The following is a 288,358-nucleotide window of genomic DNA, read 5'->3' as shown; positions in this document are numbered from 1 at the left end:
GATCACAAAATTTGATATTGATCTTGTTTGATATGCCTCGGGCTCTGCCGCTAAAAACTATCTTGACATAATGATGCAATCAGTTGTACTTTGCATACACAATCTACCAGAACATAGTAAACACAATATCAACACCAATATCAATGCCAATATCAACAACAACATGTGGAGGCCATAGCATGTAACTCTTCGCGAGGGGGGACAAATAGATTTTCTTTCAAGCTCCCCCTAAGCCAAAGCTACCAGATCAATTTTGGGGGGATGAAGCATTTGTACCGAACTAAGGTACAACAAACACATTCTCTTCCTTCTTTCTCCATGCCATAACATGTTTCTTCTTAGATTCATTTAATTTTTTTAGAACAATCACATTCCTGCATCTATTAGCAAAATGTCCAAACTTGTTGCAATTGTAACATATGATATTGATTTTTCCTGAATTCATTAAAGTTGTTCTAGATCTGCATTGATTAGCTTTATGACCAAAACCATAGCATATATGATAATAACCATGAAAAGTATTATTCATCATGTTCATAAGAGATCCATTCACAAACGGTCTATAGCTTCTATATGTACCTTGATTACTGCAGTTATTAGCCTTGTGTCCAAAACTCTTACAATTGAAGCATTGAGTATTCTAATTTATTTTGCACCTGCATTCTATAGCCTTATGTCCAAAACTTTTTCAATGAAAACAATAACCATTGAATGATGGGTACCTTTGAGTATTTGGTTGACCGACGGTTTACTTGCCAGTAGGTTCTTGATTTTAGACCTTGTTTGTATCTTCAAGTTTCTTTTCAGCTTCCACCTTCTCTTCTTTGCCTTTGGCTTTGTCAATCTAATTTGAGCATTTTCCGAATTGAAAACGTAATCCTACTTTGTCTTCATGAGATTCCTACATGGTCAATAATTATCTAATAATGCATTGTTTTCAATTACTTTTGCCTCTAATTTTAGCTTCATACTTTCTTGTTCCAACTTCCCATATTCTTTTGTCTTTTGATTGATTGTATCCTTTAAACTTTTTTTTGCTTTATTGGTCTCTTCAATTTGTAGCTTTATACTCACAACAATTTCATTTGCTTGTTTCAACTCTTTGTTAGTTTCTCGATGCCTTACTTTGAACTTCTAGATCTATTCTCTCACTTTCCTGACACATTCATTTGCTTCCTTGATAGTTTCTTTCAATTCTTCATTCTCAAATTCCATACTATCCAGATCTTCAAGGGTTGTCTTCAAGTCTTCATCCAAATAGTATTCTCCTTCCATATCCAAAGGTTTCATTTGTTCAAACAACCAAGATTTCCCTCAAGCGGTTAAGCTAGCAACAAGGGACCAAGCTCTGATACCAATTATTGAATAGTCTGAAATACTGAGAGGGGGGGTAAATCGATATTCCCTTATATAGTTAAAAATTGAACTTCTAAGATTTAGCTTATTATCAATTAACCTTAGCTTAAAAGAAAAGAATGCAACATAATTAAAATGCAAGAGATACACAACCACAAGAGAGACACCAAATTTTTATTCCTGGAAAACCCAAATGGAAAAAACCACGGAGAGGGTTGACTCTCAAGATAATATAACTAGTTATATGAGATTACAAGGCTCACTGCCTGGATTACAGCGACTTACAACCAAAAGGCTCACTACCAAGAGATAGAGATAAAAATGAACTAATAAAATTGCATCTACATATGCATAGGTTTAGTTCTTGATAAGCTCAGATATATAAACAACTTCTTTCAACAGATACAGTCAAGAATCTTTGCAACTCTATTACAATCTACTTGCTCCAATCCACTATCACACCAATTTTGTCTTTCTTCTTCAATACATGAACACCCTCAACAACCACAATACACGAACACTCTCATATACAATTGCACACTTATGTCATGTACCTAAAAATGCAAAGGAATGTGGAGCATTGGAAACACTATACCATATAAAATGTCCATGGTAAATTGGGTTTCACCCAAGGTATAGAGATTTCACCCAAGTTGCCAAAAGATCATCATCAGAAACAAATATGTAGAGGAATGTAGAGAATTGTCAAACATCATCAATGTTAAATACACTTCCGAAGGACAACTTCCAATTGCCACAACCAAATCCAAAACTTGGTCAATCATGAAAACATATCTACATGCTAGCAACATACAAATCTGGAGCAACATTCTTCTGGAAAACACATCTACAACAATTGTAACTATAACACTAGCTTCCTGACATATCAACAAGTTCTTCATCTTCATACATACATACCTATCATCCATTGTTATGCAATACCTTCATACCACTGCTCTGTAACACCTTTATACATACACTGACTTACTATATCCGAACCAATCCAAATCACCAAGTTTGACATCATTGACAACCAAACATATATTTATAATATTTTCTAACCACACTCTAACCTCTAAAATGTGAACTCTATAGCCAATATCTAGGATGTGATTCTTCTTTATCTCTCTTGGGCTATCTATAGTGGAAAAAAGTAACTTTTTAGGAAGAATCATGGAATGGGTATGATCTTGTGAATAGGAACATAAAGTTTTTAATTGATTAAATTCCCCTCTTAAAATTATTTTGGGGATCAAAAGTCAAAGACTATGTAGAAAATTATTTCTTTGGAGATTCATGGGATATTTATTGTGTAACTCTCTAAGAAGACACAAAATCTAAGCTAGAAAATATACTAAAATAGATGATTTTTTTCTATCCTCAAGAAGATGATGAGTTAATCTACCTATATTCTGTTGCAAATATGATTTTGTGTTGTCATTATTGTCAACCTTGTTATCATTGATGTCAACCAAGGTCCGAAAGTATGTGACCAGTGGTGTTATGTCAGATTTTTTCTCTTGTGTTTGTATTGATGTATGGTGGTTGATGGTGGTGATAGTAGATGATATATTTGGTTGTCTCATGACTATTTTGGAGCATTGAAGATGTATTCAAAATGTCTACAATTTTTTTTGGCTAGTGTGATTGTTCTAATGAACAGTTTATCAAACAGGGTTTTGTATTACGATTTGTATTGTGTCACATTGATTCATCCTTGATTGTATTTGTAGTATGATATTGTTGGATGAAAAATAATATTGTATGTAAGGTTTCATGTTCTCATTTGATCCGTAGCTGATTCTATTTGCAAGAATGCCTTGCATTCATCCACTCTTTGATGTTTTTTCATATTATGTTAATATCATATAGTATTGATGGTGTTAGGTGATGCTATTTTGTGCATCCACAAATGATGTGGAAGTTTTCACCATATTTTGAGTATGTTTGACTTGGTTTCACTATCGATTCTATCCTCTAGAGCCAACTTGAGTGTTTTTAGTTTGTGTAGCTATGTCTGGAGTTAAAGGCAGTGATTTGGGATTAATAAGAAGGTGTGTCGACATGGTGTGATGCTTCATGCTATTGAACACATCATAGGAATTGTATGGGGGTGAATCAACCCAAACCTCAAAAGTACATAATTTTTTATCTTCAAACTTTAACCACATGCATATAATCACAACAAAAATAAATCATGAAAGCATAAAGCACAACAAACATATGAACACCAGATTTACATGGAAAATGAGGTAGGGAAAAACCACGATGAGAATTGGACTCAAAATATAAATATAATCTATTACAATGTTACCTCCAGAACCTACTAATCTTGAGAGGACTTCCAAAGCTAAGGCGCACAACCTTAGTGCAAGATAAAATTGACTTGCAAAGCTTAAACACAATATTTCAAGGAAAGATACGAAAAGCTACTGAGAGACTCATTGTCTTCTAGTAGAGAAAGGAATAGCTAAATTGAAATGAACAAGATCTCCTAATCATGAAATTATCCTTGAACCATTGAGTCAAGCGACCAATATCTTGGTGAACACATCTAACATCAAACACTATTTCTAAACATTTTCACACTGAAGATATCATTATCAAAGCTCTTTACAATAGTATTTTGCATCTCCCCATTGCTTGCAAATAATTCACACCCATTTTACATCAATTCACACTCATTCCACACATTCACTCATACATCCACACTCCTTTATATACAAGATGAACATAAAAACCCTTAACTAGGTCATCCATAGATAGAATAAATAATATACATAAATTTGGCCACCTGAACCAATAGTCATTGTAGTCCACTCCATGAGATAAAGAGGGCCCAAAAATATCATAACACATCTCTTTCAAATGATTCCAATCAATCACACATGCCAATACACCTTCCAAGGTCTACATCAAATGAAACATGTAGATAAGCATTAAAGCATGTTAGCTTGTTGGCCAAAAAATAAATCTCCAATGTAAATTTCACAATGTAGATCTACACACGCCATGGTGAGACCCAAAACGTTAACCATACTCAACCTCCAAAGAAGAATTATACCAAAATAATATGATTCAAGTAGGATACAATATCACAATCAATCAAAAACTAGAGTAACTAACAACACAAACTCAAAACATCATAAAGCCACTTGCTAATAACATTATCACCTTAAAATTGAACTATCACACTACACAGACCACGTGAAAAATCATCCAAACTAAAAAACATGAATCCACATATCTAGAAGCCATCAAGAATCTGATGAATAATGATGAACAAAAGATACCCCAACTGGTACTAAGAGGGGGGTGAATCAGTATAGGCAAAAACTTTCTCAACAATTTATCAGGTTAAAGCAATACCAACTGGTTGTCACCATTACTGAACTTAACCACAACAATATCGGTTAAACATAGTAAGACATCAAACACCATAAACTGATAAGTCTGAACACTTCAAATACGATCGATACTTGATATCAGCTTCACCCATAAACATATGCATGTGGTATACTAGAAATACCATAGCCTATTAACTCTGCATGTATAATATTTCAACCAAATAATTCATAAACATCACATGAAAAATGCATAACACATAACACACAGATTTTTCACGTGGAAACCCAAATAGGAAAAACCACGATGGGGATGAATACCCACAAGCTTGTTTTTGAACTCTTTTGAAGCTTGCCCTGTTAGGAGCCTAGTCCGGTTAAAGACTTTACAATAAGGTTCTGCTAGGAACCGATCCTGTTAGAGATCACCCGATTAAGGGATGGCTATATACCCTGTTAAAGGTTGAAACCCTGTTAGAGGTTATCTTGCTAGAGGATTTGAAGAACTCAATGATCTTGAGTCACCTGGTTACAGGTTTTACAATAAGCCTGTTAAAGCTACCCGATAAAGGGATTTTCCAACTATTGAAATGATTAGAAGATAACAGGTAAAACTTATGATCTGATAACAACACTACATGCCAAGGCAAATCCTTTTCATTTCCTCTACTCTATAATCATACTATGTAGTTTTCCTCTTACTGGTCTGGCAAGTATCTCATCACTCAGATACACACAACATTTGCCAACAACTTTACAATAACAAACATCATTGACCTTATAGACAACAGTCAGGTCGGTAGCATAAACCCTAAACCCTAAGCATCTTAGGTTTACAACACAGGCGATCCAATCCTGACCGTCCAAACACATTGCATAGAGTATTACAATTTCAAACAGATCACAAGACAATCTGCATCGTTCATTCATCACTGCACATGGGAATTAGTAACCCATCATGCTTTCTTCTCATACCACTAAGAAGAATGATCATTCCCGAGGTAGACTCCAAACACAGTCAATCTTTTCATGCAAGATCCTCAAGGAAATCCTTCACACGCAAAAGGCTGACTTAGCTAACTCATCATAGATCAAAGTATCATCGGTTGCATTTCACAAGAAAGATTGCCAAACTAATAACCCTAGAGCTGAGACTACCAATTGGTAGTCATACTTAGCGAAACCTTGACACCGGTTCATTGCATCTCTTCATACCTCTTCATGTTGGTTCATTAACTTCTTTCAATCTGCATACTAGTTCACTTACACTTATTGACATCAATGAAAACATACATTATCATCATATCAACATGCCAATTCATCATATGCTAACAATATCCAACAACATCCTCTAGACCTAGTTTAACAAACAACCTTACTGTTAAAAACAACACCAACCAATTATCCCAACTAACTAGTAAGGGACTTGTAAATATGATAGTGAAATATATACAAAATATAGACATCATATTCAAGACCATGGCACATAATCTTCATATACCATAGGAATGAAAGTCGTTCTTCCACTAGGACACTAAATATTTTTTTCTACATATTGAAACTTCTTCTATACTATACCAACCTTCTGAAAATACTTCAACATTAACAACAGCATAAGCATCAATACCAAAACACATAAATACTCTATCTTGCATATTGAAACTTCCACTACACCATCCTTACTTCAAAATCAACAACATAGGATAGGTTGACATCAATGACAACAAAGCACAACAACTCAAGTTTCCAACAATCTTCCCCTTTGTGATTAATTGTAACAACAACAATAGCAAAGAGCACATGCAACTGATATCTCTCCTAATTTGTATCTCTTCCCCTTTAATATAAAAAAGACAATGGGCATTCTACTACACTCTATTTTTCCTTTACTGATAAGCTCTAATGACTACAATACTCATTGCTCCTCCTAAGGGTAGTCACAACATCACCCTAGAAAGACACATCACCTGAAAGCATCTAGTTTAAAGAAGAAGAGTAAATGACCCCCAACTTTTATTAGAGATACTTGAAGGTATTGTTGTGTTGCAAAATTGCAGCCTTATGCAAATTCATTCTTATGTAGGCCTCATTTAAGTATTCCTAGACATCAGTGCCTAGTATGCTTGACCCAACTCAATTCAGTATATTTATTCAGCTTCCTTGCCCCACTTAGGACCTCAAGTCCCAACTTGGGCCCTCTTTAGAGGGAGAATGGCACCTGATATCGGGGAGCATGGAACCTACTCATGTGAGCATAGCGCCTAGAATGCTCCACTCCCCTTATTTTGGCCCCAAATTGAAATCTCATAATGGTCAGCTTGATTTAGTGGTAAATATTTTCCTGTGTCAACTTGCTTCGTGTTTTGCACCCCAAAATGCTTGGGAGACATATATAAGCTAGGTATCCTCCGTCATTATGGTAATCTATCATCTATCACCTACAAGGATGATGAATCTATGCGTTTGTGATGGACTCCATGATATTCTCTTTCTAATTCAATTACAAGCCAACATCAAGCATCCTCATGAGCATTCTGACACAAAGAAGGCCTATGAAGGTATAAAAATTTAAATTTCAATTCTAGCCTCTACTACCTAATAGCACACTTTCAATTTCAAGGTTAATTCCTAAACTAAGGTTTGAATTAAGCAAACCCCTATCTCCCAAAAAAATTCCTCTCTTTTTTATGTGCACGAATAGGTGACAAAGCTACTAAAAGAGGCGTGGAATCATTAGACATAGATCCACGGTCTGTGATTCGTGAGAGCTAAAACTAACTAGAACGGGCCAAGTTGAGCAACTGAGTGCTGGGAGCAGGCCAAGTTATGAAATTGAGTCCTTGTACTTTTGCCTTAGATTGAGGTTGCAGGTTAGTTACAGTATGTACTTCCGCATACTTTTTCGGAATTGGTTTTTGAGACTGTTGTCTTCCTATACATGCAAAAACTATCATTTTACCTTACTTGTTCCTAATTCGTTCATTCTTCCTTACAATTACATTTCACATTTCAACTCAACAGTGAAGGACCACTACATCCTCTTTGTGCTTGAGCCATCTTGAGCCTAGTGGATCATTCTCCTTCTGAATGTAATCAAAGCGGAAATAGGCCCAGTTTCCTAGTTAGCATGCATTAAGCTAGTGAACCCTATTTCCCCCACATTACATTTTGGTCAGCCCGACGTATCTTATGCCAACTTCTAATTTGTATTTTCAGATTTGATTTGTATGCATTGCATTGATATAATGGATAGTTATTCACCAAAATTACATTTTGGTGAACCTAACTTCTTTCATGCTTACTTATCATTTGGATGTCTAGATATAATTTATTTTACATTTTATGCATTTAGAGATTCAAGTTTTCTTCATTCTATGCAATGTTTAAATGGACAATTTTATAAAAATTTATATTATTTAGATATTTCCTTGATGTATGAGATTTGTGACCTTAAGTCCTAGATCTAATATCCCTGTGAGAAGAAGTTTTAGACTTATGGCTTCCCTAAAAGGTATAGATCCCAAGTCAATTAACATTTTCCATGGTAACTTGGGTGAAACCTCTATACCTTCACACAAAATGGCTAACATTGTTAATAATCATTCTTTCCATATTTCTCATGATGAGGATGATGCCCCACCATGACTGTCTCCTACCCAAGTAGTAAAGCTTGTTCATGGTTTGGAAAAGCTTGAACATTGGTGGGGTCAAGATAGTGAGGCCATTTGCTAGATTGAAGGGTTGAGGATGATGGTTCAAAATTATGAACATGGTGTGAATTTGTTGTGTGGTATATATCACATTGTGAATAATAATCTTATATCCATGAAAAATTATGTTGAGGTTCTTCACTTTTATACTCCTACTAATAATGTTGAAATTCTTATTTATATTCTAACATCATTGACTAATGTGTCTATTTATACTCCACCTATCATGGCTACATCTACACAAAATTTCAATCCTACACATGTTAGTCTTGGAAGAATCCCTATCATACCACCTTTCGTGAGTGTTCCATGTCCTTCACAAACACCTCCTATACCTACTTATCACCATGTCCCATTTTCAATTTCAATGCTCCATCCATTTCCCATACCATTCCACATCCTTTATTAACACGTCCAATACCAACCTATCCAATGAAGTAACCATTAATAGTCTTTCCCAAACTATGTCCTTGCAACAACAAATTTCTTCCATAACCCAATCCAAGTTCAGTGTTCCTACATATGATGTTGCAAGCCCACTTTCATTTGAGTTGGTTTTTATTGTCCCCCCTAAGGATATTTAAATTCCCCAATTAGAGGTGTACAATGGCAAAGGTGATCCATTCACTCACGTGAAAACATTTTTCACCTTGTGTAATGACTTCTTAAATGATCATAGATTTGTGGCTAAATTATTTGCTAGGACATTTCAAGATAAGGCCTTAAAATGGTTTTTTTATTTTCCTCCTCATTCTATTGATTCTTTTCAAAAATTGACTAATGATTTCATTCGATGATTTCAAAATAACATTGGTCCTCAAATTTTGTGTCCTGATTTGATTCATTGTAAACAAGGTGTTAAGAAAAAAGTGATTCCTTTTATTGGTAGATTTAAACATTTGCATGCTCAAATATCTTATCTTGTGCTTGATATGGATGCTCAAAGAGTTTTAATTTGTAATTTGTAAAAATACATTAGAGATAAGTTATTATTTTTTGACTTTACCTCTTTCACCCAATGTGTGCAATGCTTCATAATTATCAACTTCAAGTGAGCCAATTTGAGGAATCCACTCCAATGGTTCTAGATTATAAGAATGATGTCATTCAATGAGCTTTCTCAAAGTTTCAAAAACCAAAAAATAGATTCATTAAGAACAATAATTCCTCAAACACAAAATTTTCAAAAACCAAAAACCAAAAATGGATTCATTAATATCAATAATTCCTGAAGTTGTCATCCATTATTAAATCAGCACATAATTTTACACCTCTTTCCAAATATTTTCATAATATTATGTTGAAATTGATTAATGATAATGTTTTAAAACATCCTCCCATTAAGCCACATGACCCTTCCAAACCATTTCTAGCTTCCCATGATCCCAAAACCTTTTGCCAATATCACCATCAACCTGTCCATTATACTGAGAAGTGTTATATGTTTAAACATCTTGTCCAAGATCTCATTGATTCCAATACCATAATTGTTGAAGGTGTTAATGACAAAGGAAACAAATTAGTTGCACCCCCTAACCAAAACATTCAAATCTATACCAATCATTTTCCTTGGCATTGCACCAACAACATAGAACCTTCCAGCTTATTCCCTTCCTCTTCCACCAATGTTCTTGTGCCTAGAAACCCTACCACCATGAATCTTGAAAATAGTTGTGTTGAGGCCAACAATGTTGTTAATTTTATTGAACAACCCAAACATAAGCCTAAAACTTACATTAACTTCGATCCTAAGGAGACTATTAAGGCACATGATGAACACCTTTACATTGCAACAAAGATTAATAGAAAATTTTCTCAAGATGTCTTGTTTATCCTATGTTTATAGTAAATGTTATAACTTAAGAACATCTCTTTACAAGATAATTTAATTGAGACTCTTATGAAAAATCTAATGTGATTATTAAGACATAATGGTTTAAGTTGATCTACCCATGGTTCCATCACCCTTCATGTTGAAGTTGGTAAAAAGTGCTTAGATGTTACCTTTGTCATTATCACAACCTCTGACCAATTCCAAGTAAGTCTATGACTTCCTTGGCTTACCTCCATAAAATCTATTGCTTCTCCTACCCATAAGTGTTTGAATTTCCCTCATAATGGATAAATTATCACGATCAATCATAGAATTTATAAGCATATAATGAGTCATAGAAATTTTGCCTTCATTCCTTTTGGCCTCAAACACCTAAACCATTACAACCTTGTCAATAAATGTTCTTCTTATCTTACCAAAAATACAAACATTAAATGATCTCCAAATTGAGCAACTTTAAGAATGTCCCACCTCCTCATCTTGGACTCAAACTCCTTCCTAAACCTTCCCTTCCTTCTATTTATGCTTCAACTCTACCTCCTATTTCATGCAAATGTCCAACATCCTTTATTTCTCCACCTAGTGAGGTTCTTTTTGTTCCTCCGACAAAGTAATAAAATGAGTCAATATTGGTTGATCCCAAACCTTCTCAAATTTAAAACCAAACAAAAAAAAACCGTAGTGCTCATGATCAATGCCAAAGATGTCATGCTAAGGCTTTTGAGATTGCTTCCCAAACCATTTCCTCCCCTTAGACACCTACCAATGCTTTGATCCCATTTGACCAAACCATAACTAGAACAATGGAAGAACAAAACCTTAACAAGATTAAATTTTCTAATTATGATAATTATTCTTCTCGCATTAAAGATCATATTGTGATTAATCTAGATGATGATATGGATGATAATGTTTCTGATACTAACAATGTTAATCTGAATAATACAAATAATTCTAATGATTTTGATAATATGTAAGAGGTTATTGAAAACAATCATGAGTTATCTTCAATATTTTGCAAAGAATTAACCCTAGATCCTAGTGATAAATAAAGTGACACATCATTAGAGCATAGTTATTGTTCAGAACTCAGTAGCTCCATCTACTATGCTCAATATCACTCCTCTTGCATATTTTCCACCTTCCCTAAATTATGTTAAGCAAGATTGGGTGGGGGGTGATTTTCTTGACTAGCTTCATTTGTGTCATGGATCCTCTTCTTGTGTGTTTTCTTGTTTGTAATGTGCTTCCCTAAAATAATGTGATGCTTGATATGTCTTTGTGTTATGTTAGGTCCTCTTTGAATGACCCTTGTTACTTTGTTGGTGCAAGGTAATAAAGAGACCAAATCCATTGTGACATTCCTCTATTTGTATGTCAATTATTATATTTGTTGTGTATTTACTCTTTGTCCCTTGTGTTGTCTACTTGGGGATGATGCAAGGCATTGAGATATCTTTTGGTCTCTTCCATGTTGTCCCAAAGAGACATTTATTGTCATCCTATGTGATCTTCTTCCATTGTGCTTGTACTTCTACTACCTTTGGGGGATGAGGTCAATTAAATGCAAATTTATACTTGATATACATGAATTATCACATGCACATACTGACCCTTGAGTTAGTAGATCCCTTATGTGCTCTTTTTTGTCATGTTCTTTACGTCCCTTTATTTGTTCCTTATCTAGGGGCATACCATAGTGGAAACATTCTTGTATTTTGGATGCATGTATGATACCTTAAATTAGTTGATCCCAATAAGGCATATGCAGTTGCATTAACATGAGGGTATACACACTACTCTTTCTTACATTTTATGCACACGCCACTGATCAATATATTTTTGTATTCATTTTTTTTTAGGTTACTTAGCAAACTGTGCCTTTTTCTTTGTACTCTTTTCTCTTGGCAGATTTCCTCAAATACAATGCTTTCCTTGGTTATCCTTAAGGTGAATTGACTAGCATATCACAACTTGCTAGACTATTTTAGTTCTCCTTTGCACCATTTTGTTTACATGGCCAATAGTAAGTTTTAACCTTACAAGGCTAGTATGGTCATACTCTCTCTCTCTCTCTCTCTCTCTCTCTCTCTCTCTCTCTCTCTCTCTCTCTCTCTCTCTCTCTCTCTCTCTCTCTCTCTCTCTCTCTCTCTCTCTCTCTCTCTCTCTCTCTCTCTCTCTCTCTCTCTCTCTCTCTCTTTTCATGTGTTGCTCCTTTTATTTTGGTTTTAAATTGATAAGGTCCTAAGTCACTTGGGGTCTTGGTGATCCTTGTCTCTTTGACCTTGATGAAAGTTTATTATGCTTCAATCTCCTTTACCATGAGTATTAGTGTAGATTCGTACTCCTGCTAAAGTGGGAGCTAAATGTAATGTTGCAAAATTGTACCCTTCTCCAAATTCATGCTTATCTAGGCCCCATTTTAGTGTTCTTGGACATCAGTGCCTAGTATGCTTGATCCAACACAATCCAATATATGTTTATGGCTTAGTTACCCCATTTAGGACCTCAAGTCCCAATTTGGGCATGCTTTGGAGGGAGCATGGAACCTAGGGTGCCCCGCTCCCCTTAGTTTGGCCCCAAATTGAAATCTCACAACAATTGGCTTGATTTAGTGGGAAATTTGTTCTCATGTTAGCCTACTCCATATTTTGCATGCCAAAATTCTTGGGAGAGGTATATAAGGTATCCTCCCTCATTTTGTCAATATATCATCTATCAACTACAAAGACAATGATATTTGTAAGGAAGTTAAGTAGCGGAAACAACTTCCTACACTAACCTTGAGAGGAGGGTAATGCAAAACTTTTTCAGATCGTTACAACAGTTACAGAAAAATAGAAATAGATATAATAGCATTCATACCACAACACAGTGATTTACGTGGGGAAAACCCTTTCGGGAGAAAAACCCCACACTCCAAAAGCAGCTCAATATTTTATTCAGCAATCAAAAACAAATTACAACATACTTGCAGAGCAAGCTCTTCGCAGGAGTACCACTAATCAGAGATTCAGAGGCAACTCAATAGCCATAAGACTCTCTTACACACAACCTCTATCTCACACACCTCATAAATAGGAGATACAATACAGGAAACTGTCAAACGGTATTACAAAACCATGGGCTAAAACCACCCAATAAGGTGTAGCCGACCTTATCTCCCTTCTAGATGCCCTATGACATGTTAAAGCACATATCAACACGTGTCGCTCCCTTTTACAGCTCATTTATGTATCCGATACAAATTATTTTTTCCTATTTCAGGAGTACAAACTTCCGGAGGCCATAACTTGAGAACCGGGTGTCCGATTGATGAACCGTTTGAAGCGCCGGAAAGCTCGCGAAGTCCTCTATCACCTTGTAACCGCTGCCCCGGTTACGGCCACTTTTCAGGGCGTTTCGGAGCCTCTAAAGCCCCCAAAATTAAGTTTAAACATTTTATCGCACCCCTCCAAGACGAAAACTTTAATATCTTCAAAACTAGTTGTGACCTTGCGACGCAACTTTACCGGAATGCTTATCTAGCCAACCAGAAGCTTCAGGGAGAGTTTCACACCATTTCGTGCTCAAATGAAAACTTACTATAAATAGTAACCTCGCATAAATGCAAGGTTGAGACACCATTTTTCCCAACAATATTATACCAAATTATCAAGAGCAAGTGATCAAGCATCAATGAATTCAAGAATAGGAGTTTGTGGCAGGTCTATGCATTTGTGATGACCTCCTTGATCTTATATTTCTAAGTTAATTACAAGTCAACGTCAAACATCTTCATGAGAATTTTTTACACAAAGAATCCCTATGAAAGTATAAACATTTCATTTTCAATTCTATCATTTGCTACCTAATAGAATGCTTTCAATTTCAATTTCAATGTTAATTCCTAAATCAGAGTTTGATCTAGGCAAACCCCTATCTCCCCAACAATTTCATCTCTTTTCTATGTGTAAGAACAAGAGATAAAGCTACAAAAAGAGGTGTAGGATCATTAAAAAAATATCTATAGTCTAGAATTCATCTAAGCTAAAATTGATGGGAGCAGGCTGAGCTAAGTGACTGAGTCTTGAGAGCAAGTCAAGTTGGGCGACTGAGTCCTTGCAATTTTGCCTCAAAATGGGACTGCAAGTTAGTTATATTCTATACTTTCACATAATTTTATGTAATTGGGTTTGAGTCTCCTAATTTTTTTATTCTTCCTTACAATTAATTTCACATTTCAACTCAACAACAAAGGACCATTGCATTCACTTTGTTCTTAAGTCATCTTGAGCCTAGTGGATCATTCTCCTTCTGAATGTTATTAAAGTAAAAATAGGCCTAGTTTTCTAATTTGCATGAATTAAGCTACTGAACCCTATTTCCCCCACATTACAAGTATCTTTTTCCAATGCTTTAGCAAAGATATCTACAATATATTCCTTAGATCCCTTTTATCCTATTGGGTTATTTAATTATCTATTTATCCTTCCTACCCTATTTTGCTATTGGCTAGATATTTTGGGGTAAGTTGATTAAATATTATTTTGTTAATATTTGTCTTGATGTTTGGAGAGGGTTGGTATGAAATATTATATTTTCTAATTATTTCCCTTTGCCGACATATTCTATAGTTTTGGATATGATTCTCTATTTATTTTTTTCCACTTTGTCGGGGATTGGCCTTCATGGGAAGTTTTTTGCGAATTGAGGATTTTGGATTTGTTGGAGCTTGGCTTGGCTGAGGATTGCTCTTCATCATGTTTCTTAAACCTTCTCTTCATTTTCTAGGTTGGAGGCTCTCCTCTTTTCATTTGATTTTTGAAAGATTGTATGCGCAGTACCTATTTAAAGATTGTTTGTGGGGCTGGGATATTGAATTTGTAGTAAGATTAATAAGATATTTCATGAGGGGAACTATAGTATTCTTGTGATTAATCCCTACTAGTTGTTTCTGTGGCTATGTCTATGAATGTCGTCACTCAAATTTTTGAGAATGAGTTAAGTTATATCTACCTTGATTATGTTTATTTCCGTTACCTTGTAATTTGTTTAGTTGAAATGGTGACTCCAGCTTGATGATCGTATTTATAATTTTATACCTTAGTCATAGCTCGATCTTCTGTTTTCCAATTTTTTGACCTGAATATGCTAGAACTCTGTTCAAATGATTTATTTCACCATATGCAATATTGTTTCATTTGTAAGCGTTATTATTTAGGGTATATGCGATAAATCCCTAGGTGTATGCATTGTTGGGAATGGTGAATGTGCTACACTGCGCCATGAAAGCGTTGTAGTGACTAGTAAATGCACTATAATATGTGGTGTAAGCGCTACAAAATGTGCCATATGTGCTAAAACATTTCATGAATGCGTCGCTCTGTCTTTCATGTTTTGATTATTTCGAGCATTCTGAGTTGATTTTCCAATTTTGTGCTTTTCCAGAGGCTGTTGTTTGTTGCTTTCAAAGTTACTGAGTTGTCCCAAGACCGTTTTATTGATAGAATTGGATTACTTGTGATTATGTGCCCAGGCTCATATTGTTTATAATCTTAAATGGTGGACCTGATTGCAAACTATTTATGAGGCTATGCTTGCATTTGATGTTATTTACGTAATTGAGAACCTTGGATAACCAGAGAATGTGTTGTAGAGAGACCTTGGTCATGTTATGTTATGTTTTTATGTGTTGTCTCCCTAAGATCTAGGTGCATGCTAGGGGGAGTGGGCTTCCAAGTGAGTGACTGGGGTTGCGAGGAGTAGACAACTAGGTTACCCGGGGTCTAGATCGCCAAAATATCTTATTGGGAGTTTACCTTGTAATCAAGTGATAATTTAATTAATTAATTCTATGAGGGTTGGGTAGTAATAATTCATCTTAATAAGATAAGGAATGGACATGGTGACCCCACTTCCTTTCCCAAGGGTGGTAATCCGGGATAGGATTGGGAAGGCCTTGGTGACCCAAGTAAGCTAATCTCCCTCACTCCTTCAAAGGTTGAGATGGCTCCGCATGAGCATCATAGATGCCGAGACAGGTGCCCAAGTTCTCATTATGATTGCATGTGATGACACTCTTTCCATACATGTAGCTCCTAACACCTTGAATCTTGTTTTGATGTGTTGCCTCTGGATATTTTATGTTGTGTCTTGCGCTTGAGATAGCCTTGTGTTGTGGTTATGTGGTTTTGGTTGTATCCTTTGTTTGTTAGGTGTCAGCCTAGATCTAGAGTGTGAGTGGAATCTTGTGTCATCTCCTAACACAGGGGGTGGTTCCTTATGGTTCCACATGGTCGAGTGGTTTGATGCTTTTTTCCATTGGGATGTTCTTTGTTGGATTCTCTTGTGTGTGGATGTGGATTCTTATCTCTTCAGCTATGGATGGACATTGGTAGCAGATGGGTGTATATGATTCATATAGCATATGTATTTGTGGAGTTCATGTGATCTTGTATTTATAAATTGAGAGATATGCTCCTTGATGTATAATGGATCTGATGTATTCTTATGTAATGGTAGAAGATGTATTAGGCCATGACCATAATACTTGTGAGAGAACATAATGTTGTATCTTGTTGTATATTGGAAATTATTCGATAATGGAAATAATAGAATTAGGATCTATGGATGTACATTTATGGTTATAGGAAAGTTTATTGTATTAAAGGAAATGAATTAGACATGTAATAGATAATATTGTAAATATAATGATGATGTTAGACATTGCATAAGTGATTGGGATTAGGAATATTTGGATTGATGCTCTGTAAATAAATCCTAGAGGTCAATGAGATTTGCATTAAAAGATAATGATAGTTGAGTTAGAATGCATTGGATTATGAAAGTAATTATGATATTATATTTATGATGAAATGTTCTTGATGAGATTATGTTTTATGAGTAGGTTAGGTAATGGTGTTGAGATACTCTATGGAAGTTAATTGTCATGTTGTATTTATTCATCTTGCATATAGTGCTTTTAAGTTTATGATCATGATGGATATGTGTATATTTTGCATATGGATGTTAAATTTGAATGAGTAATTATTTATGTGTAGTATTAGATGATGTTTTTTAAAAAAAATTATCTCTATTTGCATGTTAGATGGTTAGTTTCTCTATGGTATTTTAGCGGGCATTACAAAGGGATACCTTAGAGAATATTTCAAGGAGTTCTTCATAGCTTGTCAAGAGGTCTCTTACAATGACATCTATTTAAGGAGGATTTTCTCTAAGAGCCTCGGATGCCTCAACCTTGCATGGCTCTCCAATTTTCCACATGGGTTAGGCACTTCATTCCCCAATTTGGCTGAAAATTTTATGACTCACTATAGGTATAACATTGAAAGTGATGCATCTATGATGGACCTATGCAATACCAAATAAAGGAATGGGGAAACATTTACCAACTTCTTGCAAAGATGGTGTCACCTTGTTAAGAGATGTCCCTGCAATATCCACGAAGCACATGAAGTCGAATTGTTTATTCACAACCTTGTGCTTGAAATGTCCTTCCACTTACATGTGAAATGCCTTGAATATTATGAAGAAGTTACCAAGAAAGGCTTAGCCTTAGAGTGAGAATTGATTGAGAAAGGTGTCATTAAAGACTATCAAAAATAATCTCAAGGGTCCTCCTCCAATGAGAAGCCTAAGTTTTGGGCTAAAAAAAAAGTGGTGAATGATGGTGTAATAGATGCAAAACATGTTCAAACAATTCATGAGCCTTATAATCCACCTTCAAAATCTAACCCACCTTGCAATCTTCCATCCCACCAAATTCAAACCAAACCCAACACCACCATTTTTGTCAATCGTAAACCACCCCAATCAAACAACCAAACAAAGCATGAGTACACCCTTCTCGCTCAGCCCATCGATGTTATTTTTCAACAACTCTCTAAGGCTAATATGGTGCAGTATCCTATCACTCGTCCTTATGATGAGATCAACCTAAAGCCATATGGTATAGCAACAATGAATATTGTGAATACCATCACATAAAAGGTCATCATACTAAGAGGTGCATGATATTGAAAAAATATATGCAAGACCTTATTGATAGAGGTCAGGTTGAAGTAGAAGGGGCTAAGCCAAACACGTCCAATGAAAATCTGAAAAGCTATCAAGATCCCTTTCTAAAATATGATAAGGGGAAAGATTACACAAACATCATATCATTGTTTGACTCCCTTGTTGGCCATATAGAAGTCGTCAACAATTATGTTAATACTATCACCATTAAGTGAGCCGATAATCCTACCACACCCCAAAGGGGGGGAGTTGTTCTTCAAGAAGCATACAATATTCCTATTGATTTCAATATCACCACTTTCCATGGAAGATTCACTATCCATACTCCATCTATGTCTTACTATAATATCCTTGACCACATTCGCAAAAATCCTACACAAATCTCCATCCTTGAGCTCTTTAAGTCATCACCCATCCATAAATAAATCTTTGAAAAAGCTTCGCTTGAGTCACATGTTCTCAATAACATCAATGCCTCCCAATTCCAAGCTTTGGTAGGAAATCTCACTACTCAACATCACCTTATCTTAACTTCCAAAGATGTCCCATCCATCAATCCATCCTACAATAAACCCCTCCATATTGAAGCCATTGTACATAAGCACAGAATCAAAAGGGTCCTTATAGATGGTGGATCTAGTCTAAATCTATGCACATATAAATTAATCAAATAATGGGGATACCCTGAGGATATTATTGATTCAAAGGAAAAAATTACAATCAAAGTATATGATGATGCAAAGTGAGTCTCTAAAGGCACAATTACATTGACCCTCCAAGTGGCCCCAACATTGGTAGAAACATGTCAAGTTTTGGACCTTGATCTCCCATATAATATCCTCCTTGGCAAACCATGGATTCATTCCATTCAATTCATTCCCTCCATTGACCATGGATTTATTTCATTCAATCCATTCCCTCCATGGACCATGGATTCATTCCATTCAATTCATTCCCTCCACCAACCATCAATGCTTAAAATTCCCATATAATGGTAGGTAAATCACGATTCATGTTGATCCAAAACCTATTCAATATTACAAACTCCTTGAAGGGAAACATCCCTATCATTTCCCTCTTAATACTGTAGCTTTTGTAACACCCGCTAATGTCTTTGATATTGCCTCCACTTCCAATTCCACTCAACCCAAGATCAAGGCTAAAACCATTGACAATGGATGTGGGGAATATATCCTTCAAAGTGTGTTTTATGTGGGACATCTCCCTACTTCCCCTAAATCTTATGGGAGACCTAAAGATATTGAAATTCAAAAGAAGTCAACCATTCAATTTAAGAAGAGTACCTTTCAGCAATCGGGACCGCTCGATGAAGAAGGTATTGAAACAGATGTCACTTCATAGCTCTATAGTGAATAAGACAATGAACCTATCAATATCCTAAAAGATAAGTATCCAAAGGCATCATCCATTGTGGAAAAGATGGGATATCGAGGACATGGGCTTGTACCTAAAGAGAAAGGAAGGAAAGAGCCCATCACACCAATCTCCTACAAGCACAATCAAGGATTGGGTTACATCCTAGAACCTAAGTTAACTCTATTAGATGTTCCAACAACACCTCTTTCCAATACCAACAAATCCGATGAGGAGGAATTCTATGAAGTTCCTTTTGAATATCTTGATGATTATTTCAATGAATCCCTTGTATACACCATCACTCCCTCAACATTACTTGATCTTTTGCTCATGTAACTTGAACTTATTGATTGGGACCAACAAGGACCACCTGTCCTTGACATATGTGTTGATGATAATTCTCTCTTAGCACTTTTAAATATGCACAGTTGAAGCTAATGATACAATTCATGGCATCCAACTCAATGGGAAGGCATACTTTGGCAGTCAAGTCAACTCCCTTAGCTACAAAAGTGAAAATCAAAATCAAAAGTCCCCTAGTGAAAACCTCCATGAGGTGCTATCAAACATAAAAAGTAAAAACAAATGACATATCCACTAGAGAAAACCTAGATTAGGTGCTAGAGGATGAGGGAATTGGCTTGCCTACCATAGTTCCCCCACTATGAGAGAAATCAACAATTTTGATTGAATAAACTAAGACAATTACCCTAGGGACAAAAGAAAATCCAAAGAATACATTTATTGCTAAAAGTCTCACTGACCAAGAAAAGAGAAATGTAATAACTTTTCTCAAAGACATACAAGTCAACTTCACCTGGTCACATGCTAACATGCTAGGCTTGGATCCTGACCTAGTAGTCCACCATCTTGTGATACATCCTAATGTGAAGCTTGTCAAGTAGAAATTGATAAAAATGCATCCACAAATTGCTCTTTTGGTCAAGGTAGAGTTACAAAAAATGTTAGATGTGGGATTTATCCAACTTATTGATTATCTAGAGTGGGTCTTAAATGTAGTAGCAATTTATAAACTCATTGGGGGCATCTGTATTTATGTATACTTTAGAGATCTCAACAAAGCATGCCCTAAGGATGATTCCCCCCTACCTAAAATTGACATCATAGTGATCCAATGGCGAGACACAAGTTGTTTTCCTTAAATCAATGATTTTTTAGGATACAACCAAATCAAGATTGTCATAGAAGACCAACATAAGAAAACTTTCACTACTCCATGGGGAACGTTTTGCTATCAAGTAATGCTCTTTGGATTAAAGAATGTGGGTGAATGGACTATTACCACTATTTTTTATGACCTCATTCATGATATCATGGAAGATTATTTGGATGACCTCTTGGGTAAATCAAAGACTAGAGAAGGGCACAAACCTGTCTTGACCAAAATCTTTGAGAGACTTAAAAAGTATAAATTGCATCTTAATCCTAAGAAATGTGTCTTTGGAGTTACATCTAGCAAACTCCTGGGCTTTATTGTATCAAGATGTGGTATTTAAGTTGATCCATCTAAGGTGAAGGCTATCATGGATATGCCACCTTTCAAGGAATCTCAAATAGCTTTGTAGTCTCCAAGGTAAGCTCCAGTCTAATCAAAGATTCATTGCTTAGATTTTTGATAAGTGTCAACCCTTCGCTCATCTACTTCACAAGGGCACTAACTTTCAATGGGATAGTCTATGTCAGAAGGCATTCGATAAGTTAAAGGAATACATAGCCTCCCCACCTATTTTGATGTCTCCCATTCCAGGCCAACCACTACTCTTATCTATATTAGCTACAGTTGTGGCACTGGGGGCACTACTTGCATAGGTAAATAAAAAAGGCAAAGAGTGTGCAATATACTACATCAGTTGTACTCTTGTTGGTTATGAGATTAATTATACACCAATTGAATGAGCATGTCTTGCAATGATCTTTAGTACTCGGAAACTCCACCATTACATGCTCAATCATAAGGCTAAGCTCATTGCAAAAAAATATCCCCTAAAGAACCTTCTTTGTAAGGTTGCTCTTACATGAAGAACTGCTAAATGGGTCATGAACTTGAGTGATTTTGACATTGAGTATGTGGATTGTAAAGCTATCAAAGGACAAGTTATTGCAAATCAATTGGTTGATGCACCTCTACAAGAAGACCATCCTTTGATACAGAGTTCCTAAATGATGCCATCATGACTATCACATATTCTACCAATTGGTAGTTACACTTCAATGGTTCTTACATGCAACATGGGTCTGGAGCAAGAATTCTATAGGTTACCCCTAAAGATGACTATATTTTCAAGTCATACAAGATAGCTTTTTTGTGTACAAATAACATTGTTGAATACGAAGTCCTCATCACAAGAATCTACTTTGTCATCGAATGGAAAATTACTATTTTGCATGTGTATGGTGATTCACAGTTGATCATAAAACAAGTCAATGGTGAGTGTCATAACAATGATGATAAGTTGCTTCCCTATCACCATATAGTGGAATATTTCAAGCAATACTTCACTTCTATTTAGTTTGAGCAGATTGCCCAACGAAACAACAAGGTTGTTGATGCTATGGCTACTATTGGTTCTCTCTTGCAGATGCCCGAAAATAGTCATAAGTGTGAATTCTTGGTTGAGCATCTTCTTATCCTAGCATATGATGTTCCTAAATCTAAAATGGTATGTGCAATTTTTTGGTCTCGATTCCCCATGGTATCACAATATTTACACATGCCTTCATGATAACATCGTACTACCTAATATCACTAAAATACAACAACAAAACTTTTTTCATCACTCTACCCATTATACCATCCTTGTAAATACCCCATACCAAAGGTACTTTTATGGAACCCTCCTGCGGTGTTTAGACAAGGAAGAGGTTGAGTGAGCACTTTCTGTAATATACGAGGGTATTTGTGGAGCACACTCATGTCGTCTAACTTTGGCTAAGAAACTCTGAAATGCAGGGTATTGTTGGCCTACCATCGAACAAGAGGCCTATCACTTTGTGAAGAAATGATTGCTTTGTCAACAACATGGAGATTTAATTCATGTTCCTTCACAAGAATAGCAACCCATTATTACTCCTCGACCCTTCTCACACTAGGGGCTTGATCTCATTGGCAAAATCCATCCCACCTCTTTCAATGAAAATAAATTCATTATTATTGCTATTGAATATTTCAAGAAATGGGTTGAAGCCATTCTACTCATCTACACTACTGGTAAGTAGATAGAAAAATTTGTCCCGAATTACCTCATATGTTGTTATGGTATCCTGAGGGCTATTATTATAGATAACAACTGACCTTTCAAAAATCAAGATGTAAAAGAACTTTGCTAGAAATTTGACATCCAACATCGCTTCTCCACCCCTTATTAATCCCAAGGTAATGGTCAAGATGAGGCTTCTAATAAAACCTACATTAAAATTCTTAAGAAGACAGTCAATGAAGTTGGTCGTGATTGGCACCTTGAAATAAATCTCACCCTATGGGCTTATCATACTAGTATTCGCGCACCTACTAGCATCACTCCATAGTCCCTTGTCTTTGGTTTCAGAGCAGTCCTGTTAATTGAGATCGATCTTCCCTCCTTGAGGGTGTGATTGTAACATATTCTCCCTGATGAAGGATATAGGGTTGCCCAACTCTAAGAGCTTCATTCATTGGATGAGAGGCATCTTAATGCTTTGAACCATATTCATGCATATTAGAATCACCTGCATCTTCAGTACAACAAGAAGGTTATAAATCATAAATTTGAGGTTGGTGAACTAGTGCTCAAAGAAAATCAGAAGAATCTTCAGGACCATGAAAATAAAGGAAAGTTTGAGCCTAATTGGTTAGGGCCCTGCATCATCACTACCAAGTATGGGTTTGGAGCCTATCAACTAGCCACATCTAAAAGAGAACCCTTGGATGAATCCTTAAACATCATCCATCTCAAGCGGTTGTATGCTTAACCCTTGGGGTATCCTAGCTTTGCAAAAATTTAAAAAAAAAACTCAAAAAAACTAAAATATATAAAAAATAAAGAAATGCCAAAAAAAAAAATGGTAAAGAAAAATAAGTTCATCCATTAGTGAAAACCAATTTGTGGTGCTATGGGCAAGTACCATGATGAAAAACTATTTGTAGGCACCACATGTAGTTTGTTGGATCCACCATCTATTATGAATTTGTTTCTTCCCCCCATCACCCATCTGCCATCCCATCTTTTGCACAATAGTCATTTATTTTTGCTCCACCATTAGAGTAAAAAATATTTATTCACTTAATAACATTCATTTCACAAAGAACTTCTCATTTGTGTAGGAGTTCCTTCTTTCCCTCACACAGCTACTTCACTACAACCTTTCCGCTCCACCTCCATCTTTAACTTCATACCTAAGATGATGAGATAATCCAAATCATGAATTGAGATCTACCCAGTGCACTAACCTTGGGGTCTAGTAGATCAGACTGCAAGAAACCAACCAAAAATTAAGAAACTTTAAGTCTTAAATGCAATACGGTGAGATATTCTATTCTCCCTTACTCAACTAGCGAACAATGCACTATAATATGGCAGCAAGTTTGAATCAAGAAAATGTCTACATACCCCACTTAATTCCATCACACTAAGCTTCCCACTAAACTAAGCTTATCAGACTTGCGCACATCCCAAACACTTGTCAACAATGTGGCTCTCAAAATTATACTTGTGATCTCTCTGCTCGCGTCCCTCAAACCAACATGATAATTCTTCGACATCAATCACATATGACCATTGATCCCATGACACCAGAGTCATCTCTAGGAAGCTGGACCTAGCCCACATGATGTCAATCCCCTATCCCCACACACCTATCTTGTCAGTCACCCAAAAATGTGTTAGCTCCTCCCCCACCTCATCCTGATGGATCCCAATTTGCCTGAGTACTCTATGAGGGCAGCACTAGTCAATCACATGTATAGTATGCTTGATCAACCAACATCACTTTTGGACATACAATAGGTAGTAGCCATTTGACTCTCATGTCTTACAGGTCCTGTATGGCCTCTGCATATCATCGATGCATCACCTCTAGTAGCCAAGAGCTCCCATCTACACATAATGTAAAAAGCCTTTTTAGTGGTGCACATATGCTATATGCTCAAATGCCCATATGTGTAAGAGCATCACACTTGTCCCCAAAATTTTGTACCCATTATACACACATATGTATATCATATCACAACTATCCTAACATGACATATCCCCAATGGTATGTGATGTTTTCCTCCAACATCATGTACAAACATTTGGCCCATCCAATAGAGAAGTTGTGACTAGTGATATGAGGCATCAAACACCTGTTGATTATCCCTGCTAAATATAGAGATAGTCTCGATATCTATAAAAAAGGCACCATAGCTCACTCTAGTCTCATCCTAATCTAGTCCATCGGAAGATCTGGCATCCCTAGCACCCATCTTGTATACTCCTCTCTATGGTATGAGATGTACCCTAGAATCACTCGTCAATGTGCAGGATCCTCCATGCGTCCTCCAAGGTAATAGTGGCCTCCCCTGTCGACAGATGGAAGGTACAGGTCTCATTGTGCTATCGCTTCAACAATGCGGTGATCATCGCCTTGTGTTCTTACACACGTGACCATCTCCCAACCTGATCCATGCTAATGAAATATAACACCACGTGATTATTCCAACCTAGCTAATCCCAGACTCACATTGTCAATAGCCAATACTCTCATAGATTCACCAATCCCAGATCTACCTGCATCCATACCCACATTAAGTTATCATTTTCTTATAAACCTTAGCCTATTTTCCTTCTATATAGAGACTCCATTTCCTAGGCACTTGCATCAGACAATGCAAATGTTGAAACTGAGGGGGAGACGCCAAAGTTTAGGCACTTGTGCCAAATGATGCAAAATCTATTCCTCAGTCCTATCCTTTTTGCCCTTCTACCCTTAAGCACATATGTCGATCCACAGGTCAGTGCATGCGCATGCAGTTTCCCACATGCACATGCATCAGGTCATTTGTGTAGACGCCAATAGTGTAGACGGTGACCTTAGGGCGGAGATTCCTAAACAATGATCGACGTCTCTGTCCCAATTTGTTTTACTCCTCCTAACTCACATTAAATACCTAGCCACTCAAAATCACAAGTGGTTTAGGGTACCTATTGGATCCTCATACTCAGGTGGCCACTAATATCTCCGAACCTGCTCACCCCAATGCTCGTGCTATGGAATATTCGCCATCTTTACTTGCTTGGTTTCTCTAGATTCTTTATGTGTGTGATAACTAAGAGTGCACAAATGACATCCCATAGGCCCCCCATAGCCTATATTTATCCCTTCTCTCTGTATTTTGGCCTTCCTCATTTGCCCTCCTTTTCTCCTTTTTCATCCATTCCTTTGCCAAACTTTTTCTTCTATCCCTACCTATCACCTTTACCCTTCCTTTTGAGAATCTACCTCAAAAATTTAAATTTTCTGGTCCAAATTCTCGAGGGGGCATTATCCTCCCATCTTTTTTCATCTTTCCTCGTCGAGGCATCCTTTTTCTTTGACACAATGTTGTTTCACAACACCGTGTCAAAGAGGGGAAAAATGTAGACACCTAAAAATTAATTAAATTTATTTTAATTAATTGTCCCTATAACATAATTAATTTTATTAATTGTGTTAGCCCCTTTAACCTTTCGAAATAATTAATTAAATTTTATTTAATTAATTATACCCTCGTCTAATATAATTAATTTATTACGTATATCCCTCTTTCTCCTAAAGGTTCGATATATTTCAATAAATTGAACTCCACCTTAGCCCACTGGCTAAATAATCCTGTAAACTAAACTAATTAATTAGTTTCCAATTAATTAACTAACATCCTATTTTCCTACAAATCTTCCCACTAAACCCACAAATTAAAGCTAGTTAATCAAAGTCTAATCTTCATTATCATCTTCCCTGATTTTAAATTCATCCCACCTACCTAAGTCCACATGTGACACCTCTATTAAATGACTTGCACGCACATATCACTTTCAAGCCTCCACCTCACTCTTTGACCAGGGGTTCTCACACGTGTGTGAGGACACTCTTCTCCATAGAGTCACCCTACACTTTCCCTTTCCATCCATTTGTCACTTCCTTCTCCCTGCTCCTCTTCCACTTTGTCACTTTTGCCTCCACTTGTCACTCTCTTGTTCTTCCCAAAATATGCTCACACATGTGTGAGCACACCTTGCTCTCTTCCCCATGACAAGTTTTCTTCTCCAAATATTCCTCCTTGTCACAAGGCTATGAACCCAAGCCACCTCATCTCCTCACACTCAATCCTATCCCTCCATCAACTCCCAATCCCAACCGTCCATTTCAAATCCAAAAATTTATAAATTGGAGCCTTCTCCCTCACATCCATAAGATAATTTTATGCTAACCTTATGCTATCAAATTAACTAATTGTTTTACAAGAAAGGAGATCAATCCACATCCCTAAGCATTAAAAATAAAATCAAGTGGAGAAGGGTGCCTCCATTTCTAGCTCTATCTATGGAGTAATGAAGGTATAAGTCTAGTTTTTCATTTAATTTGAATGTTTAACTATTGCTTAGACTTAACTTTTATTTAATTTTGATTAGATCATTGGAGACAAGAGAAGGGGTGTTTAGACAAGAAGAAGAGTTGCAAAACTCAATAAACATGAAAATTAGTGTTTCCTATCCCAAGTTGAGCCAAGGACGTCTATGGAAGTCAGTAAAGATGAAATTTGGATAAAGGCAATGGAAAAAGAGATGAACAGGATATAAAAGAATCAAGCATGGGAACTAGTACCTAGACCAGTGGACAAAAATATGATAGAAACCAAGTGAGTGTTCCAAAATAAGTTGAATGAAGAGGGAAAAGTCACTCAAAACAAGGCAAGATTATTTTGCAAAGGTTACTTTCAAGTTGAAGGCATATATTGTGAGGAGACATTTGCTCTAGTAGCAAGGATGAAAACTATAATAATATTTCTTTCATTTGCAACATACAAAAACTTCAAGGTATATTAGATGGACTTCAAGTCGACATTCTTGAATTCAGAGCTTGAGGAATAAGTATATATTAAACAACCAAATGGGTTCATGTTGACATAATAACCAGGTTTGGTTTGTAGGTTGGATAAGGCACTATATGGAGTCAAGCAAGCTCCTAGAGCTTGGGATGCAAGGTTGGATAGATATATGTTACAATAGAACTTCAGAAAGTGTACTATAGACAAGAATATTCATTTCAAGATTGAAGGTAACAAATTATTGATTGATGTTGTGTATGTTTATGGCATCATATTCGGAGGAAGATGATATGGTTTGTAGCAAGTTTATAGAGGAAATGCAAAAGGAATTTGAGATGTCTATGATAGGTGACCTATAATTTTACCTTGGTCTACAAGTCACTCAGTCAGAAAAATGTATCTTTATTTCTCAAACCAAGTATATTAAAGAGTTGTTAAATAAATTTGAGATTGAGAATTCTAAACTGGTTGCAACTCCCTTGGCTACTGGGTGTAAGATAAGCAAGGATGGTGAATCTCTAGATATTGATTATAAAAGGTACAAATTCATGATAGGAGGATTATTGTATCTTCCTCTAGACCAAATATTATGTAGGTTATTTGTTTGATGGCAAGATATCAAGTGAGTCCTAAGCAATTGCATGAACAAGCAACAAAAAAGATATAAATGTTGATTGGGCTGGATGTGCAGATGATAAAAGGTACAAGTTGTGGTTCATTTTTCATAGATGATAGATTAATCTCTTGGTTAAATAAGAAACAAGATTTAGTATCATTATCTACTATAGAGGAAAAATACATTGTAGCAGCATCTTGTTGCACTTAGGTAATATGGATGAAAAAAATTCTAAAAGATATCAAGGTAGTGTATGATGAAGCAGTTCCTATTTTGTGTGATAATACAAGTGTTATTAATATTTCAAAGAATCTGATAATGCATTCAAGGAATAAACATATTGCAATCGTGTATCATTTCTTAAGAGAGAAGGTTGTAGAGAAGGAAGTCATATTGGAATATATACTTACTACTTTACAATAACATATACAATAATATATATCATCAAATAGGAAGACAAGTGAAGGGGAATTGCAACGTCATATCATGCTCATAAATGAGTGGTATGACATCGTCCCTATCACAAACGCGGTAGAAGATAGTCACAACAACCAAGCATTATCATAGTCATCATATCAATTGCAGCCATGAAGTGAGGTTAGCACATAAAAAGATATCATCAAAACACCATAAGAAAATATAAACCATACATATGAAATGAGTGCATATAGATCATCAAATAAGAGTCCATCATCATAGTAATCTAGAAGAGTCATCATCCACATGAAACCATAATGTCAAGTGCAATATGATATGCCTATCATCACTCATGAAGAATCCAAATCATAAGTAAATTTGTAAACATCTAATAAAAATCATCACAAAGTAGTCTAAACTATATCAATATAGTTTATCAATCCACAAAAAGGAAAGACAAATTAGGGAGGGGCACTACATCCTCCCCCTTGTTACAGGATTACTCCTGGAAGCCTAAAAAACAAGTAGGGAAATAACTCTCTCATCCGCGCTGCATCCTCCCAAGTCTCTAATGAATCATCACTCGGGTCCCATTGGACCCTTACTTGCTCCATGTCACAACCCTTGAGGATCAACCCTCAATACTGTAGAATGTGCATGGGCTCCCAAGAAGGTTTCTCATCCTTGACCTGAAGTCTCTACGGTCGTACCCTGATGCTCATCCTAACACTTATCTACCATTGCAAATATGTGATGAGATCTCTCAGCATCACCAACCATAGGTTCTGAGGCTACTGGCCTCTAAACCAAAATTTGTCTATATCATTGAGGATAATTCATTGCAAAATGTCCCTGTTGGGCACAAGTGAAAAAACTTCCTCTGCTAAAACCATGTCTAACTAGGGGTGTATTAGGCTGCTAAAAACTACCTCCACTAGAGTTATGTTGAGAACCTTGTACTGTCTGGGAAGCTTGAAATCAAATAGCACATTGCCTGCTATGCTCTCTATCACCCTGTGATCTATGCCTACAAGAAAAATTATGATTCTGAGAGCTCTCATTCTACTAGAAACGTTCACCCTTGGATGATGGAGGGTGACTCCTAGAAAATCCTTATGCTTGTAACTGTGCATGTCTCACAACTAATCCCGAAAGTGGAGCACTAACTGTTTGTACACCAGGCATGCCTCCCAAGGCCAAATTTAGGTTATCCTCAACCAAGTGCCCCTTCTCCATAGCTACCTCCACGGTCTTGGGCTTAAGAGGTCGAACACCACCACTGATACTGTTGTTAAGCCCTCTAACAAAATGCTACACCAACATAGCCTCATTATCCATAATCCCAACGTACTATTTAAGCTCAAAGAAATTATGCTTGTACTTATCAACTATCATATCTTGTTGCCTCAAATCATGAAACTCATCTTCCTTCCTCTACCTCCAAAGATCTAACAAGAAACGAGCACAAAAGTGCTCAAGGAAAAACTCTCACAAAACTGTCGCAATATCCAAATGCAAATTTTGCTCCTCCATCCACCACCAACTAGACACAAAATCATGAAGATGCATGATCACACAACAATCCTTGGTGTTAATCCTATACAGATGCATAGCAAAACACCTAACCAAGTCCACAAGCAACATCTCAGCCACCAAACCACTGCTAGAACCATCAAAAGTGGGAGGGCAAGACCAAAGAAGATCCCTCATGTGACCTACTTCAATTGCATCCTGATTTGGAGTTGTATCAACTCTCCTCTGAGGTGAACGTGAATGCTCCCTCACTTGCTCCTAATACTCCTCTCTATCTTGATGACTAGAATGATGAGATTCCTCTTGCTGATTCTCCTCTTGTCTCTGCCCCAAACGATCAAGAAGCTCTTAAAGTACATTAACCAATTGTGAAACTGTATCACCACCCTATTGATATTGTTGTTGTTTCTCATGATGTGAATCTTTAGAAACCTCAGGTGGAGGATTTTGTTGAGTGCCCACATGACCACCACGTCTATGACCTCTACCTATAGCAAGCATCTTGTCTAACCAAGACACAAAGGAACTATGAGATAAAATCTAGGGCAACTAATGCAAGAAAACAACTAGCAGGGATAACCACATGGCTAACCCACTCTATGGTGCTACTACGCAAAATGGCCTCATATGAAACCAGAGTACCCAGTGTATGAACATGTGCTCTGATACTAGATGTAATTCCCGCCAAAATACCCTAGAGAAACTAACCATCTAACATGCAAATAGAGACTTTTTTTTTAAACATCATCTAATACTACACATATAAATAAATACTCACGTGCATTTAACATCCATATGCAAGATATACACATATCCATCATGATCATAATCTTAAAAGCACTATATGCAAGCAGAATAGATACATGACAATTAACTTCCCTAGAGTATCTCAACACGTTTACCTAATCTATCTATAAAATATATTCTCATCAAGAGAATTTCATCATAAGCATAATATCATAATTAATTTCATGATCCAATGCATTCCAACTCAAATATCATTATCTTTTAATGCAAACCCCATTAACCTCTAGGATTTATTTACAAAGCATCAATCCAAATATTCCTAATCCCAATCACTTATGCAATGTCTAACATCATTATTCCATTTATAATATTATCTATTACATGTCTAATTCATTTTCTTTAACACAATAAACTTTCATAACCATAAATGTACATCCATAGATCCTAATTCCATTGTTTCCATAAATTAACAATCTTCAATATACAACAAGATACAACATTACATTCTCTCACAAGTATTATGGTCATGGCCTAATACATTTTCTACCATTACATAAGAATACATTATCCATTATACATCAAGGAGCATAGCTCTCAATCTATAAATACAAGATCTCATGAACTCCACAAATACACATGCTTCCATCTTCTACCAATGTCCATCCATAGCTAAAGAGATAAGAATCCACATCCTTGCACAAGAGCATCCAATGAAGAACATCCCAATGGAAGAAGGCACCAAACCACCTGACCATGTGGAACCATAAGGAACCACCCCCCGTGCTAAAAGATGACACAAGATTCCACTCACTCTAGATCTAGGCTGACACCTAACAACCAAAGGATACAACCAAAACCACATAACCACAACACAAGGATAGTTCAAGCATAAGACACAAAATGATCTCTAGAGGCAACGCATCAAAATAAGATTCATGGTGCTAGTGGTGCAGGAGCACCTAGAGCAGTCATGCCTCCAAGAGGCCATTTTGCCACAATGTTTTTGTCATTTCAGTTTAATCAATCTAAGTTGCAGAAGTCTTAAATTGTGGTGCTTGAACCAATGACCTTTCCATCAAGGTCTTCAATTCCTCTTGTCATCATTCTATACTATCCCACTCTTCATATCTTGTAGAAAAGTCCTCAAATCCTTTACAAACTATTATTTTAGGCTCCCCTTAGGCATATGACAACAAGTTAGGTTCATGTATTCACTGACTCAAACCCCTATTGTGGATTCAACACTGCCTTGCCTACAATTAGGCCTAATTCCTTGTAGCCCTCTCAGAGAGGTCTTTTTGACATAACTTACCTATATGGTCAACTTCAGATAGAAATGAAAACCTTTTTGAGTACCCATTTGGCCATTTTCTAACATATTCAATTTTTGGCTAGGGTTTCTTTGGAACACAAAGCTCAATAATTGACTAGTAATTATGTCCTAAGGTCTAATTAGGTTACTGTAACAAAGCAAGTGTGTGATATTACTATTCCAACCTTATAACCTTCACTCCAGGGTTACACACATGTCATGTGGGGTCCCCTTATGCAGTTTTCATCACCAATTTGCATTTCTAACTCACCCAATCACCAAACCCTACTCTTACCTATCACTTCTAGCCTAATACATTGAGATATTAGGCCTAGACTTGCACAAATCAGGCCTTAACTCAAACCCATCCAACTACTAACATCCCTAGAACAATTAACACCATATCTACTTCCAGTTACTAATTTTCAAGGTTTGATATCAGTGGAATGGCCTTATTTGCATGATTGTTTACAAAGCCCTTAACCTAGGGTTTATGAACCTGGTCTTAGTAAATTTTCTATCAAATGCTACAAAATTGATGGAATCAAATCAAAACAATGTGAAAATACTTCTAGTTCATGCCTCTATTGAATAAAATTCAAGTTATGCCAATTAGTTGCCTATACAGAACCGTACAACTTTTGTACCAGCAAAATAATGAGAAAAATGCAAAAAAATGGAGTCTTCTTTATTGCTTGTGCATCAAAATATTCACAACAACCTTGCCTCGACCAAAGCAAGTGATATTTATATTATTTCAAACAAGGTTCAAAGGTTCATAACCACCATTTGAATAGATGATCGTTGAACTTCCCAAAAGCCATAAAACACACCCATGCCAACCTATACAAAACATTGATATAACTATATGTATCACATTACATCTGACCCCACAATGACAAAAACAATTCCAAAATGGTCCAAAAGACCTTATTACAAGATTAAAATAAAATGACAAAAACATTGTGCCAAAATGGCATCTTGGAGGTATGACTTCTCTAGGTGCTCCTACACCATACACCCAGGGTGAAGATGAATTTCAAGTCCATTTTGAGATCAGGTCTTGGAATGTGGTCCCATACTTTAGTATGTACTTCTTGGTCATCCATGTGGCATCCTTTTTAGGAAGGACTTGTCACTTCACTAGGTATTCATGATAGACAGTATACCTTGTTCTCTTGGCTTCCTTGGTATTTAAAATGCATACAAGCTTCATTGGTGCATTAGGAGGTAGATCCTTGACCCAATCCTCATTTGAATCTTCTGCTAGACCTACATCTCTACTTGCATTCATATAACTTTTAAAATGAAAGAGATCAACAACATTAAAAATTGGTGGGATAGCCACTCCAGGAGGGAGTTCTATCTCATAAGCATTTGGTCCAAACTCGTGGACCACCCTACATCGCCCAATCTTCTTCATTTGTAGATTAGTGTACTTACCCTTTGATAGCCTCTCCTTCTTCAAATGTTCCAACACTAGATCTCTTACCTTGAATTGAACATCCATTCTCTTCAAATTTGCATATTATTTATACTTTTCACTGCTTTTCTTGAGATTCTCCCTAACCTACTCATGTATGTCTCTCATAGATACTACAAAATCTTCTCCCTCAGCACTCCTTTTCTCTATACCATTCAAATCTCTAAGCTCAAATACCCCTCTAGGTCTCATGCCATAAACTACTTCAAATGGACTTTTTCCAATAATTCTATTGAAAGAATCATGGTAAGTATACTTAGCCCATGGGAGAACCAAATCCAATTGATATCCATATTCTTTTGTGAGACACCAGAAGCTAATTTCCAAGGGACCTATTGACTAATTCAATTTGCCATCCATTTGTGGATTATAGGCAGAACTAAAGGTCAAATTGGTGCCTAACTTCTTCCAAAGAGTCCACCAAAAGTGACCTATGAACTTTGCATCCCTGTCTGAAACTATTGTTAATGGAAGGCCATGAATTCTCACTATTTCTTTGAAGAAAAACCTTGCAATATGGGAAGCATCATTGGTGCATTTACAAGGGATAAAGTGAGCCAGTTTACTAAATCTTTCCACTACCATAAAGACATTGTCATAACCTCTTTGAGTTCTTGGCAGTCGTAATACAAAATCCATGCTTAAACTCTACCATGGTCTATTGGGAATAGGTAAGGGCAGGCAGAGTCTTCCATTAGAGGTAGAACCCTTGGCCCTTTGACAGATTGCACAACTTTCCACAAATTTTCTAACATCTAACTACATTTTTGGCCAAAATTAGAATCTCCTTACCCGATCCAAGGTCTTGTCAACCCCAAAATATCCTCCAAGGCTCCCACAATGCTTCTCCCTTGTCAAATTTGTCCTCATGGAGCACTTAGGTATGCACAACTGAGCACCTTTAAATAGTAATCCATATTGAAACCAAAAATTATAAAATTTATCATGGAAAACACCTTAAAACTAATTTCAAACATAGTTAACCTCCTTGAAGTCTTCATCATCAGCATACATGTCTTTCAATGCTTCTATCCCCAACCTTTGGAGTTGTATCTCATGCACCAACATTGACCTCCTACTTAGGGTGTCTGCTACTTTGTTGGCTTAACCCTTTTTGTGTTTAATGGTGAATGTATAACTTTGTTAGTATTCAACCCACTTTACATGCCTATGGTTCAACTTTTCTTGACTATTCAAAAAACTCAGAGCATGGTTAGCTATGAAGACAATAAATTCCTTGGGCAAGAGATAATGTCTCCACTTCCTTAGGGACTGCACTAGTGCATAGAGTTCCAAGTTATATAAGTAATACCTTCTTTTGGCCTCATTGAGATTTTCACTGAAGAAGGCCACTGGTCTGCCCTCTTGGCTCAAGACTTCTCCAACTGCAAATCCACTAGAATCACACTCCACTGTGAAGACCTTGTTGAAGTCAAGTAAAGCAAGAATAGGTTGTTGTGCCACTCTATTTTTGAGGTATTCTAAACTTATTTCTACCTCCTTAGTCCATTGTAATCTCTTCCTTTTGTCACCCTTGATGGTATCAATCATAAGTGAGTAGATATGACTAAATTTCTTTATGAATTTCCTACAGAAACTAGCAAGACCATGGAAGCTTTTTACCTCTCCCAATGACTTTAGAGTTGGCCAATTAAGAATGGCTTCAACCTTGGAAGTATCCTTCTTCAATAAGCCCTTGGAAATCACAAAGCCAAGGTATACTAATTCCTCCTTCATGAACTCACACTTCTTGAGGTTTATCATCAACTCCTCCTCATTCATATTATTAAAGACCATAACCAAGTGTTGTCAGTGCTCTTCTTTAGTCCTACTAAAAACAAGTATATTATCTAAGTAAACAACCACAAACTTACCTATGAAGGGCTTCAACACTTCATTCACGAGCCTCATAAATGTACTTGGGACATTAGAGAGCCCAAAAGGCATAACCATCCACTCATAGAGACCCTCATTAGTTTTAAATGTAGTCTTCCACTCATCTCCATCTTGTAAGGAACTTAAGTAGCAGAACAATTTCCTACACTAATCTTGAGAGGAGGGTAATGCACAAACTTTTACAAATCATCACAATAGTTATAGGAAACATAAATAGATATAATAACATTCAAATCATAACACAGTGATTTACGTGGGGAAAACCCTTTCGTGAGAAAACCCCCACACTCCAAAATTCGCCCAATATATTATTCAACAATAAAAAATAGATTATAATATACTTGCAAATCAAACTCTTCGCAAGAGTACCACTAATCAGAGATTCAAAGGTAACTTAATAGCCATGAGACTCTTACACACAACCTCTATCTCACACACCCCATATATAGGAGATACAATACAAGAAACCGTCAAACAGTATTACAAAACATGGGCTAAAACCACCCACTAAGGTGTAGCTGACCTTATCTCCCTTCTAGATGCCCTATGATGTGTTAAAACACACATCAACATGTGTCCCTCCCTTTTATAGCTCATTTATGTGTTCGCTATATTTTATATTTCCTATTTCAGAAGTACAAACTTCTGGAGGCCATAACTTGTGAACTGTGTGCCCGATTGATGAACCATTTGAAGCGCCGGAAAGCTCACAAAGTGCTCTATTGCCTCGTAAACTACTATGTAATTTATGCCCACATTTTAGGGTTTTTAGGGGACTCTAAAGTCCTCAAAATAAAATTTAAACCTTTCATTAGACCCCTCCAAAATAGAAAATTTAATATATTCAAAACTAGTTGTGATCTTGTGACATAACTTTATCAAAAAGCTTATCTAGCCAACCAGAAGCTTTAGGGAGAATTTCATGCCCAAATTAAAACTTACTATAAATAGTAATGTTATGTAAGTACAAGGTTGAGAGACCATTTTCCCAACAAATCTCCCACTTGTCGAACACCTTGCAAGAGCAAAGGGAGTATCAACACAAAAAATCAATTGCTAGGGGCCATGAGGCCCATAGACTCTGAACACCATATGAACTTCTTTATGCTCACAACCTTAGTCAAAGCATATGCAATATTCATCAAAGTTTCTACCTCAACCAATTTCACCTTGCCATCTTTGACCATATCTCTAACAAAATGATAGTGAACATCAATGTACTTGGTCCAGGCATGAAATGTCAGGTTCTTAGGTAGGCAGGTCGCACTCTGACTATCACAATAAACTATCACAGATCCTTGTTTTATTCCAGTGTTTGAACATAGTATCTTAAGCCAAATGGCTTCTTTACAAACATGAGTAGCTTCCATATACTCTACTTTAGTAGTGGACAAAGCAACCACAACCTATCGCTTACTCATCCAGCTAATTGCACCACCAAATAAAGTAAACACATAAGCACTCATGGATCTTCTACTATCAATATCACCTACCCAGTCTGAATCCACATAACCATGAATATCAAGGGAAATAGCGTCTCCAATTGAATTACCATGATAACACAAAGAATACTCTGAGGTAGCCTTCAAGTATTTGAAAACTCTTTTGATTGCATCCCAATGAACTCTACCAAGATTAGACATATATTTGGACAAAACTCCCACTGCTTGGGCAATGTCTGGTCTAGTACAGACCATAGCATACATAAAAATTCCAAGTGCACTTTGGTAAGGCACTGTGCTCATTTCTTCCATCTCTGATGGGGATGTAGGACAATTTGAACCAGATAATTTCGTTCCAACTATAAAAGGAACGCACATGGTCTACAATCCTGCATGTTGAACCTCTGTAACACTGAATTCACATACTTACTCTGGCCTAGTCATAGATTTATGTTCACTCTATCTCTTCTAATTTCCATCTCAAGAATGTGTTTTGTTGCACCAAGATCTTTCATTTCAAATTTAGCAGCGAGCTAAGACTTTAGTTCTAAAATAATACCTTTCCCTTTACCAATGAATAACATATCATCAACATACAATGCAATGTATAGGAAATGATCACCATCAGATTTATAATAAACATAGTGATCTGATTTAGAATGCTCAAATCCCAAACTCAACACATATGTATTAAATTTATGGTACCACATCCTAGGACTCTGTTTGAGGCCATACAAGGATTTCTTTAATTTACAGACCAAATTACTTTTACCTTTCACCACATAGTGCTCTGGTTGTGTCATATAAATATCCTCCTCCAAATCACCATGAATTAAAGCAGTTTTCACATCCATTTGCTCAACCTCTAAATCATAAGCAACAGCAATAGAGAGAAAAAATCTAAGGAATGTCATTTTTGCAATAGGCAAAAATATCTCACCATAATCAACACCCTCAACCTGAGAGTAGCCTTTTGCAACCAACCTCGCTTTATAATTCTCAATGCTTCCATCTGAACCAATATTTTTATTGAACGCCCATTTACAACCAATAGGTTTCTATCCTTGAGGCAACGGTACAAGATCCCATGTGTCATTCTTTTTCAAAGTTGTCATTTCTTCTTCCATATTGATCTTCCAGGATTCTGCATCATTCATATCTAATGCCTCTTCTACAGATTTCAGTTCATCCACATTAGTATTCGAAGAAAAAATACATCTTCAATCATCAGGTGAATACCTTTCAGGTGGTTGTCTATGTCTTGTAGACCTTCGAACAAGCTGAGTTTGAGGTTCTTCCTCCTATTCTGAAGATTCAAAGCTAGACGAGCTCTCCTCAACTTCTTGCCTATTCAGGGGTCTCGATTCAACTCTTTCAGGTGTAGAAGGGGATTGAATCACATCTTCCTTTTTAGTCTGTTCTGGCTACAATGTAACAGAAGGAAACTTAATTTCTCTAAAAATAACACTTCTACTATGAATTACCTTTTGTGCAACAAGGTCCCAAAGCTTGTATCCTTTCACACCATAACTATACCCGATGAAGATACATTTCACACCCTTGTTCTCCAACTTTGTCCACTTCTCCTTTGGCACATGTGCATATGCCTCACAACCAAAAACTCTAAGATGTCTTAATGAAGGCTTGTGACTTGACCTTTCTTCCATAGGCGTTTTATCAACAAGGGCTGATGTAGGAGACCTATTAATCAGGTAGCAAGCAGTGGCAACAACTTCATCCCAAAACATTTTTTCTAGACCAGCACCACTTAGCATACTCCCAGTCTTCTCCATCGGTGTCCTATTCATTCTTTATGCAACTCCATTCTTCTATGGAGAATACAGAGTTTTCTTCTCTCTTTTAATGCCAAAGTTTTTACAGAATCTATCAAAATCATTAGAGCAAAATTCAGCCCCATTATCAGTCCTCAAACATTTAATTTTCTTTCCAATCTACAAATCAACCATTGCTTCAAATTCTTTAAATTGACTGAAAACTTCATATTTACTCTTTATAAATATACCCATGTCCTTATACTAATATCATCAATAAATGAACTATAATATGTAGATTTTCCAATTGAAGGAAAATCTACAAAACCAAACACATCAGAATGAATAAGATCCAAATCACCGTAAGTTTTATAAGAACTTGAGTAAGAATGAACGCGGTTTTGTTTTCCATAAATGCAATACTCACGAAAATCAAAGTCAAGATTACAATCATTCAAACCTTTAACAAGGTTTTTTATTTTTCAAGGTCCTTAGACCCTTTTCTCCAATGTGGCCAAGCCTCTAATGCCATAACATAGTCTTCTATGCATGTAACTTTGCTTCAGAAGAAAGAGCACCCTTAGGTACCCAAAAGCCATTTCCATCTGTTGAAGGTAAAACCCTCAAATCTTCCACAAATTTACTTTTTATAGAAGTCTTATTACACTCAACAGTGTATGTGTCTAGCTTATAAAAAGTGTCAAACTTGACACCTCTAGCAATTATCATAGAACCCTTAATCATCTTACATCTCGCTTTAGAAAAGACTACCTGCACACCCACATCTATCAATTTGCTCATAGATGACAGATTTCATTTTAATCTAGGGATATGCAGCACACCATTAATCCTTTTTATTCTACCATCAGAAAACCTAATTCTAACTTTACCTGGACCAACAATGTCTAAATGTGAATCATCACCCAAGTATACCTTACCTCCATTAAATTCTTCATATTTAGAAATCCAATCTCTATTGGCAATCATATGAAAATATGCACCTGAGTCAATTAACCAGGCATCATTACCTACATGAGTCGCCAAAGGTGCAATAAATGCATCACCATCTTCCTTCTCAGACTCAGAATCAGAATCAATCTTCTTCTTTTTCTTCTTCTTTTCTTCTTTGTGATCCTTATGGATGTGACCTGGTTTACCACAATTCCAACAAATGACTTTGGACTTTCCAGGAAATTTTGATCTCCCTCTCAATTTGGACTTATCGCGCTTCTCATTATTCTTGCCTTTCTCCTTAAGTCTTCCATGAACAGTTAGGGCTTCCTTTGAACTGAGCAATACCTTCCTCCCCATCTCTTCACCAAGTAGGGCACTGACCACATCTTTAGACTCCAAAACAACAAAAGTATTACCGATAGCCATAACAAGAGAATCCCACGAAACAGGCAAAGAACAAAGCAAGATCTGGCATTTCTCCTCTTCATTCATCTTAACACCGACATATACCAATTGAGCCACCAACATATTGAATGCTTCCAGGTGGTCTGCAATTCATCCACCCTCTTCCATATTCAAGGAATACAATTGCTTCCTCAATAAAATATGATTTAATAAAGATTTTTCTCGATACATTTCACCAAGCTTAGTCCATAGCTTCTTTGTAGTGTTTTCTTCGTGGACATTGATCAAAACAGTCTACCAGGCATAGTCTGATTAGACCCTTGGATCTTTAGCCCATAACATCATACTAAGCCGCCATAGTAGAATCTAAGGGCCTTTCGACATTCGCATTAAAAACATCCCATAGATCTTTATCTATTAGTAGGTCTTCCATCTTCAGCTACCACATCTCAAAATTCATTTTATTAAATTTCTCCACCTCTATTTTCCTTGACAAACTTGCCATTTGAAAATTCTTGCAAGAAGATCAAAAAGTGTCTTCTACACAAGCTCCCACTCAAATCTAGATTAGTTCAAAAAACCCAACAACCCACAACTAAAACCAAAGGTGATCAAGCTCTAATACCACTTGTAAGGAAGTTAAGTAGTGGAACAACATCCTACACTAATCTTGAGAGGAGGGTAATGCACAAACTTTTATGGAACCTCACAACAGTTACAGAAAACAAAAATAGATATAATAGCATTCAAATCATAACACAGTGATTTATGTGGGGAAAACCCTTTTGAGAGAAAAAAACCCACACTCCAAAAGCCGCTCAATATATTATTAAGCAATCAAAAATAGATTACAATATACTTGCAAAGAAGCTCTTCGCAGGAGTACCACTAATTAGAGATTCATAGGTAACTTAATAGCCATAAGACTCTTACACACAACCTCTATCTCACACACCTCATATATAGGAGATGCAATACAAGAAACCGCCAAACGATATTACAAAACCATGGGTTAAAACCACCCAATAAGGTGTAGCCGACCATATCTCCCTTCTAGATGCCCTATGATGTGTTAAAACACACATCAACATTTGTCCCTCCCTTTTATAGCTCATTTATGTGTTTGATGTATTTTATATTCCCTATTTCAGGAGTAAAAATTTCCAGAGGCCATAACTTGTGAACCGTGTGTCCGATTGACGAATTATTTGAAGCGTCGGAAAGCTCATGAAGTGCTCTATTGCCTCATAAATTGCTACACCATTTATGCCCACTTTTTAGGGAATTTTTGTCCCTCTAAATTCCTCAAAATCAAATTTAAACTTTTCATTGGACCCCTCCAAAACGAAAAAATTTAATATCTTCAAAACTAGCTGTGATCTTGTGATGTAACTTTACCAAAATGCTTATCTAGCTAGCTAGAAGTTTCAGGGAGAATTTTGCACCATTTCATGCCCAAATGAAAACTTACTATAAATAGTAACCTTATATAAATGCAAGCTTGAGACACAATTTTTCCAACACATCTCTAATCATAATCTAATGGTAGCTACTTTTCAAATCATTTTTTGAAAAATAGCATGCACCACCCAAGCAATCCATCAAGTTCTCCATTCTAGGGATTGGAAACCTATATCTAATGGTTATTTATTATTTCCCTTGAATCAATACACATCCTCCAAGCTCCATCTTTTTTGGGTGCTAGGATAGTTGTGACAGCACATAGACTCAAGCTTTCCCTTATCAAGCCTTTATCGAGCAATTCTTGGACCTGTTTTCTTATCTCTTCATTCTATTTGGGAGTCACCTCATAGGAAGCCTCACTGGGCAAGGTACACCTAATATAAGGTCTATGTGGTGGCTCACATCTCTCATAGGTGGTAGAGCATTAAGAATCTCATCTACTACTATGTCTTGATATTTATTCAACAAGACCTGAACCTCCTTAGGCACATCATCAACACATGATGTTGTCAAAGTTGTCTTTGGTCTAATTATGACAGCATATCTGTGTCCCCCTTCTCCCTTCAATGTTATCAAGAACTCTTTCTCCCCAAATACTATAACACTAGACCCAATTTGCTTTTCTGAACCTTCATCTTGAAGGGTGTAAATGTGAAGGAAATTCCATCCTTCTCGATCACATAGATATTCTTGTGCCCATCATGCTTAGCCTTCCTGTCATACTGCCATAGTCTACCAAGGAGCAAATGAAAAACATCCATAGGGATGATGTCACACAAAATCTTGTCTTTGTAGCCTCCAATGTTAAATTCTACCCAGTAACCAAGACTTGTTGACCCTTATTTAGCCATGATATTTTGTAGGGGTTGGAATGAGGGATTATCTTCATGTTCAACTTCTCTACCATTTCAAAATACACCAAGTTATTAGTAGAACTTGAATCTACAACAACTCTACATACCTTTCCATGTCACTTGCAAGTGGTTCTAAACAATTGCTTTCTTTGAGGAGGTTCCTTTATTGTTGGCACTTTAATGAGTGTTCTTCTCATCATTAGGGACTCACCTATCTCCAGATCAGCATGTTGGGAAGGAGAATTGACACTTTCGTTGTCTTTTTCATGCACTAACTTAGTTCTCTTTTCACCATCATGAGAAGTGGATGATTGTGTCTTTGGGCACTTCCATGCTTGATGACCAAATTGGTTACATTTGTAGAACCTACCTGAAAAGGTGTTTGAGCCTCTTCCTTGTCCACCAAACCTGCCCCTACCATTTGGTCTCCTTCCTCTAAAGTTTCCCTTTTGGCTTATATTTTGTTCTTGATTGTTGCTCGACTCTTCTCGTGACTTGGAGGAATGTCCTCTTCCCCCAAAGGAGCCTCTACCTCTGAAACTCTTGTCTCTACCTTTGTTTTGTTTGTCTTGCTTCCTCTTCAACTTGTCCTCAACTTTCATTGCTAACTTGTAGCACTCCTCTACCGTCCTTGGTGTAGTGAGACTCAACTCAGCTTGGATATTATATCTCAGACCATTGAGATACCTTGCCACCATATCTTCTTCATCCTATTAATTCCCTATCCTTATACCTAATTTGTAGATTTCCTCCATGTAGGCCTGCACGTCTAACTCTTTTTGCTTGAGGTCTTGTAGTCTCTTGAACAATTGAATGTTATAATCACTTGGTAGGAACTTCCCTTTTAGTTTTTCCACCATACTATCTCATGAGGTTATCTTAGACTTCCTTTTCTTTCTTCTTTTAGTCTGCACAAAGTTCCACCACAACAAAGAATGTCCTTTCATCTTTGATTTTTCCACCTTCACCTTTTGGTCCTCTTCTACATCTTCACACTCAAAATGGTTGTCCAAGGCACCTATCCAATCTAGGATCTCTTCTCCATATAACTTCCCTCCATACATTGGTAAGTCCACTTTGGTCTTATGACCATTAACCTTCATTGCTTTCAAAAGCCTAGCCATCCTTAGTTCTTCAGGATCCATTTGTTGCTCGGACCCTTCTTGGGACTCTTCATCTTCCCCTTGGTCACTTACATCTCCTATGACCTCGTCTCTTCTCTAATTGTCTTCTAGGGCTTCAATTATTGTATCCATCCTCTCTTATAATTCTTTCATCTCCCTAGCATGTTTTTGCTTCAATTCACTGACTTCTCTTGCAATGGCATTTCCCTTTGGAGGCATCTTGCTCTTATCTTCAACACAATAACCAAACTTTATTTCCACAGATCATAACTATGTTCTAATATGACTTGATGTAGAGCAAGGTTTGGAGGATTCTCAATGAATATAATTTGCACAAGTCTTCAATTATGGTGCTTGAACCAATGACCTTTCCATCAAGGTCTTTAATTCCTCTTGTCATCATTCTAGACTAGCCCACTCTTCATATCTTTTAGAAAAGGCCTCAAATCCTTTATAAACTAATGTTTCACACTCCCCTTAAGCATATGACAAAAATTCATGTGCAAGTATTTACTAACTCAAACCCCTGTTGTGGATTCAATGATGCCTTGCCTGCAATTAAGCCAAATTCCTTGTAGCCCTCTTAGAGAGGTCTTTTGGACATAACATCTTGTATGGTAACCTTCACATAGAAATTAAAACCTTTTTTAAGTACCCATTTGGTCATTTTCTAACATATCTAGTTTGTGGCTAGGGTTACTTAGGAACACAAATCTCAACAATTGACTAGTAATTTTGTCCTAAGGCCTAATTAGGTCACTGTAACAAAGCAAGTGTGTGATATTACTATTCCAACATTCCAACCTTCACTCCAAGGTTACACACATTTCATGTGGTGTCCCCTTGTGTAGTTTCCATTATCAATTTGTGTTGCTAACTCACCCAATCACCAAACCATACTCTTACCTATCACTTCTAGCCTAATACATTAAGATATTAGACCTGGACCTACAAAAACCAGGCCCTAACTCCAACCCCTGCAACTACTAACATCCCTATAACCATTAGCATCCTATATACTTCCATTCTAGTGATTTTCAAGGTCTGATATCAGTGGAATGGCCTTATTTGCATGATTGTTTACAAAGCCCTTAAATCTAGGGTTTATGAACCCGGTCTTAGTACATTTGCTCTCAAATGCTCCAACCTTGATGAAATCCAATAAAACAAATTCCAAAATACTTCTAGTTCATTCCTCTATCAAATCAAATTCAGGTTATGCCAACTAGTTTCCTGTACGAAACTGTATAGCCCTTGTAGCATAAAAAATAATGAGAAAATGCAGAAAAATGGAGTCTTCTTTATTGCCTATGCATCAAAATCTTCAGAACAATCTTGCCTCAACCCAGGCAAGTGATATTTATATTGTTTCAAACAAGGTTCAATCATTCATAACCACCCTTTGAATAGATTACCGTTGAAGTTCCCAAAAGCCATAAAACACACCTATGCCAACCTATACTAAACGTTGATACAACTATATGTATCACATTACATCTGACCCCACTATGAAAAAGATAAAAAAAATAAGTCCAAAATAGTCTAAAATACCTTATTACAAGATTAAACTGAAATTACAAAAACATTGTGCCAAAATGGCCTCTTGGAGGCATGACTTCTCTAGGTGCTCCTACACCAAACAACATTCAACACCCTATGGGGAACCTTCTGGTACTAGGTCATGCCTTTTGGTCTCAAGAATGCAGGGGCCACATATCGACACGCCATGATAGTGATTTTTCACAATCTCGTGCATAATATACTAGAAGACTATGTGGAAGACATACTTGGCAAGTCAAATACACGAGTAGAACATCCGACTACCCTAGAACAAATATTTGAGTGCTTGATTAAATATAAGTTGTGAATCAATCCAAAAAAGTGTGTTTTTAGAGTTACATCATGTAAAATCCTAAGTTTCATAGTCTCCAAGCACAACACCGAAGTTGAACCTAAAAATGTCAAAGCAATATTAGGGATGCCTCCTCCTATAAGATTGAAAAATTTGTGCAACCTTCAAGAAAAGCTATAATCCGCTCATTGCTTCATTTCCCAACTTGTAGATAAGTGATAAAATTTTACTCACCTTCTCTAAAAAGGTGTTGAATTCAAGTGGGACGCCCAATGCCAACAAGCATTTCATAAGATAAAGGAAAGTCCGACTAATCCTCTAGTATTAATGTCGCCCATTCCAAGTCATCATTTTCTATTGTATATCTTTGTTACTCAAATAGTTGTGGGGAAACTTCTCTCTCAACATGGTGATCAGAAAAGAGAAAGAGCAATTTATTATATCAATCGAACCTTGGTTGGATATGAGATAAACTATTCTCCCATAGAAAAAACATGTTTAGCTGTTGTCTTTTGCTCACAAAAACTATGACACTACATGTTAAGTCATACTGTCAAGATCATATACAAGATTGATCCCCTCAAGCATATGCTCTCAAAGATAACCCTAACCAAACATATGGCTAAATGGGTTATGTTGATCAGTGAATTTGACATACAATATGTAGAAAGAAAGGCTACCACAGAGCATGTCATTATTGATCAGTTAGCAAAAACAACTTACTTGATGTTCACCCATTGATCACAAAATTTCCTGATGAGTATGTTTGTTTTGTTACAACACAACCCCCTAGAAAATTTACTTTGATGGTTCATATACACAAAAGGGAGCAGGGGTAGGATTCCTCTTTGTCACCCCTCAAGGTGATCCCATCCCCAAGTCATTCAGGTTGTCTTTCCCATGTATTAATAACATTGTTGAATATGAAGGACTTATCACTTGTCTAAAGACAACTATTCAGTGGAATATTTCAAATCTCTTGGTCTTTGGATATTCACAACTTGCAATCTGGATATTCAACAATGAATACCAAACTAAGGATGATGAGATCATGCCATACAAAAGAATGCTCGATGACCTTAAACAGAATTTTCAAAATATCATATTTGACCAAATCCCTCGAGCACAAAACAAGGAAGCCAATGCAATGGCTACTATCGAATCTCTCCTACATATTGAATCAGATAGTAAAAAATATGAGTTTTTAATCGAACAACTCATTCAACCCGCATTTGAAATATCAGACACAAAAATGGTCTGTAACATCACTAGACCCCAATCACCTTGGTACCACGACATCCATGCATACCTCAAATATGGTACCCTTTTGGCCAACATATCCCATAATGACCATCGCAATCTCATCCATCGTTGTGCCTGATTTACCCTTATAGGAGATAATCTATATCGTCGCTGCTACCATGACATCCTCGCTAGATGTCTAGATTTAGACGAAGCTAATCTTGTGATGAAAGAAGTGCACGTGGGAACTTGTGGTGCTCATATGGGTGGATACGTTCTTTCCAAACAACTCTTAAGAGTAGGATACTACTGGCCCACCATCGAGCATGATTGTTGTGAATTTATTAAGAAATGTGTGCCCTACCAATGACACAGAGACATGATTCATGTTCCAACTCAGGATTTGCAGCCAATAACAACACCATGGCTTTTTTCTACATGGGGCCTAGACCTCATTGGTAAGATTCACCCTCCTTCCTCAAATGGACATAAATTTATCATTGCAACTACTAAATATTTCACCAAGTGGGTCGAAGCCATTCCTCTCACCCTCACCACTGGTGTCCAAGTGTCCAAGTTTATCCTATATTATATCATTTGTTTCTACGGGATTCCTTCCACCATCATTACTAATAATGGAACCCCATTCAAAAACCAACATATGCATGATTTGTGTTCCACATTTCATATTCAACATCATTGGTCTACCCCATGTTACCCCCAAGGGAATGGCCAAGTTGAGGCAACCAATAAAACATTCCTCCATATCCTCAAGAAAGTTGTCAGTGAAAATTGTCATGACTAGCACCTCCATCTCAATCCCGCCCTTTGGGCTTATCGCACTAGTATTCAAACTCATACCGATGCAACCCCTTATTCCCTTGTCTATGGTGTAGAAGTCATCTTACCAATTAAGGTTGAATTACCATAGTTGTGCATATCCTTGAAAGAGTTTTTTTTTAGATGAAGACTATAGAGTGGTAAGAATAACTCAACTCGATCTCCTTGATGAAAATCGTTAGAAAGAATATGATCATCTACAAATCTATCAGATCCAATTAAAAAGGCAATATCGGAAGAGAGTTCACACTCATGAGTTTAAAGTAGGTGATATAGTCCTCCAATAAAATCCACATAATTAATAAGATCAAGAGAAGAAAGGAAAATTTGGAGCTAACTGGTCAATCCATATGTGGTCACAACAAAATATGGTTTAGGGGCCTATCAATTATCGACTCTAGAAGTGGAGCCCCTCAATGACCCCCTTAATATCCTACACCTAAAAAGATTTTATGCCTAGTCCGTGGTAGTGTACCTTATGTTCAAAAATCAGAAGATACCAAAAAAATTAAAAAATCAGAAAATTCCAAAAAAAAAAAAGGTTGAAAAATATCCAAAATACAAAAAAAAGCAAAAAAAGCAAAAAAAGTGCAAAAATAGTAAAGAAAAAGAAATTTATCCTTTGGTGAAAACCACTTCTCGTGATGCCAAGGGTGGTTTCATTATCCTTTGGTTTTCATATCCACATTTCTCAACATGGTATTTGTTGTAACCCGCACCCATTTGCATCTCCATTGCATCCACCTCTTTTTCGCTTGGTATCCCATGGTGCCCACATTCCATTCCCTCCATTCTCTTCGCTTGTCCATAGTCATCTATAAGTAGCCTCTATGCTATTTTTTATGTGTATAGTGTTGTCTCATCTTTTATAGTTCCTTCGTCGTCCCCTTGATCGCTTGGTTGGTCGTGTATAGGAGTGCCTTGCATATAGGCGACATTGTACATATGCGTGCATTAGTCGTGTCCTTCAAGATCATATCCTATCTACTTGCTCTTCAACAAGTATCCTTCAACATCTTTGTTATCGCATCCTCATCGGGTCCCTTTTGTCGGTCTGTGTCATCAATCTCTCATCCTATCATCAGTTTGTGCAGGATGTATCCTTCCTCTAGTTAGACAACATCATCAATCAATTCCAATCAATCATCCTTTGACAAAAGATATTTGTGACACTCATGTTGACTTTGATTCTCTTTCATCTTTGGTTATTGTTTGTTTTGTTTACTCTCAGTCACCACGATCCTTTGTATCATGGTGTATCGAGACTAACATAGCAACGGGTGTGATCTTGTTGGTTTTGGTCTTGCTTGGCGTGTTTTCTTGATGTATCCCTTGTTGTACCCTCACGAGGTCTTGGTTGTCTCATGTCACACCGGGGTATGTCTTAGGTTTGTGGTTTCTCTTGCATCCTTTCCTGCAGGGTCTATGTAACTCTATGTGGAGCTTGATCGGCCTTGCATGTTTGTTCATATGTGTCAGTCCATGCATTGGTTGTGAACTTCCACCTTGGTTCCTTATACCTTGGTGACTCATAGGCAGTGCTAATTCAAAATAAGTGTTCACTACAAGGTGTCTCATTTCGTGGGTGCTCGCGCTCCATGATATCTTCATTTTCGTTGCATTTGCTTTTGCCTAGTCCCCTTCTCGAATGTGCGCGTGTTCCTTGATCTTTTGTCTATCTCGTTGTATTTTTCTTCTCCCTGGAGTATCATGCATCACATCCTACATCACATATGGGTTGACACATAATCCGTACATGGCATAATTTTCATACACATCACATCTTGCATCACCCATCCAATACATGTAACAAATGCATTGCATCTCATAATATTGCATCTTGCATCACATATGGGTTAGCACCTAGTTTAAATATCTCATACATATTTCATGTGCATCGCATCCATTACATATAACATATTGATCACATAACAATGCATATCATATAGCCATAATCTCATAAATCACATCACACATCACATGTGGATTAGTACATAATCTATGCACTGCATCTCGTATAGCATCATTTCATACATCACCATAATATCATCACATCATGCATAGAAAATCTGCCAGTACATCATATTTAGCATCACATCATATAAGCAACCAATCATCCATGCATACATCACATCCTACAACACAAGCATGTTAGTATCTCATATCATGTGCATCCATACATCATACATCATACATATATCATAAACACATAAAAGTACCATATATATAGTTCAAAATGGGATGCTATCACGTATATATTATAATGTAACTATATGTCAAAAATATGTGTACAAATATATACATATGTACATCACCTACGACATTTGACCTCAAAGAATAAAGTGCATACAATGAATCAATGAATGGTGACCGCCTCACATGCTTAAGAAAAATGCATGGAGTGGCAAGAATCAATACAATTATGAATATTTGAAATCCTTATAAATGGTACACCAAAAATATCCTCTACATGACCCTCTACATCCAACTATCACAAAATGCTCTAGGGTGGATAGGTAGGTCCATGTCCCTGATACTGTCCCTGAGATCCCCATGCGGATCTTGATGTTGACCCTGTACTCCTCTTTGTGTGGGTCCTGCTTTTTTCATCGATACTCTGGCTAGATCTCCCTATCCCCCCACTAGATCCTCCACTGCGAGAGGAGCTAGCTGCCCTAGCCCTGGGTGGTGGTACATATATCTCTCATTGATCTGCCAACATTGTTCTCTTGAACTGTGCTCAATACCACCCCGCCTAATGAGATAGAGCCTCTATCTCTACCATATGTCGCTCCACCATCCCTGCCAGTACCTCCCCTCCTCCCCCTCCTGCTCCAGCCTTTCATTGGGCCTCATCCATCTCTCTCTAATATCAGGCCACAGTTTCCTCTATCTATCATTAAGCATGCTCGACTGCATCCCTGGAGGCTAGTGTTGCATTCCTCTCGTGGAGGACCCTATCCCTGTCCGCTTGCAACTGTGCCCTAGCCTACTTTGTTGCACCTCACTCCTCTCTTAGGTTGTCCCTCTACGAAGTCACTACTTGATCTTCTCTTCTGACTACCTCCTCGAGGGTGCGGATCTCTACTACTGGATCTGGTGGTACAACCAATCCCTCTCCCCTCTTCACCCTCCTGGGCTATCGAGGTCGTATCGATCATAGAGATGTCTTACCCCAACTCTGTCCCTCATCCTGTGCTTATGTGGGTGGATCTACCTCCATGGCCTCTGCTTCATCCCCTCCCTCTCCTCCATCTCCATTGGCCCCTCTGGATTGTCACCCTCCCCCATCTCCTCTTCCATGTCCCTACCTCCCGATGGTTGATATAGTCCTAGTCTGAACCATTACCTCCGTGACCCTCTCTATTGGCTGCCTAGCTGGTTGATATTGCCCAACTCTGCATCCCCTAGCCCTGACCTGCACCCTCCTAACATTGAGGGGTGCTAATCTTGCCTTGCCTACAGGCCTCAGCCTATACTCCTCCCACCATGTTTGATATGTTGTTGTGGTCTTTGCGTTCGTCGGTCCACCCCATGGGTCCCATGATGTTGGTGCCAATCGGGTCCACTTGTCAATCAAGCCAACCCTATCATATAGTGATGGCCCAAACTTGACCACTCTCTCAGGTGACCCTCTGAAATTTGTTCGCAATCTCACTATTGTGGGATTGCTCTCCTGCTGAGTTTTAACTCCGCATTTTCCCCTTGCGCGGGAACGCGAACCCACGATCCCCTTCTCTCCCGATTCATCTTTGCTATCTTGCTATGAGGGGAACGCAAACCCACAGGACACGAGAGCGAACCCCTTGGACATGATCCATTGGAAAAACATTTTTATGCAAAAATAAAAGTACAAGTGGGATTGAGGGCAAAGGGAGACTGAGGCATTCGTTGAAAGGCGAAGAGGATAGGCTAAAATAAAGGGGGAAACCAAAAAAACTGACAAGCTATTGTGTGTCTTGCAATAGAGTGTGGACATGTTGGTGAGCCGGGAGAGGCAATCATCCGTATTAAGATTGGGATCCGATCTGAGTGCCACATAGTGAGCGCGGATTGATGTGATCGGGCTAGGATACATGGTGTGAATGCCCCACATGAGATCGCACATGGAAATACTGACAACGCTAATTGAGCAATAAAGGAGCGAGACAATGACATTCCACCTACCGATGAGAGAGATCACCATCACACTAGAGGATGTGTATTAGATTTACAGGCTGACGATATGAGGAGCACGAGGGATAGCTCAGAGGATCGAGTAGCAGTGGTAGTGAGACTGCTAGTTGGTTCAAATGTACCCCTTCATCACGTGCAACTATATTTAGAGCAGGCGTTTCCCCATGCAACACTAGACATGAGTATATATTTCTATGTCTACATCTTGTCAGCGACTATATCCTACCAGATCAAGGGGGAAAATTCATTGTATTAGGGTTTATTCAGGTTCTTATTAGTGCAGTTGACGATGAGAGACCTATTGCATGGGGGACACTAGTGTTGGCGGAGCTATATTAGGAGCTCCATAAAATTGTTTATCATTCAGGATGGAGCTTCGAGTGCATCAAATTGCTATAGGTATGGGCATGGGAGCATATCATTGTCACATGTCCAATGGGTTAGCAGGACAAGGTTCCCGCGTAGCTGGTAGTCTATAGCTAGGGTGGAGCTTTGCACTATGAGGCAATGGACAATGTAGATCATTAGAGAGTCATCTTTGACAGATTAGGGGTCAACACCACATGGAGGCCATACATGGCCATAATAGCATGGCTGAAGGATCCTAGACATATCATGTATATGATGACGACAATATACACCATAGGGAGATGAGAGTATATTATTAAGAGATATAGGCCGAATAAGGTGCAGAGATAGTTTGATCGGGTATAGGATGTACCTGAGGCTCCACAAGATTTATTGTTGAGTCACTTGTATGGAATCACATTCCAAATGGCTTTCCACTTGTCCTCTTTGAGGACAAGTGTCTCATTTTTAGGGCTTTTTATCTCCATTCCCTTTCCTATTCAAACCCTCCATTTTCTTAGCAAATCATCCACTCTTTTGCATTCATTTCGTTATCCTGTTGAAATATTCACCCATCCCATTCATCATTTTCATCAAATCACCTTTGCATCAGATATTATGGAGCATAATCGAGCATCTGAGACATCATCGAGCCCATATTAAATCTAAGAACCCTCAAACTGAAGCAGATTCTAGTTTGCGTTTTCTTATCGTTTCGAATTTAGCTTTTGTTTTCATGTTCTTATCTTGATGTGTTTGGTTTCTTTGTGTTTTTTTGGTTAATTAATTAGTTTTTCATCATTCTTATTTGCACCCACATTTTCATAACACAGTACTAAGCTCCATTGAAACATAATAAAGCTCAATGATGAATAAGATGTGCTAAAAATAAAGGCACAAGAGTTTGTGAATCTATCATTTCTAATATTTCATTTATCTTCTAATCTCTCTAATTCTATCTCAATCATTTCTGACCAACCATTTCTTCCTCTAATTTACTAATAATTCTTCTAAAGGCAATAGTAAAAAGATGTTCCAACACATTGAAAAATCTTTAAAGTGCATTAGGTTAAATTCATTCTCATTAGATTAAATACATTCTCATTAGATTAAACCCATTCTCATTAGGTTGCATTCATTACTCATTACTTAATTTTTAAGATACCATTTTATAAGCACAATCATTCATTAGGTTTCATTCATATACTTCATCCTAGTTGCATCATCATTATATCATATCCAACATTTAGAAAGTGCATTATCAAGATAGCATCATCATAAACATGTGCATCATGTAAACATAAGCATATAGAACACCATAGATTAAAACTACATCATTATCATCATAATTACGCATCATATAATCATATAAATAAAACACATAAATATGCATATAGAGTGTCGCTAAAATTGCATATCTCATATAGATCTCAAAAATAATAATGTGTCAGAATATAATCTCATAAAAGCCTGAAGGCTCAATAGCATCTCTAACAAGTGTCTCAACCGATGCTCCCTCTATCAGGAGCCAGTCCACTTGATCCTACCCCAGGATGACCTAGTGGTGGATGAGGTGGTCCCATCACACCTCCACTGCTTATCTCTCGAGTCATCGATCTTTTAGACCTCTAAGACCTATACGATTGATAACTTTGCACATGCTCTCCCAAAGGAACAACAACCTCGTAATGTTGGCGCCAATACAAATTCTCTCGAGCCAAATGAATGAGCCTATCATCACATGAAATTATATTGATACCAAGAGAAATATACTGATCATATGCATCATGAGCTAACTACACTTGTCAAAAACACCATCTCGCTCAGTACGAAAGAGATATCGCTATGTTATGGCTAAATATCGAGCAACCTGGAAGCTATCTCGCTTAGCTATTAGTCCATCTCGCTCAACAATCCACATCTCTTGTTCTTGACTGAATAAGGCTCGATCATCTCTCCTATGCTATCACTCCTTGATAGACTATCTTGTAAGCTAATAATTTATGCCCTCATAACCTGTATGTCATCACCTGGGGCAACATCCTATCCAACAAGCACATCCTCAAAATCAGGCATGTTAGTTTCATTTGTGCTCTCCTCACTACCCTCTCCACTCAATGATTCTGATGAAGAATCATCATCCCCACTGACTGACTTGGTGTCTCCACTTATGTCTATCTTCGTGTCACCTCCCTCCTCATCTCCCTCTCTTGTAGCAGCAATGCCCACCACTACAGTGCATCCATCTTCATCCCCTCCATCTCCATCTCCATCTCCATCTCCATCTCCACCATCTAGGTTGCATGCACATCTGTGGTGAAATGGGCACTGCAGGATCAATCAAAGGAATAGGATGATGTCTCACCCACCATGCATTATATTGAGGAGTAGTCTCACAATCAACAACTCTTGCTCCCCAACCCCATTGTACAAGTCGCAGGGAATCAAACTCTATGAAGGCAACATAAGCCTCTATACAAGCCCCCCAATCTGATACCTTTGGAGCAGTAGGAGAAAAATATGTCGTAAGATATGGAATACCTCGTATCTCCCTGAACTATCTCAAAACTTGGCCTAACAGATGCATCTCAATGATCCACTATGTATGAACAATCCTACCAATAAGATATTGTAGCTGCCTGCAAGATGGAAGGTTTTGTGCATCGTCAACCCAACTAGGGCAATCCAAGTAAGGCCTCCATGTGAAATTTTGTATCATATCTATAACATGCAACCAATGTAGGGTATTACCTATATCCCTATGCCCGATCGCACTATTAACCTTAATGCATAGATCTAGAATATTAAGCAAAATTAACAGAATTAAGAAATGCATGCACAATTCAGATTAGACACAAGAAACACCTGAATTTACGTGGAAAAATGAAGAAGGGAAAAAAAACTACGAAGAAAACTAATTCTCAATATATAAACACCGATTAAGGTGACACCGTTTAAGATGATTTTTACAAAGGGTGGCTCCCTGCCAATGTGCTCACTGCTGGTGGGCTCACTGCCCTAAAAGGCTCACTGCCAATGTGCTCACTACTGGTGGGCTTACTGCACTGAAAGGCTCACTACCAATATGCTCACTATAGATGGGCTCACTGCCTTGAAAGGCTCGCTGTTGAAGAAGAAAGAAAGACAAAGAGAATCCACCACAAGAAAAACACAGTCTGTACTGCCAGAACTGATTCCGGTGAATATCTCACAAAATCACTAGATTCCTTCAATCTCGCATGTCTTCAACACAAAAAGCCATATCTAAAATCATCAAATAAGACTCCTATATATGTTGTCTCTAGAAATCATAATTCTCAATGTCGACCAAGATAAAGATCTAAAATAGGTCTCCACTAAACATTTTGGTGGTGACAAGGAATGAAAAGTGGACCATATCACATTGTTCCTCATCGAATATATCAACATGCTATGTACATCACCAAGATCGGACCTTAAATGCATCTGCACACTACACAATCTCAATATTGATTCTAAGGCCTTGAGCTTCAGACCAATTCGAACCCATAAATAATGTATAGGAACATCTTTTGAGATACCAAAATGCACCCGATGAAACCGAGAAACCTCCAATCGCACAACATACCTAGATAAAATACTACTGCTCATTATACCACATCTGGACTTAATCCAAACCAAAGTATTTGACATCAATGACAATACATAATGCAATGCTAACAAACTCCCCCTTTGTCATTGATGAAAACATCCATCAACAACAACAATATGATGAAAGATCATTATTGTGCACAACCATCTCTCTCTCCCCCTTTGAGAACAATGACAAAGGTGGTCAAAACTCCCTTAAAAAACTCACTCCTGCTCCCCCTAAGAGGAAGCACATCAACATCAGTCCATAAAAGAATGTACATGTTGTTCACTGGACCAATGCACACATGAAATGCACATTAGTTGAAACTGGTAGGGGGTAACAACCCTAGCTTCTGCCAGAGATACTCAAAAGTATCTTTGCATAATGCCTTTGTGAAAATATATGCAATCTACACTTTTGTGGGTACATCCTCAAGTCTGACCTTATTATCTAGAACCTTTTCCCTCAAGAAGTGATACCTAATAGATATATGTTTTGTTCTGGAATGTTGTACCAGATTATTGGAAATGTTTATTTCACTAGTATTATCACACATGATTGGAATATGATCATTCAATTTCACGCTAATGTCCTTCAAAGTCTGCTTCATCCATAAAATCTGAGTACAACAAGAAGATGTTGCAATGTACTCAACTTCTCTAGTAGATAAGGACATATAATATTGCCTTTTGCTTGACCAACCAACTAACTGAGAGCCAAGAAAGAATGCTCCACCACTTGTTTTTTTTTGTCATCAATACTTTTGACCTGATCTGCATCTGTGTAAGTTGATTTATTAAAATCTGAATTCCTCGGATACCATAGACCAAACTCTTTTGTACCTTTAAGATATCTGAAAATCCTTTTTACTACCACAACGTGTGATTCTTTAGGTTCTTGCTGCCAATCATACTACATATATGATATCTGGTCTGGAAGAAGTCAAATATAACAATCCTCCAATCATTGACATGTACTGACTTGCATCTGCCTTAGGAGATTTATCATCCTTAGTTAACTTGCATCCGGTAGTCATAGGTGTACATACCGGTTGAGAATTCTCCAACCCAAACTTCTTCAACAATTCTTTGACATACTTAGACTGAGAAATAAAATTCCTTTATCATTCTAATTAACCTGCAATCCAAGGAAAAAAAATCAACTCGCCAATCATGGATATCTCAAATTATTTTTGCATCTCAACAATAAATCTTTTGCACATATTTTCATTTCCTCCAAAGATTATATCATCAACATACACAACCACAATCAAAATTTTACTTGAATCTATCTTGAAGTACAAGTTATTGTCTACTAAACCTTTCTGAAATCCCTGATTAGTTAGATATTTGTCTAAACTCCCATACCAATCTCTAGGACCTTGTTTCAGTCCATACAAAGCCTTTTCCAATCTGCAAACAGTGTTTGGATCATCCTTCAATTTGAATCCTTCCGGTTAGTCAATGTAAACTTCTTCTTTTAATTCTCTATTTATAAATGTTGATTTTGCATCCATCTGACAAACTTTAAAATCTTTGAATGCTGCAAATGCTAGGAACATCTAGATTTCCTCCATTCTTGCAACTGACACATAAGTCTCATCAAATTCAATTCCTTCAATCTGAGTGTATCCTTTGCAAACCAACCTTGCCTTACCATCTTCATCCATCTCATTCTGCAATACCCATTTAGCATCAATCACATTCTTGTCTTCCGGTTTGCTAATTAATTCCCATGTCTAGTTTTTCTCAATTTGATCTAACTCCTCTTTCATTGCCTTCATCCAATTCTGATCTTTGAAGGCTTCTTATATTGTCTTTGGCTCAGTTTTAGATAGAAAAAACAACAAGACCTATTCTTGTGTTTCTTTGCTTCTTGTGATGACTCATTTTCTCTTATCTCTGATGTTATGTTCTTCTGAGTGATTCTTCTTACCAAACCTTGGTGTTTTTTATGCAAATGTCAGAGCATCTTGAACATTCTTTTCTTCTCTCCTAGTTTCTTCCTTTCTTTCCATTTCTCTAGACTCATCTGAGTCATATCCTGCTGCTATTTCTGACTCTTTTGAAGTGTTCCCATCAACTTTTACACTTGCACTTTCAACAATCTTATTCTGAAAACATCGATATATTGTGCTCCTTGTCAAGTAACCCAAGAATATGCCTTCATCTGCTTTGTTGTAAAACTTTCCAAGATTATCCTCATCTCTCCTAATATAGCACGTGCTTCCAAAAACTTTGAAATATTTTATTGTCGAAGTTTTGCCATACCATAGTTCATAAGGTGTCTTACCATACTTCCTCTGGTACAAAATTTTGTTAAGTGTGTATGTTGCTATGTGAATTGCTTCTCTCTAGTAAACTTCTAGTAACTCTGCTCCTTTTATCATAGTTCTAATTGCTTCTTGTATAGTTCAGATCATCCTTTCAACTATGCCATTCTGTTGTGATGTCTGAGGGGCGAATAGCTGTCTTTTGATGCCATGTTTCTCACAGAAGCCATTGAACTCATTCGAGATGAATTCTCCTCCTCTATCAGACCTTAAACACTTGATTTTCCTGCCAACTTCATTCTCAACTTTTGCCTTGAATATCTTGAACTTTTCTAATGCTTTAGATTTTTCTCTAAGAAATGCAACCCAAGTCATTCTAGAATAATCATCAATTAGTAACATGAAATACCTCTCAACTTGCAAGCTTCTTGTTCGGGTTGGAGCAAAAAGATTTGTGTGAACCAAATCTAGTAATCAGGTGGATGAGTACTCCTTTCCTCTGAATGTGCTTCTGGTTTGCTTTCCTATTTAACATTCCTTGTAGATATTGTTCTCTGATTTAGACAATCTATGCAAATCTCTTACAACACTCTTTGAACTGATATGTGCCAAGTTATCAAAGTTGATATGACACATCTTCTGGTGCCATAGCTAGTTGTCATCAAGTTCTGATATCAAGCAATGTTTTGTAGTTCCTTCCAACTGCAATAATCGTTCTAGAATCCTTCTAGATCTCACATCTGTTGTCCTGAAAAACAATGTGGAAAGCTCGCTTCGAGAACTACTATCATGCATTTGGGTTTGTCAAAATTCATCCATTTGAGCCCCCAATTTGAGCTTCAAAGGCCAAAAGTTTGCAAAAACCAGGAGAGTTTTGGGGGGAGATCTCTAGCAAGCGGGTTCAATAGAACATATGTTCTATCGAACCCCTTTGAGTAAAAAAAATTTAAATGGCCATGCTTCTTTTAAAAAACCATTAAAAAGGGGGTTCGATCGAACCCCCTTTTCTACTAATTTATATTCGATCAAACGTATTTAAAATAATACGTTTGATTGAATCGTTTTGTGGGTCTGATTGAACATGGCATTCAATCGAAAGTGGTAAAAATTATGTTTTGGACAAATGAGTGTAATTTCTTTGTCCAAAAAAGTGTAACCCACTATCGTGGATTCACCCAACATTGTATCCATTTTCGCACATCTATCTGACACTCAAGAGATTATGATGCAAACCCTTCACATAATAAACAGTCATAGTTATGCTTTCCATCAAAAGTAATTGAACCAATACCAATGATTTGTGTTGCCTGATCATCTACAAATCTAACTGAACCTCCGTCATATCTTTCAAGTTTTATGAATTTACTTTGATCACCAATCATATGATTTGAGCATCCACTATCAATCAACCATTCGTTCTTATCTCTTCTAGCATGAAATGCATTAGCAACAGTCTTAGAGATATGATACTAAGGAACATCCTTTTCTACCACAAACAAACAATCATCATCCTCATAGTCTGATTCATCATCTGAAATACCAACATCATCCTTAACATAATATGCCTTCTTATAGAACTTTCCCTTGTTTTCCTTAATCTTTTGTCTATTTTCCTTTTCTAGACATCTAGTTGCAATATGACCAATCTTACCGCATATAAAACATTTAAAGGGTAACATATACCTTTGTATTTGCTAGAACTTTCTTACAAAATTCACTTCTACCTCATCTGGGCTTCCCTCATCATCCAGACTACCTTCAGATGCCTTGAATGCAATTTCTGATTTGTCTTTATCCTTTTCGAATTTCCTTACTTCAAACGCAGTCAGGGTACCAAATAGTTGCTCTCTAGTGAATTCCTTCGGGTCATAAGTTTCTTCAATTGCATAGATCTTGTCACTATAGCTTACCAGTAATGTCATTAGAATTTTGTCAATCACATCTTCATTGCTCAAAGTACCTCTGAGTTCTTTGATCTCGTTTACTAAGGTATCCACCTTTTCAAAGTAGCTCACAATATATTCGCCTTCTTCCATCCTTAGGTTTTCATATCTTCTCTTAGCAACTTCTTTGTCATCTTGACTCTTTCATTCCATTCATAGATGTCTTTTAACTTCTTCTAGACCTCATAAGTAGTATTCAAAGAGATAACCTTAGTCAATTCAATTTTTGATAATGCACTGAATATAGTTGTAGACACCCAAATCTATCTACTTAATTAAATGAATACTTAGTATTTATTTGATTATTTAGCCATCAATCGACAATTAATTAAATTAATTCATCTTAACCCTCTTCTCCTATTAATTAAATTAATTATTCAATTTATTTTATTTAATTCATTAAACCATATTCTGACAATTCATTAAATAAATAAAGCGTATTTGTTTAAATAACCCCTCTCCACATTTAAATAAATCAACATTTATTTAAAATCCCTAAAACCCTCCCACTTGCATTCTCCTACAAATGCAAGTTTCATAATTTTAGTTGAAATAAATGAATTTTATTTTAATTAAAATCCGCTTTTATCCTCACCCACTTGCTCACTAACTTCCTTCTAGATTCTTCTAAACCCCTTCTAGACTCTTCTAACCCCTTCTAATTAGCTTAATCCCCCTCTCTAATCATTTGCACATCCCTTAAGAAAGGTCACTTCTCAAAACAACCCAAAAGTCTTCAATAACCATTAAAGGATTTGTGTCTCCAACAAGCCAACATCAAAAGTCTTCAATAACCATTAAAGGCTCTTACATGACCATAAATGGTTAACTCAAACTTAACCTTTGCTTAGAGACTTTCTCTCTAACTCAACCATCCTTTAAACTCATGGGTCTCTTCAAGCATTCATTGATTTGAATATGGTTATCCCTTTTACTCTTGCACAAGAGTTTATCGCTTGGATAATAGATTTATCCAATAACCCAACCCACATGAGGTTACCCTCATGTCTCCTCAGGCATTAAATGCTCCTTCTCTCTCCTCTCAAGCCATCTCATGTTGACACTTGTCATCATGGGATTGGGTTGAAAGCCATCACATGGATCCTAAACCCATCAATATTGACCCTTCACAAGCCCACTCAATCTTATCCATTCAATCAACATTTTTCCCTATAAAAGGACCTCATTCCCCAAGCAAAAAAGGCAATTTAGAGAGCATTAGAGCATTGTTATTATAGTGAAATTCACATAGACATTAGGAGCTTTCTCATAGCAACCCTTTACACTTGCTTGCATAAGCATTTGTTTTTCATTTATAACCATCTTGAATCTCCATATGGCATCCATGGATAGTGCTAAAAGCTGCAAGCTACACTCATTTGGGACTTGGAGAGGAGAGAAACAAGGGAGAAGCATCAAAAGGCATCATGGAAGCATCTTAGGGAGACTCTTCTCCTTATTTTTTGTTTTGTTAAACTTCTTTCATGCTTTTTAAAATCTCTTTTGATATGTTTGGAATGGTTTTTAGTTCTTTGTTTTGGTTTTATGGTTGAAACTAACTTATTAACATTAAACTATGTTTTTTGCCTTGTCCCCATTTCCACGACATCATTTGGTGAACCTGACATGAATCGAACATGCAACCTTCTGATCCTTTTTAACTAACCATTCTGAATTTGTAGATTTTCACGCACAGGCAAAATTTTGGTGCTTTTGTCACCCGAAATAGTGTTTTTCACCCGTTTAAGCACTTTTGCAGTGCCGTTTAGCGCCTTATTACTAATCTAAAATTTAGAAGTAGAGCTTTTGTTAGGTTTTTCCAACACTTTTGTTCGATTTTCTAGCTCTTGTGTCATATTGTAGCGCTTTTGCATAATTTTATAGCGTTGTTAACTTAGTGTAGCACTTTAGTTCTCTGTCTAAAGCTTTAAAAACATGCACTAGATAAGCACTTTTGTAGCGGGCAGAGAGATAATTTTTGTAAGAAAAATGAAGTTTTAGGCTTGTCAAGCCCACCATTTTGCCTAACTTTTTGAGTGGATTTTGCAGGTCTAACAGTTTGTTGCAGTTTTTGGAAGGAGTTAGTTTTAAAAGCTTTTTTCATTTCTTTGGTTTAAAACAAATCTTTCTTGTTTTTCAAACAAAGGGATAAAATGAACTTCATTGTCTTTTGGTGCACATAAAACACAACTCAAATTTTATTTTGGTGCATAAAATGAATCAAATCTTTCTTGTTTTTCAAACAAAAGGATAAAATAAACTTCATTGTCTTTTGGTGCACTTAAAACACTACTCAAATTTTATTTTGGTGCATAAAATGAATCAAATCTTTCTTGTTTTTCAAACAAAGGGATAAAATAAACTCCATTATATTTTGGAGAAACTAAAACAAACTCAACTTTTCATTTGGTGCATAAAAAAAACCTCACATCTACCTTTTTGCTACAAAAGATACACAACTTTATTTTTTGTTGACCAGGTTTTTTCTTTCCAAAAGTTTGTCAAGTGTCAAAGCAGTTTTTATCTTGGTTAAAAAGAATACCATATCTATTAGAGAAACATCTCCGAGTAGCAAATAGATCACATTGCAATGAAAGGTTAAAAAGAACAAGTGTCTTTTGTATTTGGCACGCTTGTGCAAATTTGTAGAGTGGACCCAGTTCTAACACACACTATCCTCTCCCTTGGCTCTCGTAGGTGCAAGAGAAAAGTGTTAGTAGCGCTCTAAATTTTCTATTTTTAAGAGAGGCCTACCAAGAGACACATCACTCTTGGGATGACCTTGCATGGTAAATCCTTCGAGCCACTATAGAAATCAGGTGAAAGCGAAAGTTGTAGCCTTGAGTGCAGTTGTTCCTACAGTGTAACTTGTCGAAAGGACATATGGGCGCCACTGTGAGTTACAAGGATCTTAAGTGAGTCACTACATAATGAACTTACATCCAAAGACATCGAACATTACTAGACACCTCTTATTTTAGAAGCCCACCCGTTCTATTGATTGAGGATATTTGTGAAAAGTTCAGTGCAAGAGCATAGATGGTTTTTTCTCCCAAGATACTCACCATACATATTTCCTTGAGTAGAAACAGGGATTTTTGAAAGGCTACTTATAGGTTGATGAAAGTGGCGACTCCACCATCATAGGGACCACCTATCTGTTATGCTCACACAAGACTTATTATATCACATCCTTACCTGCTACGACGGGATACATAAGGTATGTAGTACCAAAGTCAAAGAAATATCAGGTTGTGGGATGAAAATATCGCAACTGGCCATTACCTTAGGGATAAAAAGTGTTTGAGTTGTCTTTGTCTTGTTTCATGCTAGTGAAAATTTGGGCCGACTTTAGGCCTATGAACATACATACATTTGTGAGGGTCAAAAAGCTCATGATTGAGTTGATTTAGACCCACACCTTTTGTGCCATTTTTTTTAAAAAAAGGCAAGAATATGTGCTTGTGTGCTTGACGTATTTTCTTGTCAAAGGATTCAAACAATTGAAACAAGTTACACCCCAACAACAATCTCAACAAAACACCTTCACACATTCTTGCAAAAAGCTACCCATGCTTCATTTTTGGAAATCTCTCAAATACGTCAAAAAGTGAATTTATAGAAAAACCAAAAAGAAGCAAAGTGAAAATAAAACCCCAAAAAGGATAAGTTTATTATACAAAAACCGTAAGTTGTTGTTGAAACATCGCACTTTCATCCATCGATATCACGATTTTAGTCACGGTTTTACCGATGACTTTGAATTAGAACCACTTGCATCACAAGCTTTCTTTCAAAGTAGGGCTCTATCATATCATCACAATCACGATCAACGCATTCCTCCATCATACATTCCACAACCCGTAATCACTTATTAGAGATTGTTAAGTTCACATAATCCTCCTATATTTTCTTCCATCTTTCTCAATTCAAAATCATTTCCAAAAAAATAATAGTCTCTTAGTAGAAAATTCCAAGGTTCACACTCATTCCAAACACATCACAAATTCACTCAACTCTCAACACAAAGAGGTCTTGTCCTTACTCCTTTCAGATATTGCTTATCATACCAACAAAATTACTTTCTAGTGTGTCTCTACATCTAGGATCAAACATCCTAAAAGGGCATTACTAAACATCAAGATAGGTTAAAACTAGTCCATGAGTGCATCCTCTCATTACTAGGTAGCTTATGTTTGTAACAACACAAACCTTGCTACTCCTCATCTCACAATTGTTAAAGACATCAAACGAACAATTCTAAAGAGGAATTTGTTGATACCCAACTTTTAGTGTAGGAGATCAAGCATCCACAAACACTTCAACTCATCATCATCATCCTAAAATCTTTGAGCTATAAGAAGGGATCACACATCAACTTTTCCATTCATCCCATTTTCAACCACACACTTTTTCACCCACAAAAGTGTGCTTAAAACATGGCTAGGACTAGGTCTCCGAGCCATCGACAAAATCAAAATGAAATATGGGAATAAGAAGAAGCGAACGTTAACCCCTTTGCCAGAAGAGGAAACCCAGAGACCCCTACACAAGCACAAATAGAAGACACACTTAGCAACCCCATATTTAACAGACTTTTTGAAGAAATTCTCAAAGGAAGTGTTGATGCCCATTTTCTGAAACTTGCTCAAGAAGGAGCCAAACTTCCCACTGACTTTGATGTATCACAGCTTAAGGATATACCAAAACAAGCCCAACATAGCCATCGACAAGAACAAAATCATGGTGAAAGGGAGGAAAGGAATACACGTAACTATGATGATAGCTATCAACACAACAACATCCCCCCTCCTGTTACAGAAATGGATATGTTGAGACAACAGATGCAAGATCTAGCCCAACAAGTGCACTCAGGAAGGACACACAAGCAATATGCTCTTGAAGATATATGCCCATATCCATTTTATAGAAACATATACATGTCACCTTTCCCACACACCTTCGAAACCCTAAAGTTTGATAAATACAAATGAAAGGGAGGCCCTAAAGATCATGTGCGAGAATTTTTCTCCGCCTGCTTAGAGGTTTCATATGAGGACACATATTTAATGTGTCTCTTTCCCGAAAGTTTTGGAGTCTCATCTATGCAATAGTTCTCACGCCTACCCAGTGGGATCAAGACCTTTGAGGACCTCGTACAAAAATTTATCATTCATAATGCGCATAACATAGAATGGGATGTCTCGATGGCTGATCTATGCAATACAAAACAAAAGAATGGTGAGTTATTCTCAACATTCTTACAAAGATGGAGACACCTTTCTAGTAGACGTTCCTTTCCCATTCCCGAAGAGCAATTAGTTGAAATTTTTATTTCAAACTTAAATGAGGAAATGGAATTTTACTTAGACATAAAATATTCTAACAATTTCAAAGACATCATAGCTCAAGGACTTAAAATAGAGAAACCCTTATCAAAAAGGGGCTTGTCAAAATATACAATTACAACAAGGAGGGTCCAAGACTAGCCTACAACATTGACAAACCAAAGTTTTGGGCTAAGAACAATAACATACCTTGATTTTTCATTTTCTTCATAAGATTGAATCTCATCTAGAGTATCGAGTCCATTCACCAATAGAACATACTTAGTCTCCATAGCCTTCCAAGTATTGTAACCTAGAGAAACCAAATAACCTCTCATCTTTACTTTCCAGAAACTATAATCAAATCCTTCAAAGATAGGAATGGATAACTTGTGTTCCATCAAATCAGGATCTACCTCAAGCAGTTAAGCTCTATATCGGAACCACAACTCTAATACCAATTGTTGAATATTCGGGCAACTGAGAGGGGTGACTCAATTGACAAGAAATTTATATTTTTAACCTTAATGCATGGATCTAGAATATTAAGCAAAATTAACAGAATTAAGAAATGCATGCACAATTTAGATTAAACACAAGAAATACCAAAATTTACGTGGAAAACCCAAGAATGGAAAAAAACCATGGATAATGCTAATTCTCAATACATAAACATCGGTTAAGGTGATTTTTACAAAGGTTGGCTCACTGCCAATGTGCTCACTGATGGTGGGCTCGCTGTCCAGAAAGGCTCACAGATGGGCTCACTGCCTTGAAAGGCTCACTACTGAAGAAGAAAGAAAGACAAAGAGAATCCACCACAAGAAAAACACAGTTTGTATTATCAGAACTGCTTCCGGTGAATATCTCACACAATCACTTTATTCTTTCAATCTCGCATGTCTTCAACACAAAAAGCCATATCTTAAATCATCAAATCAAACTCCTATATATAATGTCTTCAAAAATCATAATTCTCAATGTCAGCTGAGACAGTGATCTAAAATAGGTCTCCACTAAACATTCTGGTGGTGGCAAGGAGTGAAAAGTGGACCATATCACATCATTCCTCATTGAACATATCAACACACTACATACATTACCAAGGTCGGACCTAAAATGCATCCACACACTACACAATCTCAATATCTAGTCTAAGGCCTCGAGCTCTGGACCAATCTGGACCCACAACTAATGCATATAAACATCTTCCGAGATACCAAAACCCATTCGGTGAAACCGAGAAACCTCCAATCACACAAGATACCTAGATCAAATACTCCTGCTCACTATACCACATCTAAACTTAATCCGAACCAAAGGATTTGACATGAATGACAACACATAATGTAATGCTAACACAATATTCTCCAAAGCCCAAACTTGGAGGAGCATGACATTGCAACTAATAAATCTGTAGGTCGAATATATAATCGAGTGCATTTGATAATATAGCATGGCCAAAACACAAGGACCCCATGCATAAACTCATTGGTCCACAATCATACCTACTAATACCCAACCCCATCCTACCGGGAATCTATGGCATTGCTTATCGGGTTCCAAAGGACCTTCTATAATGTTACATAATACAATGGTCAGATAATCATAATTTGCACTAACTTGATCCCATCCGATCTCATAAGCATTGTCCATATTTAAATCCTACCCGTCGCACTCAAAAAGCTCACAGAGCACAACAACCCCTACCTGGTGATCGTATATGATTCTCTCTCCATGGATGGGAATGTGGAGTATCCTCCATATATCCTCAGTCTACAAATAAAATGAACAAGTCTCAAAATGGTCCATCTCTAGATTGAAGCTATAATAAGACCCATGTTGTTCGTAACCTTAGGGAGATGCAAAACATGGTACAAACCCACATGGCGAATCAGATCAATATCCTCCCGTAATAGTTGAGTCCACAATGTCGTACCACTAGGCCTATTATGTCAAGTGTCCAGAACGCCGAGAATATCTTGCATGCCAAAAAATTAAAGACATCAATAAAAATGTCCAATTACAATAAAATTTGGAACTAAATCAGTAAATTTCTGCAGTACTAAAATGAATGGGAAAAAGATAAGTCTTTTGCGAAACACTTATTACAAATACGACAGAGAAATAACGGATGCACAATAGTTAATACTTATGTGACACTCTATGGAAGTATGCAACAAAGTTCAGTCTTATATGACACAAATATCCCTTATGCAATAAACTTAACGAATGCAACAAGTAAATGACTAATGCGAAATAATTGACATATGCATGCGAAATGCTTAAAAATTGGAGCTTTGACAAATTTTGAAAAAATTTGAAAAAGCAAGTGAAAATCAATCAAAATTTTGGACAAACTCACCATACCTCCTGTGTCGGCTGGACACTGGTATGATCAAACTCACTCAGATATGTGTTGTCGTGTCCTAACGCCTACCATTATGCTCAAATTGCTCGCAGAAAGCTCAAAAAGTGCTATGAATGCTATGAACTCAAAGAAAGTAAATGAACCAAATGAGGCTTGAATTTCCTCTTTATATGCCAAAATTAGGGTTTTCTCCCTCTACAATAGTCGTGGACCCTGCGAACTTCAACGCACTTGTAGCTCGGTCAAACGGACTCGAAAAATCCCAAAATTAGAAACTATGACTCGTGAGCATGATATCGCTAACTTGGTATCCAATTCCATAAATTTTTGACCAAATTTCCAAGGGGGCATAATTACACCCTGCTATCGTCAGGGCACACTGAGATAGGAAAAATCTTTTGTTTTCTTTGAAACAACATTGTTCCAACATTGTCTCAAAGAGGGGCAAATGTAGACACCTTAAAATGTCTCATCGCTAACTTACTATTTATTCATCTTTATTAGTTAAATATTTTTTTAATTATTTAATTAATCTTATTAAATTCATCTAAACTAATTGAATAATCAAATCCACATTACTAATTACTCTATTTCTTTCTTAATCATTTAATCAATTAATCCCCTTTCTTATATTAATTAAATATTTATTATTTAATTAATTTCGATTTAATTCCTTTATCTTTATTATTTAATTAATTCAATTTATAATAGTTCAATAGTTTCTTTAACTTATCTAATTAACTAATTAACTAATTTAGAAGAGGATGTGGGGGAAGAGGAAGGAGAGGCTGTAGATGTTTCTGACCAAGATAGTCCTACCCGTAGTGTTAGTTTAGACAATGTCAATAGCCATCCAAGGGAGAAGGAGGATGATAAAATTAATGAGGAAAAAGATATGGATCTTGAACAAGAGAAGAATCAGCTCGAGCGAGAGAAGGACAAGGAGAACCCGAGTAAGGATAAGAAGTTTGTTGGAGACGGGTTAATTCTGGATAATCTCAAAAATCTCTCTGAAGCTAGAATGGGCTTTGACAGGTGGACTTATGAAGGTATCAAGAACCTTGAAAAAAGAGGGAAGCACTGGGAAGAGGAGAGGAAGAAATATGAAAGGGATTGGAAGCAAATGATGAAGGATTTGGAGGAAAAAGCTAAGAAGATGGAAGCTCAGGTTGAGAAGCTAGATGAAGGAAAAAATGCAATGAAAAACCTGTTGGTTATGATCCCGAATATCTTGACTGTTCTTACAAAGAACTTAGAGGAAATCTCTAAGGTCCTTGAGGGATCCAACATTCCTAAGCCAATTGTGGACCTTGATATGGATGAAGATGTCATTGTGATTGGTGTTACTACTTATCAAGTTGCCATTAGTTTTATGTCAAAGTTATACTATATACTCTAGTCGGTTATCTCTACCGAGACATTCAGTCGGTATGAACAGTCTAGTTGGTTATAGAAGAAAGTAAGTCTCAAAATGTAGTATACATCGAGTTGTCTACTGAGTATCATTTCATGTCTACCGAGCAGCAAAGATGACACACCGAGTTGATATACACCGAGTGAAATGTGTTACCAGATTCATTGAACCTGGACATGCATATGAAAATGTGTTACAAGATCGAGGCACATCTAACCGTTATCGCATTGGAAATTGCACTTAAATATTGTGTATGATTTTGAGGTCATCTAACCAATGAAATAATTTGCATGGTTATTCATTCAATAAATCATATTTGTAAGATCGAAGCAATGGATGGATCACCGTCATAAGAGATTTATTTATACAGCATGAGTGAAGAATTAAATAGTGAGTGTGTGTGTGCATGAGTGTAAGAAGACTGTTACAGAGACACATAGGTCACCGAGAAGGTTTTCAAAGAACAGTCGAAGAACAAAGTAAATAGAAGGGTTTACTGAGTTACTATATGGGTTACCGAGGTATGCTATAAGCAAGGTAACTTATTCTGAGCACATAGAATCTGCTATAACATTCCAGATGTAAAGTTGCGGATATTTGTAATGATTTTATTGTTATATTTTGAAGTTGTAAGAGAAACCTTTAACAGGGTAAAAGACTCTAATCAAGTCTATAAATTGTAAAGCCTCTAACCAGGTGCAGCATTTAGTTTAAGTGTTGTGAAATCCTATAGCAAGGTAGATCTAACAGATCTTGATACTCCTAACAGGGTAAGCTATCAGAAATAGCTAAACATGTAGCTCTAACCGAGCACTCTTGATTATTGCAGTAGTGAAGTTGTGGGTGTCATCCCCACCGTAGTTTTTCTCTCTAATTAAGAGTTTTTGCGTAACCAAAATATGTGTTATGGAGTGAATCATGTATGATTGTTATCTATTTGTTTTAGCTTTATATTATGTTACTACACTATTCAGTTTATACATAACAGTAAAGTTATTATTGAAGAAAAGTTTTGGAGTACTGATTCACCCCTCCCCTCTTAGTACATTAGATTTCCATATTGGGCCTAACAATTGGTATCAGAGCTTGAATCTTGGAAAAGGGTTTAACTGCCTAAAGAGAAAGATCTTATCAATGGAAGGCTATAAACAATCTCGGAGGATTGTGTATCTACAAGAAGAATTTGATCATGCTAATCAAGTGATTGCAGACATGCAAAGACAAATGCAAAAATCTCTGAAAGTAAGAAGAAAATTATTTGATGATTTGCAAGACTCTCAAGAGTTAGTGGAACAAATTGAGACATCATCTAAGAACAGTATATCTGAAGAAACTGAAGAAATGATTGGAATATTGAAAGAAAAGAACAAAGCACTAGCTGATCAACTGAAAGCAATGAAAAGAGAACATGAACATTTCAGCACACAGATGACTAAAAATATTGATGCATTGAGGACAACCAAGGATAAAGTAAGAGATCTAGAAAGAGAGAAACATCAACTTGAAGTCTTAGTATCTGATAAGAATGATGAAATCACAAGGTTGACTGGAATTCAACAAAACCTGTCAGATCGACTAGGTTATGCACATCATGGAGCAATTCTGAAAGATGATGAGAATCAAGCATTGAAACTTGAAGTATCAAGGTTGACCGATGAACTTCAATCAGAGAAGAAATCCAAAGAAACACTGAAGAAGAGTTATGAAGCATCAAAGATGTTGGATGAGCAATTGAATACAAGAAGACCCAACAAAGATGCAGGACACGGTTACAAAGGAAAAGACTCTACCGAGAAGGGAATTCATACTACCGAGAGAGGAGAATCATCAAAGCAAGTTGGAAACAAGAATAACATCAAAAGAAAGAAGCATATTTGCAACTACTATGGAAATCAAGGTCACATTGCCAACATGTGTCAAATCAGAAAAGGTAAGCAACCGAATGTCACTAAGTCCAAAGGTTATTGTTACAACACATCTAATCAATGTAGGACAAAGTTTGTTAACAATTATCAGAAGGCAAAATTCAAAGGGTTTTGTAAAAACTGCAATAGATATGGACATAGTACCGAGAAGTGTTGGCTTAAACAAAAGAACTATATGTGGTCTACACACCGAGCAAATGCTAGAGGTTACCGAACTCACACACATCCTTACTGATAGTATTCTGCAGTACCATGGGATTACAATACAAGGATATGGTGTGAATGTTGTGGAAGATATGGACATATAAGTGCCAACTGCTTTATAAGGTTTGGAATGAACAACCGGAGATCATGGAGAAATCCTGGTATGGCATGTTTTCATTGTCACAAAGTTGGACACTTAGCTGGAGATTGCAGAGATCAACCTAGAAAAGACACTGAAGAAATAAAAGAAAAATTGAAGATGATTTGGAAAAAGAAGGAAATTGTGTCAAATGAAGAAAGCACCTTACCTACCGAGTTAGGTGCACCTATTCCAAATTAATCGGTAAAGGTATGAAGGGACTGCATTCTCTCAAGGTTAAATCTTAACAGTTCCTATTTTATCATGTACTTAATTCAAATCTACATAATTAAGATGTATTAGTAAGTTTGAAATTCTATCAAAGTCTTTTGAAGCACTATACAGGAAACCTGTCAAGTCAGTGAATACAGGAAGCTTGTCTAGTCGGTGAATGAAGGAAGTTTGGTTACTCGGTTAAAACGGAAAAAGGAGAGTAAATCGGTTAAAGAGGAACCGAGTGCATTTAATGTTTTTGACCTAACCCACACATAGTCCGATAAGGCATATTGTGTACTCAAAAGAATTTTTGCGGTCATTTTCAACTTACCAGGTTTTCGAGAGAGAAGAGCAAAGCGAACCCAAGGTGATCAAACCTCCTACAAAGCAATTCAAGGTATTTACATCAATCTCAATGCATTATTAAGCTGGTTTACCGATCTTATCTAGTTGCCATTATCTGCTAAGTATAAATCGTCAGTCCTTTGAAAATCCTGAAACCCTAAGGATTCTTTGTTAGCTTTTATCTGAAGTCTACAATGGCGCCCAAGATCCAAGATCCCATAGTTGTCAAGAATGTAGAGAAGCCCTCACTAAAATACTCTTTGACTCCCAAAGTCACACCAGAACCGGATGACAAAACCGCCTTTTCACTCATCCCGGATAGAGTGTTGTTAGTCGAGGATGTGAGATTCTTCACCAAATGTCGTGTTGAAGAACTTGGTCATGTTGAAATTAAAGACACCTATGATGAGCTATGCATCGATGGTAAATTGAATAGCAAGTATGAACACATCAAGATCAAGGGATTAACTGAAGCTCTAACCTATCCCCGTGTGCTCAAACCCCAGTGGGTCAAGTTTGTTCTAAGCAGAGTTCATGATGATTTCATGTGGCTAGAAGAGCAACCATTTAAGATTACCAAGGAAATCATTCATCTGATTACCGATTACCCCATTTATGATCATGCCTGAGCCCAAAAGATGATATCATAGAAGGAATTGATCAGTTTAACCAGAGTGGAATCTAATTGTAGAGGATTGAAACTGAATAATGTCACAGATGAAGAACTAAAATTTTCCATTAGGGTAATGGGTTACTGTTTCTTCCAATCGGCAAGGGAAAACAGTGTACCCTGTGCAGCAGTAGACCTGGCCTACAAAATTGTGAAAAAGGGAATGAAAATTGATCTATGTGAGGTGTTGCTGAAGAACCTATTTGAAAATCTGAACACCATCAAGAAGCCAAAGAAGAACAACTCGGCTAATACTTTAAAGTTTGGATCATTACTGGTATGCATGTTTTTCTATTTTAAAAAATTATTTCCATTAGTCGGTAAAGTTGTTTGGGAACTACACCAACCAATCACCCATCAAATTAATGACTTCAAGAAGTTAGGAGATAATTTCAATGATATTATGGATGATTACTTCAATAAATTTCAAGAGAAAATGCATAACAGATATAGGATTCCACCCCAGCTAGTGGAGAAATACAAAAATGATATATGTTTTGAAGTTGACACTGATTACTGTTATGTGAATGTTGTGGAACCGAGGACTCAATCTTTGTCACCGATGGGTTACGAGATTGACTTTGAGATCACACAACAACAAATTGATGCATTTCTCACATTATCGAGGCATGCTACTGAGCTAAGGTATGGAACCTATGAGGAAGTAAAGGAAAAGGTAAAAATGAGCATTGTAGTACCCAAAGCTACAAGAAAGGCAACAAAAATGATAAAGGCATTGTCAGAGAAATTCAGAGAAGAATCTTCCTCTACACCTGTCAAAGACACCATTGCCATTACCGAAGAGGAATCTGAAGCCCAAGAGGCAGTTATAACACTGAGCACTGAATTACCTAAGGGAAAAGTGTTGAAGAGAAAGAAATAGGACACATCAAAGGCCTCACCGACTCCACCTCCAGTAAAGCGACCTAACACAAGAGCATCTGCAGCCTCACTGAGTAAGAAAACAAAAAGTGTTACTGCTCCCAAGGTAACAAAGACCTACAAGAAATCTACTCGGAGACTCATTTTGGCAAAAGAGTCTAGTGATACCGAATCAAAGGATGCAAGCAAATTCCAGATTGTCAAGAGCAAGAAGGTAAATATACATAGTGTTGAAAACTTATGTGCTAATCTGAAAGACTATGGAGGATTTGGATCATTTAGATATGTCAAGTATGAAACCAGGAATAATGATGAGAAGAGACAAATTGAAGAAGCTATCATCTGCACAATTCTAAAATTCCGGTTAGCTCCATTGGAACTAGATAAGTCACTTCCGAATGAACTTTACTTGCATATTGATAATAGGTGGAAGTATGCAATGGACTCGGAGAAACAGATCAGAGAGAGAAGTCTGGTTCATCTATTTCCTGACATGTCAGTAGTTGAAATAAAGGAACATCTGACAACCTACAACTCAAAGTTTCTTGTCAAACAAAGAGCCTTAAAACTGATGAATGGGTCGTATATTGAAGTGGAAAATGAGACAAAATCCAAGTGGCAAGAAATCTTTAAAGTCAAGGATGCCGGTGAGCAAGCTACAGTTGAAATTGTTGATGTCACCGAGCAAGATCCTAATGTTACTGAGCAAGACCCTGCTAACACCATTCAAATAGATGAAGATGTCATGGATACAGAGGCACCGGAATAGGAAATGATAGAAGGCAATGCATATGCAAAACTTGTATCTAGTGAATCAGTCTTGGAACAAGTTCAACCTTATCCACCGGTCAAACATCCTGTCTCAACCGAAACCCCTCATGACATGGAGCAAGGCACCGAAGGTCACAAGTCTACAACAGGAGAAGGTACTACTCAAGAACAGACATCTCAAGCACCTTCTAGCACTACAAATGTTGAAACTGAGACACCGAGTGCCGAGAGACCAAAGGACTCTACAGAGGCTAAAGAAATCGATCAAAGTATTGCCTCTACCGAGCAACCTACCGAGGGTCATCAAGCCTCACAAGCCCTTGTCTTAGTTCCATCGGTGAAAGGTAAAGAAAAGAAGATGAAAAAGCATAGTTTTAAAGTTGATTTGTCAAAGCCAATAGTGTTGCCCAATGTAGACATATCAAAGTTAAAGGGGTAAGCACTCATTGATTTCGGTGAACTATGCAAAGCAAAGGCCAAACAAGAGAAGCAAATGGCCATTCAAAAGAAAAATAAGGTACTTCAGAAGGTGAAAGCACTCTTAATAGATATGCTACCTGAAGCTACAATATCAACAGATGCAGCCATCCACATTCAACTGGATGAACTCCTAACAAAGATAAAGACATCTGGAGTAGATGCATCAGAGTAATTGAGCAAGCTAAAAGACAAAGAGCTCACTGCAAAAATGATAGAAAAGGTACAGAAAGCTATAGCTATTGGAAAAGTTAAACTTGTCAAATTTATTGCTGAGTTGACTCCTCAACTCAAGCACATTCTTTATTTATTTCAGAAACTCTGCACATTTTCTTTATTCATTAAAGACATTAAGAATAAAACAGAGGCAATTGAGAAAGAGATTACCGATCTCTCAAGCAAGTTGACCACAGAGCCAAATTCAGTTCATAATTTTTACACAAAGCTACAACAGCTCATGGCTCAACAATTGGACCTAAGAAATGAAGAACACAAGATCCGGATGGACATAATGACACTTCAGACATTATTCCTTCCTCATCTTTCATCCGTCCAAGAACAGATCAACCAAGCCACCTCCTTATCTACTACACAAGAGGGAAGCACTATAGATGGCTTAATATCACTATTGGCTAATATTTAAGCACATAATTCTTTAATGGACAGTGTAAAGAATGCACTCTTTGTCGCTCTCACCGAAGCCCGGACCAAGTACAAATCCATTTTTGATCAGTTACCACCCTCGAATGGTAATCAAGTTTTGATGTTTGTCAAAAAGGGGGAGTAATATGTTACAGTACTAGGGGGAGTGATACAGTATTGGGGGAGTGTAGTATTCAAAGCATCAAAGTATCAAATCAAACAACAAGAGTATAGTATACAGGGGGAGTATACCGAGCAGAGCACGCAGAGTATCCAAGAGCAGTGTACCGAGCAGTAAACAGAATAGTAAGCAAAGCACACAGAACAGATCATCAAGCATGCAAAATCAGAAGTTTTGTATAGTATATCGATAAGGGGAGTATATCTGGATATATTATATTATTGACTATTGTATATACTGTCAGCATAGTCAAATTTTGCAAGTATATAGATTATTGAGTTATAACTTTGAAAGTAGTTTTTGTCAAACATCTCAACTAATGTCAAAAGGGGAGATTGTTACTACTTATCAAGTTGCCATTAGTTTTATGTCAAGTTATACTATATACTCTAGTCGGTTATCTCTACCAAGACATTCAAACGGTATGAACAGTCTAGTCGGTTATAGAAGAAAGTAAGTCTCAAAATGTAGTATACACCGAGCTGTCTACCAAGTATCATTTCATGTCTACCGAGAAGCAAAGATGACACACCGAGTTGATATACACCGAGTGAAACATGTTACCAGATTCATTGAACCTAGACATGCATATGAAAATGTGTTATAAGATCGAGGCACATCTAACTGTTATCACATTGGAAATTGCACTTAAAGATCATGTATGATTTTGAGGTCATCTAACCAATGAAATAATTTGCATGGTTATTCATTCGATAAATCATATGTGTAAGATCGAAGCAATGAATGGATCACCGTCATAAGAGATCTATTTATACAGCATGAGTGAAGAATTAAATAGTGAGTGTGTGTGTGTGTGTGTGTGTGTGTGTGTGTGTGTGTGTGTGTGTGTGTGTGTGTGTGTGTGTGTGTGTGTGTGTGTGTGTGTGTGTGTGTGTGTGTGTGTGTGTGTGTGTGTGTGTGTGTGTGTGCATGAGTGTAAGAAGACTGTTACAAAGACACAGAGGTCATCAAGAAGGTTTTCAAAGAATAGTCGAAGAACAGAGTAAACAGAAGGGTTTACTGAGTTACTATATGGGTTACCGAGGTATGCTATAAGCAAGGTAACTTATTCTGAGCATATAGAATCTACTATAACATTCCAGATGTAAAGTTGCAGATATTTGTAATGATTTTATTGTAATATTTTGAAATTGTAAGAGAAACCTTTAACAGGGTAAAAGACTCTAATCAAGTCTATAAATTGTAAAGCCTCTAACCAGCAAAAACAGACAAAATCTAGAAAAGGAGCAACTAGATGTTTTTAAGGGCATTAGCCAAATTTCCGCTAATCCCATACAATTCTTTAATATTGTCCCTAAGATTAGGGATTTCCTTTGGAGAAGCCATTGCAGCTTTCTTCATGCTCGCCCTCGTTCTCTTAGCAGCTCCACGAGGAGCACTTTCCACAGTCCTAATTGTTAGGCCCAATATGGAAAGCTAATGTACTGAGAGGGGAGGGGTGAATCAGTACTCCAAAACTTTTCTTCAATAATAACTTTACTGTTATGTATAAACTGAATAGTGTAGTAACATAATATAAAGCTAAAACAAATAGATAACAATCATACATGATTCACTCCATAACACATATATTTTGGTTACGTAGAAACTCTTGGTTAGAGAGAAAAAACTGCGGTGGGGATGGCACCCACAACTTCACTACTGCAATAATAAAGAGTGCTCGGTTAGAGCTACATGTTTAGCTATTTCTGATAGCTTGCCCTATTAGGAGTATCAAGATCTGTTAGATCTACCTTGCTAAAGGATTTCACAACACTTAAACTAAATGCTGCACCTGGTTCTGTGGGGTTTTTTGCTGGATTTTGATTGTTTCTCTACTGGCTTTTTAGCTATTTGTTCCATCTTGTCACTTAATGCTTTTATATCTTAAGGATCTTTTGTAAAGGGTTTCGAGGTCCCGTCAAAACCTGCTTTTACCTTAATAAAAAACTAATTCATTCTTGTCGAAATTCAAATTTCATAAATTCCCCAAATTCTAATTTCATCTAATTTCGATAAATGTGCATTTCGATTTCATGATTTCAAAAATCTAAATTTAACTTAAATGCAAATCAAAATTGAATTTCAAATAAAAAATCCTACAACACATGCTAAAATCCTAACTGATTAATCAATTCAGTTATCTCACTAGTTAGCTTAGTTAACTCCTCGATCACCTTTTCTTTTCTAACTCCAAATGAACTTTTTGGAATAAATCAATCAAATTAGTTTATCTAATCAATTAACTAATCAATCTATTCAGACATCTCATCAATCTATTCAGACATCTCATCAATCAAATGAGTTTATCTAATCAATCAATCCAGTTCAGCTATCAATCAACTTTTTAGCTCACTTCAATTCCACCTCTCAATCAATCTCCTACCAAATCTATAAATTGAGCATCATTCTCCCATTTTCAATAATCATGAACTTTGAATTCTTGTGTCAATCTTATGCAGGTTAGCAGGACAATACCAAGAGCCATCATACCACAAGAAGCAGAAGAACAATGGAAGTGACTTGCGTCTCTGCGATAGGGAGTTTTGATTGAGTTTATCTATAGCGTTATTGTCTTGGTTGCATGCTTTTATTGATTTATGAATTCAGTTAATTAGATAAGATTTGTGATTTTTCTTATTATTCTAATTAGTGACAACAAATTTTACAGTAACACAGTTAGACTTGTCAGGGTTTAAAGGTAACTCACACCACATGCCTTTGGTCAAGGAAATGGGAATCAAAGGTGGCAGGAGCTCATACCATTAAGGAATGTGGAATGGGGAAGTTATAACAAATAATGTCAAAAAGATTATATATTTTAGAGTGTTAGGGATGGAGGCGCCTATCCAACCACCTAAAAAGAAAATCATATGAAGGAGACACTTAGAATTTTTTTTTAATACTATTAAGTAAACGTTGTTTTTTAGGTGGTTGGATAACCATGGGTGTTAGGGATCAGGAGTTGGGGATGCCCTATGATAGGTACCAAGGGAAAGGGAAGCCTAAATGACCAACTTTGATATTGGTTGTCGTAGTTATTGGATGAAAATTTTGTAAACTGGGGAAGTTCACAAAATTGTGGTTTCAACCACAGTATGCGAGATTAAATCTCTCCTAATTATAAGAGAAGGCTCCCCCTTTTTCTTACTACTCTCTTTAATTTAGAACAAAATACAAACTATGATTCCTAATCTAAACTTGGGTGGTACATCATCCTATTCTCTTTTTAGAATAGATGTCATTCTTTTCTCTTTTTTCAAAAGAGAAGTTAAAATATGAAGCAATAATGATTAATATAACTTTGAAGTTACTATAGAAGAACTTAAAAGCATGCTAATGACCAATACAAATAAAGAGAAACAAATTTTCCATAAAGGTGCAAAGTCCTTTGTTGCTTCTCCGAGGCGAGAAAATAGTGTTCAAGCACAAAGTCTTGCAATCACTATAATCTTATCTACCTTCTACAAATAACTTCTATAACCCATGATATTTTACCAAGATAACAAAGAAAAGAACAAAGTCTTTGTATTGATATATAATTACAATTTTGATAATCTTTTCTTGAAAAATAATGAAATGAAGCTCAAAGTCTTTAAATTACTACCTCTTGTACTAATTGCTAATTCTATTTAACAAGCACTGAAATGAAACACAAAGTTTACAAAACAAAACTTGTTCTACTCGTCAATGATATCTTTCCACAATGCTTTTACTTGATCTAAACGAGATTTTATAACAAGAACGACATAAGAACATTCTCCCCATAAACCACAATGTATTCAACAAACAGTTTGAACACCAAAGCTTTCTTCTTATTTGATCAAATTTGTAAAATAAGAATATGAACTCAAAGTTTCACTTTGCTCTTCACTTTAGCAGAGTTTCTTTTCATAAGATTAAAGATAAATAATTAAAATGAGCAACCTCATATATATAGGTGAGGTGCAATGAGCTAATCTAGGAAAACTTATGACTAAGTAAAAAAGAGAGTCTTACTTGACTTAGGACATCTGCATATTCTATATGCAAAAACATGAATACAAAATGACACTTGAGGTGTCAAAATCTAACTGCAAAAATGCACCTACAACTTTAGAAATATGAAAACTACTAAGCGTCACTAGACACTCCACTATGATATTGCTTCGTGAATTCCTCAAACTTTTAAAAAGTAATCTTCATTTGTTCTTCAACAGGGCCCTTGGTATGGCTTGTGATGGCTTTGACCCGAGTGATCGAATCATCGAGGCTCACATAACACTGTTTGTGCTCCTTCATAAGGGAAGCCAGCTCATCTTGATTGACTTGAATGTCTATTAACTTATCAGTTGAAGGTATTGAGAAAACTTCTTGTAAAGGGGAAAGTTGGGTTTGGCAATTTGCAACATAGAGGGGACAAATCGCCAAATCAATTTCGCTTGGAGCCTTTACATTCAAAAAAGGGAAGGGAATCCACTAGATTCAATCACAAATTAGATAAGGAATGAATACTGAATGGATTGTATTAATTTTGTGAATGTTTTTTCCCTATTTTGTAAGTTGAAATACTGATTTAAGGTAAAGTGTTGAAAAATGAAGATAAAATTAAGAAAATTATGAGCTACAAATGTGAGATTGAGTTGGGCTCCTGGAATTGAGCAGTATAAGATGAGCCGGATCTAACCCTCGAAGAAGCTCCTAAAAATATAGGACCATGACATGACACCATGGTTCTCCAAACTTTCTATATGTCTAAAAGGGTTGATTCATCTTTGTGAATAAAGCTTATTTTGAGAAGAATGACTTTGTACTTGTTTCTTGCACACATAAAGAAGGGGAAAAAGGTTGGGAATAGGGGCTTGCCTTAGGTCAAACCTCATTTTTGTAATTAACCATGAAATTGAAATGACTATAATGAAAGCTTATCCTTTTGAGGGAGATGTTGAATAATGACTGAAAATTGAATGATTATACCTCCTTGTGAAGTTTTGCTTACCTCCACATGGAAGTTTCATGAAATATGATGTAGATCTCCACTTCAATGCTTGAATCTTGAATTTATTGTTGCTCCAAGGCTTGAAGGAATACTGAAAAATGCTCAATTGCTCTTGAATTCTTAAATGCTTGATCTCATGTGTGCTAGAATTTTCTCTTGGATGTCATGGATGTTTAAATGAGAGGGGAAATCTTCTTTATATAATTGCCTGTAGGGAAAGCTGATTAATTTTCCGACATGAGTCGACATGGAGAGGGAATTCCTGCTCATATTTGAAATGTGAAAAATGGGTTAAAGGGGGCCCAAAAATGAGGGGGACCATGGCGTGGCACCATGATCCTATTAGCACCATGGTCTTATTGAAGACCAGGGCACCACGCCCTGGTACTGCCCTATTTTGGGGAAAGGATCAAGTGCCTTAAATGAATGAGAAATATAAAAAATGATGCAGATTGGAAGGGGCATGAGCATAATTAGGTCCCAAGCAAACCAAGGGGCGCAAATGCTAAGGTAAGGACCCAAATGCGGTCAAAATTGCAAAGGGGTGCAATTTTAGGATGCTACATTTAGCCCCCCCTTTAGCGGGAGTATGAAGCCAATTATACTCTTGGTAAAGTACAAAGGGTTCACATTGAAAAACTTTCACCAAGTTATCAAGGAGACAAGATACACTAAGCCCCTAGTGGACTTTAAGATCTTACAACTTCAATGATAAGGCAAAAGGGAGGATCATGAGAGAAAGAGAGAGGAAATTATGACTACAAACTAGTAAGGTTCACTTACTATGAGTCATGAAAAGAAAAATACGAAAAAATTACAAAAAAAAAGACAAATCTTTCTAAGTAAATTTAAGTATCAACATATGCAAGAGAGAGAATCATTGAGCAGAGTGTATGCCCCCATGTTAAAGCGATTGTGTACTCCTTATCGAGAGAAATTGCTTTAAGGTAGGATACACCCAAAAGAACAAGCACATTATCATAATAATTTAGCCTCCAAGAGAGGACAAATCAAAGGATAAGGATCACAAAACACAAGGTGGTTTCACTTAACTTTGGAGTTAGTATAATTTTTATGATAACCAATGTATGTCATGTGTATATATATGCATAGAATTGTCCTCATCCCTCAAAAGATAGGAAACCACCATGGAAGAATGACACATGTGTCTTTTGAGTAAACATAGGAGAGACCCAAAAGAGATCTCTATGCTTTGCATCGTCCTCAAGTAGACAACACTAAGGACAACAAATAGAATAATTGAGAGAGAAGTAGAAGAAGATCACAAACAAGCAAGAGAGGAAAGAGAGAGAATCTACGGCGCTAATGAAGCTAATCGAGCATGTCGCTCGTCCCCCAATCTTGCTGATCATTATTTCAGGAAGGTGCAAAACATGCAAGAGGAGCAACATTGAGCATAGTAGATGGAGCTATCACAAGTTCCAAACAAGAACCATGCTCTAATGATGAGTCACTTTGTCTATTGCTAGGAGCTAGGATTAATGCTTTGAAAATTTCTCAGATAAATCATTGTCAAAATCAACATATTCATATTCATCATCAGAAATATTAGGATCAACATTTTCATCATTAACCACATTCTCACCTATTTCTTCATCAAGATTAACAAAAATAGGAGCTCTAATAGGAATAGAACTTGAACCATCATTTGTCTTAAGCAATTTTGTATCTTGGAGAATTAGGTTGAACATCTTGGTTAGGAGAAGGTTGAGAAAATGAAATTATATCAAGGGTTGGTGTCTTTGGAGAAGAAATGGTTTGGGAAGCAAGTTCACCAGCTCTCACACGATGTCTTCATCGACGTTCTCTTGCAGAATGATTTCTTTTACTTTTAGAAGAAGTTTGCAAAGGTTTAGGTTCATTAGGTATTGGTTTCTTTTCCTCTTTGAAGGAAGGATGCATAGGAGAAGGTCTTTTAGGTTGAACAATAGGAGAGGCCGATCGCTTCCCTTTGTAAGATGTAGGAGGCAAAACCATACCATATAAAGGAGGAATGAGAGGTGTAGGAAGGAGATCAGGTCCATCACAAGGAGGAAGAATAGGTCTACCCTTATGAGGAATAGATTGACGCTTAGGAGGGAGAGCATTTCTATGCTTGGGAGGAAGAATGAACTCATTCTTAGGAGAAGAAATAGATTCCTCTTTGGGAAGAAGATTGTTTCTTTACTTGGGAGGAAGAATAATCTTGTCTTCAAGAATAGGTATATGATCATCAAGAGGAAGACTAAGTGTTGGATTTCTAGGTTTACCAAAGGATAAAATCATCTCTTTTTTCCATTTTTGATATCATTTAAATAGAGAATCACTTCTAGGTAAAAGAGGTTGGAATTGTTCGGACCAAAAATAATCAAGACATATATCTCCATGCCTCAGTGTAGGTTGAGATATGCTATGATTAATAGTTATGATTTTATCATTGTGGGGAAATTTCAAACACATAAAGAGTAGAAGTAATCACTTTCATTGAGGAGAGCCAAGGATGTCCCAACCTCACACGAAATTTATCAGATGTAGGAATGATAGCACAGACAACATCTAAGCATTTAGTGCCAACATCAATAGGAAGTGAGATAGAACCAATAGAAGGACAAGAGAAGCCAAAAAAAAACTCTAACTATCACATAAGTTTTATCATATGTCACTTGATGGAATTTCAAAGTATAAAGAAATTCTTCAATTATCACATTAACCATGCAAGTTGTATCAATAAGAACTCCTTGAGAATGCATGCCTTTGATTTTTGCAGTTATGTAAAGTGGTCCATCGGGTGCTTCAATTGTCTCACTAGGATCAAATGTAATGCATAGGTCCTTAGGAGTTTCAATTTTATCAACAAGTTTCACCGCATTATTAGAATCAAGGCCAACATCATTAGGATAGAAGGCAAGACAATCAATCTCAATCACATTGTGGAATGGGAAAGTAAAGGATAAGTGAAAATTTGAGGGTTTTGATCAGGAGGAGCTACGGATTTATTTCCTTTATCATTCACACCAGCCACATATATGGTATTGTTATCAATCAAGTCTTGAATCTTACTCCTTAATGAATAACACTTTTCAGTGTCATGACTGGGTTGACGATGGTATCGGCAAAAGGGTTTGGCATCATAGGAAGCTGGCAAAGGCTTAGTTGTGTCAATTGAGTTAATAGGGGAAAGTTTCAACACATTCTTTTGTAACAATTGCGACATAATACTATGCAAAGATTTATTAAGAGGAGTGAATTCTTTTCTAAAGTATTTGGACAAAGGAGACACACCTGTTGTTGCAACTGCTACTCAAGTGTCGTTGTTGTCATTGAATTTGGTGAATCCCTTATTCGGTTTGAACTTTGTAAAAGGTCATCGAACACTTTCACTTTTATCATTCGGAGCCATTGAAGATGGTTGTTCCAATTGACTCACAGTAAGCTGATAATTGTGAAGTATTGCACACAACTGCTTAAAGGAAGTAAAGTTGGAAAAGAGAAGTTTATCCCTAATATATTTTTGCAAAATACAAATGAAAATTCTGTGAATATCTTGATCAGGCACAGGAAAAGAAATTTGAGAATACAAATGTGATGAATACTAAGAGGGGGTGAATTAGTATGCCAAAAAACACTGCACTAAAACCCTTAAACAGTCTAAAGATAAACCGGTAAAACAGTTTAACAGACAGACCGATTATCACACATGCAAACCAAAATCCAAATAAAGCATTCATCCACAAAAGCAATACAACCATAACACAAGATATTTGACATGGAAACCCAAATGGGAAAAACCACGGTGAGATGAAACTCACAAGTCACTATTTGCAGAATAGAAACCAGATCGGTTAAGGTCAGACTGGTTAAGGTCTTACAATGTTCTTCACCAGAATAGATCTTGTTAGGAATCTCAATCTCTGTTAGGAGATAAGTCAAATCAAGGACTACCTTGCTAGAGGATTTTAGATTCACAGAGGTGAACCACCTTGTTAGAGGATTTTACAAAGGCTACTCTGAGCCTACCCGGTTAAGGGCTACAGACTTGTCAAAGAGGTGAGTAATCAATAAGTGTGTGATCTATCAGATAGCACAAATTCCTTAGTTAGACCCAGTATAGCTCATAGCTAATGCATTCCAGCATTACTTCAGTCTTCTCTATCTCTCACTCAGTTACAACTTGATCTTCTCAGATAAGATCGCTCTTACAACAACTCATCAACCACCTTAAACCCTATCACAACATAAACCTTTTCAGCAACAACCTAAAACCCTAGACATGATGTCCTTTTAAAGGAATCTGATTTCATGTTGGTCCAATAGGATTACATTACAATTTCCTAGGTTCAATGAATCTAGACATACTCAGTAACACGACACAAAAAGCACCGTCAGTGTGTCGGCACCGTCAAACAATCGGTGGATTGGTAACTCATCACAAAATGTCGGTTGGTACCTCATCTCAGAGTATTACTGGTTCATACAAAATACCGGTTGTCGGTTTGACAAAAATGAAGACTGGTAAGAATGTGTTATGCCGCTTTGCTCCCTCGTACTGCTTGAGATCTACGAACCGCTTGGGGTCGACATGCCGCTTCAGACCGGGAAACACATTCTGCAAAATCACCAATAGTCTAAAGACTAGAATACAACATACCAGTTGAGCTCTAACTCATACATATAAAGAGGATCTTAATGCAAGTGTGTGTCCATCAATAACAATCACAACATAAACATAAAAAATGCCAACAATCTCCCCCTTTGGTATTGATGGCAACACTTAGGAAAATAAATTTTTTTCATCTAAGTGTTTTACAAAAAAAAAATGCCATTAACAAAATTGCTCCCCCTAAGCATATACACTATCCCTTAATCAATATAATGTCTAGCAATTTTGCATACAGAGCATAAACATTAAGATATCAAAGCATATAGCATTTATCAAAGCATATAGCAAAATTTTGAAGCCAGATACTTCTCCCCTATACTTTTCCAAAATAGATAGAGTACTTCTCCCCCTTTGCCAACAATGACAAAGTACCACTGAACAACCCTGTTTCCATTTGACATGAAAATAATAAGAGTTTATGACAACAAGGAATAATACTTGTCAAAAAATGATTTATAGTCCTGCAAAAATTGTTTCATTGATAGAGACCAGGACTCAAGTAGGGAGGTGGCCACTTCTTTCTCTGTTTGCATCTGGGAGACCTGTTCTTCCATGGCATCAACTGTGCTCATCTCCTGTGTAACTGTCAAGGCATCCAAGTTCAGATAACACTTCTGAAGAATTTGCAGACGTGGAAGTAAAACCAGTTGTAGCTTCTACAAATCTCTAGACCATGTACTGATCTCTTGCTCCATTTTGGCTGACTGGATCTGAAACCGGTGAACGGTTTGCCCATAAGTTGCAAAGGGATCATAAGGTGGCTTAAATGTGCTCAAGTAAGACTGTAAGTCCGTTTGAAGCTTTTGCTTCTGAGCTAGCACATCATCGTAGAATAGATGGGGTTGATAGATTTTGCTTAGTAGCAGGTTTCCCTCATCCAAAGCGTCCCTTATATCCTTTTGGTCTTTCAACAGTTCAGACCGGAGTTCATTCAACTTCTTCACCAAAGCAATGTTAAGAGCCTTTTGATGCTCTTTCTTGACATTTGCCTCAGCTGCTTCTTCCAGGCTCTGCACCTGATCATCCACTACTGTACATAGTAGCTTAAGTTGTGCTAGTGATGATTCAGTGTTGGGAAGATTGGTACCGGGGATCAAACCGGTAAGTGTGTCTACAACCGCTTGAATTATATCTTGCTCCTTTTTCCTTCGAATGATTTCAAGGTGCTCTTGAGCAACCTTGATGCTCTGCATTAGCTCTGATTCACTTGCAGACTGGAGATCGATAGGACTGGTGATATCATCCGGTTTGGCTTGACTCTCGGTTGCCTTCGAAGTCTCCATCTGTGTGCTCTTCACCACTTATGTTGCCTTGTCCTCTTCCGCTTTCTTTTTCTCCGCTTTGCTTTTCTCCGCTGCCTTGTCTTCTTCTTCCTTCTTCTTTTTCTCTACTTCCTTCTTCTTTTCTTGTTCCTTGTCTTCTTCTTCTTTCTTTTTCCTCTCAGCTTCCTTCCTCTTCTCCTCTTCTTTCTCTTCCTCTTCCTTCTTCTTCTTTTCTTCTTCCTTTCGCTTTTCCTTTTCTTTATCTTCCTCTTCCTTCTTCTTCTTTTCTTCTTCCTTCTTCTTCTTTTCTTCCTTATCCTCTTCTTCTTTCTTTTTCCTCTCATCTTCTTGCTTCTTTTTCTCTTCATCTTTTCTTTTCTCTTCTTCCTCTTTTCTCTTTTCTTCCTCTTTCTGCTTTCTCTCATCTTCATCCCTCTTCTTCTTCTCTGCCTATTCCTCAGCCACTTCTTGTCTGTCCTCGGCTTGCTCACTGCCCTGTTCGGCCTGTTGCACCTGTCCTGTTTCCTCAGAAGGTATGTCCTGAGTGACATTTTCTATGTCCAGGGAATCGACATCAATAGTGTCGATTGGTTCTTCAACTGGGTTTCCTTCTTCATCAAAAACTTCATCCGGTTTGGATATAACCGGTTCTTTTTCCACTTCCAGGTTGGCCATACGTGCTTTGTGAGCATGGATAGCATGATCCATATGCTGATGAGTGTCTTTTTCAACATCATCAACTCTTCCCTCTAATAGCTAGAGTCTTCTTCTCCTTGTGAAGAAGATTCCTTTATTTTGGTCCAAAACATCAAATAATTATGAGTTTGAGAGGTCGGGAAAGTACTGTGCAAAGACTTTCTCCCTAATCTCCTGTTCTTTTTCTATGGCAATGCACCATTTATTATCTAATGCCTTATATAAGGAATCCAATATCTAAGATTTAATATATGATGGCGATTGGTCATTCTTACATAAATAAATAATAATCTCCTGTAGTACTTCTTCTTTCTCCTCATCACTAAAATCATTTTAATAATCTACTAAATCATGAAGTAATTTTCTCCTAATGTTCTTTACTGTTCTTTGACAATGTGTCAAAGGTTTATATGAGGAGATATCAATATTTACCGGTGCAGACGCTGCCAGTTCATTCTTCTTCATCTTCTTCGTCTGTCTAGCCTTCTTTGGCATCTCCTCAGACTCAGTCTCTTCAAAGTCCGGTTCATTTGACTTACTCTTCCTTTTTCTTTCAAAGACTTTTGCCGATGCCACTTTCAATTTCTTCTTTGCAGGTGATCGCTTGGTCACTCTTGGAGTTGCAGTAGTAGCCGGTGCCGATGTTGTAGGCACTGCCTTTGCCTTCTTTGCTGCTGGTTCTTTTCCCTTCTTAACAGAGGGTTCCTCAACCGGTGCAATCCTTTCCAGATAGGTTTTGGTCCTCTTTGCCTTAGGCTCAAGAGGCGAGGCAATAAGGGTTGAGGCATACCCTTCCAGCATATCGTACATCGCCTCATAGCCCATTGGCTCCACTTCTTCCATTCTAGGCTCAACAGCCTCCATTAAGCATTTGTCCACCTGGATGGTGAAACAGATGTCATCTTCATATTTCTTGACGATGTCACCTGAGATCCTCATCCTTTGACTCATTTTCTATCCGAACTCATCAAAATACTTGTTCAACACATTAGGGTAACCGGTTCCGATTGCTTGAATGCTTTCCTTGATCTGCTTGGTTACCGGTTGGTCAGGAGACCATTGGACATCTCCTACTCCAGGAAAGTAGCCTTGGAAATAGAAGAACAACCCAACCAATAGTTGTCCGAACTTGAATCTCAGTGTATTATCCTGTTTGATTGACTTTAGATTAGACAGGAGGTGCCTCTGCATACCGGTGCACAGGTCAAATGATGCATCCTCTTTAATCATTCGGTAAGTAGCATTTACCGCTGCAGCAGATACAGAGTTAATTCTGCTGGCAAAGAATGTTCGGTAGCCAATCACCATACAGGCATACTTAACCAGATCATCCTTGATGGAGTTGACTGTCATGCCTCATGAATCGCTCACTGAACTAGTGAGCCTTGACATTTCCATTTTGCTTATTGTCCTTAGGGCTGGCACTTCCCCTGTGTTGCAGAAACCGGTGATTGCATAAATTGCCTGTGGCGTGATATCATGCGTCCTCTCTAGGTACATCTTGTCACCATGGACTCTACTCAAAATGATCCTAATATGATCCTATGTAAAGTCTTCCAGAAAGTATATAGCATTATGGAGTTTCTTCTTCTCTAAGATACTATATTCCGGTTTGATTTTCTTATCCTTTCCACAAAACAGACCTAGTTGGGAGTGGATGGCTAGAGACCCTAGGTCTTCAATCTTGCAATCAATATAGTTAGAAATTTCCTATTTTACTATCACTCCAGCTGGAACTTGTGATAGGGCATTATACTTTGACTTCCTTTGAATGAAACTTCTAGACTCAATAGATGCACTAGAATTGGTATGAGATGCGGAAGCCATTGTAGAATATTTTAAGAACTCGAGAAATACCTTTAAAACATGAATTTAGGGCTTTCTGATTCTCCTTCACTCCACACTCCATCAGTTGCTGAATCACCGCTTTGTGTTCTCCACTTGACCGTTTGCAGTTTGAATTTGAATCTCCTTCGTGATTTGTCAATTTCTTGAAATCTCAGCTCAAATCGCCTTTTCTTCGCTCTGCTCTTTGAAAAAAATTTCTTCGCTCGAAAACAGATAGTGAGAAATGATTTGAAAAATGCTTTTATACATGTCTCTCACCTACCACCATTAATGCTCCTCTATTAGGGTGTAAACCCTAATTTGCCTTTTTACCATTTTCGATCTTCTACCAAGCGACAAGTATCACATACTGGTTAAGGTCTTTTACCGGTGTAAACCGGGGGTTCGAAAACATTTCGCCGTTTGCTCCCCCTAAGCCTTTTGAAGCTTAGTTTGCCGATTTTGATATTTCCACACTAGGTATAGAAATCGGTTCCTCTTCCAACATTGTTGGTTTCTTCCTCCAGGTTTTGTTCATGTCCACTTGAACTGTTTCAACATTAATTTCTCCTTCCGGAGTGACCGGTATATCATCAGATATACTCTTTCTGCTTCTGCAGAATCTTGCAATGTGACCCGGTTTGTTGCAGTGATAGCAAACCAATCCAGGTGCTCTCCAAGGTCCATTATTCATGTTTCCATTCTTCCTTCTGCATGTTGCAATAGTGTGACCATGAACATGACAGATCATACAATTTTCTCTCCATCCAGTTGCCACTTGATGGCCACCGCTTCTTGGCTAATGATTGAAGACATTAAACCGGTTGTGGTTCCGGTTCACAAAAGGTTCAGGACCAACTCCTTGGGTCCTTTGAGGATATCTTCCAGTGTTATTCATCACAAACTTGCATTCAAATGCTATATGCCCAAACTTGTTGCATGCATAACAATGACCATTGAACTTATTGGATCTAGGTGTATTGTTAATAAAGTAAGGAAAATTATTGTAGGCTTTGCTCCTACATACATTGGCAGTGTGTCCTTCTTTAAGACAGTTAAAGCAAACGAGTTTGAATTTTTGCTTACCTTTTCCTTTGAATGCCAGTTGCTTCTTTGATGGTTCAGCATTTGTTCCTGACGATTCTCCTTCCTCATGTCTAGAGAAACCAAGTCCATTGGTATTCTTTGCTGGTCTAGTCGACTCAAGCTTTTGCTCTAGCTTGATAGTACTTTTGTTGAACTTAGCAAGTATTTCCTTTGACTCAAAGAGTTCTTTGGAAATATCAGTATTTGTCTCTATTAGGCTTGCATTTTCAGAGATGGCTATGTTGAGTTCATCTTGTACTCCTTCTTTTTCCATTCTGCTCTCATGAAGGTGAGCAGTCAGTGCACTAATCTCTTGTTTCAACTTGGAGATCTCATGATCTCTGTCCTTCACCAGATCTTCAGCTTTCCTCTGTTTCTCAAGCTCTTGACTAAACCGGATAGTCAGTCCTTCCAACTCCTTTCTCAGGTTGGAGTTTGATTCATTCAACTTATTTACTTCTGCTATCATGGCTTCCATGTCTGCTTCATCTGCAGAACTATTTCTAGATAGCTCCATCAACTTTTCTGCATGTTCTCTCCTTTTTTCTTGAGATGCCTTGTATTTGACCATAAGATCATCATAGGCTTGCTCAGACTAAGTGAGTTGTGTTAAGGTCTTACAATGTTCTTCACCAGAACAGATCATGTTAGGAATCTCAATCTATGTTAGGAGATAAGTCCGATCAAGGACTACCTTGCTAGAGGATTTTATATTCACAGAGGTGAACCACCTTGTTAGAGGATTTTACAAAGGCTACTCTGAGCCTACCCGGTTAAGGGCTACAAACTTGTCAAAGAGGTGAGTAATCAACAAGTGTGTGATCTATCAGATAGCATAGATTGCTTAGTTAGATCCAGTATAGCTCACAGCTAATGCATTCCAGCATTACTTCAGTCTTCTCTATCTCTCACTCAGTTACAACTTGATCTTCTCAGATAAGATCGCTCTTACAACAACTCAACAACCACCTTAAACCCTATCACAACATAAACCCTTTCAGCAACAACCTAAAACCCTAGACATGATGTCCTTTTAAAGGAATATGATTTCATGTCGATCCAATAGGATTACATTACAATTTCTTAGGTTCAATGAATCTAGACATACTTAGTAATACGACACAAAAAGCATCGTCAGTGTGTCGGCACCGTCAAACAATCGGTGGATTGGTAACTCATCACAAAATGTTGGTTGGTACCTCATCTCAGAGTATTACTGATTCATACAAAATAATGGTTGCAGGTTTGACAAAAATGAAGACTGGTAAGAATGTGTTATGCCGCTTTGCTCCCCGTACCGCTTGAGATCTACGAACCGCTTGGGGTCGACATGCCGCTTCAGACCAGGAAACACATTCTGCAAAATCACCAATAGTCTAAAGACTAGAATACAACATACCGGTTTGAATAGATACCGGTTGAGCTCTAACTCATACATATAAAGAGGATCTTAATGCAAGTGTGTGTCCATCAATGACAATCACAACATAAACATAAAAAATGGCAACAAAATGTTTATATCTAAGAATAAAATCAATCACTTTTTCTTTAACGTCTTGTTTACAATGCATCAAATTAGTCAAAGTAATTTTAGGACCAATATTATTGTCAAATTGTTGAATAAAAGAATTAGCCAATTGTTGAAAATAAGTAATAGAGTAAGAAGGAAAATAACAATACCATTGCAAAGCTTTATCTCTTAATGTTCTAGTAAATAGCTTAACCAACAATCTTTGGTCACTACACAAAGTTTGAAATGTTTTCACATGAGTCAAGGGATCACCTTTTCCATTACAAAGCTACAATTGAAGGAGTTCAACATGTTTAGGAAGGATAACTCAGACAATGTCATTGGATAATGAGCTCACTACATCAAATGTGGACACATTATACTTAGATTGATTCATGGAAGCTATTTGTTGTTGTAAGGAAGACATTGTGTTGGGCTAGACTATTGATTGTAGCTTCGGTAGAAGGATTGAAATTGGAAATGTTGGATTAAGAAGGATGAGTAGCATTGTTAAAGGATGGAGGAGTAACATTGTTGAACGAAGGAAGGGGTTGAGAATAAGGAGGGATATTATTATATGAAGACAGTGGAACACTATGATAGGTAGGTATGGGAGATGATTGGGTAACAAATAGAAGACTCACTTGAGGAGGGATGAAATAATTATGATTAGAAGACTTTCCCCCATGACTAACACTTTTAGGTATGACATTTTGAGTAGAGGTAGCCATGATGTTGGATGTAAATGTAGGAACACTAGCCATAGGGGTAGTCAAAGGAATAAAATGATTAACTTGACTAGGAGGTTGTGTATAACCAAGGACTTCAACACAACTCTTCATAGGCATTATATTAGAGTCAGCATATGAGCAATACCATGCAAGATAACAACACCAAGTTTATCACTTTGAACAATCCTTTTGAATCCTTCAATCAATGGGAGAGCTTCACTTTCTTGGTATTGTTGACTCATCCATTGTTGAAGATTTTTAAATTGATTCTCAATCTTCTTCAATCGGTCAACTAAAACCCTAGTTAGTGATTCATCCACATCATGAGAATTATGGAAAGAATGAAGATAAACAAGAACATTTGAAGGATTGCTAGAACCACCAACATCGCCATGAAACAAGTTATCCAAACTAGGCTCCATATCCTCAATAATTAAACATTGGGAAGCCTCAACTCTACAACTTCTTCTCATGAGGATATTATAGGTTGGACTAATAGTAGTAAATCTCATGCACTAAGGGAGGGGAATTTGAAATTTGTAAAGTAATTGAATAATGCAAAACTTTAGAAAAACAATTACTCAATTAAATAAGCAAATTGATTGAAGAGATAAAGAATAATTGTGAAAATTTATGCAATCCCCTAGGAATTTGAAATTTAAAATTAGGGTTGTACTAAAATAACCTGTTAATTTAAATTTGAATTTACCCACTAGGAGATAAAAATTTAAAATTAAAATTAGGGCTGAAAATAACCTCTTAATTTTCAAATTTTAAATGATCTAAAGGAAAGTTTAAATTTAAAATTAGGGCCTTGTAAAAAGAAGCTCTTGATTTTTAAAATTTAAAAAAAGATCCAAGGTTGAAATTGAAATGATGAATCCAAATTGAGAGACACACAAGATTAATTTAAATTCAAAAATTAGGGTCTTCGTAATTAACCACTTAATTTTAAAATTTAAATTTGACATTTGATCCAAGATTGCAATTTTGAATTGGAATTGAAATTAAAACCCAAATTTGAAGAGGGAAATTCAAAATCTAAACAATCCACAAGCTCTTTTTTTTTTTATAATTTTTTTAAAATTAGGGTTTTTGCAATTAACCACTTAATTTTAAAATTTAAATTTGAAATTTGTCTTGCGAGTGAAAATTAGAATTTTGAAATTGAAAAACACTTGGATCTGAAACAATTAATCCAAATTATGCAATTCACAAGCTCAATTTTGAAATTAAAAATTAGGGTTTTTTAATGAAATTAAACTCTAGTTTTTTCAAATTTGCAAGGAAACCAAACTTGTAAATGAAAATTTGAATTTGCATACACATTCAAATTTGAGAACAAAAATCAAAAGTAAGCATAGGACATGTCAGATTCACCAAAATGTAAAGGGGAAAATTGGATTTGACAATTTGCAACATAGAGGGGAGAAATCACCAAATCAATTTCGCTTGGAGCCTTTACATTCAAAAGAGGGAAGGGAATCCACTAGATTCAGTCACAAATCAGATAGGGACTGAATACAGAATGGATTGGATTAATTTTTTGAATGTTTTTCCCCTCTTCTATAAGTTGAAATGCTGAATTAAGGTGAAGTGTTGAAAATGAAGATAAATCTGAGAGAATTGTGAGCTACAGATGTGAGATTGAGCTAAGCACTTGGAATTGAGTAGTACAAGATGAGTCAGAACCGACCCTCGAAGAAGCTCCTAAAAATATAGGACCATGATGCGGCACCATGGTTCTCCAAACTTTCTATATGTCTAAAAGGGTTGATTCATCTTTGTGAATAAAGCTTATTCTGAGAAGAATGGCTCTATACTTGTTTCCTGCACATAGAAAGAAGGGGAAAAAGGTTGGGAATAGGGACTTGCCTTAGGTCAAACCTCAGTTTTGGAATTAACCATGAAATTGAAATAGATGTAATTGAAATGACTGTAATGAAAGGTTCTCCTTTTTAGGGAGATGTTGAATTATGACTGAAAATTGAATGATTATACCTCCTTGTGAAGTTTTGCTTGCATCCACATGGAATTAGGGTTTCATGAAATATGATGTAGATCTCCACTTCAATGCTCAAATCTTGACTTTATTTCTACTCTGAGGCTTGAAGGAAGACTGAAAATGCTCGATTGCTCTTGAATGCTTGATCTCACGTGTGCTTGAATTTGCTCTTGGATGTCATGGATGTTCAAATGAGAGGGGAAATCCTCTTTATATACTTGCCTGTCCGGAAAACATTAATTTGTTGACATGATCTGACACTGAGAGGGAATTCCTACTCATATTTGAATTGTGAAATTGGGTTAAAGGGGCCCAAAAATGAGGGGGACCATGGCGTGGCATCATGGTCCTATTGAGGACGAGGGCACCACGCCCTAGTCCTGCCCTATTTTGGGGCAAGGATCAAGTGCCTTATGAATAGGAATTGAAAAAAAATGATGCAATTTGGAAGGGGTGTGAGCATAATCAAGTCCCAAGCAGGCCAAGGGGCGCAAACTCTAAGGTGAGGACCCAAATGCGGTCAAAATTGCAAAGGGGTGCAGCTTTAGGACGTTACACTTCTTTATCCACTTCTTCTCCAATGAGCAAACTGAATTCTTTAAAAATAACATATTAATGAAGAGGATTTTGATTTTCATCAAAGAATGTACAAGGAAGTGCTAATACTTTTTCAATTCCTTACCTTTGTCATTGCATTCCCTTTGAGATGTTTTATATCCTTGATAAGCATTTCCAAGGTATTCATTTGATGTTCTAATGCTTCCCTTTGCTCAATGTACATGTCCCTTGAAGGAAGCATGCAACTATCAACCATAACATCAAATTGAAAATCTTGTAACTTCAACCATGAGTTGAAGACCTTCTCTTGTATCTCTAACTCATGTGACAATAGATCCAATGTTTTATCTATCTCGAACTTAACACCCCCTAGATTATTGATTAGGACAACTGCAAAACTTATGAGATGTGTTCCTTGGCTCAATATCATGTCCATACACTCACCAACTATTATTCCTCGTGAATTGACTTTCTTGGCCTGCTTAATGACCTGTTCATCAACTGATGAGGTGACTAGCTCAATTATCTGTAAGGACTTTGTTATCTTGATCAACACATTGGTGAGCTATTCCACCTATTTATTTAGTCTATCTTTTTTGAAATTTTCCTCATTATATCTTGCCACAATATTATCAAGAGATGATTGAGCATCTTCCATGGTTATCTCATGAGTTTTCTTACCCAAATCAATCCTATTGATAACATAATTTATGGGTTGGATCTTGTCTATGTTTGTATCTGGAGGAGGAATTGTCATTTCTACATACTTGTATTTTTATCTATCCTTTACCCTAGATAAGGTCTTGGCCTTCTTCGTACCCTTGGGTTTGACAAGAACCAAATGGCTAAAGTCGAAGTCATTTGGGGAGATGGCTTGCTTTTTCCTCTTGGGGGTATTTGAAACTAACCAGGGTGGTAGAGGTGTATCATCTTCTACTCTAGTGGACAACACTTGGGATGATAATTCATGGTTTTGTATGCTTGTGGTCACAATAGAATTTGTGAAAGTTACAATTGCAGGTGGGTTTTTAACAACTGAAACCTTAGGAGGAAGCTTAGTTTCTGACATGAATTTATCAAAATATTCTAACATAGAAGAAAAAACTTCAGATAAATTTGGAAGGAAAACATTCTCAATGTTATCTTGTGGGGTATCTAGAGCTAATACATTGGTTGTTGTGGAAGGGACGGTGTAAATCACCACACCAGGATTTTCAAACACATGTGAAATGGTGGAACCAAAAGGGACGTGATTAGAAACTAAAACTAGAGGGGGAATTGTACCTAGAGAATCATGAGATGTAGGAGGGATGATTTCTTGTGTCCCTTCAGACTGGGAAGTATTGGGAATTTCTGGTAACCCCTCCTCATCATACTTCTCTTCTTGCTCTTCTTCTAGCTCTTCTTCTTCTTCTTGTATCACTTGCTCGAGCAACTCTTCTTCAACTTCATCATGTGTTTGAGTATCCTAGGGTGAGGATTATTGTCGACTCTTATGCTTACCTTTTCGAACTATGAATTTGAATTTAGGAGCCTTTGGGGCTACCAGGTCTTGTTTATACTTAGTTATCAATTCAGAAGTTTTCCCAATTGGGCCTGTAGTGTCATCCCCAGATCCCATTTGGAAAGGTTTTAATTGAATCCCCTTTTGTGTTAGCCATACATTGGTATTGACAAGGATATTATGGAATCTAACCCTTATTGAAGTGTTTTATTTTTGGGACCATTGTGTTAGCACATATTTTTACAAAATATTTTGTGCTATGTATGGATGTTTTTTTTTCATATCATATGAGCATTTACTGCTATTATCTTATATGCAGGAGCGTAACTGAAGGAAATGGAGTTGTCCAAAAGGTTCAACTGGTTCATTAATGGCGTTGCCAAGTCCTCCAAGCCTACGCAGATGGAGCGGTAGAAAAGGCTTTAGAAACTTTCAAGTATGTTGCGCCATAAAAGGGAAAGCTTTTATCCCACATTATTTGTGGGATAGGCTCTTTTAACACTTAAATCTAAAGCGGCTCGTATGATAACTGTCGAAAGACAAAAGTCTTTTGGGCATAAAGAAGGTTGAAGCCGGTGGACCCCCGCGTGCGTGTGCATCTCAAAGCGCCCAAATTTTACAGCAAAAGGACAAATTAAAGATCGAGCAATTTGGGCAAATCTAATGGTCGTCGCTATACTGCAAGATAGAGATGCACGTTGGTTTATCACCATGACTTGGCAACAAAGCACGTGTGGAAAAGGGGAGGTTAACGAGCATGCAAGTTCGAGATTGATCCAACGACATTTGATATACTGCGATAGGAAGTTGCACGACCTATATCCCCCGTGACATAGCGATTGCCAAGGTGGCAGATGAGGTGTCATCCTGGTGGATCTGCAAGCGAATTAGGATGTGCCACGTGGTGGAGTGCAGAAGAAGAACCCAAGTCTAGGTGGTGGGTAGGTGGATCCGCGGGCGAACCAAAGAGTGACACGTGACATAGATGGATAAAGAGAAGAGAGAGTCGCTCAGGCGAGGTTAAAGATCGAGCAGATAAGGAAGATCGGACGGTCGATTGAGTCGATCTGATGGTGGTCACTATACCGCGATTGAAAGATGTGCGATGTTTATTCACCGCAACATGGCAATCGGGTGGTGGGGCCCACCAAGGAAGTAGTTCATAGGAGATAATGTGCGAGTAAGTTGAAAGAGATCCAATGGCTATCGCTATTCCGTTATGAAAAGTTGCACGATCAATATCTATCATGGATCAGCGACAAAGAGGAACCAAAGTGAAATGGTGGGTCCGGTCAGGATGAGTTAGCAACTAAAGTGGCAGTCAGGTGGCATGTCATCAAAAAATGACTTATCGAACAAACCTAGGTTGTGATGGATCTCTAAAAGGACTCACCGAAAGCAATAGTTTCATCGACATGAAATACATCGAAGAAACCAGAAGTGGTCTTACCGATAAAATAAAAAGTATTGATGGAACTACATAATCGATAAGACCTGTGAACAGCTCGTCGAGGGAGGAAGTTTGGCCGAAAGAATGATACTAATTCACGGATATCATTATAAAGGGAAGTATTTTCTTTTATTTTATTTGATATAAAAATCTTTTTAGGGTAAATTATTATCTTATGTCAAGGGATGTTATATTTGCACATTATTTTCTTAAAAGAAATAAAATACTTTGGTTTTATTGAATTATTTTAAACAAGCACTTATATAAAGATTATTGACTTCCAAATTGAAAGCTAAGGTGGAATATGTTTAATTTTCAAATCAAGGAATTTGATTGGCTTATCTTGTGTGCTTGTGAGAAGATGATGAATATTTGTTGAGGAATTTTATCGAGGCGGAAAATAGAAGACACGTTAGTAAAGCATCATTTAGTATTTTTAGGGTTCTCATTTGTAATTATTTATTAAACCAAAGGGTGTGTCCTTTGGAGGGAAACTGTCTGTAACTCCCTTCTGTGTATGAAAGGGTGTGTCCTTTCATATATGCCTTTTGATTTACATACTTACAGGGAGTCATTCTTATAGGTAAAAAGGGGAGAAATACTTCTAGGAAGGACTGCAAGTTATATGTATTAGGGAAGTCTATAGGAAGAAAAAGTATCTTTTTGTGCAAATAGACTGTAATGGAGTATCTTCAAGTGCAGCTTATGTATGCAATCATTTCCTAAAGATTAATATACAAGGTTTGTTGTTTCTTTTCTAAATATTGTGCATACTTTTGTGTTGATGAGTTATCTTTGTCCTCTTGATAAATCTGTCATTTGATTTGTTATGATGTGCCATCACATGCTATTACATTAAATGTGAGATTGGATTTTCATTGTTTGTGTAACGCATACTGAAACCTTCATAGTTGATGATTAATATTGTCTCTGGAGTTGATAAGATCTCTTGTCCACAAAGTGTCATAAATATCCCTAGATAGAGGCACTGGTCTGTTATTTATCTTTTAAGGTCCTTGATAGAGAAACATTCTTCCCAAACCCTATATGAACTGATCTTTGCATATTTATTTTAAGTCCTGAAAGCATCTCATTCTCAAGATACAATCATAATCATTTTCATTTCTTTTCAAAAGCATTCACTTAAAGCACATAATAAAGCATAATTGCAAAACAATCATTTGGCAGTTTTGCATTTGCTAACCATAAAGCTTAAATCCACTTTAAATAAAAAATTTTGTGCTTGAGAGGGAGAGGTATACCCACCTAAGTTCAGTGGAGCCTTAAGTGCAGAGGGATTTGGTCTTTAACCATCCCTGTTCATTGGCCAAGGCTAGTTGGATCAGTTAAGGGCTTGGCAAATCCTTAATTTTTCCAATCTGTGGTTTTGGGAACCAACACATTGGCGACTTTGTTGGGGAGTTGTCATACGAAGTTTTCAGAATATTTGGTAGTTTATTTCAGACTCTACTGGAGGGAGGATCCTAGAAGATCAGTTAAGTTGGTAATATTTCCTCTTAGGAGGTGGCGACTCTACATTTCAATACATGAATAATAGTTGGTATTTTGAGAAAATAAGAGAAACCCCTAGACATTTATCAATAAAATTGATGCAGGGGAGAAGGTCTTTGCATAAAGGGTAGGATAATCTTGTTGAGTTGAGTCCTGAGAAAAGATATAAATAAAAGAAATGAACAACAAGTATGGCATCCCGGGGTTACAAAAAGTTACCTAGTAGAGAGGATGTTTCTTCATCCGGTGATAAGTCTGAAAATCTGGAGGAAAATCCATTTTATGCCTTAAATGCAAAAGGTAATAATGGTGGTCATGATGAAATCTTGACTTAGGAGGACAAGCAACTAGATGAAATCATACTTAAAATGGCAGTCTTGAATGAAGATGAATCCGAAACGGCAAAAGCTTTTAGAAGACAGCCAGATTGGGTATTGCAAAAACTAGGGATACAAAGGGATACAATTCAAACCCCTAGGTCAGGAGGGATAGAAAATAGTGAGGGAGGTAGGCTAGCGATACCTAAATATAGTCCCCCTCATATGAGAAGAATAGAGAAGCCTTTTATAACCTTTGATAACCCATTATTAAATGGAAGCAGAAGATGGAGGGACGTGCATAGGGATCAAAGTGAAGAAAGGAATAGAAACAACCAAGATAATGGAGGAAGAAATGGAAATGAGGAAAATGATGGAAACTGGAATAAAACAAATAGAGGTAATATTATAAATAATAACAGAGGAAGTAATAGGTATGGCAGCAACCAAAATAATGGAAATAATGGAAATAATGATGACAATTATGGAAATGGTAATGGTGGAGGTAGAAACAACAATAATGGCAATGGAGGTAATCATGGAAATAACGACAATAATAATGGTGGTGGAAACAAGGGTAACAATGGTAATTATGGCAGAAATGGTGGATTCAGCAGAGGAAATGTTAACAATCAAAATAACAATCAGGGTGGCAGACGACATGTGATTATTGAAAGATATAGGTAATTGGATTTCACTGGCATTGTTGGTTATCCAAATCAGATCACTAATGATTTAAGATCAACAATCCCCAAATTCTCAGGAAATGGAACTGATTTAGCAGAACAACATGCAATTAATGTAAAAAATATCATTGAAGAATTTGAGTTTCCTCATGAGGATGTACTCATGAAGTTGTTTGTTCAATCTTTGACAGAGGATGCAGGAGAATGGTATAAGAACCTTCCTGATGGATGTATTAGCAGTTGGGATGAGTTTGTAACATTGTTCTTGGAAGAATTTGGATATCACAATGATCCTTCATTTGCATCCCATGAATTAACAAGTATAAAGAAAAATCAGAATGAATCAGTTGTTGAGTTTAATAAGAGATTTAATAAAGTGTTAAATAGAATACCCAGAGATGTCAGACCTGTTGATTCATTTCTGATTAACTTTTATTTGAGTGCTTTTGACAACAAAACCCATTATGAGATTTTATCTCATAGATCTGATACTCTACAACAAGCATTCAAGATTGTTGCTACCATTGAGAACAATAGGAAGGTTGTTGGGAAAATTGCTAAAAGAGATGATCCAAAGTTATACAATCCTAGGGTTCCCAGGAAAGATGACCTTACTCAGATCATGGACATGCTTAAGGATATAAAAGGTAAACAAAATATTAATGAAAAGCCACCATACAAAAATAATAAGCAAATGAATTTCAATAGGCCCAGACTCCATGATATGCCTTATAACACCAACTGGAAGGATGGGAAGCCAGTAAAACCAAATCCGAGTAAAGAAACTCCAAATCCACTGAAGAGAGCAAATAACTTTGTGGGAGATTTCCCATGGTGTAAGGTTTGAAATCTTCCCCATGATGAAGATCAATGCATGATTGCACAGGGCCTGGTGGAGGATTGGCATCAAGAAGAGGAATATGAGCCTACAGTTAATGTTTTGTCAACAGATCCTATGTGGGGTAGAGTTGAGGATTCATCTAAGGAAGAGAAACATTCAGATATGCAAAAGATGAGAAACCATCAATAGTATAGCATACAATAGGTTTTTTCTGATGATGATGAACATATCTCTGCCTTGAGAAAATTATTTCAAGAGGAAGCAGTGCCTTCTTTAAGAAACTTGAATGAAGAGGAGAAGAGAGCATTCACAGTGGCTGTTGTTGCCCAGGCCAAGAGTAATTACCAGCTGAGAAATAGAACAGTGAATCCCAAACAGGGGAGGCCTGCAGGAATATTCACAAAAGTCTCAAAACAAAATGTGAACAAGGAGGCAAATGACAAGAAAGGAAAAGAGGCTCCAAGTGAACTAGCAAAGCAGATTGATGCCCTAAAGTTGGTCAAGCCTGTGGAGAAAAAAAAATCAGTTAGCCTTTTTCAAACTATGGAACTTTTATGTCTCAAGCATTGTCTCGGGTAAAAAAATTTATGCCTTTGCTTGAAGTGATGAAATTTCCAGATTACAAGAATGAGACTTTGAAAATCATATCAAATGTGGGTGATGCCAATAAAGAAAATCCAAAAGCAAAAGAAGATCCTCCTGTGGTATATCTAGGCACGTCCATTACCAAAAACTTTGCACAAGTGGATCCTTTTTATTTAACACTGCTTATAAACAATAAAATGGTAAGAAACTGCATGATAGACTCAAGAGTAGCAGTAAATATTATGCCAGAGGATCTCATGAAAGAGCTGGGAATGAAGGTAGATACCCTTTATGGAAAATGTTATGCAATGGATAATAGGTCAGTCCTAGTGGTCGAGATCATGAAAGATATTGAGTTCAGGTTTCCAGCTTGTCCAGACACTACCTATAAAATAAATGTGACAGTTGTGCAAGTGCTTGTGAACTATGGAATGTTGCTATCCAGACAGTGGTCAAACTTGGTAGGTGGATATGTGCAATTAGATCTATCATATGCAACCATCTTGGTCAAAGGAGCAGAGGTAAGAATCAACAGAGAACCAAGATATCCCTACCTCATAGAGGAAGTGGATCCGGATCAAGTAACTTGCTTTTGCCATTCCGATATGGGCAACTTTCAGGTAAGTATTTCTAAACCTTTAGAAGTTGAAAAAATTGCAGAGGCTATTAAACACAATGAAAGTTTAATTTGGAAATTGTACTTTGATGATGCTTGAAGTAAGGATGGAAATGGAGCAAGAGTTGTGCTTATTTCACCTAATGGAAAATCTTTTAAATACTCTTTCTCATTGGCTTTTGAATGTACTAATAATATTGTTGAATATGAAGCTCTCTTATTAGGACTTGAATTAGCAAACAAGCATGGCATTAAGTTACTAACAGTTTATGGTGATTCATAATTAGTCGTTTCACAAGTTAGAGGCAAATTTGCTGCAAAAAATACAAAATTAAGAAGTTATAGGAATGAGGTTTGGGATTATATTGAACTTTTTTATGCTTTTTCCATTAATTGGATTGAAGGGTCCAATAATATTTTGGTGGACTTTATGGCTAACCTGGCAGTTAAACATAATGATATCCCTTTTGATGATATTACACAAGTTGAAATTTAAACAAGACCATCTGTTCCTGATAATGTTAAGAGTTGCCAAGTGTTTGATGATGACAGGGATCTGCTAAGATTTCTCTTTTGTGAAGATTAGTATGCAGACCAGCAGATTGATTGGAGTGGACTTGTAGAAGACAAGGATGGTACATAAACAGTACTTGGGCAAGAGGTGTTGCAGTTGAAGACAAATAAAATCCCGAAGGGATTAGTAGAGCTGGAAAGAATGTTTGATGATAAAGACATGACTAGTTTTAGGCCTAGTTCAGGAGGGTGTGAAGGTGTTGAAAAATTAAACTTGGGAAGTGAGAGCAATCCAAGAGAAGTGTATATTGGAAAAAAGCTCACACCAAAGACTAGAACAACATTGATAAATTTATTGAGGAAGTATAGGCATGTCTTTGCCTGGTCATATGATGACCTTAAAGCATACAGAGAAGACCTTTTTCAGCATGAGGTACCATTAAAATCGGATGCTAAACCCTTCAGACAAAAACAAAGGCCTAAAAACCCTACCTTGGATCCTAAGATGAAGGAGGAGTTAATGAAAATGAGAAATGCAGGGATTATTGAGCCTATAAGGCACTCAACATGGGTGTCAAACCTAGTACCAGTACAAAAAAAAATGGTGATATTAGTTTATGTGTAGATTTCATAAATCTAAATGTTTCATCTCTGAAGAATAACTATGCTTTGCCCAACATGGAAGCTCTATTGTAGAAGGTTACAATAAATGAATTGTTGTCTATGATGGATGGGTTTTCAGGCTATAACCAAGTTAAGGTCAAGGAGTCAGAGAAATACAAGACAACCTTTACTACACCATGGGGCACTTATGTGTATGCAAGGATGCCTTTCGGGTTAAGAAATGCAGGAGCTACATTCCAGAGGGCTATGGATGTAGCCTTTGAAGGGTTAACTGATCATATTTTAGCAGTGTACCAAGATGATATGACTGCTTATTGTAAAAATGTAGAAGATCATTGTAACGACTTAGAATTTTTTTTTTATTAGATCATTAGAATATGGCATATCTTTGAATCCTAAAAAATGTCATTTTGGGGTTACTGAAGGAAAGTTGTTAGGTCATATTGTTTCAAAAGATGGTGTGAGAATCAATCTAGAAAGGATTGTTGCTATTGATAAAATTCAAATCCCAAAAATAGTTAAAGCAATTCAATCTTTTTTCGGCCAAATTAACTTTGTAAGAAGATTTGTTTCAAACTTCTCTAAAATCATAAAGCCTATTGCTAAAATGTTGAAAAAGGGTGTTGAAATAAAATGGACTAATGAAGCTCTTAAAGCTTTTGTAAATATCCAAAGAGCCATCAAGGAAGCACCAGTATTAAAATCACCCGACTTCTCTAAACCTTTCCAAGTGTTTTCATTTGTTTCATTCCATACCATTGCTATTGTTATGTTACAAAAGAATGATGAGGGCCACAAACAACTAGTGGCATTTTTTAGCAAAACCTTACAAGCATCTGAATTAAACTATGATTTGAACGAAAAACAGGCTCATGCTCTTGTGAAAGCTATAAAATCTTTTAGACCCTATTTGGTTGGTGTCACTGTCATTGCATACGTGCCAAATGTTGTTGTTAAAGACATCTTTAGACAATCAGAAACTACTGGAAGGAGATGCAAATGGATAAATCAGATCCAAGAATTCAATATTGATCTACAAATCACAAAGTTGGTAAGGGGTCAGGGTTTGGCAAAATTAATGGTAGAATCTAATTTTGAAGCAGCACAGGTAAATCAGGTAGATTTGGAAGATGTACAAATTAGCATTGGGAGATGTCCTTGGTATACAAATATTGTATATTACTTGAAATACATGAAATGTCCGGATAGTTTAAATGATAGTTAGAAGAGAACTTTAAAGCTTCAAATATCTAAGTATGTGTTACTTAATGGAGATTTATATTGGAAAAATAGAGATGGTGTTCTCTTATTGTGTCTAGATGAGTGTCAATCATCTACTGTTTTAAAAGATTTAAATGAAGGCGTATGTGGAGGTCATTTTTTAGCCAAAACCACTGCTCATAAAATTCTAAATGTTGGTTATTATTGGCCCCAAATTTTCAAAGATAGTCATGCTTATATCAGAAAATATGAAGCATGTCAAAAGTTTTCAGGAGAACTTAAGTATAATGGAGCCATTCCTCTTAGACCCATGCATACAGAGGAGCCATTCTAGATGCGGGGTATTAACTTCATAGGAGAAGTAGCAAATAAATCTAGTAGTGGGCATAAATGGATTTTGGTGGCTACTGATTATTTTACTAAATGGGTTGAAGCTATTCCCACAAGACAGGCTACTAGCAAAGTTGTGATAAAGTTTCTTTTGGAAAACATTCTGGCTGGATTTGGAGTACCCCAGAAGATTGTGGTAGGTAATGGGATGTGTTTCAGATCCAATGAGTTCTCTGATTTTTGTAAAAATTATGGCATCACTTTGTCCTATTCATCACCTTGCCACCACCAAGGAAAAGGACAAGCAAAATCCAACAATAAAAACTTGTTGAAGATTATCAAAAGGATGTTGGGTGATAATAAAAGAGCTTGGGATTTGAAATTGATATTAGCAGTATGGGATGATAGAGTGGCAGTTAAGAAGTCCACAAGATTTGCTCCATATGAGCTTGTATATGGCAAAGAAGCAAGATTACCCTTGAGTGATTTGCTCCTAGTTTATAAATTTGTTACAAAAGAGTTTTCAGAAGAAGTGAACTTTATGGGGGACAGATTGATGGTGTTGGCTGAGTTGGATGAATGTAGAAAAGAGGCTCAGGAAAGAAACATTCAAAGGCAACAGATGGTTAAGGCTTTACATGATAAAAGGGCTTGTGACAAAACTTTTGAGGAGGGAGAATGGGTACTCAAATGGATGCCAAAGAACAAGACAAAGGAAACCATGGAAAATTTGATGCACTCTAGTTAGGACCTTATATCATCTTTGAAAAAGGTGGAGAAAACTCATATTACTTGCAGGATACTGATGGAGAAGTGTTGGAATTTCCAGTCCATGCTCAATACCTCAAGCATTTTTTCTCTTGATAATCAGGGAGTATTTCTTGTATTATAGTAATATAGTTTTTCTCTTGTTTTATGTTATATTTTCATTTTGGTTTGCTTTCCCAAAGATAACTGAAATCTCACTATGCTCACAGGGAGCATATGTCCCCAGAAAGAGCCACTGTTAGCACATATTTTTATAAAATATTTTGTGCTATGTATGGATGCTTTTTTTTCATATCATATAAGCATTTACTACTGGTGACTTATATGCAGGAGCGTAACTAAAGGAAATGGAGTTGTCCAAAAGGTTCAACTATTTCATAAATGGCATTGCCAAGTCCTCCAAGCCTGCGCAAATGGAGCGGTAGAAAAGGCTTTAGAAACTTTCAAGTATGTTGCGTCAAAAAACGGGAGGCTTTTATCCCACATTGTTTGTGGGATAGGCTCTTTTAACACTTAAATCCAAAGCGGCCCGTATGATAACTGTCGAAAGACAAAAGGCTTTTGGGTGTGAAGAAGGCTGAAGCCAGTGGACCCCCCGCATGCACGTGCATCTCAAAGCACCCAAATTTTATAGTAGAAGGACAAATTAAAGATCGAGCAATTTGGGCAAATCGAGCGGTGATTGCAAAAGATTTGACAGCCATCGCTATACCGCAAGATAGATATGCACATTGGTTTATCCCCACAACTTGGTGACAAAGCACGTGCGGAAAAGGGGAGGTTAACGAGCATGCAAGTTTGAGATTGATCCAATGGTGGTTGCTATACCGCGATAGGAAGTTGCACAACCTATATCCCCCGCGACATAACGACTGCCAAGGTGGCAGATGAGGTGTCGTCCCGGTGGATCTGCAAGCGAATCAGGATGTGCCACGTGGCAGAGTGCAGAAGAAGAACCTAGGTCCAAGTGGTGGGTAGGTGGATCCGCGGGCGAACCAAAGAGTGACACGCGACACAGATGGATAAAGAGAAGAGAGAGCCACTCAGGAAAGGTTAAAGACCTAGTAGATAAGGAAGATCGGACGGTCGGCCGAGTTGATCCGACGGTGGTCGCTATACCGCGATCAGAAGATGTGCGATGTTTATCCGCCATGACATGGCAACCGAGTGGTGGGGCCCGCTAAGGAAGCAGTTCAGAGGAGATAACGTGCGAGCAAGTTGAAAGAGATCCAACGACTGTCGCTATTCCGCTATGGAAAGTTGCATGATCAATATCTATCACGAATCAACGACAAAGAGGAACCAAAGTGAAACGGTGGGTCCGGTCAAGATGAGTTAGCAGCTGAAGTGGCAGTCAGGAGACATGTCATAAAAAAATGACTTATCGAACAAACCTAGGTTGCGATGGATTGCGATGGATCTCTAAAAGGACTCACCGAAAGCAGTTGTTTCATCGACATGAAATACATCAAAGAAACCAAAAGTGGTCCTGTCGATAAAATGAAAAGTATCAATGAAACTACAAAATCGATAAGACCTGTGAATAGCTCGTCAAGGGAGGAAGTTTGGCCGAAAGAATGATACTGATTCATAGATATCATTATAAAGGGAAGTATTTTCTTTTATTTTATTTGATATAAAAATCTTTTTAGGGTAAATTATTATCTTATGTCAAGGGATGTTATATTTGCACATTATTTTCTTAATAGAAAGAAAATACTTTGGTTTTATTGAATTATTTTAAACAAGTACTTATATAAAGATTATTGACTTCCAAATTGAAAGCTAAGGTGGAATATGTTTAATTTTCAAATCAAGGAATTTGATTGGCTTATCTTGTGTGCAGGAGATAATGAGAAGATGATGAATACTTGTTGAGGAATTTTATCAAGGCGGAGAATAGAAGACACATTATTAAAGCATCGTTTAGTATTTTTAGGGTTCTCATTTGTAATTATTTATTAAACCAAAGGGTGTGTCCTTTGGAGGGAAATTGTCTATAACTCCCTTCTGTGTATGAAAGGGTGTGTCCTTTCGTATATGCCTTTTGATTTACATACTTATAGGGAGTCATTCTTATAGGTAAAAAGGGGGGGAAATACTGCTGGGAAGGACCGCAAGTTATATGTATTAGGGAAGTCTATAGGAAGAAGAAGTATCTTTTTGTACAAATAGACTGTAATGGAGTATCTTCAAGTGCAACTTATGTATGCAATCATTTCCTAAAGATTAATATACAAGGTTCACTGTTTCTTTTCTAAATATCGTGCATACTTTTGTGTTGATGAGTTATCTTTGTCCTCTTGATAAATCTATCATTTGATTTGCTATGATGTGCCATCACATGCTGTTACATTAAATGTGAGATTGGATTTTCATTGTTTGTGTAACACATACTGAAACCTTCATAGTTGATGATTGATATTGTCTCTGGAGTTGATAAGATCTCTTGTCCACAAAGTGTCATAAATATCCCTGGATAGAGGCACTGGTCTGTTATTTATCTTTTAAGGTCCTTGATAGAGAAACATTCTTCCCAAACCCTATATGAACTGATCTTTGCATATTTCTTTTAAGTCCTGAAAGCATCTTATTCTCAAGATACAATCATAATCATTTTCATTTCTTTTCAAAAGCATTCACTTAAAGCACATAATAAAGCATAATTGCAGAACAATCATTTGGCAGTTTTGCATTTGCTAACCATAAAGCTTAAATCCACTTTAAATAACTCTTTTTGTTCTTGAGAGGGAGAGGTATACCCACCTAGGTTCAGTGGAGCCTTAAGTGCGGAGGGATTTGGTCTTTAACCATCCCTATTCGTTGGCCAAGGCTAGTTGGATCAGTTAAGGGCTTGGCAAATCCTTAAGGTATCCAATCTGTGGTTTTGGGAACCAACACATTGAATAAGTGACAATGATGAATCTTCAACCTCATTCTTTTCATACATAGGATCTAGAAAATCTCCATCATCTTCAAGATCCTCAAGAATATCCGGAAGCTTGGGTTCTCAATTTGTTCCATAGTGAGGCAACAGTAGTTGAGCCTTCTGTTATCCTCTTTTGTCTTGTAATCAATCCAAATATCCTCTACTCTATGAACATGAGCGTAACTTTTCTTAAGTTTGTTCTTCATACCTCTATAGTCAAAATGTTTCCTGGCCTTAAAGAGCCTAATTTTCATTGTTCTCATCTCTTCATCCATGGATGTGGATTTGTATATGGAATTGATTGAATCTCCCAATAGTGAGAGAGACCTTGAAACCAGTCTTATGCAAACCAGATTGGCATTCATGAACTGCTACCATCTGACGAGCTAGTTCCATGAGTACAATTTTGTCTGATGGGTACCTAGGAAGCACGGAAGGTTCACCATCAAAGCATCCTAATTTGAGATATGTAAAAGTAGGGAATTGTAAGAATATGCACCCATATTGGTTAACCACATTCCAAGCTTCATCTAATACTCACTTCTTTTGAAGATCTTTATCCAACATGCACATATAATGAAAAAATAAAGCATCATTCACTCTCCTGAAATGATGTAAACTGTTCTTGAGAGTCAATTATAAGTAATACTGATATACATGAATTTGACTCCTGTCTCTTGTGGTAGACAATCCCGAAAAATGCCTCATTAAGGCTGCTGCGTATACTAGATACGAAGTCATATAGAACTTCAAAGTGGTAGGAACTTTGGTTAACTGCTCACATGAACTATCACTTATCTGTTTACCCCAAAATATCTTCTTCTTATTTTGCCAGATAATATGGATGTATTGATACATCCACTTATGATAAGTATCTGAAATAGGAAACCCCTTTACTCTACTGAGAAAAGTAATCAAATCATTTACTTCTTCAATGAAGTCACTTTGATGAATAGTCTTAGGCCATCTTGGTATAGTGGACCTTGGAGTCTTCAACTAGTTATCGTTGATGTTTATCCTACACTTATCTAAGTTGTTGTCATAGCATGCTTGTGTCGACTGCATGTCAATATTGGCACATTGATCAATATTTGGACATTTGAAGATAGTGTCAACTAAATCCTCATCCAATTTGATTAGAGTTTTCTTTCTCTCTACATCCTTGGCCGGCCTGCTTACTAGATTATACTTATTAGCTAATGCCAACACAAACTCGGTATTTTGTGCTGACATTGGGAAAGTTGTAACGAAATGGATGCCATTGTTGATGGTTGCCTCCATTTTATAGTACTATGGTGACTCTTCGACTCTCTTTAGGAATTCTTTGAGCTCTATGTGCCATATCTTAGTGTCCCTAATATTGTCAATATTAGATGACACAAATGAAGATGGAAAGATCGGATGAGGGTCCTGCTTCTTGAACTTTATTGCTTTTTTGCTTGGCGATGGCTCCGTCATTTGATTGTGATTGCAACTGCAACCTTTGGAAAATATCATCACTATTCTTTAGCTCATTAGAATCACCTTATTAGGATTCCAAAAACCCCAATTTGTTGATAGAAGAAGAATGCCTTTGAGTGCAAATCGGATGTATATCTCCAATCTACATGTGTGTGTATTCGGTGTAACTCGGGCTTATAAGTTAGATTTACACCAAAAAATGGTGAAAAGAAAAACAAAGTGCATTTTGGATTTATAAGCCCGAGTTGCACTTGACAGGCTCAAAAACATAAAAACGATGTAAATCGGGCTTAAAAGTTTGATTTGCACCTAGGGAGATCAAATAATGATAAATGGTGGCAATCGGGTTTCAAACCAGATTTACACCATGTAAAAAGAAAAGGGAAGAATACATTGCATTTGGTTTTTGTCAAGGTTATAACCCTGACATGCACCATGGGAAGGAACCATGGTGTAGGTCGAGGGTATGACCCCGACATGCACCATGTAACATATCTTAGGAAAAACTATGCATACTATGGTAATGGTGTAGAGCGAGGGTATGACCCTGACATACACTGTAAGGGTGAGACTTCGATGTAGGTCGGGTTCATCACCCCATCATACACTGAAAGGCAAGAGCTAACAAAAATACATGTTAGGTTTGTAACCACAACATCCACCATGCAAAGCATGATGTATGTTGGGATTACAAGCCTGACATCCACTGCAATGATATCAAAACAAACTTTGCAAAGGATATTTATAATGGTGTGCGTTGGGGTTAAAACCTACCATACACCAACAAAAATAAGAACACGGTGTATGATGGGTTCTAATCTCGACACACACCATTGTCAAATAAAAAGATCTCTGAAGTAAATAGGAAAAATGATGAGAAGCATACCCAAAAGGATAATGGCTTCAACTCGTTGCAAATCCGAAATCCGGAAAAGCCCTTGATCATAAACAAATGAGGGCAAAAAGAAAGATAAAAAGGATAAAAAGAGGAAGAAACCAAAACAATTTCAAACTCAAAAAGCAATTAATATGCAAAATTGTGTAAAATAAATGTGCACTTCGGGCTTATAAGTCTAATTTACAAAAAAAAGACTAAAAAATGGTGTAATTCAGACTCATAAGCCCGAATTGCATCATTTTAAGACTAAAATATGTAATGTCAAAGTTAAAACATGACTTTGCACAAAAGACCCAAAGGTGGTGTAAGGTTGGACTTTAAGTCCGACTTTGCACCAAAAGACAAAAATATTTGTTTTAAGTTAATTTTTCAATTTAACCAACAAAACTAAGATCGAGAAATGGCCACAAAGTTTTCCAATGACTAAAAGGGGATAAAAAGCCTCGACAAATGAACCCTTAGAGAAATGAGAACGAATTCAAAAAAAAATTCATAGGGGTTATCCAGTTTTTGCTTCATAATAAAAAATAAGGATAACAATACTATAAATGATCAATGAATTAAAAATAGGGGAATCAAAGAAAGGGTAGTCGAGGAGGGAAAGTATGATAGGCCAATAGGTATAAAGGAAAAGTTGGATTTCAAGTGAGGGACATGATAGGAGAGGGAAATTTGAAAGTTCAAAAAAAAAAAGGGAAATTAGACTTTTAGGCTTAGGGAGAAAGCATGCAAGGAAGGCGAAATCTATTATCGCAATAAGAACAAAGAAAGGTAGAGGTGGGAAGAAAGGTATTTGTGGTAGGGAAACACCAATAACTTTGACAATTTGCACAAACTTAAATATTTTAACTTATGACCTAAGAACTTAAACATCTTTTAGAATTTTAGCAATTATAATACAATAAAAGCACAGGAGAAATGATAGAAAACAACAATTCTAGGTAATTTTTGTTGGCATTTGCATGAAGATTGCATTAATGATATGTTATGTTGTCATTGATGTCAATTAACCGGTAATGATATTGTTGATATTAATGATATTGTTGATATTGTCTTGTAACAGGTAGGAAGAGCTATGTGAAGGACATTGTAAATTGGTATGTAAGTTTTTGAGTTAAATCGGTAATCGGTGTAAAAGGTTAAACCCCATCTATGTAATGTAACTAGTCAACCCTACCAGTTGTTTTTGTTAAACCCTAACCGATTAAGGTTGTTGAATTGGTTAAGTTGGTTTATGATCTAATGATGAGCGGTAATGATGGTGACACGTATGATCATTGTATGAAGACAAGTTCAAAATGTTTTGGCGCGTTTTTGTCTAGGGAATGAGCAAAGTGTATTGCATTTAATGCTAAGCGTGTGATGAGTTGTTGAGTTCGATGAAGTGGTGATCAAGGAGGGGTTAAGGTTTTCTTGATTGATGTGTAGAGATTTCTAGGTAATCCAATGGTCATACTTGAACCGAATTTGTTTGTAATCTCTATGAGAGAATTAGGTTTTTGTTGTGTTACAAACCTAATTGATTTGCTTATAAGGTCGATGAAATTGTTTAGTTAAGAGAGTTGGCAGAGATCAATTGAATGTGTGGTTGTCGAACTGGATGATGAGTCTGCAGTTTGAGTAAAGGCAGATATGAGCTTAAAAAGGATCTGATCAAGCAAGTGTAGTGTTATTCAGGCAGATCAAGCAAACCCCTGTTGTTTTCTAACAATTACAGCAGAATTGAAATCCCTTAATCGGGTAAGCTCTAACAAGATTGGTTTCTTCTCAAATCCTCTAACAAGGTGATCCATTAGATTGGATTTTCAAATCCTCAACTGAGGTTACTCCTAACAGGGTACTTGCTTCTAAAAAGACATTTGTAGTCAATCCCTTAACCGAGTGATTCTTAACAAGATCAGTTCTTAACAGGACTTTTGTAAAAGCTTTAACAGGCTTGGCTCCTAACAGGGCAAACTTCATAAGAGTTCAGATAGTTATCTTGTGAGTCTCATCTCACCGTGGTTTTGACCTATTTTAGGTTTCCACGTCAAAAATACTTGTGTCATGTGGTGAATGTTTTTGTGGTTATGATCTTATGGTTGATTTGATTAACTACTTAACTATTCTGATTAGGCATGATAATCAGAAGCATTGAGAAATGAAGTCAGTTGACATATGATAAAGCATTTGGATGTTTATAAGTTTAATGTTGTTTACTATTAAGGTGTTGTAACAGTCAACCGGTTTTCTTATGAGTTTTTATCTTGACAGTGGTATTGCATTGATAAGCTTACTTTGTATGATTGATATTGAGATTGGAAAAGTTTGTATTAGTTTTTTCTATTTACTGATTCACCCCCCCTCCTCTCAGTAATCTACCGGATACTTATTCTTTCATCATACCATCAATTTTCATAATTGAGAACCCACACAAATATTATTTAGATTAGTTATTAATTGTGGGACAAACAAGGTCAAGACACAAAAGAAGGACTCAAGTGAAAATTGATATTTCGAGAGTGAGTACCAACACACCCCTCACTAAAATCATCATCAACATACCAAGAGAGAAAAAAATAAAGAGAATGAATAGTAACCTCATGTAAAGGTGGACCATGTGATCAACCTCATTGGGATCCTCAAGGAAATATGTAGTGAGATAGGCATGTGGAAGAGAATCTATAGATTTAAAAGGAAATATACAATTAGATGGATAAGAACATGCTCACTAGGTACAATATCACACAAATCAAAACCCCTAGATGAATCAAATGATTACATAGTTGAAGTAAGAGCTAATTCATTGCCATAAACCACAAAAGAGGTGTCATTATATATCCATGATAAAGATATAATAGTAAAAGTGAAACTGGTTGGGCATGTGGAAATATGTCCACGATAAAGATCTAACAATAAAAGTGCACAAGGGAGGTGGGCAAATAATGACCATATAGAAGTAGTTTAAACCCTAATAAGTATAGATCAATGCAACACAAATGAGGGCATATCCAAACAATAATAAAATTTAATATAAAAGAAGGGATGATAAGAAATATCAAAATTTAAAAACAAAAGATATAAAGAAGGTCATAAACCTAAGATAAACTCTAAAGGGGTTCAAATGTCAAGGATTCATGAAAATAAAGTGCAAAAATACATTTATTTTTTATAAAAATTTAGGCTATTGGAATATAATAAACTGTTGGCATTATGTGAACTGGTATGAGGACATAATGACATTGTATGTTGTCATTGATGTCAATATGTTGAAGAAGTGAGAACTGACATATGAGAGAATCGGTAGAACACTGTGAACCGACATTTGTGCCAAAGTGAAGTGGTGGGTTTGTTCATGATGAACCAACATATAGTTATGAGAACCGGCACATGGAAGTATTGTATGACTACCGTTTGGTAGTCTCAACTTTAGGGTTTCTGGTTTAAGTGCTTCAAGCCTGTGTGGCTCAACCAGTGACTTTGTGTGATGAGTTGGCATGGTAACAAAGAACAGATCGTGTTGCCACGTAAGCCTTGTGCGCATGAAGGATCTTGCATGAAGGAGATTGTTCCTATCTACCTCAGGAATGTGAGAAGTCTGTAAAACGGTGATAACGTGTGATGGGTTATCAACCGCCATAAAATCAGTCGAAATGGATGATGGAAAATGTCTTGAGATTGGATCAAGAACCACTGCATTTAATGCAGTGTGCTCAACGGTTAGGATTGAATCGTTTGAATTCCTTAACCTAACAGGTTTAGGGTTTAGGGTTTATGTTACCAACCTATCTGTTTTCCTATAAGGTCAATGTTGTGTCTCTTTCTGAGGTTGTTGGCAAAAGTTGTGTGTGTGTATCCAAGAGAAGGGATACGTGATTCTTGCCAGACCAAAAGGAGATAAGTGATACCTGCAGAGTGTAAGTGCAAAAGGTGAAGAGGAGCTTGAGCGGATCTGCATTGGCATTGAGTGCTGTTACCAGATCATTGTAATACCTGTTGATCTCTAACCACCTCAGCAGTTGGAAAATCCCTTAACAGGGTAGCCTTAACCGGCTTGCTGTAAATCCTTTAACAGGGTAATTCAAAGCTATTGAGTTCAAAATCCTTTAGCTATTGAGTTCTTGAAATCCTCTAACAAGGTAACCTTTAACAGGGTTTAACCCTTAACCGGGTATTCTAGCCATCCCTTAACCGGGTGATCCCTAACAAGATCGATTCCTAGCAGAACCTATTGTAATGTCTCTAACCGGACAAGGCTCCTAACAGAGCGGACTTCTAAAGAGTTCAAAAATAGCTTGTGGGTATTCATCCCCACCGTGGTTTTTCCCAGTTGGGTTTCCACGTGAAAAATATGTGTGTCATGTGTGATGCTTTGCTATTGTCTGTCAAGCATATGATGGTTATGTGTTTTATGCGTGTCAATAAAATATGTTGAACTAGCTGTTATTATGATCTGATGATAGATTACCTATTTATGCATAAGGGTGAAATAGTAGTGTAGTCTTGAGTTGAGCGAAAAGCTAAGTGAGTAACCGGTTAATGCTTGTCTCAGTCATTCTTAGCCTTACCGGTTGCACTCTGTTTCAAACCGGTGTCACTGTTTGCTAGTCATTTGAAGTGTCTGTTGTCAAACCGGTTTAGGATTGTATTTTTGTCTGTACTGATTCACACCGAGTTAGTACTATCCGTTCATCATTGAGTTATCAATTGGTATCAGAGCGTCCTCCAGGTCCTCTGTGCTATAAGCTTAACCGCTTGAGGTAAAGATCCCAGTCTAATGATGAAGAGGGAAGGTCCAAAGTTTAACAGAGAAAATTTCAGTATATGGAAAGATAGAATGAAGATATACATCAGAAGCATGGGTGTTCAACACTGGAGCTATGTTGAGACTGCCTATGTTGCTCCTACCGGTACTCTCACCGATGACCAAAAGAGAGAGATGCAGGAGAATGGGCAAGTTATGGAAGCCCTAATTAGTAGTTTATCTGACATCGAGTTTATTGATGTTTAGGATAAGGTAAATCCCAAAGAGGTATGGGATACTCTTGAAAATATCTATGGCGGTGATGAGCATGTAAAACAGGCTAAGGAAGAAAGTCTTAGGGGGAAGTTTGAAGATATACAAATGGTTGTAGGTGAGACCATTCAACAGTATGGAATAAGAATCAAAGCCGTTGTTGGAGATATCAAGAGTGCAGGTGGTAAAATAGAAGATTCCACTGTGGTAAGCAAAGTCTTGAGATCCCTATTGCCGGTCTATGCAATAAGGGTTGCTGATATTCAAGAGCTAAGATCAATAGACAAGACTAAGGTATCCCTAGACTCCATCATTCCAAAGTTGACAGCCTATGAGCTAAATAGTTTCGATGACAGTGTTCAAAAGACTGAATCAACTGTTAAAGCTTCTGCAGTACCATCCAGAAAAGGAAAAGAAGCTAGCACCAGTGGTGAACCAAGACAGGGCAGAGAAATGGATGATGAGGAGATTCTAATGGCATTTGAAGCTCTCCTTTCCAGGAAACTTTCTAAAGGAACCGGCAAATACAGAGGTAAGCTACCTTTGAAATGCTTTTCTTGTAACCGGATAGGACATATTGTTGTAAACTGTCCTAATGGCGACAATAAGGACAAACCGGAAAGGTTCAAGAAATTCAAAGGAGGAAACCAGAGAAACTGTTTTGTGGCAGTTGATGAAGGTGTCACAGATGAAGAATCAGAGGATGAAGAAAATGAAGATATTGTGTTTGTTGTTGTCAAGGAAGATGTGTTAGACAAGAAGGCTCTTGTCTCCCGGTTTGATAATTCCAATGAGTGGATCATTGACAGTGGTTGTTCTCACCATATGACTGGTGACCGAAGTAAGTTTCTATCCTTGGAGGATTATGATGGTGGTGTGGTTCGCTTTGGCAATGATGCACCATGCATGGTCAAAGGCAGAGGGTCTATCTCTCTGAATGGAAAGAGTAGTGCTGACAATGTGTATTGGGTTGATGGTCTCAGACACAACCTTCTAAGTGTTGCCCAGCTAAATGATAGTGGCCTAACTCTGGAATTCAAGAATGGAGTTTGCAGAATCAAAGGAAAGAATGGTGAATTGGTGGCCACCGACATGCAGGCCAAAGGTAACCTATTTCAGCTAAATGCAAATATAAGCACATGTCTTGTGGCTAAATTTGATGATAGTTGGATATGGCATAGGAGACTCTGCCATGTAAACTTTGATAACATTGTGAAGGCTAGTAAGATCAAGGCAGTTAGAGGGTTGTCGGTGCTAAGCAAACCGGATGATACCTTGTGCAGAGAGTGTCAATTGGGGAAAATGTCTCCCTCAACCTTTAAAGGTAAATCTTTCATTGCTGACAACTTGCTTGACCTTGTGCATACTGATTTGTGTGGTCCTATAAAAACTAGAAGTGTGTAGGGTGATAGGTACTTCATGATTCTCACTGATGACTGCTCAAGAATGATGTGGGTCACATTCTTGAAAGACAAGTTTGAAGCCTTTGTAAAGTTCAAAACTTTCAGAGCATTAGTGGAGAAGGAAAGCGGTAAAAGGATCAAGTGCCTGAGAACTGATCAAGGAGGGGAATCCACTTCTGGTGAATTCAACAAGTACTGTGAAGAACATGGCATCAAGAGGCGATTGTCTGCCCCCCGGACTCCACAGCAGAATGGCCTAGCAGAGAGGAATAACCGGACTGTGGTTGAAGCAGCTAGAACCATGTTGATTCAAGGAAAGGTAGCTCACACCTTTTGGAGAGAAGCAGTGAGCACTGCAGTCTACACAATGAACCGGGTACTCATCAAGAAAGGTAAGGATAAAACTCCTTATGAGTATTGGACCGGTAAGACACCTGTGGTTAGCTACTTTAGAGTGTTTGGTAGCAAATGTTGCATCGAGAGGAGTGAACACCAGAGCAAATTTGATGCGAAATGTGATGAGAGAATATTCCTAGGATATTCCACCAAGAGCAAAGCTCTCAAGTGTTTCAACAATAGGACTCAGAGAATTATGGAAAGCATCAATGTAAGAGTTGATGAAACTTTTGAGAAAACTGAGGAAACCGACAGTGAGCAAGCGGTAAACGAATCGATTGCAACCTTCTGGGAACCGGTTGACAGCCAATCGAGTACCAGTAACAATGTTCCTACACCGGCAAATGTAGATGCTGATACTGATGGAGATGAGGATGAAGAAGAAAAGCAAGAGGAATCTATCAAGACCATTCCTCGGTATGTCAAGCTGAATCATGATCCTAAGCAGATCATAGGAGATAAGGATGCAGGAATCCTTACAAGAAGAAAGGTAAGAGAAAACTCATGTATGATCTTTGAATTTTAGCCTAAATCATTCAAAGAGGCACATAAGGATCAAGACTGGATCAAGGCAATGGAAGAGGAACTTGACCGGATAGAGAAAAATGGTACATGGTCTTTGGTATCCAGACCAGAGCACAAAAATGTCATTGGTACTAAATGGGTTTTCAGAAATAAGCTGAATGAGGATGGCATAGTGATTAGGAACAAAGCTAGATTAGTGTGCAAAGGATATGCTCAAGAAGAAGGAGAAGACTATGGAGAAACCTTTTCTCCCGTAGCCAGATTGGAAGGAGTCCGTATGCTTCTTGCATATGCAGCTTTTAAAGGTTTCAAAGTATATCAAATGGATGTAAAATCTGCATTCCTAAGTGGTGTACTTGAAGAGGAGGTGTATATTGAGCAACCAGATGGGTTTGCCCTATCCAAAGACAGTGACATGGTGTGTAGGCTGCATAAAGCCTTATATGGACTAAAGCAGGCACCTAGAGCATGGTATGAACATCTGCATTCCCATCTTGTGAAGATTGGATTTGAGAGAACAGGTGAAGATAGTAATATCTACTTGAAGTTTGAAGGAGATCATATCCTAATCTGTGAGGTATTTGTTGATGACATTATCTTTGGTGGAGATGACAAGATGAGTCATGAGTTTGCAGATGAGATGAAGAAAGAGTTTGAAATGTCACTCATAGGGGAGATTAAATTCTTCATTGGACTGCAAATCCAGCAGATGAAGGATGGAATCTTTATCACTCGGTCCAAGTATGTCAAAGAGGTGTTGAAGACCTTTGGCATGGAAGATAGCAAACTGGTTGGTACTCTGATGGTGACCGGTTGTAAACTATCTAAAGAAGATGACTTAGAATTGGTTGATGAGAAGGAATACTGATCAATGATTGGTAAGTTGCATTATGTAGTGCATAACATACTAGATATTGCACATGCAGTTGGCATTACTGCAAGATTCCAGAAAACCCAAGAGAATCTCACTTGGTTGCAATCAAGCGGATTCTTAGGTATTTGAAGGGAACTATTGACTATGGATTGTGGTATCCTTATAGCGAGGATTTCAACTTGAAAGTATGCACAAATGCTGATTGGGCAGGCAATATAGATGACTGAAAAAGCACAACCGGTGGTGCATTCTTTCTCGGTGGTAGACTGGTCTCATGGATGAGTAAGAAGTAGAGTTGTATCTCTCAGTCTACAGCGGAAGCAAAGTATGTTGCAGCTTTCATGAACTGCACTCAGACAATCTGGATGAAGCATGTATTAAATGGCTTCAAAGTCCCTGTATCTGAATCGGTAAGTATATTTTGTGATAACACAAGTGTATTAAATGGCTTCAAAGTCCCTGTATCTGAATCGGTAAGTATATTTTGTGATAACACAAGTGCTATCAATATCTCAAAGAATCCGGTTTTACACTCTATAACTAAGCATTTTGAACTTAAGTATCATTTCCTGAGGGAAAAGGTTCAAAACAAAGAGATTGCACTGGAACATGTTTCCAGTCAGGAGCAATTAGCATATATATTCACCAAGCCTCTCCCAAAGGCTACATTTATGTACTTAAGAAGTGAATTAGGGGTGTTGCCCCTTCAGGAGGTAAACTAAAGATATGTGCTCCACATCAGTCAGGTATTGCATAGTCAAATTTTTCTTCAGGATTGATGTGTTGAAGGATGCTACTCCTCAAGGGGAGCAACATAATGGAACAGGGAAGCTTGTGCCTCCACTTTGGCATTGTTGTCAAAGGGGGAGAAGATGTGAAGCGGAGAAGATATCTGTAGAAAATGGGGAGAAGATGTGAAGCGGAGAAGATATCTTTGTTTATTGCCATCAATGCCAAAGGGGGAGATTGTTGGCATTATGTGAACCGGTATGAGGACATAATGACATTGTATGTTGTCATTGATGTCAATATGCTGAAGAAGTGAGAACCGACATATGAGAGAACCGGTAGAACATTGTGAACCGACATTTGTGCCAAAGTGAAGTGGTGCGTTTGTTCATGATGAACTGGCATATAGTTATGAGAACCGACACATGGAAGTATTGTATGAATACTGGTTGGTAGTCTCAACTTCAAGGTTTCCGGTTTAAGTGCTTCAAGCCTGTGTGGCTCAACTAGTGACTTTGTGTGATGAGTTAGCATGGTAAAAAAGAACAAATCGTGTTGCCATGTAAGCCTTGTGCGTGTGAAGGATCTTGCATGAAGGAGATTGTTCCTATCTACCTCGGGAATGTGAGAAGTCTATAAAATGGTGATAACGTGTGATGGGTTATCAGCTGCCATAAAATCAGTAGAAATGGACGATGGAGAATGTCTTGAGATTGGATCAAGAACTACTGCATTTAACGCAGTGTGCTCAACGGTTAGGATTGAACCGTTTGAATTCCTTAACCTAATAGGTTTAGGGTTTAGGGTTTATGCTACTGACCTATCTGTTTTCCTATAAGGTCGATGTTGTGTCTCTTCCTGAGGTTGTTGGCAAAAGTTGTGTGTGTGTATCCAAGAGAAGGGATATGTGATTCTTGCCAGACCAAAAGGAGAGAAGTTATACATGCAGAGTGTAAGTGCAGAAGGTGAAGAGGAGCTTGAGCGGATCTGCATTAACATTGAGTGTTGTTACCAGATCATTGTAATACCTGTTGATCTCTAACCACCTTAGCAGTTGGAAAATCCCTTAACAAGGTAGCCTTAACCGACTTGCTATAAATCCTTTAACAAGGTAATTCAAAGCTATTGAGTTCGAAATCCTTTAGCTATTGAGTTCCTGAAATCCTCTAACAAGGTAATCTTTAACAGGGTTTAACCCTTAACCGGGTATTCTAGCCATCCCTTAACCGGGTGATCCCTAACAGGATTGGTTCCTAGCAGAACCTATTGTAATGTCTCTAACCGAACAAGGCTCCTAACAAAGCGGACTTCTAAAGAGTTCAAAAATAGCTTGTGGGTATTCATCCCCACCGTGGTTTTTCCCAGTTGGGTTTCCACGTGAAAAATATGTGTGTCATGTATGATGCTTTTATCTTATGATGCTTTGCTATTGTCTATCAAGCATATGATGGTTCTGTGTTTTATGCCTGTCAATAAAACATGTTGAACTAGCTGTTATTATGATCTGATGATAGATTACCTGTTTATGCATAAGGGTGAAATAGTAGTGTAGTCTTGAGTTGAGTGAAAAGCTAAGTGAGTAACCGGTTAATGCTTGTCTCAGTCATTCTTAGCCTTACCGGTTGCACTTTGTTTCAAACCGGTGTCACTGTTTGCCAGTCATTTGAAGTGTCTGCTGTCAAACCGATTTAGGACTGTATTTTTGTCTGTACTGATTCACCCCCCCCCCCCCCCCCCCCCCCTCTCAGTACCGGGTTAGTACTATCTGTTCATCATTGAGTTATCATAAACAACATAATTTAATTAACCCAATTTAGATTAGTGACATATTATATGAAATAATTTAGTAACCCTAAAAAAGGAGTGTAATTTTGATGTTGATATATAGTTGTCTGTTGTTTTGATTACAACTTTTGAACCATAGCTCAAAATTTGCTTAATATTGGATGCGTTGTGAGCAATATGATAAAATTTGAACTTGTTTATTCTTGTAATTTTTGTGGAGTCAACGTATTAGTTGTAAATTTAATCTTTTGTTTTATAAAATTGACCTTCAATTGTGAATATGACATTTTCTATAAAAAAAGATCCAATTGCCTTCAAATCCCATGTACTTGCAAACAAATATTTGCTTCTATCTACACTTGCAATATGAATAGTTGATCAACACTATTTTCACCTACAAATGATGTTGATATAAATATGATGCTGCCAAATAGACAACACAATATAATGTGATATAACATATCTTGGAATGACCTAGTGTGAGAGCTAGAGTTCCGTCACATTAATGTGAGAATTGAAGTGATTTATGTGGAAAGTTGAATAATAAAGATGGATTAATCCTCTGTGACACAAATATGTGGCGAAGTTACCCTTAATGATGGGTGGATCTCAAATGCTTACCCTCAATTAATTAAAGTTAAGAGGTGATTTTTTTTTTATTTGATCCAAGAATATAATTTGAAAGTTTCGGTACAAAATTTAGCACATAATGATTAGTTGAAATTTAACTGACTTGAACTTGAGGTGAAATTAACATATTCAAATATACAAGTTAAATTCATACAACAAAACTAATTGATTCATTTCTACACTTATAAATTTGATTTAGCAATAAAGATTTAAATCCAAAAACATTATATGTTTCTAAAGAACTATACTCTATTCATGAAATATAAAAATAATTACAAATTATGAATAATAAGAATATCAAGTCAATTAGATACAATTTGAATTGGTATAGTGATGAAGAGCTTGTGTCCTTGAAAGAGAAGTCATAAAATTCAAATCCTCCAAGAAAGTAAGATATGTAACCTCAATTTTGTAGTACATTTAGATACCTCCGACAAAAAATACTCCATAGACATCAAAATTATGTATCAAAAAGTAAAAACATAGGTTATGGACTTTTCTTTAGCTCTCTCATTCGGAGTGGGAGAGTGGTGAGTGTGAGTGTCGGTATGAGTGGGATAAAATATTCATCAATTGTCAAAAAGGGCATAAAAAAATTAATGGGAACTTTTTATTCTTTAAATCTGTTTGCTTTTATACATAGCCTCTAAAATCCTGACAGGGAGCCGAGCTCAACTCGAGTAAGCTTTTTACCGCTCGAAAATCCTGACAGGGAGCCGAGCTCAACTCGAGTAAGCTTTTTACCGCTCGGCTACTTCTCTATCTCCATTTCACTCAATTCTGCAAGAGTTTAACAAGGAATTTGAGAAGAGAGGTACCGGTCGTGTGTTGCGTGGTATTTGCTCCTCTATGAAACCCCCATACCATTTTTCTCCCAGGCAAAATCCTCGTTTTGGGGAGTATGAGGGTACAGGTTCACCTCTCGCAGGAACACATACACATTGAGTATCTTACGGACAATGTATTGTGTGGTTGGACGAAGGTGGTTTTAGTGTTTGGCTTTTAATGGCTGACAGAAAGGATGTAGATGTGGCGCGGGGTTTTGTTTTTGTGTGTATTTGGAGATTAGGGCCATAGGGGGTCGGAGAAAGAGGGGCATTTGTGGCTGCTAGGGTAATGAAGCAGGGGAATTGAAGGAGAAAGAGATGGAAGGGGAAGGGGATCTGGTGGTCGTCTCTGCAGTTTGCGCCACGCTCTTTGCGCTACTGGGTGCCCTCAGCCTTTTCATTCTTTGTCGTGTCAATTGGCGGCCCTGGAGAATATACAGGTGAGAAATCGCAGCTTTATTAATGCTTGCTTTTAACAGTGCGATCTTAATAACAATCAGCATTTCTCCCACGGGTTTCTTATTTCTTTACAGCATGTTATTTGACCTTTGCTTTTTTGGAGTTTTATCGTGCAGTCTACTAGACTGCTGCTGCATTTCTCACTTGTCACTATCCGATGTTGTTTAAACTCATGTCCCAACTTGAAATCCTGATTTGCTTAGACTGGCGCAAAACGATTCCTCGTTGTTTAAGTTTTTATTTTAAATAAGCTGCCAATTTAATTTGTAATATTCTTTCCATGCAACTGAGTCACGTTGGTCAAACTGAATGCTCTCTGGACACATTAGTGTGCTATTCTAAAGTAAGGGCTGACAGTCTACCAGGCCTTTTCACTAATTCATATGCGTCTACTGAAATTCTGTGCAACATGACTTTTTGTAGAAACACACCCCTTATATTCAACATTGGCATGACGATTATGTATGAAAAGGACCTGAAAATTTTGGGCAGTATGTGGGTCATGGCAAAGATGAGAAAATGACATCAGAAATTTTGCTGTGGAGAGTAGCATGACATACATAAAGGATACCATCGGCATTTATAGTAGATAAATCCGGGATTGATAGAGAGATTCGACAGAGGGTTGCTATAACTATTAAGTATCATAGGTTTTCTGAAGGAAAAAGACTTCTATTTACAAAAACCAGATTATTTAAACGGGAAGTCACTTATAAGAGAAGAACTCTATGACTGCTGGGAACATTTGAAGTTCTTGCATAGCTTCTTCCTGAAAAGGGTCCATTCTCACAAATTGGAAACACAAGTTTGATTGTATCTCTGTGGGCGCAACTTTGTAGAATATGGTAGCAACTGGTAGCATCACACACTGACTTGTTTATAAACATGTTAAGAATATGCTTGAGTAACAAGACATGATCATAGTGAGCTTCTGTATAAGTGTAGAGTGTTATTGGACAGAAAAATGGTCAACATACCTTTAAGAGAAAAACCATGTTTATTTTTATTTTCTGGGCTGTAGGAATAAAGTGTTCTATACATGGAGAGTGGGCCAAAATGACCTACATTCTCTCAACTTCACTTCACTTCAATTTCAACTTTCATTGAGTAGAGGAAATCATTTCAAATGCACAGTTTGCCCATTGCTTTACCTGCTCATGTTTTCGGACTATAGGATTTCAGAGCTTGATTCCACATATCAGCTCCTTCACGGGCTTGACGAGACCATTTTTTAAAATGAGTACAATTTATCATATTGCATGCTTACATTTTTAATGAATGATGTTATTTTTTGACGCATGCTAAAGCATATTTAGTATTTACTTGAAAAAACTTGTCATCATGTTTTTTCTTGTTTGTGTTGCTTGAAAGTGTTCTTTGTTTGTGAACCTCTTTTTGTGTTGCTTGAAAATGTTCTTTGTTTGTGAACCTCTTACATTTTATTTTTATAAAAACATTGCTAGTATGCTTACTGAAGAAGAGTATGCTTAGCATTGTTAAAAAATTCAAGGAATCACTCCTGACCACATTGTGTGCTTTAGTTTGCATGAAGGATGTTATTTATTGACTACGTGTTTCAGCATGGTTACTTCAAAAAATAAACCTCATCTTTTTTTTTTTTTTCTCATCTATAAGCATTTCTATGCTTTTTGAACTTACTATATTTTGTTTTTATGCAAATATGGTTGATATGTTTAGTAGATGGGGATACTATTCTAAGTATTCACTGTAAATTGTATCTCAGGTCTTGCAAAGGGGCTAAATATGATCTTGATACATTATGACCTTCATATTTTATTTTGAATTTGATCGAGTACAACTATGATTTATTTCACTTGGTTTCGGTAAATCTAGACTGAAATATATCAGTGCAGATAACTTTGCAAATCACAACAGTAAATTGATTTACAGCAGTATTTCTAGAATTAAATCTCATATAACATAATTGCAGACATCCTTTAGTGAATGTACAGAATTAAGCACAGACTCAGATTTTATCAACGTCTATTCTCAGATGTTATCAACTTACAAAACTCAGCGCATACAGAGGTTACAATGTCCATAAGAAGTCATTCTGGATTGTCACTATATTTCAATGGCCGCTATCTTCAGTTGATGAGATAGATTGATGAATGATATTGTGCCTTGAAAATGGTGTGGTTAGCAGCAATACCAATTGTGGTATTTCAATGATCTTCCAGATGTGCAGGCCTGTACTTGTATCCTCAATCAGTGGTAAGGATCCTTGCAAAAGCGGCACTTCCTTAAATCACTTCACCTCGCTATTGGCCTGTGTGGGCTTTGCTGCTGTCTACAGACACATAGCAAAAGTGACTTGCAATCCTTGCTCAAATGCGCACCCCAGGTATTGTGTCCAAGATGTCTCCAGCTCTCTGTGACCACTGCTTATTGAAGCACATATACATGCATCGTCAAGCTGTTCAGAATTACCAAATGGTAGAGATGACAAAACTGCACTATGAGGAATGAATAGGTAGGGGTTCCGTTCTGTTGGCACCTTCAATTTTTGTAAAATCGAAGTGCACGTGTACCTTAAGTTTGGCAATAGTGACTAGGTCTGGCTCTTGTCACAATCTACCCTGGAGGCCATTGTGATGACCCTAATTTGAGGGGTGGCCTATGGCGCCCTGACAGTGTTTTACAACACTTGATTTTGTTCTTTTGACTTTTTTTGCTTTTAATAAATTGGAAATTTTAAACAATTGAAAGTGTTTAAATTTCCTATTTTGGTTGGGCTGACTTAGGTGCTTTTGTTTTGTTTAATTTAATGGTTTTTAAATAAATGCTTTTGGGCCGACCTTGGGTTGGTGGTCTCATGCCACAACATACGCTTCCTATTTTAGGGAGTGCTTTGCCTTGTCGAGATATGCTAATTTTGGTTGATTGAGCCTTTGTGCACACAGGCAAGTCTGGAATGAAAACTCCAGCAAGCCGGTGAGGTAGGACGAAATCCTTGCCCTCACACAGTCGACTTTAGCCTTCAAACCATTCAACAATTAATCCGCTTAACTATTTTTTTGTAGGTCCATTCTAAAGTAGGTAGTCATTGACATTATTGGAAGGAAGGAAGTCGTGGCATTACCAGGTGCCATTGCAAGGGTACCATTATTGCACATTTGGGAAGGAGGACACAATTTGCATAAGTATGAGATGGCAGCTTGCAGGACTTCTAGAATACAACCGTGATTCACAACTGCAAAGGCATTGATAGGCGATATTACATCTGATATTCTAAGGAGGCACGGATAGCCTTTGCCATGTCTTTGACGGGCAAGGCCAATATTTGCAGTAACACAGAGGAATCCTTAAGTCGCAAAAAGACTTGCAACGACACACGTGCTTGTAGCTGGGATCATTATATAAAGATGGTTGTGTTGACTGTGTGAATGAAGTTAAGTCGAACTTGAGAAGGAAGAATTTGTTAAAGATGGTAACTTCAGCAGATATCATACGTGCCGTATTTATGTCTGTGAATGCTGTCACCGACTTCGTATTAGCTGGCAATACGTTTTCTTTCTCCTGCTGGACTTCATCAGCTCGAGTGTATGTTGGTGTGTAACTGACACCGTCCTTATTGTCTCATCTTCCGCCTTCTTCTTGAGGAGTCTATCGGTTATTGAAGCAGGTTATTTATTCATGTGCCGTGGGCTATTTAGGTGATGATTAACATTCCTTGAAGAGTCTTTTGCTGTGACTTTGTATCTGCTATTATTTTCTGAGTTGATCATCTACATTCAGCTGTGATCATTGGAGTGCTCAGATTTATGTACTTATTTTGAGACTTCAATAAAATTATCTTTTGGTGTGGCTGGGTTTTTCACCCTCAGGTTGAGGGTTTTCCCAGGATAAATTCTGTGTATCTTGTTTCAGATTTCTGTGTTGCTAAAACATTAACAGAATTGAAGGGGACCATACCCCCCTAGGAGTCTATCGATTATTGCTTCCGATTGCAAGCGCAAGCAATTCAAGGAGATCGAATCCCACGACCAAGAGTAGCCAGCCTATCTATATGTAAAAGTCGACCAGTATAATTGTATCACAGAATAGTCATCAAAACAATATTGATCTTATATGTAATTTGGAGGTGCTTTTTTTGTATTGAGGTATGAAAATTAGAAGTATTATCTGGAAGCTGTGACTGTGTCTATATGATCAATGGAGATTTCATTTAACATCGTATCCATTTAATGTTCTGCATTAGAAATTCTGCTTTGTTTAACCCATTATACGATTTAGGATATTTCAACCATCTTCGACGATTAAAGTTTTGCAACCCAGATATCTTCAAGCTCCCTTTGGTGAAATGTTTTTTGTGACATGTGAATATGCTTGTTTAGTTTTGTGGCCCTCGGATGAGTGCTGATGTGCTTTTTAATTGTTTTGTGACTGCAACCTGGCCCGAAATGCGTCTAGGAAAAGTGTCATTTATTTGATTCCAATGACAACCCACCTGACATTTTGGCCTCAAATGCCTTCAGTTTTAGTTTCATGGCAATATGAGCTCATATGGTATTTTAACGTAAACTTTCTTTTGTTGAGCAATCTCGCTAGCAGGACTCATTTACAAAAGAGGCACCAAAATTCAGCAAGCTGTTCAAATTCTAGTGACAAACCCACGTTTTATTTAATTGATTATGCTTGCTTGCCAGTTTTTGTGGCTTCAGGACGCTTGGTTTGCCTGCAGTGAAACTACTCCTAAAAGGCTAAAACAAGCTTCATCGCAGGAGGAGGGTTTTGCGAGCTCCATAGATATTGTTGGATTGATGGAGCTGCCTCATTGTTTGATCGTTGGAGGGTTTTGGGAGCTCCATAGATAACGCTGGATTGATGGAGCTGCCCCATCTTTGGATTGCTAGAAGGTTTTGGGAGCCCATAGATAGTATAATTTCCATCAATGGAGCTGCCTCATTGTTGGATCGTTTGAGGGTTTTGGGAGCTCCATAGATATCGTTGGATTGATGGAGCTGTCTCAATGTTGGATCGCTGAAAGGTTTTGGGAGCTCTAGAGATAGTATAAGTTCCATCATGGAGTTGGCTCATTGTTGGATCGCTAGAGGGTTTTGGGAGCTCCATAGATATCGATGGATTGATGGAGCTGCCTCATTGTTGGATCGTTGGAGGGTTTTGGTAGCTCCATAGATATCGTTGGATCAATGGAGTTGGCAAATGCCAAAGTGCAAGAGTGAAGATGGTTTTTTCACCAAGGGTAAAATGTTTTCACAGGGATGTAATGTAAAGAGGAAAATGACAAATATTGGGTTGCAAGAAAAAATGAAGATAAAGGACAAATTTCAAGTAAGCTGCAATTGAAAGGGAAATAAATATTTGTATGTAGATGAGAAGCAAAAATAATGTAAGCTGGAGAATGTTCAGGGTGCCAAGTGTTGCAAGTCAAATTGAAGCTGAAGGTGCCATGTGTCAGCTGTAAAGGAATTTTAGGTCTTCTCCATTCTTTAAATGTAATTTCCTTTCATTTTGCAAGGTTCCAATCCCAGTTTTTCGGAGTAATGCAATTTTTTGTACAAAGTAGCTCTGTTAGGTTTAGGTTGTTCTTTAAATTTTGGTTTCAGATGTTGTAACCAGTTGTTTTGATAATAGCAAGCAAATTAGTTTGCAACTAGGATTAGAAATGTCATGTGGTAATGTCTCTTGGAATGTATGCTTTGTCTTTTAATCAGAATAATCAAGGATTACAATGATTTTTTGTTGCATATTTGCTGCAATAAGTTTTTAGTTGATGGCTCCTTTTTCAAGGAGCAAGGTAAAGTTTTCTCTCAGTTAAATGCTAAGGATATTGTGTTATGTTTCAGGATTTGTAAGAAGATTGCTTTTAAGTCCATGGGAGGCCTCATTGTTGTAAGAAAACAATGATTTAATGGTCATTAACTGTGTTTATGTTATTATCAGATGGGTTATTCCATGTTGACTCTGTTAATGGACAAGGCATCGGTTTGGTGTAGTTCTTTGTGCAAGCCCTGGTTGGAAACATCTCAAATCTAAATCTGAAAATCATTTCTATTTCCTGTTTTAGTTTAGTTTCAGTTTTCTATTTTACTCTATGCCAGTGTTAAATGGAGAACAAAGGGGTGTAATAGTCAAGAATGCATTCACACAAACCCTTGTTATTTTGTGTGAAGTTTTATCTGCTTTAGCATCTTTGTTTAATGTTGTGAAGTATTTGAAAATGATGTGAATTAAGGGGGGCCCACTTAGGTTTTGCAAAGGTTGAAGTGCAAAGGATTTCAACCTTTTGTTGAATCCCGTTCATTCGCCAAATCCAGCACTAAATTTGAGCATAAGACTTACATATCTTTAGGATTTAGTGAATCTGTTGATTTGGGAACCAACAGATTGGCGACCGTGCTGGGGAGATTGAAGTAAAAATATTGTTGAATCCAATCTTGGAGTGTCTGGTCATGAAGTTTTCAGATCTGGTAGAAATTTTGTTGCAGAAAGATTGAAGAATTTTTTGAAATGACTCTGCTGTTGGAGAAGACCAAGAATGAAAGTAAGCTGTTTGGTGCTTTTTGAAATTTAGTCCTCTAGCGACTTTGTGAACAAGAACCTGATAAAAGTGTGAAGAAGATCTCGTACTCAGAGTTTCCAGTCAGGAAAGAAAGTTAGCAGCAGCTGCAACTTGTCCAGGTATTTCATGAACTTGGTTGTTCAAAGAATATAAATATATGATTGAATATAGCTCATAAAATTTTTATGGAATAAATCTTGTTCCCTGGCTTGGTGAGGTTAGCACTGATTGAAAGGGAAGTGATAGATGTAGGTATGCAGACCATAGCATTTCAAATTATAGCCAATGCTTTGTATGACCTATGAAGTATGCATTTAGAAAAAGCTCACTGGATAGATTTCAAATATAGTTGAGATTTTTAAGATCTTGTTGTAAAAGAAGCTGAGAGTTAAGGGTGAATTAGCTGCAATATGATGTAAAGTTTTTGGAAGGGAATGTCAAAAGGCATCAGCCCATTTATCCTTGTATGATTTCAAATGTAATAATGCATAATGAGCAGCCCCAGCCATGTAATCAGAAGAGAAGATTCATTATTGAAAGCTATAGGGCTATAGATTTCAGTGGCATTTTGAGTTTTCCAAATCAAATACCACATGAGATTAGAGAGGAGATACCAAAGTTTAAAGGTGACAAGTCCGAATCAGCATGTAAGCATCTTCAGGATTTCACAGATGCAGTAGGCGATTATGAAATAAATGTTGAAGACATTATCATGAAACTCTTTGTGCAGTCCATTAAAGATGATACTAGAGATTGGGTTTATGATTTACGAGCACATTCGATCTCATCATGGCATGAGTTTAAGTCAGTTTTCATTGAGCAATTTGGGGAAAGAGTTCATGTAGCCTCTATGATCAGCAATTTCATGAATATCCAAATACAGGAGAATGCATTGGTTCAAAAATCAGATTTGTGAAGACATCAAGGAGTTTTCTTGAGAAGGTGAGACCAAACGATGCAATGGCTCTAGTTGTCTATCTGGGTGTTTTTGATAGAGAAATGAGCTACTGGTTGAGAAGCAAAGACCTCACAAGTTTGCATCAGGCTTTTGAGATGGCAATGGATATAGAAAACAATCTGAAGTATGGAATGCTTAAGGGATTTATGTTAGGAAGCTTTGGTTGTCATAAAACTTCATATGCAGCTGAGCAATGCAAGTCAAATAATGAAGTTAGTCTTCAAAACAAACATATCTTTGCTGTTCCAGATTTTGCTCCACTGCATGATCAGAATCAGATTGAACCCCAGGCCAATTATCAACAACTTGCAAGCGTTATTGAGTCTATTGTTTATATTCAGGCAACGTTTGATGTAAATAGAATAGAAGGGGAATCAGGGTATTCCTTGTTTTCAAGGATTTTGAATGCCTATATGCAAATCCCTAATGTTTTTAGACCTCAGCAAGTTGCTTGCATTAATTTGTTTATGGATTTGTATGAACCAGGTTCAAGTGCGTGGCCTGAAGGGTTGAAGCCAAGTAATTTTGCTCAAATGTCTGATTGGATTGACTTGGTGGAGAATGTTAGAGTCATAGTCCAACCAAAATGTTATATGAACCCAAAGTCTGTATCCATGACAATGTAAATATGCATCATGCCTCATACTGTTGTAGTTCAGTTGATGAAGAAATAGAAGTCTTAGGAATTCATTGTAATGCTTCAGTCCATGGAACTAATGAAACAAATGGGACTAGTTGTTACATTGAAGACAGGGACATTGCAAAAGTTCACTTGCAGCTATATGATAAAAATAAGTCAAATGAAATTTTCAGTGATACCAATGCTAATGAAATGATGTATTCATAATTGAATGTGCAAGAATTAGGTAACTCTAATCATGATTTTACCAGTGTGCAGAGCTTTGTCAGTAATGATCATGATATTACTCAATATGTCCGAAATTGTGCAACTCATGAGGTTGATTGTACTGATTGTTATTCTGATTTTTCAAGTGACATATATGAAGTTGAATCTGACAATTTTGTTCTAAATGAAGATAACATTGGTATCCTAAGCGCGGATAACATATTTTCAACCCTGACTGATTCATGTATGCATAACCATGATCATGTGGGTCAAGAGATCATGTCGTCATCGGTTGAGAGTATTAAAGGAATTAAGGAATCCCCAGATCAAGCTGTTTCAGAATATGTTAATATGGAGGAAATATCAGACCTATGTATTGAAAAATCAGATGATGAGACTATCAGTAATGCTGATTATTGTTGCTTCTTGGTTGATGCTTATGACACTCATAACAGGGAAGTAGAAAATGATGGTGCATCTGAAAATATTAATGCAAGTTATAATAATGATACAAAGTATGAATGGTTTGAGCCAATTCTTGAAGTTGTTTACATGGATATGAATGAAGGTTGGAAATACAAATTAGATCATATTAATGGGCCAGAGATGCAAGCATTTGTGTATAAATGGGATGATAATAATGCAAATATGCTTTATTTGCAAAGTGTTGTAATTGGTGAATATGTGGTTGAGTTAGAATGTTGATATACAGATGCACCCGTGTATGAGTGTTTTTCTTTTTATACATTGGAAGATTGTTTACATAGTGTACATGGTTTGCAGCAGTGTGCTTATGAAAACATTAAGTTTGATGTGCAAACTTGTGATCAAGTCACAATTAATGATACCAGTTGTATGATGCATTATGAATGTTTTCTGTTTTCAGATCAGCTGGGTGCCTATTTGGCGAAACATGACACTGACAATGAAAAATGTTACATACAATATGAATATGCTTTGTATAATGGATGTAGTATGTGCAAATTAGATTATGACATTTTCCAGTTTAGGCTTGGTTGCAAAAAGAAGAATGATAAGGGAGACATTGGCAATACTGAATACAATGTTATTTTGGAAGATGCCAATTATAGTGGGTATACTCAGGTAGTTGTCAGTGATACAAGCATATTGATTTTGTGTGGGTCAACTGAAAATCAGGTGTTTGACAAAGGCTGATATTGTTTCTTCATTTTTGGTGGCCCAGGGCCACCAAATGAAGATAAATAATTCAGTCAGTTTGAAGCAGTGGTAGAGCCACCCAATGGAGTAGGCATCTGGTCTAAGCCGTGGAGATCTAGAATCTCACCATGCCCGTAAGGGGCATGCATCCTCGAACATGAGCCATTGTTGGCACCTTCAATTTTTGTAAAATTAAAGTGCCCATGCACCTTAAGTTTGACAATAGTGACTAGTTCTGGTTACTGTCACAATCTACCTTGGAAGCTATCTTCAACAATTAAAATTTTGCAACCTAGATGTCTTCAAGCAAATCCCTTTGGTGAAATGTTTTTTGTGACATATGTGAACATGCTTGTTAAGTTTTGTGGCCCTGAGATGAGTGCTGATGTGCTTTTTAATTGTTTTGCGATTGCAACATGGTCCGAAATGCGTCACAAAAAAGTGTCAAATTTCTTGATTTCGACAGCAACCCACCTGATATTTTGGCCTCAAGTGCCTCCAAGTTCAGTTGCGTGGCAAATCGAGCTCATATGGTATATTTACGTAAACTTTCTTTTGTTAAGTGATCTCGTCGGCAAAGCCCATTTACAAAGGAGGTACCAAAATTCAGCGAGCTGTTCAAATTCTAGTGACAAACCCACATTTTATATAATTGATTATGCTTGCTTGCCAATTTTCGCAACTACAGGACGCTTGGTTTGGTCGCAGTGAAATTACTCCAAAAAAGGCTCAAACAAGCTTCATCGTTGGAGGGTCTTGGGAGCTCCATAAATATCACTGGATCGATAGAACTGCCTCAGCACTGGAAGTTTTTGGAAGCTCCATAGATAGTATAAGTTCCATCGATGGAGTTGCCTCATTGCTGGATTGCTGGAGCGTTTTGTGAGCTCCATAGTATAAGTTTCATTGATGGAGTTGCCTCATCTTTGGATCGCTAGAGGGTTTTGGGAGCTCCATAGATATTGCTGGATCGATGAAGCTGCCTCATTGTTGGATCCCCAAAAGGTTTTGGGAGCTTCATAGATAGTATAAGTTCCATCGATGGAGTTGCTTCATTGTTGGATCGCCGGGGAGGGTTTTGGGAGCTCCATAGATATTGTTGGATTGATGGAGTTGCCTCATCACTGGATTGCCAGAGGGTTTTGTGAGATCCTTAGATATCGTTGGGTCAATGGAGTTGGCAAATGGCAAAGTGCAACAGTAAAGATGGTTTTTTCACCAAGAGCAAAATGTTTTCATGGGGATGCAATGTAAATAGGAAATGACAAATACTTGGTTGAAAGAAAAAATGAAGATAAAGGACAAATTTCAAGTAAGGTGCAAATGAAAGGGAAATAAAATATTTTTATGTAAATGAGAAGCAAATATAATGTGAGCTGGAGAATGTTTAGGGTACCAAGTGTTGCAAGTCAAATTGAAGCTTAACGTGCCATGTGTCAGCTATAGATGAACTTTAGGTCTTCTCCATTCTTTAAATGTAATTTCCTTTCATTTTGTAAGGGTTCCAATCCCAAGTTTTCAGAGTAATGTAATTTTTTGTACAAAGTAGCTTTGTTATGTTCAGGTTCTTTAAATTTTAGTTTCAAATGTTGTAAGCAATTGTTTTGATAATAGAAAGCGAATTAGTTTGTAACCAGGATTAGAAATGTCATGCGGTAATGTCTCCTGGAATGTATGCATTGTTTTTTTAATAAGAATAATCAAGGATTACAATGATTTTTGATGCACATTTGCTGCAATAAGTGTTTAGTTGATGGCCCTTGTTCAAGGAGCAAGTTAAAGTTTTCTCTTAGTTAAATGCTAAGGATATTGCGTTATGTTTCAGGATCTGTAAGAAGATTTCTTGTATGTCCATGGGAGGCCTTATTGTTGTTAGACAACAATGATTTAAGAGTCACTAATTGTGTGTTTATGTTATTATTAGATGGATTATTTCATGTTGACTCTTTAAATGGACAAGGCTTTGGTTTGGTGTAGTTCTTTGTGCAAACCTTGGTTGGTGTAGTCACTAATTACTTGTGTTTAGTTTAGTTTCAGTTTTGTATTTCACTTGAAACCAGTGTCAAATGGAGAACAAAGGGATGTAATAGTCAGGAATGCATTCACACAAACTTTTGTTTATTTTTGTGTGAAGTTTTATCTGCTATAGCATAATTTTTTAAATGACGTGAATTAATGGAGACCCACCTAGGTTTTGTAGAGCTTGAAGTGCAGAGGCTTTCAACCTTTTGTTGAATCCTATTCGTTGGCCAGATCGAGCACTAAATTTGAGCATAACACCTGGTATATCTTTAGGATTTAATGAATTTGTTGATCTGGGAACCAACACGTCCTACCATGACGTTGTGTTTGAGATTGTCGTCCCAGGAAGCAATTCATGCCCAAAAACAAATTCTTTGAAAATTGTGATGTGCAAAAGAAGACTCCAACACCCATTACATAGGTGCTAGAAAAAGAATTCTCCATATTGGCCTAAGAAAGAGACAAGCAGGTTGACCAACGAAATAGAAAATATTTATTTATATTTTTATTAATTTATTGTTAAATTATTTAATATTATTTTTATTTTTTAATATTATTGTGTTAAAAAAACACTATTTATTCCTTCAATCATTAAATTGAGTCTTTTTAATTGGGGACATGACAGTCCTCCCGTCCAAGATGTTGCTTGTCCTCAAGCAACTTGAAATTCGAATGCTTAAAGATCTCTACTCACATTGCGGTGTCCATTTTTAGATTCTTCGATTTGACCAAGTATTTTGGAATGACCTTGTTTCTTAGCTTTCTTCTCTCACATCCAAGATGGTTTCAGGTTATTTCATCGTCCAACAGTGGTAACTCAATTGAAAGAATGATATGCTGTCCAAGAGCCTTCTTGAGGCATGAGACATGGAAAACATTATGTATTCTGCTATTGGCTGGAAGTTCGAGCCCATAAACTGCCTCACCAATCTTTGTCAATGACTTGTAGGGTCTAAAAAATCGTGGCTTCTGCTTGTCAACTCCACTCCCTTTAATGGATGATTGTCTATAGGGCTGCAACCTCAAGAACACTATGTCACCAATCTCAAAAACTCTGCCTTTTTGGTTCCTATCAACATATATCTTTTGCTGGTTTTGGGCCTGCTGCAAGTTTTCCTTGGGAATTTTGAAGATATTCATACTCGGCTGTTCCACATGCTTGGCATTTGGAACTCTACTATCCGTAAGGATCAAATCCACAAATTAAGTAGCATCAAACCATGAAGTGCCTTAAAGAGAGTCATACCAATTGACATTTAATTTGTTGTGTTGTAGCAATATTCCCTCAAATGCAACCACCTGATCCAAGTTGTTTGCCGTCCTGTAATGTAGTTTGTTCACGATATCAGTTTGCTATCAGTTTGTGGATGATAGCTAGTGCTTGGTGTCATCTCTGTACTTGTCAAGCAAAAGAGTTCTTGCCAAAACAAGCTGAGAAACCTGCTGTACCCCTCACTTACAATGGTTTTTGGCAGATCACGAAGTCTGATAATCTCTATAAATAACATACCTGCCACTTTTGGGGATTTATATTTTGAAGAAACTGAATGAAAGTGAGCATATTTAGTGACCCTATTAACAACTACATATATACAATCCTTACCTTGTACCTTTGGCAACCTTGTTATAAAATCCCATTGATATGCTCTCCCATTTTTGGGAGCTGCAATAAATGCTGGAAAATATGCTCTGTTTTGTTTTGTTGGCATTGCATACACTCTCTAACTTGCCGTAATACATCATTCTTAAGCCTTTTCCAAAAAACTTTCTCTCACCTGCTTGTATGTCTTGTAGAGGCCTGAATGACAAGTGAGTGGTGTGTCATGACATGCCCTCAAAATCCTCTCCTTCATCTTGGATTTAGGTATGAGATACAACTGTTCTTTGTAAAGGATGAACTCGTCAACCACCTTAAACCTATTATCTTGCAATTTCTCCTCCAAAATATCATTTGCAATTGGATTCTTAATACTAAGCCATTATAGAAGACCTCCAATCAGCCAATATATTAGTTTAAGAACAAAAATAAGGCATTCTTAGAGAATGCATCAGCCACCACATTATTATTCCCTTTTACATACTTAATGTCAAAATCATAGGCTTGAAGTTTGCTTATCCATTTCTGCTGCCTATTATTCAAATCCCGTTGGTTGAGGAAGAATTTCAGATTGTTATCATTCGTTTTGACCACAAACTTCCCACGAACCAAGTATTGTGTCACAATATATATTTCAGTATGTGAAGACAATAATATGATTTTTGGAATTGAATGACTTTAAAATCATTCCATAGTTTTTAATTATTTCTTCACACACACACACGCACAAAGCTCAACATTCTTATCTACATTTTATTTTGTGAATTACTTGCCTTTTGTAATCGAAATAGTTGCAAACATAAGTCTTTAAGACTAGTTTTGATTAAGATTGCTTGTAATTTAAAATTGGACATGCAAATTGAAAAGTCTTTGCACATTTTGAAGTAGCTCTTCAACTATAAAATTTAAATAAGGCGTCAAATTGGACTTACTCAAGGCACATGAGAAAATCCGATCTTTGCATGACATTGAGAGAGGGTATAAGCTATGAGGTGAGCTTGTTAAAGGCAATATCTTTCTCCCATGCATATGGAACACCAACTCTTAACTCATTGAACAAAGCAAGAAATGAAAAAGGGAGAGAAGCGAATAGATGAATGCTGTAATCAAAGATGCCCTCATAACAGAAGGGGGACATATTTCTCTAGATTGGAATAGATGAAAGGGGTCTTGGATGGAGAGTCAAAGCGCCAGGGGAATGGATACGCCCCCATGCAGCATACCCTTCAATTATGGCATCCTCGAATCTTGAGTAAAAAGCAAAAGATATAGAATTGCGCACTTGATCTAGTTTATGGATCAAGAATTACGAGCTTGGTGGGCACTGTTAAAAAAGAGCGCAATGGAGGACGTGGTCGAAGTAAATGGTCAGGAATGTGATTGAATGGTTTGCACATTGGGTTGGGTTTCATGGTCTGATTTGGAACCTTGACTAAATGGGTAAATCAAGTTCATGGTTTCCTAATAAAAACAACCTGATCTAAATATGTTTGAGAATTGTTCCATCATCAATATCTGGATGTTTTAATCTTTTATTGCATATTCATGTTTTACTAATAAACAAAAATGAAAGTGGATAAATGTTATGAATCTTCACTCTTATTAATATTTAGTAATTCATAAGTTAAAGATTAATATATTCTTGATTTTAGCTGTACTTTCCTTGAACTTTCAAATAAGCCTACTGTTGGAAAATTGTAACAACCCTGCTCAAGTGGACCTCTGGAATTTCTCTTGTTAACTCAATCTGCAAAGAGTTTGGGATTCATGTTTTTCCAATGCTTTCATTCACATATTATAATTGATATTCTTCAAATATGATAGGGAAAAGAATACACATCTGCAAAGATACTAAAAATTGCAAACAGTTTATTTCTGATATATTAAATTGATATTTTATTACCTGGAAAATACACAACAATGAGTATGTTAAACAAATATGCTATTCTAAGAATTATCATGTGCACCTTATGTTCTTCCAAGTGGAATGCATCAACTAATTGCTCCTTCTCGATTCAGAATGTAAGCTCGATATCTCACAAATATATGATGACTCCTTACACCGTGTCCAAGTAATATCTTTAGTGAGGGCCACAAACTAGTGTGAATGGAAACCTTCCTCTGTTAGCAAACTATATGAGACATGTAAGCCAATAGCAGGGAATACCTGATATTAAAAATATCAATGGGCCCCTCTTAATAGAATATCAATGGGTCCCTCTTAATTTACGCCAAAGGCGTATCCCTATATGGAATGGACGGGCTAGCTTTGATAATCGATGGTTGGCAACATCCTAAAACAATGCAAGACGATTGAAGGACTAATGACCATCAATTCTACTGGATTTTTCTCCATACTTTTCGTAGGTTTTTTCAAGTTATGACAGGTTATGACGTGAAATCCGTTCAGAGGCTTTATTCAGCTATCTTTACAGCTGTTCAATCATTTTATGATTGACAAGGACACACACCGTAAGCTGGCAGTTTTACCGCGCGTCAGTCATGGCAAGGACAATGTAAATAAAGTCTGACTTGCCTCGACTAGCGGAAATTTTATCCCGGCTCTTGTTATTTGTCAAGTGGTCCACATAAGCTTTTCTAAATTTTTCAAAACCCTTGTTAAAGGTCAAACCCACCCCACGCCTCCCTCCACGGTCTTACACTGCACACCCACATTAAAATTTTAAAATTTTCAGTAAACAAAAAACATCCCACGAGAAAGGGAGATTTTTCTATTTTTTTTTTTTCATTGGGGAAGATTATTGTTAGGGTCATTGTTTAACTTGTTTACATTCTTTATGATATATATTATAAAATCATTCATAAAAAATCCATTTCAAGAAGAATTTTTAAATATGAAATAAATTATGTTTTGTAGCTTTAAACATGTAAGTAATAAAAAGAGGTAAGAAGTGATAAATTTAAAGTTGTGAATGTTTTTTATTTTTAACAATTTGTGATATGCAGGTCTTTTTGTCTTATTTTTTAGTAATATAAATTTAAAAAACATTGTTATTATAATTATGGACAGTTGATCCAACGGTCTCAATATCATGTCCAAACTTTTTTTTATGGCTATCTTTTCACCAATATTATATCGTCGGCCATAATACACACAAAAATCTCAATTGAATATTTGATGACTGATCATTGTGTAGAATCTCTTTACCCGGTATGATTCTCTCTCTCTCTCTATGATGCTTAATTATCTCCCTCTCTTTCTTTATATATTGAGCTATCTCTCCCTCTCTTCCCCTCTTCTTCTCTCCCTTCCTCTCTCTCTCTCTCTCTCTCTCTCTACATATTTATCTCTTCCAACATCCATCCCTCTTTCATTCTCCCTTTCTCTTTATCCCTCCCTCTCCTTCTCTACATCCACCTCTATCTTCCTTTCTATCTCTATCCCCTAGCTCTATCTCCTTACCCTTCTCTAACTCTCTCACTCTTACCCCCTCTATTTATCCCTCTCTTTCCTGCTCTCCCTCTCTCCCCATTACAAATATAATAGGACCATATGGGTAATGGAGCCTAATTATCTCCCCGATTCAAAGGTTTTGTTTCAATCATGTTTGGATCCATGTAAGTGGATGCATAGTTGATTTGAAGATATGAATTCTCCATTTAGACTTTTGTTGCACAAACAACATCATTTACTAAATGGCTTACCTATTGACCTCATGTACAACACAAATGCATAAAAAAATAGACCATATTCTTCTATTTTACTTTCCACACCTCCTCGGCGTACCACACATAATTGCTAGTAGAATATCAATGGTGTCTTCAGTATCCCAACATAATATGAAGTCCATGATTCAGATGAAGCTTCTGAATAAAGCCACACATAGGTAATACATATTGAACCCTAATGTGACCATTTTAGGCCATCACCATGTCTCAATCAGCAACAACAATACTAAAGCGATTATCTGTAAGGAAATGATGCCACATACTAAAACAAACAAGGGTCTTCAATCAACAATCTGTCTCAATATTCATTTTCATCCTCAGCACATGAAGTGGGATCCAAATAATCTTCTCCAGCACCCACGAAATGAAGCAAAGACAAAACTTTACAAATATTTACGACAATGATTGTAATATAAGATCCTTAATGTTCATATGCTAAACATTAGGAATAATGGTAAAAATATAATAATGTGTGAATTTTTAAAGTTACACCTTTCAAAGCATGCAACCTTAAAAATATTTTGCTTGGAATAAAGGGTGACTAAAGTAAGAGCTCAAATATTTGATCGCTTTCAAAGTAGCTGTCCTCTATGTTGGTTTTTTGTGTAACTAGGATAGGAAAATAAATAGGATTCAGATTGCCTTAAGGCATAATCCGAATCCTTATAGGGCAGGGCCCTATCTATTGTATTTATATGTAATGTGTAAAACCATTAAGGGCTGGACCTAACATGTAAAGGGGCGCATCTCTAGGTCCAACGTGTGGACCTATCTCCAGCACACACATTTTGTGGCGTATAGTCTTATGTATTGATCATTTATGATGGGTTGGGCCCAAATGATTGTATTATTAAAAGGACGCATCCCTTCTCCAAACGTGTGGTCCTATATCTTATTTTAGCACATCTCTATGTAGCGTGGGCTCTTGTAACGTGGAAACTATATTGTTTAGGTCCCATGCTTATGGTGGCGTGTGGAACTAATATTATAGTGTTGGCCCCAAGGATGGATTGGGCCGACCCAATATAGGGCTCACCTCTTGTATATATGCACAAGCACATCACTAGTCGAAAATGCAATCAAGCAATCCGAATATTAGACAATCAATGTGAAGACCCTGTGCTCTGCAATAAAAGGTCAATGCGAATTCTGATCAAGGAATCAGCGAATTACTTCTGCCATCAGCATTTGCCATACATGCAATCTTGGACAGTGAATACATTGAAGAGGATAGCGAGTTCCTCTTGAAGGTCTACAAACATCATTAGGTCTGCAATCTTCAGTGAAGAACTACGAAGAGCTGGAAGCTGTATGCTGATGATATTCTTATATAAGAAAGAGATAAGTTTGCTATCTTCTGCTGTTACATTGTGCCCTAGCTGGGTTACGACTGTAACTCTAATTCTGCCCTAGGTTGACAGTTATATCAGATAAGTAATCTGATCTTTATTGCCATTGTATTCTACAATTAATAAAAGGATCTAGATCTGATTTGTTGCTGGGTTTTTCCCTCCAAGAGGGAGGTTTTCCCAGGGGATGTGTTGTGTTTTGTCTCTTTTGTATTCTTGCATTCACATTGTTCTCTGCAATCTGATCACTAAAGTTAACATGGTATCAGAGCCTAGGTTTGCATGTGTAATGATCAGATTTACAGCCTGGACTTCTGTGTGACAGCTAGGGTTTTCAGATGATTACATGCACAGTCAAGGTCCTTCATTTGCATCAATGGATTCCTTATCCTCTTAGCATCTTAGAACCTTCAAAGGTGATGAATCTCAATTTATTTCAAGGGAGATAGGTAAGTGAAGTTGTAGGTGAATTGAAGCTACCTTATTTTGATACTTGCTGTCATCCTTATATATTTCTGCTATCATATACCTGCTATCACTTATATATTCAATGTATTCATGGCTGAATAGTGATAGTGAATATATATGGATGTGTATTAACTATTAGGATCCGAGTATAGGTAAATGTCTTCTATCTATATGTCTGAATCTGTGTGTTGAGGGTTTGTAAGGGTTGGTGTTTTGTTTTACTATATCATGTCTCTAAGGTAACCTAATGTCTACTCTTGAAGATAATGTTTTCAGCTTATGTCTCTCTGAAGAAAGCATTCCTACATGACCTGAGAAGCCCTACCTCAATCAGATCTTGTCATCGAACTAATTATGAAAGTCTACCTTTCATCTCTCTCTTTTAAGATGTTATGGGTCCACTTCGTAAGTAAGAATGAATCATCAGGTCTGTGAATTCCTTATTTAGATAGGGTTTTAGAGGGAGTCTTGATATCTTTTAATATATCATTTCATTCTTGGGTTCTAATCATTATGGTTTAATAGAGGAATTGATAATATATATCTAATGTATATTCCTTGTCTATGGCAAAATGTTTATTTATCATGATACTAACCTCGATACACTGGGTGTATCATCCACCCTCTGCGGAGTGCAAGGTGGCAGTTCTTTCCACCCTCTGCGGAGTGCAAGGTGGCGGTTATTTCCCACCCTCTGCGGAGTGCAAGGTGGCAGTTCTTTCCACCCTTTGCGGAGTGCAAGGTGGCGGTTATTTCTCACCCTCTGCGGAGTGCAAGGTGAGTTCAACCTCTGCGGTGTGCAAGGTGATAGGTTGTTCTTCTCAGTAAAGAAGCTTATGTATCCTCTGCGATTGTGCATGATTTATGTTGTATATATGTTTGAGTGATTATCTTCTAAGTATGCATATGGAAAGGTCTCTTTCATCCTTTGTGGATGTGCATGATGAAAGATAATGGTGTTATATGCAGGTTCCTAGGAAAGTGTGAAGTTATGAAGCATTGGCTTCTTCCTCTGCAGGCATTGCAAGGAGAACGTCATGAAAGATTCATATTGTAATGTAATTGTGTGATCAGATCACGATGTGTATATTGTTTGTACTCTTAGGGCTGGGCCCTAAACCTTGTAAATGTTCTTGCCATGGGTTTGTCCATGTGAATTTGATTATGTATTTACTTTCCTCCCTAGTTAAGAGGGAGTGTTGGTTTTTTGTGTAACTAGGATAGGAAAATAAATAGGATTCGGATTGCCTTAAGGCATCATCCGAATCCTTATAGGGCAGGGCCCTATCTATTGTATTTATATGTAATGTGTAAAACCACTAAGGGCTGGACCTAACATGTAAAGGGGCGCATCTCTAGGTCCAATGTGTGGACCTATCTCCAGCACACACATTTTGTGGCGTATAGTCTTATGTATTGATCATTTATGATGGGCTGGGCCCAAATGATTGTATTATTAAAAGGATGCATCCCTTCTCCAAACGTGTGGTCCTATATCTTATTTTAGCACATCTCTATGTAGCGTGGGCTCTTGTAACGTGGAAAGTATATTGTTTAGGTCCCATGCTTATAGTGGTGTGTGGAACTAATATTATAGTGTTGGCCCCAAGGATGGATTGGGCTGACCAAATATAGGGCTCACCTCTTGTATATATGCACAAGCACATCACTAGTCGAAAATGCAAATCAAGCAATCCGAATATTAGACAATCAATGTGAAGACCTTGTGCTCTGCAATAAAAGGTCAATGCGAATTCTGATCAAGGAATCAGCGAATTACTTCTGCCATCAGCATTTGCCATACATGCGATCTTGGACAGTGAATACATTGAAGAGGATAGCGAGTTCCTCTTGAAGGTCTACAAACATCATCAGGTCTGCAATCTTCAGTGAAGAACTATGAAGAGCTGGAAGCTGTATGCTGATGATATTCATATATAAGAAAGAGATAAGTCTGCTATCTTCTGCTGTTACATTGTGCCCTAGCTGGGTTATGACTGTAACTCTAATTCTGCCCTAGGTTGACAGTTATATCAGATAAGTAATCTGATCTTTATTGCCATTCTATTCTACAATTAATAAAAGGATCTAGATCTGATTTGTTGCTGGGTTTTTTCCTCCAAGAGGGAGGTTTTCCCAGGGTATGTGTTGTGTATTGTCTATTTTGTATTCTTGCATTCACATTGTTCTCTGCAATCTGATCACTAAAGTTAACACTCTATAATGCCTCCAGATTAACAGAATAATATGTCTTGGAATAATAAAGTCGAACTCAACGCAAGAATACTCATCCATTAGATCATCACCAATAGTGATATTGAATATAATATTATTCCAGGTTTCAAATATAACTTTAATAACCTTATTTTCAAATAGATACAAAATGTCTTAGTTCTGCAAATATCTTTATCATTATAAATTTCCCATTCGTTCCACATCAACTGAGAAGCCTGCCTAACTCCTCCAAGTCCATCTAGGGTAGATAAGTCTCACTACCAAAATGTTGACTTTAGGGTTTCCGTCCTTAGCCTATTAATTTGAGAAACTCCTTAGAAATATTAATGTAAGAAAATATAAACTATTCCATATCCATCCTCCACCCCCAAAGCCATTTAAATAAATTTTAAATTCCGTTCCTACATAGGTAATTATTAGTGACTTTAATTAATCTTTTTTCTAAAGTCACTTTAATTAATTATTAAATATCACCTTTTAAATAAACATTAGGCAATATTAATAATTAATTAATTTTAGTTCCCTTTTTGATATATTTTAGCCTTGGGAATTAAATAATGTTTTATTTCTCAAATCGGCCAAAGGTGGGACATTAGAATTCCTCCCATCTTGAGATTGCTTGTCCTTAAGCAATCCGCATTTGTAACCCAATCACCAGGATCCCATAGCAGCCTTTGTGGTCGGAATGAATTACAGTTAGGAGCACTATGCTACAAGATACTTGTAATTGTTATCCACTTATCCCTCCTAGAAATTAGTTGAATTATAATCCGTAGTAGACGTCCAAAATCACAATCCCGTCTCGTCCTTATTCAATGTCCGTTGTGCTACTCTTATTCCCACATTCTGCAATTCTCCACAAAAGTTAGACAATGAAGAACCATCATGAAAATACGTTCTGGTGGAATGAAATACCTTGGGGATGACTTCAAAATGTGCAAACAATGCTACAAACCTCTTTATTGTCATTGCCTTTTTAGGACCATTATTCAATGCCTTCAACACTATCTTTCTTCCTATAAAAAAAGTGAACTCCAACTCCCTTGTTTGGAAATCCTAATTGTATTTACCAATTGATTGCAACCTCAAAAATTCCAAAATAGTATTCGTCTCACCAATTCCAATCACATAAATATCTTCGATGTGTACTCATCCAATTGGATGCTTAGCTGCAAAATCATCTTAGTGCAACTTGTTTTGAATCCTTTGGCCATCATGATTCTGAATCCTGAGAATTCCTAGGTTTTTATTCCTTGTTTCACCTTAAGACCCTGGTTAATAACGTTATGAGTTGCCGTAGTGTCTACGAAACAAGTCACCCTTTGTGTGTGCTTCCTCATGCTCACTTATTGAATTAGTTTGTGTTACTCTTTCATCTACGTCAGAAGAGATCTCAATGTAGTACACTTTGTCTTTCCCAGGCACCTGAGACCGAGTTCCCATGGTTCATGGCAAGTGAAACACAACTTCTTTATCTGCAAGTCATTTCTTGACTCAAAAATCATTTTAGGAGGTGAAGGTTAAGGTAGAGGAATTCTTGTTTCTAGTTTGTCATCATGCTTCTCAACCTTGGGTGGAATTCCTCTTGACCGATATCTGACCTTTGAAGTTGAAGACTCCATATCTCTTGCCTTTTTGATCGCATCCTACAATATGAGCAGGTTAAGTGTCTTAATACATCCTCTCAATGGGTTAGACAATCCATCCACGAAAAGCACGATCAATCTCCTCTCTGAAATGTCAGTCACCAAAATTGAGAATTGCTGAAAGTATGCAATGTAATCATCTATAGAACTCCATTGCTTGAGTTGTGCTAACTCCTTGAAATGCAATTTAGGATGTTTCCTGTGAAACTATGATCAAACTCTCCGTGAATTTTGCATATGAAATAATTTGATAAGGTCCTACTGTGATCATCTCATGATGCCACCGCTCGTGAGCACTTCCGTCCAAAGGAATCGCTGCATATTTGATGGTGTCATCCTTCAACCTAGGATTTAGTTGACAATATGTATCAAGTTTCTGCACCCATGCTCTAGCTGTGGTTTTACTTGATCCATCATAGTAATGAATTGACAACTTACCAACCTTCCTCTGCAAATCATTGTTGTGTGTTCTTCCCTTGTTAGGTCTATGTGTCATTCTGAGGTCCATATGTTCACAAAAAGATATTTCCGATTGGAACTCTATGCCTAAATTCCTCCAATTCTGCAAGATTTGATCCTGCAACTCTCATTGTCTTGGTTGGTTCATTTTCCACCTGAAAATTCTTCGGCGGAAAGTTAGGCATTAATGGCCTAGTAATGGAAGATATAGTTTTGTCTCGTTGATTAATTGATTCATACCCATGCTCATTATTTCCTCCAGTGGTTCCGTTATTTTGGTTATTATTATTGTTCATCATGATTTGTATCTCTTGTTGACCTTTGGCCAAGTCATTAAGTATGTCTCTACTACTAGGATCTTGTTGATCGCTGTCTCCCATGTTTGTTTTGGTTTCCTCTTCCCATTTTATTATAGGCGTAGATTTTGTCCTGGTTTCCTCTTCCTAGTTTACCTTTGGATTAGACTTATTCCTCCTAAGATAATAATTATGAATGTGTTGGGTGAATATTTTGTCACCAGCATACTGAAGATAAAATTTATGTTTCACACACAGCTATGATGAGACAAAGTCACTTCTCTCAGCAAGGGGAGGTTCCTTGATAGAACTTGATATTTTCAACAACTAAAAATTAAATCCTGGGGGTAAGCTTAGGGTGTATAATTCTCTTTTATCAGAATTAACATTAATCCCTTTGCTTGATACAATCTTCTTACAACAATCACTCTATATTAACATAAGCGCAAAGTCTTATGTGAATAAAGATACTATTCCTAACTTAACAATTAAAGTATCTTGCAGCCCAAAGTCTTCAAGATATAACCTCTAACCACAGAAAGCAATCAGCACTAGCTCAAAGTAACCTACTTACTCACTATATTACAATAAAATCTCCAAACATGTAATATAACTCAAAGTTTATAGTCTCATCTAGAAAGCTCTTTTACTCACATAACGTATGCAAATACCATCAAGAGGATATAGAGCACATATAAGTAAATGACATAAGAAAATCCACTTATAGGCAACAATTCTTTGTCCAACTCAAAGTTTGGAATCACAAAATTGCTTTTTTTATTTGCTTGATTAAATTCAAAACAAGAGAACTCAAAGTTTCACTTGAGACAAAAGTTTGGCAGAGTTTTGTTAAGCTTCTAAAAGATAAAATATTACAAATGAGGCTCCTCCTTTTATAGGAAATGAGTTGAGAAAAATGTGGGTACAGTTGACTAATTCAATTGTAGAGTCCAGAATGCTTACAACTTGTGCACAAAATAAAAGTGCAGCTACATGAAAACTTACAGCAAAAGAAAATGCAACTACATGAATCTAAACTACTTAGTGTCAAGAGGACACTTTATTCTTCATTCTCCTCATCATTTGTCTTTTGGAATTCTTCAAATCTGGCTATTGTAGATCGCATCTTAGACTTGTTTGGTGCTGATGTTGAGTTGGCGATTGCGTGAACGCGAGAATTTGAGTTTCCAACCTTCACATATCCTTTCTTTGCCTTCTTCAACACAGATGCAAGATCATCCAATTTGACTTGAATTTCAGTAAACTTATCAAATGATGTCAAAGAGAACTCATCATCTACTATCTAATCTACCATTGAAAAGAATTCATGTGTATAGTATCAAGGGGTAAAAACTTTTGATCTTCATCATACAAATGGCAAGGCATTTCAACTATCCTTGATGAAATTTTAGAGATTCCATCATCACATGCTGCTTCTTTGTCTTGATCTAGATCCTTAACCAGTAGTTTCATCAATTCTTCCTTGTGCTTCGATATTGCTCGAGTCTGGATGTATTCTCCCCGAGTCAGCACAACATTATTTTCCACAAGGATGTCCACCCTGTATTCCCTCATTTTATCCCATAGTGCGAAATCTTTTTCAAGTTCTTTTACTTCTTGGGATAACAATGATTGTACATCTTGTACTTGAATTCGTGCAAGCTTAAAATCAAACATAAGTTTGACTGCAGAATTTAAAAGATGTGAACCTTTTGACCTCAGACGATCAATCCACTCATCAACCACTTTGGCCTTCATACCTACATCTTCTGCCTTCTTGAGAGCTGCTTCATCCACATTAGAAGTCAAGGGGTCTACTTCTGTTGATGATTGAGTAATTGAGGAGAACATTGGTTAGCTCCTCACACTTCTATTTCCATGCTATTTTCTCATCCCTCTCTTCATCAAACCTTCTCATGAGAGAATCTAATGAAGCCTGAGTATCCCGCTTGACACTCTCATGTGTCTCCGTTCCTAGTTCTAGAGTTTGCATCACATAGTCCAAAGGTTGAACTTCATCCTTATTTTTATCCGAAGGCAACGCTAGAACCTTGGCATATTTTCTCTTACTAATGGGATCAATTAATACTCTTGAAACAGTCTTGGCCTTTTTGGATGTCTTCTCCATCTCTACAGTTTGCCCATACATCCTCCAACCTGTGTACATGAACATAGCTCCTTTGGATTTTGTTCTTCATTGCGTGAAAATCTTCTCATTGTGACCCACTGCATTTCATCCTCCATATTTTTAGCCTTAGGAGATGTGAGCACCGAATACCTTCCTATTGCTTGAGGAAATTTAAGACTAGTTTTATGTGATGTGGATTGTCTCTCAAGCACATGTATCAACTGTCTACAGAGCTCCATCACAATAATTTTGTCTGATGGATATCTTGGCAAAATGAATAGAGCACTTGAATAACAACCAACACGAATGTATGTTAAGGTTGGGAATTGGAGAAAGACGCAACCAGACTCACTGACCTTGTCATAGGCTGCTTGTGATAATCTCTTCTTTTGTAGTTCCTTGTCAAACATACATTTCCATACACCGAAGAAAGCATTATTGATCCTCTTGAAATGGCTTCTCCAGTTGTGAATGGTCAATTGATAGTAATAGTCCCATACCGGAGTCTGCCTCCTATCTCCTTTTGTAGACAACCTTGTAAAGTGCCTCATGGAGGCGGCTGCATACACTAGATAAGAGGTCATGTAAAATTTGAGAGTTGTCTTGACCTCTTTCAACTGAGCACAGATTGCATCACTGATCTGTTCTCCCCAATCTATTTGATCGGTCCCCTTCTTGATGATATTCATGTATAGGAACATCCAGGTCTGAAAGTAATGTGAGTCCGGGATTCCTTTGATCCTTGTGTTAGTGAACAAATTTGTCCCTTTTTAAAATGATTAATTTTCAACTCTGTCGCCTTATTTAAGGACAAGTTTTTCACTAAACAGTTGGGTAAGTGTTGTATAAACTACTTCCCTCTGAATTTTTCATAGGTACAGCTCCCTATCTCAGTTTTTCAAGGAATGCTTTTAACTATTTTAATTTGAATAGTAGCTTTTAACCCGAAAGTGTGTAAGGCTGACTACTTCATTCTTAGATGAGAGGCTGATATTTCACACATGTTTACTAAAAAAAGGAGAAAGCAATTTTTCCTATCTTTCCAATATAAGACATGACAGCAACTGAAACAAAGTTCAGTACACCATTTCCACAGGTTTAATAAAGAATGAACAGATGTAGGAAAACAAATCTGTCCTCAAACACGAATCCTCTCTAAAGAAAACAAACACTCAAAGGAAGAAATATCAGAAGAATAATAATTTTCTGCAATGGAAAGATCCTTACTGTTATTTGATTAGATAAACATATGCAAAGACATGTATCTACACAGATTCAAAACCCACAGATTTTCCTTCTCCCAAGAATAGTATGATCATTCTATATATGTATTCTTATGCCACAAAGGCACGATAATACATGTATAAATCTTTTTCCATTCCAGATTTAGCAGTCTGATTCTTCCTTCTACCAAACAGAAAATACACAAAACGGAGGGAAAAACCAACCAAAATTGGTCACCAAATCTAACCCCTTTACTATCTATCTTTCCTTAATTTATAGTTTTAGAACAGGGGAGGTCTCCCTGAAAACTCGACCTCCCCCGTAAACAGTTAAAAAAAACCAACAAGATGTATTTTGGGACAGATGTCTTGAAGTCTTTGCATAACCATGAGAAATTACAAAAATAAAGGGAATCGGGCCTGAATCAATGCATTATGCTGCTTTTCCATCATCATCATCGTCTCCACTTTCGCGGGCGTCGTGAGCGGTTGTGAGTTCTTGAACAATGGATTGGTTCGGAACTTTCATCGCGTTGAGCTTTGCCTTCGCCGCCTTTTTATTCCACCGGTGCTTCACCATTTTTTCGGCATGTTTCGGTAGTTGATCATTTCCAATGAAAGTCATAGACTCAATCCTAGCCACCCTTGTTATATCTTCCGGGGTGAAATTACCCTTGGCCTTGATTTTCTCCATGTTCATCCGAAAAGACCTGATTGCATCCTGTGTGTTCAACCTGCAAATTCCCAACTGCCAGTCATGGTCAGGGTTAACCACCTTGTTATCATTAACTATGCTGCACTGGAGATCCTGGAGTTCGTAAACAGAGTTCTTAGCGTCGGTGATCACAGACTTGAAGGTAAGCACTCGCCACATTATGGTTTTCTTCAGCACAAAAAGCTGACATTCATCCGCCACCAGCTTGATTGAGTGTTCCGTCAAAAGCCTGGTAACTCCATATTCTTCTATTTTGGCAATAAGGGCAAGATATTTTGCCATTTGTGCTCCTCCTTCTCCCACAACACAAGCTGATTTTGAACTTCGGCAATAAGAGACTGTATCTCATCGCATAGCCTCCAAGAGTCGATAATTTTCTTCTCGCCGTCTTTGATTATTCCCTCAATCCATTTCTCCACGGCTTCAGCAATACTCTTGGCCCGTTGAACTTGGCTCATTAGCTTTTTATTTTTCGGCGAAGTTGGTTCGAAGTTCTCTGTAGCATGAGATATTGGGAGTGCCCCAAGGCAACCAATACTATCGATGAACTGGGCCAGAACGTTTATGTGTCGCTTTAGTTCTCTCTTTTCTCGCCCATCCTTCTCTGACCTGGTGAGCATTTTATTTGCCGATACCTCGAAGAAATGATTGTCTGTGTCTCTACTCATGTTTCCCAATTCCACCTTCGTGATCTCGAAATCATTGGCGCTAGCCTCCTTGTTTTCATCCTTGGGTTTGTACGAGGCGATTTTAGCAACCCATTTTCCAGTTCCTTCATCATTGTCCAGGCGAGCGGCAGTCTTGAACCTCTTCGGCTTTGGATTCTTCTCTGTGTACTTAACGACCATTTCTTGAATCAGAATAGTCACGGGAAGAAAACTCCGCTTTTTGTTCTCTGAGGTGGTCAACCACTTAGAAGTTGCACTGGAACCAATGGTTCCTTCGATCATTTTGGAAGGTGGCGTCATAGCCACAGTCACCGTGTGAGAATCCAGGGCACTAGCAACATCGCCATCCAAGTCTTCAATTTCAAATATTTGGGCATCGAGAATGGTATCTTTCACCCCTATATCCTTTGCCTGATCCATCTTTCTTTGAGCGGCACTTCGGGATCGGGTATGCCGAGGAGTACAAAAATCCAAAGCTGAATTAGACCTATGTCTAGGCTGGGGCAGCTTGTTATTCTTACCTGCACGAACAGGCATAGAAGCATTGTTAGAAAGACGTTTTGGTGAAGGTAGAGGATCCTTATTACTTCTCGCAGAATCAGACTTAACGCCTAATTTTGTTGCTTTCTTATTGGCCACCCACGTCGCGGTCCTTTCCAAAACTCCTTTAGTCCTTAACTGTATATCATCTTTCTCTTCCTCATCCCAGTCAATTGGAGGCATTTCAACTTCTGCACGAGCTAAGTATCCTGGTTCAAATAGCTCTAGATAGTCCTCTTGGAGCCCCTTAGTATCCAACTTTATTTGCAATGAAACAACTTGTTCTAACACCAATCTCATGTTTCCCCTTTTGAATACCTCGAGTTCATCTGTACAATCTTCCCAGAAATCCTCTAATTGTGGCATTGGGAGGTATGGCATTAGACCAAGACTTCGGGAAAATCCCTTATTATCAAAACCTTTCCTTTCAGGATACATGGAAAAATTGAAATTTCTGAGATCTGCTCCAATACTCAGAGCGTCAGACATTGAATTGCAGGACAACACGCCCAATTGGATGGGAAAATGACCTTCCCATTTATCCCTGGGTTGTGCCTTTTTGATTACAGAGGTTAGTTGTCTGCATATCTCCGCCAGAACAAAGCAATCTGAATAGAAGTGAAGGAGCTTGAAGGGCTCCTCTTCAAAGTCGCCTACCCGTATGTAACAGAAGTGTGGAAACTGGATATCAAAACTACCAAACCTCTTTATCAAAGCCTGTGCATCTTCGGAGATTCTTTTGGCTTTCATATTCTTCAATTCATGACACATGTAACCCAGAAAAGCATTGTGCACCCTTCTGAAATCCTGTAAGGCTTTATCCTTTTGCAGCATGGGATAGAACTCATTTACGGGAACATCCTCCTCAGTGAGCTGTTTCGGTATTCCAACCAACTCCCTAACACAGGCCAAACAATACAAGAGATATGAAGACATGAAGAAGTTCTGTTTGAACTGTTTAGCCATACTCAGTTGTTCTCTCATCGAATCAGCAATCAATTCAGCCCAATCCAAATATTGCTTCCCTTCTAAAACCAGCTGCACGTAGCAATAAATCCAGCCGTCGAAGCTATAAGCTTCAGTGGATCCTCTAGCCTGGTGCAACAAAAGCATAACGTCATGAATGTGAGACAACATGTGATTCTTATTAGGATTCTTTGGTAACCTGGAACCACCTCTTTGAGGAACCTTCAACTAGAATTTTGCTACATTGTTACGGTGTCCGGCTCTGTCTGTGTTGAACTCGGTGATTGACTGAGCAGGGGAAAAGTTGGAGAACTGGTAATCAGGTATCTTGAAGATTGGGGAAATTACTTCACGATTTATGGCAAGAAGGGTTTCACCATTGTCTCTCCTAATGGTTTCAGACACTGGGTCGTATCTAGCAATACATTCCCGAATCAATTCTGGGCAAGGAATGGCTGGGGGAAAAGCTACGGCTTCTATGAGACCGCTACTCAAAATCTCCACACTAAAAGACTTGTCAATTCCCTTGAACACCCTCTCTTTCAACACCTCAAGGTTTTCCCCTTTTAGGTCAGTATCACTAACTATGGGTTCAGTGGATGCCAGGCTAAAAACGTTCCCAAACAAATGTAGTGTGGACTTCATAATTTAAAACAATAAGCCTAAACCGGTTGCAGCAAAACTTTCTGTAAGAGAGAAAATGCAAGCAAAAACCATTGGAGAGAACAAGAAAAAGACTCACCTTCACAGTTGAACAACCAGACGACGACTAGCAGCAAACAAGACTCCTATCCAGGAAAAACATAAAACGCAGCGGTGAGGAACAAATGTGGAGCACTAACAATCTTTCATACCTTATTAGTGAAGGCAATGATACGGAAACATTGAATGCAATAATTCCAATTTTCAGTTTGAGTGTGTTAAGTTTGTGGATTAGACATCGCATGCATGCATTGAATGCATGGCGGCGTTTTTGAAGTAACCGCCAGTTCCTGAAATGATTACTTTCTTCGAAAAACCAAGGATTGACGTCTGTAATGTCCCCAACTCCGCAATCTAAAGAGACATATAAAAGGTGGATTTCAACAATTTATTTTGAGTATGAATAACTTATTTATAGTGTAATTAGCCAAATTCATTTTTTTTAAGTCACTTATTACCAATAAATCAATTCCCATATTTAATTCCTAAGGAGATTGAGAGGATTAGCTACCATAGGATGCCCGTAGCGCTTATCAGGCCCAAGGGCGATACACTCCCCCTTGGCCCTACTGTCAGAAGCCCTTTGTCAACTGCAGTGGGTGGCCTACCTGGCAGAGGCCTAGTTCCTGCTATCCCTGTTGCCTAATTCCTCATCTACCCCACTAGGTTTGGATATGCAATTGCTTTATTCATAATCTTGGTAGTAACGCATATCATACCCATCAGTCCTTAATTACATAATGTTGTTTATTCCTTAAATAGGAGTTGTAGTTTATTAATCAATTTATTTATTAACTTATTTATTAACTTGTTTATCCTATGAGAATTTATTCACACTTGCACAACCATATATATATATATATATATACATACTTTGATCTTTATTATATTAGCCTCTAACATTTTTATACCATTCATATACTATATACTGAATTAATAAAACTATATACATGGGTTTAGTATTTAACCTTCTATCTTTCCTGCCTGGGTTTCCTTTATTTATTAACTTTTACTGCAAAAATGAACATTTATCGGGTCATAGTTCTTACCTGGTCCCTTCGCTATTATCCTGCGCTAACTCCTCGTATTCTGTTCGCTCGTCCTCTGTGCCTCTGCGTCCGTGTGCCTCCCTTCTCTCTTGTCCACGACTTACCCTTTAATACTTGCGGGGGGGGTTGAGGTGGACCAGTCAAGGGTCGCGACGGCTGAGGAGGGAGTAAACACGGTGACTGTTGGAGTCACCGTTTCCACCCGAGACCCCTTGCGCCTCCTCCACGTTTAAACGCACCGTAACACATACGTTTTGCTGGGGGTAAGTTTTTAAGCGCTTAATTGTGTGTTGGTTATTATTTAATAAAAGGGTCCCCTTTAATTGTAGCGTGAGATTATAAAGTCTCTTTTTTCTTAACAATGTTTATAATGTATTAAGTCCCCTTTATTTTATTGTAGATTTATATTTTTGATTTATTACATGCATCCATAAATAACAATAATAATAATTATATATTAATTAATAATGCATTATAGTTTTATATTTATTTAGTATACATCATTAATTAATTATATATTCATTTAACATTATGGTAAAGCTAAATCAAGAGTTAAACATGATTATTTCATTAATATAAAACAAGGAGTCATTTTTGATTAATTAAAAATGTTATCTTTTATAATTACAAAAATGTGGGGTTATGACAACGTCACTTAAGACATGGTTCTGCTTCTTCATATTTGACAATGAATGCACCATCAAATCATTAAAACCCACGATACCCACCAACTTCGAACACATATGAACATCCTGAACAGACTTCATGGGCGTTCAAGTAGTTCAAGATGTACGCCGCGCTCAAGGAGAATTTTGCCGAGAAAACTAATAATATCAAGCTGCTGACCACTTGTGCTATATTGAACATGTTGAACACATTTGAACCTCTTGAACTTGGTTCAATGAGTTCAAAACCCGGAGAGAAATAAAGTAACATATCACCGAACAAGAAACTTTAAGAGAGCCGCTGCAAGACACTTAGAGAAAATATTAGTATGAAAAACCTCCCTGAACACCTAGGAACCTATGGAACCTGAATGAACCTGTTGAACCCTGTTCAAAATGGTTCAACGTGTTCACAGAGTTCAACCAATTACCTAAACTTGACATTTTTGATTGAAAAAGAATTTACAGACGTACTAAGGACTTGAACCAAGGTGTAAATGACGCAGTAACATTGGTTTTGACTGGGGATTGTATTTTACAAAGGAAAATGCAAAGAACTCCCAAACTCTGGTTTCGCATGACCAAAAACAAAAAGGGGAAAAGATAAGGTGACTCACAACTAAGAACACCTAAGCTACTATATACAAAACTCTCGACCACAGGACTTACAATTTATAGAGCTTGAGATCTTGCCCGTTGTAGGTATAGGGCATAACCGCTTCGTCGGTGTAGCTGAGTCTGAAAGCATTTTGTCCCACCGCTTCGCAGATCTTAAAAGGGCCTTTCCATAATGAATCAAACTTGCCGTGAGCACCTTTTGGCTCTTTCCTTTTATCCCATAACATCACTTCATCTCCTATTAGGAAACCTCTTGGCCAAGCTCTCATGTCAAAAATCCTCTTCACTCGGCTCTGATGCTCCGAGATTTTATCCACCAGCAACTCCCTCTCCTCTTCCAACTTCATCAGGTACATAATTCTTTTCTCCAAAGCATTCTGAAAGAATGAATCCTCCACTACTGTCTGCAGCTTGGCTGCTGATAATTTCAGAGGTAAAGAAAGTTTTGCGCCGACCCCATACACAAGCTCAAAAGGTGCCATTCCAATGGCCCTTTTGGGCGTGGTTCTATCTGCCCACAAAGCCTCATATACCTTCTTATGCCAATTTCGAGCACTTTCGTCAACCAACTTTTTCATGATGACCATTAGGTTCTTGTTCCTGGACTCTGCCAGTCCATTACCTTGTGGAAAGTAATCAGAGGAATGCGAGAGGGTAATCTGATGCTCATAGCCAAACATAGTTAACTCCTCAGAAGAGAAATATGATGCGTTATCTGCAACAATCTTTTGAGGAACCCCAAAACGGACTAGGATGTAGTCTTTGAGAAAACTACACACAACCTCTGAGTTTGCCTTTTTAGTGGGAATGGCTTCTACCCACTTGTTAAAGTAGTCAGTTGTTGTCAAAATGTACATATGACCAACACTGGAATGAGGGTTTATTGGCCCTATAAAATCAATACCCCACTGTTTGAAAGGTTCGTCTATTACCACAGGCCTTAAAGGCAGAGCCGCCAAATGTGGCTTCTCGGAAAAGAGTTGGCATTTCTCACACTCTTTAACATAAATATATGCATCCCTAAACATGCCTGGCCAATAAAAACAATTCCTCAGAATTTTGAAAGCAGTAATGGACGATGAGAAGTGTCCCCCACAGGCTTCACCATTGGTAAATCTCCAGAAGTTTTTGCTGTTGAGGTTTATCTACACACCTTAAGTATGTTCCATCTAAACCTTTTTTGTACAAAACATCTCGCCAAATTACATACTGAGCAGCCTTTAACTTAAGATTCCTTTGTTCTTTTGCTGACAAATGACTTGGGCAGCTACCATAAGTCAAATATTAGGCCAAATCAGAGAACCAGGAATCCTGCAATCCAACAAAAAGAGTTAATGGTAATTCTGCTTCTGTTTCCATCTCATTTTCTGCTATTAACTTGCATAAGTCTTGTCCTTTGACTGTCTTCGTAGGGCAAATATCTAAATCATATTCTTGAATTTTTGTTACCCAAGTTGCTCTTTTATTTAGTCCAACCTCTTGCTGAGTTAAAATGCTTTTCACTGCGGAGTTTGGGACAAAAACTAAAAAGTGGTAGTGCAGAATATAGTATCGAAACTGTTTCACAGCTTCGACTACGGCATAGGCGTGTTTCTCCAAGAGTGAGTATTTAAGCTCATGCTTCTTAAGCGGAATACTCATGAACGCTATAGGTGCTTCGGCCCCAGATTCATCCAACTGTAACAGTATTCCAGACATCGTATGCTCTGATGCATAACAATACAAAATGAAGTCCTTTGTGAAATCCGGGTTAATGAGAGTAGGCGCTTTTGCAACTAAACCCTTGATTCTTTCGAAAGCGTCTTTGCCCTCTTCAGTCCATTTGAAAGGAGGATGTTCGCTCAACAAGCTGATGATGTGTTTTGTAGTTTCTGCAAACTTCGGGACGAATCTCCTTAAGAAATTCACTTGACCAAAAAACGACCTTACTCTCGTTCGGTTGGAAGGTAAACTGAGACGTTGAATTGCATTAACTCTCTCAGGATTGATCTTGACTCCTTCCTTTGAGACAATATGTCCTAGCAATTTGCCCTCCGTGACATAGAAAACTGATTTCTTTGGGTTTAGGGAGATTCTGTGCTCTCGACAACGCTGCAGAACTGCACTCAGATCCTTAAGATGGTTCCTCCTCTCTTTCGAAAATACCGTCAGATCATCCAGGTAAACAACAATAATTCTATCTCGAAAATCCTTAAAAGAGGAATCCATAGCTCTTTGAAAGGGGGCTCCAGCATTTATTAAACCAAAAGGCATACGGTTATATGCGAATGTTCCCCACGGAGTGATGAATGCCGTCTTGTGCTGTTCATGCTTTGCAACGCTAATTTGATTGTAACCAGAAAAACTGTCTAGCATCGACATCATCTCTGACCCAGATACCGTCTGCAGAATGTGGTTCATATTAGGTAAAGCGTAGTTGTCCTTCAGACTTGCCTGATTCAAATTACGGAAATCAACACAAATACGAATCTCCCCATTCTTCTTCCTTACGGGCACAATGCTGGCTACCCAGGTAGAGTGATGAATTGGATATATTATTCTGGCACAATGCACGTTATCTACAGTAGGAACCAAGACAAGTCAAAGTTGAAAATCCGATGTGCCTTGGGGTATGTCTAAGGTTGCACATGAGATTTCAAAACCCAATGGCGACTGGTTTCATGAAAACCATGAACATGGCGAGATTTAGAAACCCGATATGTCCAAAACGAAGAGAAAAACAAAACATAAAAAAAGAAAACGACAAGGAAGGAACAAAGAACATGATGCCAATAAAACCCTAAATGCAGCAAATAACCTAGACACAACAAAAAAAATGAAAGTATGAAAAAGAACTTACCAGGAATCGTCCAAAACTGAAGAGCAAAAACGAGCAAAGAGTCAAAATCGTGCTTTTCTCTGTGAAAACGTGCTTACAAAGCTTGAAAAAGACAAACTCAGGGTTAAAATGCTAAAAATAGGTTTATAAGTTAAGCAATAAGTGCATTAAATGCACTTAACTTAGCATGGCGTTTTGCACATCAGGGTTTAAAACTCGACTTGTAGATGAGAGTTACCTGTAGGTCGGGTTTTAAACCCCGATTTGCAGATAGCAAGAGAAAGACTTGCAGGTCGAGATTAAAACCCGACCTGCATTAAAGCAGCTAAAACTGCACTTCGGGATTTAAAACCTGATGTGCAGTTAAATACTCAAGGCAATGCATTTCGGGTTTTAAAACCTGAAGTGCATAAACAAGAGGATTTCTGAGGATAAGTCCAAAACGCAAAAAGACGCAAAACGAAGACAAAAAACGACACCTTACGGGGTAAGTTGACCAACCTTGGAGGACGTGAGCTACAAAACGGACAAGTTTCGTAGGGGTTGTCTCACAAATCAGTCCTGCTAAAATTGATGACAACAAAATGTGTGGCTGGCTGCTCATGCTATGGTTTATTTCCAAATTACCTCAAGCTGGCAGGATGTGCATCTCTGATACAACTGTAAGAGTCCTCAAATGGACCTCTGAAATTTCTCATACCTTTTTTTTTTTTTCTTTTCTTTTTCTGTTAAACTCAATTTTGCTAAGAGCTTGGGATTCATGTTTTTCCAATGCTTTCATTCACATATTATAATTGATATTCTTAAAAAGTGATAGCGAAAAGAATATAAGTTCTGCCAAGATACTAATAATTGCAAACAATTTATTTCTGATATGTTGAACTGATATTTTATTACCAGGAAAATACATAGCATTGCATTTGTAAAAGAAATATGCTCTTCTAAGAATTATTGTGTCTACCTTATGGTTCCAACTTGAACACATCAATTGATTGCTCCTCAATTTAGAATGTAAGCCCTCTTGGTTGAAAATTTTGCAAACTAGGTGAGTTTACAAAATTGTTGTTTCAACCACAGTGTGTGAGATTGAATCTCTCCTAATTTCTAAGGGAAGGCTCCCCCTTTAACTTACTACTCTACTTTCTATAACAAGATACAACTTTCAATTTCTAATCTAAACTTGGATGATGTATCGTCTTATCCTCTTTTTTTCAGAATAGATGTTATTCTTTCCTCTTTCTTCAGGAAAGAGTTTACAATATAGAGCAGCAATGCTTCTTACAATTTCAATTTTACAAATTAACTTGAAATGTGCGAATGAACAAATTACAAACAAATAAAGAAGCAAAGTTTCTAAAAAGGCCCAAAGTCCTTCATTGCTTCTCCGGGATGGGAAAGAGTGCTTAAGCTTAGAGTCCTAAAAATCACTGTTTTCCTATCAACCTTCCTTCAAATAACTTTCTCTGTAACCCACGGTATTGAATTAAGATAATCAAAGCAAAGCTCAAAGTCTTTATTTTGATATCTTGTTACAACTCTGATAATATTTTTCAAATGATAAAATGAAGCTCAAAGTCTTTAGATTAAGATTTCTTTTCCAAGATGACACAACAAAGCATAAAGTCTTATAGATGCTATCTTATAGTTTTTCAGCTAACTTTAACCTTGAAAATACCAATATTAAGCTCAAAGTCTTCACAATGATATCACATTCACCAATTCCTAATTCTATTAACAAGAGCTGAAATATGGCACAAAGTCCACAAACCAACAATTGCCTCTACTCTTTAACAATATCTCCTCAGCCACACCTTTACTTGAGCAAAATAAGAATTTTCAGCAAGAATGACATAAGAACAATCTACTTGTAAACCACAAATGAATCCAACACAAAGCCTAGATGCCAATGCTTTCTTCTTATTTGATCAAGTTTGTAAAATAACAATAGGAACACAAAGTTTCACTTTTGCTCTTCACTTAGGCAGAGTTTTGGCATATAGATTAAAGATTTTAGATCCAAAAAGATCTTTATTACAATGAAAATCCTCATATATATAGAGGAGAGGTGCAACATGAAACTAGGAAAGTTACAACTAATTTGTGACCAAGTCAAAGATAGAGTTTGATTTGACTTGGGACACGTGCAAGTTCTAGATGCAAAAACATATATGTAAAACGACACTTGAGGTGTCAATTGAGATTACAAAATGACGCTAGGCTATAGATGCATAAAAATGACTAAGTGTTTGTAGCCTCGTCTTGTTCATCATTGTCTCCATTTTTCTTCAAGAAATCTTCATATTGTCGCAAGGTAGCTTGTATTTCACAGTCATCTGGTCCCAATGTGCTGAATCTAGCATTTGGAGTGGAGTTGCAGAAATGGATTTGAAGAATTCCCAGAGTTGGACAAAAAAGACAAAAGATGTGGTTCATGAAGTGCATTTTGGACTTATAAGTCCGATTTGCATTTGGGAAGGGTCAACAATCATAAAGGTGCATATCGGACTTATAATTCCGAAATGCTCTTATGCAAAAGACAAGAAATAAATACTCTTTGGTGCGAATTGGGGTTGTAACCCCGATTTACAGCTTAAGAAAAAATCATGGTGCAAGTCAGGGTTATAACCTCGATTCGTACCGACACTTAGCAAAATGCAAAGGAAATGGTGTATGTCGGGGTTATAACCCTGACTTGCACCAGTGGGTAAGGCTTCGATGTAGGTCGGGGTTACGACCCCGACATGGACCGTTTTGAGAGGACTCAGTGTAGGTCGGGGTTACGACCCCAATCTACACTAAAATGGGCAAACTTGGTGCATGTCGGGGTTATAACCCTGCCTTGCATCAGAAAGAGAGAACTTAGTGTAAGTCGGGGTTGTAACTCCGACTTGCACCAAAATGGGAGTACTTGGTGTAGGTTGAGGTTACAACTCCGACTCGTACCAATAACAGGACTTGGTTATGAAGTGGTGTAAATCGGGGTTACAAACCTGATTTGCACCAACTAAATTTTTTGAAGGGGAAGTGTAATTCGGGTTTGTAACCCTGATTTACACCAAAACACAAAAACTAACTTAAAAGACCCAAAAAAGAACTAGAACCTCTGAATCAAGAATCGAGGGTCCTAAATCACGCATGAGGGTGAATAAAGACTACCTCAAAAAGCATACTTGAGAACATGGACTACAATTTGGACAAAATTTGTCGGGGTTATCCTGTTTTTTGTGACTTAGCCAAAAACGAGGATAACAAGCTCAATGTGCCACTCTTAATAGAATATCAGGGAAGACTTGATATTAAAAATATCAATGTGCCACTCTTAATAGAATATCAATGGTGCCTTCAGTATCCTAGCATAATCTAGTTCCATGGGGATGCGTCCTCGGGCCTGGTACCCCCATGCTCGTATTCGGGATGCAGTGACGGATTTTTCCTGTTTCCTGTAGTTGGTGGATGTTTCTAAGCCTTTTAATTGATAGTATGAGAAAAGAAACGAGTCACTCAAGAGCTAGCTTCCAAATAGATTGTGTGGTTATAGTTGCAAGCAGCATTAACAATTGGGTGAGAATTGACACAGAAGATTTGAGATGGTTGTATTATCTATGAAATAAATTATAAGACCAAAGGACCATTGCATACTCTTCCTGGACTGAATAAGCTAACACTGCATTTTAATAGTATAATTTCAATAGTTGTTCGTAATGCATTTCACAGCCAAGGGAAGTGGTGCCTAAACATTCTTGTTACACATGGAAATAGAGAAGACTTTCCTCATCCCCCTATTTTTTTAATAGCTGTCCCTTGTCGTCCCCTAAAAAATGGCCCAAAAGTACCCTCTACTGGAAACACATCCCATCATCCCCTACCATCCCCATCCTCTGAATTCCATGGAACATAGATTATAATATGAAGTCCACGATTCAGATGAAGCTTTTGAATAAAGCCACATACAGGGAATACATACTAAAAGTCAATGCGACTAGTACAAGCCATTGCTTTGTCTCAATCGGCAACATCAATACTAAAGCGATTATCTGTAAGGAAATGATACCACATATTGAAACAAACAAGCGTCTTCAATAAGCACTTTGCCTCAGTAACCGCTTCCTTCCTCAGCACGTGAAGTGGGATCCAAATAATCTTTTCTAGCACCCAGGAAATGAAGAAAAGATGGTCCTTACAAATATTTATGGCAATGATTGTAATATAAGAGCCTTAATGTTCATACACCAAACATTTGGAATAATGGCAAAAATATCATCCTGTGCGAATTCTTAAAATTATACCTTTCAAAGCATACAACCTTATACTATTTCGCTTCAAATAAAGTCAACTAAGTAAGAGCTCAAATATTTGATCGCTTTGAAAGTTAGCTTTCCTCTATAATGCCTCCAGATTAACAGAATAATATTTGCCTTGGAATAATAAAGTCGAACTCGTCTCAAGAATACTCATCCATTAGATTATTGTCAATAGTGATATTGAATATAATATTATTTTAGTCTTCAAATATAACTTTAATAACCTTATTCTCAAATAGATACAAAATGCCTTAGTTCTGCAAAATCTTTATTACTGCCAATTTCCCAACTGTTCCAAATCAATTGAGAAGCTTGCTTGACTGCAAGTCCATTTAGGGTAGTTAAGTCTCACCACCGAAAATGGTGACTTCATGGTTTCCATCCAGAGCCCGTAAATATTAGAAACTCCTTAGAAATATTAATGTAAGAAAATATTAACCATTCCATATCTAGCCTCCATGCCCAAAGCCATTTAAATAAATATTAAATTCAGTTCCTTCCATTCTTGCACAGTTAATAATTAGTGACTTTAATTAATCTTTTGTGTGTGAAGTCACTTTAATTAATTATTAAATATTACCTTTTAAATAAACATTAGGCAATAATAATAATTAATTAATTTTAATTACATTTTTGATATATTTTATCCTTGGGAATTAAATTATATTTTATTTTTGAAATATGCCAAAGATGGGACATTACAAAAATTCAAAACCAAACTGTGCACACCTTTATGTATTTCTTATTCCTATGTGCCCTATATCTCTGCTTGCTAATGCCCTCATTCCTTTTTGCATGCTTATGCGCCCTCCTGCATGGTAGAGAATCTTTTAGATGAGCGAAGTAAAGATAGATTCATTGAATGATTGTTACTTAAAATAGAAGTCTGTTCTTTGATTCATTCCATTACTGTATGCTTGTTACTATCTTCTATGGTGACTTATATTTGTTCAACCTTTCCTTAGGACATAGATCATTTTCTTGACATATTTATTTAAAAAAAAACGTTTTTCATTTGTAACTTAATTCGCACTCCTTCACCCTTCTTCCAGACAACTTAGAACAAACATTTGATTAAATTTGCCTTAATTCAATCCTTCAATAAAATCGGTATTGCTTAGGATCGCCTTCCTTTGTATATTTAATAAAATTGCCTTATTTAGTCCACCAAATAGGTCATTTCCAGTTTGCAAAGGTTTTTAATTCCTTGTTTATGAGGGTTAATTTTCTACACCTTCCACATTTTTGTAGTTTGACTTTCTTGCCTTCCACATCAACCTAGCTTCATCCACACCTCTCTTCTTTATTAACTTAAGTCGGTGTGCATCCTCTTCCTTGTTAACTTAAGTTGGTGTGCATCTTCTTCTTTGTTTTAGGAAGTTAAAATTTGACTTAGGCGATTTTTGCTTCCTCATTAACCTAGGTTGATCCGCACTCTTTCATGACTTCAAGGATTAATATTTTAGCTAAGCAATTTTTACTTTCTCATCAAATTAGGTTGTTGCACAGGCCTTCCTTGTCTTTGAGGGTTGATATTTTACTTAAGCAATTTTCACTTTCCAATCAACCTAAGTTGATCCACAGACCCTCCTTGATTTTGAAGGTTAATATTTTACTAAGGAAAATTTTCGTTTCCTGTCAACCTAAGTTGATCTACATCCCTTCACTTAGAAAAAATTACTTCCTATCAACCTAAGTTGATCGCAGGCCTTCACTTAGAAAATTTTACTTCCTATCAACCTAAGTTGATCCGTAGGCCTTTACTTAGAAAATTTTACTTCCTATCTGTTGTGATGTTTTCACACATCGCCTCATTGGATATGGGGACCTCCACTTTTTTTTTGCTTTCTAGGATAGTTGTAGAGTCATGTAGCTATTAGCTTTTATTTGGAAGAAGTGCAAACTTGAAAATCAAAAAAATGGGTAAGGCATAAAAATGATCTAGGCTTCCATTGCTCTCGCACCCCCCTTCCATTCTCATCGGCACCTCCTTCCAATGATATCGGCACCCCTTGTCAATCACTACAATGAAATAGGAAAGAAAGCAAGAAATTTAATCAAGTCAAGATTGATTATAGAATGAAAGATGGCGATGTTCTGCGATGCGAGATGTTATGAATAAAGAGCCACAATGCACGCGATACATTCAATGGCATTTAATATGAGAGGCAAAGTAAAATGAATTCGTTCTTCCAAGATACCACAGTTTTGAATAAGTTGCTTTCATTTACAAACTAAAATTGACAGCTATGCAAACATTAAATGAATGCGACTAGCTGGTTTTAAATGCATTGTATTAAATGAAAGTCATCTAACAGCCTGTGATGAGGTATTACAAGCGATTTATATTGATCATTTCATTTGATCAATACTGCCTTTGCTAAAAAAGCAGCGATTCAAATGTCAGCAAGTGTGACAGAGAATTCATTCATTCTTGGCCACGATTTGGATCAAGACCAGGCACAATTAGACAGCGAATTGTCTCCCAGGACAGCGAATTGCCTTCAAGGCAGCAAGTTTGTTATAGAGGCTGTGCTATTATAACTGTGGACACCATCCTATCCCTTAACAGCAACTTGAGTTGAAAAGCGATCATATCAGACATATCGAACTGTATGCATCAAAGTCTAGCGATTTTCATTTGTGATCAAGCACTTTCAAAATCGGTGCATTGCCTTCCAGCGATCCTCCTTTCATCAGTGATATGCATCAGTAGCGATTTTGACTACCAGCTATCCCCACTCAAACACTTTGAAGCAAATACACTCTTTTGACGTCAACTTTCAATTAAGGAGTAAACACGATTAATAAGGGTGGCGAATTTGATCAAGACATCAAGCGAATTACCTCTTCTTTGGCATCGATTTAGAAGGATAGAGCAGTGATTTGGATCATCCGGTGCAGCGAATTGCCTTTATTAATCATCGAATTTGTTATAGGAGGCTGTGACATTGTTGTATTAGGGACCAAAGAATTCTATTCTTGATCAAATGCGTCAAAATGGAAGCAAATCTTTGCCAGCGATTTTCAGGCCTAGGGTGATCAGTAAAGGAAGTGAATTTAATCATTACCTGCAGTAAACAAAGCCTCTTCACAGTGACTTCAATTTGGAAGAGAGGGCGATTATACCAGGCAACACCCACGATGAAATGAAGCCTCTCCTAGGACAAGTGATTGGAGTTCTGATCTGATATTTTGACATCCCAACCTACAGCGAATTCATCTCCAACAGCTGGAACTTCGATTTTGATCAGATATAGTCATGAGTGCCACAATGAACCATTTCATCAGCATGGCAATTCGGTGATAGAAGGCAGCGAATGCACTAATCAACATTGAATTTGCAAGCGAGATTAATAGTTGATATTAGTGAACCCTTGATAGAGGATGATTTTGTTAAAAAAAAACTGTTTATTAGCTCATTTTGGGTTAGCTGCAGGTCAGAGATAAATTAATTTTGTCATATTTGACCTTGTTTTGGTGTAGGTATATCTGGTCGTTTATCAATTTCAGCCTTAGAAAGGTTTGTTTAGTATATTGTGATCATCTTTTGAGCATTTACAAAGGCTTATCATTAGGAAAGGTGATCATTTTCATGTTAGGGGTTTGATTTCGCTCTTAGGGTGATGAATCCTCGCCGAGACAATCAGGTTGTTTGCAAGAAAATATCATTTCATAAAACTAACTTGAGCATTTCTCATAGGTGCAAGATGGCTGGAGCAAGGTGAACTCTTATCTAGAAGGACATCACACTTCAAGTCTCTATAAGGCGTTTGATAGGATCATCATCATAAGAAATCAGTGTAAAGAGCAACTCTCAACATCAAGCGTTCAAGGTGGAAATTTTCACAATCTTGAATTTCCTTAGGAAATCCAAGAATCATTGTCAGTATAGCTAGACAGAAGCTCTAGAATGCAAGTGATCAAGACAAGAGATAATTTCAGAAGAGTTAATCAAAGTTAGAAGATGAACTTGAGCAAAGTCATCATCATCATGAGCTTGATAATGTTGAGTATCAAGAGATATGCCTCATTCATTCACAACTTGCGATGAGTTACAAAGATCGAGCAAGCTAAGGTGGCGCTCAATCATCATTTATCCAATCATATCATTTTCAAGCTATGGCATCCAGATTCAATGTACTTGACTCATCCAACAAAAGAAGATAACTACCACATGGGCACAAGGATCGATGTACCTACCATCGTCATTTATTGGTTGAATTTTCATAGAAGGACATGTGTCCCATCAGCTGTAATTTTATCATTGGTCAAGCATTAAATGCTTTGTAATGGGTCCAATAAACCCTAATTAGGGTTTCTAGCTTTCGATCTTGGCCATTGATCTCAAATTGATTTGAGCTATCGAATGTGATGAGAGCACTATATAAGGCTCCACTTCTTCATTTGTAAAGTTAATAGTTTATCGTTAATAGTTAGTAGTTGATAAAGTCAAATAGATAGCAATTAGAATAGAGTAGGAAAAGAAGGCAAAGATTGTTGCCAAGACATTGTTGTAAAAGGCATGTAAACGTCATTGAAGATATGGTGAATTCCATGTGTTGATTCAACAATTCGCATGGTCTCTACTTCTCAATTTGATTTTCATGTTGTTTAGATGAATGGAAGACTTTGTGTATGATCAATGGTGAAATTCTTATATCGATACTACTAACACCTTGTCGAAGTAAAGTGCCTTGCATGGTCAATTGGAATCATTTAGCTAAAGCTTAACTTCAATTATCATTCCTTCATTGATATGCATCAACTTGATGGTGTCTATGTTTGTGGTGATGATTTGAAAATCATAAAGCTATCCTTAGGAGATTGCACTAGCCTTGCGGAGATGTTCGCTGCATGTTGAAGCAAGACTTGGTTGAATTTCATCAAAGATTGTCCTTTGCTCTTACATTCTTAGAGTTAGACTAGATCTCTCTCAACCTTTATCCTTTTTCCCTTTTTTAAATCAAGTTAATCCCAAGTTCCAGCATCATTTGAGCATTCGGGCATTCAATGTAAGTCCACCTTGTGAAATCAGCAATATCACATCATATACAATCGAGTCTATCCAAGAGCACGTCAAGACCTGACATTAGAGAACCTTGGAGTCGTCTCACTCGATCACATAGTATTTTATTATTTGTTGCATAGTGCGTGAAAACACCATCAACACTATCAACCTAGGTTGATCTGTAGGCCTTTCTGGCCTTTGAGGGTTGATCCTAAGTTGTTACGCAAGCCCCTTCCTTATCAACTTAAATTGATGCGCAGGCTCTTGCTTGATGTTGGAGGTTGAAATTTTTGTTTACCTTGATGGTTGATTGATCCTTCAAACTTAATTTTTTTTTCACCCTCTAAAGTTGATTGACTTATTTATTTGAGGAGGTAAATTGTCCAAGTCCATTGCCTTAGAATTTCGCTCTCTTCTAAAATTGAAAAGTGAAATGCATAAGAGAGATCTTATTTCCTTAATTTGCAAGGAAGATTTTATTCTTTCAAAATTGACCCTTTCTAAGAAGCTTGGCAATTCTTGTAACATTATTGACATCTTCCTACAACCTCTAGCAATTTTGCAATGTGACCTCAACTTGACATCTCTTACTCATTAGCAAAGGTTAACAACTAAAGAAACTATTGCCAAGCTAAGCAAAGTAAGACACCTAATCTAAGCAAAAAGTGGGGGTCCCCATTTGCAATGGGGCGATGTGTGAAAATGTCACAACACGATGGATTCTTACCTTTTTTATAACTTTATTGTCTAAGAAATCAAAGTTTATCGACTCATCTTTGTTGCTGAGTGGAAGCAACGACATAAATGCAAATAGATACCCTAGGATGTTATAGAGCATTTATCCAATGCATCATCCACTTCCCAACTGGATTGTACCATTCTAGAGGGGCTCTTGATCCTGCCTTGTGATGTTTTCATGGATCTCACTTTCTTCCACATGGTAAATTCTACAATAGCAGCTATAAACCCCAAAATTTCTCTGAAAAGTTCTTGTGCAAGTATGAACAATTCATTTGTGTGAAGTATTTTGCTAAAAGAATCTGTTCAATGCTATAGAGTTATTCATGAAAGTTTTAGTTCATTCCATAGTTTATATAAATAGTTCACCTGTTTCTTTAGATTTCTATTGCTAATATGAAAGCATCACATTTCTAACAATTATCATTTCCATAATTATATATAACAACCATTATTTGTTTATTGAAAATCTTAAATTGTTACATGTTCAATATTAAATTCAGCAAACATGCTGCTTTAGAGTTGAAAAACTTGTGGATAAAGGTGTATTCAAACAGATGCACCTGCATCAAATGATATATTGTATCTTCTCTTCTTTAAATTCTTGGTAGGACTCAATCTCACATTATCTATCATGCTAGCAGAAGATTCATTAATCCATGTTTATCTGATAACCTCTACCTTAGGGGACAAAAATGAAATCAAGTATAAAAAATCTGCTCATCAATCATTATTAAGTATTAGCTCTTGTTGCTTCATTGTTTTCCCCCATGTCTTGTACTTTACCTACATCTTGGAACACATACCGTGTGTGGACACTGGAAATGATAACTTCCTTTTAATTTTCAGCTACAAACTAGTTTCCGTCAGTGGAACCTCATGATGCGTTTTCAGAAATTAGCGTGTAGTAGGAATTGTTAAAAAAATATCATTTTCGACTGGACTGCAAAAAAATGACTTTAGCCTAATACCACTGCACTTCAAACCATTTTCATTTATATATATTTTATGTATAACAGTTTTTTACTGCAAAAAAATGACTTTAGCCTTATACCACTGCAATTTAAACCATTTTCATTTATATATATTTTATGTAACAGTTTTTTACTGCAAAAAAATGACTTTAGCCGAATACCACTGCAATTCAAACCATTTCTACTTATCTATATTTTATGTAACAGTTCTTTAGGATCTTAATGATATAGTTAAAATAATAAATATCTTGGATGTTTTGTGTGACTGATCTTATTGCATATTGGTTTGAGCCTTGAGGAATATTTGGTAACCATATGATAAAACTGATTTGATCGGTTATTTAGATTATTTCTGGAACAAGCCTTACTATATGGGGTGAATTTATTTCAATTGCAGACATTGTGGGCATTCTAACACCCATGGTTATAAAGTCTTTATTCATTATTGCATCTAATTTAGTAAAAATTTCAGGAAACAAAAACATTGAATTATGGCAAATGTGTATGAAGTTTATCTCATCATGTGATGATGAGAGAAATGATTGGCCGGCCTTATTTGATGTAAATGTTGTTATGAAAGTCTACTTTTGGAACAAATCCAGAATGAAAGTTTCAAAATAGATAATTGTGAATGAATTGAGTAGTTTTTAGCCTAACTACTGTTATTCTTGCTTAGTTAAAATATAGTTGATATACTCTGCATAGGGGCATACATACTTGTCTAGTTGAGTCTGACATACTTAAATTTCCACAGGTTTAGCTTTTTTTAGTTATTTATTATGCATGCACATGTAATGGAACTATCGACTGATATGATTTTATCGGAATAGCCATTGATATTGGTACTTAGTAAGGGTTTTTCGTGGTTTATTTGCAGCTGGGTTTTTGCTAGAAAATGGCCAACATTTTTTCAAGCTTCCCAGTTATGTGCCATCTCGGGATTGTTATCACTAGCAGCGTGGGCTATTGTAATTTCACCAATAGTGGTTGTAATTGTCTGGGGTAGCTGGTTTATGGCAATTCTGGATCGCGATATAATCGGGTTGGCTGTAATTATTGCTGGGACAGCTCTTCTGTTGTCATTTTATGCAATTATGCTTTGGTGGAGAACTCAGTGGCAGAGTTCACGTATGTATATTCAATTCACTTTTATGGTTCTCAAATTAAATTCTGAGTTCATGGTTTAATGGCCAGGGTTTCAATTTTGTTAATGTGGGAATCATAGGATTAATTTAGATGGACTAATTAAACTTTTTATAAGCATAGGATCTAACTTCACTGCAGGCATGTTATTTTAATATGGTGTCTAGTTTACATGCTGAAATTTCTTTTCAAATGGTTCCAGAAACATTTGTAATCTAATAATGAAACCAATGTTATGAGACTTATTGAGTTCCCTGGTTCTGTGTCTGAGCATTACAAATTAGGCCTGCAGTCTCATTCTTGCCATACCTGAGTTTGGTGAAGATGGGCTTAGTTTGTCTATTAAGTTTTTTGTAAAATATCTACATATCACACTTTTTCACCTAAAATTTTGGAGTCTCTGACGTGTTCTTTTCCAGTTCTAAGCCAAAAATGAGCCATCCAGTCTTTTTGCTGGTTTTGAGTCTGAGTCTGATAATGCCAATTGAAACTAATGTGAAATTTGATCTGAGGTCTTGTAATTAATTTGTGATCTCTAGAAACTTGATGGTGTACAAAGTTTCAAGTTTGCCTCTTTCTTTCTAAATAGGACAATTGAAAGTAGTTATATTAAAATGGTGGTATGTCAAGCAAAATTAAAAAATTTAGTATTTTTTTAGCATTAGTTTTGGGGGTTTCTAGGAACAGAGTGACAAGGAATTATTACTTTTGGCATCCAGTGTAATCAGTAAGTAGAATTGACACTTTTTTTTGCTAAATATAACTGTACGCTGTACTTCTTTATGCCGAGTGGCGTAGAGTTGCAGCAGGGGGAAAGCATTTGATGTTGTGGCTGTGAAAGAAAATTGAAAACTATTTAGAGCCAACTTTCATTTTCTAAATATAAAGACATTAAAATTTTAAAATATATATTAATGCTTCAAACGAAACTATAAAGAAGTAACATGTAAAATCATTACCAAAATAATGTATGGTAGCTTTCCCAAAAGTAAAATTAAAGGTTACATTCAAAAGTAAAACAAACACATTGCCAGAAAACAAAAATAAGTAAATAATGTAGATAAAATAAAATAGTTGTAAATAAAATTTATGTGTTCATGCATTTATGTAGAAAATAAAATAAAATAAGTTCTGAAGTAAAATAAAATAACTCTTAAGTAAATAAATCAGCTTTGTATTTTTTCATCTATCTACTTATCTATTTGTGTGTTTGTAGTAGTTTAAATTATAGCAGAAAAAATCGGCAAACCAAATGTATAAGATTTTTTTCAAAAAATCGTGAAAAAATCGTATAATCAAAAAATTAAAGAAGTGTAAGAGAAGTTGAATAATCCACTATTTTTCTAAATTTCAAGGCATTTTAATAGCATAGAGATACTGTGAGAAAATAAAAATTAAGTTAAGGATCTAGGGTGGAAATCCCTAGCATGGTTGAGGGGCAATGCCTCTCACAAGTCTTGAGCGTAGTGCCTTGAGGGGTGGTGCTTCTCAAGGGGGTTTGGGGGTATTGCCCCTAGCATGGTCAAGGGGTAGCACCCCCCATAGGGTTTAAGAGCAACGCCCCTAACATGCTTCCTACCATGATACAAGTCGGGGTCAAGGGGCAGAGTCTTTGAAACCATATGGACCTTCATGAAGTGTGCTTATTTTCATAATTTTATCACTTTTAAACAAGCTCCAAGACCCCCACTCCCGCGGAACCTTTCAAAAAAGGCTAGACTTTCACACTCTTATGTTTGAATGTTGTTGAATTTTTATTCATTTTTTTAGGTAATAAAAAATAATTATATATTAATATAATAAAATTGTTATGGCTTTCAATTATAATATTAGAAGCAAAAAAAGATTCTAAAATCCTAACACTCAACAAATTTAAATTCCATGATTATACTTTAACATTAAATTTATTGAATAGCACACAGACTTACTCTATATAGCTAATAACTAACCTAAAAAACGAATATCGGTGAACCCCATTAGAATTTTCTAGACAAGGTAAAATGACTTCAATCAAAACAAAAAATAAATTGCTATTCCTCATATGAGTACGTGTATGAGTTTGGGAACTCAGATATGAACAGGAATTCGTTTATTAATTTTTCAATTATATTTAATTAATAATATTAGTAAAATTATATCATTATATTAATTATATCATAGTTAATTAAAAATATTTTATTTTATTTTTTTTGGTAAAAATGCCTAAGCCGTATTTTATTGATAGAAAATGTTACAATCTTTGCTCAGTGCGGGTGCCGGTAGGAAAGAGTGGAGAGGAGAAAACCTTCAGCCTTGCCCGGGACCATCGGTCCAGTTAAACTTGCAACCTTTAAATTACAAATGACCTTTTATAGGTTCTACAATCAGGCTTATAAAAAAAAGCTCTTCATATGGAGAAACTGTGCTTGGCATGGGATGGTGTATTTCTGTCCACCTTTCCCACTTCCCTTTTGTCATCATAGTCACCCTCTGCTTATCCTGCAAAACAAATTTTAAAACCTTCTCTTGTAAAACCAATTTTCAATGCTTTCTTCTGCAAAACCACTATATTAACTGTTAGTTTCAAAAGAAGAATAAAGCCAGTACTATTTCAATACCCTCTCCCCTGCTGTTATTCTAGACTAGGTTTCTTTCGAAATAGGTCAACATCAGAGATTGTTGTTCCTACTTTGAAAGATTACCCAGTCTACAATACTTCCCAGAAATGAAAGCATTGGACAGCAAAGGATTGATACTACCACAACCTCTCTAGTCTGAACTTTAGTATCTTATTATGGTAATCACGATTTCTGTCTCATCTAAGTATAGTTTAACTATCATTTGATATTGTCATACAATGAATACCTTACCCTTCGCTATGCATATTATGTCACGGAAATAAATAGTTCACTATGTGTCTTGATATAACTATTGCTCCTATCTGTCTATGTTTAAGATTCATTATAATAATTAAATAAAAAAAAAAAACTATGTAACTGGAACTTAATCTTCTTCCTTGTTATCTGTGGTTTCCATACCAGAGGCTTGTGCTTCAGTGGGATTCTCTGCCTGGAATGGTGTCCATCCTTCTTCGACCATGTAACTCACCCACCATTCTCCTTTCGGTTCTTTGACCACTCCCAGCCATTGCTTAAGGAATGCAATGCTTCTGGCGATCTCTGTTTGTCTTTGGTTGCAGAGACTCTGGTCCTTATTACTAAGGATGGGCCTTTTGAATTCTATGTTGAGCACCTCACCCTTATCAATGGCTTCCGCCACTTTGGAGTAATCTTCCGGGTACAGTGTTTGCAGATTCTCATCCACACATTTTATCGCCAATTCCAGGTTATCCAAGTATTCCTCTTTGAAAATCAACCTGCATAATGTAACTATTACTGCTTTTCCTTCTCCCATTGTAAGTAAAATCGCTGCAAACCCTGCTGGGATGCTACTGTTGACTCTTTGTCTATGCTCTGAAAGGATTATCTTGTCACCCAGAATCCTTTTGGTCGCATTTATAATCAAATCATCCTCCGTTTTCAGGATGACCGACCATCTCTTATTAGAAATTTCTCCTTTGAAGGACATTTCCCGCTTCTCAGAGCAGAGACAAGTACCGGAATCCATTTTAGGCAGAGTTTAGTGTTGAGTGCTTATGTGGATATATACTAGTTATGGCAACTGGTGGAACTGGTACTACAATTAGTGACCCCGGTTGTATCAAGCGAGTCGCATGAAGTTAACCTCTCTGTCATTCACTATGTTGTATGATTGCTTGTAGATAAATCTGACATATTCCTTTCCCCAAATGTCCTGCTGTATGACTGCGGGAGTGATGATTATTAATTCATTTTACGCCTGGCCTTGCTAGTGTATGATTGCTCTGACAATCGAGCAGTATATTATGATATTTTTGGCTGTGTTTCATCATTTTTATATACTACATCGAGACATAGATATATTAAACAACTTTTATTAATGAACTTAAAAAAATTATTTTATTTTATAGAGAAAAACCTTAGTTGCCGATCTGGATATGGGTTGATGCAAGATGATCCTCCCTTCTAGCTACAATTCATTACAAAACTCAAAACAAATGCAGAGACTCTCTGGTTGCAAATTAAATATAAATTTTATTCCAAATACAACAAATTTGCCATCCATTATATACCATCAAGGCCTTTCATTGGCACGGCTTCTCTCTCGCTCAGTACAGAATCACACTATGTTGATCATCAACTTTGCACATTCTTATCAGCTTTTCTTACCAATCCTTACTGACTCCATAGCTTAGTGTCTCACACTCACGCCTCCTCTGCACTCAGGCCGATTTCTCAACTCTCCATTCTTCTTTCTCTATCCTCATAATCTCTCCTACTCTCTGCACATTTAACATTTACATATCTCTCTTGATGCACAGGCACATGTACACATTTTCCTTTCTTGGCCGATTCTCACTCAGCCACTTCTTCCTCACACCTGTTTACTTCACATGCAACCCTTCACTTTGCAACCCCAGACTCTACACTATCTCTTCTTCCTCACACCTGCTTACTTCACGCAGCTCTTCACTTTTCAACCCCACACAATAGGCTATCTTTCACTAACCTCTATCGCTTTTATAATCTGCCATTCTGGTCTTTCCATACGCACATCCCTCTCTCTCTCTCTCTCTCTCTCTACATGGCTTCTCTTTATATCGCATCAATAGTCTGCCTATCCTGCCGTTTTATTTTCATCTTTCTTTGACCGATGCATCCACTCATCTCCTCTATTCGCATGATGGAAACTGGATGTGTTTTATAACTGGCAATTGCCTTGTTCAAAAGTTTCTAAAGACTTTCCGGCAATCATTACAATCTGCTTCAAAGCTTCTTGTGAGGATGCTGGTTAAGGTTGTGGAATTTGTTTTTATGCCTGCCAATTCTGGAAAGTGTGACAAGTCCATTTTTGTGCATATCCTGCAATCATATCAGTTCACGAGACAATATTTCTTTGAGGCATTCTTTCAAACAGTTCACATGCACTGACTGTGCTTCCACACTTTGCATACATGTCTACCAGGGCAGTTGTGACTACCACATCTAACAAAATTCTGTATCCTTTATGATTTGATGGATGTTCATGCCCTGAACCAAAGTTCACAGGCTGACCTGTTGATATAATAGCTGCGGGAGATTTCTTTCTCCCTTAAATCACTTATGAAATTGCTGAGGCCGACCTTGTGGATGGGCACCTCCATTAAATGATGCATTTAATCAATACGTATTATTGATTGTGTAAAGCCGTCCCTCTTGAGTAAAAGGCCGATTTCTTATGAAGGGGTGCCAAATGATGTATATATAGGAGATCATTCTCCTTCATTTAGTAATTCGTTCATTCCTAAATTCGATCATCATGAGCAGAGCAGACGTTCACATGTTCTCAGGAAGGAGTTTGCCATCTTCAACAGATCATTTCTTCATCTATTGCTTGAGTGTCTCTGCATCTGAGAGGTGCCTTATTTATTGTATCAAACTAGCCTTGTGTGTGACCTGATTGTATAGCAGTTTTCTGCTCTTATTCTGCACTTTCTAATATATGAGAGATATATTACTGCTGGGTTTTTCTCCCTCAAGTAGGAGGGTTTTCCCAGGATAAATGATGTGTTCTTTGCTCACTGTGTTGTACTATTTTCTGCTTATTCGTTAATCTGATCATGATGTCAACATGACCACCAGAGAGTAGAGACTAAATATTAACTTTATCACATCCAGCTGAACAGAAAACCAGTCGATCATGTGTCAATCACCTAGAGACATTTTGTAATTCGTGGATGTTTGGTGAAGAAAATCACAAAAAAGGAACTAGGGGAAGGGTACCAGTTCCAATAGTGGACACCTTTTTGTCAACCCAACCCCTCGGTAGTAGATTGCAAAGGAGCCCAACAAATTGATAATGGAAAGCTCATTAATGAATATCACATGTACCAATAGTGTATAATTTTGCACAAATGTCCCAGTAGTGGTGCACAAATGGGCTAATTATAGTAAAAAAATGTCAAAAAAGGTGATCTACTACTGGAACATTTGTCCACTACTACTGCAAATTTTGAGTTATCTACTTTTGGTGCAAAGGAGTTCATGTATGGGTAGACACTTTGAAATGACCACTTTTTGACCTTTCGGCACATAACGATTTCCTAAGTTACCGGTCTTCCCTTTTTGGCCTAGGTTCGAGTCTTGGTTCGTGCCCGGTCTTGGTTCGGCCTGGGTTCGACCTGGGTTCCACCCGCGTCCTTCCTTAGTGGTCGGGTTCCTTGTCCCGAGTGAACCTAGGAGGACCTGCGTGAACCCAGGCCCGAGGGTTCCCAAAAACGGGGCCCACGGGTCAAAAAACAATAAATAAAGACTTTTTAAAATAGTTTTTTAATAATAAAACCCTAATTCGCCCCTTTACGACGGATTTCATGCATCAAAACATTCATTCAACTCATTCTATTTGCATTTTTGAAGATTATTTCTCTACAGCCAGGTTTCTTAGTTTTTGCATTTTTCTTCGAAGGTGGAGACTATGAAGATGTGAGATATGCATAAAAGGTGTAGGAATCACTGGAGAAGGAAGATTTAGCCATCAAGGGTGAGTGAATCTGATTTTTTTACAAGTTTTCAAGAATTTTTTCAAGTTTTTTTCAAGATTTTTTCAATTTTTTTTTAAATAAGTCTTGTATATTTTTTTACACTTTGTATGCATAGCATGGGGTTATAATGCCGAAATTTTATCAATTTTTTTTCAATAATGTTGTGTTTTCTCTTTTTATTTTAGGTGCATTATTCATATAATCATACATAATGGCTGAAACTGGAAGTGCAAGTGCAAGCGCAAGCTCTAGTTCAATTTCCCATACCCGAACTGAAAATAACCCCTTTAAAATTGATCAAGATTCACCACTTTGGCATTATACAACAATGATCAAGCAAGTGTCTGGTGGTAGGGGTTTTGTTTGGAAGTGTAACCATTGTGGCACTGAGTATACCAGCTCATACTATCGAGTGAAAGGCCACCTTTGTTTCATCCCCGAGCGTGGAATAAAATTTTGTAAGGGATCAGATGGCAAGGGGCTGTCAAAAGCTCTAGTTTTGGAATATATTAGAGAACAAGAGGAAGCTGATAGGAGAAGTGGCTAAGCAAAGACTAATCATCTTCTTATCCAGTCAAGCTCGTAGTCTACGAGGCCTTCTAGTAGTATTGGCTCCGCAAGACCAGCCGGTTCGCATCCTTTCATGCAAAAACCACTAGTTGCTCCACTAGAGAATCAAAATGTTGTGGCTTCACGGAAAAGAGGCCCATTGGATACTGCCTTCAAAAATGAAATGAGAGAGTTTGCAGATTAGAGCATTGGGCGTTGCCTTTATGGCAATGGGCTTCCTTTCAACCTTGTTAGATCACCTTACTTTCGGGACATGGTACATACCCTTTGCAACACACCTTTTGATTATGTTTGTCTAGGGTATGAAAAGGTGAGAACCACCTTATTGGCAAAGGAGAAAGCATACGTAGAGTCACAGTTGAAAGTCATCAAAGATACATGGCCGGAAACAGGTTTGACCATCGTTTCTGATGGATGGAAAGATTGTAAAAATAGGCCATCGATCAATGTTATAGCAGTGTGCCCTAAAGGGGCAATGTTTTTGAAAGCGGTGGATTGTGAGGGGCAAGTGAAAGATGCAAGTTTCATTGCCAATACCCTCATAGAATGCATTGACATGGTGGGGCCTCAAAATGTTGTCCAAGTCATAACGAACAATGCTAAAAATTGTAGGGCAGCAGGGACTATAGTGGAGGCTACATACGGTCACATCTTTTGGACACCATGTGCAGTCCACTCACTCAATTTAATCATGCAAAAGATTGGCACACAAATTGATTGGGTGAAAAAACTTTACGAGGAGGGTGAGGAGATTCAAATGTTCGTGACTAATCATCATATGTCACAAGCCATTTTTAAGACCTTCTCCAAGTTGGAGTTGTTGAAGGTAAATACTAATTTGAATTTTATTTTTTAATTTTTAAATTTTTAATTTTTTATAATTGATATATGTTGTGTATTTTTGTATGTCATGTTAGGTAGCTGAAACATGATTTGCATCTCACACGCTCGTCTTAAGACGACTTGTGAAGGTGCGAGAGGCCTCGAGTTCTATGGTCATCAATGGATTGTGGAGTGTATGGAAGTAGGCCCAAATAGAAAGAGCTCTAAAAGTAAGAGCATTGATCCTTGTTGAGAAATGGTGGGATAATGTGGAATATGTTTTGAATTTCACCGAGCCCATCATGAGCATGATTAGGTATGTGGATACTGATCGCCCATGTTTGGGTGAGATTTATGATGGCATGGATTGCATGGTGGAGAAAATAAGATAAGTAATAAAAAGAAAAGTAAATAACCCAACAGAAACATTTTTCAAAGTTGTGCAGAATATTATTGTTGACCGTTGGAGCAAGATGACCAATCCCTTACATCTCTTAGCATTTGCTTTGACACCAAAATTTTATAGTGCAGAGATGCTTGCAACACCAAGGAGGGTACCACCATATAGAGTTGTAGAGGTTGCTTCTGGCTATAGAGCTGCCTTTAAAAAGATATATCAAGATGAGGAGACAAGAAATGTTGTCATGGAGTTTGGCCAATTTGTATGCACAAAAAATCATGATGTTGTAGCTCTCAATGCTAGATATGGGATGGATGTTGATGAGTGGTGGTATGTACATGGTCAAGGCTCCCTTTACTTGCAGCCTCTTGCAATTAAACTTCTCTCCCAAGTATGTATCTTTTTATTTTTATAGTTTTCCAATTCCATTTGATGCTATCATATTTTTATTTTAGAATTTATAAATTTCTAATTATGTTTTAACTTTTAATAGGTTGCAAGTTCTTCAGCTGAGCGGAATCGGAGTACATACTCCTTCATCCACTCAGTCAAACGTAATCGTTTGGGTGCAAAGAGAGTTGAGGATTTGGTCTATGTACACTCCAACCTTCGTTTGTTGTCACATAAGGACCTTGAATATAATGTGGGTGCAACAAGGAATTGGGATCTAGCCCTCGAGTGTGCTGATTTAGATGCTACAGTTGCACAACTTGCCCAAGTCTCTATAGACGAGGCAGCTATGGAACTTGAGAGAGACATGGCTAGTGGGAGTGGCATTCCATTCGATAGTGGTTCAATTGATGCTGGATTTGAACCACTTGATGACCTTGGGCTTGGGTTGGATGTTTCAGATGAAGATGAATATGGAATTTAAATCCCATAGATGGCTTGTAATTTGAATTTTTATTATGTCATGACATATTCACATTTTTAAACTTGAATCAGTTGAAACTTGAAACTTGAATATTATCTTTTTAGCAAATTATGAATATGATATTAGACTTTAGTTATTAGTTTACTGATTACATTTGCAATATATGAATATTTATTGGCATTGGCACTTATGGATTTATGATTTATGATTTATGTATGGAAAGTCACATTGTATATTTTATTTTTGTATGGATTGTATATATTGAACATATATATAATATATGTTATATATATATATATATATATATATATATATATATATATATATATATATATATATATATATATATATATATATATATATATATATATATATATATATATACGGACGTACCCGTACCCAAGTTTTTTTTTTTGCCGAATCTGCGAATCTGAACCCGAACCGGTAACTTAGACAATTTGCACAGAGTGCATCGTCACTACCCAGAAGTGGGATCCTTAGTTATAAGCAGTTAAGTCGTATACGGAGACAACCCAAAAAAATAAATTGAAATCTGACGTACGGTTTGGGAGTTTTATGTGCGCGAAGTTAGCTATGTCCACTACTAGTACCCTTCCCCTAAATAATGAAAACCTTAATTGTGAAGAAAAACGAATTAGAAAATCTCAAAAAATTGTACAGCACGATTTAATTTGATTTTAATGCGTGTAAACGAGGAAAATTTGGCCAATAAATGTTGACCACGATCTTATTTGAAAATACATTTTTTTTGGGGGGTGCCAACTACGGTGATTAATCACATGTTTTTAGCAATTTATGCATCTTTGGCTTAAATAGATATTAACATTTAATATTCATATAAAAAATAAAATAACTTGTTAAAGTAATCATTTATTTTCGTCAAACTATGAGTTCCTATTTTGTATTGTTGTCATTTTGACTTCCTAATCTTTATACTTTATAATAATAAATCTCTTATTTTAAAAAATAGCTAGGTACTCAATACTTTAACATAAAACTAAATATTTTTTTTGTTTTTATTTATGTTTTTGATAACTGTAGAAAAATACCTCTGGTAAAAATTAATTATTTGGAAAAAACCTTTGTTTTTTAGGAAATAAATTAACATATAAAACTATTGAATAAGCTGTTTTCATAGAATTTTAGCACTATTGATATAGTTTTGTACTTAAGCTATGGAGTAAATAAATTGTTAAAGTTGTAGATAAACTAATATAGATATTTTAAATACATCTTAAAAAATGCCAAGAGATACGAGGTTGGAGATGCCTATCTAGCTTATATCATAAATTTGATATGGTCAGCTCAAGATTGATATTCTTTGGTGTCTTTTCGCTAGATGTATTTAAGATATGAATGCTTGTTCTATTAAACTCTCATATAGACCTCTTTTGTAATGTTTCAAAGAAATTATTTGCATAAAAATCTGAAGAATGAGTGCTTCAAAAGTAAATATTTCAGTTTTTCATTATTGCAGGAGCTGTTGAAGTTCTTCTATACTTGTCGGTTGCATTACTTTGTGCATATGAACTGTCTGCTGTTTATATTACAGCAGGCAGCAATGCATATTCAGCATCTGGATTCTTCTTTGGTGTTTCAGCACAAGCTCTTGCAATTAACATGCTTTTTATATGTAGAATGGTATTTCATGGTAAGCTTTTACATCAAAATAGTTCATGCTGTTAACACATACCATTCAGTTTTTAATTTTTTCAATTTTTTTTTCCTATAATTGAATTGGTTAAGTAAAAGTGTACATTATTCTATTTCTTCTTTAATTTTCACTTACAGGAGCAGGCCTAGATATGGATGAGTATGTGCGCAGGTCCTATAAGTTTGCCTATGCTGATGGTATTGAAGTTGGTCCAGTCGCCTGTTTACCAGAACCTCCAGACCTTAATAATTCTTCAATACGAAAATTAAACAGGCAAGAACATCACTGGATGATTTACAGTCAAGATATGGACACAGTTTGAGTGCTGAATATGGCGCAAATTGATTTCTTAAGCCATATTTCTCTTTCATGGTCGTTTGGGTTGTGTTGTTTGTACAGACTTCTAATGTGACATGTTCATTTACAGGACTTTTCACAGTGGGTGTCTATATATAGGGTCTTTGTTTGTACTCTTTGTGTACTCCATTTTATATGGTTTGACTGCAAAGGAGGCGCACTGGCTGGGGGGAGTGACATCAATTACTGTTGTTGTTCTGGGTAAGATGAGTATAATTCATTGGGTTGCAAACAATTTTATTGTATTTTATACAAAAAGTCAAATTTCTTTTCTATGGGATTTTGAGAGTGAAAATTGCTAGGTATGGTAAGTTGTGATTTTTATACCGTTTTAAAGAAATTGATGTTTGATATGCTTTATTGCTTTGCAGATGTATATGTGGGAGCATGCCTGTTTGGTTTTGAGCTTCTCAAAAGTCGAGTGACTGCTTTGTTTGTAGCTGGAATATACAGATCTTTCTTAATATGCTTTGGAGTGCATTATTGGTATATTCAAGCTTGTCAGTCGAGCTTGATTTATGCTTTGCATATAATTTTGAACCTCATTGTGATTTTGGTTGCTTCAATTGTTATGCTTCAGGTATCTTGGTCATTGTATAAGTTATGCAGTGGTGGCTTCAGCATTGTCGGGTGCTGCCATCACACGACGTTTTCCAGTTGTGAGCCCATTGGCTGCAAGGAGAGATGCGCTTGAGAGCACTGTGATTCGCCTCAGGGAGGGATTTAGAAGGAAAGATGCTTGTAGTTCATCAAGTTTCTCAGAAGGCTATGAATCAAGTGCAAAACGTAGCAGCAGCGTTGAAGCTACTCAAATTGGAACTACTATTGACACTTTTTGTAGAAATAAGGTGCAGAATCAAGGTTATGGTGGAGTAACCTGGAATAACATGATGCATCCTGGAGCTGAAGATGATCAAGAGGGTGAACATAGTGCTAAAAGCTTGGACAGTGGAAGGCTAAGTTTGGCTTTGCAAAATGCTTTTGCCTGTCCTCCTACTGGTCAGGAATTTGACGGCGGAATGGCTTTAGTGGACCAGCAACCAGAGATGCCTTCTTCAGATCGCAACAAGCATGTAGTAGTTGGTCCAAGTGATCAAATAGATAGTCAAGGATCTGATTCAAGTACATCAGGTAGAAGCTCAGTTGATCAGCAAAACTTGGACTTTAATTTAGCAATGGTTTTTCAGGAAAGATTGAATGATCCAAGGATTAGTTCAATGCTAAAACTAAAAGCTAGACAAGGAGATCAGGAATTAACCAGTCTTCTGCAAGACAAAGGGCTGGATCCAAATTTTGCTGTGATGCTGAAGGAGAAGGGCCTTGATCCAACAATACTGGCATTACTGCAGAGAAGCAGTTTGGATGCAGATAGGGATCACAGAGATAACACAGAAGGTGCAGGTGTTGAATCAACTCAAATGGAAAATGTTATATTGAATCAGGTCTCATGGTCAGAAGAACTACGGCAACGAGGATTTGAAGGCTGGATACAAGCTATACGATTTTTGGTGCAAGTGTTAGCAGGCAGTGCAGAGAAAGCTTGGGCTCTTGTCACTGTTTTTTTTATTGCAGAAACCGCAGTCGTTGGTATATTACATCCAAAGACTGTAAATGTGATAAATAGAACTCACCAGCAGGCAAGGATTGGGATTTGCTACTTAAGATACCATGATACCATCAATTGGGGTTGTTTTGCTTCTTTAGCAGAATCTTATCCTGACAGCATATTATAAATTATTGCACGTCATTGTATGATGACCCTGGAATTTTTCTTGTCATGCAGTTCCAATTTGGCTTGGCGGCATTGCTTTTCCCTGCTTTTTTTTGTTCCATAATGGCTTTCATTCGCTCACTACAAGCAGAAGAAATGGCAATGACTTCTAAACCCAGGAAGGTATAGAGTATTACCTATTGTAATTATGCCTTATGTTACCCTTCCAAATCCTTGTGAACATTAAATGATGGCCTCGTTTGGGTTTCTTTGGTTTTATACTTGGATATACCAACATTACTCTTTTCTTTGACCTTTGTAATTTTAAATGAGATGGTATTACATTCATTAGCATTCATATTTTGGCTTGTTTGTATCTTTTGAGAACTCTATAACTTTTGGGTTCTTCTCAGTTGAGAACTCTGAAATGTTGAGATCAAGTTTCTATGTTAGAACAAGTGTGATAGTATTATACTTTTATTAATTGGGAGTACCTTAAATGTTTTATATACATAGTTAGGACAATACTTATGCCTCTAGGACAGGAAGAAATGTTGGGGTGCTGGAACAAATAAATTTGACTGGAATGATGTTTATCTAGAGATGCCATGCCAATAACATCGCAGCTCTCTAACATGTTTATTTATTTTCTCTCAGTATTGTTTCATTGCATGGCTTGTGAGCACGTGCGCGGGTTTGATTCTGTCTGTCTTAAGGTATGTTACTAGTTTTTTCTAATATTTATAAAGGACATCTCTCTAGTGGCTTCTTCTGGCATTTCTTGTGTGCTTTATTGTGGTTCTTGTAGTTTAATTTTATTTGGCATGATCCAGTGTTGATATATAAGAAAAAAATTATTTTTGGAATATCACATTCTTATATTTTGCATATAAAGAATTTTGAACAAAAGCATCATCAAATACATATTTTTGATGAAGTTTTTGTTTGTAATAGGATCATTTTAACAAGTCGAAAATTCTTTATATGCAAAAAAATTTCAAAATGTGATTTTACAAATATTGTCTTTATTTGTTAAAGTGTGATTTTGCAAAATTCAAGCTTGTTTATATAAAACCCATATTTGGTAAAGAGTAACGGACTAAGATTCAAGACATCCTTGAATAAACCATTGCTAAGAATGTGACTATATTGAACAGGATTTAATGGGTTATGTGGTTCAAAGTTTATATAGGTATCTCATAGAAGGGTCTTGGAGGTCTTATCATATTAGTTGATCTTGCAAGGAAGGCCTATTTTAAATGAACAAAGGCAGCAGAGGCTATCTTTCATAATGTGAAACAGTTAGTGGCTGATTGCCTTATAATTGCATGCCTAAATAGTTTGCTGCCATTTCTAGTCGAATGAAATGTATAATGAAATGACATAGGGCCAATTATCATGCTATGTAACTAAGGCAAATGCCAGTTTCTCTTAAAAACAAGAAATTGCTGTGTTTATGATTAGTAAACTCCTAAAGTTACTAGTCTTGGTACTGGTTTGGGTTCAGGTTTGGGCATTTTCTTCATCGGATTGGTCAATTTTTTTTTTGGTTTCAGGTTCGTCCATACAAAAACATATACAAATAAGAGATAAAATCATATTAAAGAAGAAATGCATACATATTTGCAGTAGTAATTAAGTTCAAAATGTCACACATAGTCATGCATTGTAATAAACAAAACCATCATAAAAATAAATTATTTTACAATGTCAATTAATCAAGCTTGAATGTCATGATGAATATTATATATTAAAATTAAAAAATAATGGCGTCAACCATCAACAATGATCCATCATTGATTGAGCATCGTTATTTGAGTCTTCAAAAATATCATCATCACCCTTTCTGAACTTCATGCTTATTGATGCTCGACACCTAGTGATGAATAAAGATGACCCCCCACGTTTGCACTCCCATAATTTGAACCCAATAAGAACATAAGAGCTCATGTGCATTCTCATCGTGAATATGACTGCCACCCTATTTTTCTGCAAGAACAATCTTTCCTATTGCCTCCAACGTTTCCCTTTCCTCGACCTTGACTAGTCTTCGGATCTGTTGATCCTTGGAATCCGCAACACATTTGCAAGAAACACCAAATCTGTTTTGCTTTGCAATTCTGCACACAATATGCCTCCCATTACTTATTTAATCTCCTTGTGTATACACCTAGGTTGACCTAAGTCAGTCCTCAAAATCCCAAAGTCGATATAGTCAAGGCAAAGGATCCCCAAGGATCCCCATGAATTCAAATAAATGTTGGAAAGTGTCAAATCCATCAAGACATCTGAATCCCCGACGAAGATAGAAATTTGGATGCTCAAACTAATCAGATATCTACATGCACTCCAATACACCAAACCCTGCATCACCACACTAAATAGCCCTTTCAATGTTGAAAGCTACTCATCTCAAATTCATTCCATCTTTATTTCAATGTCACCATTTACCTCAATCTCCAAGGAGAAAACCATTGGAGGTCTCATTTGTAGTGATGTGACACCTTTTGAGACCACCCAAGCATTAGCAAGCAAATCAATCGCTTGATTAGCTTCGCAATATATGTGTTCGATCGTGAAATCTATCAATTCCAGAATCTCCTAGGCTCTTTGAACTCCTTTCATTAGCTTCCAATTTGTGGTACTCTTTTCCCTAATAGCATTAATACAAACCATCAAGTCCCCTTCAATGTCTATCGATCTTTGTCGGTGGGTCAGACATTCTTGTAGTCCTCTAACAAGGGCTGACATATCAACATCATTATTTTTTGTTTTTCTTAGATGACCAGACATGGCCCATACCAAACTTCCATGTTCATCTCTGACTAAGCATCCAAATCCAGCCAAACTAGCATTTTGGTTGAGGCTCCATCGAAATTTGTCATTTGTCTCTCGCTTGGAGGGACAAGCCACCTAGTTACCTTACTATGCACAATGGATCCACAACCAACACCACAAACACTAGAATTTCTAAGCCCTATCCAACGTTGCATATTTCGTCATCCCACCAAGTTAACTTGTCCCAACCAACACTGAAGACTTTATTATTCAATGCGTCAACTATGTTGCCTTCAATTTTCTTGATCACCAAATTAACTTCATTCTCTACTCCATTGAAAATATGTTTGTTTCGTTTCTTCCACAATTGCCAAATCACCATGGAGGGGCAGCCAACCAAATCCCTCCCCACACACCTTGCCTATGGAGCTGGGGCCATCAAGTGAGGAATTCCACAATATCCATGCTCCTCAAACCCAACCAGTTAATTTAGCCTGAAGCCAATCGCAACACCTCGCTACAGATGGACAACTAAGCAACAAATGGTCACAAGTCTCTGCACCTCTCTTGCACATCACACACCAGTTGGGCCCAACATTTTCAACATTTTCAACATCTGTTGGATTTGAAAGCTCTCTGTGAGTACCATCATCAATTTTATTGATCTTAATTTGTATCTTTCTTGTCTTGAAGGATTTGTGGAAGAATTTTCTGTTGCGGTCCCCAACATTGAGTCGTGATTCTTGAGCCTTAGCATTCTAGTATTACTCTTCTTTGGCTAGAAGTTCACAATGTTTGGGAATCAATGCCTTTTCCTTTTGGTAGTTGCTAGGAACATTTTGAACCTAATAACCTAATTGTTGAGCTCCGCCAACTCCTTCTCCACCCACTCTTTCTCTTGGAATATATTTATAAAAAAAGAATGTTCCAATCCTTCAACTTAGCCTTGTTATGCGAAAGCCTTCTGCACAAAACATAGCTCTTCATGCTACCCTCCTTAGGGACCTATTTCCACCAATCCTCAATGCATTTTATTAAGACTTCCCTCCTTAACCACATTTGTTCAAACTTGAAATAGGACCTTTTTATCCTGATCGTCTTACAAATATCTAAGACCATCGGGAAGTGATTAGAGAGAAGACCATCGAGAATTGATTAGATAGAGAAGGGCAGCACATTTGTTTCTAGATCAACTTGCAAGACCAACCACTTAGAAGAAATCGAAAAATGATCGAGTCGCAAAGCATTGTTTGTGAAGCCCTCCCATTTATTCGTCCATGTGAAACAACCCACCTTTGGTGGAATGTTGCACAAATTATTGGATTTAATGAATTGCCTAACATCTTTGATAACCATATTTTATTATTTTCCTTACTTAAATTGTCGATTTACTGCTCCAGATTTAGGATGGCATTGTATTTGCCCCTCAACAAAATCTTGATGCCTTTCACAAACTCAATAATTGAGGATAGATCATTCCATAGCCTACGCTTGTCCTCCGTTTTGGTGGGCCCATAAATATTTAGAATGATAAATGAAAGGTGAGATGGAAAGAGACCCACCTTTCCCAAAATCTAGTGCTGATTTGTAACAACATGCTCGAGTTTGACCAACATCGGGTTCCATAAGATACCCAACCCACCAACACTCCCCATTGGATTGCAAAAACATTGCTCCACTTTTTATAACGTCTTAGTAATTTATTTGCTCCAATCAAGTCAATTTTTGTTTCTTGCATTAGGATGATATTGACCAACATTTTATCTAGATGACGCTTGGTCATGCACCACTTGTTAGGGGCATTAAAACCCCTAACATAAGGGGAGGGGCGGGGGGGGGGGGTTCCTCCCTTGGATTGAAGCATATACTCTTTAATGTTTAGCAAACCCTTCTCTATTGCCACTTCTCTTTTTTGCTTGTTTGTTTTCATACCCTTCCTCTTCCTCACATCACCATCCGGTCTCAGGACCTTCGTCGCCAATTTTTCATCAATGATTTTCGATTTCATCATCTTCCTCCAACTTGTCCTACGACCATTGTTCTTCCAATCCAGGCGCATGAGCGACGACATACTCAACACATACCTTAACAACTTTCACACTAGAGCTTGTGTGCTCAACCCTAACCCCATTCTCTTGCAAAGAATCAATCTTTGGCATTCCAAAAGTAGGGGTTGAGGAGCCATATCTATTTCTTTTGTAATCTAGCTTGGGTTGATCAAATGAAGAGCCATACCAATCCTTTGCCATGACATAAGCATTTTCAGTGGATTGTCCTTGGTTGATTGATGAACAATCTGTTTCTTGCGGAATCGAAAGTCCGTTGGGACAACCTTGTTTGAAGCCTTTTTTGCTACCCTTGTCATAATTGGAGGTCGCATGCAAACATATTGATTATCATTTTTGCTTCTGGACCAAAGGAAAAAGAATTGTGTTCTTCAATTTCTACATTTTGAATCCAATCCCATGCAGATGTGTGCAATCAGATTGTCGAGTGAATTCTTTTGAGATGTGTGCAATCAGATTGTCGAGTGAATTCTTTTGATGGCAATCAGCTTAAGTCGAGCAAAAAGTATCAAATCACCTCTCCCCATATCCAAATCTAGGGTGTGCCTCAGATGATCCCCAATTTGATAGAAGCAATCGCCAGACCAATATTTGAATGGCAAATTGTAAAGTTGAAGCCAAAGTAGTTCGTTCACCAGCTCCATCTTTGCAGGGTTGAAGTTGGGAATCCATTTCTGCATGAAAACATAGCTTTCGCCTATGTTCCATGGGGCTTTTCCCAAAATCTCACCCCTATGGCTCTCATGATCAAAATCCACTAGGAAGAAATGCTTTTGGAGGAAATGTGTGTCTGCTGCTGATTTCCAATTTTCCCTCCTCCATTCCTGAATCTGCACTCTGCATTTTGGTTTGCCAAACCCTTCCAATGATGGCTGTATGACATAACGCCTTAACATCCTTGTTTTCTGTTGCGGATACAACAATTTTGATGTTTTCTGGCCTTAATTCCCACTGTAGCAGGGAGGGTGAAGGACGAAGGTTGCCACCTTGCCTAAAATCTACAATTTGTGACTTGTCTTCTTTGCTGCTGCCCACCATTTTTTATATTTTTCCTTATATATATAGGCATCCTAAAACCTTATATATTTATATGATATTGATACCATATTAATTTATTAATTTTTTTAATTATATTCAAAAACTATATTAATATAATACTGTTATATCATAATATATACATTTTATATATGTTCAAAATTATATATATTTAGTAAGTAATATTTATACCTAAATAAATATAGTTCAATCAATAAAAATAAAAATGCTAAAGAATATATTTTGTTGGTTTGAGTTGGATATAGTGAACAATAGATATTGCATATGATGTCTTAGAGAGTGTTATTGTACATGAAAAATCAAAATGCACAAAATCACATTCGGAAAAGGTTGGTTGAAATAGTTGAACTTTGATTTTGTAGAAGAATGGAGATTAAGTTGATGGATTAGAGACGGATTGACGATTAGAAGAATGAGATTTTGAGGGTAAAGATGAATGATACAATTAGATTGAAAGGGGATAGGTATGGTTGATCGTAGACTTGATTTTAAGGATAGAGGATTTGTTTGGAGAGATTTTGGGAGAGTTGGAAGGATGAGGAATTGGATTAGATGGATGAATGAGATATTTGGAGGAAAATATTGCATGGTGGATTGAAATATTTAAGGTTTGCTTGCTTTACTAAGGGGTGGAATTGAAAACACACCAAGCAAATTGGATAGAGGGAGATTTGGATTGATAGATAGTGGTGGTTTTGAACAAAAAGATACACTAAGCACTTGTACAAGCTTCAAATTATTCAAGTGGGTGTTTTATTCCTTGTGGACTCACAATGGCTACTTCCATCCCCACTTTAATAGAATGATACCATACAATCCATTAATACTATCTACCACATGAATGGATGGCAAGGGAATGCAAGATCATGTGCTACCTTACAGCTCTTACCTTGCAGGACTAGCCTTGCTCAAAGTAAACTCTATCTCACTATATGGAGGTACATACATATGAGCACTTTTCCTTCCCAACAATAGTGTACCGCAAGGAATAATGACCAAAAGCTCTTAAATTAGGATGAACAAGGTTGCTAGGGAGTCCTCTAAATACATCAAGGGTACATGAGGCCCAATCTATACATGAAAGAGAATAATGCAAAACAGCTGGGAGTAGAGGACCCTTGTCCTTTTGAGACAAGAATCCTTTCAACTGAAATTTATTCTTAGCAGTTGTAGGATCCATGTCTCTAGCCTTTTTAATGGCTTCCTGAAGGGCATTAGGACTAAGAGCTCTTATCCATATTCTTAGAGGGTCCGCTAATCTATTCTTATATAGTATTATCAACCTCCTCTCTGATATATCAGTAACCAATACTGAATCTCTGGAAATCTGCAATGTAGGTGTCCACTGAATCTTACGGTTTCAGCTTAGCCAATTTAAAATGGAGATTCAGGTCCTTATCAAATATGTCAATGAGCCTGTCATGAACTCTACATAAGAGGTAATCTAAACATGCACCATCGTCATCATTCTGTGGTGCCACTGTTCATGTGCAATACCATCCAGGTGAATAGTAGCATATTTTAATGGTCTCATCTTCCGGCATGGGGTTAAGCTGGAAGTAAGTATCTACTTTCTGAACCGATGCTTTGGCTGTAGTCTTACTAGACCCATCATAGAAGGGAAGGGTTATTTTATGAATCTTTGTCTGCAAGTCATTATTATTTGCTCTACCACCCCAATGAGGTCTATGCTTCATTTTTAGGTCCTTAGTCTCAGAGAGATATATCAGCCTGAACATTTAGACCTGCTTCCCTCCAGTCTTGCACACACTGATTTTGTTTGAAGCATTGGTTGGTTTTGTTCTTGCTGTCCCCAAACCAACGTATTCAGTATGCTCATTGCGTGATCCTCTCCTGCATCTCTATCACCCATATTCATTTCTCTATGTTCTGAAAGATCCCTGATGGATTTTTTAAGCTGACAGGCTGTAATTTTTTAATTATTTGTTTTAAAATAAATTCTTCCTGTTTATTAAATGATCTTTCAGAGAGAGACATAAGTTGCAGAAAGGTTGTGTCTTTTGTTTTTGTTTGTATTTTTCCAGATATAGGTAAACAATGAATAACAGCAGCAGCACATATGAAATAGGCTGGAAAATAATGTGCAATAATATAATATTCAGCCAACCCAGAATAGCTACAAATCGTACCAGGCAAAATACATAAATGATATGCCAGCAAAGTATCTACCAACCAAAATAATGTTGCCGGCTGCAAGAAAGACCATCCACGCACAAAAAAAGAGATGGCTGATGAATACCAATCAGCAACCCACATGCCAGCTGGAAGGAGGCCGTACGGCTGCTGTAGTCACGTCCAGGCAGCCAAGGAACTCCCACATGCAAGGCAATATACCCAACCTCCAAAGCCAAAGCCCTTCCAATGCTGAACTTGCACTCCAATCAAAGTCTGAAACCAAATGAAGCTGCTGAAACCTTATATTGGGGTTTGCGTCCCAATATCTAAGCCCTGGGGTTTGCATCCCAGTTCTCCAGAAATTGCTCCTCAGAGCAAATTCACAAATGCCAAGTTTGAAGATGTAAAAAGATAATAAAAAATGAGCCAACATCTCCTTTTATCTCCCTCTCAAAGCTACTCGAACCCTAAAGGGAGAATATGCTTTTACCTTTATTAAATAATGGCATATTCTTAATTAAAAGGCCTTTATGTATAGGAAAAACACCCCTTTCATCAAATAACAAAACTCAAGGTGCCAGAAGGTCTCCGGATGATGAAAATAAGTTATAATAACAAGACCTTTCCAACAAGCTATAACACATATGCCTGCCTGACCAGAAGAAGCCAAAATCCCCTTATTACTCCAATTAGCTATATAAATAGCTTTATTTAATTAATAAGACGCTAACTTAGGAAATATTAAAAATATATCCCAAATAGCCGTATAATGCTCATTTGACTCCACAAGTCTGAAACGGAGCCTGCCACCTGTCTGTGACTGTTGTCGGAAATCATGGATCCTCGAGCAATCTTGTCCCTAAAATCTAGGGATGCTCCTAGAAGCTAGGAAACATACCCAAATCTCCTGAAACTGAACCCAAGGAATAGTCTCATGGTAACCCAACCCTGGGTACTGTCAAATCCTCCTAAATAGTAGGAATAGCCTCCACAAAAGAAGGAAATGCCTCCCAAAATTAAGGAACTGCTCCAAACTGGTCCACTACTGCCAGAATACCAAATCCCAAACACTGAATATCCTCACTGAGTCTCTATCCACCACTGTTAGCCTACAAGACCCCAAAATAAGCTGACTCACATGTCTCTGCTAGACAGAGCTAAAGAGGGGACATGACATGTTCACCTCCTGCTAGAGGATTAGAATTACTTGTTCCACTGCTTGAAGATAAGACCTGATTGTTGTTTGTAATTAGGACTGGCGGATTCCAATTGCCTTGGGCAACATTGGAATCCGCCTCCAACATATAGGGCCAGGCCCAATACCTCTAGGCTCCACCTAAAAGGCCTCCACGCTACATCCAAACCCAACTCGCCTCCATGATAGGGCCGACCCTATCCAATTCACTTAAAAGGAATTAAAATAATTAATATGTTTAATTTGCAAAGAAGACCGACATGATTGAGAAGTATTACTACTCCTATAAATAAAGCATATACTTCTCATAACATCATTCATTCAGTTTTGCAAGAAGGTGTGAAATATATTCTAAGGAAGCGAAATATAGAGTCAAGGCAGTTGATAACAGCGAATTACATTAAAGTGCAGCAGAACATAATAGAAGACAGCGAACTCCATCAAATGCAGCAGATCTCCACCAAGAGATAGAGAACTCCATTGAAGGCCCAAACAAACCCTATAGAAGGATTGCGAACTACTTGAAAGGTGCTGCTACCCTGGTAACACACATCAAGTCTGATTGGGAGGACTGCAAATCATGATCTCCATTAGCAAACTAATTGTGAAGACTTCTATCTCATCTTCCTTGTGACTGCAACATCTATACTCCAGATAAGTGTGTAATTATCAGTTGAATTCAAAACCATAATCAGATCTGAGGATCTTTTGGCTGGGTTTTTCCTCCTAGGAGGTTTTCCCAGGGTAACTGTGCTTTGTATTTATGCATTCATTTCCTTTACTATGCTTAAATCTGGAAAGCAATAAATTTAATTAACCTAGTTAAAACTAATTCTGATTTTCTGAGTTTTATTCAATCTGAAAGTACTAAAATTAACACTGATGCCTACTGGAACTTGTGGGGGCTGTCACCCAGTTCTTCTTTGTTCTCGGCGAATGTATCTTTGTTCTTTTTCACTGATAAGAAACACAGACTGGCAGGAAAACGAGCTCTGATACAACTGTAAAATCAGCTGCTGACTTTAGCCCTATTTTTCAACTCTTTTCATAGAAGGATTTTTGTCAAGAGTTTGCTTGATGGTAACAGTTTCAGATTTGCATATGATGGTTGATATTTGTATATTGCTCAGAATTGCAGAATAGTGCATACAAACTTAGTAATAGAAATTATTATTGACAAAATGCTTCAATTATAATAATAGAAATACAAAGAACCAATCTGATCTGCAAATGTCATATTATTCTGCCTTTAGATGAATTCAGATATTAGTGATTACATACATAATACTAAACAGAATTTGCTGTGTGCAAAAGACATATAAAATGCAGCTTTTTATTGGCTCTTACTTAGCAGATACATGTCCAGCAGCTTAATGATCAATATCTTTTTCATATTGAGCTTCCAATAAATTCGACACTGTCCTGCTATCCTCACACTAAGGTTGTATCTTCCATGCTCAATGTATGCCAAGAGTATAGAGCTCACACCAAGAGATGGATGCTCATGCTAAGAGATGGATGGGCACACACTGATAATGAGAGCTCATATTAGGAAATATAACAGCTGCCAAGATACATGAAGTTCATGCCATGGAATTGGGTAGCCCGCCCCACAAATATTCCCACATTGAAAGAAGCCACCACAATGAGAGTCCACACCAAGATAGGAAGAAGTGGCCAAGTCACCAAAACTCCCATGCCTCAAATCACACACATAGTTTTTTCAATCTCCCATTGAGTTGCTTTAACAGAAAAAAACATGGCAATACAGGGAAAGTTCACACCAAGTATAGGAGACCCACATTAAAGATGAAGAAAGAATAGTGGTGTGTTCCCAAGCATTTTCCTCTTGTTAGCCTTATCACTTGTCACTAAGGTGACTTTATTATAACTGCAAGCCTTATCTTGTAATCTAAAGAAACACTTGTCACTAAGATGACTTTATTACAACTGTAAGCCTTATCTTCTAATAATTATTTAATGTTAATATTAACAATTCTGTTTTTGGTCACTTCTAACAAGTAAAAGACCAAGACTGTTTGTGAGCATTCTGAGATCAAGGCAATTCAGTGTCTACAATTCAACTTTATTGTTTATAGGATTAGAGCAGCTAGAACAAGTACAAGTTGTGGTCTTAACACAATTAGTGGTCTACTTTTTTAGAAAAGTAACATTTTATCAAGACTAGGGATAAAGTTAAGGAAAAATAGTTTCAGACAAATTAATTTTCACGGGGCTCTCTTATAAACATTGCAGCATTGAATGTACTGTCAACCTTTGTTTATGTATTTCAAATAGTATGTTAAATCATCTTTTATTCATAGTGTCAATATCAATCATGGAAATAGTTGTTGCTCTTGTTTTGCAAGATTTTCAATATTCTAACATCAACCTTGATTTTTGCAGTAAATCATCTATTCTGCTTGGATTGGCATTGGCAGTACCACTCATGCTGGCATGTCTCTCTGTGGCCATTCCAATATGGATAAACAATGGATACCATATTTGCTCACCTCCTATAGAGCAGACAAGCTATAGTCAAGGATGTCTTAAGAGATCAAAAGAGGTGTGCATAAATAATTGTGATAAAGTTTGTCAATTTTTTGTTCAGTAGCATATGACTTGCTTGCATCTTTTTCTCAGATTATTGTTTTCTACTGTGATTTATTCCTGCCTTCTGCCTAATAGATTGTCATGTTTATGGTCAGAAGAATATTCTTCTCTTATTATCAATTTCATTATTTGTTTAGCTAAATTTCAAAGAATAATGCTCAAATGATTTAGTTTTTGCAGTAGTTATGCTTTATGCTTATGGTGTTTTTATCAATTAGTGGGATTTGTTTGAGGAATCAATGTTTTTCAAGAAATTACAAAGCTTCTTATTTGAAATGATGGGTAGCCTCTTATGTCCATGATGTCTACACCCCTCTTAATCATCTTTATGATTTTGGTTTTGGTCTCGAGTAGTAATTGTCAAGTGCCTGACTGCTAAAATAAGCATTGCTTGTATAAAATTGATGTCCTATTTGACTCAAATGGGCATGCTTGAGAAGTGGTTTACTGTGTGTAAGATAGAATGCAATTACCATGGCACGACTCAAGTGAAGTATATCTAGATATGAATATTAATTCAATTAGACTTTACCTTGACTGAGATTATATACTTATAAATCTCAGGCTAATGCAAGCAATGTTCATTGATAAGATACGAAGGTCTAGGTTTGAAATCGTTGATATTGTGCCCTTCATAAATATGTTTATGATTTTGAGCTTGGTCTTAACTAGCAGTTAGCATGTGCCTAACATGCTAAAAATGCATTGACTGGACAAATTTGATTATGGTATATAACTATGTGATCATGCATGACAAGGAGTTTCTGTTGCATAAAATGGAATTTGATTAGTCACAAGTAAACATACAAAATTCAAGTGAGAAATATTTTGAGAAGTTGAAGTATAACTCTCAAGTAAATAAAAATAAAATGCCTTTTCAAATAAAAATATAGTAAAATAAAATGTGTTAGGAAATAAAATAACTTAAAATTATTCATAAGTATATAAAATAAAATAAAAACTAAAATAACTCTTCAATTAAATATAGCTCTTCAAATAAAAATAGAAATTAAGTAAACAATATAAATAAAATAGAATGATTTTGAAATAGGTCTAAATTAAAATAAGTAACTTTTAAATAAATATAATAACTCAAGATTGATGTAATGCCCTGCCAAGGAACCCTTGAGGACAAGAGAAAAACATACAAGACATACGTGGTTATTTTTTTTTTTTGAAGTTAAGTTCCATGCATAAATACAATGATGAACAAATGCTCAAACTTCTAGAAGGATCAACCTTTTTGATACATGACAATGCACATGCGGAAGACTAAACACAAGAAACACCGACTGTTAGGGATGTGCTTTTCGAGGGAGTCATCGGGGATTTGTTTCAAAACACGTGATGCATGGGGCCTTCATAGATTGGAGTTCTTGTTCGGGCCTTCATAGATTGGAGTTCTTGTTCACCGTAAGCATTTTGTAATCTTGAATGAATATGCACAAGTCAATAAAGAATGAGAATTATTCTTAAGTGCACCTAGGAATTTGTATTACAAGAGGTGCAATTGAAAGTTAAAGACAAATATTTTTGTAGGCTGTATATGCTAAGATGATCATCTACTACTGATTGGTTCTATTTGTGTATCACTTCCAATGACATTTGATGAATACATATTGATTTTTATCACCCCTGTTTTTGCCTATGCATTTTTTTTTGTCTTATCAAAAAATTCACTAAACTAGAGCACTCTAGATGTTCACAAATAATTGATTATGATATCTTGTTTGAAATGACTTTGTTTATATTTTGTGGAGATACCATAATTTCTTGTAACCAGTTTGTTGAGCTCATTTTGATTATCTTAAATTGTAAAATTTTCTGCCTTACATTTCATACTTATATTGTATTTTATCACATTTTCCCTCTTATTGGGTCTGTGTTTTGGATATATGTTAAGTATTCACTTCACCAGGGAATTCATTGTTAAGCTCTGCAATCTTTGTGTAATGAGTGACAGACAGAGTTAAACATTTTCTTTCTTTGAGAATAAAATGTAGTGCGCATATGCAAGAGCAACACTGTCATGGATGTTGGTTCCTCACCCCAGTTCATCAATTTTCACAAGTGAGTGAGGAGTAGACTTTTGAAGAATTGACGGTGCTTTATTTAACACCTAAAAAAATGTTCTTGTACTATGTTGAATGCTATCTGTGTTTTGCCCCGTAGGGTATGTGCTCAGAACATGACAAGATGCAAGTAAAACAAAATAGTACTCGTATGCACAAAATGTAGAGAACTCACAGATATATATTCATTAATCTTAGTATTACAATGTATCTTCTGAATAACATTCCAGCATCATAACATAACATAAACATAATCCTATTCCGAGGATAGGAACACACACACACACACACACACACACACACACACACACACACACACACACACACACACACACACACACACACACACACACACACACACACACACACACACATGGGTGTCAACCGACTGCGGGTGCCAACCGCCGACCCCTAAACACCTACTTAACAAATATTAATTTTTCCGATAACATCATCACCCCCCCCCCCCAAAAAAAAAGAGTCGTCTTTGGACGACACACAACAAAATGGGGAAACAACTATACAAAAAAAATCAAGGACCTGGGGGTCGAGAGAGTGTCCTTGATGAAGAAGGTGTAGGTGGGGTAGATGCAGCCAACTGCTCCCTCAACTGGTGGACTTGTTGAGTCCGTCGTTGGAGGTCTCGCTCAGCTAACAGCTGGCGCTCCCACGCGGTCTTTACCATGAATATGGCCTCCATAACCTCCTTATGCATCTTATCCATATCCTCCAAAACTGAAGCAAGGTGAGTCTCTACTGCTGCTCGCTTAGCCGTCTCCTGTGCCAATTCTACCTTCGCCTGGGCCTATTGTTCCTCCACGACGATCACTTGAGTCCTCTGCTGGACTAGCTCCTCCTCTACCACCTGGAGCTGAGTGGCTAACTCCTTCCGAGTAGTAATAGCTGCCACTCGTTCGATCTCAGCACCTCCTGTTGAATGCTGGGTCCGTCAGAGCTCATAATATCCCTTGCGAAATGCTTGCTCAACCCTCTTGAGCAGTGCGTGCGTCCTGCTTTCCCCAACTGGCTCGGGACACCTCCATGCCTCCAACATGGTAGGCGTCTCAGTCGCAAGCCGTCCACTGGAGTAAAAACACCTCGCAAATTCCTCATCGCACCTTCCTGTAGCAAAGGCGATTAGATGTTCTATTGCCTCATCTATCTTCCCCAGAGCCAAGTCCTGAACTAAGGCCACCATCCTCCGGGTATCAAACTTCAAATCAGCCATAAACTGCTCCACAACACCCAACTCACCCTGGACCAAAGATGCTACATGTTGATGGGCCCCAAAAGCCCTAGACTCCTCTCCCAGCATTGCCATATCCTGGTGTAGATCCATCTCCGACTCCCTCTGGTGGGAACTTCCCTCGTCCAAATCCACAATCTCTGGCAACACTTGCTGCTGTGGTGAAGGGGGCGGAGGTCCTATGGGTGCCATGGGGGTCACCTTGTAGCGATCCAACCACGCATCCGTGGTGACAACTGACGTCTCTAACTCTGTGGGCATCTCCTGAGTGTCTGTACGCTGGCTCATTGCCTCAACTGCTAGCACTACTACCTCGGCTGTAGGTGCTACAGTAGAAGGGCGTCGAGGCTCTGTGTTGGGAGATGTCTGCGTGGGTGGCTCTAGAGGTGTCTGAGTGGGTGGTGTCTGCAACTGCCCGAACCTTGGTACAGGTATGGCTCCAATAGTCATCCTCGAGGTAGGAAGTGGAGTCACTCCACTGTCAACCCTTAACAAGGCTGGAGCAAAATCAACACGTGTGACAAGTCCACCACCTGTGGGCTTGACACCACTGGATGGTGCAACACTTGGCGTACTAGTACCACTCGAGGGTGTGGCAGATGGTGTGATGCCTACAATGCCACCTGAGGGTGTGACACCCCCAGATGGTGCAACTCCAACTGTACCCTCCTCTACATTGTCCAACGCACCTTCGACAAGACCACTACTCACCTCCCCTCGAGTCACCAGACGGAAGGTATCACTTCTCCGACTACTCCCGGAAGAAGTATCCTCCGACTCCTGTTCTCCGCTGCTATCCTCCTCTATTGTCTCCGACTGACTCTCTGATGCCCAATGACATGATAGAGCATGTAGAAAGCTTTATGCCACAATGTGAGAAAGTCATGAATCTGGTTTGAGAGTACAGATGCCTAATCATATACCATGCCATTTTGTAATCCGTTCGTCAAAGCTAACAAGGGCTAGCTAGCCCCTGTCAGGCAACCCTTCATCACATCCAACAAGCAATGCCATTCTCCTGGCACAATGAACGACTTCTTCAACCTGCACCCCTTAGGTGCAGTCATCGTCTCCCATTCTTCTGGTGTCAAATTACTCTAGCATACCAATCACAGGAGTTTCTGTTTTTGTTCTGCGGACATCTTCGTGGCGGTGGTTGACGTGTCTAAAGTCGTGGAACTACGACTCTGTCCGGCCAACGCAGAATATAATGCTAAGTATCCTATCCTCTCTTGAGATAAGAAAATCCCTAATGCTGTTTTAAATTGATCAATGGGGGATGACCTCAAGGTTTTGGTTGGCAGGTCTTGACTGCAAGATAGCTCAGCGGTTGATGTGTTTTGCTGGAAACACAAAGGGGACTTACGGTTAGACGGAATTGGTTCCACACAGGTTCCTTAAAATCTTACAGTCTTATTTTATCTGATTTGCTTTTAACTTGATGCTACTTCATCTTGACTTGTGGGTTTTTTTTTAAAAAAAGGGAAAAAGGGGGAATAAGGATAAAGAGTAATAAGAACAGCTAGCTAACTTAACTAAGACAACCTATTTGAACACAAAGACAGAACTTTGAGCACAACTAGGTAAAAACCAGTGCAATCATCTAGGAACTTTGAATTTTCAAGCTGCTAAATACAAATGCTGGACTCTTACACCCAGTTATTCAAATCTAACAACCCAACTTAGCACAAAATTGGGCTCAGACTAACAATGCAGAGGGAATAATAATCAATTATTTCCTAATGGTATGAACCAAGATTTCCATCAAATACATGCATAAACGAACTGTCTGAAAAGTAAATACAGTTGCAGAAATATAAAAGAGATGGAGAAGAGGACCATGCACTCACAGTAGAAAAGACACAACTTTAACATCCATTAAAATCTGTATATATTTGCCAGAGTTTTTGCAACAATCTTTAACTTTCTGCCTAGAATAAAGGAGAAACTAACTCCTTTATATAGAGTTCTCAAAATGGATGAATGGCCAAGATTAAACTTAGACAAGTGGGCCAGATTCATCCTCTAAACAAAGCTGCCCATATCCATAAATGGGAAGCAAAATATCAACAATAACCAAAAGGGTAATCAATAACTACCAAATATAAAGCTGCTCCAAAAAGTGCACATGCACGGAGCTCGAAATTTACAATAACTTTGGTAGTTAGAAAGAAACTTTATGTCTGAAAAAGTGCACTTAAATTTTAAAAGAAACATATATTTTAGGAAAGCACATTTTCCTTCCCCTTAATGGACTTTTTCTCCACAAACTCGTCCTCTTCATGCAGGTAACCTTCCCAAATGTCCCGGTGTGCTGCAGGTTCCTCCTGAACGTACTCTTGGAATTTTACACAAATGGGGAACAATCCCTCATTAGGGGTAAAAGGAGGATTGCACATTTTGAACTTTGTTCCTTCAAGATTAGAGTTGACTATCCCTAGTCGCTCGCACCAATCTGATTGCTGATCCTCGAAGCGCAATATGTCTGAATGCAGCTTGCTGATACACTCTATGTCCTCCACAAACTATGCAGTTTTACCGAGCCTCAACTTGGCATACCATCGTGACAGTACATTTGCATCCTTCATGGCATCTGTCCAACCAATGACCAGGGCCTTATGAACATCTTCACTGCCATTTTCAATATGGGATAGGTCCATCTCACATTCTTCCAGTATCCTCTTAACAGTAGCCGCCATGTCCATCTTCATGTAAACAATCCAATACCACTCCTTGAAAGTATTGATATTATGGGGATTTAGGATAGACTGGATTACTGGAATCTGAGCGTGAGTCCAAAAAAGGGCTCTCATGATTGGTTGAGTTAAGGCAACCACCTGCTGGATTTTGGTGTACTCCTTTTGTACCTCCAGCATTTTGATCCTTGCTGCTTGTATTCCCATTGCTACTTCAAATACATCACCAATAATCTTCTTTCCTTTCCTTTTAATGCTCTGGACCAGTGCCAATGGGGGAACATGGGATTCAGCGGCATGCTGCAGCGGTTTCAATAGGTGATCAATGTACCCCTCGGCTTGCTCAACACGAGCTCGGTACATATCTCTCTCAGCGGTCATTTCATTGAGCTGTTTGAGCATATTTTGCACGACATCTCTGAATTCTTCCCTCTCCTGCTCTTTGGTGGTTTGCCCTATTGGGATGGTCGCAACATTGTAATCAGCCAATGCAATCTGATCTGCTGGCTTGTCTATAGGTGGGGTGGCAATATGAAACGTGCGATTCCTTTGCTCATCTTTAGTGATCCTGGAGTAAGTCTTTGGCTTTTTCTTGCCTTTGGATTTTATTTCCCTTATTCGAGAGAAGATATCTTCCAGGTTAATTGGTGGCTTGACAACTGCTTTTTGTTGCGCATGAGCAATTAGCCAGTCCTGAGGGATGGTCTGTCCAGATGTAATTGCCAGATTCCCACTCTGTTCTTTGGAGGCTTCAGTTGGCTCACTGCCTACCTGCAATTGATTGGTCATAGAAGGAACCGATGTAGTATCCAATCCCTTACTCATGGTTGGGTTCTCTTCTACCTCACTGAACAACTGTCGAGTATCCTCCCGTAATGGTTGCTCTCCAGTTTTGTCGGGTTCCTGAGTTTCATCCCCTTTTTGTTCTCCCTCAACAGTGGTGTCATCCTTTCCACCGCTATTCAATTGCAATTCATGCCTACTTCCCTATGTGAGCTCATGCTTACCAGTCTCTTGATTAGGTGCAATCTCTTCCTCTTCAACCTGATTTCCAGGTTCATTAGGGCCAACGACCCTTACTTCTGCTTTTTGCTCACCTTGTGTCTGAGGATTATTTGCCTCGAATGCATCAAGATCACTTTGTGAAGGTGGAGCGGGTATGTAGTTAAGTTCAACCACATCATCCTTTGAACTGGGGTCCCTGGATGATGAACTAACCTCCGGCCTCCTGATGGGAATCTTTTCTCTCCTTGTTCTTTTTGATGTTCGAGTCCCTCTATTGGCTCTTGCTTTCTTTCTCTTCTTTTTCAGGTTTTTCAACCTCTTCCATTGGCGCTCTTGAGGTTCCTTCATCTTCCGAAGATTGGGAATCGAGACTACCCATTAGACTGTATGTGAATCGGGTCCCAGCATGGGTCAGTCTCTCAATTTGTTGGGATAGCTAGTAATCGGTATACCTCCTTGGAGGTTCCATAACTGCCTCAAAATTTGTGATTGGGTCCTGAGTCCAATCAATGCCTGGCAAGAGGTTCTTGTCTGCCTCAAATTCTCGGACTTGCAAGCAATTTCCATTGTTCGTCACTTGATTTGGGACCTGGCGGTACTCATAAAGCCGCATTTGCTGAACACTCAGCCTAGAATATTCACGTCGACAAACCTCAAAGTCATCGGAACAGTTGCTCCAGTAATCCTCTATTGACGCCTTGGCTTTGTAGTGCCTGCCATAGGCCCTTTTTGCCAAATTATCATGATCAAAACATTTCCTAGGGAAATGCACCTGTAAGCCATAGGACGCTAATTTAGCAAACGACTCTTCAGCTTGCACCGAATTTTTTAAGTGCACATCAAGGGTACCCAAAATCATGGGGAAGGTGAACCCAAATTGCTTCTTATCTCTGAGTAGACTGCGTGCTGGGTGTGCCTGTCTTGCTACTTCCATGAGGACTATTTTATTTGATGGATAGCGAGGAAGCCAGAATGGTGTTCCCTCAAAGCCTGCTATTCTGATGTAAGTGAACCTGGGAAACTGGATAAACCACGCACCATATTTCCGGATCAAAGTGGTAGCCTGTTCTGAGAGCCTTATATGCAATCCTCCTTGCATTAACCTGACCAGGCGCATTGTAAAGGCATCATTGACACGCTCATAGTGACCAATTGCATAGGCAATGTTATTCTTTTCTCTTTGGGCAATGTCGTAATAATGCAGTTGAGGGTAGCATTCGTACACCTTCACCTGATTCGGCCCATTCCCGATCTCACCTTTCTTGATTAACCCTGTCAGTGGCTGGAGTCGGGCAAACATGTAGATCAAGTAGGAAGTCATGGTAAAGTACTTTTTTTCTTCAAGCTCAATCAACTGTGTATGGATATTATTGCTGATAATCTGAGCCCAGTCGAACTTAGACTTCCCAGCGAAGACCTGCTCAGTAAAGTAGAACATCCATTCCTCAAAAAGATTAGATTGAGGGAGTCCCATGACTCGGCTGAGTAAGGTAACCATATCACCATACTCGTTGTGAAAATCACTTCTGGGGTCTTTTTACTAATTCTAATGCTTGGGGGTCTTCTTTCTTTGTACCATTCTTCGTTTATCAATGTTTTTTACTTAGCAGGATTCATGTCGTAAGCGACCTGCGCCTCATCAATAGTTGTAGCAATAGGATTATCTGGAAATGGGATATCAAATGCCTCCCCAAGGGCTTCAGGTGTGAAATCAGCTAGTACCATCCACTCTAGCATCATTAACCTGGTTTCTGGTTGATAATGTCTAGCAACCTCAACCACTAATACATAATTCTGCACGGCCTAAGGGAAACCAAATGCCTGAGCAATACCACTCTCCATCATCCATTTGGGCCTGCCATAGGCGTTTGGAGAGTACACCCTGTTCCTGAAATCTTGGATATCTATGTGGCCCAAATCCGTGTCTCCTATGTTCTCCTATACACTCTGGACCTTCGACTCCCTAACTCCTCCCCTTTGGTATTGGTACTTCATTTTCTCGACACTGCGGGGAATGTCAAACTTGGAAACCCGAGATGTTCCAGTTGCGCTAGGTGTCTTTGAGGATTCAACCACCGATCTAGGCATCTATCCTGCACAATCGGACATGGATTACGAGACGAGATAAGGCAACAAAACAGGCTAGCCAAAACAGAGGACGACATTAGTGCTTAGAAATTAATGATCAATGGGAAAATCGAAATTTGAAAAAAGCATGACATTTCAATAAATAGAGCTTGAACATCCATAAACTAGATGCTATTTGAAGCAGAAAATTTAGTTGGTTTTGTTTAAATATCGCTGCTTGGTGCGGGTTTCAAAAAATGCTACTTCCGAACGATTATGATGGAAAGAGCAAATGTTCTAGCTTGCAACTCAGTGTTGGAATGCTTTGATAATTGCGAATCTTTTGAAAAATGCACTTGGAAAAGAGTGTTGTTCAAGTTGAGATTTAAATTTCCAAAATTTCTCTAAGTCTAAAATTCCATTCTAAAGGCTGATTTCCCTAGCTGGTTGTTAATGCATGCTATGCTTGATGTTTCTTAAATCATAACTTACAAAACTTCACTCTCTCACCTACTCTCTAACCTTTGTCTAAACATCATGACCAATTTTGCATCAATTTAATAACTAAAGGAGAAAAATGAACTTACCTAGCGAAAAGCCCCGCCTAACGTAGAATGACCTTCGGCCAAATGCCGATGTTTACAATTTTGAAACTCTGGGCTGGCGAAAAAGGTGGTTAACCCCGCGATTCCTTCAAACTTCGAGATTTAGGAGGGTTTAATGTGAGTTCGGCCTACAGGGCCTTTTTACAAACTTTGAAAACACTTTCCTCCTATTTCACGCGACTTCGGCCTCTTGGTTTAATGCTACTTTATGCTTGCAAAGAGACTTCAGGAAAAACGCCTTCCTCCTACTTGCATTTCGCGATTTTCGACTGCTGAAGGTTTTTGCAAATAAAGTTTAAAAAACCGCCTCTTTCACTCTTGAGATTTCTCGACTATGGGCTATGAAAGGCTTTTGCAAGAGTTTAAAGGGTTTAATGAAAACGCCCTACTTTCTGCAAGCTTCGCGCTAAAGGAAGGCTTTGCAAACTTAGACGTTTAAAACACCTTTTATCCCTCGCGCGACTGTTTGTTTTCGACCTTAAAAGGCTTTTTGCAAGTTTATGAATAACGCCTTTCACGCGATTTTGGGCTCTGAAAGGCTTTTGAAAATGTTATGGAAAAGCCCTATCACACGATTTTGGGCTATGAAAGGCCTTTGAAAATGTTATGGAAACGCCCTATCATGCGATTTCGGGTTGTGAAAGGCCTTTTTGAAAATGTAGTTAATCGCTTTCCACCTCTTCTCGCAATTTTGGACTGAGAGGTCCATTTGAAAATGTTTTAAGTTTAAAGAATAATGCCTTTCACCTCTTTTCGCGTTTTTGGCCTTGAAAAGGCTTTTGAAAATGTTTAAAGTAAAAGCTTTACTTTTATTTTCGAGATTTCGGCCTAAAGAGGCCTTTTGCAAAGTTTATAAAGTTAAACGGCTTACTACTACTTTTCGCATTTTTGGGCTAAGGGAAGGTTTTGCCAAATTAGAAAGTTTAATGCCTTACTTTGATTTCCATTTTTGAGCTAAAAGGCCCTTTTGAAAAGTTTTTTACAAAAACGCCTTACTTCTTACCTTTTGCGATATTCGGCCTAAGAGAGGTTTTTGAAAGTAAAGCTAATCGCCTTACTTCATAAAATCACGTGATTTCTCAAAGTTCAGCTTTAGGTGATTATTTTGCAATTTTTTAAAAGTTAATTTCGGCCCCAAAGGCCTTTTTGCAAAACTCATGAATAGTGGACATTTTTGCCTATTTAGCCGATTTTTTTCAAACTTATGAGCCTTTTTTGCAAGTCGGGTCCTTAGGCAATTTTTGAATTTACATCTCCCTTATGCAATTCGGCCAACTTAGCCGAAATTCAAACTTTTGCCGAAAATTAGTCTCCTTTTTTGCATTCACCCTTTTGCCCTGCAATTTAAATTAACAAACGCCCCATCTCTTCATACGATTCATGATTCAACCTTCTCATCACGGATGGGATCATGCTTGACATTTGATACGAACTCTTCAGGACTTAAGGAAGCGGGCGGGCTCACTCTCTTGCAGGATCATTTCCTCATACTTCTACTTGCTGCACCTCCATGGGAATAAAAATCAAAATCCCACACCGGGGGCGAGACGAAAACCAAAATGAAAGCGGGGGGGGGGGGACGCTGTCGGTGATGGGGAGTTGTGTGCAAAGCACAACAACGGTCTTGTCAATCTTTTTGGCCTTCACTAGGGATGCCGAACACCCGAGTGAATGCATCAGCCGAGAATGGCACTATCACTGTACACTGTTGGTAATCAAACGTCGACTCCCAAGTGCTTCTGTCGTATGTAGCGATCATTGTTTACAGGTGTGGCTCAAAATCTCAAATGGGAAACACTGGCATCTGGATTGTCCAATGCAACCGCGCCCGATGAAGGGATTCTTTGATGGGGTGGTCGTCAGTTGTCTCCAACCACCACGTTTTGCAGAGGGTGCCACTCAATCCCTCGAAGGTAATTTTGTTCGTTGTCACCTTATCTTGCATTCTCTTCCCTTTCCCAGCCTTGGTTGTTTTGCCTGTATCTGTTCTGCCTGCAACCCTTCTTCTTGATGGCAACGTTCTGTTCTGCCTGATTCTGCCATTCTTCCTTGTTTCGCCAATTGGTTTATTGGGAGCTGTAACTGCTGCAAACGTTTTCTCCAATCTTGTTTTGCTTTGCCAGACTCCATTAATTGATTCTTTAATTGCCGATGATAATACTTATACTATTTCTTCTAATTTCGTTATTTTCCTGTACGACTTGTGCAAACTTTGATTTGTTCTCCTTGTACGACTTCAAGGTTACCTTGTATAGCCTCCCACGAGTCTCTTATTTGCCTTGGCTTGTACGGATTTGGTCACTGTGTACGGATTCTAATTTTCGCATGTACCATCGATGTACGGATTTCTACTTGTTGTCTTGCGACCGCGACCTCCTGCAATGTACGGATTCTTCTTCACCGCACGTATTTCATCGTGTACGGATTTCCTGTGTACGAACTTTGACCTCCTTGGCTGCTTGTACGAATTTTCACCTTTGCGATTTCTCCTTGTACGAATTTCTTTCTTGTGCGATTTCCTTCACCAAGTCCGTACAATGCTACCTTCACCACCTTGTATGGTGTTTTTGCCACTTGCTATGTACATATTTGATCTTGTGCGGACTTCCTTGTCTTCCACCATATGGATTTTAACCTGTATGCTTCTGGAATGTACAGACTTTATTTCACTTACCTTTATCTGATTTCTCTTCTCCTTCTTTGCTCATACAAATTCGTATCCTTGCTCTGCAATTCTCATTTTCTACCGTACGTAACATCTTTGCTGTGGGTTGCTTTACTCTTTCCCAATTTTGCTCTTTTATTAGTCGTACGATTCTCTATTGATGGGAGTCATACTATTTGGTGGTGCACTTTATACTTTTTCGCCCAAGTTAAGCTTTACACCCTCTCCCTTTACTACCATATGGTTTATTGGCAAAAACTGTACGGTGAGTTCTCTAATTCTTTTTTTTTTTCAAAATTTTAATTTAATTTTTTAATTTTTTAATTATTATTATTTTACAATAAAAATACCTCTTCAAGTCATTCAATCCGGTCTCGCCTCCAAACGAACTGGGTCGTTTCGCTGTTGCCTTTGATGATACAGTTTTAGTTTCGATTCGTTCACTGGCTACTCGATTGGTTGGTCATCCAAAGTTGACAACCTAATTGCTCCATTGCCCCCAACTTCCCGAATTTTGTAAGGACCCAACCATCTCACCTTGAACTTACTTGGTTTTATCTCATTCTGGTCATTATACTTCAATAACCATTGGCTTGCGGTGAACTTCATACGTCAGATGTGTTTATCATGCCATCATTTCCGACGTTGTTGGGTTGCCTCCGTGGCCCATTGAGTCATCATTCTCTGCTCATCCAACTTGCCGAGGGCATATAACCTTTCCGCAAGCTTTCCATATCTCCAAGCCGGTTCTTAATAGCTATATGCAAACTAGGCACCATGAACTCGACAGGTACGTTTGCGCCTCCTAGCCGTACATCAGTTGGAAGGGTGTCTGGCCTGTTGTCACCTTGTACGTGGTTCAGGAAGCCCACAGGAAGATCATAAGATTTTCCTCCCAATCTTCTTGTTCAACGCCACAAGTCTGGCCTGTTGTCACCTTGTACGTGGTTCAGGAAGCCCACAAGAAGAACATAAGATTTTCCTCCCAATCTTCTTGTTCAACGCCACAAGACTTTTATATGATGGAGACGAGTAATTTGTTCATCGCTTTCGCTTACCTGTTGGCTCTCAGGTAGTAGGGGCTCGACAGGGAGTGGAAGATCTTAAACTCCGTTGTCAAAAGTTAAACCAAATGATTTACAAAGTGCCCTCCTTTGTCACTTGTCAGTTGGATGGGGATGCCATACCGGGTGATGATCTGCGCGTATATAAACCTTGTTGTACTTAGGGTCGAGTTGTCTGGTAGCGCTCGGGCTTCAACCCACTTCGTCAGATATTCTATCGCCACCGCGATATACCAACACCTCTGCACCCGACTAGCCTTCAATGTCCCTATGAAATCCAATCCCCATCGCTCAATCAACTCCCATGCATGGGAGGGGCATAAAGTCCCACTTGAGTGGTTTGCCTACCCTCTGGCAAGTGTTGCACCCCACCGCCCATTTTCGAGCATCATTGCATAGGGTGGGCCACTATAACCTTGCCAACAACTCCTTCCGAGCCATGGTGTCTGGGCCCATATGGCCACCTGCAGGCCCCTCGTGTGCCTCTCTTGACACCTCGAGGATCTCTTCTTCCATGACACATCTTCTCAATACTTGATCGGGTCCCATCTTGTAGAGCAACCCGTTGATCAACTGAAATGTCCGACTCCTCAGAACCAACTTTCTTCTCTGTCTAGGCAGCATGTCGGCCGAAAACTATGAAGTCGACTGGTACTCCTTGATATTGTTGTACCATGACGGTAATGCAGCTATCTGAAATAAATGAGCATCTGGGAAGTCATCATTCACTCCTTTGGGTGGTTCTCCCGACTTGATCTGTGACAACTGATCGACAATTACATGACTCTTTCCAGGGCGTACAATAACGGTGAAGGTAAATTCCTGTAATAGGAGTAGCCACCTACTGATCCTGCCTTGAATAATAGGTTTATTCACTAGGTACATTAGCGCCTGATGATCCACATAAAATGTGAATGGAGTTGCTAGTAGGTAGTGCCGGAATTTCTGCACCGCGTAGACCATCTCGGGGGCTTCACTCTATATGATGCTATATTTCTTTTCTGCCTTTGACAACAACCGACTGGCAAAGTAAATGGGGTGACCTAACCCATGTCCTCTCGCCTTTGCTAGCATTGCACTGGTAGCATAATTAGAGGCATCCACATGTACGTGGAATTCTCTATCCCAGTTTGGGTAGGTCAGGATGGGTGCAGCCACCAACCTTGTCTTGAGTTCCTTGAAGGCTTCTCCGTGTGCTGTCTCCAAGACGTATGACTCTCCTTTTCGTGTCAGTTTATCGAGGGGGTAAGAAATCTAGGCGAAGTTTTTGATGAACTTCCTATGGTACCCTATGTGTCCTAGAAAGGACTTGACGCTTGACACATCTGTTGAGGGTTCCATCTCGATGATTACCCTCACCTTATTTGGGTTTGAATTCAATCCGGCCTTGCACACAATGTGGCCGAATAATTTCCCCTGAGGCACCATAAACTGACATTTCTTTGGATTTAGTGCTAGTCGCACTCTCCACATCGCTCCATGCATTCCCTTAAGGCTACCAAGTGCGTGTTCTGTACACTGTAGATGGACCAGTCGTCCAAAGATGCCTTAAAGTTCCACACAAACATTTTGTCAAAGATATGCAAAACTATCCTTTGGAAGGTAGTCGGAGCATTGCACAGCCTAAACGACATTCGGTTGTAGGCATATACACCGTCCTCAACCACAAATGTGGTTTTTAGTTTGTCTTCCTCCGTAATTGAAATTTGGTTGTACCCCAAAAAACTGTCTAGGAAGGAGTACATTTCGTGTCCGACCACTTCCTTGAGAATGCTATTTGTGAAGGGTATGGGGAATGGGTCTTTGATGGTGACCGCGTTTAGACACCGAAAATCTACACAGATGTAAATTTGATTTGCCTCCTCCTTTAATGATATCACTATCAGTGAGACTCACTCACTTGTCTCCACCCAGAATATGATGCCTGCTTCCAACATTCGTTCTATCTCATCATTCACCCTTGCAGCATAATTCTTATTCATATGGTACGGTCTCTTCCACACCGTTTGGGCTCCTGGTACAAGTGGGATCTAGTGGACACATAGCTTCGAGGGGACCCTTTTGAAATCCTTATAGGTCCAGGCGAATGCATCCTTTTACTCCATAAAAATCTCGAAGGTTGCTGCCTTCAGCACGGGATTCCAATTGTCACCGACCAAGATAGTCTTCGGGCTTGCTTCGTCCCCTAGGTTTGTCTTCTTCAGTGTAGGGTCCTTGTACTGTATGGGTTTGTCTTTCGCAAATTGGTGCGTCGGGGTCTTATTAACTTGGGCCACCCCTTCCTTATACTCCCCATATTCAGGAGGAAACATGTCCTCCCCCGTTTCTTCTTCGACCTGCAACATATTGCATTCCGGATGGAAGAGCTCATAATCCTCCATTTGCCAGTGGAAGAACCCGTTCAATGAGCCCACCTCATCTTCCGAGCAGCCCTCCAATTCCAAAATGCCCTCATCGTTCGACTCCATCTGCTGCCTGCCTTCGTGCATTCCAGGAGTCTTCCCCTCCGTATCGAATGCAGAGGAGGATGCCAACTTCTCGCTCAACATTTGTGTACGCAAATCAATAACAAATTTCCTGCCTCCATTTTCCATGGATAGCGTATTTTGCTTCCAATTATGGTTTACCTTTGTTGTGAAGAGCCATCCCCTTCCTAGGATTGCATCATAGCCTTTCTTCTTTAGGGGGAGTACCAAAAAATCCAGAATGAAGGGTTGTGTACCAATAGTTACCCGTTGTGCCATTAGGGTTCCGATAGGCTTGATGCTGTGTTGGTCGGCTCCCACCAGATTGAATGTTGATGGCCACAGCGTAGGCTTCCCCAATTTCTTCCACGTCTCCTCGGGCAACATGTTCACTCCTGATCCTTCGTCTACAATGGTATCAGTGAGGATTGTGCCCAATATACCCATTTCCACTATCGTTGGGTGTCTGCCACTATTGAGAGCAAGTAACATCGGGTTGGTCGAAGGGCTCATGAGGATCTCTGTGTTGAGTGCCATCATACAGATAGGCACATCTATGGCATTGGTGATAGCCGCGTATAGTCTTGGCATAGTCTCAAGAAGGTCCTTAATCTTTATCGGCACTTCCGTATGCAACACTTGTCTCAGGACATTCTGCTTCGACTCCTCATGTAACAAAGTCCAGGTAGTGTCATTTGTCTCCCTACACTCCTCCATCATTTCCCTTTCAATGTTGGCCTTAGCTTCCCGTACTCTCTCCTTTTCCATATGGGGGTCAGGGTACGTAGCTTTCTTTGCTTGTGCTCATGTGATTGCCACGGTGGCTTCCTCGTTTTTCCTGTCAATGGCTAACAGGTTTACCCCTGATTTTGGGCGGTTGGCATTGCCATGGTCGCCAGGACCACACCATTTGCACAGGTGTTGCGAACTTTCCCCCTTCGAGCAATCTTTGGCAAAATGTCCCCGTTCGCTGCAGGCTCGACATTGGATCATTGGTCGGCCTTTGGCATCATACTGTATCCGTTGACTATTATTATTGTTGTTTTTTCCTTCCTTTCGGTTATTTTTGTAGCCATCGGATGATGTAGTTGTGTTGGTCGGTTGCTGTGGGGTGGCAGTTGTCGCGGCTGTTGATGGCTGCTCCTGTGTGAGGAGAACTTGTGAACCTCTGGTCTTCATGTTGTATGGGCACTCCTTGGTGGAGTGTCCCAAAACTTGGCAAATGTCACAGAAGGCCTTTTTAGGACAGGTGCCTTTTGTGTGACCTTCCTCCTTACAGTCTGCACACCATAATTCCCCTTCAGTTTTGTTGCTACTCCCCTTCATGGCTTTAAATTCTTTCATCATTCAGTGCATGTCCTTCTGCAAGGCTTGCACCTTCTTGCTTGCTTCCTCATCCGTACTGCTTCCCGCAAAAGAAGAATCATCATCAGATCAGTTCTTCTTCTTTCGTGATGTCTTGTCCTCACTCTCTATATCCATTGCTCTATTCTAAGCATCCTTGTATGATGTTGGGGGGACCACTTTCATCTTTTTTCTCAAGGAGGATTTCAATCCTTCCACAAACCAGCTCTCTTCAACCCCTCGGCCGGTTGATTCTCCATCTTCCCCAGCAACTCCTTGAGCAGCCAGTTGTATGTCCGCACACTCTCATGTTTGCTCTGCTTCGTACTATAGATTTCTGCTACAATTTCGTTATCATCTTGAAGCAGTTTGAACTCCGCTTGAAAAACTTTCGTCAGGTCAGGCCAAGTGCCCACCTTAGTTCTATCTACTTCAGAAAACCAATTTTATCGCCACTCCCCATAGAGTTGCAGGAAACTGTACCACCCACTCATCCTGGTTGGTCTGTCGATTAGCCGACCAGATTGTTTCACAAGTCCTATAGTGTCGTACGATATTCTCCCTCTCATCCCCTGTGAGCGACAACTTCCGATTTTTGGACATGGTGGTGGTTCCTTTTGACCCACTCTGTGTACTTGGTCCGGTTGGAATCGCTCCCGAGTTTGGTGCACTCGATCGGAACAAAACGTTTTGACTAAGGTGCCTTGGTGTCCCCCTGACACTCCCAGTCGCTCCCGTATCCTCTATGCCTTTGTCTGTAGTGCGCTCTTCTCTCGCTGTCCTTCTGGTCTCAGATCCCCTTGACTCCCTTCGGTACGGTGTAGCTGGTTCTACTCTTCCACCATCCCTAATTTCTTCTAATGCGAGGCTCAAGTATCCCAAACGGCGTACGGTGTTTTCAATCAACTCAGATACTTGGTCATTTTCTGCCCCTCTCTCGTCGACACCCCCTTCGACATTCTCGTCCACTTCGTACCCTTTGACACCTTCCTAGTTTCCTTTGGGTAAGCTCCCACGGTCTCCTTCAATTGATTCTTCTGCAATTCTCCTTAATCGCCGTCTCCGCTCAGCTTGCTCTTCCAACCTTAATGCTCTTTGGATGGCCTCTTGCTCGTCCTCTTGGCACTTTGGCACACGCTTCCTATCTTTATTCAAGGTTACTGGCATCAATTACCTCATGCGTACGGGTTGAGGATTTGTTGCCGTCGACAGTTCTCGTCACGCTCCTCCTTGTCCCGTCTGGTTCTCTCCTTGAACCGCTGCAATATCTGCTGGTGGCGATCCTCGTGATTTTCCTCTTCTCGCAGGTTGCGAAGAGCAATAAAGTGTTGTGCTAAAAGCCTTGGTAAGTGGCACATAAGACGATCCACTGCTGGACTTACGCCTAGTGTATTCTAGATCATACTCTCGAGAACCTCTACACGCTCGGCTTCCCTACAAATGTAAGTGCCAATGGATGCCTTCAGGATATTCGCACAGTGTTCTGTTAGTGTTCTTTCACCTTCGAATACTTCTTCATCACTGGTACTTGGTTCACTCACTGGTTGGCCCATTATGGGGTTCTCACCATGTCATACGCCTACCATTCTCTCGGGTGACTCATTCTCCAGATTCATTCAGGCAACAACGCCAAATGTTTTACCCCATAGGGTATGTGTTCAGAACATGACAGGATGCAAGCAAAACAGAATAGTACACATATGCACAAAATGTAGAGAACTCACAGATATATATTCATTAATCTCAGCATTACAATGTATCTTTCGAATAACATTCCAGCATTGCAACATAACATAATCCTATCCCGAGGATAGGTACATAGACATATATATATGGGTGTCAACTGGCTGGGGGTGGCAACCGTTGGCCAACCGCCGACCCCTAAACACCTACTTTACAAATACTAACTTTTCCGACAACAATCAGATGCTCCCATTCTGCTATAGATTGAATAAAAATCATGCAGCTTTGCAGATATGTTACATTTTTAACAATTCTTCATTGATAAACTTAAGCTTATTTCAGCTTAATTTCACAGGGAACAGACTACACCTACATTATTTGGATCTACATATTTATCCCATGCGATATATGTTGTGATAAATGGCCACCATCATTTAAAATTATGCTACTTGTAGTGACATCTAGGGCAGATGTCATTTCTCCTGAAGGGATTATTGTGAACACCTTTAGAAAGATGGCAATCGAAGGGCTATTAAAGTGGAGACTAATGATCTCTGTCTTCTGTTTCTAAGAAGAAACACTTAGGAATCTATTATTCCTAGAAACTAATGACAACATTGGAATTCCTAGCTTTATATAGATCAGTCATACCAATCTGCCTGGAAGTATCTGATGTTGCAGATAGGTTGTAAATGAGAGGTTAACAGCAGTTCTCTCTCTCTAAATTGAATTAGGAATGGTTTAGTTGAAAGTAAAATCAGGCAATGGGAGAAGTATTAGAATATTTAATTATATTTTAGTTACCTATATTTAGTTCCTTGTTTAATGGTCATTTAGCTTTTTAGTTAATTAGCTTTTAAGCTTTATTTAGCATTTAGCTTTTTCTTTTTAGTTAATTAGCTTTTAAGCTTTATTTAGCATTTAGCTTTTTAGTACTTCACTTTAAACGACTTGTTCTTAATTTAGAACGTCGTCTTGTAATCTCTATATATACGCTTGTATATTGTTGAATAGATTATCCGTTTATTGAATCATTCATTCAATTTATTTTTCATGGTATCAAAGCGGGTCGATGGGATTCTTTAAAGTTTGGCGAATTTTTTAATAAAAATTCATGGCCTTCTTTCTGGAATATTTTCCAGATTTAAAAACAAAAAAAATGATTTTACTTTTTTGAGGGTTTTTGGTTCGTGGGCGAATTTCCTTGTGCTGGGCAGTAGTTCATGTTTTTTTTTAGCGTTCTGGAGATTTTTGGGCCTGCAACCTGGAGTGTTTTTTGCAAATTGAAAATTTTCTTAGGGTTTATGCAATTTTCGACTAGGGTTTTGACGCTTCAGTTCAAGTTGAAATTTTATTTTTCTTGCAGATTCTTGGTGGGTTTTTCAAGACCTCAACTGGGTCGTCATCATATTTTTCTGGGTGCATTGTTTTCCGTGCCTCAATTTTTGAGCCGTCGGATCTGTATTCTGTTTTCAGATTCTTGGTGGGTTTTTCGAGAGCTTTTTTGGGTTGGTCTCAGATTTTTTGAGGGCCTCGTTTTCTGTGCCTCGAATTTTGTGCCAGCAAATTTGCCTTGGAATTTAAAAACAGTTCACAAGTTCTGCTATTTCTGTGGATGTTGGGATTTATACTATTTTTTGGGCACCATTTATGCTGTTTTAAGTGTGCAGAAAATTTTAATTTCTGGGTTTCTTCCAAACCTTGAAATTTGCACCTTGGAATTTGTGCCAAAATTCTCCTCCAGGGTTTCAGATTTTTTGTGCAGCTGCTTCTATTCTGATTTTTGAATCAGATTCTTCTGTCTCATGCTTTCACTAGGTTGACCTTGTTCAACCTCCATTTTTGTGATGGCATCTTTGACTAACATCATGTTGGAACACAGACAGAAGTTCAACAATTGTCACAACACCTGGAAATAGTGCATGTTCATGATATCTGAATATCGTTGCCTTGATCAGATTGATTTAGGCCAGACCTGATTTTTGAGGAAAAAATCGTAAAAACCAGCAAACAATTTTTGAAGAAAAAATCGTGAAAACCTAGAAATCCCACGCAAACTTTGCGGATGACAGATAAAAATTTGAAACCCTGCGAACAACTTTTGAGGAAAAAAATGTGAAAACCAAGAATCTGAGGTTACAAATCATCGTTTTTGTGAAAAAAAACCGGTAAAACCTAGATAAATAAACTCTTACGTGAATATCGCGGATTACAGATGAGATAATTTTTGCAAACAATTTTTGAGGAAAAAATCGTGAAAACCCTCCCATGATTTTAAGTGGAAAAAATCAGAAAACTGACAGACAATTTTTCAGGAAAAAATCGTGAAAACCCTGGGACCTATAAGACGAGCTCTGGCCTAAATCAATCTGATCAAGGCAACGATATTCAGATATTGTGAACATGCACTGTTTCCAGGTGTTGTGGCAGTTGTTGAACTTTTGATTGTGTTCCAACATGATGTTGGTCAAAGATGCCATCACGAAAATGGAGGTTGAACGAGGTCAACCTAGTGAAAGCATGAGACAGAAGAATCTGATTCAAAAATCAGAATAGAAGCAGCTGCACAAAAAATTTGAAACCCTGGAGGAGAATTCTGGCACGAATTTTAAGGCGCAAATTTCGAGGTTTTGATCGATTTTTCTCCTAAAAAATTGAGCTTTGTTGCAGTTAGTTTGGGTTGCACCTGCCAGGGCGAACATCTACAACCGTGGTATCTTGCAGTCAGTTTTGGAGTTGATACTCTTTTGCAAAAGTGTTTGCTGATTTTTCCTCAAAATCATGGTTTCAGGTTTCAGTTTGGTTACCCAATGTCAAGTTGGATGGATTTTGGTATTCTTGGTCATTAACACTTTTCAGATCCAGGGAGGGTCTCCACCACAACAGTGTTCTTTTCATTTGTGATCAAAAGACCTGCAGTGTCTTCTGTAGGGTAGTTAGTAGATAGAATGACCATTAAGGGAGGGTATTAGAATATTTAATTATATTTTAGTCACCTATATTTAGTTCCTTGTTTAATGGTCATTTAGCTTTTTAGTTAATTAGCTTTTAAGCTTTATATAGCATTTAGCTTTTTCTTTTTAGTTAATTAGCTTTTAAGCTTTATTTAGCGTTTAGCTTTTTATCACCGTCGAGACAAAACAAGGCATTTGAGGTTACCAGATTGTGGGAGTTCTTTACTGGGAAGGTCAGCTGGATTTTATAAAGGGATATTTGGTATTCAACACTTCTATTTGAAGTCTAAGAATGCTTTTTCTTCAGGCGTTGGTGAATTTTGTCATGTTTACCATGTTTTCCCTTTGCTTCAACTTGTATTTATCAGCTTGATTCTTGAGTTCCTCGTAGAAGTTGAGCTCCCTGCCATCCATGTATATGATGAATGGGCAGACATTGATTATATCCTGCTGAATGTGATTTTTTATGCAGCATGTTTGTCCAAAACATGAGATCTCACAGAGTCTCAAGTCTGCTTACAAGAATTCCTATTCCATTTAACCATTCTCCACAGTCTACCATTTAGATTACAAATTGGCTGTATAGTTAGAGCAATTGAGTGAAGGACCTTTGCATGTTGGACCAAAGAATTCAGCTGGAGAAGTGGGTGGATCTTTTTAGGACAATTTCTCTTAAGGTAAACCTTCCTAGAAAGGAAGAATTAGAATTTCTACGCCATAAGCATTATTCAAGAAAAGCTTTCCAAAACTATCAAGCAGATTGCAATGCTGAGAAGGGCGGGAATAATCTAAATGCAAGTTTATTTGTCTATCATTGGCTAAAGCAAGTCAATTTAATACGTATTAACTTCCTTTTCCTAATTTTATGCAATCTCCAAGCATTTACATAATGATATGAGAAGGGAAAGGCTTATTAGATGGTAGACCCCATAAAGCATATGGTGACTTTGGATTCAGAATGTGAAGACCCATAAATCTGCAGTTAGACTCAATTTATTGGTAAATCAGAAGTACAGAACTCATTAAGCTTAAGGAAGCATTTCAATTGAAGATTCTTATAAAGGAGATAGTTGAAATTTTAAAAATAACTAGAAGTTGTTTGCTTCTGCTGTAGAAGACTGCTCATAAATACATACATGAAATTTTGCATTGTCATTTCCTCGATTATCTTTGTGCGATAAAGTTTTATGTTGTTATAACATAGACAATATTCTTATGTAAATCCCTTTAAAATCTAAAATTCATCATTCTTTTTCTTTCCTTGCAGGTTGTTGCAATGGCTATATCTGTAGCTATATTCATAGCTGCTGTTATAGCATTAGGTGCTTTAATATCTGTTAAACCTTTAGATGATCTGAGCTACCGTGGCTGGAATAGGGAGCAGGATAACTTTACTTCTCCATACACATCATCCTTTTACTTAGGTTGGGCAATTGCATCAACTTTTGCTATGGTGGTTACTGGTGTTTTGCCAGCAGTTTCGTGGTTTGCAACTTACCGCTTTTCTCTGTCATCAGCTATTTGTGTTGGAATTTTCACGAGTAAGTCACGTAAATGTCTATTTGATAGATTTATGTTGTTGCAGCATATTAAGGGTGCTTTCTTTTCACAAACTTTATATTGGAGTACAATTTTTTACAAATTGCTTGGTCTGTGTAGTTGTTCTTGTTACCTTCTGTGGAGTGTCTTATCTGGGAGTTGTACAGTCTCGTGATGGGCAAATTCCAGCAAAGGAGGATTTTCTTGCTGCCCTGTTACCATTGGTGTGCATTCCTGCAATATTCTCGCTGTTCTGTGGCATGTATAAATGGTAGGTCAATCTGCCTTGTCTATTACCTTCAAATGTACTGTTTCTCATTATATTGTGAACTTTATACAAAAGCCAGTCAATCTTTGCAGGAAGGATGATAGCTGGCAGCTTTCACGTGGGGTCTACACTTTTGTTGGTATGGGCGTGTTTCTTTTACTAGTTGCAATAACGGCAGTAATAGCTACTGTTAATCCATGGACGGTGAGTTGTTTTCTTTTAAAATTCTAAATTAAAATGTTATCATACATATTATCTTCTTGAACTTGAAAGTTGGACTTTGTTATGTCTTTGTTCTAATTTTCTTTTTCTCATGGATGGTTCAGGTTGGAGTTACATTTTTACTACTTCTACTACTACTAGTTCTTGCCATTGGTGTTATCCATCATTGGGCTTCAAACAACTTCTATCTGACACGTACAAAGATGGTTGTAGTTTGCATGGCACTATTTATACTTGCTTTAGCAGCTTTTCTTGTCGGATATCTAGCAGGTTACATGAGATCTTTTACCAAATATTTGTTTTAATGTTCACTTCCTGAAAAAGTGTGCAACTCTTGCTTGGGAATTCATCTCTTAACAATGTGCCAATGTAGCCAATATACCTACTATCTGAACAAAGATTGATTTTTCTTTTAACAATGGTCTTTCTTATAAAACCATAAATATAATGTATATGGCAATAGGCACCTGAAGAATATGCTTATTTAGCTAATCTAGCCATAATATAAACATATGCAGATCATTCAATATAAGTCTAGCTTACACTCGGATGCGTCCCCTGCCTCGATACCCGGTGCCCCTGTCTTCTAACCATTTTGAGGATGCTAAGGGGATGTCCCCTTGCCATCCCAGCTACACAAAAAATCCCAGGAAACGCTAGGAAACGTCCTCAGTCGTTTGGGGATGTTCCCCTTGGCATCCCTCCGTCCCCAAAACGGCTAGCCGTTCCATGCGGTTGGGAATGATTCCAGGCTTACAGAAACAAAATAATAAAGTTTTTTTTTCAAAATTTTTTTCTTTGCTTCTATTGGTCCATGGGGGGCTCACAAGGACTTATAAACCACAAAGGATCCCTAAAATGGCATAAAGAGTAATAAACGAAACAAAACACTAACCCAGCAACAAAGATTGGTCAGGCTATACCTTTGGATGATCCGCTTCTGCCAAACTGTGATAGTGACTCAGATGGTTCCGAGTCTTTATATATTGATAGCCCAAATGAGGCTTAGTTTCATAGACTGTTGTATTTTGATGTTTGAAACTTCTGAATATTGATAAACTGGTTTTTTGATGTTTCAGACTGCTGTTATAATGTTTTATTGAAATCTATTATGCTGTTATACTACTGCTCTCATGATTTATTCACATAATGATATTGTTGTTATCAGTTATTGACAGTTGGATGATCTGCTTCTGCCAAACTGTGATAGTGACTCAGATGGTTCCAAGTCTTTATACATTGATAGCCCAAATGAGGCTTAGTTTCATAGACTGTTGTATTTTGATGTTTGAGACTTCTGAATATTGATAAACTGGTTTTTTGATGTTTCAGACTGCTGTTATAATGTTTTATTGAAATCTATTATGCTGTTATACTACTGCTCTCATGATTTATTCACATAATGATATTGGTGTTATCATTTATTGACACATCTCTCTCTTTCCCATTAGTATATTTTGAAAAATTCATATATTTATATATATATATAAATTTGTATATAACTGTCCCCTAATAATGGCCTTCTAGGGGACATCCTGGAAACATGTCCCCTGCTGTACCCCTGTCCCCGTCCCCGAAATGCCATTGAACACAGATTATAAGTTCTTATTCTGCCTTTGTCATATATGTGCAATGTTTGCATACACTAATAAGGCACACATATGCATACATGCACACAAAATGTGCATGTGTAAATACACACATGCCCTATACGAGTTTAAAGTATGATTAATTATACAGACTTGCATTCCCCATAGTGAGCACATTTTCATAGCATCTAAATATCGGCTGTTGTTAAAAATGATTTTGGAGAAAAAAACCTATTCTATATTCTAGTCGTTGCAAATAATTTCTGGTGGCACTTATAAAGAGCATAAATGGATTTGATGTATTGTTCATTCTAAAAATCCTTTCTGTGCTGTTTACTAAGATTTACATTTGGTAATATAGATATCTTGACATAGTGAAAACTTATTTCACAAGACCTGCTTTCACGACTAGAGTAGTATATAGAAAGAGTTGAGCATATGTTCTCTCTATTAACCACCCAACCTTTTAATTATAGGGTCATTTTAAGAAATGGGTGGAGCTATGGAAAATTATTCTGAAGGATTTGTGTTTTCATGCATGTAGAATTTGCCCTAATGTTTCCACACAGGCATATTTTCCTGTTTTATACCAAGGTTAATCTTATTTTTGTGCGAAATTGGCTCCCAAGTCTATATTTTATTGAAATGTAATATGGTATTATAGTATGATGCTATCCAACTACTGTTAAAGCTGAGCATGTTCTCTGTATACAGATGAGCCATTTGTTGGTGCATCTGTTGGCTACTTTTCGGTACTCTTTCTTCTTGCTGGCCGTGCTTTGACTGTAAGTTTCTGTTCACAGACATTATTTAATGGTTTTTCAAATTGATATATATCTGATGGCTATCTTTAAACACGCCATACATGGCTCATTTTCTGTACTTTGGTTTTTGTCTAAACAAAATTAGATTCCAAATTGGCTAAATTGTTTAGATTAGAGTTGTTTATTCTTTATCTGATTACTGATCTCATTTCAGGTTCTTCTTTCACCTCCTTTGGTGGTCTATTCACCCAGGGTGTTGCCCGTATATGTTTATGATGCGCATGCAGATTCTGCTAAGAATGTCAGGTTGGTCTAGTGGATACCCTTTGCTTTGTCTAAAGGCCATCTTATCCTGTTACACAGGTTGCATTTTTAGTTAATTCAATTCAGATAATTGGTTCACCTTTGAGGTGCTTCCTTTTGTTGTCCCGTCCTATATATATAAGCTGCTAAGTTCTAGGTCAAAGATTCAGATCTATTACAGTCACTTATTTGTTGTTGTATTTCAGTTCTGCATTGCTATTACTTTTTGGGATTGCATTGGCAACAATGTGTTGGGGTGTTGTTGCAAGCCTGGAAATATACCCACCATTTGCAGGAGCTGCTGTTTCTGCCATAACACTTGTCGTGGCATATGGATTTGCTGTTTCCCGTCCATGCTTAACGATGAAGGTGATCTCAATTATTAGATTGTGTGACAATGACATTTGGTCGGGTAGTGCTTCCTTTTTACCCTTTCTTATTGGTAAACATTCAAACATTTGCGGACTACTTAGGGTTTGACATTTGTTTGTGATATATTTATTCTCATTTATACTCAAATGTGTACTTGTTTGCTGATAGATGATGGAGGATGCTGTAAACTTTCTCAGTAAAGAAACAGTTGTTCAGGCCATTGCTCGATCTTCTACAAAGGTAGGTTTTACGTAACTGACAATGAGCTCTTATTTCTCATAAAAGAAATTTTTTCCCCCAAGTGTTTGTTCATTTAATTTTTTAAATCAGAGATGATATCAGGCCTCATGGAATTTGGTTTGCTCCCATTATATATGATTTGGTCTTTGTAGGATTTGGACCATTTTTTCCATATACTAGACATCAACAATCTTTTAAAATTTTTGCTCTTCATACAAGACCAAAAAAATAAAATTATGAAACTATTTTACTATTCAATCTCAAAGAAATGTTTTGACTGTTCACTTAATAATGTTGTAAATATTATAATTTGTTTTAATTTCAATGTTAATGCTGGCATCACATGAAAAAATCTCAAACTGCCCAGGATAATGACCCAAACAGGAAACCCCAATAAGACTTAAAAGATGACTAGAAGGCTCTAGTAGCAAATAATAAACAGTGGTATAGGCCATATGCCTTACATATTAACTTGTAACACTCATTACTGCTCATAATTATATGCCATACCTCGATCCTATTACACATGTGATGCACGCATACCGCTTACATCTGTCATTTGGTACATACAAGGCATACCTCAAAGTAACGACATTTCTACTATGGAAGGAAAGGATGACAATCATTCAAGGTAGTTAATCTTCTGCAATAAGCTTAGCAAGACCATTCCATTCATTAATTTCATGGCTTTTAACGAAGGACAAATTAGATAGTTCTATCCCATTGTTTGTGAAAAAATCCACCACCCTATTTTGCAAGTTGGAATGCATATATACTAAATTCTCTGCTCTTTTTGAGTGCAATTCATTGTGCTTTACCAAGTGGATGAAAGAATATGTGCTCTAATTCCTTTCCGATTCAGATGAATTGGCAACCTATGAAGACAAAGTAAACAATCAAAGTTATACATTTACTAGTAGAATTTTAAAAAATTAAGAAACTATAAATACTAAAAATAAATATTCATTAATTGTTAAACTTGTCTAAAATTTTGATTGTGGGGGGCTGCAGGTGTTGGAAGAATTGGCCATGGAAGTACCAACAACTATGAGCATCCTTCCTAAACTCATCATGAAAAGCCTTGACATATTGACCATTTGAGTGCACAAAATCTATGAATTCATTCATAATTGTATCTCGCGATTCAACCTCAGGGAAGAGTCTGAAGAATGCAGCCTTGTACCCTTCAGTCACTTCAAAATCTCTATATGGGGCAAGCCTTTCTAGCAAAAAAAGAATCTGATTGCTGTAGTAGTTTGGACACAATGCAAAGCCAAGATGTAATGGAGTGGTCATCTTGTTCCATCTTTCTTCAACAATTGTATGCACTTGTTTGAAGACAGTCTCCTTAGGGTCTCGCTCTTTCACATTTATGATGCACTTCATCCTCAAAAGCATTGAGTTGATGCCATCATATATCTCTCCAATGCAAGGCCTATCCATGTCAGTATAGCTAATCATATTCAAAATTTACCCGATGAAACTAAGGAGATACTCAACACGATCCCACCATGAGTCATTTAATATTCTCTGCCTAATTTTTGTTGCCTTCTTAGTGTTGCTTTGCTTCCATATAGCCAATCTCAGCTAATCACCATTTTAGAAAGTGCCTCTCTAACTTTCACAAGTCGTCTCAAGATGATTGTGTTAGAGGCGAAACAGGTCTCTGCAGCCTGTAGTAGAAATTAAAACCAAAATGATTAAAATTATAAAACAAACTTTAAAGAAGAATATGATACACAATCAAGTTATGAATTTTAGAAAATGTAAAATTTTATACTATTTCGCTTACCTTCAATAGCTCTAATTTTGAAAATGATCTAAAAATTCCTTGAGACATGTGGTGGTTGATGATGTACATCTGGATGTCCTCAACCTCTGTATACACTTCTTAGATCCAATCAATTTTATTCCAAGGTTGCATGGGTACGGGGGTTCTTGGAGACGTCGGGTACTGGTATGGCTGTTTTTTCAAAATAGGAGACATGGGTACTTGGAGACGACAATTTTTTTTTTTAATATAATTTAATAATTTATAGAAAATCTGAAAATGTGATGACATTGAACTTTCAAAACAAGAAATAACATTAAGTATTAACTATGAAGTTTAGGATCAAAATACTATACAATCATTGTGTCACAGTTTCAAACTGATTAGTGATACTGATTACATATTGAAAATAGCTTAATAAACAGCAAGCTGATACGCAAACCAAAAACTGAAAGCAAAAATCAGAAATTTTATATTTATAAGCTACTCTTCTTCGCCATGATCATCCATATCAAGGTCCTCAGCTATGAGGCTCTCCAAATAGTTATCACTCTCGAATTCAGGTTACTCTGATGGTAGAATAACAGGGGGTAAATCAGCTAGTCCATCTGCTTCAACCACTTCATCTACAATGGCTGCAACTTCTCCATTAGGTGAAATTTGATCCCATTTTGCTGAAGGACCCTCATTGTATTTAGGATCTACACGAGAGAGAAGATGAAGTGAGCTATGAATGTACACCAGGTTCTCTGCTTTCTTTGATCCTAATCGGTTCCTCTTTAGTGAATGAATGAACCCATAAGTGCTCCAATTTCTCTCACAAGATGAAGAGCTAACCACTTGTGAGAGCAATCGTATTGCAAATGATTGCAATTCAGGGGCTTCACTTCCATGATTCCACCACCACTCTATAGGGTCTTTCTTTACTTTCATATCATATATAGCTTCCATAGAAGCAAAATCACCTTGCCCACGTGAAAGCTTATTCCATTGAGTCCTCATAACCGAAGCTTCCTCACCTCGGCCATAGATTTTTTTTAACCGCAGCCCAAAAGCCCTTCATTACCTCTCTATCCTGATACGGAGCTCTCTTTTTGGTCACTTCTATATCATACCATTTAGGATCAAGGGCATAGGCAGCATAATGAAGAGGTGTGTTAAGTTTGTTCCACCTTCCATGTAACTTTTCTTCTATCAAAGGATATAGAGAAATATCTTTTGCATTGGTTATCTTCTTTACTCTTTCACACATGGGATCTATTGCTTCATAAACCTCTCCCAAACATGCCTTATCTGAATCTGTAAATTTGATCACCTCACATATGGGCTTAATAAAGTCCACAACAAACTTAACATCAGCCCAAAAATGCTCATCAAGGACCATAGCTCTCACCTCAACTGCAATATCTGATGTAGATTGTTTCCAAGCTGCCCATGCATCACTAACAACCGTGGAACACAAAGCTCCTTTGACTTCACAAAGGCGGTCAAGAAGAATGAAGTAAGAAGCAAAACGTTTGTCAACAGGTTTGAGAAGTTCCACCTTGGCAAATTTACGATAAATGGCTTGTGTGTGGTGATGGTTATATATGAACATTTGTATCTTTCTGCCCTTCTCTATGAGATCTGAAATCCATTGGAACTTGCCAATACCCTTGAGAGCATTATTTAACGAATGCACACAACATGGTGTCCAAAATATCTGCCTGTACCTCTTTTGCACCAACATGCCTGCTGCTTTACAAACAAGGGCAACATCAGTAACAACTTGGACTACATGTGATGCCCCCACCTCTTCAATGCTGTCACATAGCTGGCTATGAAGAAATTCTGCATTTTTTTCTTGCTCTGAACAATCTATTGCCTTCAAAAAATAAGGCCCTTTGCTGCATGTTACCATGATATTAAGTAGTGGACGATTCCTAGCATTTGTCCACCCATCCATCACAATACTACATCCTTCTTGAGCCCACACTCTTTTCAATGGTGCAGTTTGTTCCTCTAATCGACTTTTTTCTTTATCAACTAGAGTAGTGCGAAACTTCTCATACCTAGGTGGTTTATAGCCTGCGGGTGCATTATTGATAGCACAGACCATCTCTTCATAGAATGGAGAGCGAGCAACATTAAATGGTATATCGTTTGCATAAAAGAATCGCTCAATGGTTGCATCAACTGCTTCTCGACCTTGCACATCAAACAATCTTCCAATGGGGTTTGAGCTGCCAATGTGTGGTTTTTTGTGACCCTATTCAATTGCTACATCTCTAGAAGTCACATCCACCTCTAACTCTATATTATGACTGTAAGCTACTGTAGTTGCCACGTTTGTTGAAGCATGAGAGCTTTGCATAGTAACTTTCCCATCAGCCCTTTCCTCTTCTCTCACAGCATCATATCTTTCAGACTCATTTGTACAAACTTCAACACCATTACATGGCAGGTGGAGGAAATGAGCCTTCACCCTCATGTATGTACCTTTCCATGCCAATGGACAAAGTTTACATTTGATAGTGGCTGTTCCACTTGATCCTTTTGGCCCCGAAACAAGGTCAACATACTTCCATAGTGGGTACAACCCTTGTCTTCCTCCACCCGACATTTTGAATGCTCAATCTGAATAAAAAATTAAAGTTTAAAACAAAAGAATATGAGGATTTTAATTTTTTTTCTTACTGCTCAATCCGGTAATATTACACATGGCTAATATTCTGGTAAAATGGCTAATATTACAAATTGAAATTATTAATAAATTAAAATATTAAATAAATTATTAAAATGCAATTTTAGTTTTTTTTAATTTAATAATAATATTTTTTATTTTCAAGTATATGAAGTTGAAAATAAAAAAAATATTATTATTACATTAAAAAAAATTAAAATTGCATTCATAGTATATTATCTGTGAAACATTCACATTTCACAGTTTATATATTGTGAAATAAATTATTATTATGAAATGTATATAAATTTTAAACTGTATATAATTATTAATATTATAATATTTTAGTTTTTAGTTTTTAGTTAAAACTATAAACAAATTCACATTTCATAGTATATGAACTGTGAAAAATGAAAAATCGATGAATTGCGTATTGTAACCAAGTAAAAATGTAGACGGACCCAGCAAAAACGTAGACAAAACTAAAATTTTAAAGCCGAAGTTGAATGCGAAATAAAAAAACCTGTTGTTGGCTGCAAATCGTGTTTAAATCTCTTGCAAATCCGAATCGTAAAACCAGTGTTTGGGCGCTATTCTGGACTTCGTGCGGCTGCAATTAGTGTTCACGCAAGGCAACTCGTTTTCGCACGACGTAAATGGATTCGTGTTAGGGTTTCGTTGACTTTTTGGCCGTCGTATGTGGTTGTGACATCGCAATTTTTAGGGTTTTTTCACCTTTTTCACGCGTTTTTTTATTTTTAATTTTTTTCCTGGCCCGGATATGTCGGGAGACGCCCTGCCGACTCCTGCCCACGTCTCCTGAAAGTGGAAACGCATCCACTGGCGACTCGCACATGGGATACGCTAACAAGTATCCGGTTCGGGTCTCCAGGGGTCCAGGGTACGTTTCCCTGCAACCTTGTTTTATTCCCATTCTTTTGTAGCATAAGGTTTAGTGAGTGGACTGCGCAAGTTGTCCAAAAGATATGTTGATATCGTTCCTCAACCAACAACCCAACATCTTACATTTCTTTGCATTGTCCGTTATGACTTGAACAACGTTATGAAGTCCCACAATCTCAATGGCTGCGATGAGAATATCAGCTATAAATTGTCAAACTTTTACCTACTTCTCACAATCCATGATAGTAAAAAACATTGCCTCTTTAGGGGAACTTGCTATGATATCAATCAAGCTACGACTTTTTTGCTTCTTTCCACGTATCTGAAATAATGGACACACCTGTCTCAATACATGAATCCCTTATGGGCTTCAATGCATCATCAACCCTCTTGACTTCTCTTTCCAACAAGGTGTCTTGTACCTTCTCATAACCTGGGTCCTTGTACCCTTTTGGAGCTTCAGTAAATTTTTTCAACATCTCTTTCCAGTATGGGGTGCAAACAACGTTGAAAGCCAACCCATTTGATAAATACATCTTGCTACATGTTGGTCGGCAATGTCTTGACTCTCATTTTGAAATGCAGATTCCAAAGGTCCCTTTGATCTTTGATTACAGTGGGTTGTTCACTTTGAAAATTAGGTGTGGCAAAAATTGGGGAAGCAGATGGTGGCTGCATTCACTTTGATCCTTTTTTAACGGGCTTATTTAATTTACGTGCTTCTCATTCATCTGCTTTTTCGTGCTTCTTGATATATTTTAACTCTGTCTCCTCTAGTATAGGTACACTTTTTTCTTGGGCAAGTTTTGATGCCTTTTTTAGGTGTTCCACACAAATGGGATTTTACCCAAAAATATGAACTAGAATGTTTTCTGCACCTCCTGGAACTGGTTGTAGCATATCAGCATATTTCCATGGAGGAGAATTTTGATTTGTTTTGAATGTAGGTTGACTAGTGGAGGTAGAACTAGTTGCCATTCTAATGTCTATGGCAAGAAGTTCTATGGCAAGAAGTTTTGTGTACTCGTTCAAAACAAAAAATAAAAATTAAACACAAAAAAAGATGTAGAAACCCTAGCTGTTTTGAATCTTTAATACATTCATAAAAGAATGGAAAAAAATAAATAGATAAACAAAACAAATAATTTATTTCATGTTTGTAAAACAAAAATGGAGGAAAAAAAATTATTGAAAAAAATCTTTTCTCTTTGCAAAAAATCCTTCTACAATCTTCTTGTGTAGGAATGAGGATTCAGTCCTTGGAAGTTTGCAAATGCGAACCGCACCCGGATCTGGCAGGCCAGGGTGTGATCCTTGCAACATAGTTAACTATATATCTTTAATTAATTATACATCCTTTTATGTATTTTAGGAAACAGAGATCAATATTTCTAAATTTGTTTTTTTTGGTCTTCTAGTCAATTTACAATTAGCCACTCTCCATTCTCGTGGTTTTTAAATAATTGATGGTATGGAAAAATCTTTTGAAAATATTTATTTCTTATTTAGGTTTTTATGTCTAGGACATACTTTATATTACATTGTTCATATTTTATGTTGGAGTGTTTTTTCCTAACCAATTTCTCATTCATCTAAACTTCTGTTCTTTGACACTAACATATTCTAACTTATTGCTCATTTATGTAAACAACTGGTCTTTTGCACTATTCAATTGGTTTATGATTTACTTCGTTTGAGTGAAAGATTGAGATTGTCTGCAATTGCTTGGTATGCCAGTTTTCTGATAAATGCCATTTAATCTATTTTATGGCAAAACAGGCCAGAAATGCTTTGTCAGGTACATACTCAGCACCACAAAGGTCCGCAAGTTCTGCTCCCCTTTTAGCTGGAGATCCAGCTGCTAGGAGAGACAGGGCTGGCAATATTGTGCTTCCAAGGGCAGATGTTGTGAAGCTTCGTGAATGCTTAAGGAATGAGGAAGCTGCTGCAGGCATATTATTTTGTAGCCCAAAACTGACCTTAACATACCGACATGAAGCATCTTCTGAAGTGGGGTACAGGAGAAAAATGTGTGCACATGCTCGCATTTTGGCATTGGAGGAAGCTATTGATACTGAGTGGGTATATATGTGGGATAAGTTTGGGGGTTATTTGCTTCTGTTGCTTGGTTTAGCAGAAAAAGCTGAAAGAGTACAGGTGAATTTGCATGTTGCTAGAACATATACTTATTTCTACTCTAAACATGGGTACTTTGGACATGGGTCATAATCTTGTCTATTAATATTTTGACAGGATGAAGTCCGCCTGCGGCTATTCCTGGATAGCATCGGTTTTTCAGATCTAAGTGCTAAGAAAATCCAAAAATGGTTGCCTGAAGATCGCAGGCATTTTGAAATGATTCAAGAAAGGTGACTATTTATATCGCCTGGATATATTCCCAAAGGTTCATTAACTTTATTAATGCTGCAATATTTTTTTTGGCTGTCTTCTAAAAGCACAATTTGAATTTCCTTCAGTTACATTCGTGAAAAAGAGATGGAGGAGGAATTGTTGATGCAAAGGAGGGAAGAGGAAGGGAAAGGAAAGGAAAGACGAAAAGTTTTATTGGAAAGAGAAGAACGAAAATGGAAAGAGATTGAAGCCTCTTTTATATCGTCTATTCCAAATGCAGGAAGCAAAGAGGCAGCAGCAATGGCAGCAGCTGTACGGGCAGTTGGTGGGGATGCACTTTTGGATGATGCAGGAGCACGTGAGAAGGTTTCTAGCATTGCACATCGTATTCTCACAGCACAGATGGCTCATCGAGCCGAACAGGTCTGTTATATATTGGAAAACCCACATAATAGATTGGGGCTGCTGCAATTTCTTCTTGTACTGAGAATATGCATACAAATGGTCTGTGTGTGTATATGTGGCGTCTTCCATTCTGTCTGATTATTAGTCATGATTTCTTTTAGTCTGAGCAATAATATTACTGAGCTTTGTTGGAAGCATTTAGTATTTTTTTTTGAAGGAGTGACTGCAACACATGCGATATACATATAATATTATAAGACTACCAATCAGCTTAGTATTTGAAATTTCTAAATTTTGAAAATTGTTCTCTATTGTAAAAAACAAAGTCACTATGCTTTAATTGCATTTGAGGTATGGTGTCAGGCATGGTACATCTGTGTGACGGTTGTGATTTATTTTTCACAAGCAGAAAATTATGGCTACCACTGATATGGTGAAGACAAAGGGAGACTAAATTTCTACCATAGGTTAGATACTATGTTATTCACAGTGTAGATGATTTTGGGAATTATTTTCATTTGACATTTTCAATTATCTCTGAGAGTTTGGTACAGACTCACTCGTGTCCTTGCCTTGCACTCTTGTGGTATGTGTTAAATTCGTGCCCTAGATCAGTACTCAGATTTGTAATTTAGTAAACTATAATCAAGTAAATTCAAGAATGAAACAAGGAGCCAAGAGACAAACACAAATAACCTGGGAAAACCTCCAATGAGGAAAAACCCAGCATTAAAGACCCACAGGTCAGATTATGTATTCACTCTCATTGCACAATATACAATACTGAGCTTGCTTTTCTGAATCTGATCTTTACATATCAGATCTGCCCCTTTTGCATGCTTCAAGACTGCACCAAAATGCCCTAATTTTTCTTGAATAAGTTCACACAATCCTTGGACAAGTTCGCACAATCCTTGGGTAAATTCGCACCTCTTATTTGCAGAGCTAGTTCGCATATTCCTCAATCGTTAAATTGTATTTGCAAGATGACTTTATTTATATGAGTCCTTAGCCTTTATTAAGTCCAAGTCGGCCTCCCTCTTTTGGCACCAATTTATTTATTGTGGCGTGGAGTATTTAGGGTGGCGTGGAGGTATAGGGCTGGGCTCAACTTGGGGGCACGTTACCCCTTTAGGATAGGACCCTGTCCTATATGGGTTCGGATGTTGCCTTAAGGCAATCCGAACCCATCTTCACCTAGTTACAAACAACAGTATGTAGTTTAACAATTCTTTTCCTTTATCTAGGCGTTGTAAAAACATACCAAAAGGCATGACCCATGAAACTAGATCTTGTGCAAAATGATTCAGCTTATAATAAAATCAAAATTAGGATTTGTCAAATCAAGCAAATTCCAAAATAATTTACCCTCATGAATATGTTATATTTCAAATAAGAACTCTAACCACTCTAATATAAATTATTGTAGTAAAATCAGTCAATCAAGTTTGTATATCATTTTCTTTTAAAAGCAAAATTGCCCAATTTCCATCTGTGGTGATACATAGCTACTGGCAATCCTAAATGTATGAGAAGATATGCAATGTTTGCCAGGTTTTACTCCATAATTGTAAATTTATCAATATTCATAAATATGCAGTTTGACAGTGTGTGAAAACAGACATTGTGTAGCTCAAGTCTGAGTCTATCTACACAACTGCGACCCATTACCTTGGAGAATTGTTTGTGTAATATGTCAGTTTCAAATGGATAGCTGTTACCTGTGAATGTTGAACTATCAAAATCAGGGTTCTTGCATAATATTATATAGTTAGTTTCTACAGTTCTGTTCTCCTATCAAATGTTTGCTTTTTTAAAGCAAAGCCCAAATTAAGTTTATAAAAGATGTATGTTGAACGCTCAAGTTTAGAAAAACAGAAGTAATGGTATTTAAGAAATATGAAGAATCATAAGTGACTTGGAAAATGCCACCAAGGATTTGTTTTTAAGAAAGCATATTTTAGGGACACCGTGAGTTCCTCACAGCGAGAGCAATATTGGGTGTTTTAAACTAAAGAAAATATAAAGCAATATACCCCTTAGTATATAAGAGTGAAGGGCCTATTCCAATTTATTTTAGTCAATATGTATTGAGGGTGGTGGCATTGGGTGAATAAAAATTGTATTTATGAGAGCTCCACAGGGAGGCATCCTTGGGGAAAAATCTGCACACTGGCGAATGTGGGCAGATGGATTAAATGTCGCAGGCTGCCTCTCTTGACATGCAGAGTGGCTCTGCAGTGCAGGGAATGTCCCTGGGGACATTTCCCTTGAAGGGTGTCTGGGAATGGCTGGGGACAGCATGGTGTCCCCACTTCATCTAATAAAGATGATCTTTTTTTAGAATTGTATTTGAACTCTATTAACAGAGAAGAAAATTAGTAAAGAATAAGGATATTTGACTTTTTCAACTGCACAGCCCTTATTGTTAACCTCCATCCTGGCTGTTACACAACCATGCTTTTGTAACATCTACAATATTCTCTTTATTCAGTCTTATTAGAAAAATTAAATTCTTTAACTTAATATTGGTTTTATCCTCTTTTTTAAACCTTGAATTTCAACTAAACACAAAAATTAATCATGTAAAAGTTTGATTTTTCTATCAATACCTATGTGATGTCTGCAATTTGGCAAAATTGTAAATTTTTACTTCACCTCTTGTGCTTAGTACATTTCATAATGTTCTGCTGTATTTGTTATCTCTAATCAAAGGCCAGCTTGAAGTGGGCAAAGAAATGGTCTGCTCTATGGATTTAGGAGTTAAAAGTGGATTTAAAAATTCTCACATTCTCACAATGTGGAGAATGCAAGAACTCATTTAGTCATTAGATCCTTGTGTGTAACTCTTTAATTTTGTATTGCAAACATCGATGAAATCATGGAATTTAATATAAATTTTAAAGTATAAGATTATTTTTTGTTGTCTCTGTGCTGCCATGTCTTAGAGACTCTGTGGAACTTTAGTATTTAAATATTTTATCTTAATTTGCTTGTGGTCAAATGGTTGTAAATCATTTTGTTGACAGCAATAACATTAGAATTTACGATAGTAAATTTGTGTAGTGTAACAACCTATTTATGCCTTATACAATATTTATAAAGTTAATATGTAATATAATAATAAATTTATAAATGAAATTAATTTCGCCCTAGTTACAATGGCTACATGAGGCAGGGACAAGACTTGGGCCTAGAAGACGGAGCATATCAAATAGTATTATTGGATCCAGGATGGGTTTAGATATAATCAGGGATAACCTCATTTAATATCTTCATTTAATATATGGGGAGCGAACCACATCAGAAAACAAGGTGGTTTGTGGTGGATTGGGCAGTCAATCAAGGGCAGACAAATAATGTGAAATTTTTCATTGCCTTCATTGTGTCTGTGGTTACATTGCCTCTCCTCCCTTGGCTTTTACTCTCTGGTTTGGTGAAATCAACATGCTTTCCATGGGTGGTAAAGCGAAGAGGATATGACAGGATTGTGGGGTGGAGGTGTAAAGAGTGAAGGGATGGCAGTGGAAGGAGGGGATTAATAGCACCAAGATGGTGGAGAATTATTTCATTCATCGAGAGTGAGATTTCCAATCCAGACCTCTCTTATTGTGGGCTGTGTATTTGGGAGCTTCCCAAGGAGATGGATGGGGTTCCATGTGTTGGTGTTAGAGATGCTATGTTGAAGAGGCTGTTGGATCTTGGCCAATCATTGGGATGGTAGAATGTTCTCGACATAACTCAATCACTTAGATGCACAACTATGCTTTGCTTTGTAGGCATCTTCTTGCTCCACGATGATATTAATGGCGTTGTAAATTAGGCAAAATCTTTCATCAATTGCAAGCTTGAGCATTTTCATATTTTAAAAGAAAGGCAAGCATAGATACATCAAGGCATTAAAGAAATACTAAATAGCAAAGGTCCTCAATGTTAAGCTCTTATTGGAAGCCAACATTGGTAAGTTTGTAAACAACCTGGTTGAGGTACGTCCGCTTCCTAAGTTAGAAAGAAGTGATAAATGTAAACTTGCATATGGGGTCTTTGTGAGGCTTGCATAATTTGTGCTACCACCCTTCCACAAGGCTCATTACGGCACACTTGTCTGCAATGGTTTTTCTCTACCCTCCAACTAATGGTAGCTTTTTTCATTTCTGGGTTTTTTTTTGGGGATGGGTCTGTATGGATTTTGAGGCTTGTCCACGTTTTTTGTGTGGGATTGTTAAATCATTATTACATAGGTCTCTGGTTGGATTAGTTTCAATATTGCTTCTCTATGTGTGTAAAGGCGCACATGTACAGAATTCATTCTATATATGCTAATGATTTTGGCTATTGTTAAGATGTATCACAGTTCACTTTCTCACTTGTGCTCTACTTGTGTTGATTTCAACATAGCCTTCTGTTTGGCATTTGGTTGTATATGATGAAGGTGAGGGTGTTTTGGAATGAAATCAATATAGTGTGAAGGTTTTATTTCTGGTTTTTGAGCTTTTTTTCGTATGGCTGCAGTTTGGAAGATATTGGAGAATGGGCATGGTTGTGGCGTTTGAGTGTTTTTCATTGCTTATGTGGTGGGATAATTTTTTCCAAGGTTTTCAAGGAATGATGAGGTTAGGATGGATGCGATTTTTAAATGGATCTTGGGAGCTCAATGCTACCAGAATTTGGGCTTCAAATGCTCTTTTTTGGTGGCTTTTGGGTGCCTAACTCAGGTGTATAAGCAAAAATCTAAAGTTAATATTAATATCTATCATTAGTTTCTTAATATTCAATATTATATTAAAACTATAAAGAAAGTTAATGCTCATAAATATTATTAATTTTATTGATGTTTGATATATAATACTAGGCAATACTATCTTTATTAAAACATGATTTGATTTAAATTAATGAGGGACTATGGCTTATTTTTTTGTTTTGTTTGTTATATATAGTCATATGAAGTCAGCAATTAAATGTGCTAACATTAGAAAAGTTACTTGTGATTAAATTTGTATTAACTATTGAGGCTTGCAACTAAATTGGGCAATAAAATCAACATAAGAAAAGTAAGGGTCAAACCTATTGCAACAAACAAAGAAGGGTCGCCAGGAATGATGGGTCCATTAGAGGCAAGCCAAGCAATAAAAAAGACAAGCAACACCCAGCATAACAAAAATTCAAATTTGAAGGGAGTAGACAACTCTTGCAAAAAGTTGTGGCGAAAATAGACACCCAAGCAGACCAATATTTTTGTTTTGTAGTCAGTCAGCCAGAAAAGTAATTAGAAACAAAATCAAATATTAAAGAAACTTTTTGTTTTGCAGTGTTTCTGAACAAATTTCTCTATGTTCTAGATATAGCCACAGTTAAAATAATGCCTCCTACAAGAAACCCTTAAGTAGACTGACACAACATTCAAGCTGTGTTCCATAGGGCCTCTAGGGGACAAGCTGGTACATTGTAAAATTGAATTGTACAGTAACGTGAATCTTAAATTAGTTTTTTTTGTATTCGTTTAGTTGCAGCTAATATAGTATCCATACAAAAATTAATAGCATTTTCTTGGAATGTGCATTTAGTCTATTATGATTTTATGTGCAATGATATTTCTTTTATCACATATTTAATCAGTGTTCCACGGGGACGCGTCCCCCCCCTTTTTGGACGCGTCCCCCCGTCAGAAACGTCCCCACGTCCCTGCGTCTCCCAGGGAGACGTGGAGACGTGGAGACGTCTCCTTGGTAGACGTCTAGGTGTCTCCAAGAGAGACATGGAGACGCCTCCACGTCTCCTTGGGAGACGTTTGGGCGTCTCCATGTCCTTCGAGAGACGTTTAAAATTAAAATTAAAAAAAAAAGTGATTTTTAAAGTTTTTTGAGGGTTAAGGGGTAACTCTAATTGGATGTGGGCCAATAGAAAAATAACACCCGACGCCTTTAGATAATAATAAAAGTATTTTTGGCCTCGCGAGGCGCTGCCCCTCGACCCCGCCCTGTATCGCGATAGGGAACGTGCAAGGGGCGCTGCCCCTCGACCCCGCCCTGTATCGCGATAGGGAACGCGCAAGTGGCGCTGCCCCTTGACCCCGCAAGGGGCGATGCCCCTTGACCCCAACTTGGGGGCGCTGCACCCAAACCCCCGTTGAAAAATATAGGGGGAAACCGCATCGATAGAAGTAGGGAAAATCTAACCTCCAAGTCTGATTAGGCTCCATATAACAACACAACTTAGAAATCTTGGTATTTAGATTTAGTATTTCAAATTTCCTATAGTCTCATTTGAAATGTAATTCTTACTCTGTAATACTGTCATACATCTTTTCAAAACTAGTTTTTCAAGTACTATATGTATATGTATAACTATATCAGCACCACCACCCCGCCTCCCCCCCGCCGCCGTCCCCCCGCCGTCCCCAAACTTAGGCCCTTGGTCCCCTCGTCCCGGAAACGCGTCCCCCCCGTCCCCCCGTCCCCAACGCTCGTGGAACACTGTATTTAATTGAGTTGGTAGCTTACTTTTCCAATTTTTAACTATCACATGCAAAATCAATGTGAATGTCAATCTGCAAGCTATGGCGGGTAACAAAAAGGGGTACATTAAAATATTTTCCAAACAAATAGGTGTGTAAATAATCTAGTGAGGAAAGAGGAAGGTTTTAATAAAAACGAGTATCATAAACAAAGTTGCATAGACACGGATACAGATACAAATACAGATATGATATTGGATACAGATATGGCCATTTTTAAGCTAAGTTACCGGTTCGGGTTTGGATTCGGGTACGGTTTCAGCAAAAAAAATTCTTCTTGGGTACGGGTACGGGTTCTTCCGTATATATATAAATTATCACTACATCAAATTATATAAATGGGTTCTTGGGTATGGGTACGGGTTCAAACATCAAAATTATAAAATATAATTATATAATTTATAAACTATCACTACCATTATTGATTATTAAAATGATACAATGCATACAAAAATGAAATATACAATTTGACTGCTGCAATGATATATTACAGCAGTTATAAACATATAAGATATTACAGAGAATAATATAATACAACATCATTCAACCACGAAAATAGGATCCTAAGTTAGAGCACGACTGAGATGAATAAGAATAGCATTAGGATAGAAGGATGAACAGAATAAGGACATAAATAAAAGCAGATCTGCAGTAGGCTAGAACAGCTTGGTGCGATAGAAGAAGAGAATATATGAGAAGCCTTATGTAGAGGATAAGAACAAAATTCAGAGCAGACCAGTGAAGCATATTGGAAAGGATTAGAGAGACATGGGTTTACATGTTAAAAAAATATTAAAAAAAGTATTTTTTTATTGGTTTTTGTGTTTTTATGACCTGTGGGCCTCATTTTTTGGAACCCACGGGCCTGGGTTCTCCTAGGTCCGCCTAGGTTCTCCCTGGGTTCCACCCGGGTCCTGCCCAGGTGGATGGGTTCTTTGTGGGTCCTGCCACACAGGACCCACAGAGAACCCATCCTCCTGCGCAGGATCTGGGTGGAAACTAGGGAGGACCAGGACTGTGCAAGAACCAGGACTTGGGCACAGCCTAAAATGCCAAGAACCAGTATCTTAGTTTTTAAGGACTCCCAATACCACACAGGACCCACAGAGAACCCATCCACTTGGGTAGGACCCGGGTGGAACACAGGGAGAACTCGGGAAGGACCAGGACAGGGCAAGAACCAGGACCCGAGTTAGCCTAAAATGCCAAGAACCAGTATCTTAGTTTTTAAGGACTCCCAATATGGATATGGCTAGATACAACATTCTTAAAAAACACATACACATATATTTAACATGATCCTCTAAGTTATTAGAGGATATTTTCATTACTTCAAAAACAATATGATACATAATTGCGACATAAATAATTATAATTTGATTTAACAATTTGCAATTTGCAAAAAAATATACAAACAAGAATCTATAATTAAATTAACAATAATTTCAGTTAAATCCAAAATAAAATAAAACAAAAGTTAAATATAAATAAAAAATATATATCTAAATATATTAAAAAATAATAATCTAAACTTAAAAAATGAAAGCTCATTCACTTTAATTTTTAAAATCTTAATTAAAAATTAAAAAATATAATGAAATAAGTAAATATAAATTAAAATGTGATAACTTATTAATTATCAAAAAGGCGATTTTTCAATATTATTATTTATTGAATAAAAAATGTGCGAAAAAAGGCAGAGAAGGCATCGAGCGAATTTTTCATCCCGATTTCGTCTAAGGAAATCACCAGATCTTCTCCACCAACAATGGTTTTTTGAGCGCACTAAATATGCGCTTGGTTATGGTAACCCGGGGATTAGGGCTCCCCTACCTCAGGAGCAGACGGAATGGCAAGTGGTGAAACCTAGGAGGGCTCGTAGGGCAGCCATGATAAACCCTCCAAGGGCCGCGATTGGTAGGGATTGTGGCCATGGCAATTCTAGGCCGACCACTTTCAATAAGTTCAATCAGCTGCAAAATCTTGAGGAAGGTTATTTAAAACCAGATCCCCAGGCTACCCTTTTTTCAGAATATAATAGTAAAAGCAAAATTAATAAACCTAGAAGGCCGGCTCAACCTCAAGCTGAACCTAAAGCTTCTTTGAGTAAGGGTAAGACAGCCCAACTGCCTTCTAAACCTTAATGGCGGGGTCGGGTTCAAACATGGATCCTAACATAGACCTGGTCAATGTTTTAGAGATTAATGAGAATCTGGTTAAGCGGATTCAACAATCTTGCAAGGCCTTCAGAGTTTTTGCGAGATGGCAGGGTCTTGGAATCTCATCGGAGGCTATTGCAAATTGGTTTATGTCATCCTTCAATTGGATAGTAAGTATAGCTATCCTGCCCAAAGGTTTTTTGTATATTGATTGTGGTAATTCAAGACACGAAGGAACTCTTAACAGGTAAATCTTCGACTTTCAAAGGTTATGATTTTTGTTGTTTAGATTGGATTCCGTATTTTAACCCTAATAAGATACAATCTCTAAAGATAGATAGACCGGTATTGATGCCTAACCTCCCAATTGAACTAATGGATATTGAAATTATTAGAAAAATTGGTAATCACATTTGCAAATTTGTAGAACTTAGTGATAAATATAGGAAGTATGCGAACTTCGTGATGATAATTAATATGGACATTAGTGTTAAAACCTTAAAACCTGTTGAGATTAAATCAAGGGTGTCATCCTTCCTTGTCTATCCTGAATTCTTCAAAGGGATTCTCGATCTAGACCCTGCATCGACTTGAGTTCTGCCTCCTTCTCATTTGAGATCCAGTAGGATTCCTGGGGTTGACATTAGTTTTAATCTAGAAAAGGGGGGTTTTGTGGTTGAGGAAATCCCTTTGCCATCTAGGCATATTGAGGATACTAAGGATGCTGAGGATATTGAAGGAGGAGAATTTATCATTAACAAGGGACAGGATGACTGTTTGATTCCCCTGGGGTTTTCAACAGATGTAAAATTAGTCCCTTTAGAGCAACCACTAGTGAAGGATTTGTGTCCCCCTGTTCAAGATAAAGGATCTGAGTATGAACAGTCGACAACACAAGATAAGGATATTGAGGAAAGTGGGGTAGCAAAGGAATATAGTCCATCCTAGAATAGTGAACCAGTGGTGGCAGAAGCAACAGAGAAAGTACAAGTAGAAAGGGAAGTCAACATTATTGCCAACTTTATTAGGGAAGAAGTAGTTAATGACTTAATGTAACAATTTGTTGATGAGGTTTGTGACTCCGAAGAATTGGATAGGCAGAGGGAGCTATATGTGAAAAACTTATTGGAACGAACCTGACTTAATATGGAAACAAAAGAATTATTCATTGACCTAGATAATTTGGAAAATGAGAACCCAAACATTCTAGGCATCCATAATACAGAGGAGAGCAAAGACTCTCCTGACTGTGCCAAGCCCATTAAAAGGAGAGGGAGGAGATCCCTTGCTGAATTAAGTGCCAAAGTTGGGGAAGCTATGGGCCAACCCAAAATATCATCACTATTTAATGTAGGGGAGGGGAAGTTCCTCCCCATTGAGCCATGAAACTCTTACAAGCAGCGTATCATAAAATGCTGTATATCTGAATCAAAACTAGACATAATTCTAATCCAATAAACTAAAATGAACTCAACCGAGATAGACCTCTTTGAAAAGAAATTAGGTTTTAGAAAACTGAAGTATTCCCCAGCTCAGGGGGCTTCAAGAGGCTTAGCAATCATCTGGGATCCTAGATAGTCCTCTTTTACACCATCAGAGATAAAACAAAATTGGATAGGTGGCAAGGTAAACTGCTATAATAATAAGTTAAGATTTAACCTGATCAATGTATATGGTCCTATACAGAACAGGGATAAAGCTCAAGTCTGGTTGGAACTTGAGTCTTTCCTAAGAGACAATCTGAATGAGATATATATTATTGGAGGAGATTTCAATGCCATCATTAAGGCATCAGACAAAAGAGGAGGTAGTAACAAGCTACCTACCATAGCATTGGACTTCAATAATTGGATTAATCGGAATTCTCTGTTGGAAATCCAGATAGCAGAGACCACCTTTACTTGGAACAACAGGAGGAAAGGCTTTAGCAATATTGCTGAAAAGCTCGATAGGTTTTTTATCCATGGGGGGCTTATGAATTTCAATTACACTATGGAAGCAGAGATCCTACCTTTATCTGGTTCTGACCATTATCCACTCCAACTTAACATTATGGTAGATCAAGGACCAAGAAACTGCCCGTTCAAATTCGAGAACATGTGGTATAAGGATGATAACATCATCAACCTGATTGAACAATAGTGGAGTGAATCATTATTCTCAGGCTCAAAGATGTATATTGTTGCAAACAAATTGAAGGTAATCAAGAGGAAGCTCTTGGAGTGGAATAGAGAGCACTTCGGTAACATCTTTGATAAGAAGCTATTAGTAGAAAAGGACCTCAAGGATGCTAATAGGGAAGTTTTGGATCGAGGGATGGATGAACCTCTCTTCTTAGAGGAAAATTTTTTACTAACTCAGTATGAAAAGTTTTTGGCTAAAGAAGAAATCTTCTGGAAACAAAAATCCAGGGAAACATGGTTGAAAGACGGTGATCACAACACAAAGTTCTTTCATAACAGCACCAAGCAGAGAAGATGGGTAAACTGAATCTCTAACATTAAGAACTACCAAGGAGTAAATCTGGAAGACCCGTCAGAGGAGGCAGCGGAGGCAGTAAGGTCTTTTGAAGGCATCCTTAACAATACTGTTGTTTCAAACCGTAGAGGCCAACATAATATAATTAAAAATATTCCAAAACTCATTGATGCAGAACACAACAACTGTCTGCTTGAGAAGTTTACAGAGGAGGAGGTCAAATCTGCCCTCATGAAAATGAATCCAGATAAGGCTACGGGCCCAGATGGCTTCCCAACCAGTTTCTTCCCAAAATGCTGGGGATTTATGGGTTCGGAGATATCGGAGGCCTTAGAAGGTGTTAGAAACTCAGGTAAGATACTGAAGGAGATCAACAATACTTTCTTAGTTCTGATTCCGAAAAAAGAGAAACCTGATAGCTTTAATGAATATAGGCCCATAGCCCTGTGTAATACCCTTTATAAACTACTTACCAAAACTCTAGCAACTAGACTTCGAAAAATTCTCCCTATCATCATTAGCGAAGAACAAACAAGCTTTGTGCCTGATAGATGAATCTATGACGGGGTAATCATAGCTCAGGAAGCTATTCATTCGGTCCAGCTCAATGGAGCACCAAGCATGCTAGTCAAATTAGATATTAGTAAAGCTTATGACAAAGTAGATTGGAGATTTTTATGCAAATGTTTGGAAGCATTTGGCTTTACCAAATCTTGGATCAACCTTATTTTTGAATGCATATCCACGCCCAAATTCTCTGTCATGGTCAATGGCACTTTTGAAGGTTTTTCAAGTAGCTCTAGGGGCCTTAGGCAGGGAGACCCTATGTCTCCTTTCCTCTTCATCATAATGGTAGAGGCTCTTGGTAGGTCTATCTCAAAGGCTAGGGTAGAGGGGGGAATCATAGGTTTACCCATTACCAGTGGTCTAACTCCCATTACCCACCAGCAATTTGTTGATGATACAATGCTTTTTGGGCGAGGCGACATTAGGGAAGCAAGGGCCTTCAAAGGTATCCTCAAATCCTATATGGAAGAGGCTGTCTTTTTGAAGGCTTATGGATTTCTCTTCCATCTTCCATAATTTGGGAATTATGGAAGGAAAGGAATAGGCGTCTTTTCAAATATGAAAAATTAGAGGTGAATTGGGTAATCAATAAAATTGAGGCTGCTATGATTGAAAAAATCAACAATTTGATCAACTTCGGTCTAAAGAAGAATGCTACAGTAAATTATTGGGATGAGAAGATGAAGGGGATATGGGAGGGACTATCCATCCCACCCTTTATTGGGGATGGCCTTGAAGCTAATCTAAGGAAACAAGCTGCATGTAAGTGGCATCCTCCAAGTAAGGGATGGCTGAAGCTAAACTTTGAAGGAGCCTCCTGGGGCAACCCAAGGGTGGCAGGGATAGGATGTTCTATCCATAACTGGGAAAGAAAGGAAATTGCCCTCAGGGCTCACCCTATAGGTAACAAGACTAATAACTGGGCTGAATTAGTCGCCTTGCTGGAAGGCCTTAATCTTTGCAAAAAGATGGGAGTGAAGAATTTGGATATTGAAGGGGATTCAGCAATTATTATCAACGCTCTAAGAAAAGGTAGTATGCCCAAATGTAGACTCAACTCTCTATTGACATGGGCCATTGAGCTATGCAAGGGTTTTGAGAGATTCACGATCAATCATATCTATAGGGAAGGCAACAAAAGGGCTGATGAGTTAGCTAACTTGGGAGCTGATGGCATTCATCTTCCTTGAAGCTCTTTCTTAGGTCTTCTCTTAAAGGTTGGACAACATCACATGTAAACAAGGAAACAACTGATTAGTTGAGCTGGCTCACTTAGGAGCAGCAGGCGTGGAGTTTAAAATCCTGGTCAAAACCATCATATATATACTCACTTTTACACACACACACACACACACACACACACACATATATATATTCACATATATATTATATATATATATATATATATATCTAAAGTGTCACACATATATATACATATAATTACATATATATGCATATATATGATGATATTCATAAGAGTCAGATTTATATACAGCCATTCCCATACAAATTCATACAGGTATGTATTTATATATACATATAAATTTATTTATTCTCAGCTACTCATTCATATATATATATATCTATATATCTATATATATAACAATCAAACATATATATATATATATATATATTTGCCTACCCTCTCATTATATAGGTATACAATGAACACCTATAATCTGATTAGCAGTTTCTGTCATATATATAGGTATGCATTCAAGTCATAATCCAATACTTATTTATACCCTGCTAGATATCAATATGGTTATATACATAAAGTATAGAGTTATTTGTATATGTATAAACCATGAATATTATACATAGATATACACATAATCTATTCATATGTATATATATTTTTGATATATAGTATCAGATAGTACGTAAGATTTTATGACTAGCAGTATGCAACGGTATATAGGAATATGCATATGTATATAGACATGTATTCATATGTATCATTCCAACTGAAATATATATATACATGGATATATAGGTATTTATATTTTCATATTCATTGCATATTAATAGGAATAAAATTTTTATTAATCCCCTCAGAGTTAGCCTTATCTTCTTCTCCAAGCCTTCTAGGCTTAGTATAGCCTTTTTAGCATCCAACTTTGGCTGTTTTAGCTTAAGTTTCGGCTTTTAGCTTAAGGTTTGGCTTTCCTTTTTTGGATGTCCTTCGTCAGCAACTCCTCCTCGATTAGTACCAATGTGACGGTACTCTAGTAATGAAGATGTGACACTCCTGCTGCGACTGAAGGCATAAGTATCCTTGAGATCGATTAGTACCAATGTGACGGTACTCTAGTATGCTTTTAGTCGGCGGTATGCTTTGAGATCGCTCCATTTGCATCCTGACCATCCAATATCGATCATTCATCTGCATCCTGCTTTTCTCTACGGCTAGATGAGCTGATTTTCACAAAGCATTAACTCTCCTGCTATATTTAGACCGTTTGGTCGAGGTCCCAGTTTATCCTCCATTTAGCTCAGATGGATACTCGGCTAAGCCTTCTAGGGCTAAAACGACAGATGGCCTTTGTAGGGGAAATCAAAGAGGAGAGATTGAAGGGCATTTTGGTTCACTCGAATCCCCTGGTTATCGGTGTTGTTATGAAAACCTTGGGGAGGGATTATATCTTAAATGAGGACCGGACTAGAGCTAATCCAGACATTATAGCGATGTTCTTAGCAATAGCTATGCATCTTGAGGAAGACAAAAATGTACTGGTGAAGCTTTGCAAAAAGGTCTTCAAAAAGGAAATGTTGGGCGAATTGGAGAGGGTGGTGGTCAACATTGATGAAGAACTTTCTGCTCCAAAGCCTCGAGATTACGATATCCTTATCAGGATGAATAGACCAGTGCCATGATTCCCCATTCTGGTTATAGAGGATCTTTAGGCCTTTGAAGCTTATAGCCCTATTAGGAGCAGGAATTTTTCCTTCCTTTTATGGTTCTTGCAGGTTAAAAAGCCCCCGCGCGACAAATGGTTTATCAATTACCTCGAAGATGAGAACATCACAGTAATCCCGAACAATATGCCAATTCCTCCCTCTTCTGCCTCCCCCTCTTCAGTAAAACCAGAATGCTCGGGATCCAGGGGCCCTCATAAGCAGGGAAGGAAAGGATGAGGCTTCTACTGAAGGAGGGGCCTTCTTTCGTTTCTGGGACCTTTTTGTTTATCAGAGCTGTGGGCAAGGAATTGTTGGACCTTTAATGAAGGGTTTGTGTAGGGTTTTCCCTTTCGTCACCTTTTAAAACTCAACCATTTTTGTCTTGCTTTCGTTCTATCTCAGACTTATATTTTAAAGACTTATGGGTGTTTAATCTATATACTCTCTAGACTTAGTTATGATTTTCTCTATCTAGCCCACTGTTTTCTGCTTATGGTTTTAGTTGTGTGATTTGTCAGCTTAGCCTCTATTCCACTCTCTTAATTTATGATCAAAACGGCTCCAACAAGATATATATATATATATAGTTATCTTCCTATATTCGTTCTTCTATTTGCAACATTCTATCCTTCCGCATAAATGGTATTCTGTCTATAGGGAAGATTTTCTAATCCCTAAGGCCTTTTGTCGAAGAAGTTTTCATCAGGAAGCCCTTTAGCTATGGGCTTGAAATGATGATGCTCTGCTCTCCGCTCTATCTTTATTAAATTCCTATATCAAAATTCATATATATATATATATAAATATGTATATTCTTATATAGATATATGCATATATATATACATAATTGCATATATGTATGTAGAGATTACACATACACACACACACACACACACACATATATATATATATATATATATATATATATATATGTATATATATACACATGTATATACATATATACATGTATATATATTTTGCAGGTTTTTATAAGCAAAGCGGTTTGTGTCTTATGAAAGGATGGTTTTTCAAATCAAGATGGATTACCGCCATGATTTAGATTTGTGATGGCTGGTAGGTTTCTCTATGTTTAAATCGTTTTGAGTGTTCTAAATGGGAGAGCTGTCTGGAAACAAATGTGTCTCTGATTGCATATCCTTCATTATTGGATGTAAAAATAGTGCTCTCAACTCTTAAGCTATTCAGCGGATGTTTTGGTATAGGCTAGGAATTACGGATGGGGTTATATTTTCCGGCTAACACTTTTTGTAGTATTCTGTTGCTTGGCAGGAATTAGGGTTCTTGTAGGTATCATCTCGACAAGCTTCAAGTCTTGGTATCGGCTGAGGGAAGTTGTCTTTAATAATCAATTAGAAATTTTCAAGATTTTGTCTTTTTAGAAGTCTGTTATTATCACAAACATTCTAATGTTGTTTTGGGCTGTAAAGTGCAATAAGGCTCTTATGCAGAACATGGGATTGGTTAGATCCAAACCGGGCAAAATAAAAATTCAAGTTTGAGTTGTGTGGATAATCATGATCGAGGGAATCATCTCCAGGGAAGGGCCGAAACGCAGCACTAAGGAAATGTATGGATGATCCTTTAGTATTCTTTCAAGAAGAGTCACCTGGATTTGCATTATCCAGGGACCCATGTATGATGTTCTTTTTTTTCAGCTTTAATTTTCTGATCCATTAATGGATCTGGGCTAGACCGGAGGTTTTCTTCCCTCCATTCTTTCCTACCGGTGCCCACATTGAATGGAGTTGTAATTATCATTTTTTATTAATAAAATCTCTCTGGCCTCGGCCTTTTACCGATAAAAAAATTAAAAAAAAATATATTTAAAATAATATTAAAATTTAAATATTAATAATTTAGTGAAAAATAAACAATTAAAAAAAATGCCAAAAAAATAGTAGAGTTGCAATGGAAGAAGACTCAGAAAATGGGTCGCTGAAACAGAAGATAATATTATTTGTCTTCTTTGTTTGGTTTAGGTTTTGTTTATACCAAAAAAAATTTAAAAAGTTGCACGATTGAAGTTTTTAAAAAAAATTGAAGTTTAGGAAGATTTAGGGGTTTGCCCCTAGCCTGAACGGTTGGTATCAAAGATGTAAATATTGTAATCGGCAATAAATCTTTTGGCCAATTTTTTTTTTTAAATCGGGAACTGGGAAAAAATCTGCAATAAATTGGCAAAATTATCGAACATTTGAAAATATAAAAATTCTTAAAAATATTCTAAGAAAACACATGTATAGCTAATTACGAATATATAACAGTTTAATAAATTTTTGATGATAGATTTTTATTACCATTTAAATTTGACATGAAATTTTTATTAAAAAAAATCTCACTTTAGTAACCAGAGCTATTAAATTTAATAATCTTTGTAATAGCTATTAAAATAGAGAAAGTTTGACATGAAATTTTTATTAAAATACAGAAAGAGCAGGGTTTGTTCAGTTAATTTCATGATAGATTATTAGATAAAGCTCTATAATTTAAAATTTAAATGTCTCACTATTTTTAAATTTAATAATTTACAACTCTTAAAACTTAAATTATAATGTTAAAAATGTTAAAACTGGCAGGCGTAGGGCGTCATCGGCCATCGGGAAATGCAGCATCGGGCGTAGGGAAATGCAGCGTTGGGCATCGTCGGCCGTCGGGAAATGCAGCGTTGGGCATCGTCGGCCGTCGGGAAATGCAGCATCGGGCGTAGGGAAATGCAGTGTCGGGCGTTGTCGGGAAATGCTGTGTCAACTGTCACTTTATTTTTTCCGCCTGCGTTTATTGTATTCCAGTTTTTACTTTTAGGGTTTCGGCGAAATTAGAAGGTGCAATTTATTATTTTGAAATCGTGATTTAAACCGAAAAAACCCCGATTTATTTTAGAAAAAAACTGCAATTTTTTAGGTAAAATCGTTGCCGATTCTAAAGCCGATTAAATCTGCCGCCCATTTGGATCCTGATATATCGCAATTTTTGCCGATTTTTTCCGATTTTTATCCGATATTTTCACCCTTGGTTGGTATGGTTTTGTTAAGGATTTGGGCTCTTCCCATGTAGGTCGAATGTTTAAATCTTGCTGGCTAGGCTTGCCTGGCTGTTTGCCTGATCGGGCCAGGTGTGCGTCGTCTTGAGCTAAGCTCCAATTTGCAGGGCTGCCCCTACTGATTCCCCCTCATAAAATATAAGTTTTGGAAGATTTACATCACATTTAAAAAAAAATCATATAACATTATCTGGCACGATTGGAAAATCGAGGATTTTTGGGCATTTGTGAGTAAATATTGAGAGGTAGAAATCAAAATTATGGATATTATTTAGTGCCCCATGTTGAATGTGATAAAACATGATTTATTGAGTGAATTCCCTGTGAGAGATACAATGTTGATCAAGTTTTTTATTGTTTTTGTAATTGATTATCTCTATGTAGTAACATGGATGAATAGTGTCTTTTGGAAGGCTTTATCTGAAGGATAGAAGCATTCTAAATGTTATAAGTCTTTAGGTTGGGGACTATGAATATCTTGCATTGTCTGGTTTCATCAGAGGCATTCATACATTGTTGATGCTACCAAATAGGATTTTGTATTGCTTGAATTCTCCTTTGTGATCAGTCTTAGACTCTTAGCCAGACACAACATCAAACAACACTCTAGAAAAATGGAGTAAATAAAATGAGCTACATAAAAATTGTGGCAGTAGGAGCAGAAGGAGCATTTATAAGCTAACTTAATGAACATTGGAGTGACAGTTCCAAGTTTGTAAATGAGATGACATTTTTCATTTATTGTTACTCCATAGCATGCTTGCACTTGTAGCTGCTAGGCTTGACTATTTGTTTTGGTATCTCTTGTAATCCCTTGTGTACATGCAAGCATGTTAATAAATGAGGGAAAATAAAATTATCACTACTCTGTCTCAGGAATTTTGAAATATGAAGGTGAACTGTCAAAAGGTCGAAATGATACTCTAGCAGAGCACTGATCTAAAGTTGTTATCCTCGGCTTGATTTTCACCAATTGTTAGTCTATATTATTATATTTTATTAGTTTTGGAGTTGGGAATGTGCTCTCCTGTGTTTGCATTGTAAGTTAAAGATGGAATTTTAAAGCTATTCATTCAAACATTTGATGCTGGTGACATAATGCCTACCATGAATGAAGATACACTTTCATATGCATATTGGTTATTTATGTGGCTTTAGACATTTAGGTTCCAAATTGTAAATTTTGTGAAAAAGTACTCTTTTCTTTACAGACTGGAGTGCATGGTGCTGTTTGTATCTTTGACGATGAACCCAGGACAGGAGGGAGGCATTGTGGTTCAGTTGATCCTCATGTTTGTCAAAGTCGGAAAATCACCTTTTCTGCATCTGTCATGATTCAACCAGAATCTGGACCAGTCTGTCTTCTAGGAACCGAATCACAGCAGAAGGTTTGCTGGGAAATTTTGGTTGCTGGTTCTGAGCAAGGTATTGAAGCTGGCCAAGTTGGATTAAGACTGGTAACAAAAGGAGAGAGACAATCCGCTGTGACTAAACGGTGGAATATTGGTGCTTCAAGTATTGCAGATGGAAGGTTTGGACTAATAATAGTTTCTTAGTCATTTTTGTAATTGTCTTTATATATACACAGTATCAAGGCACTTTTCATGATAGCATTTTACTGATTGTAGATGTTGTATTGCTATAAATATATTTACCATATTGCTTTGAAGCAATCTTTCTTCCAAATCAACAATGCCACATATGTTCAACTTTAGTATGCTTTCTGTCTACTTATTAGATGCATGTTGACAGCCAAACAGATTATTTTCGTGTCTAATTTTCTGATTGAATAAGTGTTTACAAGTAAACATATTTCAGATTATGTTGAATTTGGGAATGCAGGTGGCATACCGTAACTGTGAGCATTGATGCTGAAACTGGAGAAGCTACTACATATCTAGATGGCAGTTTTGATAGCTTTCAAGGTAGGTTACCTTTGCAGGCAGATGGTGGAATCTTACAGGAGGGAGCTGAGGTTTGGGTAGGAATGAAGCCTCCTCTCGATTTGGATGCATTTGGAAGGTCTGACAGCGAAGGAGTTGAATCAAAAATGCACATCATGGATGTGTTTCTCTGGGGAAGGTGTCTGACAGAGGATGAGATAACCACTTTATATACAGCCACCAGTTCTGACGAATATGACATGGTTGATCTTCCAGATGATTATTGGCAATGGGGTGAATCACATAGGGTATGTGCAATGGGTTGTTGATGTATTTCCTATTAATTTGTACAAAAATGCAACATGTAGCTTTAGCTTTATGGCCAAAGGTGTAGTACTCTTATCAGTTCAGGTCATCTTTCTTGGCATGTGTTTTAATGATATGCTGCTTTTATTCTTTGTATATTTCTCTTTCCTGGCGCACCCTTTCATGATTTGGTTCAGAGTCACCAGTTTTACATCATTCACAACATTCATTTTTCAGCGACTTAATGTTGAGAATATTTTAGGAAGCAAAACATTGTTCTAAGGATATAACAACACTATGTAGTGCCTTATGTTGTAATTATTTTGACTAGTATATTGTTACTGTATTGGTCTTAAGATATATTTCATATGGCTTACCTGATTGACATACTTAAATATTATATGTTGTTAAGGTGGAGGATTGGGACAGTGAGCCTGCAGATGTGGATTTGTTTGACCATGATGATGTGGAGTGGGATGGGCAATTTTCAAGTGGGAGAAAAAGAGCTGAAAGAGATGGGATATCTTTAGACATGGATTACGTCGCAAGGAGTCTGAGAAAGCCCAAGATGGAAAATCAAGAGGAAATAAATGAACGCATGCGCTCAGTCGAGTTAGCTGTTAAGGAAGATCTTGCAGCAAGAGGGGAAACCCACTTCACTGATCAGGATTTTCCTCCTAGTAGTCAGTCTTTGTTTGTAGATCCAGAAAATCCCACAGCCAAGCTACAGGCAAGGATGTTTGCTGAATGTCCATTTCTGACTTATATCCTTGTTGACTTGTAAACTGCTGCCCAAATTAATGTTTTTAGCTTCTAGCCCTGCTTAGTACTTACAACTGGCTCATTGGGCCATTTTCTTTGCAGGATTGGATTCTTCAACTTAGATGTAATGGGTAACAGAATTGTGATTTTTGCAGGTTGTGAGTGAGTGGATGAGACCAAGTGAATTGGTAAGAGAAAACAGAAGGGATTTATATCCATGCCTCTTTATGGGTGCACCTAATGCTTCTGATGTTTGTCAGGTATGTGTTTCAAGCCCTTGTGGTATATGAACAATAAATAACTATTCACATGCTCTTATTGTTGTTGTATCTGGTCCCCTGTATGCTTGTATCTTGACAGGGTCGTCTAGGTGATTGTTGGTTTTTAAGTGCTGTGGCTGTATTGACTGAGGCATCTCACATGGCTAACCTTATTATTACTCCTCGATACAATGATGAAGGAGTATATACAGTCCGATTCTGCATACAGGTGAGAGTTTTTCCTCAGAAAGAAATGTTGTTAGTAACTTTATTAACATGTAAAACTATTTATTTGATCAATTTAGTGATATAGAAGTCTCTATGAATTGGCAAGCCAACAGTTTGATGTCACTCAAGTTCAATATATGTTAGTTTAACACATTACAAGAATAGATTCAGTAGAATTAGTGTTTGGTATTTAAGTTGTTTTCCTGTCAAAATGGTGGCCTGCATGTGAGCAGTTTTGCATATGCCTTGCAACATAAGCCACACATGAGAGGATTTTTGGAATAAAGGAGAGTAAGAAATTATATGTCCATGAGATGGTTTACCCACATCAATTAATGTTCAGACAACTTGTGATTACCTCATATTTCAGCACTAAGGCTATATGTTATTTCAATTTCAAACTCAGGCTATGGCTTTGAATCTTTGAGAAAAAGGAAACAACGTCTACCAGTGTGCATATACTCGTAGAACTGTATATTTTAAATCATATATACACATATACACCTCTGTAATAACTAACATGTAATGGATTTCATTAAATGCATTTCATTTGTTAGAATCTAAGTTGCCGGTTCGGGTTCAGATTTGGGGATCTGGTTTGGCTAAATTTTGTTTTTGGGTTTGGGTTGGTTAGCACAAACAGCATGGGGACGTTTCAGGTGTTTCCTGAGGATTTTTGTGCAGCACGAATGGTAAGGGGGATCTCCTTGATCTCCTATCATCCCCAAAATGGTTAGGGGCATCATAAGTTATAAACAAAAAAACCACCATAAACTTGAATGCCATTTAAATTTAAAACATGCATGATAAATATCATTCATTCAAACTACAAGCTCAATATCAAAATAATAACATCAAGTTTAAGATTCGACAATTCGAACTTTTAAGTTTTAATCATCAAATGGATTCTTTAAATCATCAACATCATCATCACCTTTGACATTAGATGATATAGGAACATTAGATGAACAAGAAGTAGTGCTAGTGCCACTTGCACTAAAAATGTGCTTGCTTTCCTAGTCATCAAATGCAATATGTTGAGAAGTGGAAACATCCAAGTCAATATGTTCTGGCTCTATATCCCACATCTTCGTCTCTCCTTGCTTGTAGTCATGTTGTTTGTGTGAAAGGAGACGCAAGTTGGAATGCACATAAAAGAAGTTAGCTGCTCTTTTTGAGTGCAATTTATTGCGCTTTACTAAGTGGATGAAAGCATATGTGCTGAAACTATTTTCTGATGCAGATGAACACTTCGACTATTTGAGTGCTTAAAATCTATGAACTCATTTGTAATTGTATCTTGCAATTCATCTTTAGGTAAGAGTATGAGGATTGCTGCATTGTACCCTTCAACCACTTGAAAATCTCTAGATGGAGCAAGCCTTTTTGGCAAAGAAAGGAACTGATTGTTGTAGTATTTTGGAGACAATGCAAAACCAAGAAGATGTAATGGAGTGATAATCTTGTTCCATCTTTCTTCAACAATTGTACGCACTTGTTTGAAGAAAGTCTCCTCAGGGTCTTGCTCTTTCACATTTATGATGCACTTCATCTTATCAAGCATTGAGTTGATACCGTGATATCTCTCTCCAATGCAAGGCCTGCCCATTTCAGTATAGAAAATCATGCTAAAAATGGGCTTGGTGAATTTAAGTATATACTCCACACGATCCCTCCACGAGTCATTTAATATCCTTTGTCTAATTTTTGTTGCCCTCTTACTGCTGCTTTGCTTCCATATAGATCAATTTTGGCTAATCACCATATTAGAAAGCGCCTATCTAAATTTCACAAGTCACATCTCAACACGATTGTTTGCCCTCTCGGGTAAACGGTTAAATGCAGAAAGTAAATGCACAGAACATAATGGAAATACATTAAATAACCAGTCTCTATATTAATTCAACAGTCCATGTACAATAAGTGCTTATCACATTACATCTGACATGACTAACATGATGATACTTCGAAGAAAAGGTACACAATATATAATACCCGAAGGGGTGCGACACAACCGTCGCGACTCCAACTACCTACCCGTCGGCTAACTAACTGACCGCCGTAACTCATTATTACCGACAACAACATAAACATAATATAACAACATAACATAATGATTATTCCTGGCAACATCATCCCCCCCAAGAAAAGAAGTCGACTCCGACGACTTAATACAAAATAGAGATGAACGGCAGGAACTACTGACGCCAGTCGGGTCCGGATCTTATACACTTCCTGCGTCCTTGCCTGAAAACCCTTTTCTGCTACCATCCGATGCTCAAGTGCGGATTTCACCAATATTGCTTCCTTTGCCATCACAGTCCTCCTGTGCCTAACCCAAACTTGTCTGCAAAACACGTTTTTCAGTCTCAGCTTCCACCAACTGTTACTCAAATGATACTGTCTCCCTAGCCAATTTGTCCTCGATAGCCACCCGTGCTGCTCTCTTGGCATCCAACTCCTGGGTACGCTGAACTAAGTCTCACGCGACTATTGCCTCCAACCTGGTGGTCAGCTCCTCCCGAGTCCTCTGTGCATCCACCAAGGCAACCTCACGTCCAGCCGAGACATACTCCGAGTTCCTCAAAGCGTACCAGTCATGCCTGGAGGTGGCCACAATCTGCTGGCACAAATGCTAGGAAACACCTCAAATCCTCCATCACACTCCCCAAAGGCTAAAAACTGAACTGAATAACTCCCTGGTGTCATACAACTGCGCGGACCTGCAATGCCTTCCCTCAAACTCTGTTTGTTCCCAACCTCCAAATCCGTCTCCCTCTACGGCTTATGGCTTCCCCGCCAATGCTTAGCTGCAGGCTTCTTTCTCACAGTACGGAAAACCACAACACTTCCCGTGGTCTTCTGTAGCTCAAAATAAACTGGGGGTCTGGGGGCAACACCCCCAGCGGGGTCGAGGGGCAGCGCACAACATTTCTGTGATATTTTAAGATGCCAAAAACCCTTCTTTTCCACTCTGAATTTCCAGTGTCCTGGCTTCAAACTCCAGCGAATCATTTTAAATCTGGTCGTTGTCGTTTTTTTTTTTTGGCACTATAATGTCCCCGATGGCACCCCGGCCATACAACCTCCCTGTACGGTCAACAACAGCATTGGCACCTCCGATCGTGCGGCCACCTTCCCGTGCCGTCAACACCCCTCCATCGTACGGCGGACCACTGACAACGGAGCGGCTGCGTGGTTGTGCGTCTTAATCTTTGCGGCTGTGGGCTGTTCGGCGCGTGAGTGTGCGGGCGGGTGAGTTGTGCGGCTGTGGGCTGTTCGGCGCGTGAGTGTGCGGGCGGGTGAGTTGTGCGGCTGTGGGCTGTTCGGCAGGTGAGAGTGCGGGCGGGTGAGTTGTGCGGGCAAGTGAGTTGTGCGGCTGCGGGCGCCACCGCTGGTGTCCACCGTACGGTGTTACCACCGCCGGTGGCCCACCGCACGGTGGTCCCACTGTAGGTGTTACCACCGCACGATGGTCCCACCGTAGGTCCGTCCCCTTTTTTTTCTTTTTTTCTTTTTTTCTTTTTTTAAATTTTTTTGACCGTACGGTCGCTGTCGTACGACCGTGCGATTTTTTCATTTTTTATAAATTTTTGATCGTACGGTCGCCTGTCATACAACCGTACGTTTTTCTTTCTTTCTTCCAACCGTACGTCATCTGCCGTACAGCCCTGTACAGTGGTGTTTTTTTTCACAATTTTTTTTCCTGCCGTGCAGTTAACTGTCTCGTACGTCCGTACGGTTTTTTTTTAAAAAAAAAGTTGTCTAGAGAGTCTTTGGCTCGGGTCCCCTGTCTCTGGGATCGCCCTTCATCCTTCTCGGTTTTCCTCGCCCAAAAGTCTCCTTTTGTCCCGTGCCTCTCGAGTCGCCTGGCCGGCCTCTCAGGTCCCCTTCGGGCTCTCGGGTGTCCGTCCGACCTCTCAGGTCCCCTACGCGCTTCGTGTGGTATGGTTTCAATTTGAACCTATTGGTGGCAAGTTTATTTTCCATGGCCATCCGAAGACCTGGAACCACAAATTCTACAGGGACCACGACCTCCTTCCCGTACATAAGAAGAAGAAGAATAATAAAGATTTTGAAGACTGCAGTCTTCCACACAGGGTTCCAATCGTTGCCAACACTCTTCGGATTATCTACGTCGCCAGGGTTTGGGGCGTCTCCCTTCCAATATTCTTTGTATTCCGACAAGTACACCTCTGTTGGTTGCTCTGGTTCCTCTACTTCGAGCCTGTAGCTTTGGAACATTTCATAATCCTCCATTTGCTAGTGGAAGAGCCCGTTAAGTGAGCATACCTCATCTTCAAAACATCCCTCCAATTCGAGCACCCCTTCACTGTTCGGCTCCATCGCATTCTTGCCCTTGCTTTCATTGGGACCCCCTTCCCCTTTATTAGAGTCCTCTGAGTCTGAGTCTGAAGAGGCGAGCTCTTCGCCGACATCTTGGGTGTGTAGGTCAATGGTATATTTCCGCCCTCCCTTCTCCATGGAAAGTGTATTTTTCTTCCAATTGTGGTTTACCCTCGCGTTGATCAACCACGCTCTCCCCAGGATGGCGTCATAGCCTTTCTTCTTCGAGGGAATAACCACGAAATCTAACAAGAATGGTTGCATACCAATTGTCACTTGCTGGGCCATCAACAGGCCGAGTGGCTTAATGCCGTGTTGGTCCGCTCCCACCAGGTTGAATGTGGGCTTCCCCAGCCGCTTCCATGTTTCTTCTGGTAGTACATTCACCCCAGATCCCCCGTCCACAATGGTGTCCTTCAGAATGGTCCCACGGATACCCATTTCTACCACAGCTGGGTGTCTACCACTACTCAAGGCTAGTAACATCGGGTCAGTCAAAGGGCTGACGGAAACCTCCACCTGTGGTGTACTCTTCGAAGCGGTGGCGGGAACCCCTACCTGTGGTGCACTTGACGATGTTGTGGCGGGAACCCGTACCTGTGGTGCACTCGACGCTGTGGTGCTTTGCACATTGGTGAGGATGGCAGTCCTCAATTGTGGCATAGAGTCTAGAAGGTCTTTTACCTTTATCGACACCTCCATCTGCAAGATTTGCCCAATGATGTTATTTTCCGCTTCCGTATGGGATGATGTACTCGCCACCTCGTTGTCCCGTCGTTCGGTCCTCATCTCACGTTCAATATTGGCCTTTGTCTTCCGTGATCTCTCCTTCTCCATACGGGGGTTGGGATAAGTGGCTTTTTTCGTCTGGGCACGGGTGATCGCCAGCACTTCTTTCTCACCAGTCTTCTCAGCCTTCTCAATGTTGAGGAGATTAACCCCTGGGAGGAGGAAATTGAACCTTGTAATAATCCCGACACAACCGTCGCGACTCCAACTACCTACCCGTCGGCTAACTAACTGACCGTCGTAACTCATTATTACCAACAACAACATAAACATAATATAACAACATAACATAATGATTATTCCTAGCAACAACGATTGTGTTAGAGGCAAAATTGGTCTATGCAACCTATAATAGAAATTAAGCCAAAATGATTAAAATTGAAAAACAAACTTTAGAGAAGAATTAGAATACACAATTAAATTATGAAAATCAAAAAATGTAAAATTTTATACTACTTCACTTACCTTCAGTAGCTCCAATTTTGAAAATGATCTAAAAATTGCTTGAGACATGTTGTGGTTGGTGATGAATATCTAGATGTCCTCAACCAATGCATGCACCTTTTTGATCTATTAAATTTTATTACCAAGCTTTTGTAGCATAAGGTTTAGTGAGTGGACTGCACAAGGTCTCCAAAAGTTATATTGATATCGTTTCTCAACCAACAAGTCAACAGCTCTACAATTCTTTGCGTTGTCCGTTATGATTTGAACAACGTTACACGGTTGCATTGTCTCAATGGCTGTGATGAGAATATCAGCAATAAATTGTCCATCTTTTACTTGCTCCTCACAATCGATGACTTAGAAAAACATTGCCAATTTAGGGGACTCTCTGATGACATTGATAAAGGGATGATTTTTTGAATCTTTCCACCTATCTGAAACGATGGACACACCTGTCTCAATTTGTGAATCCCTTATGGGCTTAAATACAACTTCAACCCCCTTGACCTCTTTTTCCAACAAGGTGCCTTGCAACTTCTCATAACTTGGGCCCTTGTACCCTTTTGGAGCTTCATTAAATTTTTTCAACATCTCTTTTTAATATGGGGAGCTAACAACATTGAAAGCGAATCCATTTGAATAAATACATCTTTCTACATGCTGGTTGGCAATGCCTTGACTCTCACTTTGAAATGTAGTTTCTAGAGGTCACTTTTAGGGTTAGGAAGGGTGCCAAGTCAAATTGGGTTTCAAGAAATCTTTAAAAATGCAAGAAAATTGTCAAATCAATCTTTGGGTGTCCCAGTTTGACGAACCAAATCCCTTTGTCTCACACCTTGTCCGCACCCATAGGTAAATTAAATCAAGATCCAAACTAGGTGGAAAGTAGACTTGGATCCGATTGGCCATGGGGTAAACCCTACAACATAGGGCATAATATATTACTTATTGATTATAAAACACGAGATTGGTCATGAGATAAAATCTTACAAATGCAATTTTGCTGCAAGGAAATGACAGTCGTTGCTCTTGTGAGCTTCCACAAGGGGGTCTTATGTCTGAGTTGTTGTCTCACTTAGTATTGATTGGGCTCTAGGAAATGGTTGGCTATCCTTGGGATAGTTGAGGGGTGTCTAGACATTCCCTGCAAAATTTTGCATGTTTCTGAAACGTCCCCTATTTTTTATTTTGATTGGTGACAAACTCAAGATGTTTCCTAGACATTCATAGATCCCATAATCATAAATCGTAGGGGACATGCCTAAATACAACAGTGAAAATAGTGACATGCAATTTTAAGCATATAATATTGTGTTCTAATTCTAGCACTCCATCGAGGGGTCTAAGGTTCCTTTCAATTTCACATTGTTTTGATAGTGAAGTTGTGTCCCATTAGTTTTGCCAGTGATTGACTTTACCCTTTACTTGTTCTTTCTCTACTATAACATGCACAATCACACTCGTTTGGTGTAGATTTTTGAATTTACATAAAATATATTCATCATTGATAATGTTGGCCAGAATTTTAATAGTAAATAAGAGGCTTTTATGTTTGAACTCCACTGGATCTATTTTCATTACCATTTTTGCTAGTCATTTAGTGTTTTTTTGAATTTTGTTAAATTTTATAGGGGTTTTATTGGAAGTCTTTACTGGATAAATGCTTGTTAACATTAAAATTATTTGATTTATGGAGTTTCAGAAGAACAAACGAGCCCAAATGTGAGAATATCTTAAAATATACAAGTACCTAATTGCAATAAATTTAATTGGCTATGATGGATTTTTCATTGCCAATTATCTAGCATTGACTAAAGCTCATATGCACTCTTGTTAGACTACTCAATATGCACTCTTGTTAGACTACAAGATGGAACAAAATTATTCTTTCTTTATAGTTTTTATGTAGATACTTGTTTTTAGGCAGATGAGTCTTATATTTCTCAATAACGTTTTGGGGGAGGATCCATTTGAACATTTTTGGGCCCCCTTGTGGGCATGGACTAATGTAATGTCCCATTTTTGACAAGGTTGAGAACATTAAATATTTAATTAATTATTTTATTATGTTGTCTAAAGTTAAATTTGGCAACTAATATTCAATTAATTTTTATTAAATTTGAAGTGATTTTTGAGTTAACTATAACTGGTTACAATTGACAAATTCTAGAAGATTCATTAAATTTCTATAAAAAGGGATTTTTGGAGAGAAATGTTCAGGCTAAGGATTTTGAGAGGAAGCTTGTCTTTAGAATTGTCGGGACAAAAACACTTGGTGATTTGGCCGATTGGATGGAAACCCGATTTGACGTCTTGAGGTGGATTCATTGGGGAATTCACATTTGGGCAAAATTTGTAGTCCTTTTCGAGACAAATTTTTGAGCTAAGTATTGGTTTTCAGAATTAAAAGGATAAGTATTGTTTGGCTTGCATGGAATAATATTTGGTGACTAAAGATTAAAACATTGGAGAAAATAGATTTGGCATTGAAATAATTGAATAAGCAGCTCCTTGCATTATTGGCTTGAACTTTTGTCTAAGTAGAAATATTTATCCATGGAGAGATCAATTTCAGAGGCGAATGAGCACATCAACATTGGGATGGCATGCAGGAATACAGATTGGAATCATAGCCCATTTCCTTGAACTATCACAGTCTCTTATGAAGCCGTGATTATTCCTAAGCGTGTGTGGATGTTGGGAAAGGTGTTTTGCCGAGTCGGGAAAGATCTTCTTTCAAGTTCGTGGCCCTTGCTTCATCATCTTTCTTGGTGTGAAGGGACAATAGGTTGCTGTTGATTGCAGATTGAATCGAGGGCCTTCCTTGATGGAATTGTGAGTCTTTTAATCTGGTATCAATCTATATTTCTTGTGCAAAGCTTGTCTTTTCGGTGTCCTTCCTTTGAGACGTTGCTGCTGATATCATTGGTGTGGAATCACTCTCAAGTCATGATATGCTTGGGAGGGGTTGGTATGAAGGCAGGATGCTTTTCAAACTGATATAGTTTTTTCAATTTGGAAATATAGACACTAATGTGAACAATTTGTACAATTTTCTGCATGCAATAAATGATAATGTTATTACCGGAGTTTCATGAATAAAGAAGCAATTGCCAATTTCTTCTAAATGTGAGACTCCTATTTTAGACTGTTATAAGTTTAATGATCGTGTTATTGGAAAAACTTTATAATTTGTTGTTAAAATTACTTGGGAACATAATGCAAAATTCTATAAAAACCAGTGAAGGACATTTCAGTGGGTATCAGAGTAGGAATCTCGCTACCCTATGGATGGATTTTGCTATGCAAATATAAACCCATGTAAAGGAGTCAAGAAATCGTGAGTAACCAAGGTGAAGAGGCAAATCTTCTAGATGTCATTAGCTGTGGAAACATGGAGTTGGTTAGAGAGTTTCAATCCTTCATGATAGAGTCTAGTGGATAAATAGTTCAAAATTAAGGGAAATGAATCAACAATTGAATGCCTCTAGACCATGTCTTAATATGGCAGATGGAAGAAATTCAAGCAATGATAGAGTCTTAATCAATCCTCCTACAAAGACAGTCAAAGCCAAATTTTTGCAAAGGGAAGAAGGTGTAGCTGAGGAGACTCAATTACCTCTTCACTCAAAAGATAAAATGGTAAGGTATCGGGTAGAATATAATGCTTTAAGTCAGTAGTTTGTAATGATTTATCCTTTGATGAGTTCTACGAATTAAAGACAAGCAAAATCCGTAGAAGAGGAAGAAGCGAGTTGAGTAAAGAGGAAAAGCCAAAATCAAAACGAAAAGAAGTTGTTAATGAGGAGATGAATGCGCATGAGTCCAAGAACCTCGAAAAACATTCAAACACAGATCACAAGAGTGATGAAGTCTTGGTAGAGCAAACCTTGCTTATTGAACACGAAGATGCCAAGATAAAATCAAATGTTCCAATGCATTAACTATCCACTGATTTGTCAAAAGGTGAGCCGTTGCAGCAGAAAATTTATTTTCAGTGTTGCCATTTGAAGGAGGATCTCTTAGTTGATTCTAATGTTAAGGTTATAAGTCAAGGATGATTGTGTTGGAATGAATCTCCCAAAAGTATCTTACTTTAAAGTAGGTAAGTACTTTGATCATTTTTGCTCATGATATGAGACTAATAGAAGAGATCTATTTCGGTTTTACCATCATGAAAAGCATATTTATATGGTAATTGTGGAAGGGTGTATAAATTCTTTTATCCAAAATTGACAATACATTTTGGTTTGGGATCTCAGAGATCAAGTATCTTTTATAAGGGATATTCAAAAGCATGATTTTAGACCATTAACTCTTGCAACATCAAAAGAGTCATTTCCTAGGGGATGGACTAATGTGGTAGCATTGCTAGAGTCTAAAAAAGTAACAATAGAAGTACTAAGAAGTTATATAACAAAAGAGGGCCACCTTAAATTGACAAGCATAGATTATGAAGGCATTATGAATTGTGAACTTTTCAGTCTTACAACAATTGTTGAGATCATTTCAAAGAAAAAGCATGCGTCTAGATACTTACAGGTAGAGAAGAATGGTGAATTTGAACAAGAGGATAAGTGTTTTTTGGTTAAGGATTTTTATGGTGGTCTCAATGCATACAAACAGAGAGTGATTAGAACTAATAATGAATTATTTACTCAATTGAAGAGTAACAAAGATTGTCACAAGCACTTTGATATGAAATCTACACTGCCTTTCAATTCAGAGCATGTTCCTATGGATAGTGTAGAAGATGTGGAGAGGACATTTACATATTCAACTCATAGCAATGTAAGTTTCCAAATACCAGAGACATTGATTAGACAACAATTATGTTGTGGAAAACGAGGGGTATTTGTGGAGTTTGGGAAATCTTGAAGTCGAGCATTGAACTATCATGATCATACCTTGAGGTCAAGGAATTGTAACAAACTCTATCACAATGGCTTCCCATTGTCAAAATCATCTCCATGGGAGTGCTCCAAAAGGAATGTGATTGGTTTCGGTGAGATAGAGCATGTGAAATTTGTTGAGGTTATAGATGGACACAATGAAAACATACAACTTCTTGAGTCATCTCAATTTGTTTAGAAGTGCAATTACCAAGGACAACACAACAACATCAATTGGTGTCAAGGAGAAATTTGTGTATTTACCATTGAGTGATGATCAAAAACAATATGCAAATGAAGTAAGTGAATTGGAATGCTAGTTACACAGACTTTTTATTGTAGTGGAGAAAATGATGAAAATTGGTGATGAAGGAACTGCTAGTGAACTAATGGAAGCAAACTATGAAGTTGTAACAGAGAAATTAGAGATGGGTGTGAAGGGTGTGAAATGGTTTTTTCTTGAACTTGAAAAAACTTTATGGAAAATCAAAAGAATTCATTAAATTATTTACCTAAGATCAATCTATGTTGTTTGTACAAACTAGATTCGTCCCCTTGGCACTATGCAATTGGTCTTAAAAAAAAGCTATCTTTCAAAATGCAAAAATTTGCAAGACACAAATGAGTTTGTGTGAAGTAGGTTTGTTTTAGACACATTTTAGGGTTTTTAATGTTTAAATTTATAAAACTTGTTTTTTATTTTTTGTTTTCTAGGTTTTTTAAAAAGAAATTTTGTATATTGTTTAGAGGAGCGCTTGGGGGCATCTAGGATTGGCCAAGGTGTCCCCCTTTGTCTTAGGTTCCCTATGGGTACACCATGCCCATAGGGAAATTGGGGTTGTAGGGACACTCCTTGATTAATCTTGGAGTACTCCTATCATTGAACTAGTAATTGAGCATAATTACAAGGAATTTAGTGCCGCAAGGATGAGACTTGGCCACTCTTAGAGAGCTCGTGCCATTGGATTAGCACTTGGATTGGTCAAGTATGGGATTGGGATGTTGGGTATAAGAACACATACCCTCCAGGAACTCGAGGTGGCAAGGATGTACCCTAACCAATCTTGGGTGATCTTACCAAACCAATACAAAGCATATCCATGGGGGACTCAAGTCCACAAAGATATGTCTTGGGCCATCTTGGGGGATCTCCTCTCCAAATGAGTAGTCAAAGCATACCCATGGGGAGCCCATGTGGCAAGGATGTGCCCTAATCAATCTTGGGTGATCTCGCCAAATGAATACCTGAAGCATATCCATAGGGTAGTTGTTTCCACAAGGACATGCCATGACCCATCTTGGGTGATCTTTTCTCCAAACCAGTACTGGAAGCATACCCATGGGGAGCCTGAGGGCATAGTGACATGCTCTGCTCACTCTTTGTGTGCCCCTATCATTGAACCAATTCCTAGACTAGTGGGGCATGGGATTGGGACCATGGGTACAAGAATCCAATAGCATAGGTTTCATGTAAACATTGGAGCTTCATGTTGGTGATTGATACTTTTCCTCTTTCTCGTTGTTGTAGCTAGTAGTAGTGAACATCTGCGCGCTCATAACCTTATCGCTAGACAATTTATAGATTGTAATAGGCAGCTTTTTGGCTGTCCAAGGATTTTGTGTCCGATTTGTTTCTTTTCTCTTTTTTATATGAAAACCAAAATACCCTTATATTAAAAAACAAAGATTATGTATTTTGTGTGGTATATGCTTAATGAGAGCTTCCACTTCTCAAAATATTTTAACCATTTTTCCTTTGAGAAACAAAACAAATAAAATACCATCTGCATATTGGGATTCTCTTGAAAGTTAAGTTTTAATACAATAAGAATATCTAGAATATATTTGTAATTTTGTGAAAGCCAACTTATAATAGTCTACTACATTTTTTTTTGATAATATTTGATTTATGTTAACCCTCATGGAAAGCATTTTGACAGACATAATTCATTACAAACTCAAGCATAGGTACAAAAAGGATTTTTGTATACCTATGCCCGTGATAATAAGGGAAATTAACATTTTGTCTATCAAAAACCATGATACTTTGATGTATATTACGGTTATGTGGCACTTGAGTAAGTGTCACTTATAACATTGGATTAATTATGGGTTAGATAGATAATATCATATAGTTAGGGTATGGTATGCTTATCACTTTGTTGATTTGGGTTGTGCTCTCTAGTTGAATAATCCATAGATTATTTTAAGGAAAATTTTATTGTAAAATTCAGCCTTACGGGTATACTTCTTATCATATAAGATAATATATCTCATGTCTGTGTATTTTCTAAATTCTAATCACATCAACAATTGTGGTATTTCACACGTTTTTGTCAAAGCTTGGATTTGGGCAAGTTGGAAAATCAATTTACACATTTTGTGGCTTGTATCCCTTTCAACAATCATTGGTTTGTGGGTCCCTTTGAGTAAGCATTATTTTGTGGGTGTTTCGATTCAACATGAAGGCAAGCATTGTGCCATTCCTTGGGAAATATAACCTTAACTTTCAAGAGTTGTTAATTTTAATTTTATATTAGGAAAGTGAAATACATTTCTCTCTCATATCATTCTTCTCAGTTTAAGACTTTTTATCTAATGAGCACACAGTGATCAGATTAAAAGTCTTAACAAAAACTTATATTTGTTTAAACTTTAACAATCACAATAGCATCGATTACTCAATTTCAATAATCATGCGCATGAGAAGAACATAATAACACAATATTTACGTGGAAACCCTAATAGGATAAAACCATGCAAATTACTTGCTTTATAATAAAGTTTTACAAATTTCGTAGGTTGAACCACTAGAGGCACCAACCCCTCATTCAATTTGAGAGAACTTTCCCACTCAAGGCACCAACTCCTCATCCAATTCGAGAGCACCTGCCCACTAGAGGCTCCAACCGCTCATTCAAATTTCAACCTTATCAATGTTGCTTCTATAGTGAACAATGGATAATCTTGTTCTCCACAAATCTTGCTATAAATTTACTCTTCAAATTGCTATTATGGTGACAATAAATTTGCTCCAAAACTGATCACAATCTCCTCATAAAACTCATTATAAATCTGCCATAATACTTCTCAGAAAACTCTCTTGATTATTATTTTTAATTCTGCTCCAAAGTCTTCTTTAGTCTTTGCATGAAACCCTCTTCACAAGTTGCATAAAGTCTTCACAATTATGTTTATAGAGTCTTCATAAATCTGCAAATCTTCTTCACTTATGACTCCTCATCAATCTGTGTATATTATTCACCACACCACACACACTTCTCCAATTATACAATGTTTATTTAATACCTTCTCAAAAGGAGTGATTCTCGTTAGAGACATCTCCCTTCATAAATAGTCATAACTTCAAAGCAAATCACACCTCTTCAAAAAGAACATTGCTTATGCATATTAATCCTTAAAGAATCGCACCCTTTGAAGAATATTTTCTCTAGCGAAAATATCTCATAATTATAAATCAAATCACACCTCTTTAAAAGAGATGTTTCTTTAACAAAATATACCCCTTTGTCTTTATATTGGCTGATCATATGACTATTAATGAATCGGCCAGCATAATATGAATTACATATATCTTGTAATGAATTGGCCAGCATAATATGAACTGCATGTATCTTTTAATGAATTGAACTTAATACAAATCACATTGCTTTGAAAATGGATCATTAGACCTCTTGTTTGCTTTTATCATTAGACAAATCTGCATATCTGTTTGCCACCTTAATCATGTAGTTGGGTTTATATCATTAATCTGCCACCTTTGCTGTATTTTAGCTATTATTAACACAGTCCCTGCTCCTTATTGATAGTGATTGCTGTCTTTTAACATTGCACATTTGTTTATCTTAATCACAAGCACTACCTTTCACAGGCGTTGTGTTCATAACCGATGCCCTTGTAACTGTAATTTTTCATTCTTTTCTTAATCACATTAATCTCTTATTTATCAACTTTCGGTTATTATTATTTAAATACAAGTTGCATTGCCCATAATATAATGTCTTGGGTGATCTAAAAACTCCAATTAAATCTAGATCAGCATCATAAAATTGCTTTTCTGAAGTCGACATCTTCTTCATTATTGTCATTCCATGATAAACGTTATCATTCTTGAGACTTATCACCACTGTAGGTACTCTTGAAGAGCCTTTATCCATGCAATGTTTATTGTCTTGAATATGATCAATGCATAATCATATCTTAAATAGCAAAACCCATTTTCTTATGCGAGTCATTAAATCATTGCGACATTAATAGTGATAATTTTAGAGAATGCTGCTCATGATTAAATGACCTCTTCGTTACTTCCAAACCTCTTTGATTTCACCAAATAACTCTTCTTTCCTTCTCAATCCAATTTCCTTGACATCAGTAATAATTAATCTTTTCATATTTGACATAGATCTTATTTGGCATCAATGTGAACCTTTTAAACAATCTTACACATACATTCTCGCCTTTGACATTAATGATAGTAATCTTCATTAATATACTTCTTATATCACTGACAATATTTCCAACATTAGCTAGATAGAGAGACACATTGTTGAACCTATGTTGCTGGTTTAGGCCTCGATATTAAAGGTAAATAGAAGAACCCTCATTCGTTCTACATGTTGAGGAGATATCTTTGAGTGGCATGCCAACTGGATTGAGTGCATAAAACCTTAGTTGCTAGCTTGTGTCAGGGTTTGGTCTTAGGGTTTGAGTTTGTTGTACAACATAATTGTTTTGCAATTTTTGGAAAGATTGAGTACAACCATACACACACAATTGAAGGCTGGTGGCCATGAATGAGACCATTATTGAACAATATCAAAATTTGAAATTTGGAGAAGAAGATTTCAGATGTGGGAAGGGAAAAACAAGAATTTAATAGTTAGTTCTGCGTGTTTAATTCATATTGATGTATTTTTCAACAAGTGCAAACCAAAAATTCGTAATTGGTTAGGGCTAGATTGCAGTTTTTGAGAAATTATCCACCTTATTCTCAGACTAATTACTTGTTAAATGTAAAAAAACATGTAGATCTTGTGAAGATAAATATGCAACAATTTTTTTTTTCAGAAACACAAAACTGAAGTAGTGCCATAGCTGGTTTGAAATTATCAAATTTAAATGCCAATTTAAATTGTATCTTTTTGTAGGGAGAATGGGTTCCGGTTGTTGTTGATGATTGGATACCTTGTGAATCTCGTGGGAAGCCTGCATTTGCTACCAGCAGGAAAGTTAATGAGTTGTGGGTCTCAATATTGGAAAAAGCTTATGCAAAATTGCACGGGTCTTATGAAGCCCTGGAAGGGGGCTTTGTTCAGGATGCTCTTGTTGACCTTACGGGAGGTGCTGGTGAAGAGATAGATATGAGAAGTGCTCAAGCACAAATTGAACTTGCTAGTGGAAAGCTATGGTCTCAGTTATTGCATTTCAAACAAGAAGGATTTTTTCTTGGAGCAGGGAGCCCTTCAGGCTCTGACGTTCATGTGTCCTCTAGTGGTATTGTTCAGGGCCATGCTTACTCTTTATTGCAGGTATTTGTTTCGTTTCTTATATGGCAATATGTGGTATAATTTTATTTGTTTTGAATCATACTTCAGCAATTAGCAATTTGCTAGGAATTAAGTGAACAATATGTACTCCATTGTTGTATTTAACAAAATTCTTGATGTAGACTGTTCTTGGTGGGTATTGCTAATGCATATGAAATTTGTTGTTTCAGGTACGTGAGGTTGATGGTCACAAGCTGGTCCAAATACGAAATCCTTGGGCAAATGAAGTGGAATGGAATGGTCCATGGTCAGACTCTTCACCTGAGTGGACAGATAGGATAAAGCACAAATTAAAATTCACTCCTCAGGTATTGTTTGGATTTATGATGACAAAGTAAATATTTCATAGTAAATCCTCATATTTGGAATTCCTTATGTACTTTGTTACTATGTAGCTGGGATTCCCGGCAGCTGGGCTGGACCTGAGTTTGGTATGCCTGTGGGTACTTCATCAGTGACATTGAAAAAAAAATTTGCTACCATGATCCATTTGTAAACTATGGAATGATTTTTATTTACAATTTAATAGCAATCTCATCACTCTAATAACAGGAATCCAATCAGCATTCAAAATGAGTTTTATTTCAAATAGAAATTAAATGTAATTGTATGATATATTACTATCAATTTTCAAGTTAAATAATTTATGAACAATACGTTTCATTACATGGTTTACTGTCAGAAGTAAATTGAAAAATTGGAAGTAGTTGACCTAAAGATTTCATATTATCGATCAATAATTTGAGTGAACCCAATAAAAATTAGCTTATAATTTATTATTTATATGACAGATAAAGAATCGACATCACTATCCAAAACTTGAATGTGAACAGAAAGTGAAGCATACATAGTGGTCAACCGGTAAAATAATACTTGATCAAAACTTTATGCTAAATAAAATAGAATGGAACTTTTTGTATGAGATTGGTTATAGCTAACAAGTGAAGTGTAAGGTTGTTTTGTTGTTTATATGATGATATGTGATATTGTAATTCTAATTCATGCTTATACCCTCCTTTGCTTGTGTTTTAACTTTTAATTGCTTAGCCATGTACTCACATTGGTACTTTTTGGACAATTGGGTGGGATACTATTTTTGTTTTCCCTTTTTTGGTTCATTGTCAAGTTTTAGTTCTTCACTTGATCTTTCCTTAGAAGTTTTTTGGCGTCAGATTTTAAATTAAATTCTGTTGTATTTGTAAACTTGTATATGGTAAAAGTGTACACAGAATGGTGTTATTCTTCATATGTCAGTTCTTGTTATTGAACTTTTTCTATGATAAAACTGTTTTTCTTGTTTTAAATAAACCATTTTCTGTTTTGGCATATAGTTTGCAAAATTTGAGGAATCTGTTTTCCTTGGCAGGCACAAGGAGGGATTTTCTGGATGTCCTGGCAAGATTTCCAGCTGCACTTCCGATCTATATATGTTTGTCGTGTCTATCCTTCTGAAATGCGCCACTCTGTTCATGGTCAATGGAGGGTATGCAGTGCTGGTGGTTCCCAGTTGCATTATACATGGCATCAAAATCCACAATTCCGATTGAAGGCTGTGGGAGCTGATGCCAATTCTGACATACATGTTTTTATCACTCTTACACAAGTGGGTAAAAATTCTTTTCAAACATGTTTCACACATCTTTCCTTACATGTAAAATACCAATTCATACTTTGTTTTTTGGAGCCTACGCAGGGTGTGAATTTCTCATCTAGAAAAAAGGCCTCTTTTGGGAATTTTCAATCTAGTTATGACACTTCAAGGTTCTATATTGGTATGGGTATCCTTAAGACATGCGGAAAACGGGCCTATGACATGTGTCGGGAGGATGTAGTTGGTGTTACAGAATATGTAAACTCACGTGAAATAGCTTGGGAATATGATCTTGAGCCATATCCAAAGGGCTACACAATAGTACCGACCACACGATATCCTGGGGAGGAAGCTCCCTTTGTGCTCTCTGTTTTCACCAAGGCATCTATTGTGTTGGAACCATTATGATCATAAAAAGAAGTTCTTGTGCCTTACCCTCAAAACGATGTGATGTTCTCCATCTCTCGGAACTAGCTTCAAAATGGCACGTGATTACCCCATGATGATCTGAGCCCAGAAGGGGAGGCCCTTGGTATTTCATGTGATTGAGGCATCTCTAGTGTTGAAATCATCACGATTTTACGCTGCTCTGGTATACCTTTTTTTCCCAGTTAAGCTCCACTGAAATAGACTTTTTCATTTTTATTTATTTCAGTCAAGTTCCACTGACAATAGAGAGTAGATGATATTTTGGTTTATATGACCTCTCAATGGAACCCATGGAAACAGGTATGGACATTATCTATGGGGTGAACATTCAGATGGAAGTGCAGCATATATATCTTTTGACTGGGTATGCACAAAATGTTATGGTTTATTCTTCGATCTTTTCTCTATTTCTTGCTTATATGCTCATGCAAAATAAGAAACAAACAATTAAGTACACTGTTTGAATATGTACATGACATTATGTCAGAATGTGTTATTTTACATTAGTAGATTTTGAATGTGTAATTGAAGAACGTTGATTTTTCTTTGAAGAGTTTTATTTAAAATTTCAGAATGTGTTATTTTACATGATTATATTTCGGATGTGTAATTGAAGGAGGTCGGTTTTTCTTTGAAGAGTTTTATATAAATTTTAAAGCATTAGAATTAGTATCTTGATTCCATGTGAGGACTAGGAATGCAGTCACAGATAAAAGGCTGTATTAAAAGATACACGGTGAGCAAACTGAAGGAGAACTTATAGGGGGAGATGTTGAAAACAAGTTTTTCTGTTAACATCCCTAAACTAATCAGAGCATATTTTCTTCTTGGACTCAACTATTAAATGCAAGATGTGATGGGCTCCAGTTGACTATATGATGATGTCTGCAACAGCTAAAAGTACAAGGACATTTCTTGATCAAATGACAATACAATGCAGTATAAGTTGCTGGTACTCACTAAAAACATCTCCAATATCAACCAAGTTCTTGGACCAGAATATATGAAATTTAATTCTATAATTATAAAATGCTCGTTTATTGGAAGGTTTCCTGTATTTTAGTAGAAGAGTTTAGGATTTGAAGATCTTAGGCAGCATGCTGATAGATCATGTGGAGGGCTTCAAAAGCAATCCCATCTGCACTGCTTGCATCTTTTCTCAGGGGTTCAGTCTCAGGGCAAAATAAGATGACCGTTAATGATGAAATATCAAACTATCTAAATTCAAAAACAAAGGAAATGCCATCAAGGGGGTGATCATGTAGGTAGTGGATTAATATGTTGTAGGCAAGAACCAAAAATGCTAATCTAGGATAGGGAGCATGAACTTTCTCTAGGTTCCCTTGGGATCGGCTTCCATATGCCCTAGGATGTATTTGAGCTGAGCTTGTCACATGCTTGGTGAAAATATATGCTCAGGCCAAACCCAAATTGGGATTTGTACCCACCCTACGCACAGGATAAGTTCTTAGTGAATCCAATAAGAAAGCTGTTGTAACGTGATTATTCTTTGATAATTGATAGTCCATGGACAAGGCATACACTTATGATCTGTCAATTGTAATGATCTGTCAGATCATTGTATGAAACTTTTGTATGATAATATTTTGGAACCTTCAAATGTTCCCTTCTGGATTTTCCCTAAATTTTACCCAGTGATGGATAAGAATGCTACTGCTTGCAATAGATATTGATCTCTGATTCTGATAGTTGTAATGCATAGGTCTGCTCTTATGAGCACTGATGCTTTTGATTGCTTCCCTTGATGGTTTGATTGATCTCTTTATTGCTGGGGACTGTCTGCTCCTTAAGAGGATCGTTGTTTCTTGGATGGATTGATTGTTCTTTTCCAAAATGGCTGCTTGATGTTCTTTTCAAATGCTGATTGCTTGATATAATAAATCTGGATCTGTTTCCTATAAATGATCGCTGTATATATTTGATACTCTTTCCTGCTGTTCATCCATGCCCTTCTTCTCAAATACATAACCGTCTTATATAGCTTTGAGACGTAGAGTCATCCCTCTTTGCGAGGGACATTCTTCATAGGGTGGTGTCACTTCCCAAATGTCTTTGGTCCTTAACTAATCAAGTCGCTGCTGCAAACACATTAGTTCACTGCCTTAAACATAATTACTGTTTTTAATACAAATTGCTGCCTTGTTACATCTGCATTTTCAGTTTTTGACCTTTCTTCTCTAAACTTGGGTGATTAACCATTTTTATATATGCCTTTTGACTTGGGTGTTTAAATGTGGGTCAGCTCAAATATTAATCTAAATCTATTCTTTCTGAGTTGGCCAGCAATTGAAATAATAAACTGTTTTTGATTAATTCTCTTTTGTGTCGGCCCTTAACAAGGCTTAACTTGGGTCAGCCTTTTTTAGAAAAATAATATTATTGTTCTTATTTTAATTTGACGCCTGGGTTTTATTTATATATGGCAGGGGCATGGCATTTTGCCCTTCCTGAGATTGCTTGTCCTCAAGCAATGTAGGTTTCTATGAAATGAAACATAAAGGTCCCACACCAGTCCTTGGAGATTTGTATTCCTTATTTAGTTTGGTTGACTAAACGTTTGCAAAATATCATGGATATCTCTTTGGGTCAAAGGAAGGGTGATCTTAACATATATTAAGATGAGGATTAGAGGCATGCCACACATCTATGAGACCTCAAATGCAATAAATTCATATATTTTGGTTAGCTCTAATTCTTCTCATATTCTAGATCAATAAAAAATAGTAAGCTCATGATGATAGGAATATGCTTACAATAATCATGGACACTCGTGGAGTAGGCATATTGCAAACAAATCGGGTATGAACCAAACACAAAGCATACACATAAAACATGAAGTATACACATGAATATATGTAGACATGGAGCATACATAAAAACATGAAGTATACACATGAATATATGTAGACATGGGGTATACACTTAAATCCACACGTTTTGTTGGACCCCTTTTCGTTGACTAGAATGCATCCATAGATTTACACTAGAATTTGCCCTAGTATTCAAACACATTAGGGTTTGAGGAAGAAAACATGATAGGTCCACCCAAAGCCACCCCTGCACTAAGCCCAAGAGCGGACACTCATCCTCTTGGCCCAAGCACCCTGGACATCCACTCGGGGTGGTCTACTTTGTGGGGTGCTTGTATCTACTTTCCCTAATCATGCATTATCCCTTTAAGCCAATAGTTAGTCATGGTAGAGTTACGAGGGGAGATCGCTCTAGGGAGCCTTGCAATCTACCTATCTAAGCCCAAGAGCGGTTACTCACCCTCTTGGTCCCAATGGCAAGCACATTGGACATCCACTTGAGGTGGCCTACTTAGATGGTGATCTTATAATTGCATCCCTGCCTTATACTTCTATAGGGGGCTTAACCCCACCTTACTACACCCATGAGCTAGGAAGGAGGCCTAACCCCACCTTGCCGCTCATAAGCCATTTGGAGTCAGAAAGAGGGCCTAACCCCATTTTGTTGCTCATAAGCCATTTAGAGGCAGAAAGTGGGCCTAACCCCATTTTACTGCTCGTAAGCCATTTAGAGCCAGAAAGTGGGCTAACCCCATTTGGTTGCTCGTAAGCCATTTAGAGCCAGAAAGTGGGCCTAACCCCATCTTGCTGCTTGCAAGCCATTTAGAGCTAGAAAGTGGGCCTAACCCCATCTTGCTGCTCGTAAGCCACTTAGAGCCAGAAAGTGGGCCTAACCCCGCCTTTCTGCTCCCATATGCTTATAAATGTGGCATAAACTTGCTCCAATATGCTTCAAACATTTGCTTATGAAGTCCCTTTGGATTTTATCCTAACCCTCTTTTAGAGATTGCTATATGTCTTTTTTTTATAACTGCTTTTGCATCAAATGGGTATCACATCTATTAATAGGTGATTTGCTTATGACTATTGGGGAAGAGATGTGCTCTTCTATTACTAATTTGTGCTTCTTGTCTTCAGTCATAGGACTGCTACTTCTCAATACCCTTCCATGTAGTGTTAATTCTCAAAAACCCTTGTCCCATGTGTGTCCTCTTCTTGTTTTTGTCTCTTTTTGGATTGTATATTCATGCAACACGGGGTTGGCCTTTCTCTATCGTGTTCTATGGACTGCCATCTTATCTTTCAACTCTGCCTTTCACACTTAGTACTGCTTTTGAGATAAGTCTGCTACTATGTTTTTGAAGTTTTCCATATAGACCAAACCCTTGGATTGTTCCAGCAATTTTTGATTGTTTTAACGATCTTTATTCACTGTATGTCTCCTGTATAAATGTCCTTGCAGTATGAGCCCATGTTTAAAATTGTCATTCTATACATTTACTACTATCATAGTCTTTAAAATTGGTGTGTCAACTGAGCATTAATCCCACCCTAGGACCATCAAATCTTTTTACCATATCTGTCACTTGTTAACTTTGCCACTTTGGATCATTGTGACTGTCCTATGCTTGTTCTTATTATGACAGTATTTTTTGCTTTTTGCACGATTCAGTTTCTTCCTAATAGGCTGATCATGCATACATTTAAATCCTCTACACTCTGTCATGAAGTTCCTCTTTCTTCATCCATTCTGCCAAGATATTGATGCTTATCTTTAAGGCATACTGCTCTCTCTATTTTGCAGATGGTTGCCATATCTTATTATTCTCTGTCAAAAGACATTATACATTACCTACCCTTTATCCATCTATGTCACAGTGTACTCATTCCAAGAGGTCTCTTAACACATTACCAAGATGATCTCAACCATTACACTTGTGCCCTAGACTTATCAAAGGACTGTCGTGATGTTTGCATAATATTTAATCTGCCTTTTGTCTTGCAAACCCAATCCTTTGTCATATTTCATTTGGGCTAGTGACATGTCACTAGGCTAGTCACAACTATTCCTTCTTTCTTGTTACCACCATTGTCACTCAACATTATTTCAATGTCTAAGATGGATTCTTTACACTTTTCTTGAGTGATCATAACGCTTCTGATGTCTGTCTTGTTTTTCATGCTTATGAACTGCAACCTTTATGCCTACTTAACAGTGACCTTTATTGTTTGTTATCTTCCACACTAGGTTTGTCAATTTGACTCTATATTAAGCAATGTACATTGCACTCTCTACCCACGTGTTGGGTATGCAACTTTTTGACCCTCATCTTGTATGGTTCCTTTACCACCATGTAATTGAAACTGTCACTGCAACTCTATCTTGCGCAAAACGTCCATGTGCAATACTCTTTGTTTGAGACTCTTGCATGATGTCAAATGACTGAGTGTCAACTGTGATCTTTGAGTGATGGTTTGCACTATGTGACTCTTGTCATTTCTTGCCACTCATTCTTGATCGTTATCTTCAGGTACATTGCATAGTGCTATTCTCACAGGCTGGTAGAATCACTGCTCTGATACTACTTGTCATGTCTCTTTCTGGAATTGCCCTATATTTTAGCCCCCAATGGATAGGAATGCTACTGCTTGCAATAGATATTGATCTCTGATTCTGATTGTTGTAATTCATAGGTTTGCTCATATGAGCACTGATGCTTTTGATTGCTTCCTTGATAGTTCGATCTATCTCTTTATTGCTGGCGATTGTGTGCTCCTTAAGAGGATCCTTGTTTTTTGGATGGATTGATTGTTCTTTTCCAAAATGGTTGCTTGATGTCTTTTTCAAATGCCGATTGCTTGATATAATAAATCTGGATCTGTTTCCTATAATTTGTAATCCCCAATTTTTATGTGACGACTTAATATTAATTAATTTAATTAGATGACATTAAAACAATAAAATATTATTAGAATGTCACTTTATTTATTATTAAATATTTTTCTCCAGCATGTTGGCCTATCTTCTAGATACTTCTTGGAGATCTTTATATGGAGGTTCATGATGATGTTTTGAGCAGGCTTGAATTTGATAAGCAGTTTTATGATTTCTGGAGCCAAATACCTTTAGGAGTTTGATAGAAGGGCTGGACGAAAACCTGGTTCTTCCAAGGGAGTGGATTTGCAACAGAGTTGATAGATGGGCCAAATTTGTAAGGGTTTGTTAGAAAAAAATAAAAAAATTGCTGGATTGAAGTATTTGGAGCTATGAGGGCATGAAGAATAATGGGAGGCGCTATAGTTAGGGCTGGTGAATATATGATGAGCTGGAGAATTAAATAAATCACCCTCCTCTTGCATGTGGCATATTTCACAAGGCGGGAGTCAGAATTAAGTAGTAATCCTTCTGCGGAGACATAGAGACACCTGTGAGGTTCATTGGACAATCATTCAAGGAACATAACAATTCAAGTGGCGGAAACTTGGAAATCAGAATACAATCAGGAATAGAAGGGCTTCAACGACAGTTGGGGGAAGAGTGATTGCAGAGGACAGGAGAATTAATATCAGTGAAACTCAACGCTGAATATTAATGTATTGTTGATAGGGAGTCCGAAGAGTTTTGATACAAGTTTGGTGTTCTAACCTTAATCTTGGTCCTCCTGGTATTTTCTGCAAAGTGAAGGTTAGAGTCCCTGGGCTCCTGCCCAAAACTAGCTCCATTTTCGCTCCAAGGGGCGGCCCCCAGCCCCTGCCCAATTTGGCTGGGGGCAGGTCAAGAGCCCCCTACTATTTGAAGGGCTGAAATCTAGCAGGGCCCAGCTGAATTGTGGAAGAGGGGGTTAATTAATTAGCCTGCTAGCCCTTCAAATATTAGGGGGAGGATCTCGATATATCCTGCGAAGGGCCTTTTACTCTAGCAGGTTAACTATGAGTGAAGTGCAGCTACCTCCCATCTTCCTGTACCAAAAGGGAAGGCGTCTGCACAGCTTAATGGTCATACCTTCTGTTCCAACTCTGGCAATGAAAGCGAATTGACCATCTGGTAGAAATGTACTATTTCTGTTATGATGTACATGCAAATCTGTATGCCATATATGAACCTGAATAAAGTATGTTAAATTAAACTCAGATTTGAACACATTCATTTTGATGTTTTAAGGAAGATAGTGGTGTTTTTCTACTATATTTGTTTGGGGATCTTATATAATTGTTCGCTGTATATATTTTAGACTCTTTCTTGCTGTTCATCCATGCCGCCCTTCTCAAATACAGAACCATCATATATAGCTTTGAAGTGGATACTTAGATTCATCGCTCTTTGCAAGGGACTTCATTCTTCATAGGGTGGTATCTCTTTCCAAATGTCTTTGGTCCTTAACTAATCAAATTGCTTCTGTTAACACATTAGTTCACTGCCTTAAACATGATTACTGTTTCTAGTACATATTGCTGCCTTATTAGATCTGTCATTTTAGTTTTTTGACCTTTCTTCTCTAAACTTGGGCAATTAACCATTTTTATATATGCCTTTTGACTTGGGTGTTTAAACATGGGTCGGCTCAGATGTTAATCTAAATTTATTCTTTGAGTTGGCCAGCAATTGAAATAATAAGTCTTAACTTTTTTTAATTAATTCTATTTTGGGTCGGCCCTTAACAAGGCTTAACTTGGGTCGGCCCTTTTTAGAAAAATGATATTACTGTTCTTATTTCAAATTGACACCTGGGTTTTATTTATATATTGCAGGGGCATGACATTTTTATAGTTTAGTATTGACTAGTTTTGTTGGCATATTCTCTATATCTAATCACTTTGATTTGATATTCACACCACAATACTTTCATTCACTTTTTGTCTATATATAAAACATTCAGTTTGTCAAAGCTTCTCCTAGTTTTTGGGCCAATGGTGTTGTGGGACATATTTTGGAGGCAACAAAAGAATGCTTGAATTTTAGGGACATTTGGGAGTTGACAACTATTTTTATATGTTTATAACTTTTCAATTAAGCATTCTAAATTGCTGACATTTGGTTAACAATAATCAATAATGCAATATGACTTTAAATTATGAACATTCAACTTTGACCATTAAAAATTGAAATCCACAATCGAGTCAAACATTTAAATATGAATATGAAATTGTACATATTAATATTTGATTCTAATATCATCAGTGGTCAAGAAAATAAATGTTTGCAGGTCAGCTAGTTTTGTTTTTCTGTTTTTAAAGGTTTATAATAACATTTGACATGGGAGGCATCCTTCAATCTCCTGTTAATGTTTAGATGTCTCCAAAACCTCAATTGAAACAAGGAGCATCTTGAGGATGTAAAAATATATTGGACATGAAGAAAAAAAAAGAAAAAAGGGTGGGGAAGATGTTCCCTTTGTGACACTTGACATTCAAGACATGGGATGTTTTTCCATGGAACATTGAATTCATTTTGGTGTGTTGCTTGTCAGCCACACTTTGGTGCCAAGTTAGTGATATTGCAGCACTCATGATGTTTTTATATATATCAAACCAAATAATTAATTTTGCATTGTAACATACTTAGAGTTTCTCATTTAAGTTATTTCCATTTCGTATCTCCACTAATGTGAGGTTTTATCTATGGAAGCATTGTTACACAACTTGTGATGCATCATGCCACCCATAGATGAAAAACTCTACAGGTTTTTCACAGACTCACGAGTCAAAACCCTAGCTGAGTCACTCACCATTAAACTCAGCTCCGAGTTTCTATAACAACACGCAATGTTTTTGAGGAAATACTTGCCATGAGACAGGATGCGCGAGGGTTTTCATCTGGTTTTTGAGCGCGAATCTGGGGCACAATAATGGCGCGACTCCAGGGCACAATGACTGGCGCAACTCCAAGGTTTTCATCTATTTTTTGGATGCGACTCCAGGGCAAGACGATGGTGCAACTCCAGTATTCATGTAGACGTTTATTATCTCTGTGGATACTTCTATGTAACGACAGCTAGTGGAGAACTATGCTTTAAACAATGCATTCAGCGTAAATAAGTTTTTCTTAATTGAGAGATTTTTAAAAATTATATTTTTCGATAAGTTGGAAAGTGGATAAGCCGTTTTTGTAGTAACGCCTTTCTATCCACGAGGGTGTGGTGACATAAATTGTGCGGGATATACTCAATTTAAAAACGTGGTTTTTTTAGTAACGCCTTTATATAAATGTGTATCTTTGAAGAATATTTAAAAAAATGTATTTTCAAATGTTCGATAAAGTTACATGTATTTTTAAAATTTTGGGCTTGCCGCTTCATTGCTGAGTCCGAGTTTTTCAACTATGATGCCATCTAGCTACCTACATGTTCTTTGTAGATGGTAGAGAATTTTGTGAAAATATGTCTTCTTTATAAATGTGTAAAAAGTTGATAAGAGTTCTTGGTTGACAAAGAGATGATTTTGAGCAACATTAAAGAATTCATTAATAATGGTACATTTGATAATGCCAAGACCCTTCTCATGGCATGTGGTATAGGCAATTACAGAACAATGGTTTGTGGTCCACTAACGGACCTCCCAAATGCTTGTGGTAACATAAGGACCATCCATTACTCTCCAACAAGTGTTACACATACTCTAATAGAGGTGCAAAGCACTATTACTAAGACAAACATCCTTATATTAACCGACTTCATCTACATGTTACGGTTCTACCATGATTTCAATAGGGTATAATACACCCATAGGCCAAATTCCAAAATGTAAATCACATAACACGATACATTGCTTTGAGCATCACTTTGCAAACATTAGATAGTGTAGTTGACATTTAGGTTTGTCATATCAAGAATCGACCAACAAATGGTTTAGATCCACAATTGTCAAGAGAAGACGAGTTATACAAGGAAATTGTTCCACTTCCATAGGAAACAATTCAACTTACTAGTGGCTTTTGGCCTTTGCAACAAGAAATCTTTGTAATCTATAGATGTACACACATATCATTAGCATAGCTGTAATGACCCCATTTTAGTCTAACATCAGATGATGTTTCGTTAGCCTGTATTGCTTTGGTCCCGAGGGCTAACCAGGACTTTGAGGGATTAGAGAGGGATTTGACATAGGCAATTTCAGTTTCAGGCCAATCGGAGTTGTTTGGGCAAGGTTTCTAGATACTTACTATTTATAGTAAGTCAGTTGTGGCTCAATGGAATATTTGATGCATTTTATAATGCCAATATTTATGGTGATCAATATTTGTCATCAGGTTTGTAAATTTAATGAGCCATTAACTAATTTGGCGATTAAATTTAAAGTTCCTTAAGTTAAATTTAACTTTCGTGATTCATTAATGCTGGGACTAATGTTTCAAGGGAAAAATTAAAAGATCCCTTTAATCAGGAGACATAAGGGGGATGATATTATTTTATTATAACTCGTTTAATCCCACATTTGTGGTGCATTGGGAATCGTGCCAATACAAAGTTATAAATGAGAGCTTGTAATGCAGAAGAGGGCATCTTGGAAATTGTGTTTATTGGGAGTTGTATTTTTGGAATAGTTCTGGAAATCCTTTGGCTCTTGAGGACGAAATTCCTCTTGGGTAACTTTCGTACCCTAATTCATCAACTTTGATCACATATCTAAGATTACCCTAGGTTATCTCATGGTTCTTGCATCTCTAGCATGGGCACAATTCTAGGGTCCATTCGCACAAATGTCGCTTGACGAGCAAGCCAGGCCATGTCTTGAGCAAGAATCTTAGTCAAATTTTCTTATAAGCCGAATGTTTCCACACTTCATCATTTGGATATTTCACATCATGGAAAGCAATTCTTTGATGATATGATGAAAGAATAAGGTTCCGGTCAACTATTGAGAGGGGGGGGGGGTGAATTAGTAGATAGAAAACTGTATAGACTTTCACCAATCTCAAAATCAACCTCTCAAAGCAAACTCTAAACTGACTGGTTTAAACACTGAACTTCAAATGCAATATTACTGACAAGTAAAACCGGTTGACTGCTATAACAGACTAACAGTAAAACATTTTTAAAACTCTCAAAACCTTTTAACTGAATCATTCAAATACTTTACTGACAATAGTTAAAACATATTTCAGATTGCTGCCGGTTAACATAACATATCAAAGTGGATTTAGTAGTTAAGCAATTCAACCATAGTAAACATAACACAATATTTTTGACGTGGAAACTCAAATGGGAAAAACCACGGTGGGGATGAATACCCACAAGTATTCTGAACTCTTCTGAAGTCCGCCCTTTTAGGAGCCTAGCCTGTTAAAGCTTTACAAAAGTCTTGTTAAGAACAGATCCAGCTAGGGACCGCTCGATTAAGGGATTGACTATAATGCCCCATTAGAAGCAATACCCTGTTAGGAGTAACCTCGGTAGAGGATTTGAATAACACAAAGCTTGTTAGAGCCTACCCGGTTAGGGGATTTGACTGCTGTAATTGTTAGAAAACAAGAGGGGTTTGCTGATCTGTTTGAATAGCACTACACTTGCTTGTTCAGATCCTTTTCATGCTCCTATCTGCCTTTACACATACTGCAGATACATCTCATGATTCGACAACCACACTCTCTTACTCTCAACTACAAATTGCCAACACTTCAACAAAACAACTCATCAACCTTATAAACAAAACAATAAGTCGGTAACACATCACAAACCTAATTCTCTCATAGAGATTACAAACAAATCGGTTCAAGTATGACCATTGGATTACATAACAATCATTGCACATCATTCAAGATAACCTCGACTGCTCCTTGATCACCACTTCATTGAACTTTGTAACTCATCACGCGGTTTACATTACATGCAATGAACTTGCTCATTCCCAAGATAAAAACCGTTATCTCTACGCGCCAAAAACCTTTTGAAACTCTTCTCATACAACATGCATACGTGTCATAATTATTACCGCTCATCATTTGATCATAAACCAATACAATCGATTCACCAAACTTCATCGGTTAGGGTTTAGCATATCAACAAGTAGGGTTTACCGGTTTATCTCTCCATTTCATAACAATACGAGTTTCCTCCACAAATTCACCTACCAGTTGCAATTCCCTTCACTAGCTCTTCCTATCGGTTAGAAAACAACATTATAACAACATCATTACGGGTTAATTGACATCAATGACAACATAACATTTCATTAATGCAATCTTCGTGCAAATGCCAACATTCTTGACCACCGAGCCTCAAACCTAGCCTTCGACATTGAAAAAGCCCTAAGACCTTTTCATGTTTGCAAATGAGATCTTGATGACTTGATTACCTCATACAACTTAATCATGCAAGTCTCAAACCGACATATCCAACCTCCTGACAAGCAAAGGTTAATGACTAAGAGACTGACACTAAGCTAAGACAACACTAAAACCCTAAGCAAAGCCAAAAAGTGGGGGTACCCATTTGCATTGGGGCGATGTGTGAAAATGTCACAAGAGGTTCCATTAATCTCGTCATTAGGTAAAACTTTTGGTGTTCAAATTCCCCCCAATTCTCAAATAAACTAAGACATGTTTTATTGTAAGATTGATATAGTAATTGGTTGATTGAATTCGTGCAAGAATGTGTTGCAGTGCAACTTTTTAAGTCATCCAGGGACTTGTTATATGTGTTAGAGATAATGGTTTCTTTTACTATAGAAATGATTGCTTAAATGAGAAGTGTTCACAATGTGGTGGCTTGTCAAAGTTTATTTCATGTTTTCATGAGGGCAGCAAACATGAATTTGGAAAGAAAATTGTTGAGAAAAAAGATATATGAGATGGTGAAATATAGTTTGAAGAGTGAAGGTGATGGTGAAATATGTTTAATTTTAACCATTTTTGGTGGCAAACAACTAAATGGAGGTAGATACCTAAATAATTTTTTTAAGTAGGTGGATAAGTGGATAAGTATGCGAAGAAGACAAATTCATAAAAATGTGGTGTAAATGGATAAAATAAGATTAAATGTATGAAAATAACTAAAACATGTTTTAGTGTAAGATTAATAGAGTATCTGTTTAATTCAATTAGTTATACTTCTTCACGTACATTTTTTGTGATGATGAAAAGATCAAGATTGCTCTTCTAAAACTCTATTCTCCTATTGAGATGCATTGGCAAGCTCTTGCATTTTGTTAGGAAAACTAGACAAAAGGCAAATTTGAACCAACCTAGTATCAATTCCTAGGAGCTTTAAGGATCAACATTATTTTTAAGATGTCTATGTTGACCATTCCATCAATGGTCACAATTGTAGCAAGGACAAGACCGATCAATCCAAGCTTGCATCATTGCCTTCTACAAGCTCTATGCAAGGTTGGACCCATTTTAACTAGAGCAACAATAAGTCGTCAAGTATTGTAGCAACTTAAGATTAGCCATCTAGTCCAGATTGAAGTTGATGAAAATAAAGATGATGGGTGAAGCCTACTGCTATGTAGCAACCATTGTGAAGGAGTTCAAGGAAAAAAGCTAGCGGGAAACAGCCAACATGCCCAAGGAAAACATTACCTTATGATGTAATTTCCCCTTCACAGGCATAAGTTCTAGGCATGGACCTGTAGCCTATTTTAATTTTTATAGGCTAATTGGAAGTAGAAGCAAACAATTAGTTAATTAAATTAAGTTGTCCAAGTGTAAGTGATTTCTATTTAATTAATTATATATTTTTTTATATAGTGAACAATGAAAGTGAAAAGTTTTGGGGAAGGAATTTTGAGGCCATTTTACCAGTTGAATTTTTTCAAGGCCATTTTAGGGGACAGTAGGGGATGACAAAAGGGGCAACTATATAGAAAATAAGGAAATCGCAAATATTCATATGATAACGTTAATAAGGCATTCATTATATAACTATAGATCCTCAATACACACATTAGAGTTGAATTGAGAGTTCAAATGAGAGTTGAACAAGTTAACAAATGTCAAAATGTATTTGCTTTCATAATTCATTGTCAATGTGCATATGATATATTAATATGTCATTTAAAATTTAAAAAATACAATAAAATGCCCATATGCTACCTACTTAAATGACAAAATGAAAAAAATTTAAAAACATAGAAAGTATGCGGCTGCTCCTAATTAGCATCAAGCAACACTTTCTAAATCAGAGTTCAACTCAAGTCACTGCCACTATAAGGGGATATCTCAAATTCCTAATGTGCCTTCTCATCAATTCGGGAGCATCTTTGGTATCATTGTTCTGCTATAAAGTTGGAGTTTATTGATACTATGTTTGACAATCTTGAAGTCACAAAGCACTACGCAAAACCACCAACTTCCTTGTCTGTTTATAGGTAAGTTTATTCTTTTGATAGACGATGAAATTGTATGTGGTTTAATTTTCTCTTTAACAGAAGAACTGACAACTTGTGAAAGGAGGAAAATGATGAGCATCTTCAACATTGGTGTATCCTTGTACCATGTACGCTATCCAATAGGGTTAGTTTGAGCTAATGTAGCTCTATCTATTTTTGCCTCTGGTTTAATTAATGTTGGATTGCAAAGCATAGTAAAAACGAGCCATTGTGAGTGAAGTATTGCTGACTTTTCCTTTGAATATATCATGTGAGGTGCCTATATTTACACTTCTTTTCCTCACCTCTTCATTATAATAAGGAGGCAACCTCCTAATGTTTTGATGCATACCATTTGGGATATGGAGCAAAGATTGCCATATGAAGTAGGGTGTTAATAGTGTTACACTATTGCATCACAATGCGATTAATATATTACTCATATAATCCCAAATTAAGGTACCTATTATGAACCGCTTGCTTCATCCACTCAAGTATGCTACCAAATGTCTATCTTTCCAAGACAAAGAGAGTTTGTATTAGCATATCTTTTATTTGATAGCTTTTGATTCAGCAATGTTTGTAGTAGGCTATCTATTCCACCTTGAATTAACCATCAACTATTGAGGCTCTTGGACCTCAAGCATCTTCTCTGAACAAAATGAAATAACTAGCATACAAGTATTCCAGTCTTCATAGGTAGAGGATTTTTTCTTTGAAAAAGCTTTGAAGAAAGCAAGTGAGGTGTGATGGTTGCAAATAAACATCTAAATATCTCTACCTTCAGTGACTGATTGCTGCGCCCAATCTATCTTCTTTATGTTATTCAATGTGTTTTTTAACCCATGAACATAACTTGGGATCCAAAATATGTGCTTTTAAGAATCTTTCGTTATCATGCCAACTAATTTGCACACGTGTATTATTAATGACCATTTGTACAACATTTGATGCTCCAACCTCCTCTATATCCTCTCTTGACATGTGAAATTGGAAGTTTTGCATCCCTGTGCTTCCTCAAACAATCAATAGCTCTAAGAAAATAAGAGTCGACACACATGTGATTATTATGTTAATGAGTAGACAATGACTAAAATTTGTTCATCAGACTTCATCCTAATCACCAAACTCACCTTATCATATTCTTTGTGAGCAAGGGTAGCACATAATCTAACCTATGTTCTCTAGGGTGTGTGTACGAGGAACCTACAAAAGCTACACCTTTGTAAATTTGTTTGATGTAAGTAGAAACATGGCACATGCGTAGAAAAAATTGGCAATGGAACATCTTGTGCTTGCATATTGAACATACTTAAAATTATCCTTGAATTCTCACTGGCATTAGTCTTTTGTTTTTTGTTTTGTGGGAATGTCAGCACTGCCACTAGCAATCATGGATGGCAGACTGTATTGGCATTGGCACACATTAGACCTTGCTTCCACCACCATATGCAATCTATTAACCTCTGCGTTCTCACTTAACTTTATGTTCTATAAAGCCCAACAGTCAAAAATATACCTTGGTGTAGCTCCCTCTAAAATGTCTTTCAAATATGACATAACCACTCTTGTACCTTTGGAATATTTGCTTTTGTCTTTGTTTAGGGCTGTCAAAAATTGAAGAAGATGTCTTTTTTTAATTAAAAGAGCCCTTTGTGTAAGCTTTTAAGGGTGGAATGGGCACTCCAGTGGGTTTTGTAGTTGTTCTCCTTCACCTGAAACATTCCCAACACTTTGATGAATCCCTCTAAGTTGAAGCTACATTTTTTTGTTCCATTTTATGCTCACCATTGTCACTACTGCTACCCATGTTATTTTCTGTGAAAAATACAATGTAAGTGCAATACTGAAAATGGAAAAAAAAAAAAAAAAAAAAAAAATCAAATGTTTTTTCTCTAAAATTTTGAGAAAAAAAAAGAAGAAATGAAAGAATCACTTACTTTTCTATTTCTTTTGTTATATCGCTAATGTTTTGTTGAAGCAGCAGATCTATCAAGATTTACCTTTAGATGATCAATATCCTAGTTATACTCATTAATTGCAATATACTGGGGCATTGCTTGGAATTCACTGATTCAGTGCTTCTAATCAAACATTGGTATTGTAGGACACTGAGTGCAGAATGTTTGTGGGAGGAAGGATTGCTATTGCAAAACATTTGAGATTGGGAAGGAAATAATGCTCTGGAAGATTGTAAATTTGCAGTATAGTTCTTATTTCTTGCCTTTATCAGTGTTTTTGTACTGCCGATGAGAAGGGAAACATTGTTAAAGGTTAGCAGGTAAATTTTAGTTGTGTTCTTTACATTATAAATCATAATTTATTTTTTCATTTTAACAAATTTGTCATGGTGTCTTTTTATACTTAGTCTGAAAAAATAATCAGTTTTTGTTTCAAAGAAATTCAAACATAAAAATCTATTTCCTTGAGAATGGGCACAGCATGTGTTGTAAACTTCATCTCACTATTGCATGTTAAACGTGCTTAGGATCATTCTTGTGCTACCAGTGACAAGGTGGTTGTTGCAGTTGGGGGACTGTTTGGGGCACCCCGTGCGTTACTAATCTGAGATGATTAACATGCCAATAAAAGATGTGATGGGAGTAGTCACGTTTGCAATGTTTCTGCAGGTTGTGTAATATAAATTATTGAAACTATGTCAGAGGAGTTCTCAAAATTGGAGCTCTCTATTAGAGCTGGGTGCTACAATTTGTAGCGCCGTTCTTAAAAAATATTGTAATGATATGTAATGTATTAATGTGACTTTGCAACCTGAAATCCAGGTTTGTATATAATTTTTTTCCCTGGATTCTCCCTGCTCTTGGAAACTATAGGTTGCAGTCCACTGGACCACAATTTTGGTCTTTATTAATGAGTAACTTCCATTTGAAATTTCACAATTTGGTCCATGAGATTCCAAGTTCAGCTGTCTGCAATATTAGATTCATTTTTAATGCTTGCATCCCTGGACTTTCCAACTTTACATTTAAGATGGTTGTACAAAAAATGATAAATCAAGCTTTGAAACTAATTATTTTTGTGGTTTCTACTCTTACTCAGAAAATACAGTTTGCATTTTGTTTCAACCACAAGTTGGTTTCCACTAATGGATAATTTATATACCACATTTCAAATTTTCGTCCATCAGATCCTGAGAAGTCTTATTTTATGCGTAGCATTGACATGTATATAGTCCTTGCATCTGTGGACTGCCCAACTTGCATCAAGTTAGTTTTAAAATAAATGGAAAATCAAACAAAAAAGTACCATATTGTGTTAGTGTTCATACATTCTCTTCGAAAATAAAGGTGGGATTGTATGGAACCACAAAGCTGGTTTCCACTACTGTAACTTTTGCATCAAGCTAGCTAAAAAATAAATGGAAAATCAAACAAAAAAGTACCATATTGTGTTGGTGTTGATACGTTCTCTTGGAAAATAAAGGTGGGATTGTATGCAACCACAAAGCTGGTTTCCACTACTGTAACTTTTGCATCAAGCTAGCTAAAAAAATAAATGGAAAATCAAACAAAAAATTACCATATTGTGTTGGTGTTGATACGTTCTCTTGGAAAATAAAGGTGGGATTGTATGCAACCACAAAGTTGGTTTCCACT

At 37.4% G+C, this 288,358-nt stretch overlaps 1 protein-coding gene across 3 annotated transcripts; it reads left to right on the top strand.

Annotated features, from left to right (window-relative positions):
- Positions 1–123,001: 123,001 nt before the first annotated feature.
- On the top strand, positions 123,002–287,790 carry LOC131066898 (calpain-type cysteine protease DEK1). Of its 3 annotated transcripts, none has more exons than XM_058001774.2 (33): positions 123,002–123,744; positions 171,050–171,300; positions 182,078–182,251; positions 182,392–182,527; positions 182,682–182,812; positions 182,983–183,097; positions 183,192–184,248; positions 184,395–184,505; positions 184,980–185,038; positions 195,960–196,119; positions 219,300–219,573; positions 219,692–219,842; positions 219,932–220,043; positions 220,166–220,331; positions 222,365–222,435; positions 222,629–222,720; positions 222,924–223,086; positions 223,258–223,329; positions 230,445–230,822; positions 230,919–231,034; positions 231,143–231,440; positions 250,314–250,633; positions 250,945–251,293; positions 251,704–252,021; positions 252,209–252,313; positions 252,414–252,542; positions 268,185–268,565; positions 268,754–268,891; positions 269,950–270,186; positions 270,277–270,766; positions 270,904–270,967; positions 286,849–287,014; positions 287,230–287,790. In XM_058001774.2, the coding sequence occupies exons 1-30, from the start codon at positions 123,623–123,625 to the stop codon at positions 270,580–270,582; spliced, it is 6,492 nt and encodes a 2,163-aa protein (XP_057857757.2). In that variant the 5' UTR covers positions 123,002–123,622; the 3' UTR covers positions 270,583–270,766; positions 270,904–270,967; positions 286,849–287,014; positions 287,230–287,790. The 3 variants fall into 3 exon arrangements, with proteins under 3 accessions (XP_057857757.2, XP_057857756.2, XP_057857759.2); XM_058001773.2 differs by having other exon boundaries at positions 286,849–287,022; XM_058001776.2 differs by lacking the exons at positions 268,185–268,565; positions 268,754–268,891; positions 269,950–270,186; ... (2 more) ...; positions 286,849–287,014; positions 287,230–287,790 and having other exon boundaries at positions 251,704–252,071; positions 252,414–252,457.
- Positions 287,791–288,358: the final 568 nt, after the last annotated feature.

Source organism: Cryptomeria japonica, chromosome 9 (genome assembly GCF_030272615.1).
Source record: "Cryptomeria japonica chromosome 9, Sugi_1.0, whole genome shotgun sequence".
Taxonomy (NCBI): Eukaryota; Viridiplantae; Streptophyta; class Pinopsida; order Cupressales; family Cupressaceae; genus Cryptomeria; species Cryptomeria japonica.
The sequence above is the reverse complement of the archived record's forward strand: the minus strand, read 5'-3'. Positions and strand labels throughout refer to the sequence as shown.

Bases quoted from the DNA above. Each gene is read 5' to 3' on its own strand.
- LOC131066898 (XM_058001774.2), top strand. From the start codon at position 123,623: ATGGAAGGGGAAGGGGATCTGGTGGTCGTCTCTGCAGTTTGCGCCACG. The intron at 222,436-222,628 runs GTAAGTTTCTGT...ATCTCATTTCAG, and splicing joins TTGCTGGCCGTGCTTTGACT to GTTCTTCTTTCACCTCCTTT. The intron at 223,087-223,257 runs GTGATCTCAATT...GTTTGCTGATAG, and splicing joins GTCCATGCTTAACGATGAAG to ATGATGGAGGATGCTGTAAA.